The sequence below is a fragment of the Vanellus vanellus genome, assembly GCF_965231255.1.
Source record: "Vanellus vanellus genome assembly, chromosome: 1".
Classification (NCBI taxonomy): domain Eukaryota; kingdom Metazoa; phylum Chordata; class Aves; order Charadriiformes; family Charadriidae; genus Vanellus; species Vanellus vanellus.
This window is the reverse complement of record NC_138905.1, coordinates 661163-930957: the sequence shown is the minus strand read 5'-3', so window position 1 is coordinate 930957 and position 269795 is coordinate 661163. Positions and strand designations below refer to the sequence as shown.

The following is a 269795-nucleotide window of genomic DNA, read 5'->3' as shown; positions in this document are numbered from 1 at the left end:
CAGCTTGTCTTGAAACAAAACCAGGGAAGACTTTAAGGCCTGATGGGTATCTGGCTCTGCAGCCCTTTTGCGAGGGGTGGGGAGGGCGCTGGTCCTCTGCTCCTCCGGCCTTCTGCAGAGAAAGCTGCAAAGTGGTATTTTCTCCAAGAGAAGAATTTAATCGGCTCAGCACGGAGGGCTGGGCCTTCTGAGCTTTCGGTCTCCACGAGACAGCTAATCACAGGCCCACGATTTCTGGCCTTTTTAAGCGCCTGTACAGTGCTGGACCATATTTGGGCAATGAAGGTTCTGCAGAACTCGAGAACGCTGCAGATCTGATCCTCTCCAAAGCGCCGGCCCCGCCGCAGATACTGCGCTGCACGGGGCCAGCATGTCGTTTTTGCACGGCTCCTAAGCAACCTGAGTAAATAGAACATTTCGCAACCTTAACCACAGCGGTTGCTACACTTTCATCTATAATTATCTTTTGCATCAGCGCTCTCAAGAGCAACCGGCCTACCAGATTTTGCAGGATATTTTGCATTCAGCTTCAGCTCGCCTGCCTTTTCTCTTGCGTTGCCAGTCAGGATAATATTCCCCAGACAAGAGGAGAAACATAAATACCCTGCAGACTAGAGGAACGTGCAATGTGCTGTAAGCCAAGAAGCGTTCGCTCGCCAGCCTCGCCTCTGATTGCTGTTTATGTTCTGTGCACTTCGGAGCTGTGTTGTTTGAGCAAGGCCTTAGAACTTGCCCCAAAAGGCAGCCAAATATAATTCTCGGCGTTTGGAAAGCCCAATACACAAATTATACGTAGGAAAAGAGCCTGCGACTCCAGGAGAACGAACTAAGAGTTTTCCCCTCCTCCCGTCAGGGTTTCTCAGCGTTGCTGTCAGCACTGCAGCTGGGCGACCCGGAGATAATGCCTGTTCTAGGCACTAGATCACACTTCAGTTCGACGCCAAGAATAGAGCCCAGCATTCTTCATCGTCGACATCCTATTTCTGGTGGGGCGGCCTCCGAGCAAAATGTGTGCCTGACGCCGCTCTCGGTGTGAATCCTCAGGGGGGCTCCGGCTCATCCCTCCAGTTCGGGACCTGGGGAGCTGTGCTCAGGCTCTGAAGCCCGAAACGCTCATTGCGCTGAGGGTCTGAAGGATCCGTACTCTGCCCAGGTCTTTGCTACGGTCATCTTTGGATTTCTGACAAAAATTCCATTTTTTATGCTTTTTCAGCAAACTTCAGAATCAAAACCTCCTTGGAACAGGGTTCAGCGCTTCAAGGAAACGACCGAGCCCTCCCTAGCTGGTTGTCCAGCAAGTCGCACAACAAAACACGATTTAGTGTGTCCCGGCTGCTTGATGTGTAAATCAAGTTATTTGAGTTAAAGAGCGGCAGCTTTTCAAGCTCAAAGGTGTATGTTAATGTCATGGCTTTGGTTGTGAAATATGTGCTCGACACCTAGGGAAAAAGTGAGACAGTGTTCACCGGCCTTGTAGCCCAAAGACTGAAAGTTTGCACGTACAGGACAAAGATGGAATCCCGCCTGCTAATCCCTGGGGTGCGAGTCCGACGGGAGCGGGGCTAACCGCCCCGGGACGGGCCGTGGTGTGGGTCTGCAGCAGCGCAGGTAATGAAACGTCAGTGGCTGGCGCGGCGGGGTGACTTCTTATTGTGCCCTTCGAGTGCCACCTGCGAGAATGAGTTTTATACGTTGTGCGCTTACACAATTTGGATTGTTTCTAAGTTGTCCGTATCCATTATCGTTAGCATCACCAATATGCTAAATGACAGACGGATTGGCAGGATGACGACTTTGCTGTCGCGGAGAGCTTGTGGCTGAGCGGCTGTTCCGCACAGCGCTTTGGCAGATACAGCCGCTTCACCCCTCACCACGGTGGGGAGAGACGAGGTCTCGGCCCCGAGCGGCGGTTCCGTCCCAGCCCTGGAGTTACGGTGAACTGAAGCAGAACTGGCATCGTTGTCCCTTGCTCCTTCTTTCTGCTCATTCCGCATGACTTTTGAAATGGTCGGTGGGGAGACAAAACTGACAGAAACCACCCCATAAACAGCAAGGCAGTTATTCACAGGTGTTAGGATTTTGAAGTAAATTCACGTTTTTGTAACCTGGTGAGATCACCAACCTAGTTAAGTACAAAAACCCGTAGGCATTTTACTATAAAACTGTGAAAAAGGCAGTCCTCTTCTGAATGTATTTTTGCTGTATTGGAAACTAAATAATCATAAGATCATCCAAGATGCATGGTTTTAAGTAGACATTGGGCTGAATATGAACAGCATGAATTTCAGTAAACAGTTGCCCTGGAAATGCTTGAACCGTTTGGAGGAAGGACACTCAGTGATCGGCTTCTTCCCATTTAGGAAAGCTGAAACACTGGTCAGAGGACAATAACATGATAATATTTGTCATTCCTTACGTCCCAGGCTGGATTTTAACAGCAGCAAATGACGTGAAACCTAAAATTACTGATTTTTCGTATGCGCACAGGTAGGCAAATGCTGATTTTTGTATCTGTTTGAACAGGCAAGAGGTCATACCTGTACTCAGCGGCTGCGTGTCAGCACGAGTAGCCACAGAGGAGACCGACAGCTTGTTCGCAGTAGAATAAAGCTGCCCTTGTAAAACAACCAGGGTCTCGTCCCCGCGGGTTATTTTCCCTGCCGAAGTAGATCTCCCTGTTCCTGCGTCCCAGCCGGGGAGAGGTGAGCTGGCAGCCCCAGCCCCTGCTCGCTGCCAAGCCCGGGTGCTTCAGCTGTATTTTAGTGCCCGTCGTAGAGCTGGAGGAGGACAGAAGGAAGCTGTTCCAAGGCTGGTACCCCGGATATCAGCTGGAGCGGGCAGGGTCTACAGCCCCGGTCCTCCTGCGCTGCCCGGGGGAGCGAGTGCGCCCCCGGCATTGCTGGGAGACTTGGGAATTTGCTTGGATAGTTGTCGTCATGTCCCCGGAAGCCACAATATGCCACAAAAAATGCTTTATAACTTCATTACCCTCCAGCAGACAAAATAGAGAAATGAAACTTCTGAGGTTGTACTATTTTTTTTTCCCTTGTTTTAATGGCCAACAAAGTGTTAATTACCCCACGGTGGGCCATTCCAAGCCTTGGAGCCCGTGTCTTCAAGCCCTTAAGGTGAAAACACAAGCATAAACTGGAAATTTTGCCCATTTAGTTACAGGTGAAGTATCTGGTGACATTTCTGTGGCACACCCCCCACCCCCCCCCAAACCCTGTAGTGTGAACAGGGCAGTATAAAACTGTGTTATTTTTCCCCATGCCTTGCTGGCAAAATCCTCATCTTCCCTTGTGATCATCTACATCCATGTTTGCCACCACGGCCGCTCCAGCAGGCACTTCCACGGCAGATCTGTCTGTGGGTTCTGAAGCAGACAAGTATGTGTTAAATTTTAACCACGTGTATTAATATTTGTAAGGTCAGGGCCTAAATAAGAGTAGCAGAGAAGACGAGATGTAGTGGTAAATCAAATGGCAGAAATTAACTTTGGAATTAAGAGAAGAATTGGATCAGTTCCTGTTGGGTTCTTGTATGATGATACACTGATACCACCGAGCCGAGTGGTGCGGTGACATGCCAGCGGGACGGGGTGCCGTCCAGAGAGACCCGGACAGGCGGGAGGAGTGGGTCCCTGTGACCCTCACGGGGTCCAACTGGGCCAAGCGCAGGGTCCTGCACCTGGGGGGGGGCAGCCCCCGGTCCCAGCACAGGCTGGGGATGGAGGGGTGGAGAGCAGCCCTGCCGAGAGGGGCTCGGGGGTGCTGGGGGGGATTCTGCTCTGGGGGGACCCCCCCGCAGTGCTGCCTCCAGCTCGGGGGCCACCAACATCAGAAGGACATGGACCTGCTGGAGCGGGGCCAGAGGGGGCCCCAGAGCTGCTGGGAGGGCTGGAGCCCCTCTGCTGGGAGGACAGGCTGGGAGAGGTGGGGGGGTCAGCCTGGAGAAGAGAAGGCTCCGGGGAGACCTCCGAGCCCCTTCCAGTGCCTAAAGGGGCTCCGGGAGAGCTGGGGGGGGACTCTGGGTCAGGGAGGGGAGCCGTGGGACGAGGGGGAACGGTTTGACATTGGAAGAGGGGAGATTGAGATGAGATATGAGGAAGAACTTGTGGGCTGTGCGGGCGGTGAGCCCCTGGCGCAGGGTGCCCCGAGAAGCTGTGGCTGCCCCATCCCTGGAGGTGTTCAAGGCCGGGTTGGACGGGGCTGGGAGCGACCTGGGCTGGGGGGGGGTGTCCCTGCCCGGGGCAGGGGGGGACTCGATGGCATTTAACAGTCCCCTCCCACCCAAACCGCTCAGTGGCCCTGTGATGTTGGCCCTTAGAAAGCCGTTTATTCACGTACAAAGACAACTCTGGCCAAGAAACCACGGATTCTACCGAACCCGGCCAGCCAGCACGCCCAGGAGCAGCTCTCTCCCCACTGCCGTTTTCTCCTCTCTTTTGGCTCACCCCTTTTTTCCCCTTTTTCTCCTCTTTTTTCCCCTCTCTCCACCCCGCCCGCCCCCGGCCCGGGGCGCTGCCCCGCCCACCCCGCCCCTTAGCCCCGCCCACCCCGCCCCTCGGGCCCGCCCCCCCTGCGCGAGACCCCGCCCCCCCGCCCGGCCCCGCCCTCCCACCTCCCCCCCCCCCCGCACGGCGCTGGGCAGCAGCGGGGCCGCCGCCATTTTGGAGGCAGCCGGAGCGCCCGCCGCCCGCCGCCTCGCCGCCCGCTGTCAGCGCAGCCCCGGCCGCGGCGCTCCGCCTCGGACGCGGCCCATGCCCGCCGGGCCGCCGGCCCTCGCAGCCAGGCAGCTCGCCAGCGGCCTCGCCGCGGGGCGAAGGGCAGGCCCGGACCCCCAGCAGGTGAGACCCGCGGCCGGGCCCGCCGCCGCCCGCCCCGCCGAGCTGTCACCGCCGCCCGCCCGTCCTCCTTTCGCCGGGACCGGGAGCGGGGGCTGCGCCCCGCCGCTTCCGCCTTCCTGCGCCGGGGCCGGGGGCGCCGGGCCCGGCGGAGGCGGTGCGCGGCCTGCCGCCCCGCCAGCCCCGCCGCCGCCTTCCCCCGCCGCCGCCGCTCCGGCCTCCTGGGCGGCACCGCCACCCCCTTCCACCCCCGGCAGGAACCGGTCTCCCGTCCCGCAGCGCTGCTGGGGCCGCGTCCGTCCGTCTGGCTGCCCCTGATTTGTTTATCATTGCATTTTGGGGTTGGTTTGGATTTTTTTTTTTTTTTTTTTTAAAGAGCCTCTCGCCCCGCCGGCGGCTCCCGGGGCGGGGGGTCCCTGCTCTCGGCCCCGCCGCGCCGCTTCCTGCCGTACCCGGCTGCAACCCCGCTCGCTGCGCCTGCCAGAGTTCTGTTTTTTCATATATTTTTTTTGGGGGGGGGGGGGGGGGTAAGGGGGGAGCTGGGCCTGGCGGCGCTGGGCGATGAGAAGGGGGGTGCGGGCCTCGGTGACCCCCCGTGGGGAGCGGTGGCAAGGTCAGGGGCGGGGGGCAGCGCCCCGGGAGCCGCCGGCTTCGCCCCGCCGGGCCTGAAAATTAATGGATATGTCACTGTGGCGGTGTTACTAACGTACAGCAGCGGGGGAAGGAGCTGCAGCCGCCGGTGGCATCGCCACAGCACGTAATCTTACAGAAAGACGACTTCTCGAGGAGTCTGAGGAGGGCTCCCTTCCTAATTTGAAGGCCTTGTTTTGCACTAGTTCAACAAAAAAAAAAAAAAGGCAACTAGGAAGTGAAAAAGAGAAACTGAGAGAACTTGGAGGGACCTGAGGTATTTTTCATGTGTTGATCTCCCACTTAAAAATTAATATTTTAAAAACTGAAGTGTGTTTTCATATAGTGTACTTTATTTTCTCTCTCAAAAAAAAAAACAACCAAAAACCAAAGGAAAAAGTTTTAGTTCCAGACCTACACGTTTGAAGCCAAGCATGGCATTGCTTACTAGGAGGTTGTTTTTTTTAACAAAGCACCATTTTAAGAATTGATGGAAGAATGAACGTTCATGATTTCTCTTATTACTCTGACACTTAAAAGCAAACAGTCTGCCAGAATACTTCAGTGGTAAAAAAAAAAAATCTGGTGGATGGTAGTATAGCAATTTCCATAGCAACCAACGGTGATATCATGGTAAGCAAAGTTAAATTTTGGAACGTGCAGTAGGAATGCGTAATGATCTGTGCTGGTTTGAGTGATACCAATAAACATGTGCTCAGGAGGAGACGAGTGAGGATCAGATAAGAACAAAATGGTTTGGAATTGAAGGCTTGCTTTGTTTTTCTTGTATTCGATAATGCAGATGTTTCTGGTGACTTTTGTACTTTCTTTGTATTACATTGCAAATCCAGGAACAACGTCCTGTCTAGAAATCGTGGAAAGCGTGTGGGGCTGCAGCAGATTTCTGGGAAGAGCTCAGGCTGTAGCGGAATGGTATCAGACAGGTGGTGCAGCAAACAGCACTGAGGTTTGGGCAGGTTCCTGCGGACCTCCTCCGGCTGCGGGAGAGCGACTGCTGTGGAGTGTTTGTTCTGGGGACGGCAGGAAGCACCGAAGCGTCCTCCTTCCGAACCGTCTATTTGGTGAAGTTGTGGTTTTGTTGTAGGAGGGATAGCTTGAATTTCTAAGTTCATCGTTCAGAAATTGGAGGCTGTCAATAATGAATAACAAAGAGGAAACTACCTTTAAGAGCTTATGTTTTGTTTTGTTTTGTTTTTTTTTTTTCTAGTAAGCAAGCATCCTCAGTCTGGGGGCTTAAATTATTTGTAGACAACTCCAGGCTGTTGTCAGGAGTAGTGTAGCCTGTTTGGCGGTGCTTCCCTGGGGGGGAAGGCTACAGGCCTTCTGCAGAGGTGGCCGGTGGCGCTTCGGAGCGGGGCTGCCCCAGCCCTGGCTCGCAGTTTGTTGGTTGGACGGGGAGTCAGCTGGAGTGAATTATATTCTTGCCGTCCCCAGATAGTGCGATCCTGAGCTAGGAGGAGGAATCGTTTCGTTACGCTTCCCCTCCGCTTTGGTGGGGAGATAGCCCAGGCGTAGCTGATTTTGTTTTTCCATGCTCTGTGGAAGGAACGCTTCATTCTTGTTCTCCCGAGCCTTACCGGCTGTCAGCTAAGGGGGCAAAGGGAAACCAAAACTCTCTTCTTCCCTGAGATGCAGTGGGGCACTCGCAATACAGAAGAATTTCGACAAGGAAAGGGGGTGTGTTTGGGGAGAGCTCGGGGCGGGGGGAGCAGGATGAGCTTTCTTACTCTGCGTTTCTGCTAATGAGGCGTGTAGAAGTGCAAGTGTAAAAGCTGTAGATTATATGTCAGGGAAAATGACTTCACATGCATAATCACGGCGTGTGTTTTCTTAACACAGTGGCTTGGAGCCCAAAGTGGTGGTGCCTGAAGGGCCATAGCTAGAAGAGTGTAATAAGCTCAACCATTAAAATGGGCGAACTGGAATGCCAAGAAATAGAAGAGTGTCTCGTTATAGTAAGTGTTTCTGAAACAATAGTAGAATGACAAGAAGAACTGGGAAACTTGGGTGTACATGACACAGGAAAAATGAATGAGGTCAGTGAGTTGAGAGAAAAGCAGGAGCTGAGTGGTGACAGAACTTTAGAGAACTTTATCGGGAGGATTATTTGTGGGAGGTCTTGTTGTCTTGCTAAATTTAAAATTATTGAAAAAAACCTAACTGAGGAGAGCAGAGTTAATAGACTGTATTAATGAATGATGTCAGCTCTCCATCTGAGCAGTCAAATGTGGAGCCACGGTTCAGAGCGGCAGTCTTTTACTCTTCGCCCTATTTATAGGGTAACACAGTTCTGTTCTTAATTATGTTTTATGGGCTGGGGAATCGGTTTGACTGTTTCTTACCTCCTTTTCACGGAAAATCTACAGATGTCAGTGGGTTTATATAAGGATCAGGGAAAGAATGTGGCCTCTGTGTGACCAATAGTAGCAACAAAGGAACTTAAGTGTCTTCTTTGGTTCAATATTATTAGAAGCAAAAGTATGTTGTCTTTTCTGTCCGCTGCTATGTTTCTAGGGCGCTTGTTCCTTTAATCGCGCTTTTCTCTTTCCCTCTCCCACCCTCCTCCCCTCCCCCTGTGATGGACTTCTCTGCTCCTTGTGTTGATCTGCCAAAACAGTCAGCAGTGCAACAACCAATATTGACGTTAATATTACATGCCTTGGCTATTTTTACCTGCCTGTTAGCTCTGGTAGAGGGGGACGCTGGGGCAAATAAATATTAGTGATCTGGGGAAATGAAGCTTTCATAGCCAAGGTTAAACCTCTCAGACTAAAAAAGCGTGGATTTTTGTGGAATTTGAATGCCGCACACATCGCGTACCCGGTGTTCGGATCAGGTCTGCAAATGGGAAGTTTGACATCACTGACTGAAGGAACAGTGATGTTCTCTCTTTTTGCTCATTAATGCCATTTAGCCCTAGATAGAGCCGGGACAGGGCAAGTAGTTACAATAATAAGTGGCTCCATATCGCTGCCTGAGGCCTACCTAAAATTGTCATCTTTGGCAGGGGTCACTTCAGACTAAACGCCATGTGGCACCGGGCTTCGGAAAGGGGGTTGTCAGCAAAACTGGGATGAGCTGGCTTCGGAGAGCGTCGTGTCAAAGGGGGGAAGCGAGAACCGTCAGCCGGAGCGTGGAGGCTCTGCAGCTGTTGAGCCGCGACTGCTGACTACTACTCGTTTTCCATCTCCGTTTCTCTTCCTTTGTGTCTCCCTTCTCCCGCTCTGTCTGTGCAGGGGCTGTACGCTCTGCGGGGCAGCGGCTGTGCCGTGGTGCCCAGTGCAGCGGTGCCTCTGGATGTCACGGCGCTGCAAACACCCGCCTTCTTACCCTTGTGCCGGTGTCGTGTGCTTAAGGGCACAATCTTATCTGGACAGAAGGGGAAACCGGAAGGCATGAGAAAATAACATTATGGTTAAATGGCAAAGTTCAAGAAGTTATTTGAGGCAAACAGGCAGAGCTCGGAACTGTTTCCTTACCTAGGCAAAAGAAGAAACTTTCGCCAGCTTTTGTTTTGGTAGGTGGCCTGGTGGGCAGTCTGCATGGTTTGCAAAGAAAACTTTCCAAGTCTATTGATGACTTGGATTTAAGGTTTGTGTTCGGTTGGGCAGTATCTCTGCTGCTCTTCCCAGTATGCCTGTGCCAGTTGTCTTTTTTTTTTTGTTTTTTTAAATTTTATTTCAGTTCTGCAGTTTGTTGCTGTTCAGAGCGTTGTGGCCTGCAGTGACACTGATAACTATTAAGTCACTTTGATTCTGATTTTGTTTGGCAGAATTAGGAGCAACAGCAGCAAAGCAGAGACTGGCACTGCTCACGGGGAGAAAGACAAAAAAATGCAAAGACTACAGGAGTGGAGATGATCTCTCTTGCTGCAACCTACAGGAAGGAAGAAGGAAATAGAACATGAGATATTTCAGTTTCAGTTTTGTCTTTGATTTTTCTATGGTAGACTTAATTCTGTTAGCTGAGAAAATGCACGATGGGTATGCCTTGACATTTTGTGACAAGCGACTTAGATTCTCTTCTGCATAGCAGTTTCTTCCTTTCTTTTCATTCCTCGTAGTCTTGCAAAACCTATGGACTGTTTCAGCGTCTCACTTTTGTGTGCAGTGAGGAGGGATGAGAAAGGTTGTGTTTCTTTAGCTGTTTACTCACCGTTTTCTTCCTTCAGAAGATGCTCTGGTATGCCATTTAGTACTTTTTTTCATGTTAAGATGGATTTTTTTTTTTTTTTGAAGGGTAATTGAGACTGTAAGCGAACAGGTCAAAAGCTGTATCCTGTCTCCCTGAGCTGGAGGACGGAGGGTGCAGTTCCACAGCGACACGAACGGGCCCGAGTGCCAGTTGCCGCGCGTTGGCAGCAGTGCCTGGGTGGTACGCCCCGGCGGAGAGCTAGCCCTGCTCGCTGGGACCAGCTTTCGGCTGGACCGGCTCCCTCAACCAGCTCGGTGTGTAGTTGCATAAACAGCGCTGCCATGGGGGAGGATGCAGGAACGTGTGACCCAGGAAGGAGAAGAGTAGCAAAAGCAGGTCTTGCCGTCAGGATTTAAATAGGGTGTGGTTCGATTTAAGTAATCTACGTTTGCGGTGCAGTGTGTTCCTGGTTCGTCCCTCTGCGTTCGTGCTGGTCCCATGCAGGGAGCCAGGCTGCCAGAAAACCACCTCCCCTTCCCCTGCTCGTTTTCTGCTGGTTTATTTTACTAAACAGGCACGGCAGGGACAGATCAGCGCTGCTGCTGGAGCCTTTGCCGGACAGTTTAAATATGAAGGGGTTGGGGATAGTGGGGCTGCAGCAGTGTTAACAAAAGCCGTGATTCTGTGTTAGATTAAATCAAACTAAGCCCAGTGAATAGAATATCCAGGTCATCCTCAGTCCTAGGACCTCAGCTCCTGAGCCAGAGTACCCGATTAATGGTCAACAGATGCTCAATCAGCACTCTATTTAACAAATTAGAAAATACTAGATGATGGATTTCAACTTAGTTCTATTGCATGTTATCCCATTTTTTTTTTTTAATACGGAAGATTGTTTTTCTTGGTGCTCAGTTGTTTTTTACTACCAGTCCTTTACTGTATTACTTTTTAACATTACATTGTCCGTGGTATATCCTAAACTTTCTCATATCTTTTTTTTTTCTTCTTCATGACTTTCTAAGCCTTTCCCCCCACAACATTGTGTTTCAGACTCTGCCTTCACTTTCAAGGGGCTGGAGACCTCTCACCGAAATTCACATATCTATGATGTGAATGCCTACATCTGAGGTAACCGTTTAGGATTCCTTTTTTAGTCAATGGAAAGAAACAGATGCTTATTTTCTTTTGATGCAGAAGTCTAAAATAGAGTTGAGTTTTGCTGTAGAAGTGCTCATTTCTCCCCTGCTGCAAAGGGAGTCTCGGTGACTAATTCAGATTAGTCATCCATAGCATAAATATCTACACGTTAGGTGAGACGGATCCTATTGCAGGAGGCTGGACTTGCCGGGGAAGGATCCCCGTGGGGTCCTCCTCGTTGCAGTGAGGTTGCCTTCTCGCCCTTGATGGATTGTGGAGTGAATGAGACGGTGGATATGCTTTGCAATGTGCTGTGCCCTTAGCTCTGCTTGGTGAATCTTCTTCCTCTTTCATAGCTGACTGATAAGTTTGAGGTTGAAAGCAGTGTCTATAAATGATTCAGAATCATATAGTTGTCTATTTAAGACCAATACAATAAAAAACCCCCTATGTTTTTGTCATATACGTGGCCAGCACAGTTGGTTTTGCAGGTTCTGACTGAGACGTGCAGATGCTAACCAGGGGAGTAGCTGCATGTCGTGATCGTCTGCCCAGTTTGGGTCATAAATAAGCAGTAAGCTCCATGGTGCACAAGACAGGGCTTCTCCTTGTTTCTTCAGTGCTTACCATGAAGAGGGCCCTAAGCTGAAAAGAAGCTTATAACTGTTTTAGTAGTTGTGAATACCGAGTTTTTTTCCATGTACTTTCTGTAAAAACTATTTAATTATGACCAGTCCTAGAGACTGCTACGTGTGCCTGAGTTTTGTGAAGACTCAAGAATGAAGTAGCAGAGTAGTTTACAAAAGCATGAAGGGGCTTGAGGATGCCAAATTTTGCAGAAAGGCGCGCCATGTTTTAGGGATGCAGTGCCAGGAATAAATGCATATTCGATTTCATTGATGTTACACTGTACCCACTGCTTCCTCTTACAAAGTAGCCAGCTAATTTCATTACTTCTGTTTTTCCTGTTACTTCTGTCATCCTTGTTCTTGGCTAACTGTGGTCCCTATAAAATAATAGTAAGTACATGTAATTAGTACAAGTAATCAGTGTTAGTATCTGTAGTGCTCTCAGTGTGGCAGCTTTCATCCAGCGTGTCCGTGGCCTCCCCGGTCTGTTTTTTTCCCCTCCATTTTAAATAGCAGCACTGGTAAAGAATGTTGTGTCTTGCAGAGACACCTCACCACTTCAACTTCGTTTTTCATGGGTGAAATTTTTTTACTCAATTGAAGTGAGCCTATAAGTGCCGTTTTTTTTTTAAATACCTGGAAGAAAATGTTGGAATGAAGTAGTGCAGTTCCCGAGAACAAAACTATGTAATTATTTTATGTCTTATAAGAGAACAGCAAGTAAAAATATTTAGTATGTACTTGGGGTTTGGATATATACATGAGTTTTTACAAGGAACTGGGAAGTGAGACTGAATCACCTGGTAGTCACAGCAGAAATTTGCCATGTGAGGGAAATACTATTGCGTAATCACAGTTTGTTGTTGGAGCTGGTGGACCGTGCCCTGGTCATGAATACATTCTTTTGGGAAAAGCAGAAACTTTACCAAATCAACCAAACAGCAGACCTAGTGTTTGGGAAACTGGAGGATCTCAAGGGCCCTTGCTAGAAAGAAAGTGTCTGCCGTTGGCCTGTGTGTTTAAGTTTTGATACATGAAAGGCAATTCTTGCTGGAAGGAAATCACTGCAATTTGTGTATATTGGCCGGTTTAAACGCCGGCTGCGTGATGGGGGAAGACCAGGCAGTGTTGATGGAAGGTCTGTGGAAATTCATCTCCATGTGTGGAGTAATAAGCCAAAATAACATGGAAAATATAATTATTGGAATAGATGCTGTGCCTGAAAACGGCAAAATATTATGTGTGTTAATGTTGGAGACGATTTTGAGGTATGCGATTAAAGAAAATAGCAGGGCAGAAAAGAAAACCCATACCGGGTAATCTGCTATATTTATAAAAAGGAAGGGGAAGTCCAGTGGTACATGTGGAATTCTAAATGTATTTCTTGTTCACAGTTTTTGGCCCGTATGTAGCTCGTCAAGCGTGATGTCAGCAATATCGATTAGGCCAAGAGTTCATGTGAGTGGTGGTTACCTGTCTAAATAAAAGGGGAAAACATTTGTCTATGCGTAATACTTAACACCACCGTAACACGCGGGGAGGTATACTGGTGGGCTCCTTCTGCATTTTCTCTTATTCTCCAGCACTTTATGATCCTCTCGTCCCATACTGTTTTTTCTGCCGCCTCAGAATTAGGCACAGACGCTGCCCGCTTTCAGGGGCTGAACGCCACAAGCTTTTTCTCCATAATGGTATTTCTTACTTGAAACCGAAGGTGCTTCCCTCTCCCTTACCACTTCGTTGCTCTCACTTGGACTGTTCCGTGCGGCAGTGGAGGGAGATTTGGCCTCGGCTCCTGAGGCCGTGTCTGTGCCGCGCGGCTGAGTGCGGTGCAGGGAGATGGGTGGCCGAGCTGGGGAGCTGGAAGGAGTCCCACAGGAGTCCCGTTCCCTGGTCTCCCGCTCGCTGCGGGGCTGCTGGCCCTCCTCTGCTGCCGAAACTTGAGCTGGTGTCTCTGCGCAGCGCTGTACTGCACATGTAAATGTACCGGCTTGCTAAACTGGGAGGGGCATCTCTTCATATGGTGCTTTATGGTGCTCTACAGATATAGAAGCAACAATAACATTACTTAAAATGTCACTATGGCATTTTCCAGCTGCAAAAACCCCACACCTTACCTCCAGAATTTTGTAGAATCATAGAATGGTTTGGGTGGGAAAGGACTGTTAAAGGCCACTGAGTTGTCCGCCCCCTCCCCCCAGCCCAGGTCGCTCCCAGCCCCGTCCAACCCGGCCTTGAACACCCCCAGGGATGGGGCAGCCACAGCTTCTCGGGGCACCCTGCGCCAGGGGCTCACCGCCCGCACAGCCCACAAGTTCTTCCTCACATCTCATCTCAGTCTCCCCTCTGTCAGTGTCAAACCACTCCCCCTCGTCCCATGGCTCCCCTCCCTGACCCAGAGTCCCCCCCCAGCTCTCCTGGAGCCCCTTTAGGCACTGGAAGGGGCTCGGAGGTCTCCGCGGAGCCTTCTCTTCCCCAGGCTGACCCCCCCACCTCTCCCAGCCTGTCCTCCCAGCAGAGGGGCTCCAGCCCTCCCAGCAGCTCTGGGGCCTCCGCTGGGGCTTCTGCTTGTAGAAAGCAAAAAGAACTCATCTTTAGAAAGGACTGATAGTCCTCTGTATTCTTCATAGTTGAATTCAGATTTTACATGAGCTCGAAGATACTTCACTCAAGCCGAGTTGCGTGTGAGCCCCGGTGAGCTGCTGGGTGCTCCTACGAAACTTGGGGTGGCGAGGGCTCTGGGCTGCGGAGGGGACGCTTCTCTTTGCCACCATGGGGCAAACATTTGTGGTGCTTCTAGTGTGCTTTGCTTGAAGCTGAGTTCCTGACTTGGGAATTGTTACTCAAATAGACTTTGGGTGTTAATGCGAATTAATATCTTACGATGACTCCTTGTAACTGAGTATTTAGTCACAACACCAAGCGGGCTCAAAGACGGGGGTTTGCGATAGTCAGAGGTGATCACTAAGACAATACTCTGTTTCTGCAGCTATTGTAATTTGCATCCTCTGAGGTATTTTTAGAGATAGAGAGTACTTACTGATGATCTTTGTGCAAGGCTGATATTAATTTACTTTCCCAAAGTTTATACAATCCCTAGAATTCTTTATTAAACTTGGAAAAATAAATGTTTTCAGTCAATTGAAATCTCCGCCTATTCTGTTGCAGAATCAGTATTTTTATTAGTGGTTTTGGTTATGATTAAGGCCATTTAGTTAGAATGAGAATACTGAGAATTTGTGCTTAAATCCATGGTTTGATGTGCATTTAAGCTGGCACTGCTGCTGAAAAACTGTCCCCTTCTTGCTGCTCATTCCCATTCTTCGTCACCTCTCTTCCCTCCTTCCCTGCTGGCACAGCATTTGGGCAGCTACGGTGTGAACTGGTCTGGGGCAGTGATTCAGCTGAATTTTTTTTCTGCCAATACTGCATGGAAAAGGAAACAATTTTTTTTTTTTTTTTTTTTTTTTTTCAGCAGTGCAGGTTTAAGTGCATGGCAAGCTCTGGCCTGACATTGTCAGCGCGTAATTCTGGTCTGTGATTTCAAGAGCAACCTGAGCTTTCATGTTCATATGTCCAGGTAAAGCCCATTGAACCCCAGAGGTTGGGTCTGAAATTTTCAAACAATTGTTTTCCTTTAAAGATGTTTTCTGATGAATGAAACTTAGCCCATAAATACAGTTTAAGTGGTGCCATGCAGGGAAAACAGCCTGGTAGTCTGTTGTCATAGATAAGATTTTTCTTCTGAAGAGTCTTAATATTTATTTTAACTGTGGAACTACATAAACTTTGTGTGGAGTGTGTCTATATGGTGTCCTGAAAGATTAAGGAAATGAAAATGCATATGTTGTTTAATGTCCTGTTTTCAGGTACCGGTTTATTGCAGTTTGGACAAAGTGATACTGTGGCTCATTGCCGCCTGGTTTGGTGGGCAGAACCGTGCGGTGTCGGAATATTCTGGTAAAAACTGCAGCACGCAAAAAATGTAGAGAGAGGCACAAATGCAGTTTTGAAGCTTTGAACTTGTATAAAGGACCATTAAAGGAGTGCAGGCAGTTGTTTTTCTGGCTCATTTGAGGCCATCATGGTGCTGATAAAATAGGTGTATCTGAAATGAACAGCTCATCTTCTTGTAGAGCACAACAGGAAATCTTAGTTTGCAAATGCTGCTGCTTCGCTATCTGACATGTTTCTTGTGCGTGCAGGGATCGGCGTGGGCAATGACCCTGCCGAACTGGGCTTTCTGAAAAATGCTGCTTGTGCGCCCCGGTGAATACCAGCATCTCGCTTTAGAGATAATGGTCTAATTGATCATAATTACTTCTGAAGGGTTTAACTGCGGTGATCCAGGAAAAAATTTAATTTGTTGCTTAAACAACACGTAGTAAACAGTCTAAGTGGCATCAAAGTCTGTTTACTCATGTCAGCAGCGCGGGTGAACGAGGAGCGGAGCCTGGGGAGTCCTGCAAGAGATGCAAATCGACGCTTGCTGGTTTTAACAGTGATTGTGTGACAGCTTTTTAATATTCAAACCAAGTTGCAAATCTTACGCTTAAAGGTTAATCTTCAAAGGGGAGGAGGGAAATCCCCCCGAGGTTCCTTGTAGGTGCTGCTGCTGCCTGCGTCCACGGGGGCCGGACCCCAGAGCTCCCGGAACACAGAGCAGTAACCCAAAATGTTTGACTGTTAATCATCTGAAATTATTAGTGATTGAGTGAAATACAGGGTAACGTTTCTGAGGTAACTACGCCCTTACAGATAACGTGAAGCTGGTGGGCTGTGGAGTTTAATGCCTTGGCGTGTGTTTAGCTCCATATGCTTCTGACTGACCTAGAAAAAAGGACCTTTTTTTGTGCAATTGTGTTCACAGTGCATTTGGTATAGTTTTATGGCTAGCTTTTTTCTGCATTTTTTTGAAGCACTGCAGTTTCTTCAGTGTCTGGGCGTGTTGAATTTAATTAAAAATGTAGCATTTAAATAAAGAAGCTGTGCAAATTTTGTCCTTAGCATGGGGTAGGGCATCAATTAGAAGGCTGTTTAACGAGATACTAGATGAGGATAAAGTTGATCATCAAAACAAAGTACTTCTTGATATCATCTCTTTATTAGGGAACTTCAGAAGCACAGAATAATTAGAAGTAGCTCTTAATTTTGTGTGCATATTTGTACAACAGACAGGCCTTCATCATTTTTTGCCTGAAGCAGTTTTTTATTAAAAGAAAAAAACCCCAGCACAACCCCGTACTGTGCTGTGTACCAGACTCCTGCAGTACTTGTGATTTACTGTTTGTGTCCAAGGAATGTAAACGTAGATGTCTCTTTCATTTGTCAGTTAGATGTTGAGGAAAAATGAAGAAATTCCTATGGCTACCTCAGAAGAGGAAGACAAAAGCAGGCTCTTGGCTCACTGGTGAAATACTATTTTGGTTAAGAATAATTTTTATCTGAGAATTATAGAATCATAGAATGGTTTAGGTTGGAAGGGACCTTGAAGACCATCCAGTGCCACCCCCTGCCCCGGGCAGGGCCACCTCCCCCCAGCCCAGGTCGCTCCCAGCCCCGTCCAACCCGGCCTTGAACACCCCCAGGGATGGGGCAGCCACAGCTCCTCGGGGCACCCTGCGCCAGGGGCTCACCGCCCGCACAGGAGAGAATTTCTTCTTCACATCTCATCTAAATCTGCCCTCTTCCAGTTTGAAGCCATTCCGTCTCGTCCTACATGCCCTTGTAAGAAGTCCTTCCCCAGCTCTCCTGTAGGCCCCTTTTGGGTGTATCAAAGTGTTTTCAAATCGACAGCTTGGGGTTAGCAACCTCTCAGGAGGCTGAAAGATCTTTGGTTATATGGTAACATTTGGTGATTAACAGAATCCTCTGGTCAGTGTTTCCACCTTGGCGTTGACTGTGGCTGTGGAGCGATGCAAATGCCCTTGGAGGCTGTACGCCGTTCCTGGAGGGTGGCTTTGGAACAGAGATTTTCCCCTGCTGTCTTGTGGAGCTGGGGGTGGAGAGAGCGGCAAGGTGAGCCCTGAAGAATGTGGCAGGAGAACACTGTGCCGGAACACCGCATGGAAGGGCCGGGGAAGCAGGAGCTGCAGAGCTGGTGCCACGGCGAGACCATGGAGGAGTGGGAGTTAGGAGCCGGTGGGTGCTGTCGGGCCCCAGGGCGGGTTTCGGCACTGCTGCCCATGGCACGGGCTCTCCGCGTTGGGAAGCATAACTGTGGCTGAGTGTACAGCGCTGGCTTTGCTAGTTCTGAAGCATTAAAATCCAGATATTGAGTATTTCTGGCTGAATGAAAAGCTGAGGGATTTGGGTCTTTTTAGTCTAGAAAAAAGATGACTGAGACGATTGATTACTTATCAGTCCTTCAAGGGCGGGTGCCAGGGGGATGGGAACAGTCTTTGTTCAGCGGTGCCCAGTGACAGGACAAGAGGGAACGGGCACAAAGGTGACCATAGGCAGTTCCATCTCAGCCTGAGGAGGGACTTCTCTCCCGTGCGGGTGGCAGAGCACTGGCACAGCTGCCCAGAGAGGGGGGGAGTCTCCCCCTCTGGAGCCACTCCAAACCCGCCTGGACGTGTCCTGTGCCACTGCTGGAGGTGCCACTGCTGGAGGTGCCCCTGCTCTGGCGGGGGTGGTACTGGGGGAGCTCCAGAGGGCCCTTCCAGCCCTGACCAGTCCGTAATTCCTGAAAATGCCATTAATAACATGTATCGTGGCCTCTGCCTAATCCGTACCACGGGGCTGGGGTACTGGGTTGATGTAGTGTGAAGCATTTCAGCTGGGGGGCTGACCCTTGCTGGGGGGGTGTGTGTGTGCCTGTGCTTGGCCGCATGGTAGCCTCTCCTGGCCTGTTTGCCGTAGCCGAGGCTTGGGGGGGTGAAGCAGATATCTGTGCTGGAGTCCAGGGGTGCACTCGCTGGAGGAACCTGCTTCCCCTCTAGAGGACCTTGAGAAGCCGTTCTGTCGCTCAGACAAAGCTTTGCTGGCCTTCTGCCCTGCAAGTAGCCTACAGGCAAAATCCTCTTCTTCCCCCCCCCCCCTCCCCGCGATGCATCCTTCACCTGGACAAAACAGAAGCTTCTGGCTGTTTGGTCGCCTCTGAAGGTTACAAGACACTGAGGGGCTGGATGGAAGATGAAGTAATAAAATTATGATATACTAAGTCCATTTTTTTTTTTTTTTTTACTAAGACTGAATCATGGCATAAGATATTAGTTTTCACAGGTTTTAAGTATTTAAGTTATCCCAGTGCTATGATAATAGCTAACTACAAAGCTAGCTGAGTACAATGGAGACAATTTATAATTTTGTATGCTCAGTTGTAGGAGGGAATAAAGGCTATAATTCATTTCTGTGTTTTATGTTCTTGAGACTTTGATGTCTACATGTGCAGTCAGAGCTTGGCAGAAATTGCCGAGATCGTGAGAGTTTGATGTCCAGTGGGACGTGCGTGCGAACTGGGGGGTGTGCGGACAGCCGCTGGAACCATCATTGCCTCGGAGGACTCTAGTGTCTCCTGCTTTGCCTTTTATTCGGAGTTTATAAAAAAGAATCAGGCAAATGAATGAAGGATGGGAACAAAGAGAATATATTTATGTAAAATTCCTATGTTAAAATAGTTGGTTTATTCATGTCCTGCAACTTCTAAAGGTGTCCTGAAACTGCAGTGGTGCCTCTTGCAGAGTTTCATAGACAATGTCCCTTGGCTTTATTTTCACTAAACCTGTAGCCGGCTGTGACGCACGAGGGTGGACTCATTGCGTGGTCTTGATTTGGGAACAGAGGCGGTTGGTTTGGGCTCAGGCTGCTCTACTAAGGACAGCTGCTCGTTTCATCTTGGTTCTTTAACTTACTGCAGCTACTGCTTGGAAAGTTGCGTTCTTACACCTAAGACCTACTTTGCTTTGTTATGTGAACTGTTATTTATTTCACAGGCTATTACCAAAACCTTGATTCCTGTTTTTCTCACAGCTTTGTGCTTAGTCTTTCATTGTAGTATTAAGGTACAGTTTCAGTGTGGCACTAAGGTTGGAACAGATTTGCCTAAATGTTTGATCTTGAGAGATTAAGGTGCTGTGTACCTGTAGAAGACAGATTTGTATCTTCCTATTTCACTCTTATGCTTTGGGCTTTATTGCTTGCAACAGACCGTACTTAAAATAATGCCTGCCCATGTTAGCGTTGCTTGTGAAAGCATGTGGAGCATGTCAGATAACGCTCCCTAACGTCTATTTTTGTTGTTGTTGGGTTGGTGTGACACTCTTATGCTTGGGGAGGGACTGACGTAAAGCTTGCCAAGACTTGGCTCTCAAAGGGTGTCTGCAAGTAGGTTTCCAAAGAGAAAAACATTATTGCAGTAAGAGAGGCTCCTCTGTAATAAGGTTGAATTTTCTATTACCATCAAAGATAGCATGACTACCAAGGGCGGGCGTGATACCAGTTTGAATTTGGAGCAGTGCGTATTAATGAAGTCTAAGTCCTTCCAAATTACAGATTAGGTGGGCTAGAAAAAAGCAGAAGGTTGGTGAAGAGGCGTTGTGTATTTCCTGCCTTTAACTTTCTGGGGTTTATTTTGCCTTCTTGTGGTTCCATGCACATCTACGTCCCAGGAGGAGTATAGCTGGTAGGAAGGAGATGCGTGGCTGCCTGAAAGGCAGTTCCCCATGTAGTGGTGGGCTTCAGCAGCTCCAATGGTTATTAGATACGGCAGGAAACTCCCAGTAGTGCTTTTGTTTGTCTGGAGAACACAGATCTCTTGGGTATAATTTCATAATAATCTGAAAAAAATATCTCTTCTTGAGCTATGGTATTTATTTATGTAGCAAGCTTTTCTCCGTTGGAGTTTTTCACTGTTATTCATGCCTTGTGTGAATGTAAGAGGAATCAATACAGAACTTGGCTTTGTTATAAGATGAATGAGGAAATTTTTTATCAACGTTGCTTTGTCTTGGAAATGAGCACTGAGAGTGCATTCCTAAAGAGTCTGAAGTAGGATCCTAAAGAGACTGAGAGTGAGCTCTAGAAATAATTAAGTAGCTCATGATTCTCTTCCCCTGACAGGCTGAAATGTAGATTCTGAGCATTTTGAACCCAAAGAAGAGTGGGCTGCTGTAGGGCATCTATTCCTTGTGTTGTGGGTGTACCTCAGCAGCATGGCATGGTGCTGCACCCAAGCTCTGCCAGAACAGGGCTTGTGCCGTGCTCTGCCGTCTCCACCTGTAACCGCCTTCTGGCTGTTTGCAGCGGTGGGAGAAGTTCACTTGACAGTGATGGGGTCATGGGGCTGGAAGATGAGGGCAGGATGGTGGTGGGACTGGAGGTATTGGTCGTGATGAACTGCAGAGACAGTAAGTACCAGCCAGTAAGCTCGTGCCGGGGACCGGCGATTGCGGTGGGACATGAAGGGATGGCAGCCTGGGGTGCGGGTGTGCAGAGCAGCCGCGCAGCAGCGATGCGGCGGTACCGCAGGGCTGGAAGCAGCATAATAGCGAACGCTGTAACACAGGTAGGCTGTGTATTGTGAGCTGTTGTCTTTTGGCAGGTCACAGCAGTGAAATCCTCAAGAAACCAAGGTGGTTTGTGCCACAACAGAAGAAAAGACAATAGCTGAGTGCCGTTAGTGTGTGGGGCCTTAGCAGCAGGAGAGAACTTCAGGCATTAAAATACTTTCAGAAGATGCTAACGTTGAATTCATGCTCTATGCGGTGTAGGTTAAAAGATCACCAAGATTTCCACCAGTGTGACCAGGCTAAAATCCCTTCAAACACAGCGGCTGGTGGTTGGTAGGAGCTGGAGAAAGAATTATTTCAAAGAGATTGTTACCGTGTCTGGGGTATATTTTTCAGTTGTTTTGAACAGATTCGCTAACAACTCTTTGTTTCTGCTTTTGAAAGTGTAATACTGCTCTGGTCACCTCCAGTGCAGAACTGCAGTTGTGAAGTACTTGCATCTTCAAAAACTTGATTCTTCCCTTTTCGAATGATGTGTGCTTCCCTGTCCCTTGACAAATAACAGAGTATCTTCTGAAAGGATGAAATGAAGCACATCTGGGCTGCGCTGTATGACGCAAAACTGGGAGGACTGCTGAAGAGACCTGTGCTGCCCTACAGAGGGACCTCAGCAGGCTGGAGACATGGGCCAGTAGCAATCTCCTGGAGTTCAGGCGAGGGGAATGCCAAGCCCTGTCCCTGGGGAGGAGGGCTGACCCCCTGCGCCAGTACGGGCCGGGGCTGAGCAGCTGGAAAGCAGCTCCGCGGAGAACGGCCTTGGGGTCTTGGTGGACACAAGGCTGGCCAGGAGCCAGCAATGTTCCCTTGCCGCAGAAGTGACCGTCGGCTTTCTGGGCTGCAGCACGTGGAGTGCTGCCAGCAGGTCAAGGCAGGTGATCCTTCCCATCTGCCCAGCGCTGGTGGGGCCACATCTGGAGTTTTGGGTCCAGTGCTGGGCTCCACAGGACAGGAGAGACATGAATGTGGTGGAGAGAGTCCAGCAAAAAGCTACGAAGTTGACTAAGTAATTGGAGCGTTTGCCACGTGAGGAGAGCTGGGGCTGTCCGTCCTGGAGAAGAGATGGCTCGGGGGGATCTCATCCATGTGTCTGAATCCTTCATGGGGGAGTAAAGCAGATGGAGCCAGGGTCTCAGCTGTGCCCAGTGACAGGACAAGAGGCAGTGTGTGCAAACTGAAATATGGGAAACTGTCTGAACATAAGAAAACATGTTTTTACTGCGAGGGTGGTTGAACATAGGCAGAGGCTGCCCAGAGAGGTGGTGGACTCTCCATCCTTGGAGATGTTCAAAACTTGCCTGGATGCGGTCCTGGGCAGCCAGCTCTGGCTGACCCCCTTTGAAAAGCAGCGGGTTGGACTGGGTGATCTCCAGAGATGCCCTTCTGTCTCCTCCATCCTGTGACTGTTGCTGTTACGGGAAACTGCTGGATCATATCCTCATTAAGGTAAAACTGCTAAACTGTAAACAGTGCTGTGTACAACTGTCCTTAATTTTCATGAAGCTGCCATGTCTTGACTTTGTCTTAAGGAGTCTCTTAAATGGTACCGTAGAGGGCAGCGAGCACTGGAGGGTAGTTGGGTGCCCCAAGAACACTGTCCTCACCAGGAGCAGCCTGTTGGCTTCATTCGAATTGTTATATTTTGGCATAGGGGTCCGCAGTGCTCCTGGAGGCGTGAGCGTTGTCTCCTGTGGCGGTGTGAGCCCTGGCACCCGCTGGGGACGGGCTGTGCCTGGTCAGCGCGGCTGTCACCCACCTCGGGGTAAAAGCATCCCGTTCTGTGGGACACACCACAGCCCATACGACGACACAGTTGCTCTTTAGTTACATCTGCGTGTTCATAACGGTCTGAATTGTTCTTGTGGTGCCTCCCCAGTGGGTACTTGCCAGTTCCAGAGATCGCAGTCAGGACAGCAGAGTGTGGTTGATGGTATTTTTGCTTTATATTTCTTGGCTTTTGCAGCGTTAGCTTTAGCTGTACTGTCGTTTGCCAATTAACTTTTTATCAGTTTCAGTTTGGGGCAGCATTTAATGGACTGGCTCTATGATCCTCGACATGCTTGCTGATTTTCTTTTACGCTACCTCTGGTGGGAAACACTCTTCCCAGCAAAGAAGGAATTGGGTTTTCTATCTGAATGTGCCCTGACCTGACCATCAGGGAGCAGGTGAAAAAACCGAGAATGTTGGTGATGGGAATAAGCAGGATGGACCCTTCACCTGGGAGCATCTTCTGATCGTTGTGCCGTCTGTCTGGCTTGGTGGTGGATGCTTTTGCATCTACAAGCGGCAGTAGCGGTGTTTGGCCTCTCCGTGCCAGCCCATGGTGTGAGGTGCTGGAGGATGTTCCCCAGGCTTGGGTTCGGTCTGGTCTCGGTGCCCTTCTCGCCTTCCCTGGGCAGTGTGCAGCGTGGTGGGGGCGCTGCCGTGGCGCTGCCGCAGCCTGGCACAGAGGCTTTCAAATTCTCTCTGAGGTGTTGGAAAAATGTCGAAATAGAACTTGCTTCCAGCAGGAGAATGTGGTTTAAAGTACTGCTGGAAGCAAGTGGAAAGGAGCCGTGAAGGAGGCTGGGGATGCTCAAGGAACAATGTCGGGTTTCTGTAGAAAAGGGGGTGTTTGGGAGCCCCCCGGGAACATAGCGAACCTGTACCTTCCACTGCCCGCCCCGCTACTGGCTCTGTTCTGCTGCAAACAACATAGAAAGTCCCCCGCTCTCCCTGTCCCCCCGACCTCTCCCCCTTGGCCTGAAGCACCTGCTTGGGCGATGGGAAGAGTTTCTGGAGGATGGGAGACTTTCTGGGCACTGGGCAGTTTTTCCTCTTCAGAGCTGTTCCGTGGAGTGTGGCTGATGTTTATGCAGTGATCTTTTTAAATTGGGAAAGGCTTTTAAAAATAAATGTTAATAAAAGGATGGGATGAAGCAAAAATAAGACCGAGCATCTTCTTAGTTGGTAAATTTACTTATTGCTGATTCCTCCTGGCAAGTTAGGCGCTTGTGGAAGACTGCCCGGGAGATCTGTAGCCTTTTTGTTGGTGCAAAACATGTTACTGTCGGAGCTCGCCAGACGCATTTCTTCTGGCTGGTTAGCTAGCGACTCTCGTAATAGGTACCAAACAACTTAGCAGTGCTCCTTTTTTCTTTTTTTTTTTTTCTCCTCCTCCCGGCTCCCCATGGACCCCGGGCTGAGGAGTGTGCCGCTTCTCAGCAGCGGGCTCCCAAAGCTGCCTTGGAGGGTTTGGAACCTGACCCTTTTTCCATTTACTCTGCAAAGTTGTTTCTCTGGTAGTACAAAAAGAAATGTTCTCAGAGCTCTTGTTATGCAAGCAGAATTTCAGAGAAATGGCATGCAAATAGTCATCGGTATAATTGGGAAGCTCCGTTTTAAAAAAAAAAAATCGTGGAGTGGATGTTAGGTGGTGGGAGCCTGCCTTGCAGTTTCACTCATTTCAGGAAGAGCATTGGCTCTTGCCACATGCACAGCTTAAAAGTAAGACTTCTGGAAAGAGGGTGTTGCTCTCTTTGTATTTATTCCCCCCCCCCCTTCGCAACATGATTTCTGTGCATATTCTTTTTGGGTTTTTTGTAATTCTGGTGCTATGCACGTATCTCATGTGGGATCATCAGTTCAGCTGGCATCCTAAAATGCTTATATAGAAGTAGATAAGACATTCTTACATTTTCTGTTCAATTCTTAGGAATAAAACCAAGCAAGAACAGGGGCGATATTCCAGAGGCATAAAGAGTGTAGCCTGTTTTCTCACTCCGAGGAGTTTCTGGCTGTGTTGAAGGAATGCCAGCCGCAGCCGGGCATTGGAGTAGCGAGAGGCGCCTCTCCAGGCAGCGCTCCTCAGCTCCTGGTCTCTCCAGTCAGGACTATTTCCTTTCACTTGCACGTTTGATTGCTAAATTAGTGTGTGCTGGGCCCTGTAAATGCACTTCTGGGGAAGAGCGAAGAGTCTTGAAACTCAACAGTCCGTTCCGAGTTCCCGGGCGTAGCGGTGGTGCGAGCGCACTGACCCGATGGCGGCAGGCGGCGAGTCCGTGTGTGTCTGTAAGTCCAGCCGCGAGCCTTAAGACTGGGGAAGTTAAGTTGAGCAGTCTTCATGGCTGTTTGGTTGCTGTCTATGGGTTCAGCGCTGAATTCTGATGTTCAGATTGCATTGTCTGTGGGTGAGCGTAGGAGAACGGTGTGACTGTAGTTTGGTGTCCGTACGTTTGATCAGGCTTAGTGTGGTTTGACAGCAGTTTGCGCTGTTCTGGCACAGGGTTTTTTGTGAATGCTTGAGGAGGTCCTGGGCACTAAATGGGTCAAAACAGCCCCCAGCCTGGATGTTTGCTGCCTTGCTGGGTTTTTACAGCCCGCCTGGCACGAGACGGGGCAGTGCGCCTCCAGAGCTGGGCTCTGGCTGTTCTGAAGCTGCAATACAGAGGCACTCGTTGTAGTCGGGGCGAATCACGGATACAGCACTGAATTATTTCTCATGTGTGTTTTTCCTCTCTCTGTGACAAAAGTGAGGCATTGCGTGTGCTGTGGAACAAATAGATGGAAACCACTGACAACCGTGTGTGTTTGTTTTTTTTTTAAATGACAGTAAAGGTAAAAGGAGAAGAGACCCTGACCTGTCCTGGCAGTGAGGCCTGAAGTATGGGAGAAGCGTGAGAGATTATGGGGAAAAGAAAAATAGTGGAATCACTGAATGGTTTAGGTTGGAAGGGACATTTAAAGGCCATTGAATCCCCCCCTGACCTGGGCAGGGCCACCTCCCCCCAGCCCAGGTCGCTCCCAGCCCCGTCCAACCCGGCCTTGACCACCCCCAGGGATGGGGCAGCCACAGCTCCTCGGGGCACCCTGCACAGAGAAGAACTTTTTCCTCAGATCTCATCTCAATCTCCCCTCTGTCAGTGTCAAACCGTTCCCCCTCGTCCCACGGCTCCCCTCCCTGACCCAGAGTCCCCCCCAGCTCTCCTGGAGCCCCTTTAGGCACTGGAAGGGGCTCGGAGGTCTCCGTGGAGCCTTCTCTTCTCCAGGCTGACCCCCCCACCTCTCCCAGCCTGTCCTCCCAGCAGAGGGGCTCCAGCCCTCCCAGCATCTCCGGGGCCTCCTCTGGCCCCGCTCCACCAGGTCTATGCCAAAAATGGTGAAATGTACAGAAGCTTCAGTGTTCCCAGGTTTTGTCAGAATCCCTTCTAGCCTGCCTGTGTACCATGTTCTCTTATAACTGTATGCTTTTATTGAAATGGATTCTTTTTTGTGCCTTGAGTCAGGAGTATAAGTTTTAGGTAGTATTTTTATACATTTGTGTCTTCTAAAATAGATGTTGTCTATCAGGCTCCATGTGTGTTGTTTAATTTGTTGTTGGGTTTTTTTCCCCCCCAGCAAGGAATTTTGCACTGTCTGCGCTGGTGGTTTTTGTTCTGTCCCCACATCCCCTCCCGTGGCCCAGGCGTCGGCGGTTTTGTCACGGTGTACCTGAGGACGTTAGCAGCCTGGGGTTTTAGCATTGCAGAATGTGAACAAGTGTTAGTTTCTTCTTCATTGTGGATTTTGTATATTAAAACTAAAAAATTAATTTCTTTTTAAGTAGAACAAGTTTAATCTGCTTGCTTTTCCTTCCCAGATGTCATGCGGCGCGTACTTGGCGCAGTGCTAGTGACTGAGCTTAACTGTGGATTGAGGTTTGCTGTAATTTTACTGAACCTTTCTTTGGTCTCAGCGAAGCAGGGACACGGAGCGTGGGGGGGAAGGAGGTGGGCTCCTCTGCAGGAGCAGCAATGGAGGGGTCCTGCCACAGGGCTTTGCACGAGTCGAACACCCTTTGGTTTCAGTGATGTTACTGCAGTGCAGTTACAGCTGGTCCATTGTTTTATTTCCTGGTTGAGTTTAAATCAACCAACTGTTGTTCAGAATTGAATAGTAATAGACTTATGGGTATCTAGAACAAGAGCTTGGATAAACAGGGGTGATTCTCAGGAGTGTCTCGTGTCTTTTCTGATACGATCTGGGTGCAGGATGATGGTGTTCTGGCTCCTTTCTGCAGTAGTGACAGGAGGAAGACTTTCAGCATCTAGCTCTGGAGCCCCCAACATAGGAAAGACATGGACCTGTTGGAGTGGGGCCAGAGGAGGCCCTGGAGCTGCTGGGAGGGCTGGAGCCCCTCTGCTGGGAGGACAGGCTGGGAGAGGTGGGGGGGTCAGCCTGGAGAAGAGAAGGCTCCGGGGAGACCTCCGAGCCCCTTCCAGTGCCTAAAGGGGCTCCGGGAGAGCTGGGGAAGGACTTCTTACAAGGGCATGTAGTGATGGGACAAGGGGGAATGGCTTCAAACTGGAAGAGGGCAGATTTAGATGACACGTGAGGAAGAAATTCTTGTCTGTGTGGGCGGTGAACCCCTGGCGCAGGGTGCCCCGAGAAGCTGTGGCTGCCCCATCCCTGGGGGTGTTCAAGGCCGGGTTGGACGGGGCTGGGAGCGACCTGGGCTGGGGGGAGGTGGCCCTGCCCGGGGCAGGGGGTGGCACTGGATGGTCTTCAAGGTCCCTTCCAACCTAAACATTCTATGATTCTATGATTTTATGATTCAGATGTGTCTGCAGACTTCATCACAGATGACTTGGGACATTATAGTGTGCTCTGAATTTTGGAAGGTTAACTCTTAAGGTTTACTTAACTCTTTTGGAAAGTTGGGCCCTTTTCAGGCAGCTTAAGTTGTGCAGTCAAAAAATCTTGATAACCCAAATTACCAAATTTCTTGGAAAGATATTGGTGGTAAAAATACTGAAAGTGTAAATTCTTGTGAGGTAACAGCGTGGTGTTATGTATTAAACTGGCAACTTTCCTCAACTTGTTTAGTTACCGAGTGGCTTGACAGATTCTTAAAATGGATTATAGCTGACTTCAAGTATCAGCTGGGGAGTGCGAAAGAGCGGTGCGCTCCGTTGGCAGTAGGAGAGAAGTGGGTTGAGATGACACTGTCCCCTGCCTTGTGAACCGCCGGGCTGTAGTGTGACGCTTCTGTTGTTATTAATGCTGGGTGAGAGACAGTAGGACGGTCTTCAGGGCCGTTCAGCCTTCTGCGGGTGATTTATTGTAGACTCCAGCTTCTTTCCAGCCAGCACACTTGACAATAAAACACTGTACTTGAGTCCCTTCTCAGCCACAACTCTGGTGCCTTTTGGCAGTTTATTGCCATAAATAACTGCACTAGATAATCTTCAGCTTGCTTTTCGTTATCTGGCTATGCCTGACCTTGTGGACGGGCCTTCTACTGTCTTTATTGTCTAACTCAAAAAAACCACGGTGGCTTCACGATCGTCCTGTGTTGTACTTCGCAGTTCTGAAAAGATTTTGTGCAAGCTCTGTCACCAGGACGTGCTGGGTTTGTGGACGGGTCGGCTTCTGTGAAAGACATGCACAGCACTTGGCCAAAGGTTTAAAATAGTAACTGGTCTCGGTTACTTCTACAGTTACCAGTATCATTTCATGTATCTCATGGTTTGCAGATCACTTTGCAAATGTCCAGATGGAGAGGAAAATAAATTTGCAGTCACTCTGAACCTGGATTTATAAAGGATGTGTTTTAAACTGATATTCGCTGTGTAGAGTGTGTGTATGAAGTCTGAGAAGTGAACGGCGGAGGCTGGGAACAAAAATCGGCGGTTGGATAGAGAGGAGCAGGCTGTCGGCTCTCCCGGTTGGGGTAGAAAATGAATTCGAGGGAGAGTGGAAAAAGGCAAATATTTTATAGTCTCTTGAAATGGGAGCGTCTCTACCTACACTAATTCTTCTTTTAGTGTATTCTTCTTTTAGGAATTCTTTTATCAGAAAAGTACGATAATATTAAAATGTTAATCTAAGATTAAACCAGTTGCTGACTCTTAAAATGGTGTTTCCTACCCTTTATGTGGCTGCAGGACTGCGGTAGGAGAGCCGGGGTGGGCGCCAGGCAGTCCCGGGGCTGCAGAGCTACTGGTTATGCTGAGGAGGATCCAAAGGGGTTGATAAAACCGAAGATCACTGTTTTGCTCTCTGTGGGAAGTATTCAAACCGATCCAGACGTTTGCACGAGGCAGCGGGTAGTCTTTGTCATTGTTGGAGAGACCCGTGGAGGTACGGGCCCCTGGGACCCGGGGCGGTGAGCGCGCAGCCTGCCGCAGCCGGCCTCGGTTCATCGCTTCCCAAAGCTGCCGCCGGTTACTGCACGTTCAGCAAGGGCAGCGTTTAGCCTTTAGCGAGACGTGAACCTTGGCTTCAAACCTACATCATTTAAACAGGATGGTAGATCAGTTTGGGTTTCCAAATAAAATTTTGTTTCTTGGGGTTTTTTTTGTGTGTGTTGTTTGTTTGTTTTTTAATTTCAGCAACTTCTATAAAATTTCAGGTGCTCTGAAAATATGCAGGGAGCCAAATTCTGTTTGGAAAATGACCTGAAGTGGCAATGGAAGTTGGAGGAGGATTCCCTATAGTTTTGTTTTCAGCATAGTTTCTGAAAAAATAACACCGTGTACAATGTTCAGTGTACGCTGGTAAATGCCAGAAGTATCCGCTAACTGTACAGCGGTTCGTTTGTGGAAGCTGTTGCATTTATTTACTGTTATAACTAGTGACTATGGGAATATTTAACTTCCGTGTTACGGTTGAGTCTCAGCAGAGTTGGTGGACAGATTTTTTTGATTTTTTTTTTAATTTTTGTTAGGAAATGAGGAAGCGAAAAAGACCAAACATCGTGTGAGTGATCTCGGGGCTGCGTGTAGGTTAGTAGCAGGATGCAGGATTTTGTGGACTAAAATTAGTCTAGAACATCTGGAGCAGTAGTCTCAGTCACTTGATGCCTGCTCTGGTGTGGTACCCGCGCTCAGCAGAATGCTGCCGGGGAGGCTTTTCCTTAGGAAGCGCCTCTAAACTAATTCCCAAATAAAATCTCAATACCAGGTACGAGGCCACAGCTTTGTCAAACGCTCGTGGTGCCCGTGGGGCAGCGCAGATGCGGGAGCTGAGAGCAGCACATTGAAGACCTAGGGACGAATTACTGTCCTTTGGGGAGGGTCAACTCTTGACGGCTTTTTCACGTCTTCTAAAGTATCCTGATTTTTCACCCATCTTTTGGAAATAATAAATAAGCTTTTTTGGTTTTCTCCTTGACAGTTTTACAGCTATTACATCCTTTTATCCTTGAATTCCTGGCGGTGTTATCTTCACAGAAGTGAGTTTAGGAAAGAGTTGATCTGAAAACCCCACCACTTCAGAAACTTGATGCAAGTGTGGGTTGTATAAAACGCTGTGACTGAACAAGCCTCTGGACTGTCCTAAATATACTCGCATTTCTCCCTTGTCGCACCGGAGGGGAAAAGATGGGAAGGACAACTGCTGTGTACTGGGCTTTTTACCTTTGGATTATGATAATTTTTTTTTTGTGACACCTCCTAAAGTAGGTGGGAGGTGGCTGAATGAATTCCAAAATATATGCCAGTGGAGATAAAATTGACCAGAGAATTGTTTGTGGCTGTTACTGCTTTTATGTAAACTACCTGTTCCTTTGTTTATCTCTTTAGTTGCAGTGGAGATATCCTGTAGAAATGCTTTTTTTCTTAGTTTGGGTAGCTAAAATTCTGACTTTATTAGTATGAGGGACATTATGACATATAAGAGGTTGAATTTAGTTAATCTTGCTTTATATTTCAGATCAACCATATGAAAGTAACTAAGGCAGTGGGAAGACTTTTAATTTCTTTAAAAATAGCTGTTTTTTATATAGTATATGAAAACACGCATGTCCTTTTTTCATAGGCTTCCATCCTGCTCCTTACTCCTCTGGGGTGCTGCCGGGACATCTGGGGAAGGCAAGAGCCTTGTTTCTCTCTTGCTGTGCCCAAGCCATTAGAATAGCTACCCAGAGATGCTCTTTTGCTTTCACGTTGTCTTTTTAAAGAGTTAAATATACCTTTTGATTATTATTTACCTAGGAAGACTCGTTCTCCTGAATATTTTCCTCTTGAAATGCCTTTTCCAGATAAACACTCCTCCTTTACCCATAGATAGTGCATAGAAACGGTGCGTGTGGGCTCACTGCAGGGGAGCAGCCGTGGTGCCGTTCCATCGCTTCTCCCCGCGTCCCCATGACAGCCGGTACCAGAGCAGGAGGAACCCAAGGAGACCTTTCTGCTTACCAACGACTTCCTTAACTGTGCTCTCTTTTTAATGTCTTGCTTTTTTTTAAGCAGCAGAGCGCTGTGAGAAGCATCCACGCTCTGCTGGTGCCCGAGCGGGATTCGGGCTGCCTTCTGCCGGCTGGCAGGGTCGGCTCCAAGCCACCCGTCCCCAGCAGAGGTGTTGGGGAGCCGCTGCCTTGGCCCTGAGCCATTCCCGTGACCTGTCCCTGTCCCTGGGGACACTGGGCTGGAGCTGCCCAACTCTGCTGGACCCCGGAGGGGTCCTGCAAGGCGCTGGGCAGCAGGTGGATGGGGCCAGCGCGTCCCCTATAGTGTCTCTGGTTTTCCATTCTGATATACGTTGTCTTGGCACGTGCTACCCAAAGTGACAGAAGGGAACATATAATAGGTTGTGCAGATCCTTCAGCAAGTCTTTTTTAGGTGGAAATTTCCTGAAGAGGGCTCAGGAGGCAGTTGAGAAGCTGGAATATTTTTAACTACTTTTTTTTTTTTTTTTGACTTGCTAAACTGCAAATGCTCTTTCAGAGGCATTGTAGAGGTCTATATAGCGGATTTTAGACTGCTTGTTAATAAGCTTTTCTTAGTTATCGGAGTGGGTGCCATAAAAAGGCCGTGGAATCTCTCTCAAAACCCCGCTGTCTTACAGACTGCGGGGAGAAGTGGTTGTAGGGAAGACAGGTTCTACGCACGGGGGGTCAAAGAGAAATGTATGGAGAAGCTGCAACGCACTTCAGTTTCATAGTGACTTAGAACTAAGCTATATACAAACTGAACTTTCACTCTTGATCGGTATTTTAATTCGCGTCTTTGAGTTAGTATGTTTGGAAGCGTGTCTTGCTATATGAAAAACACATAACTATTTTTAGTTATTTTGGATATTTGGAAACAAATGCTGTCTAATGAAAGGAGCTGTAAATCAGCAGTCTCTTGAATTCCTTTAGATTTTGCTCACACTAAACTTTGGGAAAATTACTTGGGCGTTTTGCCAACGTTCTTTCATAAAGCAAAAGTGGTTCAATTTTTTTCTGCCTTGTTGGTTCTAAGGACTATTTGAGAGGTTTGGCTGGCGTGTGACTACTTTGAAGCTGGAAATCGTTAAGTAATGCTGAGCAGTAGATTTAAGTCTCTTGTTCTTTGTATAACAGCTTCACCGGTTGCTTGCGTAACTTAGAGTATTCTGGTTTTCAGGGATGTGTGACTACGAGACAGGTAGTGATGACAAGGTGATGACACCGCGTGGTGGCACACCGTGCTGGGTTTGTCTGGGCGGTGGTGATGTGCCGGTCGGTGTTAGTCAGGGTGCTGGGGGCTCTCGGGAACGGTGCCGTGGGTTTCCTGCCCCCCCAGAGCTCGGTCCCGTGCCCACTGATGAGGATGTGGAGGAGCGCGGGGGTGACCAGGACTCGTCAGGCTGGATCTCTTTGCGTCCTGCCTCGGGCAGTGACGTGCAGCACGTGTGAAAAACTTCTCTTTGTGGAATGCAAAGCTGACTTAGAAGAAGACGACAACTTCTCCCAAGCCCAAGCTCTGCCGTGAAGCCCCTTCCCCCAGTCAGGCACTGGAGGACAGTGCTGAGCAGTTGTCCTGTTCTGCACGTCCCGAGGGTTTATGTTTGTTCTTTCAAAGTGTTCCCATCTGCAGCTTTGAGCTGTCCAAAGCTTCGTTATCCACTTTAAACCAGAGATCTGTGGAATTTTACAAAACTCTTAGCTTTTATGGCATGGCAGTGAATTCTGCTGATTGTCATTCAAAATAATCAGTGTCCTATTGCTTGTTTTTAGGCATGTTGCCTTACCCGTGAGTGCTTTCACTGCAAGCTTAATCTGGGACGCGTGTGCTGGAGGCCTGAAGGACGGGAGCAGGTCTAGCACAGTAGCATCTGCAAACATTTGATTTCCAAAGAATGAAAACTGCTGTTGGAAAAAGGAAGGCTCAAATTTAACCTGGTTCAGAGTTGTGTCTCCTCAAAGTGAAAAGCTGTATCTCACCGCTGGGTCACTGACCCATATTTAGGTGTTTCTATGAAGTGATGTGGTTTTCCCAAAGATGAGCGCTCCTGTGACACCGGTAAGACCTGGGGTGGTTCTGCTTTTCTGAAGCCGCACATGCTTAATTATTTCATTGTGGAACCTGGGCATGCTTCTCTCTCCATACAGGTGCTTTTAAAAAGCATTTACTAATAGCTGTCCATCCACCTGCTGCTGCTCCTGTGTCTGTACTGAAGGGAATCATGGCATACTCTGTTTGGAGTATATTTTAAAATCCATAGCCTAGGTTAGAGCACATTTCCTCCAAAATCTGTGAGTACAGGGAGTACGTTTGATCTACTAGGGTTATTCTCCTTGCCCTGTTTCAGGAAATCACTGCAGGTACTGGTTGTTATTTTGAGGTGGATGGTTTCTCCTGTTAGAAATGAGACACTTTGTTTTTGACAGCATAGAAACCTGTGCGTAGTTTGGCATCAAAGCTGAACTTCTATACGGATATACTGTGCTCAGTTTTTGAATATGTCTATGGATGTAGCTCGTTAACATGCAGTGAGTTTAGCAAAATAATTAAAATCACTAGGAGAGAAGGTAGGAGATATAAACCCTTATTTACTTTAACTGCTTTATTGTGCTTTGTTTCAAATCGGTTGTCAGATAAAATGAAGTATGTGTCTCAGAAGAGAATGAGGCTGAAATCTCAGCAGTATGTGATCAGAATGGAAGAAAGTAATTAACCACAGCATCGAAATTTGTGTTTCAACTGTGCTGAGATACAGCAGATCCAGTTGTCCTACAACATTTATTTGGGAATTCATTCAGTAACTATTTCAATTAAAAAAAATTGAAGAAATTGAAGGAAAAATGGGATGAACATAGCATAAAGACTGAAGAGGACAGTTCTGAGGCTGATGTCAGTCACGTGAAATGTTAAATTCTTACGCTTTTTGAGTTAGAAAGACGATGTGGTGTAGGCTTGTTTCCATCCATCGTTCCGTAACCCGGGGAGGCCGTTTCGGTAAGGCGTGAGTTGATCGTCTCCTTAAGCTACACCGCTGTGAATGCGCTTTGGGTGGGAACACGATGGGTACTTGCTCCTCTTCTTCCTGGGTCTCGCTGTAGGGACGCCGTGTTGAGGAGAGCACTGGGGGCCGGCGGGAGGCTTGGTACCTGCGTCCTCGGCAGCTGTTCTGCCGACCACCTTCACGCGCGTTGTGTGGACGTGTAAAGGTGCGCCTGGCTTTTGGGCTTGCTGCGTCCAGGACTGCTCCTCGTGCCGGGTTTAAACACAGGCTTAAGAGAATTGAGGCTGAAGAAATACTACACAGGTTGTGGAGCCCTGGAGTGAAGTCTGGCTTGTCTTTACCAGGAGCACAACAAACAAAAGTGTCAGAATGGGGCAGATGTTTTGAATTTCCATAATAAAGTAGCTTCTAAGGAATAATTATATTCTGCCAAAGTTAAAGCCATTGTTCAGAGCTTTTTTTCTCGCCCTTTGCTTTTAAGAAAATGTACCAGATATCCACAACTGCAAATTAATTTCCAGAATAGATTTTGATTTTTAAGAGGATATGTAGAATCAAAAAGCATAGCTTTTTTTCAAGCTCTGTCTCCAAGTATTCTTACTGTACTCTGAACACAGCTGAGGTGTACCGTGATTTCTCTGGGAAACAGTCTGTTTTCAGAGCAGTGCTTTAATTGTTGGGCCTCGGGTTATGGTTTTAAATCTGTGCTGCACTGTTTATGTTCAGTTTATCATTTATAATGTTTAAAAGACTTTGTAGGACAAATGATGGGGAAAAAAAGAAGGCATCAAATTGACAGACCTTAAATATGCACAATAAAATTGTGTGCGCTGTCCATTCAAATTAATTACTTCAGTTTTGGGTGAATATTTTACCTCCAATTAGTAATTACTGGTAAGATGAGAAAATACATCGTTCTTTGTGCTGGTGCTCTCTGTGTCACGCTGTCACGCCTCCGCTGGCTCCGACACGGAGGTTTGCGAGGCTGGTCGGATGGGTAGAGGATTTGTCCTCGTGCTGTGGGTGTCCTGTCTGGATTTGGGATGCTGTGGGAACAGGATCATCCCACGGAGGGACCGGTTGCTGTTCTTTGCTGTTTGGTCAGGAGCCCACAGTTCTAAAGGAATACCTGGATCCGGCGAGGCTGGCGCAAACCCCGTGCGCTCGGTTGCAGGGGAGCCCAGCAGGCTGAGCCCAGCTGGGTTCTCCTGCCTGCTTCCCCTCCGCGAACTGCCCCCTGAGAGCGCGGGGAATTATTCTGGATGCCTCGCTGCCTCCCGAAGGTGATGGGGGCCCCGGACCGAACGTGGAATACGTGTATTGTTGCTGCAACTATTCTTGGAACAAGTGAAAGTTACCCTTAGGTTTCCTTGACAATGTATAACTTCCTTTTGAAGTGATTTGGAGAAAACAAACCTGTGCTCTTGACCCAGGCATGGGGCTCCCGGAGGAGCACGGGGGCTGGTGACCCCTCTGCGGTCACAGTGCGGGAGAAGGCTCCAGTTTGCCCACCACTGCGGAGGGGGAACTGGAGGGAGTTAAGTCTGACACGGTGGTGGCGGCTTTGCAAAGAAGGTGTCTCACCTACGGTCTGGGTCAATTTTTGCTTTGGGCTGAAAGGTCATGGGGAATTTTGTTTAGGAAAAAACGTCTTTGGTCCGCAGTTACCTTTGGTTAATAGTAACTTCTAAAAATATTTTCCAGGATAGGAAGCTTGAGAAAGAATTCACACTGGATGAAAATAATTTTCTGAAGCTGGGCATATTCCAGGAACTGTAACCCAAATGTTTCTCTGTCCGCGGAGAAGATTTCACATTTGAAGTAACTTCTACTGAAGGTATGCACATCTACCTTTCCTTTTTAAGCTCAGAAATGACAGCATGCTTTACAATGCTACATTATGTGTTGTGGTGGTTGCTAGTGAGATTGTTCTTGATGTTTAACACCTGGAATCATTTGAGAGGGAGCTTCAGTGTCACTGGAACGGTCCCATGGATGAGCTTCAGAGCTGGTTCCGTACAGCTGAGGAGCTCAATTCCTCGGTTGCTGTGGAGTCTGCAGTCTGGTCGTGGTGTGTTGGTCAGGTTACTCCTAAAACCAGGTTCAACTGGTAAGTGCTTCTCAAAACTTTCCTCCTCTCCTTCCTCCTCTCTCTCCTTCCTCCTCTCTCTCCTTCCTCCTCTCTCTCCTTCCTCCTCTCTCTCCTTCCTCCTCTCTCTCCTTCCTCCTCTCTCTCCTTCCTCCTCTCTCTCCTTCCTCCTCTCTCTCCTTCCTCCTCTCTCTCCTTCCTCCTCTCTCTCCTTCCTCCTCTCTCTCCTTCCTCCTCTCTCTCCTTCCTCCTCTCTCTCCTTCCTCCATCTATACTTCTGGGAACTGCTTGTGGCTATTCCAAGAAGTAGCAATATGGAAATGCCACGCAGTACGTTTGTCATTGGGGCAGTGAAAGTGAATAGGCTGCGATTACTCACTGGTTTTCGTAAGATGAGAAGTTGGAAGCGTCCAACAAAGTTGCCGAGCAGGCAGTTTAAAGCAAGCAAGAGGAGCTGCCCTCTCTTGCAGCATGTCATTGTGTTGGGGATTCGCTGCCTGAGGAGTACTGGGAAATGGCTGGACTGCCTGTGGGAGCACTGCGGTCCTTCCCGCTGCCGGCACCGGAGCTGGCTGACTCGGTCATTTTCCTACCGGTAACTCAGTTAGGAAAAGCTTTCTTAATGATACAAAGGCAAGAGATTTTATGTAAAGCACGGTCTCCCAGGGCAACGGGTTCTGAATTAAAGGCATTCTTGAATGTCCTGAAAGAATGCAGGAGATCCTAAGTTTTGTTGCAGAAAGTGCAGGTTTTAGGTGAGAGCTGCTGCTGGAGCTGATGACTGTCATGTTGCATGTCAGACCTGATGGCTTGAAACTGGTGACAACTGTTCTGGAAGCCATCTAGGAAGTAGAGCACATGGGTGGTACCCAGGCATTTGTCATCGTCTATGCCAGTGAAATATATAAAAATAAAAAACAGCAGTTGGAAATAACACTGTAGCCCGGTGTGGCGCATTATGGTCATGCTCGAGGTCCAGCTGGCTCAGGACCCTCACATACCTGCTCCTGCTAACGCCGTACTTGGGGAAGTTGGGAGCAGGGTGGATGCAGGGTAGGCACTCCCATGGTGTAGCAGCGGCCGCGGTTAGTGACTTTCCTGTGACAGCAGTGTCCTCTATAAAGCTGGGGTTTGTGAACGGGTGTAACCAGATGAGTTCTTGAGCTCAGTTGAGCTTTTGGACTCCATAACCATCTATGGCAGTGTGCTCCACAGGGTTTCTTCTTCCCATGCAGAACATAATCAGTGTTTCATTCTGTCTGGTTTTGAGTGGCCGCTTGATAACTTTGTGAGGTGCCCCCATTCCTGGGTTTATAGGAAGCTGTAAATAACTTTCTGTTCACCTCCTTAATACCATTCATGCTTTTCTCTGTATCTGTTGTTTTTCTGAGCCGTAGTCATGTATGGAGTCCAGTTTAATGCCCCCTCCATTAGAAGCTGTGCTGTGTCTTGTTCCGCTCAGCCTCTTTCAGGAGAAGCTGATCAGAGCAGCCGTGCGTGTTGGAGCTCCGCTGCCCCCTCAGAGAGAAGCTGACCAGACCAGCGCTCGGGACGCGAGCACGCGATGGTCAAACGATGTCGCACCTTCTCTTTACTTGCTTATTCTTTCTTGTAATAACTTCTGATGTTACTTTTACCTCCTTGGCCACCTTGAGATCCTTGAACAATGGCTCCAAGATAATTTCCAAATGGCTGTCGCAAACAGGGTCTGTTCTGTTTGTACGTTAAAATGTCGTTGTTTCTTCAAAAGGATTGCCGTGCACCAGAGGAGGGCTGCTTGTTTGCTCTGGCCTGGCTGTGGCACTCGGGTCAGGCGAAGCCCTGCGGAAGGAGGGGAGATGGCTCCTTCTGGGGATCCTCTGAGCGTGCTTGGGGGAAGAAGTTCCCAAAACGTGGGATGGGGCAGGCAGAAGAGTGCGAGTGTGTGAAAGTTCAGCAGGAAAGAAACTTGCGGCGCAGGAGAGCGTGGGATACGGCGCAGATGAGCGAGGAGCGGAGGGACAGCCTGGCTTCAGAACGGGTGGAGGGCGAGAGACTCCCCGAGGGCTCCGAGGACACTGCAGGTGTCGCCTGGTCCCAGAAGGCTCCAGGGTCGGCCTGCGCAGGCGCAGAGGCCAGGGTTTGCTGGCCAGGGTTTGCCGGCCAGGACAGAGTGGACGGGGCAAATTGCTTAACCCCTGCACGTCCTCTTTTCGAAAAGAGAAATTCTCCTGAAGTGATGCAGTTGCTGCTCAGATACCTGTTGGTGATGTTAAACCCCACAAGTATTCATCACTCTACAGCTATTTGAAAGGGCACTGTAGAGAGGTCGGTGCTGGTCTCTTCTCACAGGTAATTAATGACAGAACACGAGGGAATGGCTTCAGGCTCCACCAGAGCAGGTTTAGACTGAACATTAGGAAAGAATTTCTCACAGAAAGAGTGGTCGGGCATTGGACTAGACTGCCCAGGGAGGTGGTTGGGTCACCATCCCTGGATGTGTTCAAGAGACGTTTGGATGTGGTGTTGGGGGATATGGTGTAGGGGAGAACTTTGTAGAGTAGGGTAGATGGTTGGACTCGATGATCCCAAGGGTCTCTGCCAACCCAGACAATTCTATGATTCTATTTATTTGCCCATTGTGCCCCTAATAAAGATTTGGGCACTTCTGTCTGAAGGTGCGGGATGGCCGCAGGTCCCCGGTCAGAGCGCTGCTAACTAACTTGGCGGTCGTGGTTCAGTGTGTGTGTGTGGGGGTTCTCCCGTGATTAGTAATTTGCTTTTGTCAGCACTGAGTTAAATCTGCAATTTCATTGTCTGCCTGATTATTAACATGGAATCATTCTGCAGCTGGTGGGGTCAGCTTTGGTAGGTTTTAAGCTCAATTAATTTTTTTATCACTAGCAAATGTTTCTACCTTGCTGTTCACCTGTCTTCTGAAATGACTTGCAAATCTGTTGAGCAGCGCTGGTTCTTTTGGCACCCTACTTGCTGCCTCCTTCTATTTTTTATTTGCTTTTCATTTATTTCTTATGTTTTAACTACAAAAGAAAGTGAGCTTTTCTATAAAGTTGTCTGGAGAAGCCCATGCAAAATACTTCTGTGGGAATTCAGGTGAACTGTTGGTCCTGCTGTCCTGCTGTCCATCTGCGTGTTTTCATTGTAGGTTTATTAAACTTTGTAACAGTTTTTGCTTAAAAAGCTAGTTTTAGGCTTGAAGTTTACTCAGTTAAATAAAGTGATACTTTATTCCCTGCAATTAGTTACTGGGTAGCTGCATTTTAGAGGTGTGGAGCTGTTGGGTGAATGCCGCCTAGTCCAGCTGACTCACGGGTGTGGTCTAAACCTTCCTCAGATCCTGCAATTTCAGAGAATTATCTGGATAATTTTTTTCTGTGTAGCAAACCTTAAAGTTATCTTTGCTTATAGAGGAAATAAAGGAAATTCTGTATTAAAACTTAGCCCCCCAAAATTTCATAAAATAACCTTAAAATGCCTATCAGGAATCCGTGCCCGTTAAGCCTAAGGAGACGGGGTGAATTAAACGTGACCTAGGACGACTCTTGAGCTGTGACCGGGCTGCTGAAGTTGCGTTTGTCCTTTGTATTTTATAACAGAAAGGATGTTACAGGAAAGTCAGAGGCATTCAAAATACTTTCTTTTATGAAGCAAGTAGGATAATGTACTGCTCTCAGCATTTCCACGTGTTTCCACTTAGTAACTAAGTGGAAAATGTTAAAAGTTTTATTTTATCAGGAATGGGCTTAAATAGGCTTAAATAAAAAAATCCGTAAATCTCGGTAATTTCCTCTCGGTTTCCACCAGGAGCTGCCTGTGGTGGCGGCTGGCCCTCCGTGTGCCTTTTTACTGGTCTGGGAGTACTGCGGGCGTTCTATCGGGCTGGAAAACGCTGTGGGGTTTTTGTCTGTGTGCCCGTGTTCAGCAGGGCGCGGGGCTGCCTTCCCTGGCCGCAGGGCTGACCGACTGCGGTAGTAATCCTGGGCGAAATAATGCAAATACACAATTCAGAAATGAAGAGTAAGAAAAAAAAAAAAAAAAAATCGCCCACAGTTTCAGGGGAAGCAGGAAATGCGGTCTGTTTTTCTTTTTTACGGCAGCCAAAGCAGCAGTGCGGGTGCTGTAAGTTTTGTGATACATAGAAATACTAGTCTTTCCCAGGGAATCTAAATCCCCTGGGATTTTTGCGTGCTCCTCCTGACATTTCCTAGAAAAGGTAGAGGTGCCTCCAGCCAAGTTAACGGCTCTCAGGCGAAGGCTCTGGAAAGACACGCTTCCCCCTCGCAATTGTTACCTTAAATAAAATCCAGGCCAGAAAGTGGAAATCGTGGATAAGTGGAAGAACAAATGAAGTGAGACAAAAGGGGTGAAACAGCCGTTGTGGGCCTCACAGAGGAGAAAAGAAAACTTTTGGCATCCTGCTTGTATAAGGAATAAGACAAAAAGTAGTGATTACTGTGAAACATACATAGTAAGAGGAAATTTTTTTGTTTTTTTGTTTTTTTAATTTTGTGGTTTTAAACCTCCACCCCAGAAGCTGTGTGCAGCTTTGTGTTGTGCCGCTGCCCGACTGAAGCCTCTGCGTACCTTCTCAGTGTTAAAAAATTCCTGCAGCGTGGTGTTGGCAAACAGCAGGTGTTTGAATGACAGTTTAATTCTACATGTATCAAATTTAGAAGTGCTCTCCATCAAGCGGTTAATCTTCAAAAATGGCAGCATAGAGTTAGAGAAGACTTGTTTCCTTACATCTTCACGGTTTTTCCTTTAATTAGATATTGCAGTTCAGAAATAATCTGAGCAGCTTTGAAGGGCTTTGAGACGGCCGCCTGAAAAAGCAAAAGGTATTTCTAGTTTGCTGTTGACCTCCGCTGAAGTACTGAGACCTGAGATGTGGCAGCCATCGGGAGAAAGGTACTTTTTTTAGCTGTGGGCTTGGGCCTCCTCTGGTTTGAAACCTGAATGCACCGGTGCTTTGGGGCAGTACAAGTTTTGAATGGACACAGTTAATCAATTTTAATAATAAAACGGAAAGGCTATGATATTTAACTTCTTTGGGAGGATGTAGGAAATATTTCATCTAGGGAACTGCTGGAGAGGGCCCAGTGAAGGGCTACAGAGATGCTGAGGGGACTGGAGCATCTCTCTGCTGAGGAAGGGCTGAGGGCCGTGGGGCTGTTCAGTCTGGAGAAGAGAAGACTGAGGGGGGATCTTATCAACGCTTATCAATCCCCAAAGGGCGGGTGCTGGGGAGTGGGAACGGTCTTTGTTCAGCGGTGCTCAGTGACAGGACAAGAGGGAACGGGCACAAAGGTGACCATAGGCAGTTCCATCTCAGCCTGAGGAGGGACTTCTCTCCTGTGGGGGCGGCAGAGCACTGGCACAGCTGCCCAGAGAGGGGGGGAGTCTCCCCCTCTGGAGCCATTCCAAACCTGCCTGGACGTGTCCTGTGCCACTGCTGGAGGTGCCCCTGCTCTGGCGGGGGTGGGACTGGGGGAGCTCCAGAGGGCCCTTCCAGCCCTGACCATCCTGTGATTCTGGGATCTCCCCATCCCTGTGTGGGATTGTGGGACTGACGCTCCCTGTCTCCTCAGGGATGGGTGTTCTGTGTCCTGCGCGCGGGATGGGGAGGTCGCAGGGCTGTGTTGCAGGTCTGGGGACAATGGGGACAGCCAGCGCTGCCGGCATAACCATCCTTCTCCGGCCCATGCAGGTCAGCACTCCCAGAGACTGGGTCCAGAGATGAGTTTACGAAGAGTTCCAACAATTAATCCACTTACCATTTAAAAATCATAGAATGGTTTAGGTTGGAAGGGACCTTGAAGACCATCCAGTCCCCCCCCTGCCCTGGGCAGGGACACCTCCCCCCAGCCCAGGTCGCTCCCAGCCCCGTCCAACCCGGCCTTGAACACCTCCAGGGATGGGGCAGCCACAGCTCCTCGGGGCACCCTGCGCCAGGGGCTCACCGCCCGCACAATAAGGAATTTCTTCCTCACATCTCATCTCAGTCTCCCCTCTGTCAGTGTCAAACCGTTCCCCCTCGTCCCACGGCTCCCCTCCCTGACCCAGAGCCCCTCCCCAGCTCTCCTGGAGCCCCTTTAGGCACTGGAAGGGGCTCGGAGGTCTCCCCGGAGCCTTCTCTTCTCCAGGCTGACCCCCCCCTCTCCCAGCCTGTCCTCCCAGCAGAGGAATCACATCTCTCTTCTCTACAAACTGTTTTGAACCTGGCGTGTTTGTTGCTGTGGACTGTAATATGAAATTTGCCTTTTTTTTTTATTTTATTTTATTTTTTAATGGCGTGATTTGTCGGAGCTGGCGGCAGCCTTGGGTGTCCTGGCTTGTTGCTGCACCGTGACGGAGCACATCTGGCTTTCTAAAAGTCTTATTTTCGCAGCTCCAAGCAAGAACAGGAGCGAGCGATCAAATCGGGGGGCTAAATTGTGAATTTTGTTTTGACACCAAAGGTGATGGTCAGGGAACAGCAGAGCCCGTGGGAAGCCGGGAGGCTCTCTCTGCCTACAGCTTTGCTCCTGCCCGGCCGGGCTGGCAGACCCTCCTCCGCTCTTGCCCCGTCGCCGCCTTTCAGTGACAGGTTTTGAGTATTCTGGGGTATTGCAGTGGTAAAGATGCAGAGGAGAGGGCAAGTGCTGCTTATGCATTAAGGCTGAAGGTACACCTAGGTTATTTTGGGTGTAAATCACAGCATGACCTTAAGGAAGCTGTTGGGCAAACTGGTTGCCCAGATAAAATTACCTGCAGCTGGGTGTGAGCTGGGCAGCTGTGGTGGAATTAACTGCTTGAAAATAAGCACCTTGGGTCTTTATTTTACATCTGTAAAACACCTGAATCAAAAGCGAAGTGTGAACAACAGTGATTCTTCGATGTAATTTGGAGACAATTGGGAAGAGTTACAGGTCAGTACCAGTAATAGCTTCCCAGCTGATTAAAGCACTGGGGAAAAGGAAGATCAGGAGTCCCTCACAAAGGTTGTGAACAGCGTGTCTGGCTGATGGGTGGCCTCCTGTCAGCTCTGTCCCCGTTACCCTGCTCTGTTGGTCCGTGCGGATGTCTGGTCCCCGCGGGCTGGGCCGCCCGTGCGCAGCTCCTGCGGGAGCAGGGGGGTCAGTGCCGTGCCCCTTGGCTAGCTGCGCGCAGCCTGGGCACTCTCCTGCCACCTCTGCCCCTCTGCAGGGAACTTGCAGACTGGACAAGCCTCAGTGTAGCAGTTGTAATGAGCACGTTTAATTTTTTCCCCCAAATATAAGAGCTAGAAGCAGCTTTAAAAGAAAAACAACAGGGGTTATCTTGAGCAGCAAGAATGCGAACCTTGACCCTGACATGTTTATCCTCATGTTCTCATATTCTGATTTAGCTCTTTTTTTTCCCTTGTTTAAGGAAGGAAAGTGAAACTCGAGAAGCTGTGTAACAGGGATTGTTTTGAATGTCTACATGGCTGTAAGCAGCCTCTTGGTGTCTCCAGTGAACTCTGCCTCGGCTACAAGTAAAGGCAGGCGGGTGGGGGGGATAACAGCTTGGTGAAGAAATACCCAGTTATGGAAAGCTTATTTTAAGCTGTTTGCAGCTGTTAATCTCTACAACATCCTTGTGCAGCTCAGGACTTCCCCACTTTTACAAAACTAGAAGCTTAAATATGGGGAGAATAAGTGAACCGTGGCAGCAGTAAGCTTTTTCTGTATGAGGTTAGGTGAAAGAATGAAAACTAAATAGTTGAGTATAGTTAGTAAAATGAGAAAATTCAAATTCATTTTGAATGATAGCTAGTTAGTTATGGTCCAAAATGCACTTATGTCTCTATTCTCTCCCCTGAGTTTATCCAAAGACCTCATCCATCATCTTTGAGAAGAAGTTATCACTTTTACCAGATGCTCTGTTTTGTTTGCACACTTTTGTTTTTAAATAAGTTTTCTGAAGAGCGTTTCAGTGTACAGATCAGATTAAAAGAAAGACAGACCTAACTTTAACTTCTTATGTATAGAAAAAACTGTATTATAGCTTTCCAGCTTCGTTTCCTAAAAATCATCTCTGAGCAGCTTTGCTGTAATTCATCAGCTGTATAGAGCTTGAGGTTTTTAACGTGTCCTGCTCCTTAACTTGTACCATCCTCATGTACTTGTTAAACAACTGTAACTTAAAGCAGTGATTTTAGTGTACACAATGTAATCTCTGTAAACAGATAAAATTATTGGTGCACTGCACTCTAGCCTTGTGATCAGCATTACCTTTATACTTTACTCCCTTCTTCTGCTTTTAATAGCTAATGAATTTTTTCAGAATTGACGGGTGTTGCTTGAACAGTTTGTATTCTGTTCCGTGTCTGTGAGAGGTGGTACGGAGAAAGTGAACATGCGGCACTTGTATTTTATAACTCGGCATGGGTGGGAGGAGGAGTGACACGCAGTGAATTCAAAACAGCTGGCTTTAAAAGTACTTTTCCAAACAATTTGAAACTTTGGTACGGTTTAAGGTCAGAGAACACTCTCAACTGCAAATGGGTTTAAAAGGATGAGGCGTATTCATAGGGTGTACTCGCTGGTTATTACCAAACATGAGATTTCAGGTGTGACTTAAGATTAGCCGTGAAGAAATGCTAACAGAAGGTTGATGGCGCTTACAGAAAAGGCTCGCTCTTGCCTCGCTTTGCAGTGCCCGGGTCCTGTGCCTCGGGGGGGCTGCTCTCAGTGAAGACTGGCGCAGCGTATTGCTTCCCCTGTGGATAAGGATAAGGCACCCCAGTGCTATTTGAGGCCCTCTTTGAGGCCCTGCTTTGCTTTTCCTGGGAAGATCCAAGAAATAAAAAATCCCGACCAAAGAAGTTTCTGTATATTCTGTACAGGGAAGACTGTCATTAGCCAGAAGCTGATGTTGGAAGCCAAGCCTTGGGTTCCGTTTGGCTTCTCCAGAGCTAATTAGTGCTTCCCTTGCCTTCTCAGCCCTGTATGGAGGGTAGAAAAACCCAAACCGCATCCAGTGTGCCTGGGAACCGAAGCCTCCCTTTCCGGAGCGACTTGATGCAAAGTAGCGGTAGGTTCAGAGCGGGGTGAGCAAACGCTTTGCAAAAGGACAGTTGGGGAACTCTGACAGAGCCTGAAGGTGCTTTCAGCACTGAAGCCGCATCCTTGCAGCATCACCGAAGGTTAGATCAGAAATCCACCCCGAACTTTTATTATACTGGCAACTTGAGGGGAAAAAAAATGGGCATTCTTCATCTGACAAACCCCTCGCTCTCACGTAGCTTCAGAATGGAAAGGTCTTTCGCAATGAAAACCACTGCACTGCTGCTAATGGCAGAATGGGCTATTTCATCATCGAGACCTGAGGAAAAGCAGTTTGTTGGCATGTAGCAGCTTGAAGGATTTTGTTCCCATTAAAGGTCCTTATACAAACCAATTCCTGGCTGTGTTCTCGTCCCTTCAGCTCTCGAGGTTAGGCTGCTGCTCCTGACACTCCTGCATTTGGCCGTGTTACTGCTTGTTACATCCCTGAAACTCCCAGCACATTGCGGTCTCGTATTGTACTCTAATGCGTTTCTGGACGTAGAATAAATAACCCTAAATACTGAGAAGGCTTAAGGAAGGGCAGTAGTAGCTGTAATGTGACCATAAATGAGTTGGTGTATGTTTGTATAGCAGAATTCTATAAACCTCAGAGAAATGTCTCTCCATACTGCTTTCTGATGTGACTTCGTGTTCAGTCTCTGTCTCCTGACTCCTCTGGCTTTTGTGGAAAGCGTTGCTCAGATGTTGCTCGAGACCCGAAGCCCAAGTCTTCTTCACTTAGGGATGAAGGTCAGATAGCTCAGCAGTTACAGTCGAAGCGCAAGAGAAGAAGAGTGACCTGATGGTGACAGAGATTCAGTATCTGCTGTTGATGAAGCGATTTTTATGTTCCTGTCTGTTTTGTCAACTATTACTTGTGCCAGGAAGGTGTATGGGAGGGCAGTGATTATCAGGGAAAGAAGGCAGGAGAAATCACTGCATGGATGGGCTATATCGCTTTTCTGATCAAAAATGTCAAGAACGGATCTTGTTAGAATCTGCCAGAGCTGTACAGCAAACCTTCTCTTGGGTGGGGACCTATTCAAAGGTTAATAAATTTTGAGTCCTCTCAGCAGACTTTAGTGTGTCTTAGTTGTTCTGTGTCTGGATAACTGAAACCATCCATGAGATGGTATCGCATCAGTAAGGCATAAGGCCAAGAGTCAAAGTGGTGGAAAAAGTGTGTTTTCTTTGGAGAAGAGAGCCATTCTTCAGCCTTTCTACAGATGTACATATTAAATGAAGTGCACCTGGCGGCTAAATTGGGCTTGCAAATCTCCGAGCTCCACAAGGCACTGAAAGGTGCCGCAGAAGCGTGGGGAACCGGCTCAGACTCCTGCTGGTGGCGGCACAGCTAGTGGTGCCTTCCTCCCTTGTAGGGTTCCCTCCTCTTTGCCACCGTACGGGTATAGTTGGGGTGGGGTTGCTTGTTGGATGTTGAACGTGGTCAAGACACTCTCGTTGGTAGGTTTTGGGGAGTACCAAGAGGCCGTTGAGGCCCTGGTATTCTGGGACTGCTCAACAGGAACGAAGGAATGAAGGCAGAAAGCAGTTTGCCCTTGAAGGACGTAAAGACCAAGGCGAGCTCTGCGAGAAGGTTCGGGAATTCCGCAAGAGGAAACAACGCAGGCCACAGTTCAGCGTAGGGAGGATGTTCCTTCTGCCGCTCTGACCAGCGGGGAGTGCCGGAGCCACTGGGGACGAGGCACAGGCTCTGGAGAGGACCTCTTCTGCCTTTGTCCTCATTCAGTCACAACTGCTCACCCCCAGTGTTGGTAGTGACCGGGATGCTTGTGGTGAACAGAGCATACTTCATTTCCCAACCTCCTAGTGCCGCCGTCCCTACGCGCGTCTGTTTACCGCCGCCTTTTCCAGCACCAGCTTTTAGAGTAGGGAGCGGAATGTGCCTCCCAGCGCCGGGGAGCCCTCCTGTTCACGCTGGGGGAAGGCCTGAGGGAGCCCGGGTCTTGTCGGACTGTTCAGGAGGTGCATTAAGCACCCCCACCCGAGCCTAACACTAGAGAACAGAGCTCTCTTTAATGCTTAATAGTTGGAAACGTTTAAAGTTGGCAGTTAGCATCCACTTCTTTGTGTTCTTTTGTCCTGGAAATCTGCAAATTTTTTTCTTTTTTATTTTTTGCCATCATATGTCTAAGATGCCCCTGATTTGATTTAATTTCCTGGGTTCTTTTCTTTATTTGGGTGCAAAATGCCACAAATTGCTAGAGAAAGTAGGGTACTCTTTCATATTTCTATTTCTTCATCTATCTCTTCTGCTGTGCGGTCACCTTTTCTTCCTTACCTTTATTGGTGATTTCTAGTGTTTAATGTCTTACTATTTAGAAGTTCCTCAAGTTTAAGTAGGTATCTTAAAGACGGCATAAACAGGAAATGGTGTTGAATCTTCGTGAGTCATCTATCACAAGAAGAAATTGTATTTACCATTTATTGGCCCCATAATACTCAGCAGCTCTGTAGCTGGTTTTGGTTTCTCTTTGCCCGTTTCCTGTTATTCAGTAGGTGTTTTTTCTTATCAACATTTTGAGAAGAGGTGAAGTGCACTTTTTGAATTATAGAAAGAAGGTGGATTTATATCTGGATTTATATCCTAAAGCCGAAAGAAAGGGCTTGCTCATTCTGGGCTCCTGGTTCTGCAAGGCGGTACTGCCGTTTCGGTAGGTGGTTTACTCTGGTTTCGGTTTCCTGTGGTTGGTCCCATCAGATGAACTGCGCTTTGGTGATTAATGCCGCAGAAGTTCTTCACAGCAGCTCAGGTCCTTTATGGGGAGATCCCATTTCTTATGGGTGCTGCTCTTCACAGCTCGCAGAGAACAAGTGCTTCGGTAGTTACAATGGCACACCTACAGTGAGGCGGATTAAAGAAAACAATTTTGCTAATCATTGCAGAATGGGGCAGTTACTTTTCTAGACTGTCAGTGGTTTTTAAAGTAATCGTGAATGTTTTTATTATGTTATAGATGTACTAGTTTGTTTCTTGATACAACTCAAAATGGAACATTCATCGGGGTGTAACTTTCATCATGTAGAACTTTGTTCTGGCCCTCTGTCCTGTGTTTTCAAGGTATTTTCATGTGCTTCAGCAGTTCCGTTGCATGTTGTAGAAGACTGCATGTGCTTTGTGTGAAAATACTGAAATCAGCATGTGTGTTGTACACATTCGTGTACGTGTCCTCCTGCTTCCGCGAATGGGATAGTCGGGTTTCATCAAGAGCTCCACTCTTCTCTCTTGTTGGTGCTGCCTGGGTATGGGTACGGCGTGCCATTGCCGCCCCCGTCGGCTGCAAGCACCCTGGTGTTGGATGTGTTGATGTTTGGGTGGAAAGCTCTTCTGGATCATCCAAGTCTGCAAAGTCTCGATGCATCGGCAAGGGATGCGAAGAATAAGAAGAAGGGCTTCTACGGGCAGCCTTTGCTGTACCTCTCTGCTTCCAGAGGCGCCGTACTCGGGTCCTGCAGACAGTGTTACAGCAGTGTATTGTCTCTCTTGCGCCTTCCAGGACAGTTCATCTGGCTCCTGTAGGACCAGCAGAATGAGGTGACTCATTCTGCTGGTCCTCAAGTGGCGTGTATGTCTCTTTGGGGTTTTTTGTGTGTGCTGCCATTCCGCTTTCAAGCTTGCTGACATGTTACGTGGGTTACAAAGCCTCACTTGATTGCCTGGACACCTGCTTTGGCCTAACTGTTGGTTTCAGTGTGCCGTGAACAATGGTTTCCAGATCTCACCTGCAGCTAAAAGAGCTTTTTTTGGCTGGGGTGAGGGCGAAGAAGAGTCTTGTGTCATTGCATGTGCTTTGGGCAACCTGGTGGGAGAGTCGCTGCCGTGGGGCAGCCTCCCCTCCCAGTCCCGGTCCGGCTGCTCCCAGTCTCCGGACACCGGGAATTGCATCGGTGTCTTCCAGAGGGCCGGGAGAGGCCGAGCGCCTCAGCAGCTCTACTCAACCCTTGTTTGAAGGAGGAGGTTGGGAAGGGGACCTGCCCGCTCGGTGCTGGGAAAAGGGCTGCCTTCCTTTCCTAGGGACGGCTTACAGCAGCGTGGCTCCCGTGGATCAGACAGCTTTTCCTACAGATGCGTAAAAACTGTAGAATTTGTATTCTACATTTGAATTACAGATTTGTAATGGGTTTGAATCCAAAAAGTGAGATTTACCTGTGCATTCCACATATATGTATGGAATATGTATGTATTTGGGTTAACTGGGCACCCAAACATTCTTAATTTAAGGCCTTTTATGCCAGCTTCTCACTCGGTGAATTTATAACTAAGCATAGTTAGTTAAAAATATCTGAAGAACAGTTTGTAACGAACACACTATACAGCCAAACAGCATTACTGTCACAGAAATGTCACGTAGGTTGAAAATTCAGATGTCTGTTCCTAACTCAGAATTTCAGTTCCTGGAGTGCGTTTTTGGGTAGCTGAACAGCGGGTGCAGAAGCTCTGGCTTGGTGCTGTAATGCTTAACTTAACTTTTTTTTTTTTTTTTTTTTTCAATATACTGTTGAGTTAAACAGCTCAAATTAGAAACTGCATCTCTTTCTGCCATATTTTTGCTTTTCTTGGGGGGGGGGGGAATGGGACACACAAGTTCCCCAAAGACTGGGATCAGCCTAAACTAATGAACGTGGCAGTTGGGAGGATTGTTGGGAACGGGCAGTGGACGGGAGGTGTGGGTGAGCTGCTGTCTTGGGCAGCCCCCCCCCCCAACTTTGCCCCCAGTCACGGGCCGGGGGCTGTCCCCAGTGAAGCCTCCAGCCGGGGCGCTCCTGGGTGGCTTTCCCAGAAACGTGGGGCTCCAGGTCTGACCAGAAGTGGTTGACCCCTGATGGTTAAAAGGAACTTTGTCAGTGTGAAGTGGGTTTCTCAACGTGATGCTCGACCAGGATCCTGGTTCTGCTGGTCCTTCCCCATAACGTGTCCCTGGGCTCTGCCCCGGCACGCTGCCGGCGGGGAAGCGCGGTGGGCGGGAGGGCTGCGGGCAGCCGGGCCGTGCGGAGGCTGTACGTACTCGGGTGGCCCGAGAGTTCGTGGCTGCAGCGTTGCCTTTGTCATCTGCTGTGGCAACACCAACGCCTTCGCACGGGGCTTCATCAGATCAGCAGTGCTGTGTCGCGAAAGACAAGCTTGCAAAGGTTTTCTTGATTTCTTCTACATCTCTGAGATAAAGACATTAAAAGAAGGACTTATGTTGACGTGGAAGAAACCTCTCTGAAATAGAAAAGTTATCTCTGACAAAATTTGAAGCCCCAAGTGGAGCTCCACAGAGTTCGTTATCAAACACCCTGGGTGACAGAGCTGTTCCAAGAGAAAAAATAGTCTCAATTTTGTAAGGTAATCCCTTTTCTTTTCGAGCTCCTTAGACACATACACACACACGTGAAGAATCCATGAACTGAGGTAGGGCAGAAAATGCATGTCAGTGACTTAGTAAAGATAAATTAAAAATTGTTTCATTTAGTAGTTCCTGTAAGCTCTTCAGTTGGAGGTTCAGTGTGAAAGATGCACTGCAAGGGACACAGATATTTAACCATGTAATTAAAAAACTGGGGTCTGTACACAGCCTTTTAAATTGCCCGGCTGTGCCCCCTTCTTCAGCAAACCTTCCTGGGGGGAAAAAGTCATGTTTCCTTTTTGCTTTTTAAAAAGGATAATTTCTAAATGCTCTCTTAGATACAGTTATGCAAGCAGGGGAACTGCCAAAAGATCAGGCGTGGTAACGTTTTTTTGATGCTGGAAAAAGCAAATTGAATGGTTGGAGCAAGTGTTCCTGCTGCTGCGGAAATAGTAATGTGGGTTAGGTTAAAAAAAGCCTCGTGATCCTGTTGTATAAAATCACACGCTTATATACGGATGATCTGGGAATGTGGCACATTGACATCTCCCATCCAATTTACTTCATTTTATAAAATGTGTTTTAGCTTAATGGTGTTATTACGCAGAAGGTTTATCTCGTTTGAGCGATGCTTATCCCCATTGTCAGTGGGCAATAACAGCTACCCTGTTATTTTCTTTAGCGCTAATGATTGTTTATTTCTTGAGACCCTCTCTGACCCTGTGGCCCACAACACGACGCCCCTGACCTCCTGCCCAGCGCCAGACCCGGCGGCAGCGGCTCCCTCTGTCGGAAGCTGGATTTTCCCTTCGCTGGGCTCCTGCGGTGTTGCAGAGCCGAGGGGGGTGAGCGAGGGCAAGGCAGTGTCTGGGCAAGAATGTGGTCTGAAACACTAAACGGGAGCCAGAAATGAAAGGCTGTCCTCAAATTCTCAGCTAAACAACTTCGCTGCTTTTTGAAGTGCAAACGTCTAATGGTGAGGAACTGGAGTTATCTTGTGCTCTCTGATGATGCTGAAAGTGTTACTGGGGAAGAAGGAGGATCACTCCCTATTTGCTCCTTGTAGGGAACAGTAAAAGATTTGACAATAAAAAACTAAATTAAAATCAGTAATTTAAATTGTACCAAACTAATCTGAGCTTTCTTTGGCAGCTGATGCTCTAACTGAAAAATTCAGTAGGTCTTGTTTCTTTGGGGAGATGGTTAAGGTATTTGGTCCGACAGCCTGCGCAGGACTGTGAAAGGCTGTGGCTCACCAGGAGCGGTGGTGAACTGGTGATGCTGAGGTGGGATGGTGAAGGGCAGAACGGCAGAGAAAATGCTGAGCAGGAGGAGGACCACTGGAAGAGTTTCTTAGGGATAGTCTGAACGCTGTCTTGTTTTGATATAATTAACGACTGTTCTAAAAGTTGAAGTGTATTGGGGAGGCCAACTGGAAAACCATAATTAATAGAGCTCACAGAGAAAAATCAGGAAAACGAAAAGGAAGAAGTGTCGGGGGTGGGAGTGGGATGAAAAGGAGTGACACAAAGCGCAGCGCTCTAGAGTTAGCGAAAATTGTTTGAAGGGGAATACTCTTACTCATACACACGGTGGTCGTGGGACCTCGTCTGCAATCCAGCACAGGGGTCTGGGCTCTCTGGAGGCTCCCGCGAAGCGCAGCCGACGCAGAGAGGGGACGTCAGCGGGGCCGGGCTCGGGCAGGGCGTCCCCGCGCTCTGCTGGGAGACGCGGGGCAGGACTGGGTCACTGGTTGTGGGAGTACCTTACCGGGGTTTTGTGGGACTGGTCTCCAGCTCAAGTTGCTCTTTAATAGTTTGTCAGGTTTTGTTGCAGGCGGCATCTCCGTTTGCCACTTTTTCAAAAAGCTGCATCAAAATCCTTTGTATTTAGTTGGGAGGATGTAAAATGTCCGCGTGAAACTTGCTGTGAGGGGAGGAGGCGGTGAGGAGGGTTTGCTTTCAGCAAGTATTTACCGGGACTTGAGACCCAACGCGTAGGAAATGCAGAAATGGCTTCCATTTCTAGATTTGATTTATAGTACCCCTTTGTCCATTTGTTTCTGGTAAACAAAATATACTCTTCTGCCCCACAAAAGAGCGCTCACATTTTTGCACTTTTATGGTGTTTATGAAATTAATAGCATATTCTAGTATTCCACCAGCTTTATGTTTAATAGCAGTTCAGCTCTGTTTGCTGATGTCGTTATCGCTCGCAGCGTCCAGCAGGTTGGGGGTTTTTCCAACTTCCAGTTATGGTCCATCTCTTGCTGTCGTGGGTACACTGGAGGCCTTGCTTCCACTTCCGTAAATCACTGACAGTTGCAATTATGGCTGATGAGCATGACTCTGAAATAATTCAAAAACCCCAAACCCTTCGATGCGGACTGCGGGTGGTGCCGCGGTGTGGCTTCCCCGCTGTGGCCTCCGCTCGAACCCAGCCAGGCCTTTCGGTGTGGGAACGTGCTCCTTTGGTTTTAGTTAGCCAACTCGCAGTTACAGTTAGTTCATGCATCTGTTGTGTCCGTTGTTGATGTCATACCGCTATCATCTAAGTCGTGTTAGTTTTCTGATGCGAAAAGTTAATAATTTTGTTTATAGAATTGACCTGATTTTTCCAAGCCGGCTAGCAGCTGCGTTAAGCTGTTCTCCTCAGAATTACAAAGGAGGGAGAAATAGCGAAGACGGAAGATTAACTCGTATTCTTTTGCGTTACAGCTAGTTGTGTCCCATCAACATGTTCTGGAAGTTTGATTTGAACACAACATCACATGTGGACAAGCTGCTGGATAAAGAAGATGTGACGCTTCACGAGCTGATGGATGAAGATGACATCTTACAGGAGTGCAAGGCTCAGAACCGCAAGCTGCTGGACTTCCTCTGCCAGCAGCACTGCATGGAGGAGCTGGTCAACCTCATCACACATGAGCCCCCGGTGGATATGGAGGAGAAGGTCCGCTTCAAGTAGGTATTTGTGTTCTGTCCTACATGAAGAAAGCCAAATGAGAGATCTTGATGTTGGAAGTGCTCTGGTGGGAGATGGACGTCACCTTTTCAGTCTTGGGAAAAAGCCTTTTGAGTTCCGTGAAATATTTCCCAGCCTTGTGTTATTTGTGGTGAATTTTCAGAAGGTTGTTTCTTCGTTTTTAATGGTTTAACACTGAGTTTGTTGGAAAAAAACCTCCTCTTGCTCTTTGTTCAAAACTTTGCAAGCAAAACAATCACTGTGGCAAAAGTAGCTTGAGTATGTTTTTATGAAAACCACAAGCAAAGAGCATTCTGCTCCGAGTGGTACGTTTCTGAGCTTCATTGGTTTTCAGTAGTCAAGCCCACAAGAGAAAGGGAGCTGCACAGTGAATAAAAATGCGATATGTTTGTGTGCAAAACCGGCTGATTGCAGTGTCCGTGTAGTTACGGAGAGGGCCCAACTCCCTAAAGAGCCTCTGTCTTACCGGGGGGAACTCTGGATGTGTTGGGTTCTCATAGCAAGTTGCGTTTATACATTTTTAACTAGATGTATACTTGAAAATATTTACATTTTGGATTTGGGAAGTTTGTTTTTCTTTGCTAAGTTTATGTAAAAATAAAAGCTTGCTTTGTGTATAAATAAATACGTAAACCCGGGTAAGTTTGTCAGTGTGGGAATGGATCAGGGTCGGTTATTGCTGCTGTTGCTTGAAACCCACTGAAGAAATGGTGGTGGTGGTGAGGTTCGTTATCAGGTGAGGCAGTTGATCGGCTATGTTTAGGTGAGGTGCTGGAGCGTGTCCAGAGAAGGGCAACGGAGCTGTGAGGGGTCTGGAGCACACGTCTGATGAGGAGCGGCTGAGGGCCCCGGGGGAGTTGAGGCTGGAGAAGAGGAGGCTGAGGGGAGCCCTTCTCGCTGTCTGCAGCCCCCTGACAGGAGGGGGTAGCGAGGGGGGGGTGACCTCCTCTCCCTGGTGACAAGTGATAGGATGAGGGGAAATGGGTTCAGGTTATGCCAGGCGAGGTTTAGATTGGATATTAGGAAAAATGTTTTCACTGAAAGGGTTATCAAATGTTGGAAGGAGCTGCCCAGGGAGGGGTGGATTCGCCATCCCTGGAGGTGTTTCAAAAAGGGGAGAGGTGGTACTTGGGGACATGGTGTAGAAGTGGTTGTGTCAGGTTGGGGTAATGGTTGGACTTGATGATCCTAAGGGGCCCTTCCAACCCCAACAATTCTGTGATTCTATGACTATTTCCAGGAATGCCAAGAAAGACGTTATGTGGTAACTTTGAGTATTTTACGGCTGCTTTTGCAAGGCCTCTGCCATGAAAGGTGAATTACCGGAAGGAACCGGGAGCGTTTGTTTTACACTGTTATCCTACAAAAGCAGATTTTGCACAGGTGCTCTTGAACCAGGGACGTGGCGCAGGGCAGTCTTTGGGCTTTGTGCCTCTCCGGCACGCCGTGGGAGTACGCGGCGCTGCGCGGGGTGCAGCCCTTCGCCGGGCTCGTGGCACGGCTGCCCTGAGCCCCGCTCAGACGCAGACCGCTGGGGGAAGACGGCAGGCGATGCTTTCCTCAGTGCCGGGAGCTGACGGGCAGAGGGAGCGCTGGACGGTGGAAGGCTTGTGGTCCTTCGCTGGGGTCTGGGTGTATTTTGCTGGAGGAGAGGATGAGGGATTCCAGTACCACAGCAGCACTAATTCGTACGCTGTCCGTCTCACTGCAGAATGCTGCTTCGGTTAACCAGGCCGTGTGTTTAAGTCTTGTTCTCTCTGAGGTTTCTGTGGCTGCCGACAGAAGAGGGTTTGTGTCTCTGATCCAGTGTGCCGAAGGGTGGAAGTGGAGAACTTTACCTGTTTTAACCAAACACTAAGGAAAGGTGGGGACGAACAAAAATTTCTCAGGAAGCAAAATCCTTAACGCAAAGCGAAATGAAGAGGGAGGCTCAGCGGGAGAGTGTTTTCTGCCAGGCGGCCTTGAGTTTCGCGTGCAGGATCGTGTGCCTTCTCCTCAGCTGCTGAGGGCAGCGCGTGGTTCGGGCGGCTGCGGGCCAGCTCGGCTGCGAGGAGGCACCGACAGAGGTGGGTGCTGGTGGGAAGAGCTCAGCCTCCAGCGCCGCGCGCCCCTCGCCGGCAGGGTAGAGCAAGTCTTGTGTTGGCAAGGCCTTAAGGTAGCATCCTCATTCACCGATCTCTTCGTCAGATGATGGCATTGTATCTTCTTCCTCTTGTACGCGCGCTCCGTACGGTGCCCACTCGAGACAGCGGTGTCGTGGTGGGAGTGCGGTTATACGCCGCGGAGAGAGAAGCGAGTCTGCGCCGGCAATGAGAACTGCATGGTGACCTGCTTGCCAGGGCAAATAGAGCTGATCTTTACAAAGTAGTTTTTTGGAAATGCTTCCAGTACCATGGGCAGACGGGGCAGAGAAGCATTTTCAAAGCACGGTGAGGCTCCGGAGAGGGGAAAGAGGGATTCAGCTTGTTAGAAACTGGGAAAGCTTTTGGAATAAATAAAGGCTGATCAGGAAGAATGGACTCTGTCTAAATTGAAAGGGAATCCAATTTTTGGCTCTTAAGAAAAGGTTATGAAAGATTTTAAACTGGAACAAGGGAGAAACTTGATAGGTTTGGAAGGACGTGCAGCTCGGAGTGATGCATGCTGTGGAAATGGAATCATCAGAATGCTTTATTCTTGAAACATTGCTGGGATGGAAGTTCATAAAGGTCAGAAGGGAAACTGCAAAGAGGAAAACTCGACAGTGAATCCCCATCTAAGCACAGCACGCGAAACTCCACAACCAGATGGAGACCTGTAGCAATCAGAGAAGTGTATTAACTATTTGGGTTGTGGTGTCTGTTCATAATGAACCCGTTGACACACTGGGGTGTCTCCAACCTGTGGAGAGCGCAGCTCATGGGAAGGGCAGAGCAGACTCTGGTAGCGTCGGGGTGGGCTGCGGGGACAGCGTGCGGTGGCCGTGAGATCGGTTCGCAGCAGCGCAGAACCCGTCGGGGTGGGATGTCGTGCCCCCATAGAAGGGGTGAAGAATTGGATCCGACTGCGTGAGACCTGGAGGCTGTAAAGGCTGCAAGAGCAGAACGTGCTGTGCAGCGAGAGGTTTCATTATCCCCCTGTCGACAGCGTATATATCACAGGGAGGCACGGTGCATGAATTTTTAGGAATCGTGAATGCCTTTGGCATGGAGCAATGGGCCAGAAAAAGGAGAAATAACTCTTCATGTACCCTCGGGGGCTCTAAGAAATGTAACTGTTGTAAAACCACTTTGTAATAGTAACCATAACCTACTCGGATTTAACATCCTCGTAGGAGCAAGAAAGACATAAACAGCATTCTCGTGGGCCTGGGGTTTGTTTTTCTGACTTCTGGGAATGGAACTACATAAATACGAGGTGCCTAGTTAGGAGGTAAATGGGTCTGTGAAAGGGTAAAAAGCTCACGGCTGGCCTGGAAACGGTTTAGTGGCTCATGGTAGACACAGAGCTTGTATTACAAAGATTTAAAAAAAAAAAAATCCTAATGTAGAAACCTGGCTTGGTTAAAAACAAATAACCCATTGCAGGTGAAAGTGCATCCTCACGAAAGGGAAGTTGTGTCCAGATATGGAAAAAGTATATTGTGGCTAGTTAATCTGTGAGGCTGGATGAAGGGATTTGGAGAAGCAGTTTGCTAAAGGCGAACCCACTAATACTCTAAAGCCCTCAAAATAAGGAAGCCCCTCCAAGAATGTGCCGGACGGGTGGGCGACCCAAGTGTAAAAAGGAAGATGGGACCACAGCAGAAAATCTAATTGAACTGTCTGTGTCGGTGCTCACTTCAGAGACTTCTCAGGAGATTCCCAAGCGGTGTCTGTCTTTACAGGGGAATAGTCTGAGAACTGTCTCAAATTGGAGCATCTGCAGAACCAAATCAGTAGGATAAGTGTTCGGAGTGGCTGGTGTTCACCCCGGTGATTTAAAGGAACTCAAATATGAAATTGCTCACCTGGTCAACCTTAAAACCAGTGGAATGGAAGTGGCAAAAAGGACACCAGTTCTTAATAAGGGTCCGTGAGCCAGTAAATCTGGCCTCTGCGTTGTGCACGTTGACAACCCGTGGTGTAGCAGTGTGATTCGTAGACAGCTCTCTAACCGCGGGCTCTCGGCCATCCACCGTCCTGCTTTGGTAGAGGGACCTCAGGCTTCAGGTCAGGACCTGAGTTGTTTGGAGTCAGTGAGACACGTGGATAACGGTGATCTGCCGAATGTGGCGTAAGTACAGCCCTGACAAGATAAGGTCCTGTGTCAGAGAGCGTTGAAAACGAGCTGTCACGGGATAACGGAGAAGGGTTCTGTCATCAGTCAGTAACTGTTTAAAGAAAAGAAACACAGATGAGGGAAGAATGGCCAGTTCCGGCTCTGGTTTTGCACTACTGAATCCTGTGCGGTTTGATATATTCACACATGAAATAAGCGGGGGAGATAAGTTATAAATGCAGAAAGTTGATAATGCCAAATTACTCAGTTTCGTTAAAAGGTAGAAAGATGCTGTGATGGTACATGGCCAGGCAGCGTTCCAGCAAACACAGCCAGTACTGATGGTGCAGAGACTGACGGCCTGAGTTCCACGCGCACATTGACGGGCTTCAGATCAGCTTTTACGTCCTGATGAAGGCGCAGGAGTCCTCGTGGGCCGTATGCTGGAAACACTCAGTGGATGGGGAAAGTGTGCGCTGGTGATGGAAAGCGCAGGGCTCTACACGCAGCAGTTCGGTGTGCGTACTGGAGAAGTTATTGCTGTCCTTTAACTCTTCTCTCCGCCCGTTACATACTACCAGGGCAAGGAGTATTTTCCTTGTTAAGAACCAAATGGAACTGTAAAGTAAGGCATAAATTCTCACGGTTGAGGTGTGGAATTTCTTCCAAAATAAAAATTCTATTCAATGAATATAACAAAACCAAACCAGGAGCAGTGATGAGGGTAAAGGTGGGCATAGTGTGATGCCCCTGAAAGCATTATGACTGGAAGGAAGCTCCAGCTCGAGTTGTGAATGGGGAAGAGCCACGGGCCAGCAGAGCATCTTGCCAGTCAAGCCACAGCACTGGGCTGGAAGCCACACGCCCGTGACTCCCAGGTCCGGCTCAGGCAAACCCACGGGAGGAACGGGCAGTGGGCGGTTGGCAGAAGAGAGCGCTACGGGTCCCACAGACGAGCACACGCCAGCAACAGCCACCTGGGATCAATCAAAAGATGGTCCTTTCCTGGTGTCTCATCCCAGCGATGGTCCTAGCGGTTTCTTTTCAGGCTGGCGTGCTCAGACGTGCTGACTTGAGATGTGAGTGTACTGTGAAGTCACACAACACAATAGTTTTCCTGTCTGTTCCTTTTGTATGATTCCCAGCAATCCGTGTGTCTGCCTCATCACTCCAAGAACTGAGCTGGAATTTCCAAAGACCTACAGTAATTCCCAGTTCCTCCTGATAGGTGCTCGTTAGCTCACAGAGCACTGCCGGCCCCTTCAACGCCCTGGGTGGGAAGCGGGGATCAAAGTAGGTCGAAGGAGGTCATTCTCCACCTCTACTCTGCACTGGTGAGGCCACAACTGGAATACTGTGTCCAGTTTGGGGCTCCCCAGTTCAAGAGGGACAGGGAACCGCTGGAGCGAGTCCAGCGAAGGGCAACTAAGATGATGAAGGGATTGGAGCATCTCCATTATGAGGAAAGGCTGAGAGAGCTGGGACTCTTTAGCCTGGAGAAGAGAAGGCTGAGGGGAGACCTTATTATGGCATACAAGTATCTAAAGGGTGGGTTGAAGGAGGATGGAGCCAGGCTCTTTTCAATGGTTCCCAGTGACAGGACGAGGGGCAATGGGCACAAGTTGGAACACAGGAAGTTCCGTTCAAATACACGGAAACACTTCTTTCCGGTGAGGGTGACAGAGCACTGGCACAGGCTGCCCAGGGAGGGGGGGAGTCCCCTTCTCTGGAGATGTTCAAGACCCGCCTGGATGCAGTCCTGAGGGATGTGCTCTGGGCAGTCCTGCTTTGGCAGGGGAGTGGGGCTGGATGATCTCTGGAGGTCCCTTCCAACTCTGAAAACTCTGTGATTCCATGAAAGCACAGAGCAAATTCGGGAGGTGCTGTTAAGATTTCTTATTGATTTTCTGTTAATGAGGTTCAGAGCAGGAATCTAATTTTGGCTAAGAAAGATAGATAAAAACTCAGACCAGGTGAGTGCTGGAACCCAGATCCTGTTACGGGCTGACCGCTCTGCTGCAAAGGTGGCAGAGGCGCGAGAGGCACCCAGGCGGCTCCCCGCTGTCAGAGTAAGGCTGGAAAAAATTCCTGCTGCCGATTGAAATACTGCTTCAGCTTCACTGTTGTCCAGAACTGAAGGTACCCCCTTTGTGATGTAGGAACAGTCGTATTGCTGCAGGAGTGGTTTGTATCGATCTCGGAGTTGACTTGTGTCTAAAGTTACAAAAAGCAGTAGAGCTTCATAATTACTGAAAGTGGGAAATCTGTTGGGTTTGTGTTTTACGGAATGGCACAATTTTTATTTGGGAGGTGAATGCACTACTGACAGAATGAACGTGTGTTTGCAGCCAGGCTGTGCTGTAGGGGTTTTGTTGTTAATTGCATTAGCTAATTGCATTAGCTGATTTTTAAGTACAAAGCATATTTTTTTTTTGCTTTTGGGGAAAAAAAAAAAAGGTAACTAGCACTGCTTACAGACATAAGATGCTCTAGCTGTAAAGGGTGGCTTTTATTTTTAATCTGTATCACTTGATAACAAATGGAAAGTACGTTAGGAGGCACGGGGAGGAACTGGCACTCGGCGGGAAGTTTGGTGTTCGGAATCGCCGCTTTGTGCTCAGAACTGCTGCAGCAGCCGAGCGCGCCCTGGCAGGGTCTTTAAACAATTAGCGGGGTAAGAGTAAATCATGGTTTAAAAATATAGTCCAGCTGCCTTTTGACTCTAGGATCATATGTATCATTGAAACTGTGAAAACAGCGCTGAAGTTCAGCGCTCGGTTGAATTTCACAGCAGTGACGGACTGCAGTCTGTGATTACAGTACCCTCTGTTGATGGTGAGAGGTCCTTTTCGAAGGAGTTCCCTTAAGCCCTTTTCATCGATGGACAGTAGCTAGAACGTGGAATTAAGACACTGGTCTGACAATGGAACACTGACAAGAGGTTTTAAAAAAATTAAAATATAGCGAGATGAGTCTCAGGGCTGTAGCGCACGGAAGAGAGCCGGCCGTGCCGGCAGCGACGCAGAGCGACTCGGTGCGGTGCAGAGCAGTGCCCTGAGTTCCACGTTACGGCTGGCTCTCATGCGCAGCCTCAACCCGAAGGAATTCAGCCTTTTAGCAGAGCTGACGGTCCCCAGAGAGCATGGGGGGGTTTGTGTTGACTTTAGCTTATTGCTTTGTATGTATGCACTTTGGTATTTGAGACTTTGTCTAATTATAAATGTAATATTAATTATAAACACACTATTACCTTTTCTGTTCATAAATGTGACGTATTTTGAAAAGCACAACCTCGAAGAGGAAGAAACAAGGTCAGGCAAAAAAGGACTCCGTTAGCTGTCAAATACGATTTCATATTCTGATTTCAGTGAGCAAAATCGTCTAAACCAGGGACAGTAATATTTCCTGAAAAACGAGTTAGTTTTACAAGAGACTGTAGACATTACTGAAAAATTGAAACTCAGAAGGTGGGCTATGAGTTGCTTGCTCTTGTACGCAGCGTCTGCTCATTTGTTAGGAGTTTTGTGTTGGATCTAATGTTCTGTCTCTAAATTCTAGTCCTCTTCATTTAAAAAAGCGGTGCTCGTTTTTAATTCAGCTGCAGTAGTGGAACGAATAATTTCTCAGAAACATAACAGAAACCTGCTAAAATATGCCTTCTTCAAATCAACCTTCAATTGTGGGGTTAATTTTAGTTGTGCAAATAGATTAATGTTAAAAGATTTTAAGAGATTATAAGAGCATTGAAACTGATTAAGCATCACTTTTAGAAATCAGAACTAACTGCACTTTGAAGGCAGTGGAGATGCATAATTCCGTGGTTAAAAAAAAACACATGGAAATAGTGATTCCTTCAAATGTGCCATTAATGGAGATGACCCTTGTTTCTCATGTGGTTTGGTTGTTCCCCGTCTCCAGGAAGGGACATCCTCCTCCTCTTTGTAACTTTAATGAGGGAAGATTTTCCTGAGAGTTTTCATTTCACCCTTAGTTGCTCTGGTTCTGTCCTTCCAGGTATCCAAACACAGCCTGTGAGCTGCTCACCTCGGACGTGCCGCAGATCAACGACAAGCTCGGAGGGGATGAAACTCTGCTGAACATCCTCTACGACTTCTTGGATCACGAGCCTCCTTTGAACCCTTTGCTTGCCAGTTTCTTCAGTAAGACTATTGGGAATCTCATTGCAAGAAAAACAGAACAGGTAGTGATGAGATTTGTCCTGACGCGTAAGCACAAGTTAATTCGCTAACGTTGCGTTGTGTGGCCGTAGCATCGCTGTCCTCGTGATCTCATTGTATTTGTAGAGTTGAAAAACAGCTCGCTGTGCTCTTTAAGGGTGGAGGTGAAATGTGGGCTCTGAAACGCTCTTTGGACTTCCTCGGTCAAGGGAGATGCCAGCTCATCTTTGCATAGTTCTGCTCTCAGATCTGCAGTAGCTGGGATATTCCTGTGCCACAGCGAAAGCTTTGTTTTTCGTACTACGGCGTATTGATGCATCCTTTGATCCTGGCCCAGAACCGTCTCGTTACACGAACAAGGCCTCAGTGGCATGCCTCTAAAAGGGGTGCTGGAAACAAGAGCTGAACAGTGTTTTAGGAATACGTGTGTCCCAATTCAAAATTGTTTTTTCAAATGCAGGCTGTTAGAGAGCCTCAGTGGAATGAAAAACTCTCCGGCTTCAGCAGCTTCTTGATGCTCGTATTTCTGTGGGCTTGGCTTTCTTTGTGGCATAGAGAAAAGAAACGATAGCTAAAAAGATTTGACTGAATACTGCCTTGAAATGAGAATGTTACTCTCTCCTCGTGTTCTCCGGAGGATTTCTCCGCCTGGTAGCCTAATTGCACCAAGAGTGGTTGGCGGAGACAGGAGGGTGAAGCACGGGGAGCTCTGTGTGCCGTGTCTGTTGTACTTGCAACTGATGATGACTCTTTTGTTTTTAGGTGATTGCATTTTTAAGGAAAAAAGACAAATTTATTAGCCTGGTGCTAAAGCATATAGATACGTCGGCAATGATGGACCTCCTGCTTCGTCTGATCAGCTGTGTGGAGCCCGCCACGCTACGGCAGGAAGTGCTGAATGTGAGAACCTACTGCTTCTTTTCTTTGCGAGATTGGGAACAAGGGGGTTTGTTTCTTTGGGTCTTAAAGAAATAGCATTCTTTTTGTCGTTTATTGTGAGAGTGGATCCACTCTTCTGAAAACTGTTTACCTTAGTGAGTCTGCAGGTCGGGTACTTGGGGTACTTCAGCCTGTTTGTGGCTCGCGCGGCAGAGCAAGCCTGGTTCGGTCACTGGCAGCGAAGGATTTTCAACTCATTTTTCCATATAGCAGCCACTGTTTACTCTAGCTGGTTTTGCTGTAGAGCTCTGACAAAGGAAATTTGTAATCTTCCCCAGTGCTCAGAATTTCAGAGTGATCATTTGGGACAGTAATTTTAGTTCCTCGCAGTGTGTGTGATTTTTGGAGACAATATCTCGTGCCTCCTCCTTCCCTTTCCTCTGTAATAGGCAGCCTGAGAAAATACCCCATTGAGACGCTTAGTTTGCTTTACAGGTAGGACGGGTTTTTCTCCCTTCGGAGCCCAGTCTGGGTGAGGCTGCCTCAGCCCCCCTTTAGTGGGCAGATGTGCAGGAGTGGAGGAGAAAAGCCTACCATAGCTCCCTCTCGGTAACGCAGGAGAGCCGTGTGCGGGCTGGAAAACTGCGCTGGAGTCACGGAAGCCCACGGCAGGGTGGATGTGTTTGGCAAGAACTGCTGCCTGAGTCTTCCTCGTCCGGAGCGTTGGCCACCCCGTAGCTGAGCAGGGAAATGTTCTTTGCAGAGACTCAGGATAGATGGGTCCCATTGCTCCCTTCCTCCTCTCAGCCCTGCGGTACATCACGCCGGACACGCGCTGTTACAGGGAGGGAAAAACCACAGGCACAAATCGATCCTTACAGACCTGTATGGGTGTTCCCCTGTGAAGGGAGGGCGTTGTTTTTTGCCGGGAAAGTGAGCAGTTCAGTTGGTGTGACATCAAAGAGTCATACCAAGAGAGGAGCTGGGAGGAAGAAGCCTTCAAGAGGTGGACTGATGGTGGAGGATTCACTGGAAGAGAAAGCAGCTTTGCAGCAAAGGCCCTACTGCATCCGGGGCGGTGATGGCCGGAGGGCAGCGATTGCTCCCTCTGCTCCCTCGCGGTGTGTCTTTAAATGCCGTATTCAGGGGTTTCCCTGTCTACACACCTTCCTCCACCCAGTAGCTGCTGTTTTGGATAGACGTTCTGTGCCGTAGACTTTTGGCTAGCTGTTTATCAATTACTTTTGTAGTACAGTGACAGCAATTAAACTTCGTGTTTTAAGGTTTCCCCAGTACTGGTGTACTCGGCTGCTGGACGGTGTCTGAGGAGGTCTAACATCGCGTCAGGGTCTCCAGGCTACGCTCCAGCTATTTCCCAAGCAAAACATGAATGCCAACTGAACAACAAAAGGCCTTCTGCTTTGTGTTTGTGTGACTTAGCAAAAGCTAAAAGTGTTGCTGTCCAAATAAAGTTTGAGGAGCAGCGTTTTCGCTAGAAGGCGCTGCCATCGAGGGTATATCACTTCGGGGTGGGCAGAGACCACTCTTCCGCTTGACATTGCTATGCTGGCAAAGTCCGTCTGTGAACTTCAGTTGGTTCGTTACATGTTTCTTGCTGTCTGGAAAGGTAGTGTCTTACAGGGTCAGATTTATGAAGATGATATCTTAAGCTTTAAGTTAAACAAAATCATATTCTGCATAACAAGTCCCACAGCACCTCTCCGTAGGGATTTGATGTCCACATTGGCACTTTGACCCGGTAAGTCGGAGGCTCCCTGATAATTCCACAAGAGTCTAATTCTCTGGCCTTCCGTTTTAGAGATCCTTAGGCTGAGATAGCTGGACAGTGCCAGTGGCTCCGTCCTCTGCTCTGCTTTCTACTGAATGGACCTTCTAAAGGGTGTGCTTGGCGTTGCCTTCCCTACGCCTTGCTCAGGTGATGTTAGCCAGGGTGGAGGTTCTCACTGTCTTGGCGCAAGCATTTGCCTCCCGGTGCCGAGTGATGCAGGGCCAGCAATTCCACGAGCGCTGGAAGTTGGCGTTGCCACAGAAAGAGGCAGTGCTGTTTCCACCCTCTTACCGCTTGTTCTGCCCGTCCAGCTCCTCTTGGACCTTCGCCAGCTGCAGTGTTCATGTGGTTGTAAGGTGACATGGACTAGGGAATTCATCCAACTCAAACCACCTCTCTTTTAGTTGTGTTTTTTGCCAGGATTGTTTTCAGCCAGCTCAACTCCTTGATTTGCCTTTTTTTTTTTTTTTTTTCTCTTTTGCGTGGACTGGTGCAATAAGGGAGGAGAAAGGAGCAGCAGATAAGTGGATAAGTATAAGCAGAAAGAAGGTGGCAGTTCCATTTTATACATTCTTAAACCGTAGAACTACAGCTTGTGGTACTTTTCTCCCTTCTCTTCCTTGATCTGTAATTGAGGGCATAGAGTTAACATATGAAAATACGATAATTCTTTATCCATTTCTTTCTATTCGTGCATGGCAGAGGAATGCTTTCTTTGTGTAGCTCCAATTTTGTTGTTTTGGAGAGCTGTGCGATCAGGAAGGAACCTTGGTAGCACATGCTGTCCCTCGATACTTCTGTCCTGAGTTGGACGGAAGCCCCACTGTACGAGGAATTGCCTGCAGATCCAGCAGCCCATGGGGAGGTGTGATGTAAGTGAAATAGTCTGTTGCCTACGTTGCATCTTTACAGCCGTCTCCTCCCTGTTTCTGGACTCTCACAATTGAAAATACCGGAAGACTCTTCATCAGAAACCTCTAAGGAGGTCCTTCCAGCAGGCTTGTCTTTCAGGCACCTACGTTTTGGTATCCTTGGGCAAACCTGACGTCGTGCAGGTGGATGACAGCATATTCTCTTTGATCGGTGTCATTTGATCCTGAAATGTCTCTATGGATTTTTGAAAGGAATAGTATTGGCTTTAAATAATTTAATTCTAGGGCAGCAAGAAAGCTCAAATATGGGTTGCATCTTGAAGCATTTTTAATGTCAGGACAAATAAGTGGCATCAAAGAAGTCTGTCCTCTGTCTGTGTGTTACTGGTATAAAATCTTACCTAGAAAAATAGGAAGAGACACGACCACTGTGAGAAGACTCCACGTCTGATTTTGCTGACATGTATTGGGAATTTATGTGGAGCAGATGCAGTTATTCTGGATCTCTCTTTGGCACTTCATCTTCTCGTGCTTGCCGTAGTGACAAAATACAGCTTGTGTTGTGTGACCTTCACTGAGGAGGATTAGTCCGTCTTCCCAGTTCAGGTCCGGAGGAGAATCCCACTATGGCTCAGCCGGAGCACAGAGAGTCACTGGGAGCTCCCCACAAACCCCACCTTTGGGCTGCAGAGCGGATTACGCCATTTGCCATACCTGACACGGTTTCCCTGGAAATCGGGAGAACGCGATTCCTGTTATTCTGAAGAGAAATCTGCTTCTCCTGGCTGGATCCATCCCTTCTCCCTGGGTGCTGGCGAGGAGCGCCCAGGCGTGCACCGTGGCTTCTGCAGCAACCCCTCGCAGGCTCAGTGCCACTGTGGTTGAACTGAGCTTTGGTTTTCACCGCTTGTAGCCATGTACCCTTTTGTCCGTCTAGCATGGGGAGTGATCAGAGCACAGCGAAAAAACCCTACTGCATGTTGTCCCACTTTTTTCTGTTGCTTTCACAGCTAACAAACTACGAGAATAAAGGGGGCGTATTCTTCGTGCTGTCTTTACCCTAAAGAAATGGTAGCTCGAGGGCTGGATTAGACTAACGCAGATATCTTTCTCTTGTACAAAAATTGTCCTAACGCAGGATCACTCCTCAGCTGAGGAAAGGTTAATGTCAGTACTTCAGTGAAGTGACCGTTGATGTTGTGATCCTTGAAAGATCAGATGACTTGGTCTGTTGATTGCTGCAGGGTGCCTCCTTGATTACCATCTTAAAGAAGAAAGCACAAACTTTCTTTTACTGTGGCTGATCAGGAATATGCAAGCCAGTCACACTGTTAGTAGGTGTATTTTCAGCAGGTTTTAGAAAACTTAAGTTTTGTTGAAGTCCTAATATAACAGACTTTCTTAAGCATTGAGTCTGCAAGACTTCAAAGATTCATTCATGGCATAATGCAGGTTGGAAGGTCCCCGAGGAGGTCCAATTGCATCTTCGAGCGGGTCCCATTAAGGAAATTGCTCAAGGCCTTATCCAAAGTTTTCAGTATCTCCAGAACTGGAGACCTGTCTGGGCCCTATTCCAGTGTTTGATCACCCCCAAGTGGAAATTATTTTACCTGATACCCAGTTGGAATTTCTCGTATTGCATCTTGTCCCTCTCATCCCATCACAGCACCTCTGAGAGCAGCCTGGCTCCATCATCTCTCCCCACCCCACTAAGCAGTTGCGGACCACAATGGGGTCTCCTTCACCTTCTCCTCTCCAGGTTGAGCAAACCCTCTGCTTAGCTTCTTGTCCGACCTCATGTCCGACCTCCAGCCCTGACCATCTGCGGAGCCTCCATGGGACCTGCTGCACTATTGCAATGTCCATCCTATGCTGGTGAGCCCCAGCCTGACCCAGTGTCCTGATGGGTCTCGCTGGTGCTGAGTGGAGGGGAGCAATCCCTGCTCTGGGCTGGCTGCCCTCAGGGGTACAACGCTGACTCCTGGTGTAGCAGGTCCACTCCAGGCCTTTTCTGCGAGGTGGTCCTGCCTAGCTGACCCCCACCCTCTTATTCCATCCCCCGTGCAGGACTTTGCATTTTGGCTTTCTTGAACTTCTGAGGTTCCTCCTGGGCTGTTTCTCCAGCTTGTCTAGGTTCCTCCCCTCCTGCATACCACCTGCTGCCCCCCAATGTGGTATTGTTCACAAACTTACTAAGGGTGTGTTTTTCCCCATTTTCCAGGTTTTTAATGAAGACACTTAGAAGTGTACTGGTTGCCAGTATTGACTCTCTTTTTTTTTTTTACTGGTAAGCTCTGTTGTTAGGCCTACCTAGAGTCCTTGAGCCTAGTAGCAGGTTATGTAGGAGGGAAGTCGTCGCACAGAAAGGTAAGAATTAGTACTTAGAACAGTCCATCCTGATGTGCAGAAAGTCAAGCAGGCGTGGGAGAAGGTCCGCATGGGTGTGCAGGGCTCAGGCTCTCCTGCCTGAGCTCACACACGCACAGGCAGCGCTGAGATGGTGGAGCAGGGATGGAGCACCCGGGAGCGGCAGTGAATCATGGAATCATAGGATGGCCTAGGTTGGAAGGGGCCGTGAAGATCATCGAGTTCCAACCCCCTGCTGTAGGCAGGGACATCTTCCACCAGCCCAGGTTGCTCCCAGCCCCATCCCTTCTGGCCTTGAACACCTCCAGGGATGGGGCAGCCACAGTTTCTCAGGACAACCTGCGCCAGTGGCTCACCACCCGCACAGGAGAGAATTTCTTCCTACTATGTAATCTAAATCTGCCCTCTTCCAGTTTGAAGCCATTCCTCCTCGTCCTGTCACTACATGCCCTTGTAAAAAGTCCTTCCCCAGCTCTCCTGGAGCCCCTTTAGGCACTGGAAGGCTGCTATAAGGTCTTCCCAGAGCCTTCTCCAGCCTGAACCAACCCCAACTCTCGCAGCCTGTACTCATAGCAGAGGTGCTCCAGCCCTCGGAGCATCTTTGTGGCTCTCCTCTGGACCTGCTCCAGCAGGTCCAGGTCTTTCCTGTGTTGGGGGCTCCAGAGCTGGATGCAGTACTCCAGGTGGGGTCTCACCGGGGCGGAGTAGAGGGGAAGAATCCTCTCCCTTGACCTGCTGGCCACACTTCTGCTGATACAGCCCAGGATACGGTTGGCTTTCTGGGCTGGGATTGTACATTGCTGGCTCATGTTGAGCTTCTCAGCAAGAGAGAGGCTGACCGAGCAGGCAGGGATGTTGTTAGCAAAGCCAAAGCTCAGCCAGAGTTGAACCTGGCAAAAGATGTGCCGGGCAGCACAGGGACTGATCCAGGGCTTCACCCTAGCGGGGTCCGTGGTACACCTGAGGTGTCCCTTGGCAGCGGGATCGATGCAGCCATGGCGTCAGGAGGAAGGAGCGGTTGTCCGAGGGCTGGATGAGCCTTGGCAGTCTCCCCACATACTGGGCAGTCTGAGCTGCTGGCGAGCAGCCTGTGCGTCGAAACAGCCAGTCTGGCCGGTGAGTGGGTTCCTGGTTCCCTGCAGAAGGGAGTCTCCAGCCACGGTCATCTGCCACTTCCTCTTCTGTTGGTGACTTTTGGGCTCGGGTGGCTCTGATGACTCCCTCGAGGAAACCTGTTCCTCCTCGGCTGTTACCGCCAGGCCATTGTGCCAGTTCTGTAAGGGCACATCTCCTGGTGGTGAAAGAGCATTTCTTGTGTTGCCAGCTTCCAGCCACTCCTGATTTGGGAGTCTCCATCCTCTAATTCCTGTGTAGTCTCTGCCTATTCCTTCTTCTGTGCAAAATTAGGGTCCAGGAAACCCCGACCGTTTTCACGGTCTCTGCAGAAAAACCCTGTTGAAATTCTGTTCATCCAGAATATAATATTACATCTTCTTTTCCTCTCCACCCGTAACTCCCATCTCCTGGCAGCACAGTGCCTTGATGAGAGGGCATCTGCGGTGGGTGAGGGCCATCATCTCCACCAGGGCAGTCCCTGCAGCCTGGGACCTGGTTGACTGTGCCCTCTCTCAGGAGCTCCACGTGGGTTGAAGCCTCCTGCATGCCTTGCCCCAGCTGGTGGTGGGGACCATGCCCCCTTGCACCTCACCACTGAGGTTGCGCTGTCCTTGCAGTCACGTGCAGCCTGGAGCAGTGCCTCCACACCCTCGTCCATGCCCACTGCCTCATTAACTGACGAGTCCCAGTTTGCCTGGACCAGTTTGCCATGTCCCACTTGTTCTGTGGTGCCTGAGCGTACGTGATGCAGGTGCTCCCCAGCAGCAGTTGGGCAGAAGCCCAACACTCCCTAATCAGGAGGCGGCGAACAGGAGCCGGGTTGTTGGCAGACAACACACAGCTGCTACATCAACCGCCTCTCGCTCGCTGGTCCCGTGTCTTTGCAGAATTCCAGACTGGTCAGGGTTGGAAGGGCCCTCTGGAGCTCCCCCAGTCCCACCCCCGCCAGAGCAGGGGCACCTCCAGCAGTGGCACAGGACACGTCCAGGCGGGTTTGGAGTCGCTCCAGAGGGGGAGACTCCCCCCCTCTCTGGGCAGCTGTGCCAGTGCTCTGCCGCCCCCACAGGAGAGAAGTCCCTCCTCAGGCTGAGATGGAACTGCCCATGGTCACCTTTGTGCCCGTTCCCTCCTGTCCTGTCACTGGGCACCGCTGAACAAAGACCGTTCCCACCCCCGGCACCCGCCCTTTGGGGACTGATAAGCATTGATAAGATCCCCCCTCAGTCTTCTCTTCTCCAGACTGAACAGCCCCACGTCCCTCAGCCCTTCCTCATCAGAGAGATGCTCCAGTCCCCTCAGCATCTCCGTAGCCCTTTGCTGGACCCTCTCCAGCAGTTCCCTGTCCTTCTTGACCCGGGGAGCCCCAAACTGGACACAGTACTTGCTGTCTTCCTTTTCATAGAATCACAGAGTGGTTTGGGTTGGGAGGGACCTCAAAGATCATCCAGTTCCAACCCCCCACCATGGGCAGGGATACCTCCCAGTAGACGTGGTTGCTCAAAGCCCCATCCACGGGGAAGTTTTCTGTCCATGAGTTCTTACAAGTGTGTTATTGGTCAGTGCACGTGAACACGCTGCTGAGCTGCACATGGTCAGAAGGGTTTGTGTTTCGGGCGCCATGCTCAGGACGGAGGTGCTGAGGTAACGCTGTTGGGCCTCAGTCCGGGTGGGTGAGTCCCGCGAGCACCGCAGGTTGCGTTGGAGGGGTCAGTTGCAGAGTGTCCCTTTTCTTGTGAACGTCAAAGTCCATCTCTTCAACAGCGGCCTCAAGACAGAGGAATTCATCTCTTCCAGGTCTACGAGGTGCTTCTTCATTCACCACATTCTGGTATTGCTCTTCTGATCTTAATGGATTATTTCAGTTGTTTGTTTTTTTTCTTTTGAAGCTCATTTTCTGTGTCCCTCAGTTCCCAGGAACAGCAATTCCTTTGTTCTCTCCCTTCAGCACTTCTCTCTGTGGCCGTCCAACTCCCCCCAGAGCCCATTTTTATGGCAGTCCGGGCAAAAGGAGCAAACCTCCTTATCCCTGCGTGCTGCGCAGCTCCCAGTTTTCATGAGTCGGGGGGGATGTTTGGGACAGAATAAAGTTGAAACTGCAGTGGGGCACTGGGATTTAACTTGCTGTGCTCTGCAAGGGAGAGAAAATACATTTAATACAGGAGTCTAAAGTCGTTTTCTTCTGGGCTGCGGGGGCCGTTAGGGTAGGTGGAACTTCCATAGGTAAAAGTTCCTCTGCTGATGTGAACGGGCAGGTACGTTCTGCACGAAGCCACAAACAGGCTGAAATACCCACTGTACCGTCTCTGTGCAGCTTAGTATTTGCAGAAAGGAAACTTGCAGGTAGAAATGATAAAAATTTTATTTATTGAAGTTGTGCAATGTGTTAACGCTGCGGGAACACCCGGAGGTGGCAGCAAAAGGTGGGCTGGGGATCACGGCGCAGTGCGGACGTGGGGCTGTCACTGGTGACGCAAAATGAAACACAGATACGGAACAGAGAAGGGGAGAGATGGGTCATTCCACTGCTGCAGAGGCTGCCGGGAGCCATAACGGATGGATTGGAGCAGCTGGTTTTTAGAAAATAGAAATGAGGAGAATTTAATTAATCTTGGTAAAGCTGTTTTGGTAAATTGCCAGTTGACGGCTACCTGAGCTGGCATCAGAAGACTGAGACTTGGGATTTGAAAGAAGGATCTCAGTCGTTGTATCCAGGCACAGGGAGATGAGAAAAGATGCTCGTAGACTGAACGATCAAAGAGGGAGCGGCCGCTGGCTTTGCTAATGGGGTGAAGATGGCAAGGCTGATGTACCAGGACAGAGCAGGGATCAACTCTACAGCGATGGTCTGGAGAAAAAGGGTCAGGAGTTTAATTTTCATGCTGGGAAACTAGAAACCAGTAGAAGAATCTGAAGAGGTGGGTTGGTAGAGAGACTGGTGGGGAAAAATGTCCTGGGAGCCCAGTTGGGTTGAACTTTTGGGTGAACTGGATGTCGGGAAGAAGGAATTGCAGAAACGAGATCTGAAAACATGGTCTTGAATGAAATACTTGGTTTCCCAGCTGTATGCTGGGGAGATTTTTGGTCAAAATTAGTATTCTTGCAATAATAAGAGGCACCAGAAAGGAGACAAAGTCAGACATTTCAGACTTAGTAGGAAAACAGCAGTGTTGTTCATGGGAAAAGTTACTAAAAATGGTAATCCGGCATTTTTGCTTGAAGTCAAACCACGTCGTACTCGACGTGGAATCGTAGAGGACAGGACGAGAGCTGTAGGAAGGTCATTAGAGCAAAGCTGGTAAAGAGTCAATGTAAGAGTTATAGCTGAAGTCATGTGCATAGGTACCATAACATAGAAATGAGCGTTCAAGGGGCGTAGAGCCGCCTGACAAAGAAGCGGAAGGCAGGAGACTCTTCGTTTTGTCCGTGACTCATCTGAAGAGTGATGGACGATTCTATCATTGCAGAGACCTCCAAAGTCTTTTTCCTTTTAATTAATGTTTGGTCAGTCGTTTCAAAAGCGACTGGGAATGCATGAGTTTGATGAGTTTGGTTGATGTTAGACATCCAGCCCGTTGCCTGGGATGGAGACGGTAGAAGTCGGAGTGAGAGTGGTCGGGGGGGAATGGGGGGTTGAGCCGGCAGATGAAGCCGGGAGGGCAGGAACTGGCAGGTACGGTTTGCAGACCGCGTACTTGGTTTGCGTGTGGGCAGGAGAGGGAGATAAAGTGATAGGGAAAGGGAGGAGCGTGGAGCGGGCATAGAGCAGGGGGACGAGGTGCGATAACAGCACTGTTCCCTCATCTCGAAGTCTGAGAAATTATTCAGTGTAAAGAGAGGTAAGACTGTAAGAATGGGAAACGGCAGGAGAAAAACGTGTGGATAATTATGCTGACGCTGCAGATGCGATAGTGTTTGACTGATGTATTCCATGTTTTCCAAAGGTATTTAGGTTTTAGTTCCGGGGGCAGGGTGTACGTACTGATGTAAATTAAAACCCATCTCTGCCTGTGCCGCGGGGACTTTGCCTGTGGCCCGCGGCTTTGCTGATGAGATAGAAGGAGAGGGCTTTCCCTTCTGGAAAAGCCTGCGCTATGCAAAGCTTCGCGAAGATCCTCTGGTTTTGAATTCTGTGATACCAAACGAGGATTTCTGTTCCCCTTCCTCTCCCTCCAGTGGCTTAATGAAGCAAAGATTATTCAGAGACTTGTGGAACTGATCCATTCGAGCCAAGATGAGGACGTGAGTATGGCAAGACTGAGTTCTGTCGCTCTGGGTGGTGGGTCCTGTAAGGTCCGGAAGAATCTCTCGTCCCTTCGATAATGCCCGGGTGGCTTCTGGAAGGAGAGAACCTCTGTGGATGGCCATCCTGTCCTCTGGTTGCCAAGCTCAATACCAAAATGTTTTGTTGTATTTTGACTTATTTTACCACCAGTTCATTAGTTCATTCTGCTGCTGCATCAGTTTGTCTCCGTGTCTACAGCCACTGGGAACTAACTTGGTTTTAAGTAGGAACCTGCTACTTGAAAGGCTGTTGAAAAACTTTTAAAATTAACCAGTTTGCTGTAACTTTCAATTCTTTTTAGACCATAAGTAAATTGGTATTGTTATAAAATCTACAAGATGCAGTTCTCTCAGCCGTGGGGAAGACATGCTGAGTATTAAATTATACAAGTGCGCTCTCTTTTTTTTTTTCTCTTCTTTTTTTTCTCTTTTTTTTTTCTCTTTTTTTTTTTCTCTCTTTTTTTTTTTTTTTTTTTCTCTCTCTTTTTTTTCTTTCACTAATTTTTACAAAACACCCAAGCCAGGAGCTCTGGGTCTGGATTTGAGTTTCCTATGCTGTTATTTCACGTTTGGGTGTTGAGCGCTGTCCCTGATGCTGGGCAGGAGCAACAGAGGGAAGGAGGCCGATGCCCGGCTTTGGCTGAGGTGGGGACGGGGGCTCTGGATCGCCGATTCCCGCGGTGCCCTGCATGGCGCAGGATTCTCTCGGTGTGGTGTTAAAGCCGACAGTGAGATTCCCTCATCTCAGCGCAGCAAACATTGCCCCTTCCCGGGGAAGAGATGGGAAGCAGCGTGCTGATCTGTACGCCTCAGCAGTGCTGGCGCAGGGTGAATGCTGAATTCAAGCGTAAGGTCTTATGCATACAGCAGCTACGGAGAGCCTGTGATTGAGGGCCAGAATGAGACGGCTAATTTATCAAAATAGTACTTTACAGCCTTTTAATGCGTAGTCATTAAATTGTAAAGAGTTTTATCAAGCCATTTATTTTTCTTCATGCAGGAAAAGCTCCTGAGTAGTGAGAAGTAAAATTGAAATACTTGTATTTGAAATGTGAAATTTAGCACGCTTGGTCAGGAAGATTAAAAAAAATCTTTAACTGCATTTAATTAAGAAGTTCAGGAAGACCTCTTTGGTTTTAAGATCTGTTAATGCTTCTCATAATTCACATCAGCGTTATATTGAACAGATGAATAACCTAAAGCATGGTAGCGCTTGTTCTGAAACACTGCTTTGTTCGGTGTCGTGCATTCCCAGCTGTGTTACGTTTTCCCCGACAGCCAGAATGAGCCACGCTCAGATGTTAGGACTGAACTGTGCCCTATGTCGTTGTTTACAGAGGCAATCAAACGCTTCCCAGACCCTGTGTGATATCATAAGATTGAGCAGAGACCAGAGCAATCAACTCCAGGATATACCTGAGCCTGATCCACTTCTCACAGCACTGGAATCGTAAGTACTTGCCAGAGGACTGGCTAAACGAATTGCCGCTAATATCGTCACTGCTGATAGCTCTCTAGAGATGCAAACTATGCAGTCAGTGGTCACAGAATCGCAGGATCTCCTAGGCTGGGAAAGACCTGTAAGGTCATCTACTCCAATCCTTGACCTAACACTGACAGCCCACCACTAACCCATGTCCCTCGGCACTGTATCTACACGACCCTTAAATACCTCCAGGGATGGGGACTCCACCACTGCCCCGGGTAACGCCTTCCAACGCCTGATGACCCTTTCAGTAAAGGAATTCTTCCAAATATCCAATCTAAGCTTCCCCGGCACAACTTGAAGCCATTTCCTCTTGTTCTATTACCTGTTACTTGACAGAACAGGTCGACTCCCACCTCTCTGCAACCTCCTTTCAGATAGTTGTAGAGAGCGAGAAGGTCTCCCCTCGGCCTCCTCTTCTCCAGGCTGAGCACCCCCAGGGCCCTCAGCTGCCCCTTGGAAGACATGTTCCAGACCCCTCACCAGTTTCTTAAGCCTTTGCTTGACTCTCGGCCTTTGTGCCCAGCATTTAATATTGCTTTTAAATCGTAGCGTCACTTAATGGCTTCGGTTGCGATTTCTGGGTTGGGAAGCTCTGCCTGAAGGCGGGGGGGAGGTTAGTGATCCCCGGAGCTCGCCATCTCATTCAAGGCGAGGGAACACCACTGAGGGTGTTAAAACGCTCCTGGTGCGTTTGGAGGTAGGTGAACTGCGATGGCCATGGTTGAGGGAAATCCTGCAAAGACCAATCTTACCATTCCTGGACTGGCGGTGTTACTTGATGCCAAGTGTGACTTCAGGCGCGAGGCTTCGGTCCCACGTGCCCAAACAGGGGCTGCTGTTCCCGCTGGGGAACGTGTGGCACTGCAGAGACGGATTTCAGATCATCGTGTTGCCATTGATCGAAATGGGGATGAAAAAGCTGTGACAACAGAGGGAGTTTCTCGCCATAGTTGCTCGCGTGTCACCGGGCACGTTGTTCTGTGCAGGACAGCACCAGCTTGCCGCCCAGCGTTGCTGGGGTCTGCTTCCCACCCGCTGCCCTCCGGCACACTGCGTTTGGCTCCGGAGTCAAACACCAGTTGAAGAGTTCTTTTTAAAGAGTTCTGTGCACTTCCCCAGAGCTCAGGTGGTGCCGGGATACTGTGCGACACATCTCACCCGAGGCGTCTGCCTGCCCCTTGCTTTGGCTGAACCGTTAATCTCCTGGGTTTGTTCTCCAAATGCGGTTGAACCCTGGAAGAAATAAGTCTGCACACTTCAGTTGCTTCCCTCGCCCTCCCTCATCATTCAAAAAGTTGTTCCGTCCGCTTGTGGCTAGACAGAGAAAATTCAGCTCTCTCTCTGTGTACCATCCCCGTGGGTCCCCTGAGACATCAGAGTTCGTGCCAGCTCTGTGTTTTGCCCGCCAGCCCTGTCACCCAGGGCCATCGCGGGCTCTCTTCGTGGCTCAGAAACGTTGTGCAGTGCTTTAATTAGAGACAACGTGTCACAGTGCAGATACATAATTGATTTAATCCTTTTCTGCCTTCCGATTGATAAACGGTGCGGGGAGGGTTTGTAACTAGAGACGTTGGTGTCCTTTGTTACGCCTGGTAGTTTGGCTGGAAAAAGTAGAAAAGCTGTTTAGGTTCATAAGTGTTTTGTCATGTTTCCCACGGTCTTGTCTAAGGTATGGAACGACGGCTGTCGCAGAGATAATTGTGTGGAGGGGAACATAGGGAGTTCCATCGTTCGGAAAGCGTTGGGTGTGTTGGGTTGTTTGAAAGATGTAATCTAGCAGTAAAATGGTGTTAGTGCACAGTTGGCAAAGCAGTATTTGGAGTATTTCAGGTTTGTAAGTTACATTTGGAGGGTGTCCTCTGAACCCAGGGTGTGGGGGTGCCCGTGGTCCCCGGTAGTGGCGCTCAGCGCTCCGTGGCAGAACCTGCGGTTGTGTGGCCAGGCAGCTTGAGTGAAGGTTGGAAGCATTTCTTCCATTTGAAGTTGTTTTTTTCCTAAATCCAGAGCTAATTTCTGTAATACTACTGAGGGAAAAAATTGATGAGAAACCGGCACGTTCAAAGAGTATTTTTATGAGGAGTTGTTGATTGTTCGAGTTTAGTCTGTCCCCTCTGCACTGTTTCTTTGCTCTTTGTGACGCAGTTTGAAATGCGCTGTGTTGGCGTGGTCACCACTTCCTATAGTGGCTTCAAACCTAAAAACATCTACTGGAGATTCTACATCAGATTAAAACCAAAAAAAGACACTTTTAGGCCTGAAGGAGCCATTTTGACAGCGACGGGATGAAAGAAGAGACTTGGAATGAGTAACACGGCATCTATCACTGGGGCTTAAAATTCCTCTTTTACATGTTTTTGTCAGCCCAGAGCCGCCCTAATTCCTGTGCCATTGCTGTTATTTACTCCTGATTCTGAGCTGTCAGTTTACTCGGGAGTGTCGGGGGCAGCTCCTGGGACAGGAGCCGACGCGTGTGATACGTGTGACACAGGTGACGCGGATCGCGCGGCACAGCAGCGCCGAGAAGCCGCCGGCTCTGCAGACGTGCCCGGGATCATCCCCGGCCCCGGCTCGTAGCTCTGCCCCCGCGAGGCAGCGCTCGCTCTTCGGTGCTTCGCCTCCTTCGCCGCGGCTGCCGAAACGAGGCGGATCCTGTGGCCCGACGGGGTGTTTTCGCCGGGAAGAGCAGGTGGTGGCTTTGCAGTGCAGCCTGCGGCACTGGTTGCGGAGCTCTCGGCATCTCGTGGAGCCTCTATCAGTTTTGAGCCCTCTGAAGTTTGGAGATGAGCCTCCAGCCTGGTCGTTTCGCCTGGGGACCTTTAACGAGGGTTGCGGTCACTGTGGTGGGCCGTGGAGAACGTGGTACTTCCAGACTTTTTCCATAATTTTAGACTTTCTCCATAGTTTCAGAGAGGGGTACGGAACTCTGCTGTGTGGGGGGCAGAAGAGTGCTGCCCCTGGTCATTGGTGAGAGCCTCTGTGACACCAGTGGCAGAATTTAAGCAAGTTTCCTTGATTATACAAAGAATTAGACGAAGCGGCGATTTGAAGTTGGGCTCCGGTGTCACTCGCGGTCTCCCCTCGCTCTCCCCGCTGCTCTCTGCCTACGCGCCTCGGGTGTTTTCAAGCACTGCCTGTAACTTCCATGAGAGAAACAAAAACGTTTTTGCACTTTCAAAAAGCGTTTCTAAAAGTCATTGTACCACTTCACTGCTTAGAGGAAAAAATATTTTGAACAAAAGTGATTTTTTTTGCACAAGTTCCCTTTCTGCTGGAAGTCGCACATCTTGTTACTTTCCTGGGCCGATGTCTCCGAGCATTTCTGGTAACCTTTTTTGATCTTTGGATCATTTTTTTTATCTGTGAGTCATGAATTAATGATCAGCTGGTACAGCAAGAAGGAGCCGTGATCGGGGTTACAGCATAAATACCAAATCCAGATTTTCAGCAACTGCTGCCTGTATGCAGTAACAGTGAATTCGGTTAATTACAGTAAGCTGTTACTTTGTTTTCCTGCCTCTTGTGCTGATGGAGTGTATTTAGATGCTACTTACTAAAATAATTTCATCTTCTGCATTATTCATGTATTTTACGTTTTTATCTCATATTTTATTTATAAAAATGTAAATGAGATTTTTTTTCAAATGTTAGAAAATAGTAAAAATTAGACTGTGAACTTGAGTAATACTGTTTTTAGCTGCGCGTGTGACATAGCAAGTGAGAAGCGGCACTTGCTGGGTACCGGGTTTTGGAGAATTGTCCTCAACCCCCCAGAACTCGCCCGGGGAGAGGCGGGGGAAGAGGGCGCCGCTGCAGCCCCGTGGCTGGAGGTGGGTGACCCTGCCAGCCTCAACCTCGCGTTCTTCATATCGGGCGTTCATGTAGTGGGGCAAATAGTAGAGAGAGAAGGGGGCTGTTCCCTTTGTGCTAATGATTCTTCAGTTCTGAGGCCGTGCTTGGGTGTCAGAATAATTGCTAATGCTACAACGGAGCGGTGTCGTTACTTGTTCTGCCGCCGGCCGTCTTCGGGACCTGACTTGGTGATCCCTCTGCCTGACCCCAAACCTGTTGGCGTTTGGAAGGCATCTTGTCCTGCTTTAAGGGCTCGAAGATTAAGATATTGCAAGGAGGTAATAGCTAAGACTACTGAAAATGTGCATATTATTTACAGTTTGCCTTTGTCGGCCGCCGTTCCCGGGTCCTGGATCACCTTCTGCCGGCGGCACGTGGGGAGGGTCGGCTTCCACTCTTTGTTGTCTGTCTGCCGCGGTTCTGAGGGCTAACGCTAGACTATCAGCCGACTGCTTCGTGTTGGCTTTAATGAGTTAATTTGGCTGAGGTAGCACTGGGGTGACTTGCAGTTTAGAACGAAGAGGTGTATCCTTTGGTAAAGGGAACGGCAGTTTGCTTTGGAGTCGGGCTGTCTGTAAGCGGGGCTTGCCGTAGCGATGGATGAGTAAGCGAGTTCCGAAACCCCGTGTAGAACCATTGTTGTCATATGAGACTTCAGAGAGGAAAGTCTTTATTCTTGCTTAAAAAAAAGGGGGGGGAGGGGGAGAATTGCGGCCTTTTTTTTTTTTTCCCAGAAGACCCAGAAGTGGATATTTTGTGATTAAAGCAACGGCCAAATGCTTCGAATTGTTACACTGCTAATGTGTGTGTGTCGATCTACAGGCAGGAGTGTGTGGAGCAGCTCCTGAAGAACATGTTTGATGGAGAACAGACGGAAAATTGCATAGTGAACGGCACACAAGTTCTTCTGACGTTGCTGGAAACCAGGCGCTCTGGGTAAGGTGGCGCTTGCTCCTCCGGCGGGAACAATTGTAGGAATCATAGAATCGTAGGGTTGGAAGGGACCTCTGGAGATCATGTAGTCCAACCCCCCTGCCAGAGCAGGGCCACCTTAGAGCAGGCTGCACAGGAACACGTCCGGGCGGGTTTTGAATGTCTCCAGAGATGGAGACTCCCCCACCTCTCTGGGCACTCCGGTGTCATTTTACTTAGGCCAAGAAGGGAATGTTTTGGCCTAGTGTGAGGTGCTGTCTGGAAATGAGTTGCCAGAAGAGCTGTTTGGGTTTTGATGCACCTCGCGGCAGTGGCAGCGGTTGGCAGCTCCTGGGGGCTCTGCTGCTTCGCTCGCGCGTGTGCCGGAGATCGTCCAGCAGAGCGTGTGCAGAGCGGGGGAGGAAATGGGACGTTGTGCGTAATCGGTGTGATGATGTCTGCATATATATGTGGCTGTAGAGTTTTCATTTTGTTTTTTAAAATTACATCCGCCTTTTATTTCTTTTTACGGAGATGGAGGAGAGAAAAGGCAAGAGAGTTCTGGGGAGGAAGGGAGATACTGAAAAATCTCAGTTTCTAAAAAAGGAGAAAATAAGGAAGAGCGAAGGAGGCAGTGGAAGATTGGGAAGAGGTACTGGAGAGGAGGACAGGAGATGGCACTGGGCAAACTAGTCGCTAGTCAGAAAGTCACGTGCAGAGTTAAAAGTGAAAAGTTGAGATGCTAAATCTGCTGTGCCTTGTGCCCAGGGCCTCTGAAGAGGTCCGAGGGGGAGGCTCAGGGGTCCCCGCCAGCCCCGCTCCGCCGTGCGGGAGTTGTCACCACTGAAACAAAAGCGTTTGTTATTCCCGTGTGACTTTGCCCATGGAAGGGGTCAGTAATAGTTGTGATTCGCTGCTTGATGGTTCCGAGCGCGGCTACGTGCCTGCTCACGGTTCTCATCGGTCGCTGTATTTATGTGTCTCTTCTTGAACGCTTGTGGAAGAGTTACAGTTTTTAACAAATGTTTATAGTTAACTCGTGCTGATGGAATTTGCTTTTCAAATGTTTGGGAAGTTATAAAAACCAGGGGGCACTTCAGTAATTTGTCAGCTCTGCAGACAGCTTATTCTCTGTCTTCCCACTCAGCTCATTTGCAGTTTTGACTACGTGAATATCATCTTGTAATGATATATTAATATAGTGCAGTTATGTAAATATAGTCAGTGGCTGGAAATTATTATTTTTCATATTCATAGTTATTTTTCAAGAGGAAATGACCGACATGGACAGCCTGACTGGTTTTTAACGTTTTGTCAAATCTCAACTGCTGTGCTTTTCTCCTTTGCAGAGTGGAAGGACTGATGGACTCATACACTCAGGGATTTGAAAGGTCTTACACTGTCAATAGCAGCATCTTACACGGGATTGAGCCCCGGCTAAAGGATTTCCACCAGCTGCTGCTCAGCCCTCCCAAGGTGAAGCATCTCGGCCTTTCTCGGGGGCAAATGGCTCCTGACCCGATTTCAGGGTTTCCCTGTCCTACACGGACTTCCTGGCTGTTTTCTGAAAGCGCCACGCGCTGGAACAGACAAATGTCTTTTGAAGAAGAATTCACTCCTAAAATTCGTAATTGGGGTCCTTTGGGGACTCGGCAGCGGGAATTTTGAACACCACTGTATTCAAGTAAAACCAAGAGCAGAGCTGTGTTGGGACTGGTGGTTTGTGTGAAGATGGGGAGGGGGTGAGGAGAAACGGTCTATGTTAGTGAATATTTTGATTTCAGTCTTCAGTTTTGGAAGTACCAGTCTCACAGTGGTCGCACAACACTGTCCTCTGTGTAGGAAGATGGTTTAGGTTTACCTGTGGAGAATATTTATGAAATGAACTGGTCACGTTTAGTCAAATCGTTGTGCATATGCACCCACGGGAACGCTGATCTTTGTCGAAGTACTCGTTCTCTGTTTTCCTGACAGAAAACAGCAATCCTAACTACAATCGGTGTCTTGGAGGAGCCACTGGGGAACGCTCGTCTTCATGGATCTCGTCTAATAGCTGCTCTGCTTCACACAAACACTCCCAGTATTAATCAGGAACTATGCAGACTCAGTACCATGAACCTATTACTTGTGAGTAACGCAGTGGGACAGAACGGGGAGAGGGGCAATGACTTTACACTGGGAACGGTTTTGCTTTCCCTGTCGTCTGTGCAGCGCAAGGTAGTTTGTTTCACGCGTGCCGGTGTCTGATTATTTTTCTAATCTGCTGAAAGTAGGAACAGCCGTCCTCAGAATAGCTTTTGTAATGCAAATACAGTTGCTTGGTGTTTCGAGCTGAACCTCATGCTTCGCTTTTGTTGCTACAGTAGTTGGGTAGTGTGTACGCAAAATAGTCTGGCCCTTGAGAAGGCTTGGGTGCGTTGTGTGTATGAGCTCTCGGGATGCTCCGAGCCGGTCTTTCTCTCTGGCTGTGAACAGGGACGTGTTCTGAAAACTGCCAATATGACCGGGGCAGTCCTTCAGAGAATTATTCTTAGACTCAGAAATTATTTAGTTGATACTTTTCTTATGATTAATTCAGCCACAGAACAGATCGCATTCTTTGTTCAGCGTGTGTGTGCTGTGAGCCCCGGCTGTGCACGAGAGCATTTCCATTGTGCCCCGTTTATTGGAAAGTGTATGTTACAGCAGAGCAACCGGAGCACGGTCAGCTCTGAGTGGGTACTGCGGCATATAAGTAGATTCGTTTTAGTGGAATTGCTGATGAAACAACTAGTTGGGCTCTGTTCTAATGTCATTCGATTGTTGAGAACGGGAAGATGTGTCTAGAGTGAATTTTTTTGCCTCTCGTTTTGTTCCAGGACTTATTTTTTAAATACACGTGGAATAACTTTTTGCATTTCCAAGTGGAGTTGTCCATAGCAGCTATTCTCTCACACTCTGTGCAAGAGGGGAAAACTACTACTAATGAGCTGGAGAGCAAAGAAGAGGTGCTGAATGGAAACGTGCCCACAGAGAACACAGAGACTTCAGAAAACAATACGGAGAACATCATGGTTACTCACGTAAGTCCGGTTGTGTCGCCTGAGAATTTTAGACCGAGGGATCGAGCCTGAGTATGCGTTACCAAGAAGACGGCGTACGGGCTCTTGAGGAGCAGGGAGCTCGTTTGAAAGTGTCTAGATGTAACTTGGTTCTGTCAGTTCTGGATGGAAGTGTATTTGCTTTTGTAATTTCCTTTTTTAGCATCCAATTACAAAATAAACATACCACCCACTTCATCTGAAGGGCTTGTGAATCCATTTTTATTTAAGTTTTTTAGCAAAGATGCATATAAACCTTGGACTGCAGCTAGCTGACTGCGTTCTACTTCTGCATCGTGGCCCAGTCGATGAAAAGTTTTTGCTGTGTTTGTAAAAATGACAGCTTGTAAATGTAAAATTGTAAAATGACGGTTTGTAAGGTGTTGGCCGTTGCGGCTCCCCTGAAGCCCAGAGCAGGCTGGAGCCGTTTGTAGGCATTGCTGTTTCCCCTGGGTCCTCGGAGGAAAAAAAAAATTGAGAGAGGAGAAACTTGAGCTCTTGGGAAAGATAAGCGCTGAACTTTAAGTTCTTGTTCGGTAGGAGTGAAGGAACGAACAGAAGTAACTCTAGTTCAGGACGGACTTCCTAAGGCACGAGTCTCTCTCTGGCAAACTTGTGAAATGTTCTTTCCGTCTCCTTTTTTCCCCTGCAGCTGTTCCAGAAGTGCTGCCTGGTGCAGAGGATATTGGATGCCTGGGAAGCCAATGACAAAATCCAGTAAGGGATTTGGGGTTCGGGAGGCGCTTGTTCTGGGGCTGCAGATTTAGAACGTTGCCTTGAAATGTTCTTTCAATTATTTGTGTAATTTACAATTTAATGGTGTCTAAAATGGTTTGGATTTTGGTTGTGACTTGTAATGAGGATTATCTGCATGTTAAAAACCAAATTCACCAAATAGGCGTATAATTTGAAAGCATGATTTTTTTAAAATGCTTATAACATCTCAACCTAAATACAGCAATTCTTGCTTTCCCAGGAAATTACATAGCGTATTCATTCCATACAATATTAACTTTTTTAAAAAAAATGCATAATTCTGTTCTCCCTAAGGTGAGCAACTGTATGGAAACTGAGGTGGGCAAGCGTTTTTGCCCCGGATTTGCCCCACATTTCATATTCTAAATTTATAAAACTCTTGGACTTCATGCTGATTGCAATGATTATAAGAACTAAATAATTCAAAAAACCTAAAATATACTAAAGTGAAAATATTATCTAGGCTTCTGTTTCTTTGTCCATCTAAATGTTTTGGTCCTCCCTCACTATTTTGAGCTCTTTATGGCTTCAAAGTGCTTTGTAATCCCACTGTGATTATTTCAGGCGTACTTTCAGGCCATAATTGGTAGGTTGGGTTTTGGGTTGATTTTTTTTGTTCTTGGTTTGGTTGGTTGGGCTCTTTTTTGGTTGTTTTTTTTTTTTTTTTTTCCCTCTTGCAACCCCTTGTGCTGTTGATAATGAATTTTGCTGGTGGTTTCATTGCAGAGCTATCGCTGTGCACAGTTTCGTAGGTAACAGAAATATCTGTGGTTGCTGCTTAAGAGTTTTCCGAATTAAATTAGATAGGAACTGGAGCTCATACATATTTCATGCCAAACGGTTCCAGTCACCACATTGGAAAGAATTTTAATGGCAAGAAGAAATCCTGGGTTAGCAGAGGGGTATCTCAGAGGGTGTGCTTTCAGAAGTTTGAGTTTATACGAAGATTATTGTATACGCTCTGGGAGGAGTCAGGCACCAGGAGCCCAGGGTCAGAGATTCCAAACTCGGAGCTGGGGAGTTATTTCTTGAAAATCGTCAGCAGGAGTGGTGGTAATATATTTTCCCGTCGGGTCATGGCATTTCCCCATGGGTTCTCTTAGTTTTAGTTACTCCATATGTTCTTGATAAAGGACTTTGTAACTACCAGAATTTAACTTCCAGGTAACCCACATAATTCTTTCGCTGCGGTCCATTTGATCTGCCCAGGTAATTAGAATTTAAAATAACCTAAGTCTGGTCAGTGATGTGAGTTTATAGGAAACATCAGTTTACTGTAGCACATCTTCCTTTGCCTTCCTGTTCGTGTAAATGCAGTAACCGCCAATTGTGGCGTGGCTGATAAAAAAGCGTTTAAAAGTGTTGAAACGGGAGTTAGTTTTGGGTGTTTGCTGGCTGCGTTCCAGCAGCGTGTTACAGACTGCTCAGCTCAGAAGCCGCCTGGTGTTGGTTCTCCCGGCGCATACAGCTGAAGAAGGCAGATGCGACATTACTGTACGCTGCTTTTGTCCCTGAACTCTTTACATTTTTGAGAAAGCTGAGCTTTTCCAGAGTGCTGGACAAGATGCGTTTTTATAGAGAGCGGCAGGGCAGTGCTGTCTGCCTTCGCCCCGTCTACCCGTGGGTTTTGTCCTCCGGAGCTCGGGCGCAGCTCTGGGCAGGGCTGGGGGGACCCGGCTGCCCTGGGGGGCCGGGGGGGCTCTGGGCTCGCAGCACTGCTGCTCCCGGCAGTGCCGTGGGGCCGGGCTGGGACATTTGCTGTCCTGGTGGGTTGGGGTGCGGCAGGAGCTGCCGTGAGCCTGTGTGCAGGAGGCTGCAGCTCAGCGCTGGGAACTGCTTTCCGGGTGTCCGTTTCATTTGAATAGTTCCAAACCCCGAGTTTGGGGTTAGAGCGCTGTCCTTGTTACAGGACGTGTACAGGTACGGTTTGGACTGGCTTTGCGCTCTGGTTTTTTGGAAGAGGAGCCTGTGGAGGGGTAAGGCAGGTTTTTTCCCAAACTATTCAGCCTCCTCGTGTGCATCTGTTCAGCTCCAACGTTAGGGGAAAGCCTAGTGGAGAATTTCGGCATAAACTTAACCTTTTTAGAGATTGAGGAGATGAGGATTACACTTTTCGGAATGGGGGGGGTGTGTGTGTGTGGATATAAAAAAAAAGCTGTAAACCATAGCTGTAACTGCCCGTGATGAGGAAAGCTGGTACTGCCCCATGGCTTTGCTGCGTTCGCCCCATCACATTGGGGTGCTGCACCAAAGCCCCCGAGCGAGCGCGGAGAGGAACCGGCACGAGCACTGCATACCAGCTCAAAATTAACTCTCGTGTTCGGTGTCTTCCTCTCTCCCAAGGAAACATGAAATTCTTTATTACGCGTGGGCATCTCGGAAAGAAACCTTTGTTTTACAGCTGGAGCCTCAGTAAAAAGAGGTGGAAACTTCTTGTCACCCCGTTTACAAGGGGGTTATTTTTGTTTAGTTTCGTTCTGACCCACCAGTTCTATTCGTGGTGGCTTGAGGCACCCTTGCGTGTCCTTGGGCTGCATCAAGGAATCAGAACTTCTGAATTTGACCTCGTGATGTGGCATACATTAATGTGCATGATGTTACAGTGAATAATAGTGTTGCGTGGAAGAGCTTTGGGCTTCTTTCCAGCACCGGCCAGTTCAAAGGTGGACATGCTGCTTCTAAACATTGTCCTGTGAAATTTCTTACCAGGAATGTGCCACCGGGGTTTACGTTTGTCTTCCCAAATCTCATCAGTTCTCCTTTGGATGCTGTGGAAAGCAGAATTATTTCAGGCACTTTGTCCCCCAATTTTGAGATTGCTGCTTTGCTCCAGGGAGGGAGAACTGGTGCAGAGTCAAAGAAAAGTGACTTTGAGACTGTGGGACTCGGCAGCGTTAGCTGCTCATGCTTTGTTTTGTAAGGGGGATCTAATGGTTGTAGGTCAGCGTCTTTTCTTCTCTTGAATTCATCTGCTTCATGCTTCAATTGCATGTAAAACTCCAAAGCTGTTTCAGTAGCAGGGATGTAAATTCTTATTGCCGAGAGTTTTCTTTAGTGGAAATTATAACCAGATTGATTATTTCTGCACTGCTTTTTCTGTACCCGATTAACTCACTCTTTGCAACTGGCTTAAATTTCATCTGGTGCGTCCAATCCGGGCGAGTGATCTCTCCCCTCTCAACACATGCAAAGAGGCAGAAAGGTCCGTTTGTTCCGGGTCATCTGCCCCTGTGCGCTGCCTGCGTGAGCAGCGAGCGTTCCCGCGGGTCCTGCGCTCTGCGTGGGGCCGGGGTGCCCGCGTCAGGGTGCTGCAGCAGCGCGCAGCTCTCGCGCGTCGCGCTCGCCCCTCCGACCCCGGGGTCGCTGCTGCCCGGCTACGTTGCTACTGGCCGTTTGCTCTTTGCAGGGCAGAAGGTGGAATGAGGCGAGGGAACATGGGCCACCTCACCCGGATCGCCAACGCCGTGGTACAGAACATGGAGAAGGGCCCCATGCAGACTCAAATTAGCGAGTTCATTAAAGGTACGTGCGACTTTCTCCCTTCCTTTTATTTTTCTTGATTAAATAATGCTTGCGGGCCTTTTGAGAAGACTTTTATTGCATGTATTTCGCAAAAGCCCCTTTTATAATGAAAAGGATTTCTAGTTAAATATTTCCCATAACTTTAAAAAAATGTCCAGACCAAATTTGGGTGTTCCTTGTTTTCATACAATTGCATTGACATTGTTGGAACTTTGTTTTTGCAGCCGGAGGCTGAAGGTACCTTTTTTGTGCCAAAGAATGCTTCTTTTCATCTGCATTTATGTGTACGTTTATAGTGCTTATTTATGGCATTCCGGAGTGGTGTTCGTACGTGGTGTTTCTGCGCTTCCTTATTCTTACACCTGTCTGGGGAAGAGAGACCCCGGAGGCCCCACATCTCCGCTTTGCCGGAGGCACTCGCGTTGCCGGGCTTTGTCCATCGCGTCTTCATCGGACTTGACTTTGAGATCTAGTTGCGTCTGATGTTTTTGTGTGAGAGGAGATAAGATTTTTCCATCTGCATCTCTTAAGCGAAACAATGAGCACAAATCTGGCCTGAGTTTCTATTTTTGGCACCTAACGAACATATGATTCTACATGATTTATTTATGTATTCTATGACTTATTTATATATTCTGTGATTCTATATGAAGTGGTAATATAGTGACTTGGTGTGTTGTCACGTCTACGTGAAAATTGAGAAGTTATAAACGTTTTAGTAAAGACTGAAAGTTTCCCAAGTCAGGGTTATTTCCCTCTGCTGTTTACTGGGCTGGGTCTGCCTGGGACGAAGACAGCTTTATTCGTGGCAGCGGTGCGGTGCTGCGTTTCGGATTTGTGACTGAAACGGTGCTGAGTGATAGCCCACCAGTGTGTTGGCTCTCGCTGAGCAGTGCTTCCCAGCGCCCACGCTTTCCCTTTCACCCGCTCCGTCCCCACGCCGGGGGGCAGCCGGGCACGGACGGGGGGTGGGGAGGGGACACCGCCGGACCCTGCCCTGGGCTGACTGAAGGGCTGGTCCGCGCCGTGTTCTCCGCAGCGGGAACTGGGGGCACAGTCTTTCCCAGGAAGCTCCTGCTCAGACTGGCTGAGTATCAGTCCGCTGGTGGGATGTGTGGAGCGAGTGCCTTTGCATCGCTCGGTCTGGGTTGGTTTTTTTTTCCTCTTTTCTCCACTTATTAAACCTTCTTTATCTCAACCCATGAGTTTGTCTCACTTTTCACAGCACCCCAGACTGGTGGGGGCTGGAAGGGCCCTCTGGAGCTCCCCCAGTGCCACCCCCTGCCAGAGCAGGGGCACCTCCAGCAGTGGCACAGGACACGTCCAGGCGGGTTTGGAATGGCTCCAGAGGGGGAGACTCCCCCCCTCTCTGGGCAGCTGTGCCAGTGCTCTGCCGCCCCCACAGGAGAGAAGTTTTTCCTCATGTTCAGACAGAATTTCCTGTGTTCCAGTTTGTGCCCGTCGCCCCTTGTCCTGTCACTGGGCACCACTGCCAAGAGCCTGGCCCCATCCTCCTGCCACCCGCCCCTGGGATGCTGATCAGCATTGAGGAGATCCTCTCCAGGCTGACCAGCCCCGGGGCGCTCAGCCGCTCCTCAGCAGAGAGATGCTCCAGTCCCTGAGCATCTTTGTAGCCTCCGCTGGACTCTCTCCAGCAGTTCCTTGTCTGTCTTCAACTGGGGAGCCCAGAACTGGGCACAGTGCTCCAGATGTGGCAGAGCAGAGGGGGAGGATGACCTCCCTCTCCCTGCTGGCCACACTCTTCTTGACGCCCCCCAGGATGCCATTGGCCTTCTTGGCCCCCGGGCACATTGCTGGCTCATGGGCAACTTGGACTCCCAGGTCCCTCTCTCGGAGCTGCTCTCCAGCAGGTCAGCCCCTAACCCCTTTTGGTCTCCCAGTTCCTTCCCCCATCCTGCCGTGGGTGGCCGGAGTGAGCAGCTGGGTGGGTGCACAGTTGCTGGCTGGGGTCAACCCACCACAATCACAAGGAAAGAAAAGGAAGAAAAAGGTAGAACTTGTCGCATGTACGCTGGTTTTCAGAAGGTTGTAGAAGTTTTGTGTCTTTAGCCCACTGTAACTCCACAGGCAAGGCAAGGTTGTGAAGACCAGTAACACCTTACTGGTTGGCTTAATAAAAGATGTTCCTTTCTCTGCAGAATTTGCCATTTTTAGAAAAGCAGGAGTAAAATATAATGCGCTTTGCAGAGCGCTTGCATTACGCGCGCATTACTTGGCACATGTGCGGTGTACGTGTCTGCCCAGAAACCTCCAGGCAAGTGACTGGCCTTGGTCCTTCTCATGCGTGGTGGTAATCCTTATGGTGACCTTCCCATTACAGAGCTGCCTGAAGATTGCAGAGGGAGATGGGAGAGTTTTGTAGAAGAGACGCTGACAGAAACGAACAGGAGGAATACAGTGGATTTGGTGAGAACAGTGATATTGTGCATATTTCAGATGGGCCTTCTATCTTCTGGACTTTCTTTAACTAACTAAAAATGAGATATCGCTGGGTTGGGTTTTTTCTTTTGCTTGTTTTTATGAAGTTGGCTTATAAGGGCAGAGTGTGTGTAGAAAACATATTCCATAATAGTTCTTCAGGCAGCAGCAGCTCTGATACGCGTTGGTAAACTCTAGTCCACGTTTCTGTGTTGTTCATTGGGACAGTTTCTGCCTTCTGAAGAGTTTGGTGTTTGATTGTATGTGTGGAACGAAAGTATTTGAGCTTTCTTAGCTTTCACTTGTGCTTATCTTTTTGTCCTTTTTTCAGGTGAGCACTCACCATCTGCACTCTTCCAGTGAGGATGAAGACCTTGAGAGTGCTTTTCCCAATGAACTTTCCCTCCAACAGGTGAGTTGCCCCGTGCTCTTCCCTGTTCCTGGGAAGCTTGCTTCTCTGGTACTCACCCTTGATCCATCCGGGATGGATAGAGCGGCTTCCCAAATTTTACTCTTGGTGTGTTCAGCTCTTTTGTGTTTTTCCAGTATAGTTACTTAGGTGGTCTAGACTCCAACTGGGGAGGAGCCTGGCTCAGACTGTGTGCGCGTCCCACATACCTGATGTGTCTGACATTTCTGTGGGGCACTGCATATTTCGTGCTCTTTTCCTGGTTCTCCCCACGCGAGGGGCTGGGTGGTCCCGGCGCTGTAGACCAGCTGCGGTGAGTTGCGGTAGTTCCCAGCCAAGAAGGGCGCACGTGTCACCTACGCATGGTAGCGCTGGAGCCAAGAGAGGGCTTCTGCTTCCTCTGCGCTCTGCGGAGTTCTGTTAAAAACTGAGCGCGCCGTACTAAAGTGTTAGTGGTGAAGAGCAGTGAGCAGTAGCCGTGGGAGCAGTAAAAAGCCTTGACGTAGGGAGAAAGGGAGGTAACTAAGGGCTGGCTTGCATTTAGCAGAGGTCTCGGGGTCCTCCAGATCTGAGGCACTCTGCTAAAGCTCCATCAGATGGATGGAAGCCGCTTCTCAGGATGAAATATTTAGACAAGTTCTTCCAGCCTTTTTTGATGCTGAGAACGTGAAGAGCATTAGCAGAGGATACGAGTTTCAACCTGTTTAGTAGGAAGCTACCTGTGGGGAGTAAAAAGACAGTCTCAATCTGAAATCTTCTAATTAAGGGTAAAAATGAGCTGAAGATAATTTAGAGTTATTCTTTTGTCCAAATACTCTAACTGGCTACTCCGACATTGCAAATACCTTTCTTTTCCTCAGCTGGTACTTAGAAAGTGCATTTAAAAAGGGAAAATGCAGTGCCTTTGTCTTTCCTTGTGACAATTATCAATAGAAATATTGGCAGGAGCCTGCAGAGCTCCTCGGGCAGGAACACGGGTACTTCGGACCACCTGCAGCGGAGTCACGACAAAGTGCAGCTGCAGAGACGCTGAGCTGGAGCAGGAGTGGGCACCTACCGGCACTCAGAATTACCCTCCAAAGAGGAGAAATGATCTGAAAAAAAACCTCACTGTATAAGAGCGCGTGTGAGATTCTGTTTGGAGGCAGAAGCAGTTCTTTTCATAAATCGAGAATGAGGCGCGGATGAGTAGGCCAGAACGTGACCAAAACGTATCTGGGCGGTTATCCCGAGCCGTGAGCTGAGGACCCAAGCTGCTGCGGGAAACCGGGTGTGCGAGAGGGGGGAGTGTCGGCTCAAAGATCTTCCCCTTCTCTTTGGCGAATGCCCAGTTGGAGGCAGTGAACTTCAAAAGTGAGTTGTGTTAGCCAAAGGTAGGCTGGAGGATTGTAATGAGAATGATCAGAGGTGTAGAACGTGGTACGGGAAGAAAAGTTGAAAGAATTTGGTCCGCTCGGTCAAGAGAAGAGAAGATTATGTGGAGACGTGTGCCCCATCCTGCGGGGAAGAGGGATTTAGAGGAAGTGAAAAGTACCTTCTTGAGGGCAGTGGTGGGTTTAAGCTGCAGCAAGGTAGACTTCAGAGTGCATCAGGGGAAAACAAACAACTGAGCCCCCCGATACCACATTCTAACAGGATAACGAAGCCAAGGGAGGGTTTCCTGGGAAAATTTCCAAACTCTCTTTGGAAGAAGTTGAGAGCAGGTCAGAGAAGCATCTGTCCAGGACTTGCAGAAGTCTGTCTGAGAACAGTCAGTTTGAGATCCCGCTTTGAGAAAGGGGTTTGGAGTAGGTGATTTCTCAAAGTTTGTCAGTTTTCTATGATTTTAATGCTTTTTAGAATATGTGCTTTCAGCCGGTTTAATTGAATGTCTTTGCACTTCTGTTGCTCAGGCCTTCTCCGAGTACCAGATCCAGCAGATGACGGCCAACTTTGTGGATCAGTTTGGCTTTAACGATGAGGAGTTTGCAGATCAGGATGATAATATCAAGTAAGTTTATAAAACTTAAGTGTTTAAGCCTCTTTGCAACTAATCCTTCTTCTTCTAGTTCAGGTTTTTAAACGAACCTCACTGCGTTCCTCCTTTGGTTTGAACCAAACGGAAGGTTTGTCAATGGCTTGGAAAAGAGCTGACCTCGTTTTCTTTTTATAGGAGTCCACCTCCGCTTTCCAAAGACAGTTGTAGAACCAAGGAAAAGTGCTTCTTCATTTTGAAGAGAAACATTTTTAATGGAACACAGAATTATTATCCAGCCGTATTCTAGAATAAATTTAATTGCACAGAAAGCAAAGCATTAGAGCTGACTCTAGGCAATTACACAGATACTCTCTGGTGGCATTAAGTCCTTATTGAAATTAGGAGTAGAAAGAACAGTCTTCTGATGAAGTCCATGGAAAAAAATAGCCATTTTCTCTCTTAGGAATACGGAAACATAGATAAGGCAGGAGCAAAAAACAGCCCAAAGAAGGCAGATATAGGTGGATTTAATGTTACACAACTTACTGAATTCAGTGTTGGGAAGTGGTTCAGCTTTTATAGAACTACTGGAATCTAATTAAAACTGCAGCTCATCTTCTCACCTTAAAAATCGTAGCGCAGGAAATTACGGGGACTGTAATTCTCCCACTTGGCCATAACGGTTCAAAAATTGTCACCATTTAGAGTACATTTCGTGACAGAAGAGCGTTCCAGGAGGACACCCAGCGTGTTCCCTGCTCCCCGATTTTGCCCATCCACTTCTGTCTTGTGGCAGTGTTCGTCTCAAAGGAATTATTTGTCATCCGGGGGACAGGGAGGGCCGGTGGCGGTACCTACTGTGTGAGCCGTCCCGGGCTGGTGCTCGCAGGGTGGCAGTGTTGGGGCTGCTCCGCAGGGAGCCGCCGGATCCTGCTGTCCTGCAGCCCGGACAGAAACGGGAAGCCTTGAGCCCAGAAAGCTCTGGGTGTGCCACATCGCTCCGGCTGCTCCAGACCTGATTTATTGAGGATTCTGTTGCTGGTTCCGCTCAGACACTGTTTTTAGCAACTACTGGGCTCCGTGAAATACCTTAAATGAAATGACAACGTGGAAATAGTTTGGCCGCTTCAGAGTTGCTTTCGAGCATGAATCAAAGTAGAGAGTCATAAGATCCGTTGGGTCTTAGGAGCTCCGTTAAGGTGTTTGCCAAAGAGTTGGGAACCGTCTTCTAACATGGAGAAAGATTTTGGAGTCCAGCTTTCCCATCTTTATTTCCTGAGCATTGTAGATGTCCTGAACTTTAATAAGGTCAAGAAGTTCCAGACTAGAAGGCGAGTTTAACTCAACATGCGTTACTTAGTTCTACACGTTTTTTTAAAACTAAAATACACTTTCATCTTCTTATCGGATATTGAACTTCTGAGTGTGTAGGTGGAGGGGAAGAGGGAGTTTATGTGAGGAGCTGCTGAAGGTAGCTAATGCCCATTTTGAAAATGAACGTGAAACTGAACCAAATCTGTAAGTGGGGTGTGCTAGACTTCTCTGTGTTTGTCATTGGAAAAGAAGAATATACTGTAAAACTGTTCCGGTCTTGAATATTCTGAGAATGCTGCTCCCTGTCATCTGTTTTCCCGCTGTTCAGAATGGCTGCAAATAGGAATTTGAATATTTTAAGAAGTCATAATCATGTTTCAATGTCCTGGTGATGTGCATGACTATCTTTTACTAACTGAACAGTTGTCTTTAGAAGAAAATACGCTGTGGAAACTTAGAGATACATAGATATGGGGTAAAATACTGCATCCACTCAAACTGCGTTCGTGGGTTGGAGTTTTTTGACCTGCAGCACCCTCTGCTGTTCTCACAGTGGACGCTCTTAGGTCTCAAACAGAAATTGGGTTATTTAATGATTTTGGCAGCAAACGTGCCTTAGTAATGCATCGGGGGTTTCGAGCCGCTCGTACGCTAAGATTCCGTGAAGTTACCGCGGCCACGTTAAAGCAGGCGGGTGCAGTCCCTTCTGCCCGTGTCTGGTATGTGCCCACCCCGCCGGAGTCGCTCCCCTCTCTGCGCCCTCTCCCGGGCTGATTCTTGGGTGAACGTGGCACTGGAATCCCAGAGCAGCTGGGTGCAGCTCCTTCTTTTTTTAATTAAATATGAGTTTGGGTTTTTTCTTTTCCATTAAGATTTGGTTCAGCTGAAGGGACCTGGTGCAAAAAAATTAAGGTAACCTTTATGCTCCGCGGGTGCTGTGAGAGTTGCAAAATAGCCACAGCCAGACATTGCTGCGCGTGCCGCGAAGCCTCAAAATACAACAAGATGACGGCCAAGCTCGTTTAGTCAGGTACTGAGTCAGACCTAAGAATGAAAATCTGAAATAATTGTTGATCTCAAAGAGAGGAGACCATTGCACTTAACGCAACAGTGACTGTTCAGGGAACAGACACAGAAGGCACTGAGTGGTCACACAAAGTGTCTCTGTGGTTCGCGGTCCTCTGGTCTTGCGCTGCGCTGCAAAAGCGCTTCGTTCCTCCGTGCCATCACTGACGCTTCTTTCCCTTCTTTTCGCAGTGCTCCCTTTGACAGGATCGCAGAGATAAACTTCAATATAGATGCTGATGATGACAGTGTAAGTGGCTATTTGGGGATATTAATTTAACACGACAGATTCTGGCAAGTTAGTTTGTGCTTGAATTAGCTGTTGCCATTTTGAAAGAAAAATGGTTTGGTATGTTATCGTGGTAAATGAAAACTGGTAACTGCACTCGTAGCTGAGTCCAGTGAAGGCACTCGGGACATGACGCGTACCCTCGGAGACCCCTCTGCGCTTTACTGTATTGTTGAGGATCTTCAGAAGTAGCACTCTACGTTGGAGGAATCTCTCTCCCTCTCTACACTGTGAATCTGTTTTGTCCATATGTTCACTTTGATCATCTTTCCATACACAGACGAGGGGAAAACGGACATAGAGAGGACTGGGTTCCGTATGGGTCTAAACATTGCCATGCCGCGTCTTGCCTTGTCTGTTTTCCTGACCTAAATCAATGCTCACTGAAGCTGGACAGTGGCTTGAAAGAGGTGATTCCAAGCTCGTCTCCCAGCCGAAACTTATTTTAGTCACTACTAAGACTTAGGTTTCCTTAGTCTTAATATACTTTATTTGTCACTTAAACAGAACTATGAAGAGTACTTTTTTTTCTCTCTTCTGGCTGCTCTAGGCAGTGCTCTGTAGATACAGAAAACTTGTTTTCTTTTTGAATCTGCCAGCCAAGCCTGCTGCCACCCAGAGCACTTTATGGGCTTAGTTTAACTTGTTTTTTTCCCCGAGTAGACAGTTCTTGTGTGGGATGGAATTCTAATGCAGCAGTTGGTTTGGGCTCTGCACTGTCTGGAAGTGACCACATAGTCAAATCTTTTACCTGAGCGATGCCAGACGGCTCACGTGGGCAGATCGTGGTATAGTCACAGGGACGGCTCACTTTACCGCTGTCTAAAAACTGCCATTTCCAGAGTGGAGGGTTTCTGGTTGGGTGCGCGGGAGTGAAGTGTTGGCCTCTTCGCTCGGGAGCTCCCTGGAGCGCTCGGGGAGGACGCAGCGGGTCGTCGGCCCCAGCGGGACAGGTTGCACACGCGGCATCGCTTTGCCCTCAGCTCCAAGCTGCTCAGTCTGCGATGAGTTCCAACGGGAACGGTTTCCAGCCCTCTTCTGCAGCAATGTGATGTCCCTGTGCGGGGTACAGAGCCCGCGGGAGTTGTGCTGTTTCAGAGGCTGAGATAGTGTTGGGTTTCTTTCCCGATCTGCCACGGGGTCTCTGCTGCTGAGCGGACTGTGCCGTTACTGCTCTTCCGCAGCTGAACGCTGCTTATTGCCCAACCGGGGATGGAAATGAGACAAATGCCAACACCCTCGTGGAATTAGTTGTGTACAAATGCTGTTCTGTGAACTTCCTCATCACTGAAGTTCTTGTTTCTGTCTCCTAAGAATGAATGGAATGTGATTTCTTTTTAATATTATTTTAGCCCAACGCTTCCCTCTTCGAAGCCTGCTGCAACGAACGGATCCAGCAATTTGATGATAACGAGGAGGAAGAAGATATCTGGGAAGAGAAGGAGATAACCTATGCAACCCAAGTGAAATCAAGAACACGGTAAGGTGAAAACAAAAGATTGAAATTTTTTTTGTTCCTTTCCTAAATGCCATGAAACTGTACGTTTCAGTGTTTGTTATTTATGTGCTGTGAGGCCTTTTTCTGGCATAAACCAGAGCGCTTTACATGTCACACTTCTGCAAAAAGGTGAGGGTTTGTCCTGAATGCAAAACAAAGACCCAGTTTGAGGGAATGCAGTAATGATGGAAACACCGAATTCCTGAGTCTGTTATCAAAGATATTAAAAAAAAAAACCATCCTTAGTTTGAAATACTTAGAACTTACTCCTTTCCTCGTATTTGGAGAGGAGGAGGTTGAAAGAATTGTAAGACTGAGGGTAGTAGATAGAATATTCTTTTTCAAAATGTCAAAGAAGAAACATAATGTTTTGCCTGAGAATGAGCGACGTCCCGTGGCGCAGCTCTGGCATTGCAAAGCATTTACAATTTGTCATCCCTTTGCTATAGTCAGTTATTAAATAAAGTTACTTCTCTAATTTTAAGTCTGAAAGTACACTCAGATGAGCCAGGGAAAACGGCCAAGACCGTCACGTTCGTTTGCCACGTCAATAAACTGGCTGCCTTGCTCCTAGGCAGAATTGGTACCGCACTGGTGTTCCCCTCCTTTGCTGCTGTTTGTCTGCTCTCATCAAATCGCCGGCCCCGAATATGTCACTGCGACAAATTGCCCACTGCAATTCTGCAGATGCCTTCTGAGAAGGGAGGCGCTTGGGGACCTCAGTGGAAGTAGCTGGAGGAGTGCCCGCTGTCGCCGGCCCAAACTTTCTCTCTGTTGGGGAAAAACAGCCCCGTGGAGGCATCAGCATCGCTCGGGCACTGCGCCGTTCCTGCGCTCTGCCCGGGGCGGGGAGGAGGCAGGTGAGGGCTGAACCGCCTGCTCTACGGGGTTTTCTAATTCTGAGTTCTGCCATTTAGATTTGGAGCGTCTCAGACCTCAGAGAGTTCGTCAAAAAGCGATCTTGAGAATGGAGATCATGATGGCAGTGTGGACTCCGAAGAGGAGGAGGAAACAGAACAGCAGCCGCCCCCTTCCTCAGCAAACAACAACAAGAATAATACTTCTGAGCAGAAAGACTCTGCCTCCTCTGAAGGTAAGGAGTTTACGAGAGCACCGTCCCATTTGAAATGAGATCTGTAACATCTCCGCAGGGTAGCAGCTTGCAGGTGGCCGGGATTCTGGGGCTGTTCCGTAACTCCCCTGTGCACATGGAGTGTGAATTTCAGTCTGCAGTTTTTGCCTCTGAAATATTAGTGAGATTGAGCCCCGGCAGCTTCTCCCGAATAGCGGTGGGATGCTTCGGTTACGCTAAGAGAGCCAAGTACGATAGCAGCACTAGCTCTTTTTGCACAAACGCTAATGAACAAAATATTAGTGGAGGATTATGACATGAACTCCTTTATTATAAGAGTTTTCTGCAGACCCTTGCCAAGTATCTCCACGCTCCCTGTGTCTGCCTTTTCCGCCCAGTTGCCTTCCTGGTTTCAGTTTGCATGTTGCAGAGCCGTTGTGCGCTGCCTGGAGGAGGACTGTCGAGGGACAGGGTTTTCCCAGATTGCGATGCAAAGAGCGCTGAGTTCGTGAGACACACAGTGTTGTCAGCAGAACAAATTCAGTCAACTGGAATAAAGTGTTTTCCCAAACGGTCATTTCTCGTTTGATGCAAGCATTCTCAGTTTGAAAACATTTCTTCTTCCAGGTGAAGTCTTTGTATTGTACCTGTGAGCATAATGCGTGCCGATTCCAGTAATCGGCTCTCTACACCCATCTGGTAGTGTCAGATATTTCTAGTTCTTCTTAGGAAGAACCAGTATAAACAGCACAAACGGCAGCCTGCGGACAGCGTACGTCAGTTTAGTTACCCTTCTAGAGACTTTGGTTCAAATTTTGGTTCAGTTTTTGAGTGAGTGTAGGCTTGATGGGTCTCTCTTACTCTCAGTGCTGCTGCAGCAGCCCTTTCTCTTTCTTGAGAAAAGGTAAGGAAAAATGCTTTTTAAAAACTCGTGATTTATAGGAATGGAAGTAGAATAGAAGGAATAGGAATAGAAGTATGTTCTAACGAATAAGGAGTAGACTGGGACTGTAAAAAACAAATCGTATTCTCAGTTTTGCTCAAGATCACTTCTGTGATCTTCAACACTAATCCGTGTATCAATTCCTTACCTGTAATTGCCAAAATTAAGCAGTTAATGATTGAAATGGTTGAAAGCCATCCACTTAGCTTCTGACAGGAAACTAAGGTGCTTCTGGTTCAGCTGAAAATCAGTGGCTCAAAGAATGAAGACATTCTTAATGTCATTTGTCTTAATTGATGCATTTCTCTGGTGGATAACATCAATATTTATCATGAGAGCGATTTGTCTGCAGCCTGCAAGACAGGCAGCTTCCGGCAGATTTTGGAGGAGTGCTGTTGGATGGTCTTTCTATTTTGGGGGGGTTTTGATCACTTTGGAATGTTTTGGGGATGGCGAAAGCTTCTGAAAACTCATAGGACTTCCAGTCTGCTCCGTGTCCACAGGCTCGGGGTGGACAGCGGTGTTCGAGCCCGTGAACTCAAAGCCCCCCACTCCCTGTGTTGCCATGGACGTTGGGTCGAGCGTGTGGGATTCGGCAGCCCCGGAGAACACCACGCCGGAGGAGAAAGGGTGGGCAAAGTTCACAGACTTCCAGCCTTTCTGTTGGTAAGAGACACACGTTCTCTCAATCTCTTTAACTTTTGAATGAAACGGTATTTCAAATATGATTTGATGGAGTAATTGACTGTAGTCCTCCCGTTCCCTTCCCCTTGTTGCCCCTTTTAGTTTTGAATGTTGCTACCCCTTTTATTTTTTAATATTGTCTGAGTATTCTGGATCAGGGCTTCATACCTCCCTTTGCCTTCCGGCGCTTCCAACTGGTGTCGAGCGTTCATGTCTTACGACGCAGAAATACTTTATGTATCATCACTGCTGCTGTACTGGGAGTATAACATAAGTAAATGAAGAACGTTTTTAGAAGTTAAAAGCCCTAATGATTTCTTCTGCCGGGGATATTTGGAAGCACAACCGAGATAGCTGTACTTCGTTCTCAAGGCTTTTTTCCCCCTGCTTTAGCTCAGAATCAGGTCCGCGGTGCAGCTCGCCTGTCGACACAGAAAGCAATGACTCGGGTGGAAACGCGAAGCAGAGTCAGGACAAGAACTGTAAGTGGGAGTGGTACAAAACAAAATAGATGTAGTATTTAAGCTGCTTGAAATGTTGCATAGCGTGCCAAGGCTTCTGGGGAGGACTTCCCTCCGGCGTCATCTGCCTTATCTTACTTGAAGGCTCTCTTTCGTACAGAGATCAGTCCATTAAAGTAGTAACTCAGAAATCCTGAATGTTTGTTGGGATAATATTATTCAGCAAGAAAGGGATGAAATTTAAGTTAGTAAGAGTTGATGTCACAGAGGCAAGTCATTTGTAAACTGTTTTAACTCTATGTTTGATTATAAAATTCCTTGCCAGAAATTAAAAGGATAGGGTCAGTTATACTGTCGGTAATTGTGCCGAGCCTGTTGGTTACCTACAGTCTCATTTCTTCCCCTCCTCCTTTCTGGGCAAGATAAAAATGAAATTTAATGAAGGACTTCAATGGGATCAAATTAAACGTTTGTCTGTAGTAACCACTGAAAGGTGGGTACCACTGGAAGGGAGAGCGCGGCACCTGTTTCTGCCCTGTGCGTTCTCTGGTGTGCTCTCCCAGCGGAGCGGGAGGTTGGGTTCGGCATTGCCGGGGCCGGCTGCGGCGGCTGCGGCACGTCCGGCTGCGGGAGCAGGGACCAGCTGCGGGAGGAAAAACGCTTTCTGAGACTGCAGCGCTGCTCTGCCACTTTGGTGAGAGGCTTTCCTTGCCAGGCACGTGTGTGGGATGGAAACCAATGAACGCTTCAGCAAGTGTAGCTCCGTAAGTTGTACCCCAGCACGGGTTCGGGGCTGGGTGACAGTCGGCGGGGACCCCAGGCACCGCCTCAGCCCGCCCTTCAGAGTTACCGCCGTTCAGTAAGTGAAGTAAAGAGCCTCCTCTGCTGTTTGTATTAAACACAGACGTGAGGTGGCAGGTGGAGAACACTGATTTGTGAGGTTGGGGTTTTTCTTCTTACTTGAAAAAATAATATCTCGTGCTGTCTCAGTGTGGGAACGGCCCAGAAACCATAGTCTCAAAATTTGCACTAGTTGTAAACACTCAATTTTAACCCACTGTGGTGCCTCAGGTCACACCTGGGGAGTTGTTCCTGTGGTTTTGTTCATTTTTGCAATGTGAATTATTTCTTTTTCTCAGTCAGCACTGCCTCTCCCTGTGTTTGGAACGTCTGTGTCACGAGGAAAGCGCCGCTGGTGGCCTCAGACAGCAGCTCCTCTGGAGGCTCCGACAGCGAGGAGGAGGAGGATAAAGCTGATATCGTCACGGAAACCATCAGCACAGGCTCGGGCCAGGAGACCATCAAGCTGACTGTGGATGCTAAAAACGAGAAGGCAGTTTTCACCAGGTGCGGAAGGGATGTGCTCGGGCTGGGGTCCGGCTCTGCCCCTCGGCTGGTGGGGCTCGACGTGCTGCTTCTCCCCGTTAGACACCGTGGTCCCAAATGTCCTGCGTGAGGATGTCTTACAGCTTTCCTGTCACCGGGGTTTTGTTTTAAGAAAATATTTATAACGGGTTTATTTTAAGAAACGCTTGTGGCTCGTTTTAGCCGCTGAGCAGTGCCACAGAAGCATCGCCCGTCTGTCTGTCTGTCTGTCTGCACGGGAGATGGGGGCCGGGGCTCCGGGCAGGGACCCGGCTCAGACGGCGCTGGAGAGCCGAGCAGAGCCGCACCTGATGGCGAGAGCGAGGTCTGGCAGGGAATCGCTCTGGTCTGGCGGGGGGAGATGCAAATCTCTCAAGCCATCGCTTTCCCCTCGCTGTCACAGTAGTACACTATAGGAAATACATGATAAAAAAAAATGAAAAATGCCAGAAAAAGATATAGCAGCTCCTGAGGTTTCTTAGCTTTTGGGCAGCAATTTGGTTGGAATTGCTTGTGCTCGAATCTAGCCTGCTCCAAGCGTTTGAGAGGGGACGTTGCTTTTCAAAACACTGAGCGTCTGGTTCACTGCGGTGCATCCAGAAATACCACCCAATTTTAAGATATTTGGGTTTTTTCCTCATATTCCTTACAAGTGTGTAGGGTATGATTTAACTGGCTGGAGTCCCCGTATTTTATGCATCTGACTCAGGAATAGGTATTTACTTTGTATAATGTTGTGGTTACGTGACTTTTTTGGATGGTCAACTGAGCTGTTGGCACGTGTACACGCTCCGGCAAATCCCTGCTGGGAGTTACAAAGCAGCGGCTCAGAAAACAAGTGGGATTACAGAACGAGGCAAAACTACGGCAGGAAGTTAACCAAAGGTACGTGGGGTTAGGCCACTCTAAATTGAGTTTTTAATAACATGAGTGGTTTTTATTTTTGATGTCCACCTCAAATGGCCTTTACTCTTCATACTTGACATGAGTGAGACGCCTGAGATCCCTCTGCTTGCAGCGAGTGCGTCTGCAGCGCTGTTTGATAAAGCGAGTGTGTTTGCGTGCAGAGGGGTGGCGCGGCCGGGCAGCCTGGCAGCGCAAGAACGAAGGACGAGGAAGATAAGAACGCTGCCTGCTGTGCTCAGAGCAGCATCTGCTTTGCCAGTTTTCATTGCACTTGAATTACATCTCGTTGAATCCATTGGCACGTGCATCTAAAGCAAACTCTGCTCCAGATGCTTTTCCTCGCTGACCGCGTGGTGTTTGTCAGCAGAGGGGCGTACACGCGTGACTGTCTTCATTCACAGGAGCAGTGTAAATCATACTTGGCGTGTTCTTTTATGTCTTCCGTTTATTTCCTAGCAGGTAGGGATATTTTAATTTTTTTCCTGCTTCGGCTGGTTGGATGTTGTGGGCTATGCTGCTGTTTCAGGCAGTGTAATTCTGAATGTGCTTTTCTCTCTAAACAAGCGTGCGTATCTCGAGCACTTTCAATAAGGACAAGGTTTGCAGAACCTGCTTGGTTTTGCATGACTGCAATTCTACAAAACTCATTCCATTTTGGCAAAGAAAGCAAATACTTGAATAACCACAGTCTCCACTTTAAAGGTGTCTGTAACTTTCCACTACCGTAACCGCAGCCAAAAATCAAAATAGAAGCTGTGGGAAGACAGAAACCTGTTACAGAGCTGGTGGTTCCAGCGGCTCCAGATCCACTCAGTAGCCAGGTTTGTCCCAGTGTGTGAATTGCCGTCCTGACCAGTGACGATACTGGAAGCTTCCCGGTACCCTCAGCGCCCCCAAACCGGTGTGCCTGCTGTTGGGCCAGACGCAGTTAAACTCAAAGGGCCAGTAGTGAATATATTAATTCTTTACCGTGTTCCTTAATGATTCCAAGGAAATGGAGTATACTAAAAGCTTAAGAATTTTTCAGATTGAGTGTGGTTCTTGGTGACTGTCTACACGCACTTCCCCAGAAGTGCGAGACTTGTGCTCCACCACGTTCCTGTTTCTGCAGAAATGGCTCTTCCCTCTTCTTTTGTTCCCTCCCTGCAATATGGAATTCCGCAGTGGAGACCTTTAATGCCCCTTGGAGCCGCACAAGGACCCTGTAGATTCTACCGTCACTGCGGCCGTGGAAGCTCCAGATGTTCCAGTACCTGCCTCCAGTACCCTCCATGACCATCTTCTTAACTGCTGAAGCTTCTCTGCCGGCCCATACCACCCCAAAATTTAAACTCTGGAAAGTTAGTTATTTGTCCCTCGTGGCAGTTCTGCTAAAGGTAGCCGATACTCTCAGTAGTAGTTCAAAGATCGTACACAAAGAAGGGGTTTCAGATGTATTTAGGTGAGTTCTCCACGTTAAATGCGTTCCGCCAGCTTCCTCGCCCATATCTGACTCTATACGGTAGTTTCTTGCGAAAAAGTAAGTAGTTTTGCAGAAGTTCTCTGGCTAAAGAGCTTCCAGTATTGCCAGATCTCGCACTTTGATAACTTCAGAATGTGTTTGGGTTGAGAAAGGGGCTTTTATGGTGTATTGAATCTTCTGCTGTTTTGTATATTGATCTGAATTTTATGGGGAAAATGCCGCGTTCAGTGATTGTACTCTTTGAAACAGCTTTTAAATGCTCCTGCCTGTTCTCCTGGCAGGAACGCCGCCAGAGGCTGCGGTCGCAAACTTAACTCTTTTTGTCTGTTTTTTCAGCAATCTTTACTGTTTTCTTTTTCTTCCTTTCTTTGCTCTCTCTCCGTTTCGGCCTCTCGTGCTGCCCTTCTCCCTTGCTGGGGGTATTGCTCAGAGTATTTAGACCTGCAGTCCCAGGGTATGTATGACGGGCGCCTTCTCAGGGTTCCAAACATCCACCTGACACGTCGTTTCTCCCGTTAGTGACTTCATACTGGGCTGGAAAAAGAGCTGTTGGACTGGGAAAGCTCATCTTTTCACAATCAGTTAAAACAGATCCCAGAAAGGAGATTTCGAAAACCTGAATTTGAGGTTGCGCGTGGTCCTTTGTGCCGGTACGCGCAGGGTCAGCAGAGCCGCTGCTGAGCCGCTGAAAAGCAAATACGGGGCTTCGTGCGTCGCGTCCTTGAGCTTCTGCCATTCCACCTGTTTGTGAGCTCTTTCTGCAAATAGCAATTTTTTTTTTTTATGATTTTGAAAGTTCATGCTGTGGTCACGGGGACGGAAGGAAAGCGCTGCGGACTGCAGGTCGCTAACGAAGTGCTGCCTGTGTCGGGTGGGGTAGCGGTCGAGGCTCTCGACTCTCTCACAACAGCACTAACAAATATTTTACTGGTTTGCTCTAATACGCCATAAAATAATGGTTGATGTGTTTTCCAAAGGCTTTTCTTTTTTTTTTTTTTTTTTTTGCAAAATACTCATATTTTTCCCCAAACATTTTGTTTCTGTTTAAATTGAGGAGTTTTACTAATTCTTTCCTAGAATTCATCCATTTAAATGAATCTTCCCGGTCGCTGTGCAAGCCAGCAAGGCTCTGCTGTAATTTCTGGGTGAGATCAGAGACAAAAAGAGAACTTTGCTGTCGTGAGCGTGTCTCGTAACGGTGTCGTTTGCCGAGGAGCACGCTGCAGCCCCGTTCTCTGCCTGGGACGGAGCGGTCGCCGGCGGGCAGAAGCACCGGTCCGGCGTCTGCGAGCGGGAGGCGCAGGAACCGCAGCTCAGCTCCTGCCTGCAGCCGCCCGCCAAAGCCTTGCAGAATTTTGAAAGAGTTGTAATTACAACACGTGTTTATTCAACTAACCATTTTAACAAACTTTTGGAAGTTTTCTGCCTGTTTCACAAGCGGGCGAGTACGTGTTGCCTTTATCTGGCAGTACGTGCCATCGGGCCGTACTTTTTGCCAGAGCGATGCAGTAATTAGTCCTCTGGCTGTTAACGAGTGGTGCGAGGGGTGCAGCCCATGCCAGCCCCCGCCTGGCGCAGCGCTCGCGGGCTGCTGGGGGCGAGCGCGGGGCCGGGGAGGGTGACGGCTGCTGGTGGGACTGGGCTGCGGGCGGCAGAGTCAGGAGATGGGGGTTGAGCGGGGGAGGGGGTCGGGGAGCAGGGCTGGTGGTGGGACATGACTCGCAGTTCCCTCTCTGCCTGCTTAATTGCTAATTGTGTGTCATTAACCTGCGCTTCTGCATTCCTCTGCATTCCTCCTCCTTTTCGAAGGCTGTCCGGGGTGTTTCACTGCTGAGTTGCTCAGATGAGGCTTCGAAGCAGCTCTGTAAGAGACGAGCTGCACTTTAAAAAATAAAATTTTAAAAATCAGCTTTTGCCGTGGGTGGTGTCAGTGGGCTCCAGACGTTGGTAACTCTCCGTTTCTCTTTCAGTTTATTAACTTTACCGGAATGCTTTTTCCCCTTTAATCTTTTTTTTTTTTAATTTCTTTTTTTCTTTTATTTTCTTTTAATGGCTTACCGCATTTCCTGTCCCCTTCTCCCTAGTGCCTCCCCACCCGACCGGCTCAGGTGCACAGCCGAAAAGGAGAGTTCGGGGGGGGGGGGGGGCGGGATCCAGCTCAACAATAGCGCTTGCTGTCTGTTAAACACAAACATATTTCTTCCGTGCCGGTGCGGTACCCGCTCTCGCTTGGTACGCACGCCGGCTCTGCAGGCAGCCGTAGGTGCCGCAGCCGTTTCCTTAGAATGAGGTGAAAATGCGACAAGACCGGCGATTACCGCAACTTCTGCGTTACAGTTGCTGTGACATCACCGTAAAAGTCTCCTCTTGTTTCTGATCACACGCGGTTCTGGGGTGAAAGTCCTTCGCTTTTGCTCTAACAGCAGTGACGCCCCTCAATTGCTGAAAAAGCTCAGAAATAGCGGCTGGCAGTGGTTCCCCCGGCGGGGCCGTCGCTGCGCCGGGGTTTGGGCGCCCGCAGGAGGGAGAGCCGTACGGCGGTTCCCCGGCGGAGGGGGGGGACGCTGTCACAGGGGAGGGACGCTGTCACAGTGGATGTTTTGGGCTCTCCCGGTGCGGGATCCCTTTTCTGTGCCTGCCGGGGGTCGGTGGGGTGTGCGCGGGGTCGGGGTCGCTGCCGTGCCGTGCCGGGGGAGCGGTGTCCTGCTGGCGGCTGCGGGCAGAGGGTGAGGGGGGAGCATGCTGCGGGGAGGGGGGCATGGAGCACGACGGCACCGCTTGGGTAAAATTTGGCTGCATATCAGCACACATTTATTCAGAAGGAAACATAGAAGTGGCTAAAATGAGGTCCCGTTTCACCAACAAACTTTTCCCACCGAAGGTGAACGCTTCACGCAGTAATCGGCGCGGGTGGGATCTTCTGAGCTGGCATAAGCGTTGGCCCTTTTAGCTGATTGCATGTAAATGTGGCGGCCGGACCTCCCGTGTGGTGGCACTTCTCTCATTAACAGCCCACAAATCGCCTTCCCGGGTGGTGAGAAGCGCGTGTGCAGCACGGCCGCCCTCCCACCTCCCGCTTCGTCCCGCGCTTGCTCCTTGCAGAGCTGCTTCTCGAGGACCTGCTTGTGGGCTCAGCATGCGGCTTGCCTTGGGGAAGGCTTTTTATGCCCCTCTTGCTTCTTTGTCGATAGCAGCGCTGGTTTTCCTAGTGCATCTTCATGTGTTTCGTTGTGTGTGATACTGACTGTTTGCCGAGGGGACTAGAGGGTGTGTGGTGTATCGCGGGAGCCGCAGTAGTGAGTTCACAGGTGGGTAGAGCTGCGCTCCGAGGCTGTTTCATTCCGTATCCAAGCCTGCTTTCCCAAAATACCTAAAGCTCTGCCATCGTTCGGCTCTACAGCCGGAATTGGTGACAGAGCCTTTGGCAGTGAGCTGCGGACCAGCGCTGCCCGTGGCCCCGGGAGGAGCTGCCTTAGCAGCACGTGGATTTCCCCCTGGGGGCAGCTCGGCTTATCTGAGCCCCGGCAAAGCTGGTCCCGCTCCGTTTGCCGTGCGGGACGCGAGGGGCGCGCGGGGAAGAGAGCGGGGGAGAGGCGGAGTGAGAGCACTGTGTGTTCTGCGGTAGCGCTGCGGGAACGGGCGTTACAACGACGTTTGCATCGTGAAACTGGGCAAGAGAGGCGTTCAGAAAAAAAAATGGCAATGCTGAAGTATTTTCTCTGTGAACTGGTGGAAATCTACAGGAAGAGCTGAATTGTTACCAAAAGTTAAAGGAGGTCCTGACATTTTCATCTTTAAAAATAGAACAGCGTATCACTTTATTTTAACTGGCTGTCAGTTTTGATATAGAGTGGTTTTATCACAACTTCAATAATTACGAAATATGAATCTCGTTGAATCCTGTTTTTCTAAGAGGAAATTGCAGTTCAAGGAAAACAGTTGTATTGTTAGCGTGAGGAAGCTTTGCATTTGCAGGATTTGGCCATTAGAGCAAAAAAGAACAACCAACCATTTTGTAGCACTGCAGGTCTGGAATGAGGATAATCTTATATTTCTTATTTACTATTTACGTGTATGATGTTACATGGAGTAAAAGCTGAGAACTCTGTGCTCTCTTTATGGCAGATTTTTCTTTTAGAAGTTGATGTTGTCAAAACTCGTTAGTTGAAATAGCTGCAAGTTTTCGGTAGCACATGAAAAGCAAATCTCCGCAAAGCATTGACGGGAGCACAGGACGAGCGCGTCCCGCAGCCCACACGGGCTGGTCCCTGCTGGCGCCCCGCGGGAGGTGAGACCGGGGTTCCTCTTCTCAGGTCCCGTGTCTAAAGCAGCGTGTGCCATTGGGACAAGGCGCTGGAGGCCTTCTGGAAACCTGCTGTGATACCGTCACGGCTTTAGAATCACAGAATCACAGCGTGGGTTGGGTTGGAAGGACACCTTAAAGATCATCGAGTCCCCCCCTGCCCTGGGCAGGGACACCCCCTCCAGCCCAGGTCGCTCCCAGCCCCGTCCAACCCGGCCTTGAACACCCCCAGGGATGGGGCAGCCACAGCTTCTCGGGGCACCCTGCGCCAGGGGCTCAGCGCCCGCACAGCCCAGAAGTTCTTCCTCACATCTCATCTCAATCTCCCCTCTGTCAGTGTCAAACCGTTCCCCCTCGTCCCATGGCTCCCCTCCCTGACCCAGAGTCCCCCCCCCACCTCTCCCGGAGCCCCTTTAGGCACTGGAAGGGGCTCGGAGGTCTCCCCGGAGCCTTCTCTTCCCCAGGCTGACCCCCCACCTCTCCCAGCCTGTTTTATGCAAACCCTGTTCTAACCTCGTAGAGGGGGAGGTGGCACCGTCTGTTCATGCAGATCAGGTTTTCCGGTCTTATTTTCTGATAGGACTGAAGAGTTTGGACCTTCAGCTCGTGTGCTGGGGTGGTTAGACATCTCGGAAGGCGTTGTGGTGCTTGTGTTGAGAGAGGCGTCTCTGTCACAAGTGACCTCCAGAGAGTGGTGTTTACAAACTTGGGGGTTAAGTTGCAGAATTTGGCTATGATGTTGAACACGGGGAACATAAAGGAAAATTGTCCCGGCTGTCGTGTTGGAGGGCCGAGGGCCATGGCTGTAGGTGGCGTTGACAACTCGTTTGTGCCGAGTGCTTGTCCGTTGTGAAAAAAGACACAGATCTGGACAGACTTACGCTTACTGTTGGAACGTTTGTACAAGCGGCTTTGAATTAGGGCTTAAAATTTCCTATTTCTTTCTGGAGTTGGAAGTCCTGGAGATCTCTTTGCAGAGCTTAACTAAGAAGGCTCCACAGCAGATCCAACGCTGTTGCTGATAACTCTCCTTCCTTTGCCTGCCGTAGCCAGCCTCCCGAGGGACCAGCCGTGCCCTTCGGAGGTGCCGTGCTCCCGTGCCCGGCCCCGGCCCCGGCGGCGCTGGAGCGCGTGAGCAGGCGGCTCGGTGCCGTGGCGGTGGACCGTTGGATGGATGGCAGCAGGGCGTTCCGGGGACACCGCTAGCTGCTAAAAATAAGCTGCCCAGAGGAATACTACTGCAAAATATTTATAGGTACTAGAGTTTATTCTAGGCTGGAATTGGATATTGTTATTAACGGGTCACGGTGTTCCGTGTTCCACACAACTCCTGGTTCTGTTCTGCCCCAGGGGCTTGGCCTGGCCGCGTCCTCCCGCGGGGCTTCGCCTCCCCGCCGTCGCTCTTGGTGAGCCTTGTGACGAGAGATAAATTTCCGTGCCCCCACCTGGTCAGGTAACCTCAGGCCTCCCTACATCGGAATCCTTGTGGCATGGAGGTTTTAGGGATTGGATTGAAGTTTATCTTTGAGCACTGTAAATCTCACGAGCTCCAGTTTCTTGTGTGGGAAGTCATTTTCTAATGACGCTTCTGTCAACTTAGCTCAATTCTCTGCTGTCTCATCTATCCCCTGCGGTTCCTCTAAGGTGTATTTTTGTACTTGCGGTATTCCTTTTCAAGAGCATGTTAGCTCTTTACAGAGATAAATGTTTTGATCTCATTATTCCTCGTTTTTTAATGTGTTTTTTTCAAGAGCACACAGAAAAGTAGCTGTGGAAGCAGAACCTTGATCTCAAAATCTCTGTCACATGTCTTAACTCCCAGACTGTGATTATACGTGCATTATAAACTCCCCCCGCAGCTGGTGACGGGATTCCGGCTCAGTCGTCTCCTTGAGCCTTCCTCCCGTGTGTTGCTTTCTGAAAGGAGGAGAAGAATCCATTCTTGAAGTCGGGACTGGGTTAAAACTGTGGGGAAGATCTTTCTCATGCCAGCTTCTCCTCTGCCTCAGAAGGCAAAAGATAGAGGTGTTCACAGAAATCACTGCTCCGGTTAGAAATACGGGTCTTTTTGATACAAATGGAGAAGAATTTGGGGGTTTTGTGCTAGCGTTTTTTTTCCTTTTCTCAGGATTTGAGCTTCTGTTTTGTTGTAGGGAGACGTCACTGGAAACGTTACCCCTCTGCGTGGGGGGCTGTCGGCTGATGTCTCCCTGAAAGAAGTCCACTTAACCATGTTCGGCTTCTGAAGATACCTCTCATGAACATCCAATCCACTTTTGTTTCTTCCTCGGGATTTTAGGTTCCGTACTTAAATTTAAGCCTTTTCCAGGTGCACGCAGAAGTATCCGGTGCCGCTTGGGAAAGATCTGTATTAGATGAGGAACGTGCTTTGCCGAAACGGGCAGTTTTCGGGCTTGGCGACCCGCTCGGCGGTGTTGGGTGAGGGAGGGCAGGTCCGGGAGAGGGGGGCTCCTCCAGGCTGCCCTTCCCACCAGCAGATCTCCTGAGCCACCTTCCAGCCCGGGCTCTGCCGGGGTCCTGCCCGGGCGGGCACTCCGCTTTTGGGTTGTTGCTCCCAGTGGTAAACTCGGCTTTCCAGAGCCTCTCAGTCTTGGCTGGTTGTACTTCACCTGTGCATCCTTCTGCTGTTCGTTGTCTGTGTTCGTCGTAGGAGTGTGCAGCAGCAGAGGTGGGTGCAGGAGCTGGTGAAGTCTCTGGTTCACAGGCGGTGGGGACGCACCGGGAGCTCTTGCACCGGATTTTGCTGCAGGAAATGCGAAAGTCTTTCTTGAGGAGCTGTCGTTCTTGTGCGTATTTGGTGTCTTGTTGATTTTTAGGAAACATAGCCTCCAGGATGCCTACACTGCTTCTTAATTCCTGTTTATTTTCAGTTCGCATTTCTTTATGGGATTTTTGTGGCCTGTGCTAGGAGAAGGAGGAATATTTTTTTCTCCATTGGAATTTAAGCCCCATTAATTGACATTTTAACGTGAACTTGCATTCTCCCCACACAGTGATGCAGACTGCATGGTTATTGATAAGATGGCCATCACTGACATCGGAACCACAAAAGCATCCAAACCCCTGAACAACGTGGCCCAGCACTCGGAGGAGCACCAGAACACTGCCGCTGTTGTCACAGCTGTCACAGAAACGGCCACAAAAGACAGGTGAGATGGTCAAAACTCTCCTTTACCAGCCCGTGACAGAGAACTGGTTTTTACCATGTCACTGCGTGCGGTTATTCTACCACTAATGTGCGGTCAGTTAGAGGAGTACATCTGGAGCATCTCAGAGGGCATTATCCTGCAGGTAGTGTGGAGCTGTGACTGCACATACCTTTCAGTTTCCCAGAAGTGCTGTCAAATCATCTGTTTTATTAAAATAGTGGACTTCTCATTTTATTCATGTGTAACAAATACTCAGGTAGTATGGGGTTGTGTGGTCAGGTGAACGTATAGATATTTGCAGTTAAAGTATTAGTGTTTTGGTAACTGAAACTGGAAGTAATCTCAAGGAGAAATGATACTCCTGATGTTTTGTGACTGTGACAGTTTAGATCTTCTTAAATATGGAAACCAATCCTTCTGCATATCTAGTGCTGTCACCCCCACGGCTTCGCTCCGGCTCCTGTTGTTGGCCGGAGAGCCGTGTGTCAATAACGAGGTGCTTCTGCTCTCCTGGGGCTGAGACAGCCCCTCGGGCGGCTCAGCCCTCCGGGGCAGGAGCGCCCCAAGATTGAATCTCGGATGACGGTGCTGAGCTGAAGGCAGACATCGGGGCCGTCCCACGGGAATTTCTTCTGCTGGGTACTTCTGGTCAGAGGGAGAAGTTCTAACGAGCGCTTTGAGCTTCGTGCAGCCGATGCACTCAACTCCACCCCGCTCAAATCTCTCCTGGCTGTCGGCACTGTCGCTTCTTACATCTCCCCAGTACAGCCGCTGCCTGGCGTTTGCACCCCCGGTTTACCCCCAGTCCCACACGAATTCCAGCGCCAGTGTCAGTCGTGCTGGGGAGGAAGCTGAGCAGCCCATGGGGTCGTTGTTCTCACCGCCGCACCCCGAGCGCTGTCAGGGCCCCGAGCGGGCAGGGGGAGCCGAGGGTGATGGCAGAGCAGGGGGCAGAGCCCCCCATGGGACACCCTCCAGCGATCACCATTCATGTCCTCGTCCCGGGCCGAGCCGGGACGTCGAGCCAGCAGGTCTGGGTCAGGAAGGCGCGCGGCCGGTCACAGCACGCGTACGGCAGAGCTCCGGCAAAGACCTCAGTCCGGCTCCGAAGCTGATGGTGGAGGTGACTGGGAGGAGGCCCCAGGGGAAGTTGGACAGGTCGGAGCCTTCTGGTGGACTCAGGACCCTGACCGTCATGTTCCAAACTTCTGGTTCGATAAATTCAATGAATGTTGTGTAATCGGTGGTCAAAGCTGACTTCTCAGTTTCTGCTTTGATTTCTAAATGCAGTATTTTGTAAGGGACTTGGAGGAGGTTCTCGTTAGGAAGCTAATAATGTTTTAGCAGGCAGAAGAAACAAAAATAGAGGAAGAATGGCTCAGGCGCTCCCAAAGCGGAAAGCTTCCAACCAGGATGAGAGTCAGCTTTAGGAGCGAGTACGTCCCAGTGGTTCTTTGTCTCTAATGCTACTCTTTGGGTTTCTCCCTAGGAAAGAAGAAGTCTTGCCCTGTGCCGAAGCCACGTTAAACGGCCCCGCTTGATGAAAGAGATGCAATGGGACGTGTGTGATCCAGGCCAGGCTGCTACCTGGTGATGCAATTTGTCAATTTTTTTTTTTTCCATTTTAATTTTATTTTTTAATAAATGCTGCATTGATGAGAGAGCTGGCGTTCAGGACCAGACACGCAGTTTCAGCACCAACAATCTGTTCTGAAAGACACTTGCATTGTCTAAATGTAGCATTGATCAGTTAGTCATCACAGGAATGAGGGGGTTCTTCCCGAGCAAGCCTTCTGCCTAATTTTAGTTCCTTGTCCCCTTCCCTCTCTCCCTTGTTTTTGTTTTGTATTTGGGGTTCAGTCCTATTTTCTTAGTGTTATTGCACACAGTATTCAGCTTCTCTTCAGAAAGGTAGCAGGTCTAACGCTGGGACTCGGACAGCGCACAAGAGTCCCGCAGTCGTGTGACCAAAGTTCCTGATGGAGCTGTCTTTGGGCAGCATTTGCACCGCTTTTGTATAGCAATAAAGCCTTATCAGAAACATTTCATAGGAGGAAAAGATGCAAACACTTTAAATGGGATGAAGCAGGGAGGGATTTTACTTTACATTTTTGTGGGGTGGGAGGGAAGTCATTGGCGTTGTCCCAAGCCAGAGGCCACGTAGCCGATGCGCTGTGACGCTGCGCTGTGGGGGGGAGCGGGAAGTCTCTGCGTTCCAGGGAAGCGCTCGGTGCTCTCCCCTCTGGAGACGCGGCAGTTCGCTGCGGGATTTGGGTCGGTTAGCGACTGGTCTCTTCTGCCCGAGCCATCGACACTCAACTTCTCGGACGTCGTCCTCCGTTGGCTGGAGAGTATGCAAAGAAGGGAGCGTGGTGTTTGCCAGCTACGAGGATCGCGATCCACTGGACTGCTGCCGTGCAGGAGCGAGAGCAGATATGGCACAAACAGGTTATCAGGTGTTTGCTGGCTTTTTGGAGACTAACGTATTTTCAAATTATTATGGAAATCCTTTTCTGTTTGTTTTGTTCCGTTTTTAAAGTTTTTAATGGATGCAGGAACAGCAACACTTTTGCACTTTGAACCTAGTGACAACATTGGAGAGGGAAATGGCCCCAGCACGGGTCTCCCGCTGTTTCTCCCCAGGTAGTCGCTCGTGGAGGAGCTTGGGTGGGGGGACACGTGCCGCTGCCTTGGGACAGGAGAGTGAAACAGTATGGAGAAACGGACTGCGCTTCGACCTGCCTGGGGGCACGGTCAGCTGAAGGTGTGTGTACTTGACTGTGGGGCACAGGCTCCTCTGCGGAGGCTGGAGGACCTCCTCCTGCAGAGGCTGCACCGGTTCAGACGCGGGTCTGCACTGGCCTCTGCTTTGAGCTTGTTCCCAGACCGGACTTGTGCATGTAGATCATACGGGTGTAGGTGTTGGGCCACTGGCAGAAGCAGGCTCGGGCTGGGAACGGCAGATGGCCACGACCGGCGCTGCAGGGCACGTGCTCTGCCCGCGGTGCCGATAGCGCCCTGCTGTCGCGCGCGAGCTGGGTGCGGAAACCCACCTGTCGAATGGAAAATGCCGCTTATTTTATTAGTCTAAGACCTGAGCTGGAAATCATTCACCTTGGAATAAAAGCATGAAGCTTGACACACAGATAGCCAAATAGCTTATTTTCGGATATATTCTCACTTGTGCGTAAGGAGGGACTTCACCCCGTGAGTATGAAAAAGTACCTCACACAGATCTGTTGTTATGAGCAAAGGCATCCTCGCCAGACTTCAGTCTTTTTAAAACATACTTTTATTTTTAACTGTGATATGTCTGTAGTGCATATGAAATTTTCGTAACTGTATTGAGAGGTGGTGGTGGAGGGGGGGGGAGTGAGCTGAAGAAAATGTTTTCACTGTTCGAGTCAGTCTGTTCTGCTGGGTCAGCAGCCGACGGTGACGTACCCGCAGCACGAGGTGATCCCGGTGCGCCCAGAGATAACGTGTTCTCGTTTCTGCTCTTAGGGAGACTTGAGCCCTGGCTTTGCAGGGACAGCAGCTGTGGAGGTTGCGGTGCAGAAAGCGGGGTGAGATTGCGGTGTGCAGCTCGGAAGGTGTGTGCGGGGGTTGGGGGCCACTTGTGTGCTGCTGACGTAGCTGGGACGTCTCCCAGCTGCAATTCCTCGGTAAGCAGGTGCTTCCATGGCACAGTACTGTTGTTCTGGAAGTCTACTCACTCACTCCTCGTAATTTAAAATAAATAATTTAAAGTTGCATTGTGCTGAGAGGAAAAAAATCTCGCTTTCTGCTTCGGTTACCCCGCTTGCTGTTTGGAGGTCAGTCCCGCTCTTAGCCAGGATTATCAGAAATGATCAGTGGTTTTGAGTTCCTGATTAAAGACACATTAAAGTCTTAATTTTCAGAGGATTGGTGCTAGAGTTTTTCTGAAAATCAGGTTCTTTTCGGGCATTCTTTGAACACCCAAAACAATACTATGAAAACTGAAAAATCAGTCATCTAATATGTTGTCAGCGCAGCTTATAGCAGCAGCTGGTTGAAGACCATGGTCGGGCTTCAGTCCCATTGAATACCAGGTGATGGCAATCGCTCTCTTCCAGTCCGTTCTCATTCACGGTTCTCGACCGTGGTGCTTGCAGGCTCCACCATGCTACAATTAGGACCGAGTCCGTTTAGGATCAAGAGGTTAAGGGGAGGTGTCCGTAGCAGGCACAGTTTGATATCCTTCTGGCTGTGGGTACGTTTCAGCCTCCTGGTTAAACAGAGGAATGATCTTTGCGTTGGGTTACGTCATAGACAGGGGTCACCTTCCATCGCCTCGCGCCGTGCTGGCCGATGTCGCAAGAACACTGATGGGCTGCGCCCGCCTGGTGTGCTGGTGAAGCTTTGCTTTGGGGAGCAGTAACCTCCGCCTGAAAAGCGGTACGGGACAGCTGGCAGCAATAACACCCTAAAACGCTTTGGAGAGAGACGTGAGGCCGTGTCTGTGCCTTTCGTTCGTTAGCTTTTGGCTTTGAGTCTGTACATTTAAATGAAAGCTTTAATAATATATTTAAACATATCCAGTAAGCAGATCTAAAACCACAGTTTAGTTACTGGGGGACGCGTTGTCTTAGTTTATTCATTTGATTACTTGTGTCCAATTACTTTTGTGATAGGACATTTTACTGGTAGTTAAATAGATCTGTAGAAACGCACAAGCTCTCTTGCTTTCGTGACAGTGAATGATTCCTCCACGTTTGGGGTTTAAGCTCTGGGTTATACCTCGTCGCTCCCGCACCGGCCAACGCGCTGACCTAGCGGAGTTCCTCAGCCTGGGCACGATGGAGTGCGCAGTTCAGAACAGATCCAGAGTCGGGCGATGGTTTCCTTGCCTGGCGCAAAGGGGTTTATAGGTCATCCCTGCATAAATGTCTTTCTCGTCGTAAGTTTGAGCTCTCGTCTGTCTGGAGTCACAGCGGGTATGGCGAGGTTGGAGGGTCCCTCTGCTCGGCGGCCCCTCTCGCTCCCCATTGCCGTCTGGGCTTTCTTCCTCGCCGCCCTGGGCAGCAGCCCGGGGCTCCCGGTCGGCTCTCCGTCCCCGGGTCACCCCGAGGCAGGGCGTGCGGTGCCGGGCTGAGCCCTTTCCGCGGGTCAGGTGGTGCCAGCACTGTGTCCCCGTGGCGGTTGTCCGTGGTGGCATCTCGGGGTGGGCTCTGCCTGCTGGCGAGCGGCGTCACCTCCTCGCCAGGCGCTCTGGGGAAGGACTGTTACCCCGGGCTGGAGCGGGATGGGCTGTCTGCTGCAAATGGATTTATTTAACCCAGCTGTACCCTTTAAAAACCCCTCGGCTTGCTCAGCTACGCGGTCAGAAAGCAATGACGACTAACCAGAAGTCATATTCAGCACTCTCCTTCCTCATCTACGTGTAGTATTTTGAATCTGTCCATATCGATATGGTATATATAATTTTAGGTTTGAATATGTATACTGATGAGTGTGTATATAGATATATATTTGCAATATGTATTATTCCATGTATATTTATACACACACAGTTGGATATTGTGAGCAACCTGGCGAAGCAGAGGCTCGGGGCGCGGTGAGCCTGGCTCCCGTGGCTGCGTGCAGCTCCGCGACCGATAGGCAGTCATCGACAAACATCCGTTGTACGAGACCAAAAGCAGCAAGGCATATCTTACTGGGGGGAAATGGATCTGCTGGAACATCCTAGTTCAGTGACTTGACCCAGCCGGGCATTGATGCGGTGGATGACAAGAGAGGGGCGGCTTGCCCGGTGATCCCGCTGTTGCTGCTGGCGTCCCTGCCGCCGCCACCGAGCCTTGCCCACGCGCTTCCCCACCGTCCTCTCCCGCACAATTAGTGGTCAAAAAGTGATCAGTTCAGCCGACGCTAAATAACGCTCTCATTGTAGCACGTTTGTCTCCGGCTGGTTGGGTTGTGGGGAAGATGCGCTCCTTCGGATGACGCGGCCGTGCGGGAGTCCTCCGTGCCGGCGCCACCTCCGACGGCGCGTTGCAGGCGAGCGAACGCCGGTGCTCCGTCCCGGGGGAGCACCGCTGCAGGGCCTGCGCTCAGAGCAGCCCTGTGCTGCAGGAAGAGCAGTGCCGCTCCATTGGCGCCAGGGAGAGGGGATCCCGTAGCAGATACAAACTCAAGCAGTTTGGATTAATCGTTTCGGTTGCTCGTTACAGGCTTTTAATGCCGGGGGCAGGGACGGTGGCGCTGCGAGCCCGCGGGTGGTTTCGTACCCTCTTCAGACTGGGGGAGATGGGGAGTCGGGTTCGTGGGTGTGAATTCCCTGGCTGTCCCAAAGAGGTGAAGCCCTCGCTAAAATTGTAGCCACCGGCTTCAAATCGAAGTTCTGGGGAGGTACTCCTTTGAAGGCAGGTGGTCAAGGAACGCGATTGTAGTTTATTCAACAGTTTCACCCGTCTCCTAACAAACTTCCCACACGCACAAATACAACTTATTGCCTCTTCTCTTGAGTCATAACAGTTACAGCAGACAAAATCCCGGTTATTCATCTGGATAACGTGTCCTCAGCAAAGCCTGGTACAAATTCCATGAGTGTCCCAAGGCGCTTGCTGCCCTTTGTGCTTTGGGAGAGCTGCAGCTGGCAGAGCGGGAGACCAGGGGGTGCACAAATTTGGAAAAGAAAAACAAACAAACAAACCCAACCAAACAAAAAACACCCCACCAAAACCCAACCCCAGTGTTCCCCTCAGCATCTATTCAGAAAGGCTGGGGCATCCCAGCTTGGAAAAGGTTTTGGGTATGGTGCAGTGTCCAAGGCGGATCAAGGTTAAGGGGCGTTCCTAAATAACATATCTAAAGGAAAAAAATTAACATGGCTTTCTTGTTGTCTGCTGGCATCCCAAAAATCATTTTTCCAAGAATTGGCCAGTGAGCTGTAAGCGAAACCATGACTTGTCAGTGGCATAACGTAGGGAAGCCTCAGCGCCAGTCCCGGGGATCCCGGCCGGAGGCTGCGCAGTGCGTCGCGCTCGGCTGGGCCCCCCCCGCGTGCCCTGCTTACCCGCCGCCCCTCGGGCTGTGCTGGGACGCGGCTCTGCGGCCCCGTGCTGGGGGTCCCGGGGGCTCACACCTCCTCCTGCGTGCATGGCCGGTGCTCTGCGCTCTCTGCCGTTGGTTTGGACGTCACCTTCCACCGCGCCGAGCGCTCTTACTGCAGCGCCGATCCCAGTACCGCTGGAGGAGCCGCCTTTTCTCCAGTTTATGTGGCGGGGGCAGCAGCTGCCGGGGCGCTGAGTCCCCTCAGTTCTGCCACTGTTGAAGAACCACAGTGGTTTGGACTTGCGGAGGCGCAACAAATTCTTGCGGGCGCTTCGACACTGACCTCGCGGTTCCATGTTCCCTGCGGCTTCGTGAGAGCGGAGCGTCCCGCAGGTCGGCTGCCGCATTAATTATACTTGATAAATAAGATCGCTCGATATTTTTGCAGTGTAGTCCTTGACTTTGGGGATGCTGTATAGCAGCTCGTCTTGCGGTTTTCAGTCATTTAAAGAACAGCTTTTCTTCTCCTCTTGCTCGTCCCAAAGCGCTGACCTCACCCCGAATCATGTTCCGTTCTAAACAGTTGATTTTGTTGTTACGAGAGGGTTTGTTGTCATTAGAAAAAAAAAAAAGAGACAAAAGGAGACCTGCTGTTTACAGTGGCGTGCTGAGTTCCTTTGGTTGGTTTGTTGTTGGGGTTTGTTTCACCTGGCGTCAGTTCTCTCTCAAACCCCGTTCTGAGAGCGTGCGTGTCTCCGGCCGCGAGCTCTCGCGAGCCCGGCGGGATGCACGTACCCGCTCTTCTGCCAACCCCGGCTTCCAAATCAAACGCTTTTAGACGCTTCTCCCTGAAGTGAACTTCAGTTTCTTCGTCTCACCCCCGTCCCTTGGCGTTCGGGGAGAGCCCCGCTCAGGCGGGGAGGCGCCGCGGGGGCCGCGCGGTGCGGTGCCGCTCGGTGGCTGAGGAGCGCGGCTCTTGGCCGGCTGTGCAGGAGGGTTCCGCTCCGGTTTGGACATCGCCGGCCACGAAAAACCAACCGACCAGGTAGAAGATACCCCTTGTTTGAGAAGGCCTTACAGCTTTCCGTTCAGATTGCGTGGCATGGGGGCTTTGCTTTAAAAAAAGAAAAGAAAAAAAAGTTTGGTGCCTAGGCAGGAGCTGGAGCAAAGCAGAGCTGTGCTCGGCAGATCCGCCTTCGCGACGTCGTGTCGCTCAGGGCCTGGTCTTGGCTGGAGCTGGGGCACGTTGCATTCCGTGCAGCACGCAGGACACCCAGAGTAGCCTCGTAACTGCAAACTGATGCTGCTGCACGCTTCAGAGTGGTTTTAGGAAAGCCGTTAGTCCATTGCAGAGCACATTTCACACTGCCGTTAGCCGCTGGCTCCTCGACACGTCCTGTGCGGCTGCTGCTTTCTCTTCTAGTCTTGTCCTAACTTGGGTGGTTTCCCTCGTCAGGGTGTAAAAGGATTTGTTTAAAGCCTCGTTACTCGAACCGCCACGTAATGCAGAGTATGGCCGTGTCTGATCCGGTTAACGCCGGGCTTGGAAGGATTGGGTTTTCTGTGGGAGAGCACCGCGGGCAGGGAGGAGCTGAAGGCTCTCTGCGAGCGCGTGAAACTAAACCCTCAGCTTTGGAGGCTGCCGTGCGTGTCGGTGTTGAGTGCAGCGCCGTGTGTCTTCAGAACACCCAGGGCTTAGGGATTTATTTGCCCCTGGTCTCTATCTGACCCAGTAGCCACCTAACGGGCTGCAGCAGGGGGTTTGCCTGCACTCTGCTGGGGTCACAGCTGCCTTCGTGGCACTCCGCCGTTGCGACGGGTACCTCTCCCTTCCCGGCGAGGGCCGGTGCTGCCGGCAGCCGGAGCTCACGTGGAGCCGCACTCCCCGGGGAGCCGAGCGCCTCGCCGCTGGCACCGGCGGGGACAGCCCCGCGTGTCGGAAAGGCATGCCGTCGCCTTCGTAAAACGGGTCGAGACTGACTTTATCCAAGTGGTTTTTTCCCCTTTTCTTAATTAAAGCGTCGTCCCGGCAGTTTTTGTGTTGTGGGTAGAAAGTACCTACATTGTCGCTTTCTCCATCAAAGCGAGAAGCATTTTTTGAGCAAAAAAGAGTGCCAAACTCAAGATCAGTCCAAACCCTCCTGCAGCTCGTTCCTTCTCAGAAAGACATTTAGTATTAAAGATGATTTCTTGGTAAGATTGCAGCAGTGTCCCCAGGGAGCCAGGACGGAGCGCGTATCTCGCACTGGGGCGTTCCGGGCTCTGGGCACATCATTTCCATTATTACTGAGTTTTGAAATAACTTGGGATGAAGTTTGAAGTACTAATTTTACCTCTGCATGACAGCTTGCAAAAAAGTAATCCTTTGGGTCAGGGAAACCACGTGGTTTTCCTCTCGTTACGGACAGTGCCTTAGCCCGGTGCCAGAATTACGCATCGTTACTTACTGTTCTAGGTCTTAGGCAGCAGAAGTGGACACCTTAGAGGTACTTGAAGTATTAGACCGTTTTTAAAATTCAGTTCAGTGAAAGTTCAGGAGTCTTTGGAAAATGGGTTTGATAACAATTCCTGTTGACTTCATACTGGCTAAAGTTTCCAACTTTATCGGGAACGCCATTTCGTTTGGGGTGAGAAAAGTAGGTTTTGATACTGGTTTCCCTCCGCGGTGGCTGCTGCCAACGTGCCGGCTGATGGGAAGTTTGGAGTAACCCTAAGCAGGCGTTTTCTGTGTGCATTTACATACCAACTTTCTGACAGATTTGGATGCAGAAGATAAACAATTTGGTTCCTCTGTGTTAGCGTATCTCATCGAAAACGCGCTTACCTCATTACTAGAAGGGCATTGTGGTGACCGGTCCGACCTCCCTCTTCATTTTTGTACAGAAGTTGACTGTATTTCCTGGTGACTGTTACCTGTCACCTTTCACGTCGGTATGCAGATGTTAGTGAAATATGCCGCTATGTAAAATGTATTTTTCTATTTGATGCTGATCAGGAGCGAAGAGTCCTCCTCCTCTCCCTGAAGTCGGGGGGCTTTTATAAGGGGCAGATCCTTCCCCATCTATTTTTTATTTTCTCAAATTGTTTGGACAGATGTAAACTATGAAAAATCTTTTATCGTGTAATTTTGATGCTCAGAGCTAGTTTTTCAGAACTTTCTAGAAACGCTGTAGAGAATCTCCCGCTGTGGGTGGATTGTGGGTCAGCTTGTCAGGGGCGGTGAGGAGTGCCACCGCCGGACGCCGCGCCAGCGGCTCCAAGGCCAGACCGTTATGGGACTAAACTTGAAATGCAATTAACTACGGGCACAGCAAACGTTAGTGGAAAACTTCTCGTCGCGTACACCGCGGAACTGTTTCCCGCTCATTGATAGGCCCACGGAAATCCTTTGCCAAAATGCTGAGCGTTGGGTCAGAGCCGCCCGGCGGTGAGGTCCCGCTCTTGCTCCGTCCTCGTTGGAGCGCCTGCTGGGGTGTCCGTAGCCGGGTCTCTGGGGTGCTGCGCCCGCCCGGGCTCCCGTGTACAAAACAGGGATTGAGGAGTCACCGGGGTACTCGTCTGCGCTGTGGGAGAGGGGGGTCGTGCCGCTCCGCGGCCGGGAGCCCTGAGCCGGCACCCTGGGGGCGCCTTGGGCGCTCCTCGCCTTGGGCGCTCCTCACGGTGGCAGTGACTTTGCACTGAAACTTTAACTCTTCTCCTGCTCATCTCATCTTCAGACTAAGGCTCAAACACGAAACGGTGGCTGGCTTGCCAGGACAATCTGGAAAAATGGCTTTAAGCAGAGAATCGCCCCTCCTCCTCTCGCCTGAGGTCCGACGACATCCATCTCTTGCGCAGCGACGCGTTCTCTCTCTCCGGGCTCCCCCCGCCCGCAGCACCACCTCCCGGCCCCGTCTGCCAAACCCTTCAGAGCGCGGAGAGGCGAACGGCTTTTGTTCTGCGTGGCACCTCCTGGAGCGGGGACGGCGCCCCTCGGGGGTTTGTGGGTTGCCCAAAAGGTGCCGGTGGCGGTCGGGGCAACACGGGGCACTCCACTTGCCTTAGAGTGCATCGGTCACGTGTAAGTTAAAGTTCTGCATTCGTACTCTTTCCCCGTCAAATAACATAAAGAAAACCATTGCTTACCTCATGCTATAAATTTGTGTACATTTTAACTGTAACATGTGGATCGCGTGAATATGTGCATGTTCCACGAAAACAATAGCAGACAAGAAAAGCGAGTCTTTGGTAAATAGCACAGTAAACTGTAATGGGTAATCGGTTCCTATACGTGATTTGAATTAGAAACATTATCTTTGTAAAGAACACTTCGCAGTCATTCTCAAAGCACCATTTCCTTTTTGGCCGAGACTTTGAACAGAATTTTCTGTCTTTCTTTCTTAAAATAAATTGCCCAGAGCACGGGGGTGGGAGAGTTCAAAGTCCCGGGCACTTCTTTGTTTCCTTTCAGAAACTTCTCTTCCTGTGACACCTGTCCTGTTAATTTGTAATTAATCTCCACGTATCAGTCACATCACTCCTGCTTTTCCCCCTGTAAGCCTCCGATCCGCTCCTCTCCCTCGGCCAGTGCCTCTGCTGGAACTTCACCGAGCAAAGGCCTTTGCGCTCTCTCCGGCGCTCGCCGGCTCCCGGCCGGGGGACCGCCTCTGCCTTCGGTTGCTTTGGGTAACTTCGCTTTGCCTCATTTCTCACACTTTCATACTTTGCCTTTTATGGTGCAAATCCACAAGACCGCCCTTCCCCGGCCTGCCTTCCCCTGCCGTTACCCGCCGCGGGCGTCAGGGGCAGAATCGCGTCGTACGTTGCGTCGTCCTTCTTGCGCCGCGGGGCGCTCGCAGCGGCCGCAGCCGCGGTTGGGTCGGGGCCGCCCGCTCCGCCGTGGCCGGGTGGGGGTCGTCTCCCCCGCTCGCAGCACCGTCCCCGTCCTCCCCCGGCGCGTTCCAGCGGGTGAGCGCGTGCCCCTGAGGGGGTGAACCGGCTCGGGGGCAAAACAGTCATCAGCAATAAAAACGCCCGATACAGAAACACCAGTGCCTTTCTTGGAGTCCGGAAGGAGTCATTTCTTCTCATTCCAGCTTTGGAACTGGGTCGTGTTTCGCTTCCAGATAGCGGGGAAACGGGGAAAGAGAAGGTGATGCGCAGAAGGATCCCGCGCTGTCATAGTAACAACTTTCAGATACCCCAGTGTTGTTCCGAGTGCCTTACATCCCTCCAGATCCCGAGAAAAGGTGTTTCTGTTCCCTGCGCCCCCTCCTCCTGCGCCTCCCGCACCTCAGAGCTGCTGGTGCCTCTCGGTACCTCTGTCCCCTGGGCTGCACCCCCGACCTGCCCGTCTGCGCCTGCGCGGCCACGTCCCGCGTCAGTCCGGTGAGGTCTGTGCCGTGGCAGAGACCCGTCCCCTTGGCGTCCCCTTGGCTTTCCTTCGGGTGCGGGTGACCTGAGGGTCATTGCTAAAGGACCGTGCGCACTGGTAGCGCCCGATGGTCAGGAGAGGTTGCGGCGTTGCCGTGTCCCCTCGCCGGCTGGGTGCCCGTGTTTTACAGGAGAGGGGAGATGGCGTTTGGGAATCCCCGTCCCCACGCCGGAGCTCCGCCAGTGCCTTTAGGCACGGGGCTGCGTGGGGGGAACGGGCTCCTTCGGCAAAGGCCGGTGGCGATGGGGCGGCGGGGGCGGGCGCAGCGCAGCGCTTAACGTGGCGTGGGGAAGGTAGATTTGATGTCCGTCCTGCCGTCTGTTCAGCGTGTTGTATTGGCGCCCGGCTAAAAAATGTACATTGAATTCGTCCTCCAAGTGTTAGGGAAACTCTGCTTACAAGCGCCTAAGAAATTGATTATACATAATTTTGTGTTTAAATATAACTAATATTTAATATTAAATATTTTATTATTTAATATGTAATTTAAATTAAAAGCTCATTTGTCAATAGGGCGTGTAAATATTTCCCCCTTATGAAATATAAATATTCCTCATCTGAATTCTGTTTTTTTTGAATGAAAAGCAATTTTTCTGCAAAACAGTCACTGAGAAATACTTGAAAAGCTGCTGCCGACCTTTTCCCTTTCACAGTCCCTCATACCTTCAGCAGCAGCGCAGTGTCGGTGTCACTGAAAATAACGGAAAGATGAAAACATTCTGTGTTGAATTGGTACACGCAGAGATGGGACTTTGCTCCGACCGTCGGTGTCGGTTGTGCAGTTGGGGGCTGTGGGGGGGACGTTGTCCCGTGGGATCCTGCGAATCCGCAGCCGCCCGTGGGAGGCGACGCGGGTCGGGCGCTGGGTTGGCTTCACCGGAACAGCTCAGAGGTGTGTGCCGGGAGAGAGGAGCGTATCCGTCCCCTGTGCCGCTCTGCCGGGTCGCTGGTTTGCGGGTTGCTATGGCGGTGGCGGGAGCTGTGCCGTCACCGGTGTCACCGCTGCGACACGGCTCATCCTTCTCCATCAGGAGCCCAACCGCGGCTGGGCTGTAATTACGGGATCGTTAGCGCGGAGCTTGGGTTCGGAGTCACGAGGCAGTGAAGACTCCCCGACTTCACCCGCGTTTTCCCGGCGCAGCACCGGGCGGGATGGAGCCGCGGGCGCAGGGAGCCGCGGGGCTGCCCTGGCGCGGAGACGCCGTGTGCCCAGACCCGCCGGTGGAGCCGGAGCCGGAGTCGGCCGGCAGCCCCGGGGATGGCGCAGCTCTTGGCGAAGGCGCATCCCCTCTGCCGCAGGGTTTTGGCCACAGAGGCGCGGGGAGCGGTGGCTCGCGGGGGTCCATCTCCCGCCCCCAGAGCTCAACCTGGAAACGGGGACAGGCTGGAACTGCGCTCGGCTGCGGCTGCTCGGGGCCAGGGAGGGGCACGGGGAATGCGTGCGGGGGCGGCGGAGCAGCCCCGAGACCTGCGGACGGACTCGTGGCCAAATTGTAACTAACACTCGCGCGTCCCCAGCCCACTTGGAGTCATTCTGCAGCATCCCTGGGAGCTTTGACACTTCCTGGGGGTCTCTGGTTTGGCGTGAGCCACCCGAGGGTCGTGCGCTTGGACGGTGAGGTGGAGGAGAGGAGCCCTCGTGATTAAAGGAATTAGTGGGATTTCAAGGAAGAAAATTATTTCTTCTGCCAGCCTCGGTGGTAATTTAAAGAGCAGATTTGGAAGCGGGAAATAGAGCTCCGTTTGCTCCCTGTGCCTGAAATATTTCTCATGTATTTTTATTGCTTCTCCTCAAAGCATCAGCTCTCTCCTCTGCCTGCGGGAGGTTGTGCCCCGTAAAGGAAAGGGCGGTGGTGGTTGTGGGGTGGCGGTTCTGGGCCGAGGCGGCTGCGGGACGGGACGGGGGCGTTGGTGGAAGGAGCCGCTCGCTGGCTGGAGAGCGCTGGGTTTGTTCGTCCTCCGCTCTTCATCTTCACTCGTTAGTGTATATAGGGACTATTTATATATATATATATATATTTCTAAATTCACCTTAAACCTATTTTTCTCAGAGCTTTTGGGTTTGCATATACCTTGTTGATCATTAAGCGTGCACCTTCTAAAATGACTTAATTATTGGTACAGATGAAAACAATCCAAGGTACTGGGCAGAGGGAGGAAGGTTCTGGAAGGGCGGAATTCCCCGGGGACTCGCGCCACTGGGCTGAGGGGTGAGAACCAAATGACTTCTTACGGCTTTTTCAGTTCAGGATAAAATACTGTTTCGTACTTGTTGCCATTTTCTCTAAGTGGGTAAAACTGTGTTTTCAGCCTGAAAAAAAAAAAAAAGTTCTCGAGGGTGTTTCTCGCTTTGGCATTTTTCCCCGTGGGGCTCATGGGGGAGGAGGAGGTCACCACTCTTTAACTTTTGTTCCGTGTCTGTTTCGGTCTTTGCCTTTCGTATCCAAACCGGGTTTTGACAGTGTTTGAAATTTAGATGAGCAGCTTCAGTTGAAATGTAAAGTTTTATAGAAGCCTTTTTCTTGATCAGATATTTTGTAAACCTTTTCTTTAACTCAACCCGAGTACCGGCGCTGGATCAGTTTGGCAGCGCTTAAGACAGTCGTCTCGTGTATATATATGTGTGTGTGTGTGCGCGTACAGGTATACATGCATACATATATGTATACACATGGAGTGGGTAATACGTATTATTGCACATTAAACTATCCACAGCTCTGATGATAGTTTTTGCTATAGGCTGTGTCTGCTCAGACGAACAGAAACTTCCCTTTTAGGCTCTGATTTTCCTGACTCGGCAGGACACCATCGTTTCACCAGTTAATTTGCACTTGGCATATCTAAAGCAATCAGAATATTAAATATTCTTTGCCACCTTATCTTGGTCCACGGTCTGTTGAATTGGAGCTTCTGGAGTTGCTTCTCCGGGGCTTTTTCCGTAACCCCCATCGGTATCTTTCCCGTTCGGCCTCGGGCTGCGGTTCCCACCGGCGGCGTTTGGCTGTGTGACTGTTAGCACAAACCTCTCCGTTCGGGCCCGTCCCCCCGCAAAATCCGTCAGGTGCCACCTTAGGCTAAAGGACCCGAAACACTTGTTTAAACTAAAAATAAACCAAAACAGGTTTCTGGGTTTGGGTTTTTTGATCGTTTTTTTTTATTTCATTTTAAATAATTCTCTCCAGGAGAAGGGGGAGGCCGAGCGAGGGCAGCGGTGCTGGGCAGAGCCCGGGAGCTGTCAGGGTCATCCAGGCGTCTCCCAAAGGGCGCCGAGCTCCGGCGGGGCGGCTGCGGGACCGTGCCCTGCTGCCGGCGTTGGCTCTTTGCTGCAGCCGCTCCTTTGGGGAGAGAGCCGTGGAGACGGCCACCTCTGCGGTCCCTGTGTCACACCCAAGGTAGAGCTGGAGTGGGGCTGTGGGGGGTGGGAGGTGAGACCTCCCTGGGTCCCCGCGACCGGGAGATCCGTTCAGTGCACCGGTCCGAGCTGGGGGAAGGCGGAGTGGGGATGGGGCATTAACATATTTGGAGGTGGATTTTGCAGCGCTCGGTACCCAAACGGGAGCAGTTCTCAGCGTAGCTCTGCACCTGCTTTGCTCCGCTCTTCTGAAAACGCAGTCCATCTGTTTCGGTGCTCCGGGATCGGAGTTTCCCTGGAAATCTGCCGCTGACCTGTTGAGCAGTCGGGAGCCGCAGAGGCCCCCGAGCGGCTCGGGGCGGGTTTGGTGTGCGGGCGCCCGCCTGGAAAAGCAGTTAGGGGCTGAATCTCTGCCTTTAAACAAAACCAACCTGTGAAGCGGTGGCTGGTAGGTGAGACGCACTCTGTATAGCAATAAGAAACATTTCTGCCCGCACAGACGGTGTCCGGGGGCTGTGGCAGCGGCCGTTGGGGAGAGGCTGGTGGGTGAGAGCGTGGCTGGTGTGGGGACGGTCCTCGCTGAGCCCGGGACCCCGGGGGCTGCGGAAATCCCGTTCGAGTTTCACGTGGCCTTTCCTCTAAACCGGGAAGGGGTGGCAAAGGGGGGGTGCCCACCTGGGTTAATTAATTTAGTGCAATGACATAGGGGAGCCTTTTTTCTCATGATGCCTACGCCCTTAAATGTTGAAACCGGGTCTTTGTAAGCAATGTCTGTGTATCTATGTGTATATATGAGGGACAAATTTTAAATTACTGCCTTTTTTCCCTGTTTATTTTTCTGAGTAATTCCAGATGTACTTTAGTCTCTCTACTGTCAAAACTTTTATATTGTAAATCTGATGCTGGTGGCTTTTGGTTATTTTGGTTTTTGTTTTTGTAAAAAAGGTTAAAAAAAAAGAAAAAAAAAAAGAAAAAAAGAAAAAGGAAAAAGGAAAAAAAAAAAGTCTGCATCTCTCTATGTTGTCAGTTTTAGGCTGTAAATTCCAACTATCAATAAAAGCTCAAAATTCACATGCCAGTGGTGGATTCCTCCATCCTGCCGGACACGCTCAGCTCCCGCCGTGCCGCATCCCACAGCTTCGCTCTCCCGCTTCACCCGACCGCCGCGCACAGGCAGGGGTGAGCGCAGGCACCATTCGGGGTGGAACCTGCAGGTTTCTTCTGCCCCACACCCGGGAGGGACGATGGACCCGCGGCGGGAGGGCAGACGAGGAGGTGGGGTCCCTCCCTGCAGCCTCTGGCGAAAGCAGAGGCCGCGGTCGCTGCTTCTCGAGTTGTCTGTTGCTGTCGGAGGGGAGAGAGGGTAACAGTGGCTTTCGCTGGCTCATGGGAGGATCGATACAGCGGCACCACTGCTGTGAGACGAGGGCGGCTTTGCTCTTACAATGGCACCGCTCACCTCGAGCAGGAGAGCCGTGATCCCGCAGGGAGTGGTGCTGTGGCAGCGCTGCCGATTCTGGATGAACCCCCGGCGCCCGCGGGCTGTAAGGGCTGTCTGGCTACAGGGAGAGGTGCTGAAGTGACCGATGCTCTCGCGGCTGCCCCGGAGGGTGATTTCACTGGCCCCGGGTTAGTCTTTGCCGGGGCCCAGCCGGCACGCCTGCAAACCACCGGCAGCAACCTGAGTGCCCTCGGCCGTTGGCAGCTTTGCCAGATGGTTGCCTTGGTACACGGCTGGTCTCCTTTTGTTGAATCATGTTGGCTGTGTTGTAAGAAAAATCTTAGTCCTGTGGCTTCTTGTGCCAAAATCCTCAAGGCTTCACCCCGAAGAAAGCTGCTGGTGGTGGTGGCTGTGACAGTGGTCGGCACTGAGGTGGAGCAGGGCTGACCTCCCGTGCTCCTCCGGCTGTGGACAAGGCCTGAAGACACCATGCTGTTGGCACCGTCTCAGCTTGGTCTGTGGTGCCGCTGAAGCACGGAGCCGCCTCTCCCGCCCTGTGGTCTTTCACGGGGTCCCTGTCCTGGTGGCTGCAGCCAGGAGCAGGTTTGCGAGAGCTGCACGGAGCCACTGTTCCTGTATTTAATGAAGTGTTTATGATGTTGGCTGTTCAAGGGCAACCAGGTGCAGGTTTGGTACCAGCTGCCTCCTGTCCTGGTCCCTCAGTGTGCCCAGTGCTCCCCAGCACCAACCAGTGATGGGAGAGTTGCAAACTGGCACTGTTGGATTTGGGTTCTTTTCACCATTTCCCATCCCCTGCTGCAGCACAAGACAGGTTCCGGTGTGCGTCAGCCCAGCCGCTCCGTGCAGCCGCCGTGCAGAGCCCATCCCATAGCGCTGTGCTGCTGCCGGGCTCTGGGAACAGGCGTGTGCTCCGCAGGGACACGCGTGGTGCAGTGGGGCTTGGTCAAGGGGTTGCCCTCTACAGTGCAGCCCGAGGTGCGCCCCCTTCTCCCAGGGAATCCTAGAAGAGGTTCTGCTGCAAGCGCAGAGCCCTCGCAGGGTCCGACACAGCCGGGCGCACCAGCCCAGCTGCGCCTTGGTGACACCAGGCTCTTCAAACCAGTGTCCTGTGGAGAAGAGTGAAACTTGCCAGAAGCAGCAGGAGCGGGCAGGACAGCACAGGACAAAGGTCCTTTGCCATGGGCAGCGCAGGGACCAGTGCAGCCTCTGGTGTCTCTCCATCCCTACGAAGCAGGGGACAGCCCTGTCCCCTTGGGACAGGCGCTGAGCCCAGGTCCTGTGGTTCCTGCAGCGCTGGCCCAGTACACCGTGGGGGTGGGGGGCAGCTGACGTCGGTGACAGTGAGGCAAAAGGGCATGTGTCATATTAATTTTTTTATTAAATTCAGTTAGTCTTCTCTTTATATAATAACCTTTTTCCTCTAGGCACAATACAATACAAGGACTCTGTATGTTTGACACAATGTACAGAAACTTCAATAATCTACAACTGCTCAGGTAAGTTACAAAACCCTCCTGTTACACCAGCTACCTGCCACAGCCATTATTGTACAACGGAACGAAGAGGGGGACCCGGGGTTTAAGACTGTACAAGGGCTCTGCACTGAAATAAAACATTGTACTCCTTTAAAAACAAGACGGGTGGAGGAGCCGGCCGAGCGTGGGGGAGGCGGGAGGGTCGGGCCCACCCGGCCGGGAGGGCTGCGGATGCCGGGTCCCGTCCAGCGGCCGGATGGCAACGGGTCCTGAGAGACCTCTCAACACCTCTTGGGGCTTCCCGGCAAGCGACCCCCGGGTGGAGCGGGGCCAAACCGCCGCCCCCCCCCCCCCCCCCCCCCCCGTTCCCACCAGTGCAGGGGAGGGATGAGGTGCTGCAGGATCCGTTTCTGTACCGAGATTCCCCCTTTGCACTGACACCGTGACAGCAACAAGCGGGGAGGTGGCAGCGGGTGGTGGGGCGCACAGCCCCCAGCAAACCTGCTCCTGCCCAGACCCCCTGGCCTGAGGGTGGGGGCAGAGCACAGGCACAGGGGATGGGGGGACGGGGGGCTCAGGGCCGGGAAGAGCCCTGAGGTGGTGGAAAAAAGAGGGCAGTGCTGTGTGGTGCCCTCCGGGGTGCTGCCCCCTCCTTCCCGCAGGAGGGCTGCGGGGTGACCTGTGCAAAGAGACCCGGTGGCATTGGCCAGCGCCGCGGTGCCCAGCTCTGTCCCAGCCCCTGGCGTCACTGCTGGCTGGGTCCCATCCTGGGGGCTGGTCCCCCCATGCAAGGGGACCGCAGCAGGGCACTGCGGAGGCTGCAGCATTTGCCATCTGCAGGGAACGTGCCCACCCCCCCTCCCCCCCCCCCATTTGACCAAGCCTGACCGTGGAGGTAGAGACTGTGCCCCAGCTGGGAGCAGAGTGGCCACATCCACGTTCCCTCCTGCGACACGGAGCCCACCGCCACCATCCCCAGGCCAACAGCAGCCGTGCTCGTTTGTTCCTGTGCAAGTCTGGGAGAGCCGAGGCTCAAGGGCTGGACGCTCTGCCTGCTGCGGCCGGGGGGGACGCCGGCGGGGCAGGATGGTCCCAGTGCTCAGGTGAGTCACCTCCGCAAACACCACCACCTTGAGCTGCACATCCCCGGTTCCAGCAAGACGGGAGCGAAGCCCACGGCACACCGAGGGCAGCACTACTGCGCTATGGGGCCGGAGGGATCGGGGCTGGCTCTCCCCCGCGGGTGCTCTGGCGGACATGCAAGCCGTGGGGAGGACGAAGCAGGCGGTGGCTCCCGCTGTCTCCAGCAGTACGGGGTGCGGGGAGGCGAGGGTCACCTCTCCAGCCGGTTGGCGACACCCCTGCTGCCGCAGAGAGCTGGAGCAAAGCCACCCGGCGCGGGAGGTGCACAGAGGACACACAGTAATTACAGGGCTCAGGCAGACCTGGGAGGACAGAGCAGGACAGGCTCCCGCCCGCACCCCCCGGCCTGCGTCAACGCAAAGAATTCCTCCGCTACACAGTCCTACCGTGGCGTAACATACCGATCCTGCCCCCGCTGCCGCCCGGGGGGTGCGTGGCCGCGCGGTCCCCAGCACCGCACACCCGCGGCAGACGGGAAGGAAGGCCATCTCTGCCTCTCCAGTCAGTCCCAGCCCCGGCTCGGCCACAAGCCCCGGCACTGCCTCTGCTCCACGTGCTGGGGCCCGGGAGACTCTGTGCCTGGAATAGAGGCTCCTCTGAGCCAGTCTCACGCGTCCGACAAGCAGCTCTGGATGCGGTCGATCCACTGCTGGGCTAGCTGCACATCCTGGGCGCAGAAATTGTAAACTCGTTTTGTCGTCTTCAGCTGCAGGGGAGGAGAGAGGAGGTGAGCGGGGCCGGGCGGCTGCGCCCAGCGAGCCAGCGGCACCGCAGCCCCAAGCAAAGGGCTGAGCTCCGCGGCGGGGCCGTGGGCTGCCGAGCCGCTTTCACTACGGCGCAGCTCAGTGCCACACTCACATCGAAGAAGGCTTTCTCATCCACCGTCTTGGGGGCCCCCATGGTGGGGGTTCCTGGGGTGATGGACTCCACCTCGGCCAGGTCAATCACCCCTTTGCACTCCGTGTCCATCCGGCTGTCGTAGTACCGCAGCTGCAGAGAGAGATCCCGCAGGCGTCAGAGCTCACGGAGGGAGGGAGGGACAGAAGGACAGACCCCGGGGCTCACCCCCCCCTCGGTACCTGATGTTTGGTTTTATCCAGCACGAACCAGCGAGGCTTCCACGGCTTCATGAAGGCGCCTTTCTTGTACAGCGACCCCTCGTAGGACCTGCAGGAGTGAGGCAGCGCGTTAGGGGGGGAAGGAGTGAGGGCTGAAGGGCAGTTTGATCTGTAGCACGTCAGCGGGGACAAGAAGCGATGAAGTGATTGGGGTCCACACTGCAGAACCAACACGCTTTCACCCCTCCCCAGAAGGGGAACCCCCTCCCAGCGCCGCCAGCAGCCCCCGGCGCCTCGAGCCCCCCGCCTGCCTGTTCTCGCTCTCCGACATCTGGAACTGGCTGTAGAGCGTGCTGGTGCTCTTGCGGCCGCCCTGCTTCCCGCTGGAGGGGGTGGAGGTGCTGCTGGTGTCACTGTCGAGGCTGAGGTTGAGGGTAGAGCCCACCCCGCTCTCCTGCAGGTACACACCCAGCGAGCGCCGGTGGTGGGAGAGGCCGGAGGACATCAGCAGGGAGCTGGGGGTCTGTGGGGAGCAGAGGGCACAGCGTGAGGGGGAAGATGGTCCGCACCCCTCGAGCGCACCCAGCCGGGGGGGGCTGAGCACCAGCACCCTCCTCGGCCTCGGGAGCAAACACCCGCTTTGCTCGGGGCACCTTTGGGCAAAGCCAACCCCCACCACCACCTTCAGCCCATCACCACCAAAGCCAACCCCACCACCCCATCCCACAGCCCCCAGCCTACCCGGCTGCCCTCCTGCCGCGCCTCGGTGCGCTGGGAAGCTTTGACCTTGTCCCACGTGTCCTTCCAGCGCTCTGGGACCTGCCCCAGCTCCATCTCCAGGTTGTGCAGCTCCTGTGAGGGGATTCAGGCATCAGCCCAGGAGGGGACAAGACCCCTGGGACCGCTGTCCCTCTCTCGGGGGCTCAACTGACCGAAACCCTGCCACAACCCTGTCCCACTGTGCGCACGGAGCAGTGTCCCATCCCTGGGGACACCACGGGGAGTCCAGGCCAGGGCCAAACCCAGAAGCAACACGTAGACGGTGCCACCGCCAGCCATGCTCACCTCCAGCAGTTTGGAGATGGCGTCGGGCTCCACGCGGCTGCGGTTGTCGTAGCACGGCCAGATGATCTTGCGCTTCGTCTGGGGGGCACTGGTGTCCTGCCGGTCCGCCTCCTCCACGTGCTCCGGCTGCCCCTGTGCCAGCTCCCAGTCATAGGAGGGGCCCTCGGAAAGCGTCTCCTCCGTATAGTAGTCCCACACCTTCAGGTTGGAAATGTTGCTGTACGGCCTTAGCACCTGCGGAAGAAGCAGGGTCGTGCTCAGGGAGGGCAGCAGCGTCCAGGCAGGCCCCGTCCCCGGCCATGCTGCAGGGACAACCTTGTCCAGATAGGAAATGGGGCCCTTCGCACCGCGCTTTCCCCAAGGGCGATGCTTTCTGAGCGGTAACAAGAGGCAGCCGAGGCCGGAAGGCTGCGGGCTGGCCAGGGAAAGGCAACGCTGGGCTGGAGAACGGCAGAGCTGCGCCCGGCTTTGCACAAGACTGGGCCAAGACCAAACAGGAGTTCCGCGCAGCTCGGCCGCAGCCTGCCCGCATCGGCGGAGAGCAGCCCCCTGCGCTGCCGACCGGCTGAGACCACGCGCCAGAGGCTGCCGCTTCGTCCCCCCGAGGAAGGACGTTCCCAGCTCCGGCCTCACCTACATCCCCCGACCCCTCCGCAGGGACGCGGCTCTCAGGGGCCTGACTCAGGTGGGCAACCACTGCGGCCAGCCGACAAAGGGCTGCTCGCTCGGCTCCATGTGGGTGAGGAGACCCCGAGGTGTCCCTGGAAAGCCCCGTGCGAGCCCTCTGCACGGCCCAGGGACTGGGCTGGCCCAGGGCAGGAGCAGAGCGCTCACCTCCCCATCCTCAGGGGCATACATGTAGTTGAAGAAGATGGGGGCTTTCTTGTTCAGCCGGTCGATGTAATCCCAGATGGACTTGTAGACCTGCTGGCTCTTCCGCTCGCCCTTCTCCTCGTAAAGGAGGCCTGCGGGGAAGAGAGCGGGGAAGGGGCGTTATTTGGGGCTAGGCACCGGGCTGCCATGCGCTGTGGGCCCCGCGCGCTGCCCTCACCCAGCTCGATGCGCTCGTAGTCAGAGTCCAGCAGGAACGTCCGGAAACGGTTGGAAATGTAGTGGTAACTGAGGAATTTCAGGTAGTATTGGCTGAACTCAAACTCCATGGGGAACTGCAGGTGGATCTGCAAGGAGCAGGACGGGTGAGACCTCCTGGGACCCACAAACTGCCGGCTGGCTCTGGACTTTCCCCGCCGCACACAGAGCCGGACAGCCCCGGGGTTCGGGGAGAGCCGGGTGGCACAGAGCCGGCAGCCGGTGCGCTCGGAGCTCACCTGATGCACACAGTCCAGGAACTGCAGGAAGATGGGGGCAAAACCGCTGCTCTGGCCGGCCAGGGTCTGGGCCCCGCGGTGGCTGAAGCGGTGCCCGAAGGACAACCACTCCTTCTCCACGAGCAGGCGGAAGCCCTCCAGCGTCCGGTAGTAGGGGTCCGACAGCAGCTGCACCAAGGAGACCACCTGCAGGGACACGGGGGCTCGAGCTGCTCGTGGGGAGACGGCCACGGGCAGCCATCGCGTCCAGCAGCTGTAGGGCTCCTACCTGCGTGGTGATGTCCCAGCCGTCCTCCAGGCTGACCAGCACAGAGGAGCCCGTGTCCAGGAGCTCCACCACCAACACCGAAATCTGCAGGATCTTATGGATCTGCCAACATAAGGGCCAAGAGTTACCGGGGTGCTGGAGACTCATTTGCTGGACGTTGTGCAAAGTGACCCTTTCTCCTGGAAGCGGGTGAGCCAAACGCAGCACAACACGGGAGTTACGCAGCGCCACGATACACAGCCCCCGCGTTCAGACACGGTGCAGCACCCTTCGTCTGCAACAGCCAGGCCAGCGGGGCAGAACCACGCACCACCAGCAGCGCTGTGGGTCCTGAGCCGAGCCGTGGGTCCCTTGCTCCCTCCAGCAGCCAGAGGGTCCAGTCCCACAGCAACTCCGCAGTGGGACCAGTCCTGCAGAGCAGCAGCCACCTGCGGCACCCCGGCTACTGCAGGCACTGCTGTCTACCAACCCCGCCATGGCGTTCTGCCGTGCTGCAGGTCCTGCCCTGCTTCCCCAGCTGCCCCGGACACTCGCCACTCCCACGTCCAGAGCCACCCAGCCGTACTCTGGGCTATTTTGTCCTTGTTCCTCAGACCAACCTTGCTCCCTTAGTGTCCCCCACTCCGTGCTGCAGGGGTGCTTTTGGAGAGGGCACCCGGACCCCCATTCTCACTTTGCCAGGAGGTACGGCACGTGCCCTTGAGCGACAGCCAACAGCAAAGACTCCTACTGTGGGGACAGACCAGGGTCCCTCCAGCCTTTGGGTGACAACTGACCTGGGACAGCCACTCAGACTCCTCCAGGGAGCGCAAGTAGGTGACGCTGGGGTCAGTGGAGGGGCAGCCAGGCACACAGGCCTTCATCAGCTTCTTGAAGCTGGCCTTCACCTGCCGCACGTCGAACACCTCAATGGGCACCACCTCCCAGTGCTGCAGTGGGTCCGGTTTCACCCCCTGAGGGAGGAGAGAATCAGCGCCGTCCTGAGAGTCACCACCAGCAGCCCCACTGCCCCCCTCAGTCACAGAATCGTTGAGGTTAGAAAAGACCTTTAAGATCATTGAGTCCAACCGGTACCCTAACACTGCCACCAAACCACTTCCACAGCACCACAGCTACGAGTCTTTTAAACACCTCCAGGGATGGCGACTCCCCCCTGCCCCGGGCAGCCTGTGCCAGTGCTTGACAACCCTTTCGGTGGGAAAGTTTCTCCTAATATCCACCCTAAACCTCCCCTGGCACAACTTGAGGCTGTTTCCTCTTGTCCCATCGCCTGTTCCATGGGAGCAGAGACCAACCCCCCCTCGCTACCCCCTCCTGTCAGGGAGCTGTAGAGAGCGAGAAGGTCTCCCCTCGGTCTCCTCTTCTCCAGGCTGAGCCCCCCAGGGCCCTCAGCCGCTCCTCACAAGTTCTCCAGACCCTTCTCCTTGTGCTCCAGACCCCTTACAGCTCCATCACCCTTCTCTGGACACACTCCTCGTGCCCCCCCTGAGGAGGCTGTCTCCAGGCGTGGGGGTTACCTTCAGCTGTGACTTGTCCCCGATGATGTAGAGCGAGGCGCGGTGCTGGCGCAGGAAGCTGGCCTCCGCGGGGGTGCCGTTGTGCTGAGCACCCAGCAGGTCCTTCCCGGCCAGACGCGACCCGATCTCCATGTTCAGGGCGTAGTTGCTCATGCGCCCACTGGCTCGGATGCTGCCCCACTTGCCTGCAAAGACAGCCGGCAATCAGGCTGGGGGTCCCCGGCCACGGCCAGCTCGCGGGCTGCGCTGGCGTCCGGGCTGGCACCGGGACCAGCAGCTTGCCGGGAAAGCGGCGGCCGAGCTGCTGTCACCCTGCAGCCCAGTGCCCCGGGAGCACATGCCGGGAAGGTGCTGGGAACCAGGTTTGCTTTTGCTCCTTCTCCTTGCTGGGTGCTGTAGGATCTCCTGCCCGGCGGATACGGAGACCAGCCCCAGCCCCGCCAGGACCCCATCGCTGCCAGCCAGCCCCTGTCCCTGGCCACCACCACCCAAGCACCAGCAGATGTGCAAGGAGCCCAAAGCAAACCTGAGAGGACGTTGCGGGATCAGCTGGGGACAGGCCCGGTACTTACCGCTGGCACCGCGAGCTGGACTGAGCCAGCGACATGCTCGGTGGAGGCGTTAGCGGGCTGAGGTGGGGTGTTACTGGGGTGTTACTGGGGTGTTACTTGCGTGAAGGGTGGGAGTGTGTGTGTGGGGGGGTCAGTCGGTCAGGTTAGCACCCGGGTGGTGGTTAGGCGGCCGGCGGTACCGTACCTCGGGGCGTCTCGCGGCCCTTCGCCGACACGCACTTGGGGGTGGAGAGAGTGATGACCCTAGCTCTGTGACCGAGCCCTGAGAGCACAGGATGAAAGGGACCTCAGCGAGGGCACCGCGGCGAGGCGGACCCCCGCTCTCGCTGGGCCGGGCGGGAAGAGGCGCCCGAGGACCCGGACGGAGCGACTGGAGCGATGAGTGGGATGAAGGAGATGGCTGTGGGCTGCTGCAGCAGGTCCCTCCCGCCCTCCCTGCAGCTGCCCCACGGCAGAGCGCTCGGGGGGAGCGAAGGGGAAGCATCTACTCTACAACAGCTGCCCCGAGCCGGGGGCCTTCGCCAGGCCCCCACGAGGCAGCGTTCACTCGCACGTCCTCACCTCCGCGGCTAATAGTACCGGGCCCATCGTCCTTCCCTCCCATCACCTGCTTCATGAGCGATCCCAGCTTAGGCTGTCTCTTGTCGGAGAAATCTGTAGCACCAACAAAAAGTCAGCTCTCGGCCTCGCTGTGCTGCTCCGGAGGGGCCCTCCCGCTTTGCCTCCCCACAACCGCTCGGGAGGGAGGGGAAGGGGCCAGAGAGAGAAAGTGGCAGCAAGCAGGAGCGCCCGGGGCTGGGACCAGGAGGCCAGCATGCGGGAAGCACCTCCACCTTCCAGCCGGAGCCACAGCAGCGCCAGTGGGGGTTCGACCCTCCTGCAGCTCTGCCCCAGGCGCGTCGCACCATGGGGGGATCACCCAGGCACTGCCGCAGCCCCACAGCCCCCTGCTCTGCTGGTCCCTCACCACCACGCCAGGTCATCTGCTGGTTTGGCCCTCCCTCCTTCAGCCACAGCTCCAGGCACGTCCCCCCACACCAGGGGAGAGGCTTCGGAGGGGCTTTTGGCAAGTCCTCTCCTGCCCAGGCTGCTGGGAGCCCCTGGCTGGGTTCCCCCCCGGTCCCTCTGGCCCCCGGTCACCTCTGCAGCGATGATGGGGTGGAATGGCTGGGACAGAGGATGAATGACACCGGAGCGAGGGGCGGCTCTGCCCCGGCAGGGAAGGGCAGGCTGCTCGGAGAGCGAGGCAGGCAGAGACTTACCGAGGCTTCCCGCGACAGACCCCGAGCACTGCTGCCGCCACGCTGGGGCGCAGACGATGTCGAGACCTCAGCTAGCGGGGTCTGTCCCCACCCGGTCCTCAGCCAGCGCCCAGATCCGAGCACAGTCTGGGGCTCCCAGTGCTCGCAGGTCCAGGACCACTGCATTTCCCAAAACCCATCCCCACCACCAGCCACGGAGGCTCAGCCGGCACTGGGAGCTCTGGAGAATGCGCTGGGAAGGCTCTGCTGCCTCCTCTGATGTGGGAGACCAGTGACAGCAGCTCCCCTGGCTGCCCAGGCTCTGGGACGGACAGCACGACCCATGGCTGGGGTCCCGCGCACACGAGCATGAGCCCTCCTGCGTCCCCGCTGCGCCGCGGCCGAGCTCCTCACCTGAGCTGCTCATGTGTGCAGAGGTGAAGCCACTGAGCGTGTTGCGCCCGCTGGCATCGGCGTAGTGCGGCATGGAGTTGATGACGGCTTGCAGGTACTTCTCCTGTTCCAAACTGGTGGAGTCCGTCTGCGAGGGGCCTAGGAGGAGAGCCACGAGCATCACGGCTCTGCCACCGGCACGAGACCCAAGGAGGGGTCTGCAGCCCACTCCTGGGGCTGCCCAGGGGTAGAGGGGATGGGCACCTGCGGTGGGGGCGTTCTGGGACTTGAAGAGGCCCACGACGCCCTTGCCGTGCAGCCCCCCCGAGCGCAGCAGCACGGCCTTGGTACGGGAGTTTCGCCAGCACACCACGGGGAAGCGGTTCTGGCGGTAGCAGCGGGAGATCCGCTGGATCGTGTTGTCCTGGATGCTCTGCGGCACGATGAGCAGCCCGGGGTAGCTGCAGGAGAGAGCGGAGGCTCTGCAGAGTCCACCAGGGCGCAGCGCTGTCCGTCCCCCGTCCCCCGTCCCCCCGAGCTCCCACAAACCAGGAAAGACCCCCCCTGTCCTCTCCCGGCCCTGCGGACCCCCCTGCGCAGCCGCGGCCCCGCTGAGGCTCACCTCCGGCAAATGGCGTACATGCGGTTCACGGTGGAGATGCGGAAGGGCTCGTTCTTGGAGCGGGTGAGGCTGCTGCTGAGGGTGCCCAGCCCCATGCGCTGGTAGTCGCGGCAGCAGGCTCGCTCCACCAAGTGGTTGATGGTCATCTTGTCCGAAGGTCTGATGGTGGTGGTGGGGGTCAAAGTGCTTCTGTCCATCTCTTCAGACACTGTGGAGACAAAGGGGAGTCCGGGTCCGCCCTCGGCACAGACACAGAGTCCCACGTGCGGCAGGAGGCGACGGCCGGGCTGGACAACCCAGCACAGACAGGACAGGGCACGAGCTGCCTCCCACCACCTTCACCTGAAACGGGAGAGCTCAGCTGCCCCGACCAAAGGGCTTTGGGGCCAGAGCCTTTACTTGTGAGGTTAAAAGCAGAAAGAAAACACAGGTGCCTGCGTACTGACGTTAGAGCAGACTCCTTTGGTGCTTTCACATCGCTTGATACCACTGAGAGATGAGGAACAGCCCAACATAGGTCTGTCCAGAGCCACTCCATCTCCTCTCCTCCTCAGAGGAGAGCAACCTCCTGGGAGGAGAGGGCAACACGGGCGAGACCTCGGCTCCAGCGAGGCTTTCAGCCCAGGACACTTCCATCCAGGCAAAATCACTGCCAGGTGGACACAGCCCTTGGTGGCTGCCCTCCGCAGGCAGCTTTCCTAATGCTCCCAACGCATTTCCCAGGGCCAGAACTGGAGGACAACAACAGATCTCAAAGGCATCTCTTTTGGGCCTCAACGCAGCTGCTGGTTTTGCTAATAACTTAAATGATGGACACAGTGGAGGCTTGTAATGGGCTGAAAAGCACTGAAAACCAACTGGGGAGTGAACAAAAGAAGCAGAATCCAAAGTATCTCAGTGAACAGAAGGAAAGAGCCAACATCAGCCATGTTCAGCCTGATGGACCAGCCCCACATGCAGCAGGAGGGACTGGTCCCTGCAGACACAACTCTCCACTGAAACCCTAAATCCCATCCAGCACGTCTTCTCTGACGCCTTCCCACCTGGGAAGGTTGTAATCTTCAACACAGAGGACTCCTGTTCTTTCCAGTCCTTCGTTACTCTCAAACCAGTCAAGCTCTTCTCACGTCTAACCCAACTTGCCTTGTGGCAGCTTAAATCTGTGACTTTGCACCTGAGGAGCTGAGGCCACAGACCACAGAACTCCCTCCTCTCCGCAGGGCTCGCTAGGTACGGGAAGTACGTTGAGCTGCTGACTGGACACCACCAGCAGATGAGAGCTGGTGGACCGTCAAGAACTGGGAGAGGTGACAGTGGCAATCCTCTGCGCCAGGGAAGCTCCCACGCCTGCTGCCCTGCAGAGCGATGGCCGGGACCTCTCCCAGCTGGAAGAAGCTCCTGCTCCAGCAAACGCCCCGCTCCCCACAGCCCCCCTTCCCTGCTCAGGGTGCTCCCAACCTGAGATCTCATCCTCGTTGTCCTCCGGGAAGTGCTGGCTGCTCCGCTGCTCCCACGTGGGCGGCGTGTATTTCTTTCGCGTCACATATTGGCGGCCAATTGTTTTCTTGGCATTTTTCACCAGGTTTTTGGAGAGTGTCCTGGAACCAGAGAAGAGGTTGAGGCCAGCTAACGCCACCTCCCGCATGTGCACGACCACAGCCCAGCGCGGCCAGAAGAGCAGCCCCTGAAGGGTTAGAGACACCAACACTCAGTCACCCCGAGAGCAAAGCAGAGACAGGAGCATCCCTCACCACCGGCTACAGGCGCGGGGTCAAAGTCACTGTCACCACAGGAGGGGAGATGTCACCCGCTAGTTCCCTGGCAGGGAGGAGCTGACTCCTCGGCCGTAGGAGGGCTCCAAGCCAGAGGCAGAGCCTACAGGGACTCTCGTTCCCTGGGGGGACCCGAGTGCCCGGGGTGGCTGGACGGGGCAGCCCGGCTGCGCAGGCGCCCCAGCCTCCCGGCCCAAGGGGACACCAGCCTCGTCCCAGGCCCTAATGCCATCACCTCCGCATCGGAGCTCCCACAGGCAACGATCCGGATCATCCCCGGAGGACGTGGGCTCCAGCTCCCGGCGGGGGCCAGGGGATACGCCGCAGGGACGTTGCCAGCCCAGCCTGGGCACAGGCAGAGGGGAGGCAGCTTGCGGAAGGTGACCTGCTCGATGCCATGTAAGGCACAGGGACACCGGCCACTCCTGAAGGCAGCCCAGGGAAAGCAGGGAAGGGAGACCTTCCAAAACCCGCGGGTGCTTAGGATGTATGGTCAGAACAGGGTCTGCACGACAGAGCTCCAGAAGGCAGGAAGGGTCTGCCCACACGCAGGACCTCAGGCTCATCACCGTCTCTGTGAGCCCCTGGGCTCAAAGGGGAGCAAATAGAGGAGATGTGGGGCATACATCGGGCAGGGACGGGGCCACGTCCAATCCAGGACAACAGCTATGCTGATGCAAAGATTTCTAGAAATTCACCTTATCCAGACGGGAGCCAAAGCGAGACTAGGAGCTGCCTTGTTTCGCTTTGCAAAGCAGACGGTGAGGGAATCCAACTGCTCCCAACTTTTACCAAAGGAGGGAAAGCCTCAGGACTGAGGAATAACGCTGTCCTGAGAACAAACACTCAGGTACAGAGCCAAGGAACGGGAGGGCTTTCCAACCAGAGGAGCAAGATTTGCAGACAGTGTGGGGCACTGGAAGCAGACTTGGAGGGGGGTGACAGAGCACATCTCGCGAGTTCAGAGTTCTGAGACTGTGCCCAGGCCCGGAGCCGGGCCCGGCAGCTCTAGAGGTCTCTGGAGGTTAGTGGTACAGGCACAGCTCCCTCAGCACGTCCTGGGATCCACCGGAGTGCCACGGAGCACTACGATGACCGACCGCCTCCAGGGGCCACGGTGCTGCGATGGTGAGAGTGCACACCCCCAAACCTGAACGTCAGACCGGCAGCCTGGAAAAGGGCATTCCCCAAGTGACAAGCCCACAGCCCAGGTCGCATGCAGAGCGGGTGAGAAGAAACCCTGGGAGCAGTGAAGGCTGCAGCCTGAGCCAATGCCACCTCGCAAGCTCCCGCCCAGGGTGAAGGCATCTTACGTGGTCGAATGGCCAAGGTGCCCGAGGGATATGACCCCCACTGTCAGGCCCTGGAACATATCGGTCACCTGCTGGGAGCTGAGTCACAAACACACGGGAGAGACGCTTAGACTCCAGGGCACACCAAGCGCGAACACAGCAGCAACCAGACCCCAGCGCTACAGCATCGCTTAACCTAGCCACCGAGCGCAGGAGCAGGGTCTGGCCGCAGGTCAGCACCACGCACAGAGCTTTGCCGCTGCCCCACAGCGCTCCCCGTCCTCCGGCACGGCAGAGACTGCTCTCTCGTGCCCACTGGAACCTCTCCCCCGAGACGCCTCCTCGGGGCTCACACCACTTTGGCCCCCGGGCAACGGGGAAGGCAATGCTGCTGAAGCGAACACCCTGCTCCCCACGTTTGACCGGACCTCCGCATGGCGCTGGGAGACCGCTGCCAGACGCGCAGCACTTCTCCTCCCAAAGACAAGTGGAGAACCTGTGCAAGGAGAGGTCTGAGCAAGGCAGGCTCAGGGAACCCTGACCTCCAGCTCGGGACTCTGTCTCCCCGCTTTTCTCGGGTGACCCCTGCTCAGCGGCTGGAGGAGGCAGAGGAGAAGCCCTGCAGTGCCTGAAAGGGTCAAGCGCGTCCCACGTGCTGCTCTCCCCACGCACGGGTACCTGAGCGAGGGGTTCTTCTCCTTGGCCTTGGGCTGCATGGCTTGCTTGGGGGACTGGCCCACGGTGAAGGCGAAGGTGCCACGCACGTGCTGGGGGTAGCGCAGCTTGTGCAGGTGCTTCCTGAAGACCTCAGCACTGTCTGAAGCCACCTCCTCATCGAAGGCAATCTTCAGCAACTGCAGGAACAGCAGAGAGCGGGCTGAAGGGTGGGTGACGGCGTGCTCAGCACGGCTGGGCCAGGGGACTGCGAAGGGCTCTTCCCACCGCACAGGGCAGAGCTCAGACCCCGGTCGGGAGCAGGGACTGCAACGGGCACAGCCCAGGCTGGGAGGCTGCCCCGGCCGCCCCCCCGTGCCAGTTACTCTGTCCCACACCCCTTCCTGCCGGGGACCGCTCCATACCCAGCACTGCTGCTCCTGCAGTGTCCCCAGTGCCCGGTCACTGCAGCTCTGAGCACGCAAGATGGGCAGGAAGGAGGAGACAGCACATTTTAGGTGCTTTCCTCCCGGCGCTGCTCTACCTCCACAAGTCTCACAAAGATGTAAAATGCTGAATAACTACTCGCGTTGTGAGTCTCTCCCTGCTGTATTTCTCTCCCCCAAGACTTGCTACAAGGTTTTGCAGAATGACCTCCCACGGTGCCAGGTGTGGACACCTCACACCTTCCCAGGGCTCCAGCAGCCATCGGAGAAGTTAGAAAGGACCCTGAGCTCATGAGCAAGAAGCTGCTCCTGCATACAACCAAACTGCGACTGGAGCCCCTCTGCCGGGAGGACAGGCTGGGAGAGGTGGGGGGGTCAGCCTGGAGAAGAGAAGGCTCTGCAGAGACCTCCGAGCCCCTTCCAGTGCCTAAAGGGGCTCCAGGAGAGCTGGGGAGGGACTCTGGATCAGGGAGGGGAGCCGTGGGACGAGGGGGAACGGTTTGACACTGACAGAGGGGAGACTGAGATGAGATATGGGGGAGAAATTCCTTATTGTGCGGGCGGTGACCCCTGGCGCAGGGTGCCCCGAGAAGCTGTGGCTGCCCCATCCCTGGGGGTGTTCAAGGCCGGGTTGGACGGGGCTGGGAGCGACCTGGGCTGGGGGGGGTGGCCCTGCCCGGGGCAGGGGGGTGGAACGAGATGATCTTTAAAGGTCCCTTCCAACCTCAACCATTCTATGATTCTATGGACCACAGCCTGCTCCTTCCCCTGCAAGGGGACCTCCAGCTCCGTCCCCTCAGGTGCAGTCACCTGCTACAGAGGTTGTCTTTGGTCCTCTCAGGAAAACTACCCCCAGACCACGTCAGCCTGCGCAGTGTCTCACCCCAAGGGATGGTGCCAGCCACAGCCACGTACCTGCTGGGGCCCCCCAGCAATGCGCTCCTCGGCTGAGACACTGCAATGCAAAGGAGCCGCCCACAGCCCCACGCGGTCTCACCTGGAATGTGCACGAGCGCAGCTGCAAGCCCTCCTGGATGAACTGATCCATCTGGGCCTGGATAATGATCTTCTTCTCTTTGGTCAGTGAGGCGATGGGGAAGGACCGGACCACCACCTGCTCCCCCACTGGGCACAAGCACGGGAACAGGTTAGCCACATCCCGCTGCACGAGGCCAGGCCACCCCTCGGTGGCCATCACCACAGAGAGCCCCGTAGGATCAAGCAGCCAGAGACAGGCTGGACACACTACAGCCAGCCCATGGCGACCTGTAGATCACGCCTAGGATGGGCATGAGCAATTTATCATCTACCAAAGGTGGACAGCAAGAGCAACCACCTCCTTTGTAGTACTGGGAGCATCCATCAAGCCTGCGGAGGTTGCAGCAGCCCCCAGGAAGGCCCAGTGCTGGCTGAGCACCCGCACGGGGTGGCCACCCTCATCAGCAACTCCTGCAGCAAGGTGAGCTGCAGCCACTGTGCCCAGAGAGCTACCGGCCACCTCCTCCCCAGGCGTTACCAACCCCTGAAGACAGAGGACATGGTGCACCCCAGAGCCTTACTCAGAGGGTCCGTGGGAGTGCCTTTGAAGATGATGCGGTAAGTCGTGAGGAAAATGGCTCCTTCCGCAGGGAGGAGAGGTGGACCACCAATATTCCCTCCAGCGGCTTCTTCTCGTCCATCAGGCATGAGGTACACGCGGAGCCCTTCCATCACACACTCCTCACCCACCAACAGGTTGGGGCGCAGCAGCTTTGGCTACAGGGATGTGCAATAGCACACAATTGAGGCCCATGCAGACTGCAGGAGGGGACCTGATAGCCCCACACAGCACCAGACCCTTCTCCCCACTGCAGCAGGTCGGGTCCCTACCTTCTGGATGGGAGGAAGCCTCTTGCTCTCCCTGTGCACGGCGTCCAGTGTCTCTATGTGCATCTGCACAATATCTGTGGACAAACGTGAAGTTAGAGACTGCGAGCAAAGTCCTACACACCACGCAGCGGCTGCCACCCGCCCTTGTAGCACTGCATGTCCTTCTCTTGGCCTTCCCACTGCTCCTTGCAGAACCATCTCTTGAGCAGACCCCCGAGCTGACCTGGAAGGATCCCCAATGAGAGCACACGGCTGCCCATCCCCCAGCACTGCCGCAACGCGTATTACCAGGGATCATGACATGCAGCCCCTTGAGGTGCTCATTGGTGACTCCACTCTCTGTGCAGACTTTGTCCACAAAGCGGTTGATGAATCGCACCACGTAGTTGGCCACGTCGGAACTCTCTGCGTCCTCAAATCCACTTTCTGTGTCGTAGCTCTCAGCCACACTGCCGGCGATGCTGTCGTACAGGAGTAGGGAAGAGTTAACCCGGAACATCTCTGCCCTGCTGTAACCCATGTCAGGCAGAGCCCAAGGAAGTCTCCACTCCTGATGTGAACCCAGGAGAGCTTCCAGTCCCTGGGCACCACAACCCGCAACAATCCTGAGAGCAGCCGAATGAGGCAGATGCCCCGGGTACTGCACCCAGGAGCTCCCGTCCCCAGTCCAGGTTGCTCTGGTGTCCCTGCAGCACGGCCCTGCCCAGCTTTCCAGCCCTGCTTACCTGTTGGTGACGAAGCTGTTGCTGACACTCTCCACGTCCCCCAGCCCAGAGCTGCGTAGCAGGCGGTTCTTGCTGGTGTCGAGAGGCAGCAGCAGGTAGCTCATGCGGTTGGCGTAGTGGATGGCCTGGCTGAAGACAGTGCTCTCCTCCTTCTGGATCAGCTCCTGCTGCTTCTCTCGGCTCATGGTGGGCCAGAGCCTCAGCTGCTCCGACGCAATCTCCAGGGCAGACTTGGCTTCCTGCGGCTCCTCCGTGCTCTCCTGAAAGAGATGAAAGGAGATGAGCTGCCAGCCTTCACCCCACTGCTCCCACAGGAATCTCCCAGAACCAGGATGCAGTCCCTCGGGCTGGTTCAGCATCCTCGCAGCCCATGGGCCTTTGGGGAGAGCTGCTTCTGCGCAGCGGCTCTCCAGGGTCACTGGCACCGCTGTCACCTCCTCACCTCATCCATGTGGTTCTCCTCGTTGTTGTCTAGGTACAGGGCTCGGATGTGGTTCTGCACGTCGCAGTAGAACATTGCCTCCCAGAACTGGATGTTGGTCCACACCACGTGCTCCTGCACACAGCTGTAGGCAAACTGCGTGATGCCCGGGCTCAGTTTCTGAGGAAGCAGAAGGTGGAAGAGAGTTTCATACAAACGCTGCCTTTGTGCCAAGCTCTCCCGTCCCAGTGATCCTTGCTCTAGCCTCTTGCTGGGAAAGGCGACGCACCCTTGGGCTGGCAGGAGGGACACTTGCATCAGAGCTCCTCCAAGCATTCCTTGCAAACTCTTCTCAGATTTGCCCAGCACCCACCCAGAGCCCCGCAGGGCCCCATGCCGCAGAAGCGTTTTGAGAGGCAGAATCTCATCTCAGCCCAGCTTGACCAACATGAGCCAGCAATGTGCCCGGGGGCCAAGAAGGCCAATGGCATCCTGGGGTGCATCAAGCAGAGCGTGGCCAGCAGGTGGAAGGAGGTCATCCTCCCCCTCTGCTCTGGTGAGGCCACATCTGGAGCACTGTGTCCAGTTCGGGGCTCCCCGGGTCAAGAGGGACAGGGAACTGCTGGAGAGGGTCCAGCAAAGGGCTGCAGAGATGATGAGGGGACTGGAGCGCCTTTCTTATGAGGAGAGGCTGAGGGACGTGGGGCTGTTCAGTCTGAAGAAGAGAAGACTGAGGGGGGATCTTATCAACGCTTATCAATCCTTCAAGGGCGGGTGCCGGGGGGTGGGAACAGTCTTTGTTCAGCGGTGCCCAGTGACAGGAGAAGAGGGAACGGGCACAAACGTGACCATGGGCAGTTCCATCTCAACCTGAGGAGGGACTTCTCTCCTGTGCGGGCGGCAGAGCAGTGGCACAGCTGCCCAGAGAGGGGGGGAGTCTCCCCCTCCGGAGCCATTCCAAACCCGCCTGGACGTGTCCTGTGCCACTGCTGGAGGTGCCCCTGCTCTGGGGGGGGTGGGACTGGGGGAGCTCCAGAGGGTCCCTCCGACCCTGACCAGTCTGGGATTCTGTGACAGATGAAGCTGGCACTTCAGAGCACCCCAGTTTCTGAGCACCCTTCCTGCAAGCGTTCTATCCCTCTCGGGAGCCTCGGCCCAGAGCAGCCAGCCTGGAAGCTACTGGGCAGGACCCCGTACTCTGAGAAGCACCAAGGGGACAACCTGCCCTCAGCCTGGCTGCAGCGCTGGCTCTGTCCTTCAGCCTGCCAGCCTCTGCGGCCTCAAGGAGGCCTGAGCCTCAGGATACTGCAGATACTCACTCGGCAGAACGCAGTGACCAGTGGCAAGAGGGCGGCTGCGATCCCATGCTCATCCATGGCAGTGCAGTCCTGGGGAAGAGACTGGAGGTCACAAGAGGATTCACTGCAAGTCCCCCAGACCCACTCCCACAAGGGGAGACAAGCTCCCTCCCAAGACACACGCTCTCCCCAGCCCTCTCCTACCTGCAAACAGCAGTTCATCATGCGGATTATGAAATCAAACTGCTGGTGATCCAGCACGGCCCGGTTCTGCTGCACGTGCAGGTTCAGCTCCTGGGTCAGGCAGTGCCGGGCTGCCCGGCCCTTCATGGCACGCAGCACAGCAGGGAACAACTGCAGCAGAAAGAAGAAGTCACGGAGTAGAAAGACGGGCCCCAGCTGAGCTTTGGTCAGACGTTGAGTTCAAGGGCAGCCCACAGCGAGGAGGTGCAGGAGGGGCTTCACATCCCGGTGGTGTTGGCTGACACACGGGTGTTTACAGACAGCTCATCCGCGCTCGGACGCGGAGGCAAACCAGAGCAAAGCCCCACGGCTGGCCAGCGGGAGCACAGTCCTGGGAGGTCCCTGCTCAGCAGGGCCGGGGAGGACCTCAGCGTGGTTATCTCCACGGGACAGACCCCCAGGGGCAACGGGAGATGCAGAAATAGTGCTAAGCTGGTGCAGAGGAGTGACAGCCAAAAGCCCAGGGACACAACAAGGAGGAACAGCGTCGAGACGGGAACACGTGAACACAGGGGAGCAGAGCTGGTGAGCAGAGATCTGGACATGCGCAGGGAATGTCCTCTCCAGCCTGCCACGGAGGAGAGGCAGAGCAACCCCCCCTCTCCCGCCCTCAGCCACCAGCTCCTCAGGAGCCCCCCTCACCTTTTTGGCTTCTAACATCTTGTTCTCAAAGACATAGGAGATGCAGTTCCTGACCACCTCCAGGCGACGGGCGCTGTTGGCCAGGGCATTGCCGTTGCGCTCCATGATGGCAGCTGGGGAGAGAATGGCCTCTTGGTTCATCCGGGACGGGACTTTCCCCCCGTGGTGGGGAGAGATGGGCGCCCCCTCCCCTGCTCTGCGTGGGCAGGGCTCTAGGCTCCCAGAGCTCGTGCTGGAACAATACTACGGGGTCTTCAGCCGTCCCCTCATGCTGGCTGATAGAGTCCAGGGAGCTCTAAGCAGCCTGAGGGACAGAAGCTAATGAGGACGCCGCTGCAGCTTCACCAAGGCACGTTTTGCCCATGTACCACCCTGGGACATGCCATAGTGTGACACGGAGCCAGCAACACCATGGTAAAGCCCCTCCTGAGGGGGGTTTCTCTCCACAGGGAAAGGCCCTCTGCGTGCACGTACCAATAGGGGGTCCGGATGGCACCATGCATTTCTTCTCCGCCTTCACAGCAGGAGGGGCCGTCTGCAGCTTGGCGGTGGCCTGGTCGATGATCCACTGCACTGTCCCCTCATCCAGACGGGGAAAAGGCTTCTGATGGAGGCGCAGGTGACAGCCTTCTGTGGGCTTCTGCACCTTGTGCATGGTCACCGCGGGGTACGGGTTCTCCTGGCACAGCAAAGAGAGTTTCTTTTCAGGCATGTGGCCATCACACGTCCTCTCCCAGGGCAGGAGCCCCAGCAAGGCATCCTTCAGCAACCTCTGCTGCTCTGAGGCCGAACACTCTCCCAGCCGGTATCTACAACCCCCAGAAACCTGCAGCCCTGGGGCGGGCTGTCTGGGCAGCAGTGCCGGCACGCTCTGCTCCCAGGAGCCGCAAGGACAGCTCGCTTTGGTACTGACCACAGCAGCGAGCAAAGCACCACTCAGGAGCTCCGGCCTGAGATGGCCAAGTGCCCCACGGGTGCTGCTCTGTTTTCAGAAGACCTTTGCTGGCCCATCCTGGACCAGATGACAAGTGCAGCGGCTGCTCCAGAGCAAAGGCACGGAGTGCCTGATGCCCAGACCACCCGAAACCAAGGAACCCCGCTCCCTGGAGCGGCTCGCGCCAGCCCAGACCCTGCTGGGCCCATCTGCAGGTGCCCCACCACGCGTGACAGCACAGTGCGGGACAGGATCGTGCCCCAGCAAGGGCTTATGGAGGGAGGTCAGACTAACCGAGGCTCCGAGCCGGGCTCTCCCTGCCCCGTACCCCACTCCAGGCAGCTTCCCCCTCCAGCGCTCGGGCCCCAGGACTCACGTTTTTGTACAGCTTCTCCGCCAGCTCCTTGATGTGCCGCAGTATTTTCTGCTTGTTCCCCTCTTCTGCGCGCATGCGCTTCACTTCATAAGCCACAAGCTGGGAGAAGAAGAGACGGGTGAGAGGAGCAGCTGGGCAGGATCCCCCCCTTCCCATACCCCAGCTCTGTCCCCGGGTGCAACGCTGTGGCCGGAGTGACACGGCAGATCCCCAGCTCGGTCCCGGAGGAGCAGGGAGAGCTCAGCGCAGCAAGGATGTGCGGGATGGCCGGGCAGGGGGGTGCTGCTCCCAAACTGCCACTTACCTCATCAAACAGGTCGATTGAGCGGTACGGGGCGCCCCGCTCGGTCACGAAGCCAGCAAAGGCCATGCCCTCCAGCACCTTGGTGAGGAAGTCATCCTCCGTCAGTCCCCTCTGCCCAAGGAAGGCTGCCTGGAAGAGGGGAGAGCGTGCCATCAGCAGCAAAGGACAGGCACCCGGGCAGCAGTGGGACCACCCCATCTCCTTCCCCGTCCCACACGGGCACAGGGACAGAGTTTGCAGAGAAACCTGTGCCTCTGGCCCGTGGCAGTGGTACATTTACAGCAGGACATGTTCGGTGGCAAGCAAAGAGCACCAGCATCGGCCCTGGTGTGCACCCCAGGGGAAGTGGGGACACAGCGGCCGCAAGCTCCTTCTGGCAGCTGTGATGGACCTCATCCTGAACAATGCTGATTCGCCCTACCTCCTTCCCAAATGTGGTTTTCAAGGAGCCTCACACCAGCGCCACAAAGGGAGCCTGAAGCACCAGGTTTCCTGTGGCTGCGTAGATTCATCAAAGCACAGAATGGTTTGGGGTGGAAGGGACCATTAAAGGCCATTGAGTCCCCCCCCTGCCCCGGGCAGGGACACCTCCCCCCAGCCCAGGTCGCTCCCAGCCCCGTCCAACCCGGCCTTCAACACCTCCAGGGATGGGGCAGCCACAGCTTCTCGGGGCACCCTGCGCCAGGGGCTCAGCGCCCGCACAGACAAGAATTTCTTCCTCACATCTCATCATAGTCTCCCATCTGTCAGTGTCAAACTGTTCCCCCTCGTCCCACGGCTCCCCTCCCTGACCCAGAGTCCCTCCCCACCTCTCCTGGAGCCCCTTTAGGCACTGGAAGGGGCTCGGAGGTCTCCGCGGAGCCTTCTCTTCCCCAGGCTGACCCCCCCACCTCTCCCAGCCTGTCCTTCCAGCAGAGGGGCTCCAGCCCTCCCAGCAGCTCCGGGGCCTCCTCTGGCCCCGCTCCAGCAGGTCCATGTCTCTCCTGTGCTGCAGAAAGCCCTTAGGACTGTCTCCTCAGCAGATGAGCATGGGAGCTCATCCCACCCGAGAACAGCCGGATAGAGCCCACCACGTGCCTTCAGCAGCAGCTGGTGGGGAACAGCTCTTGCTCCTCCCGACGCCCTCACCCACTCACTGCACTCTGACTCACTGAGTGGGACAGGAGGAGGGTGCTATGGCAGGGACCGCTCGCCCGCAGCCCCAACAACGCTATGGACCTCTGGGCCACCCTGCCACCGACGCTCGCCCTCCTCGGCGCTCTGCGGAGGAGCCGGACCAGCCCCTTCCCAGGGGAAGGAGCCGGGAGGCGCAGGGCTTGGTGCTGCAGCCACGGGCCCTGCACCAGAACACGGACGGCTGAGTCCCGTGGCCCTACACCCGCTGTGAGAGACACACAGACTTTGCCGTGACCAAGGCAGCTAAATAAGTGAAATTCAGGCTATTTTGTACTGCATACAGTTGCTGCGTGCAATGATTTTATGAAATGGAAGTTCATTGTTCTTCATTCATTTTATAGCAGTTTTATGAGAGGGCATTTTCTCATGTTTACTGCATGTTCATGATTTTATGGAACTACCGAATCTTTCTTGGGAATGTAAATCTTTCTTGAGCGTAAAAAAAAAAGGTTCAAAACCCTTATGAACACGCTGCCGACTTTAAATGTCAGGGACCAGAGCACATGACACAGCGCAGAGCAGCAACGGGGATGCACGAGCCCGGGCGGTGCACAGCACGTGTGTGCTGCCACACACCTTTTGTGGGTACAAGGTACTGTCCCCTTGGCCTCGGGGCAGGCTGGGCAGAGGGGGAAGGTGCCGGCAGCAGTAAGGTCCTCAGTGACATGCAGCGTGCAGCAGGAGGGCACAGCTGCGGCAGGGCTGCGGGCTGAGTGACGGGGCCACCACCACCCTCGAGTCCCTCTGCTCTCGCTCCCCGTGTCGCCTTCTCCTGCGTTAAGGTCTCCTGCACAGATGCCCAAACACTTCAAGCTTTCCCCTGCTCTCCCTGCCCTGCCAATCTTTGCGGCAGAGCGAACACCCCAGAAGCGCCGGGGAAGGCGGGTGCTGCCTCCCTCCTCTCCCCAGACCTTAGAAAATCCCCGGCTCCAGGCCAGGACGCGAGGGACACCTTCTGTGAGCCTCCAAGGCTGCCTGACACCAGGCACAGGGGACACCAGCTGCAGTGCATCTGACCACACACGGGCATAAACAGGGAAGCGCTATCTGACCCGCAAGACCCCGGGACGGTCAAGGACAAACAAGGGATGCAGGTGGACGTGGGAGTGGTGCAGGAGAGGTCACTCGCTGGAAACACAAAACTGTCTTGTAGATACAGCTGTATTTGTGCAAACCTCTTCACAGATCAACTCATCCCAACCTCCGCCCAACCCACCTGGAAAAGAGTTATTCCATAGGACAGTCTGAAAACATAATTCTGCCACATGGACAGGAGGCCGTGGAGCAGACGGAGCCGAGTCACGTGCAGAAACGCGCTCCCTGCCCTCCCTCGCCGCCCAGGCCCCAGAGGCTTCCACCCTTCCCCATCACACCGCTCCCGGAAGCTGTTTTCCCCTCGGGACACTCAGACCGGAGCACCCAGCGTGCCAGAGGTGCCGGCCAGCCCCTGCGTGTGTGTGCCCGTGCCGGCGCCTTCACCTTATGGAATCGGATGACCGGCTCAGGATGGATGCGGATGATGTGCAGACACCAGCGATAACCCTGAAGCAGCTGTGCAAACAAGCGGAGGAAGACGGCCCGGATCTCCTTATCCTGCGAAGAGGGAAGGACAGCCCGGTTACAGCGTGATCAGGCAGAGGTGCAGACGAGGCAGCCCACAGGACAGGAATTTACACCCAGCACAGAGGCGAGGGGATCAAACCACGTGTCAGGGTCAGCTCCTGCTGAGCAGGGCAGGAAACTTGGCAGAGATTCCAGGGAAAAAGGGACACGGCAGGCTGGATTCACTGTTCTGCCTGCCCTTCACAGCGTCCCTGGCGCTGCGCACAGCGGAAAAGGGAGCTCAGACAGCCCCGGGGTTTGCTGAAGTGCCCAAATGTTCGGTGTTCACCTCCAGCCCCTGCTCCAGCGCGGCAGCCAAGCCGGCAGCCCCAGTCCACGCGCCAGCTACTGAAACGGCCCTGCTGGCTTCCAGGCCACGGCTTGGAGCTGTGGCCCCGGTGTCCCCGGCAGTACTGTGCTTTGCCTCTCGACCTCAGCAACACCGAGATGGAGACAGGCTTGAAATGGTGCCTGTCCGCTCTGCGCCCAAGAAACGGGGTGTCCAGCAGGGACGGCAGCCTCACAGGAGGGGTCCCCCCTTCCTCCCCGCTCCACTCACCTGCATTTTGAGAGAAGAGGCAGAAATTGTTGAAGGGGGGAATGCAAGATCTGCCACCTCCAGCTCTGGGTCCAAGACCTGCACAGACAAGGCACAAAGCATGCTCAGCCCAGGCCCGGGGGCATCTCTGCCTTCACAGCTGGAAAAAGCAAAGCAGCGCTCCCCAGGGACCCAACAGCCCCCCCAGAAAAGGTCCGAGGGGCTTGGAAACAAACCCACAGGGCTGGAACCCCCCGTATCAGAGAACACTGTCGTGTGAGGGAAGCCGCGAGGCCGGACCCCTCCAGAGCACGGAGCCCAGGACGGCTCGGCGGGACGAGGGCGGTGGGCGCAGGGGAGCCGCTCCAGCTGTGCCGGGGAGACGCATGGCGCAGGAGGGCTGGGGGCTGCGCACAGCGGGGCTGCGACAGAGCCAGCCTCCCCGCTCCCCCCGGCCCCGGGCGAGGAGCAGAAGCTGAGGCATGCAGCATGTGTTTGGCGCGGCTGTCCTGGGCACGCTCTCGCATGGCCGGCGGTCTCTGGGAACACGCGAGCAAGCCAGAAAAGCTTCGGGGCCACAGCTGCTTCCTGCCCACAGGCTGGGAGCCAGCCGCCTGATTCCCAGAAACCTTTGGCAGAAACCACCCCCCGCCGGCACTGCCAGCACCAGGGGCCATCAGAATCAGGAAAGGTCTCCTGTGAGATGGTCAGCAGGACCTCGAGATATGGACCTCTGCTCTCAGAGGAGTCCCTGCTGCTCCGTTCCCAGCTCCCCTGGGAAATGTGTGCTGTTCCCAAGGTGTTCGCACACTGCAGATGGGGGAAAAGCTGCGGCACTTACCATGGAGAGGGCTTCCCGGGTCTGCTGGAGCAGAGGTTCAGGGAGCAGGGAGATATGTACACACTCGGGGACATTCACTGTCCCGCCGTCCAGGTCTGCGATAACAACATCCAGCTGGAAGTGGCAGGAGAGGCGTGAGACAAGGCCAGGCTTCCCGACACCCTCCCACCACCTCCCGCTGGGCAACAGAGAGCTAGCGAGGGGGCAAGCCCAGCTCGGGAGCAAGCCCAGCTCGGGAGCGCTTGGGATGGCGTCTGTCTCCTCTCCATCTTCTGTGAGCACTCTGTCCACCCTCAGTAGTTATTTTCTCTCACCCGCTGTCACCGAGCCCAAGCGTTTGCCAACACACAAGCTATAAAGGGATCCCACCACCAACGAAGGTGGCAGGGGGAGGACACCCTGGCAGGAGAGGGCTGCAGCTTTGCTCAGCAGGCGTCTGCTGTGACTTCGTGGCATCAGCCTGGGTGAGGCGTCAAACGCTGACCGAGACAGAGGCCACCCCGCTTAACCAAAGCGGCACGCTGCAGTTTGTCCAGAAGGCTGCGGGAAAGCTTGTTTCAGTTTAGATCAGACTCATTACGCTTTGATTTAATTCAGTGTCTGAACTGAGCTCTGAAGTGCCAACACAGCCTCTGGGACCAGCACTGCCAGCCGAGTTTCAAAATCAGATCCTCGGTTAACCCCAGCCGCTGGTGTGCAGCTCCACAGCCCAAAGCCCCGACGACGCGTGGCCCAGCCAGCCCCGCTTGGCTCGTGTGGCACGTCTGGACCGCAGCCCGGGCTGGCCGGCCTGAACAAGCAGCGCCTGTGCGAGCCGGTGTGCTCAGCCTCCTGCCCCGGGCACCCTCAGGACAACGTTTGCTGCTATCTGAGACTGCTGGCACGCGACCCCTGCTTCTTCCTTGGACCGCTTCTGCTCCCGGCACGAGGGATGGGGCGACCCGACTCTCACCAGCTCCTGCGTCTCCGACTGGAAGATGGAGTGGACGCCGATAATGAAGGGTGTTGGCGTGCTCAGTACCTCAAGGAGCTGTGCAGGCAAGATGGGCACGTACGTGAAACTGCAACCAAAAAAGAGCATTGCTGCAGCCAGTCCAAGCCCTGCTCTCTACCCAAGCACCGTCCTCAACACCAGCTGATGATCCCCACCTCCAGAGGTTGTGGGTGACCACGGCCCCAGGAAGGCTGGCTTTCTCCTGCCACTCTCAGCCCTTCGGGCAGTACGTGCCCTACAGCTGCCCAAGGCTTCTGAGGGCTCATGGACACTGACCGTCATCGTTCTCTGTCCCTAGAGTTATAATCTAAGTCTGACTGAGGGAAAGGTTTCCAGCAAAGCAATTTAACTCCAAAAGAAAGCTTTCTTTGGAATACAAATAGCCTTTCTGCAGCCTAGGGGTATGGCAGGCCAGCGTGGAAACAGTGCGACAGGAGCCGGCAGCAACAATGGCCCGTCTATCCCAACTGTCCTACTTGGGAGATGTGCAAACAGCCCCACTGGCGGCCAGTCTGCGAGCCGGCGTCCCCCTCCCCGGCCGGGCCCCGCGGGTCAACAGCATCAGCAGCTCCCCGGGGCTGGGGCGAGCGGGGTGCCAGCCATCACGCCGCGGCCACCACGGCAGCTTGGCCACCACCACCAGCCCCTTAACAAACGCCCTGTATGAGCGTGTCCCCTTCTAGGGAGGGCAGAATTTGCACCACCCATTTCTGGAAGGCTCCCAGTGTCCAGCCTCCCCCGTTCAGCGAGACTTTGTGCCCGGGGCCGGGACGGAGGGCTGCCAGCGGAAGCAGCGCACTGAGGCTCTGTGCTCTGCACAGGCTGCAACAGGGCTGAGAGAAGGGAAAGGGAACGGATTCTGGAGAGAGAAGCACCTCCGGCCTCTCTCACACGCACCATGGGCACTGCTGGACCACATCCCATGGCCGGACAGGCTTGCTTCCTTCTGTCAAAGGTCACCACGACTAGGAATAATGCATGCCAGCAGCTCCTGGAGCTACAGACACTGCTGGTAATGCCTCGCTGCTCCCTGCTTCCCGTGCTACAGCCCCGGTCCTGCCCTGGGGAGGAGGGAGGCAGGGGTGGAAGGTTCGCACCCCTTTGCTGCTGTGGATGCACTCTGGAATTACATTGCCATGCATGTGAAAGGCTTCAGGAAGGGGCACTGAGCACAGCCAAAACCCGTGGGCTTCACCTGTCCCTGTGCCGGCAGTGCCCAAAACACGGTCACACCAGCTATGAACCCAGGAGGCAGCGAGGGCGGGAAGCACGGGGGAGGCAGGACAGCCAGCACGGGGGAGGCAGGCGACTGTGCCCTAGCTGGCTCTAGGGTGCTGCCGGAGGGCTGAGGGGCTCGAGGAGCGGCGGGGTTCCCTCACCTGTACTTGAGGGGGAACATCAGCGCAAGGAGAGCCCGGCAGGCGTCAGTGAGCCTCTGGTAACTGCTGGAGAGAAACAGGATCTTGTGCTCAGTAAGCGCTGCACAGAAGAGATACAGCACATTGGTGATGCCTGGGGAGACAGGGAGAGAAGAGCGCTCAGAAATGAGGGTTCCCCTCTCGCACCCCTCCAGAGACTGCTAATCCCTACCCGGGCTGGATCCCACTCCCCATCTCCACATTCTGCAAATCAGAGGAGCCAACATCCTTCCAGAGAGCTGCTTCTGGGTCACCCACGGACCTGTACGCACTCCCCCAAGGAAGCCCCTCTTCCGAGAGATGCTCAGCAGCTCTCCTGAGCTGCCACTGTCCTTTAATCAGAGGCACAAGGCTGATGGCAGCACACCTCCAGGCACTCCTTCCACCACCCGGGCTGTTTCCCATGAGATGTGGCCACACGTCTGTGCCTGAGCCGCCCTCTCCTGCCCTCCTGGGAAAGGAGAGGTAACGCGGGGCCGGGGAGGGCTCAGTCTGAGGTGGCTGCAGCTGGAAGAGAGCCCTGAGCTGCCACACCAGGCTCAGGAGCGCGGTGGGAAGCGACGTGCAGGCAACTCCAGCCCGGGACTCGGCCAGCTGGCTTTGGCACCGGACCCGATGAGAAGGAGGCGTGGGGAGAAGTCTCACCAAGCTGGCGGAAGAGCAGGGCCACGCTGCAGCTGCTGACGGGAAGCGAGTCATTGATGGGTGTCTGGATCACCTGCCTGTCCCCTGCTCCCAGCGAGATCGTCCTCTGCAAGAGAAAACAAACCCCGGTCACTGGGCGTCCACCCAAGCAAGGGGCGAGCAGAAGCATCGAGGGCAAGCCAGCTGCCCCACTGCCACGCCAGCCAGGAGCAGCCCGAATCCCCCCGGCGCACAGGGCCAGGGCGACCGTGCCCTCGGCACAACCCTCGCACCCAACGGGGCAGCGTGTCCCACCACGGCACACCGCCTCACGGCAGCACGGCCGGAGCACGGCTGCTGCAGGAAGAGGGAAGAGCACCCTGCGACAACACACATCGTGCGCTCGGCTGAGGCCACGGGCTAGCTGGAGGAACGAGACCCGCTGAAACAGCCGTCAGTCCTGGCCAGCACGAGCGACCCCTCGATGGCTGGCAGAAGGCAGCAAGCCCCGAGACCCGCACTGCGACGCAGCACAGGAGGGCTCTCCGGGACCTCACAGCCAGGGGGACACAGCTCGCCTGTGCCGTGCCCAGCCAGCACGGGCGGGCAAAGGAGCTGCACCACCTCTGCAGCCTCTCCCGTGGCACAGGGCACCCCGGTGAGCAGCGCGAGCAGGCCCGCACGGCTCCCAGTAGAAGGGCTGGGGACGGACAGACTGGGCACAGTCTCATTGTTTCTTCGCCAACACAATTTCTTCCCCAGACCTAAGCTCGTTCCCTGTGGCACGGGGAAGCCTGCATGTCCCCAGCCTCTCCCCAGGCCACTGGGGCAGGACCAGATGACCGTCCCTCTTCTCCTCTTTCTGCACCTCTCTGGGGAAAACGCTCCTCTGCAATAGCGGGTTTCGCCATGCAACCCACCTCCTCGCTCGGCCCCGGCAGCCGCAAGAGCTCACGCCACCGCAACAGCCCAGAAATCTGCTGCTAACCGCCTTCTTTCTGGCAGGGCAGAACCAACACCCCTGACCTGGTCTTCCAGACCAGGCCACCGCGTTTTCACAACCCCCAGGAGAGCGTGCTCACGGAGAGGCAAAGAGCGCACAGCCCGTCTGCTGCGGTGCAGGAACGCAGCCCCCTCCCCACAGCCCCCGGCCCGCGTTCCCCGCTGCCCCGCAGCGCAGCACACGCAGACACGGGCACCCGGGGGTGCTCCGAGACCAACAGCGCCCGGGCCTCCTCCGCTGCACGAGCTGCAGCGTGTGCCACCCTCAAGAACAACAAAAGAGAGGTTGCTAACGAGGAGACGGACCCAATGAAAGAAAAGGTGTGCGTACCGCTGCTTCGTCGTCCGCGTCAAGCTGAGATAGAGACAGACAGAGATAGCACAGTCAGTTAGAAACACACACAGACAGCGAGACAACAGGGAAGACGAACACGGGCAGAGGCCAACATCAAGCAGGGACCAGCGCTCTCGGAGCGGAGAGATGCACACGCACACACACAAAGCAAAAGCGACAGCTACTACACTGCAAAAGAGCGTTTGGACACAGCAGGAGAACAGGTAAAGCACGGGAAGGGACCTGCCACCAACAGACCGCCCTCCCTGTAGCACACTACTTGTTCCCACAGCACAGACTGATCCTGCAAGAACTGGGAGGTGGCAAATAATTGTGCCAAAAAAGCGCTGTTCAGCGAGCCACAGCGGCTTGAGGAGCCGCCCTGGTGCGAGCAGCCTCTCCTCTCCCATACTGCCACTTACACGTCCCACCAGGGAGGAACCAGATGGAGTCGGACAGATCTGGGCAGATCCTGCAGGAATGCGAGCAAACCCGGGGCGCTTGGCACCCAGTGACAGCCCCCTGGGTGCGGGCAGCACCCTGCCGCCTTCTCCTCCCGAGGACTCGGATACGAGTGCCATCCATCCCTCTCCTGCAAACACCAGGACGGCTGCTGGGCCCTCCCAGGACCTGCATTGCTCCGGATTACTGGAGGAAGCACCAAACCTACGATGGACCACGACGGCAGCCCAAGGGGCACTGCTTCTGCCCAGCAGACAGCAGCCACCCAAAAGCCTGCACAGACCCACGGGTCCAAGGCAGCAGCCTCCCCTCGGGGTCACGGGCCACAGTGGTGGAAGAAACCTCTGTCTCCGGGCTCCGGGAACCCGCAGCGCTGCCCCAGCCCTGCAACGGCCCCTCCACTTGGGTGCAGCCAGGGTGCGAGAAGATGAGATGGCGTTTTTTGCTTGGGAAAGTGGAGCTCAGCTGAAAGTGAAGCCACTGCGGGAGACAAGTGCACATCCATGGTCATGTTCCAGGTGTTATCGTGGCAGGAGACCTTCAGGGCATTATGCCACTGTCTCCAAACGCCTCCTGCCAGAGGGTCCAGCTGGGCCCTCTCCACTTCTGTCACCTCCAAGTCAGCTTCAATTAGCCCTTCCTTACCCATCTGCTGCTCACAGGGGCGAGACTGGGCCCAGATGGCCTTCCTGGAGCAGGAGGAGGACTGCTCGGGGAACACATGGCTCAGAGGGGAAAAACAGGAGGTTTATCTTTGATGGCCGCAGGTCTGGGCACGAGCGAGGCCGTTGCTCCTCAAGCCCTGTCCATCAGGGACGCTGGCCACGCACAGGCACAAGCCAGTGGTGTGAGGAGAGAGCTCCAAACTGCTCATCTGGCAAACGTTAGCCTTGCTCGGCCCATCTCCCTCGAGCTGACTTGTCCCCACTCTCACAGATGGCCCGTGGCCACTTGGCTCTGGAGCAGCTCTCCAGGCAGTCAGACAGGCCTGAGCGGAGGAGCGAGACCTCCCCGATGCAGGAGTGACCAGAGACCATGGCGATTGTTTGCACAGATCGATCAGTGACTGCGTCAGCCAGCTGGTGGTCGAGCCACCCCGTACTCCCTCCTGGAGGGAGCAAGGAGCCAAGACCAAGCTGCCCAGTCACGGCAAGCTGTAGCTAAGCAAAGCAGCAAGATCTTCTCAGCTGATGTAGGAGCTGAGCGGCTCCAAACCACAGAGGTTTGTTGTTCCTACTCTGAAGCACTTGGGAAGGCACTACGTGCGCTAGCCAAGCACTCGCCAGTAGCAGTGCACCACGGCAGCTCCTCCGTTGCCGGTGCACTGAGCCAGACTCTGCCCACGAGTCACATCAGCCTTGCTCAGCTCACCCAGCACAGCAAAACCAGAATACAGCTGAGCGAAACCTCCCTGCGTCTGTCAGAGCTGCTCAGAGGCAGAAGCAGGGAGAGGGAAGAGAGGGAAGAGCAGGTTACCCACCTGAGCTCCCCCGGTGATGGGGATGGTACACGTCAGGAGGTTCCCAATGACGTTCTCCAGGGACACACTCAGTCCGTCCACGTAGATGGTATAGATCAAACCCAGGCTGTTCTGGAGAGGAAAGCACAGCACAGCTGAGCATCAGGGTGGGACGCAGAACTGTACGTCCGCAACTCCAAGCAAGGGATGGGAAGGAGACCCGCTTCTCCATCGAGGGCTGCCGAGACACTGCTCTGCGTTTGGACTGTGCCATTAACAACACGCTTTAACTTTCGGTGAGCCCTGAACTGGTCAGGCAGCGGGACTAGCTGACCATTGTAGGTCTCTTCCAACTGAAATTTCTATTCTATGCTATTCTATCTGTTCTGTTCTGTTCTGTTCTAATCTAATCTAATCTAATCTAATCTAATCTAATCTAATCTAATCTAATCTAGTTCTTTTCTTCCTTTTCTTTTCTTTTGGGGAAGCAACACCAGCTCCAGCACAGAGGGATTCAGGGGGCACAAGCATGGGGCAGCATTCAGCACAGCTCTAACACACAGATGAATAAGGAATTTAAGGAATTTGTCTTCAAGGCACCCTCTGGGCATTGTTTTTTAACTCAAGCCATCTCCCCAAGTCAGTGAGGAAGAGAGAAAACACAAATACCGGGGCTTTGGAGAGAAGGGGCCAGGCAGGCTGGAATAACCCAGTGAAGAGGAAGCTCACGCTCCTGCTCGTTCATGAACAGTGGTGAAGGCTCCTGATGCAACGTGTGTATGGCGTGACCTCACCCTGAGCAAGAGGCAGACTCTCAGTCCTGCACCGTGCTGACCAGGGGGACCACCGGGTCCAGGTGTTGGGCTACAGAGACCTCTAATCAGAGAGGAGAAGGAGCCACAACAACCCGAGTCTTGTGCCAGGGAAGGAACAGGCGGCACTTCAGATTTAGCCAGTGAAATCTGTCCATCCACCCAAAGGGCAAAGGCCGGGTTTCCACCCGTCGCCCTCCTCCTGGCAGGGACAGGGAGAGGCAAACCCCACTCAACAGGCAAACACGCCGTGTTCCCCCACCATCTGCTTCGGCTCCCTCGGGCACGCCAGAGGCGCGCGGCACTCGCTGCAGCGGAGCAGAGCCCCCGACCCCACAGCCACTACGCTCCGAGACCTCCTGGGCACAGGCAGCGACATCGCTGGGTCCGTGCCACAGCTGAGGGGGCAATGACCCAAGGCCCAGAACGATGGCACTGTAGTGCTCATTGCTCCTCTGCTCCTCCGAACTCACTAAGGCGGATAACTCAAGCAATGAAACCCGGCAGCCTAACGCGTGACGCAAACGTTACCGGGCCTCCTAACAAACCCAGCCGGGGCAGGCGAGCGGTCAGGTATGCAAAGACCAAAATGAGCCGGGAACCATCTCAGTGCAGTCTCCAGGGGAGAAGCTCTGCAGGAAACCTCTTTTGGAACCCGTTCTCTGACCCGCTTTCCTCCAGCGTCATCCCCAAGCGCGACCGGGTTGCCGGGAGACTCTGCAGCCCGGCTGATCTCACTCTGCTCTCCCGGGCCTGAGAAAATGAACAGCTCCGGCGTTTCAGAGAATTCCAGCTCCAGGGAAGGCCAGGCCTGGTAAGCCCCATCGCAGACGTGAGGATGACCGTACAATGTGACTGCTTGCAACGAGGGAAATGGACAGATGATCCAGGCTCGTTTCTGTCCGTATGCTCCCTTCTACCTCGGGCTTACCGCTCCCGCTTGCGGGAAGGAGTTGCTGTTTTGACACCACCTATCAGCCAAGACAGGCTTGACTTGGGCTCAGACAACCTTCCCCCAAAAATACCTAAGTCTACAGATGTGTTTACTGCGAGGGTGGTTGAACACTGGCACTGGTTACCCAGAGAAGTTGTACAGTCTCTATCCTTGGAGATATTCAAAACCCAACAGGACAACCTGCTCGAGCAGGGGTTGGACCAGAGACCTCCAGAGGAGCCTCCAACCTCAGTTACGTGGTTCGGGGTTGTGAGTCTGCGAAGCCCAAAGTTTCTGCTGTTTGAAGCAACTCCAGGCCAGAGAAGGGAATATTTTTTTTTCCCCTGTCAGTTATTAATGCCTTGAGCACTGGATGCCTGAGGGAACACCATGTGCTCCATTCACAGAGCGGGCTGTGAACAAGAGGTTCAAGAACAGGGCAGAGCCCAGAAGCGATATCCGCGCGGTGGGAGGGGAAAAAGGAAGGGCCCAGCCTGGCCTGACGGACAACGCTGCCCTCCTGCGAGCCCAGCACCTGGGCAAGCTCGCGGAGAGCCCACCGTAACCGCCGGGGGGATTCCTCCTTAGGACCGAGGGCGCAGCGAGGCAGCCGGGCCACTCACTCCGGAGGCGGCTGCCCGCACCCCACCTGCCCCAGCCGCAGAGCCGCGGGCACAGTACGCACGGAGGCAGCTTGTAAACACGCCAGCTCGCAGCCCGTGCCCTCCCAAACCTTACACAGCCGCATAATGCAGCCCGTTTAAAGAAAATAAAGATGGCAAAGATAAATGCTTCCACAGGAACGGGCTGTTCTTCACATTTTTTTCTATTAACAAAACTGGGTCAAGGCCACCGGCTGCCCGGCGTGGCCGAGCCCTTGGTTTGCCGTTCTGCTGCCAGCCGTGCAGGTTCAGCGTGCAGCCGCTGACCCGGCTCCTGGGGCTGGACCGGGATGCAACGAGCGGGCTGGGGACAGGCGGCTCTCCCACGGGGCGCTGTGCCAGCGTGCTCCTGCAGCTCCTGCTCCTGGCAGTGACTACGTGGCTCCCGGTTGCTCCCAGAGCCTTTACTAACGATGCTCTCCTCTCCACCCCGCGCAGGGGCCCCGCTCCCCCCGCCCCAGCCGCAAGTGCATTTCGGACTTACCCTGAACACCTCTGCATGGTCCAGCCGCGACACCAGCACCAAGCTTTTGGGAGCGAAGAGCTGCGCGGGTTGAACAGGAGACGATGGCTCCTCTTCCTCCTCCTCCCCCTCACCATTTCTGGGGTGGCTCTGAGGCTAGGGAGACACACACCAGCCAAGTCCCGGGGTTAGAAAAAGGATGCTCTTCCCTCTCCCAAGCCTCTGACGCCAGGGCCCGGATTTCCCTGACAAGGGGAAAGCAGGAACCACTGGCCAAAGCCGAAGGCCGTCGATGCTTCCCAGCCAGTGCTGCCGACTGCCCTCCCCAACCCGCCCCCGCAGACACGACCCCGGCAGCCCGCAGTACCTGTGCGCTCTCGACGGCCTCCCAGAAGGTGAAGCAGGCGCAGTAATGCCGCTCTGAGTTGATGTCGGTCAGCACAGCCACGAAGAAGGTGGGGGGGTTCCTCTCCGTGAAGAGCTGCCAGCCGCTGGGCTGGCAGAACTGCAAGAGACCGCAGGGGACGGCGGTCAGGGGGCTGCACTGCCCACGCCGCCACGCTCGCTCCCCCGCATCGCTTCGGCGGTGGGAGCCGGGAGCTTCAGGGGGCTGGATGCTGTGAAAGCAACTCCCCCAGGTACTGACACCACCAGGTACCGGCTCCCGGGGACAGGGAGCTTGGCGTGGCAGCATGTCACCTACAGAGTATAAAGGGAAACAGGGCTGTGCCACCTTCCCCGGCACCTGCGGCCACCACGGTCCAGGGAGGCGGGAACACCAGCCAGAGCCTCCCGTCCCCTCTGCAGGGGAGAAATGGGTAGGTGCCTTCCCCTCCTCTCCGCAGGGACAGCAGAAGCCGCTTGGAGAAACCCAAGCTGGGAGGAAGGGTGAGGGGACTCCCTGGCCGAGCCGGGCACCCTCCATCACCCTGCACCCATCTCGGAGCCGCAGGAGCTGCCCCGGCACAGGGGCTGCGAGGAGCTGGGCTGCGCCATGCGAGGCAGCTCCCTGCAGCCGGCATCGAGCCCGCGAGGCTGGCCAGGCCCTGCCAGGTCCCTGCAGCCCGGCACCGGGAAGGAAAGGCGACATGTCCCAGGGCTGCCCCCAGGCACCGGCGTCTGCCCCGGGAGGTGGCACTCCTGCCTCGGGGCAGGCAGCTGGAAAACACCAGCCCAGGCTGTGCCAATGCCGCACTTCAGGCAGCTCCGAACACAGTTTTACCGGTTTCTGGGGACTTTCCAAGCACCCTCCCCAGGGTCGGTGGGTAATTCCAGCCAGCGGCCCCAGGACTGCCCCTGGGTTTCAAAGTCACAAGGGATTTTTCTGTATTTCCTCAGTATCTGCATTTGGCTGGTGAGGAGCTGTGGAAAATTCCCGAAACTTTTGGGACCTCACTGAGAAGGGGACAGCTCGGCTACTTCTGGGGCCGCGGCCCCATGCACTCTGAGGACGAGGTGACTTGAGCCACACCGAGGATGAGAATAAGGCAGCAATGAGGCCGGACAGGCACAAAGCTGCAGAAATCGCTGCTCCAGCCCAAACCCTTGCGAATTGAAGCTGGTTTAAAGCCGGTGAAGTTTTCCAGCTGTTCACGGCTCCCCGTGCCCACTCTCATGCTCCACACCCACACACGGCTGCACAGACCCTCCTCTCCTCCCCGGGGCCGCCCGGTGCAGCCGCAGCCGTAGGAGCCGGGCAGCGGCCGCAGTGCAGGAGCTCGGCTTTCTTCAGCTGCCCGGGTATCACGGCGGGGAGGTGAGGCATTCCCAGACTCTGCCACGTATGTCCCTGCAAACCTGCGTCCCAGGGCCTCTCCTTCCTGGTGCCAATTTCCAACCGGGCTGCCTCCTGCCCGGCTCCCCTGCCAGCACGGGGGGGGAAGGTACGGCTCAGCAGCTATCGGGGTAAGTACACCGCGGCACTCTCCCAACCAGAGAGTTCCTCTCCTCACTGGGCTCTGCAATGAACCTGTAGCTCACCGCTCTGTGCAAACATTTCACTGCCGAAATGACGGGAGCAAAGCACACAGAGCTGCTGCCCTCGAGGAGTTCGCCGCTGGGTTCCACCCAGCACTGCCCGACTGCCACATCCCAGGGCAAAGGGATGCACTCCACGACCGCAGCACCAAATCTCCCCTGCGGAGACAGGTACGTACAAGCCAGGTGTCGGGGGCCAATGCGCTCAGCCAGAAGCCTGAGAAATGGAAGTCCAGATCTCCTGGACTGTTCCTCTTCCAGGGAACCGCAGGAGGACATCCCCATCACCACCACCAACGGGCACAGGCCCTGCTCTGCTCCTTGGCCGTGCCGTCTCCTGTGCCAAGAAGCCTCAGCCCATTCCAGAGGCAACTACACCACCGCTAAACGGGCGCAGGGAAGCGATGGCACAAGACAAACGCAAACTCACTTCAGCCTTCTCACTCGGGGTTACAGCTGCTCAGGTGCAGGCACGGCTCCACCACCTTCTGTCCCCAACGTGCGAGCTCAGCGAGGACCGCTGGAGCCCTCGGTCCCAGCATGGGATGAGCAGGAGGCTCCAGACACCCACCTGAGCTCCAGGCGCCAAGCTGCCCTGGGACTCCTCCCAAACCATGGGATAAGACATCAACTTCCTAAAAATAGCATTGCTGAGAGCACAGGTCACTTCAAACCACGGCAGGTGACACCACCACGGCAGGTGACACCCTGGATTGAGTCATGCCACCGAGGTACACAACTATGCCCTGGAGTCGCTCACAGCCCAGTTTGATTGCACACAATGCTCCTCGGCCGATTTATCCTGCAGAAGTCACCATGAAGCAGCCACATGTTCATAAAGCACCAGGCCCGCAGACGACTGACCTCCGCAACCGCTGCCTCATTCCAAGCTAGATCCTCTCGAAAGGACAACCAACCTCCATGAAAGATGGATGTAGGCTGGTCAGTGATTAGAACAAGGGTCCTCCAGAAGCAGCCCAACCGTGACTGATGGTGGTACCGTGGTGCTCTGCAACACCGAAGGTGCCACAGTTAAAGGAAGACAAAGCTGTGGGCCCCCACGCAGAACTGAAGATCTCAGTGGATCTGCACATGCAAGAGGTGAGCTCTGCACCCCTACCTCGCCCGACCTCAGATCCACGCTGGGAGGATGCTCACCCCGCACTCGCTTCCCCCACGGCGTGGGCAGACCCAGCGATCCCAGTGCTCTGCCCTCGGGTGCGGTACGACCCACTGGTGCAGTGCAGGGTGACGGCACACGCTGCCGGGGCTCCAGGGGCCGCTGGGGCGTGCGGGAGTCGCTCCGCACAGCCAGTCCCTCCCTACAGCCCATCGCAGCGCTGCTGCGTGCCCACGGAGAACAGGGGCGAGCTGCAGACAGCCAGAGGAGAATAAAGTCTCAAATCTCACATGAGGGGGGTGTCGATGGAGGCGATTGACCTGAAGGACGTACTGCAGCCCCCCTCCAGACCGGGGCTGGCGGACGCCCCGGCTGAGCTGCACCTAAGCCTCCCCGGGGCAACAGCCCTTTGTTTGTTTAGAAAAATCCCACAGGAAAGCAGAGCTGCGTGCCGGGTTCTGCAGACACTGCCGAGAGCAGTTTTAGCAACACCAACCTCTCGTGACAACGTGTGCGTGTGTCTCTCCAGCAAGACTTGTTTTCCACAGCATTGCATGGGTCAGTGCTGCTCTGCCACCTTTTCTTCTCCCACCAGTTACATCCCAGGCCTTTCCCAAGTTTGCAAGCATCGATTTTGCAAAGATCTAGTCTAGGATCATAGAATCACAGAATGGTTTGGGTGGGAAGGGATCGTTAAAGGCCATCGAGTCCCCCCCCTGCCCTGGGCAGAGCCACCCCCCCCAGCCCAGGTCGCTCCCAGCCCCGTCCAACCCGGCCTTGAACACCCCCAGGGATGGGGCAGCCACAGCTTCTCGGGGCACCCTGCGCCAGGGGCTCACCGCCCTCACAGCCAAGAATTTTTTCCTGACACCTAGTCTAAATCTCTCCTCTTTCAGTTTAAAACCATTACCTCTTGTCCCACCACTACACGATGATGCCCCAAGACATCCCTTTGATCATTTATTTCCACCCTGGGAAGCTACGGGACAAGACAACCCCACAGGAGGGACAGCACATGGAGCCACCAGTCACCGGTGTCCCACTGGCCAAGGGGCTGCCTGCTCCCCTCCTGATGAAACCCCCGGTGAAGTGTGGCGGCGGCTCTCCCCTCTCCTGAGCCCCGCCGAACCAGCAGCCGGCTGCGTGGGCTCAGCCGTCGGCTGCCCACCTCAGGACAGAAGCACCAGAAAGGCTCCGCTCAGCTACCTCCACCCTACAAACACAAAGCAACAAAGGAAGGCTCTCCTGCGAGCGGCAGAGTGTGTTGCCGTCCCCTGGAAGCGGAGACCCCCCCAGGCCTGCGGACCCTGCCCCGCCGAGCCCCCGGCCAGGGCCAGGATGCGGCATTCTGCTACGGACACCTCTGCCCACGCGCTCCCGGCACCCAGGAGCAAACCTGGCACAAACCCCGGCTCACCTTCAGCAGGCCAGGAGGCTGAAGCTGCAAACGTGCAGGCAATTACCTGCGGGGTGGAAAACAAAAGGACCTCACTGTTTTATCTCAGAGAGCGGCAGAAGCCCTAACGCTCTCAGTGCCCAGCCACCAGCAGGGAACGCTGGCACACGCTGCCTGGGGTGCCGGTGCGTGCTGGCAGAGGCGAGACGTGTCCGGAGGGTCGGACGTACCCAGCAGGCACGACGGCACGGTCTGCAGCATGCCACAACCATCCAGGAGCAGCCTTAAGACAAGGGAAACACCCTGCTGCGTTAAGTAGACCTGTGGGATTGTGGTAGAGAAGGACGTAAGGTGGGATCGGGAGGGATTGCGCTGACCCTGGCCGGAGCAGAAGGCACCCACGGCGCAGCACACGCTTGTGGGAATCCCCGTTCCCGTAACGCACACCTCGCTCGGCACCACCGCGGGCACTGCAGCCAGTGACCCTCAGAAGCCAGAGCCGTCAGCGGCAGCCCGAAGCGGGGCTCCCTGCCGTGGTTTCACCCGCGCTGACACCCCGGTTCTCCCGGCTGCCTCCGGCGCTGGAGATCCTGCTCCCCCCGGCTGCCCGCAGCAGGCTGGCGAGGGCGGCCAGCGCGTCCCACCGGGGGCTTGAGGGCAGCCGGAGGGGAGGATGCTGCAACAGAGGAGACAAGTTCACATCCTGTGTCTCTCTCCAGAGGAACTTCCATCTATTAAAATGAGATATTTTTGTTTGGAAATGCTGTCAGACAGCGCGCAAGGGCAGAAGCTACAAATTCCTGCTCCCTACACACTCCAGAAAGCCTTCTCCCCCCAAAAAGCTGTTAAAAAGAAGCACTGCAATGTAACATACAACCCAAAAATCCCCTGAGCGGGCTCCATCCGATTTTCGGAAGCTGCCTTAGTTGCAGCCCTACGTGCTGGTCACCCAGGACGCCTCCTGACAGCTTGTGGGAAGCCTCGGAGCCACCCTCTGCTCCCCACAGGACGGGGCTCCAATTGTTTAAATTCCAGGGATTTTTTGGCCGGACAGTTTGACCCTTGGGAAAAAAAAGCAGCTTTCCTCTTTCTTGGGACAGTTCCCAAGTCCCCTGCAGACAACCAGGAAACACTAACCAGAAAAATAATATATACTTTGCCTCAGACAAAATAGCACGTAGAAGTCTGAAATTGCGCCGGAGTTACGGTGAGCACGCGATAGGAAGAGGCGGCGGCCACCGCCGCTGATCCCGGTGATGGGCCACGTGGCACGACTCGGCGGCTGCAGCGGTCACTGCCGAAGCCGAGCGCCCAGGACAGGGCAGAGGGACGAGGACAGGGATCAGAGACGTGTCCAGCTCTGGCACCCTCCGCTCCACAAGCTGGTTGTTCCTGGCCGGGTGAGAGGAGCGCGGCAGCAGCTCTCCTCTGCAAGTGCCAACAAAGCCCCACGTTTTTTGGTTAAGTGTGACACGAGAGCTTTGGAGGGCACACGACACGGGGTGTCCTGATCAGCCCCCAACAGCTCACGTGGAAGTTCTCCGAAACCAGCACACACAAAGGTGGAGACAACCACAGGCTCCAGACGAGGCCACAAAACGTGGGAGGGCAGCTGAGAGCAGAACTGAGTCCGGTGGGCGAGCAGGGGTGGCCGCAGATCCACTGCTCCGAAAATGAGCATTAAATAGCGCGGGGAACTTGCCCAGGCCATGGACCGAGACACGGGCTGGGCCACCACCTCCCTCAGCTACCCAGAGCCTGCACGTGGGCAGGTTCCCAACCTGTGGAACCCGAGTACCTGTGCCACTTCTGCTCTAAGGAAACGAGCTCCCAAGGCCATGGCCTCAGCAAAGCCCGGGGGAAGCACAGGGACCAGCAGCGCTAACCGGGCCGGTGACAGCTTTGCTAGACAGGTACCCGGGACGCCCCCACTGATCAGTCACCTTGCACAAACGCCCCTCGGTGAGTCCCAGAATGACAGAGCGGTTTGGGTGGGAAGGAACCTTAAAGGCCATCAAGTCCCCCCCTTGCCCCGGGCAGGGCCACCTCCCCCCAGCCCAGGTCGCTCCCAGCCCCGTCCAACCCGGCCTTCAACACCCCCAGGGATGGGGCAGCCACAGCTTCTCGGGGCACCCTGCGCCAGGGGCTCACCGCCCTCAGAGTGAAAAATTTCTTCTTGATATCTCATCTCAATCTCCCCTCTGTCAGTGTCAAACCGTTCCCCCTCGTCCCACGGCTCCCCTCCCTGACCCAGAGTCCCTCCCCAGCTCTCCTGGAGCCCCTTTAGGCACTGGAAGGGGCTCGGAGGTCTCCGCGGAGCCTTCTCTTCTCCAGGCTGACCCCCCCACCTCTCCCAGCCTGTCCTCCCAGCAGAGGGGCTCCAGCCCTCCCAGCAGCTCTGGGGCCCCCTCTGGCCCCGCTCCAGCAGGTCCATGTCCTTCTGATGTTGGTGGCCCCCGAGCTGGAGGCAGCACTGCGGGGGGGTCCCCCCAGAGCAGAGCAGAGCGCAGCAGAGGGGCACAATCCCCCCTCGCCCTGCTGGCCACGCTGCGGGGGGTGCAGCCCGGGGTGCCGGGGGCTCGCTGCGCTGCCGGCGCATATTGCTGGGTGATGTTGAGCTACTCATCCCCCAATACCCCCAGGTCCTTCTCCTCAGGACTGCTCTCTATCCGTCTTCCGCCCAGCCTGTGTTTGTGCTTGGGATTGTCCCGACCCATGTGCAGGACCCTGTGCTTGGCCTGGTGAACCTCACGAGGTTCGCTGGCAGGCGACTCCGCTGGGCCCATCCGAACAGGGAGGTGCAAACCCTCCGCACACACCAACGGAGGCAGAGCGGGCTGGCTGCTCCCGGCTCCTCTGCTCCAGGAGAGGACGGGGCTCTCGGCCGGCCGGCACCGCTGCATGGACCACCACACACCGGCCCCGCAGGCGCCGACACCTCCCAGCACAGCGAAGGTACTTGCAAGACCTCAGGGAGGGAGGCAAGGACAGTGCCAGCACCATGAGGCTTGGCATGGCAGCGGAGGAACCTCTAACGCCTCATCTCTCTCCAGGTTTTGTACTCCACTGTACTTTAGCTGGAAACGGGGAAGAACTGCAGGCGGAGGAGGAGGAGAGCGGCTCAGAAGGGGGCTCAGTTTAGGCGTGAAAAGGGGTCTGGACAACCGCAGCCCGACCCGCTCGCTTTGGCTGCCGGTGGAGCACCAGCTCCTCTCCTTCAGAGCTCCTCAGCAGCACCAACGCAGCTGGGAAGGGGCTGAGAACTTCCAGTCGAATTTAGCAACAGAGGAGAACAATCCTATTATCCTTGATTAGTTAAACGCTGGTTTGTGAAGAACCCACGCGGTGCCCGATTCGACTGGGTGTGTCACTGCGTATGGGTACGACCCAGCAGCGACGGCAACCTCAAAGGACTCGCAGCAGGAGGTGAATGTGTCCGGAGGGCTGGGGAAGGGACGCGGGGCCAGCAGCCCTCCTGGCCGGGCGGATGCGCACGGAGCACACCCAGGCCTGCCGGAGGGAGAGCCGACACCGCCGGCCCCAGGACACGAGCAGTTTGCTCGGCCGAGCGCTTGGGAGAGGCCCGGCAGTGGCAGAGCCCCGCCAGTTGTGACGGGGCTATTTATACTGATGCTGCATCCGCGCGGCTCCTCCAGGAAGCATTCCAGCATCCCCAGCAGCTGATCCCAGAGCAGGAGGGGGAGCAAAGCGGCCAGGAGAGGAGTCGGCCTCAGGCAGCGCACGCAGCAGGGAACGGCTCTGCCATGGCCCAGCTGGGAGGCAGAACGATGGATCCCGTGGTTTTCCAGAGCTGGAGCTGGGTTGGGGGGCAGGAGGGAACCCCTCTCTCGTGGGCTCTCCCGATCAGACCCCGCAGTGCCCAGTGAGACGCCTGCACGCGGTGCCAGTGTCACCGCCCCACACACCGGTCACGCTTCCCCGGGGTCCCCATCCCGAGGGACGGCACACTCACCAGCTCGATGCCTTGGGGAAAGGGGTTGTCCTCCCAGTCCTTCTCTGGGAAACGCTGGAGTATCTGTCCCTGTCCATCCCCACTCCCTGCAGAGACAAGAGGGGGATTAGAGGGCCGGCAGCAGGTACCCACCCGGCGTTTCAGCCTCCAGTAACGCCCGGCTGGGAGCAGCAGCGGGATGCTCCGGCACTGCGTCAGCCGGACACGGGCAGCACAGAGCAGACCCCGGCCCCTTCCACAAACACAGCTGTACGGCAGCACCACCCCTCCCGCAGGGAAAAGCGGCGATTTGAACGGAGTCCTGAGCAAACAGCTGACGAACTCGTTATCTAAAGGTGCATAACAGGCAAAGCAGAAGTGCGGCGGATCTCTGGTCAAGTTTAAGTTTCCTTCCTTGTGTTGCTAACACAAGATCATACACGCAGATTTTGAACTGTAAGTCACTGCTCTTTATCTACAACCTGGCCCTTGACATTTTCCCCGAACAATGGCGGCATTCTGCTTGGTTTTACTTTCGGGTTCCCCTGGAGCTGCCGTCTCCCCGTGGCTTTACAGCACCCGGCGGCTGTCCCGCTGCTGGGGGGAGCGCTCCCACCCATGCCTGCCCACCACCCCACACCACCCCAAATTAAAAAAAACCCGCTCTTCCCCCCCATCACGCCCTGATCTAGCTGGCCAGGCGAGCACAGAAACCAGCACACCGGGGAGCGGGCCAGCTCGGCTGGCGGCAGCCGGCTCTCAGGACAGCCTGAAGCAAGGGCTAAGCCACCGCTGAAACCCGGGCAGCTCCTGCCGCGTTCACGGAGCCGGCAAGGCTGGGGAAGCGCTTCCACGCTGGCCACGTCCTTTCAGCCATGAAGCCGCTCAGGGTAAAAGCCCGCTCTGGTGGATCAAGCTGGAGTCTGGGAATTGGAAATCCTGAGAAGGATTCTGCTCCGGCCAGGGGGAGGTGCAGCGGGACCACCTCAGTCCCTCGCAGACCTGCATCGTCCCGGGGGACGCCCGCCTCTCTTGTCCCTCACAGTAACGCCTGCTGCCTTCGGGAGCACGAGCGCCGCCGGCCTCCCTCCGGCACAGCCGGATTCTGGCCCCGGGACCGCCGATGGGGCCAGGTACCAGGAGGAGCCTCACCAGAAGACGTGCACCACCAAAGGACTATTTTCGGCACCTAACCCTGTTTTCACCGCTCCACTTCCCACCAGCCAGCCACAGCCGAATTTAGCAGAACAAGGCATCAGAAAAGATGCCATTTATAGTCCGAGGACCAAAATGGAAAGGTCAGTGCCAAGCTGTGAAGAAAACAGCGTCGAGCGTCAGGTTAACCAAATCTCCCCCCGCCGCGCTCAGACACCATGTCCCCCCCGGCCAGGTCCCACGCGCCGCTGACAGCATCGCTGGCTGCGAGGTGCTCGGGCCAAACGCGCTGAGTAAGACCTGCCGCCTCCGAGCACAAACGACCCGGCTCGAGCTTCACAGACGGGAAAAACCCTTTTAGACACAGAGGCCGGAATTACAGCTCTCCGACGGCCTGTCCCTGACGAGCGCCCTCGGACCGGTGCCCCCCAGGACGGCTTGCTCCAGCAGCCTTGCCGCGAGTGCCCGTGTCTTCACCCGCACTCCCCTGGTGGCGAGGGAAACAGATACAAGATCATCCTCAACACAAACATAAAAATCACTCCAGGAGTCGTTCAGAGCGAGGGGAAACTTGACCCCCCGCGTTTTCTTGGAGCTACGGTGTTATTTAGCAACCTGTGGGCTGAGTACATCCCGATTTTCACGACTGGCATTAACCAGCAGCCCGACTTACAGATTCTGGCCAGCCAGGCGCTCGGCTCGGCTACTCCTTAGGCGGCCTCACCCGCGCCTCCCTACTTCCCATCATGGAACACAGGCAGTGTCCAAGCCGCTCGCCGGCCGTATCGGGCTGTCCCATCAGCGCGGCCCTTCCTGCGGAGGGGAGCGGGACCAGCCCCGCCGATTCTTCTGCCGTCCCCAGCCGAGATGCCTGGGAAAGCACGTGTGCCTGAGGACGTCGGCATTAACGCAGCTGCTTTGCTTCGCGTTTTCCTTCCTGCCTCCTCCTGCCGCTGCGCTGCAAAGAGGCCGGCACGACTGAAGGTGACACCTGGTCCCTGTTCCCGGGGCAGCCTGTTACGGTCTAAATTAGCGTTAAGCTATATTTGGAAGTTTATGAGATGTTATCATAATACAGGAAATTCTAAATAAGCAAAAAGTTAAACACTCAGCTGACACAACACAACCAGATGACCTTAGCTCTCGGGCAGGCCAGCGGCGGTGAGCGCTGGCACGCTGGGGACGCTCTCCGGGAACGGCCGGTTCTCGGTCTGGCAGGGTCACGGCCAAGTGAGAGGCTCCCCTCTGCTTCCCTCGCTCTCGGTATCTCTTAGGTGACAAGAGGAGCTTGGAGTGAACATCCCGGAGAAAGACTAAGCCAGGACCCATCTCCCGGGACCCCAAGTCACGTTTCCAGAGTGTTTCCAGTCGCCCGCATAGAGGCGTCCACCTCCCCTGGCCAACTCACCCAGCCCCTGCCGGCCAGCTCGCGGGGAAACAGCTCCCGGGGCGTGCTGACTCACAGCGGCGCAAAGGCGTCGCAGTCCCGGCCGCCCGGCGCAGGCGAGCCCGCTCTGTGCCCGCAGGGTCCGGCCAACGAGGAGCCCAACCGTGGAGCCGCTTCTGCAGCCGCTGCGGGAGCCGGACCTTCTCTGCGGAGCCTGCCGCGATGGCGGAGTCGCAGGAGAAGTGAATTTTCACGTGTTTTTTAGGCAAAAGGACCTTGTTTGGAACACGGCCTTTTCCCACGCTCACACCTGAAGCCCTCTGCTCCCAAGCTGCTGACAGCACGGGAGGGTGTTTCACCGAGCAGCGCGGTACAACCAGTACAGTCAGTCTCAAGAAATCAGCTCTCCTACAGGCTCAGACACGACTCCCACACCCCCGAACCTCGAAAATTCGCTATGATATAATAAAGGGGAACGCGAACCTTGCGAGTCCTCAACTCACAAGCAAGAGGCTGTTCAGCCTTCCTCCCCCCCGGCTGTCCGCAGGGAGGCTGAGGGGTGCCCAGCTCTGCCCGGAGAGAGCAGGGAACATTCCAAACACAGAACCTTTTGGCAGCTCACCCCAGGCACAGGGAGACGGACCTCAGCTTCAAGAGGAAATGGCTTCAAGTTGTGCCGGGGGAGTTTAGATTGGATGTTTGGAAGAATTCCTTTACTGAAAGGGTCATCAGGCGTTGGAAGGAGTTACCCGGGGCAGTGGTGGAGTCCCCATCCCTGGAGGTATTTAAGGGTCGTGTAGATACAGTGCCGAGGGACATGGGTTAGTGGTGGGCTGTCAGTGTTAGGTCAAGGATTGGAGTAGATGACCTTACAGGTCTTTCCCAGCCTAGGAGATCCTGCGATTCTGTGATTCAGCATTGCTTTGAAGCGTCCCCAGCAGAGGCTTCCAAGAGCTGCTCGGTATCCTCAAAGCAGAAATTCTTTTAAAAGTTTAGCTGTTCTAAAGCATCATAAAACACCTCATGCTACAAAGCACTGACCGTAGTCACGGGGGCGGCTTCCTGCAAAACAGCATTAACCCACAAGGCCCAAAGCCATGAAACTCAACCTGCAAGGGGACCTGAGGCTTCTGACTGCGGTGAGCGACGCAACACACCCAAACCATGCCTGCAAGCCTGCTCCGGCAGATGCCAATCAGGCCCCAGCCCTGCAGGAGGGAGCAGGTCGCCCGTGGTGCTCTTGGAGCAAGCAGCGATCCACGTAACCCTGGCAGGGCCGCGAGCGGTCTCAAACGGTGGTTGGGCAACCACCCCGCAAGAAGCAGGAGCTATTGCATCAACCGGCGTTACGGTCTGACTAAGCTGCCAGCACAGCCCTCCGCAACGCTCCGTCCTGCCTGCGGAGCGAGGCGGTGGCTGCAGGCAGGAGGACGCGGGAACAGGGCTGCCAAGCAATGCCCAGCGAGAAACGGGGCGTTGCACGGCGTCGAGGAGAAAACAAGGACGCTCTCTGGAGAAGCCCCGTGCAAGAGATTCTCACGCTAAACACGCAGGCCATACTTAACCCAAACAGCACCTGACTACCCAGGATGGCCGGAATTAAAAAACAAACCCGCTACATCGAGCTGCTGTGACAAAGGGCTGAGATGGCGTGGGGAAGAGAGCGATGCGCGGAGCGAGGTCCGGGAGGCCGCGGCAGGCTCCAGGCTCCCCCCGCCGCAACTTTCCAGGGTGACGGGGAGCAGCACGTCCTCGCCGCAGCCCATCAGAGCTGACCCCACGCCAGATCACGCTTCAGCACCTGGCTGCCTGACCGCCGGCGGCGAGGAAGCAGCGTCGGAAAGCTGCCCCTGCTCACGCCTGCCCAGCAAACAGGAAAGGTCTGCCAGGAGCAGGAGGGCCAGCAGTCCAAGGCTGGGATCTCTGCAAAGCCCCAACAGGCACTGACGGCTCCCCGGGACGTGCCCAGCTGCAGGCTGTGCTTCGGACAGGCAGGCGGAGGGTTTGCCGTGGGACAGAGAGCTGCAGACGCTGCGGTCTGACCTGCAAATGCACAGCAGCACGCGCTGATCACACGGGAGCTGCAGGCTGCTCTGCGGGCAACCCTCGCCTCCCGCCCCCAGCCCCCAGAACTACCAAACCGCGGGGGACAAGCTGCTGCAGTTCTTCCAGGCACCGCAAAGAGCCACGTCCCCCTTCCCCACAGCTCCGCTTCTCCTCCTCCGTCTGATGGAATTCACTTTTTAGGGAAAAATAATTCAACAACTTAAAAAGAAAAGAGGAAACAAGCCCACACAATGTTAGACAGTAACTTGCATTTCTCCCAAGCGGAGATGAAGAGGAGATGAGCTGCAGCCACCACGGCTGCTGGAGCACATCTCCGCAGGACCCTGCGCCGGCCAGAGGAGACCCATCCTCCCAGGGATGGACATCTGCCTCCGGCCCGACGGCTCCCACCGTGCGCTCAGAGCTGCGCGCTTCTCCTCTCGAGCATGCCAACCAGGAAACACAATTCTATTTTTCACCCTAACGTCCACACCTGCTGTTTCACTTTCAGATATAACCGTTACAGCCCAAGTCATCACCGGCTCTTATTTCCCCTGCTCTGCCCGCCACGCCTCACCCCAAAAGAGCGGTTCCAGGGGCAGGCTCCGAACAAAACCCCCTCTCCTTCCCACTCCTTCCATTCTCAGTAAGGGAGATCTTCCCTAGCTGTAAGATCTTCATATCTCGGCTTCCATGTTCATCCCGCTGGCCTCAAAGTTTCCTACAAGAAGACTTATCCCGCTGACCTGACGAGAAAGGCAGGACCACCACTGAGCACTCCTGTTAAATGGGAGTCAACACCTGCAGGAGCCAGAAGCTGGGATATGCCAGCCCATGGACGTCAGCTCCTCCTTCCCCGAGAGCAGCGGGAAGCTTTAGAGGATTCATAAAGCAGCACAGAGATGGGGGAATAAGGCAGAAATAGCGATTCAGAAGTGAGCCCAGCAAGCCATCCTCATCCCAGAGACAAGTGCTCCCCCCGTCCCACCAAAGCCACCGCACCGGCGGGCACAGCAGCCCCAGAACAACACGACAGTGTCTGCTCAGAGGACAATGACTCCACTGTTCCCTCGTTACATATTTATGAGAGGAGCCCCAAGAATGGCTTTTCTATGGAGGAAAACAAAAGGGCTGTGTGTGGGGCCAGGGCTGGCCACCGTGGCAGCCCCACGTCTGCCACCGTCCCGGGCGCCCCGAGCCCTCCCCTGGGGAAAGCCCACCCGCCCCAAACCGTCCCCGCACCCACGGCCACGAGCAACGTCCCCACGGCACGGGAGAGGATGCTCCTGTCCCCACTGTGCCGTGCCGCCCCGGCAGCGCCGAGCACGGCCGGCAGCACTGCGGGGTGCCATCCACCCGTGCGGCTCGCGGCCCGCAGCCAGCGGGCAGAGGAGCCCTTCTGCTGCCACCCATACGTGCAGTGGCACTCACTGGAGTCCCACTGTCCCCTCCCGCTCCCCCAGAAGACCACGTCCCCGCTGCAGGCACGGCCGCCTCTTCTGTCTGCACGGGGGCAGCAGGCCAGGCAGTAAGTAATCCAGACAAATAAATAATCCACGCGTTCTCCTTCGCTTCATGTTTTATCACAACTTCACAGGAGAAGAAACTCGGGGAGAGACAGAGCTCGACCCTCTCCCCGGCTGCAGGAACACCAGTCACCCCCGCAGCAGCCGAGCCACCGGCACCGCGCGCACGGCCACGGAGCGGAGGCAGATTTGAACCACATACGGAACACACACCCGGCAGCAAGTCTGCAGGACAGCAGCGGGACGGCACAGAAGCTTTTGGCTCTTATAAAGTTCCTTTTGACAGTATTTAAGGCAAAAGTCCCTACAAAGAGACAAAGTTGTACCCCAAACACCAATCCCTGTCCTGGGTATATTAAAAAAAAAAAATTAGGGAAAAAATGAACTCATTCTGTGTTTAACGATTGCCTTGGTGATGTTTGAGGACATGTTTGACTCTCTGTAAACACAAGATGATAATGATCAGAAGGACAAACAGTTTGGGATGGGACCGAATGCAGAACGGGGTGGCGAAGCGAACTGTCTACATGCAACCCCCACCAAAACACGACCAACTCCTGGTTGGGAAAGTTCCTGACAAGTGTGGAACATCTCCCAGAGGCAGGCGAAACACTCCGTTCCCGGGTCACTCACTCCCAGATGAAACATCCCCGAGAAGAGCCGGGAATGTCGCTGCCCGGCCGGTGCGGGGTGATGAGGACCCGCTCGTGTTTTCCCAGCACAGCACTTCCACTGAAAGTCACGACTCCGGGAGGTTCTGCTGGATGAGCTGCTTACTAACGAGATGTTTATAGAAGAGCTAAAATTAAAGCCTCTGAAGAACTGGACGGCGTTGTTCTCCCTTACAGAGCTCTTCACCGTTCTATTTTCACACCGTTCCTTCCCCGGGCCCCTGCTCCCATCCCCGAGCTGTCATTACCTTCCTCAAACCTGTTCTTACTCACTCTCAAATTAAGGCGCAGAAGTGTTGGCGAGACACCCCATCTCCCCCGGCCGGCGGGTGCCCGGCACCGGTGTGGCGAGCTGGCATCGGGCAGCCCGGGGGCGGCTGGGGACCGCACCTGCTGCTGGGGAGCACCAGGACGCGCGAGGTGCCAACTCGCCGGGATCGGGCATGTGGGCAAACCCCTGCAGGGAAAGGACTCGTGGCTGGAAAACACCAGGAGCCCTGGAGTGGGACGGAGGGGACGTGGAGCCAGTCGCTCTCCCACCGCCTGCAGAAAGGTCCGCTCGGATCTCCCAACAAGGTGGGAGCTGCCGCTCCTGCCCAAGGACGGTGCTCCCAGGATGACACTCGGCTGCCCCAGCACACGCCCCGGAGTAAAGAGCTGAACGGGTCAGGAGAGATCGCAGGATTCAGGACTGGTCTGGCGAAGGAGGGACCAGCTCGGCAGGACCTGCCGTTCAGCATGAAATAAATCATCCCGGGCAGGGAGCTGGAGAGAAAGATTTACTACCTTCTACGAAACAAACCGCAGATTTGGAGACTAGGCACGGTACATGCCGATATGGAGCGTCGCTCCTTTGTAAAGCTTTACTGTTCCTTGAGCAGACGCCAAGAGGAGAGTTGTATTTATCTTTAGAAACATTAAGGCATAAGAGGAAGTAATTAAAAAAAAAAAATCCGTCTGTTTCCGAGAGCTCGTCCCAGGAAAGTGCTGTTCGGGGCCCGGAGGGTTACTGGCAGGGAGACAGAGATAAGCGTTTTACAGCTGCCTACCACTTGTTCACCCATAGCCATTTCTGGAAATGCTCCTGCCAGCGCGTAACAGGAAGCCCTTCATAAATACCTCGGGCTTGACACGACCAGCAGAGCCTCCACACAAACACAGGGCCCCCATCCCATCCAAACCACCACGCAAACCGTGCCTCGGCCACCGCCGGCTGCTGGACGGAGCCCCCACTCCTCCCAGCACGTGTCCGGACCCTGAGGTCCCTTTGGAGGAGCCCTCCACGAGAACAGTCCCCAGCCACAACAGCCCAGGAACTGCTTTAAGACAGGAACATGCTGCAAAACTACAGAATCACAGAATGGTTTGGGTGGGAAGGGACCTTAAAGGCCATCGAGTCCCCCCCCTGCCCTGGGCAGGGACACCCCCCCCCAGCCCAGGTCGCTCCCAGCCCCGTCCAACCCGGCCTTGAACACCCCCAGGGATGGGGCAGCCACAGCTCCTCGGGGCACCCTGCGCCAGGGGCTCACCGCCCGCACAGGGGAGAATTCCCTCCCCACATCTCCTCTCAGTGTCCCCTCTGTCAGTGCCAAACCGTTCCCCCTCGTCCCACGGCTCCCCTCCCTGACCCAGAGTCCCCCCCCAGCTCTCCTGGAGCCCCTTTAGGCACTGGAAGGGGCTCGGAGGTCTCCGCGGAGCCTTCTCTTCTCCAGGCTGACCCCCCCACCTCTCCCAGCCTGTCCTCCCAGCAGAGGGGCTCCAGCCCTCCCAGCAGCTCGGTGGCCCTGAAGGTGAGGGAGAGGAAACGCTATCCCGTAGCACCCGCTGCAGGAGATGCAGGAAGGACTCCTCTGCCACCAGCCAGCCCAGAGGAGAGCAGCCAAGGACCATGGTCTTCCCTAAACCATTCTCTCTTGAGGGAGGAACTGGCTCCAAATAGCAGGTCCGAGCTGCTCGAGCTGCGTGCTCCACCTGAAGCGTGGAGGTGACGGCCTCGCGCCCTGAGGCACGGGGCGACCGGCCACTGACTCCCCATCCCGCTCCTGGAAGCGCTGCAAGGCTCTCCCCTAATCCGACCTCGCTGAAAACAGCTTTGCCCGGCTCACACTGCGCAGGCTGTCAGATTTGCAACTGAACTCCCAAACCTGTACGAACCACCGCTCAAAAGCCACCATTTTAGTGAACATTCTTGGAGAATCCGTTTCACCAAAAAGCGAGACGAAGTCGTATCCCAGCCCTGCACTTGTGCTGCGGAGGGAATCCCCACGCCGCGGGAACTCCCCGACCCCGGCTGTCTGCAAACGCCGCTCGGGAAGGGCCGAGAGCAGCAGCGGAGCCTCAGACCTTCACCGGGGGCCTGGAGGGGACTCACCGTCCCCAACCAGGGGAAACGCTTCCCAGCCCCGACTGCCCCGCTCTCACTCCCCGCGGCCTCACTGAGGTGGAAGCAGTGGTCCCCGGCGCAAGCAAAGCGCCCCAAACGATGAGCCCGCCCGACACAGGGCATCGTACAAACTCAGACTCACTCGTCCAAAAATAAATGAGGAAAAAAAACCCCATGGTTCTCAACATCCCCCAACTGTCATGGGGCATTTGAAGATTGCCTCAAGCACATCAATGCTCCTCCAGCTCTGGGGCTGTGAGACACCGGGCACCACCGAGCAGCGCAGGGACAGGAGACGACAGCGGGGACAGCTTCGGAACGCACCCTCTCCTTGGCAATGAGCACGTCTGTGGGACCCCAACGAACCCCTCATGCAGGGGGAGCTGCTTCGGGTGCCCCCCAGCGCTGCCCTACGGACGGTAAAGGTGGAGAAAGGTCTCAGAGCAGCGTGGAGCGGAGAGCAAGGCACCGCTGCCGGGAGTCAGTTACGGCCTCAGCCCGGGGGGACAGGGACGTGGGGGCTCCGGAAGGGAGACATTCCTCTTCTCCAATTATTTACCATAATAGGTATCTTCAGCACAGAACAGCTGATATTTGGGGGATACAAATCTCATGATTTACCCGTGCTCCTGATCAAACACTCCCCGATGCACTTCAGAGCAGAGCTGCTCTCCCTGCTGCCCCTCAAGGCACGCACGAACCGAAAGGACACTCGTGTCTGAGCCGGGGCAGCGCGGGGACCCGACCGCTCAGAAACTACACCCACTCTAAGCGGGAATCATTAAGAAATCCACTAACGAGCCTTGTTAGCGCAGCGTTTACTTTGGATCCGCGCCCTTCCCCAGCACAGAGCAGCATGACTGAGAAAGCAGAAGCAAAAGTACGTGCCAGCGTCACCTTCATTATCTTTACCCCACTTCCTCCTCGCCCCGGAGCGGCTGCGGTGCGATGCTCGGAGCGGCTACAGAGGGATGCTCGGTGCTGAAGGGCGGGCATAGCTGCCAGACAGCTCAGCGGAGCCGCAAGGACTGCTCGGCAGTGCGGGATGCTCCATCCGTCCCCTTCCCTGCGCCCCCCCCGCCCCAGGGATCGATGCCCGGAGCAGGGGCTGCGCGGGGCACAGCAGCACTCCTGCCCACGCGCCTTGTCATGGGAGATGCAGCTTAAGTTGCAATATATGAACAGGGTGAGAGTCAAAATAGGTGATAAAAGGCTGCGTCAGACAGATTGCCGCTGCCCGGAGGGGCTGTACAGCCCGCTAGATCTGGGGTTACTTATACGAAACAGGCTCAAAATGTGAGTGTCTCCCTTCCAATACAAAGCACTGAGAAGATTTTTCGACTGACGTGGTGGTGGCACATGCGACTGCTGCACACACCGGTGTGTAAGGTACAGCGGGTCAGAAGGTGAGAGGAAACCTCACTGTGTGTAACCGAATTCAGTCCTTCCACATTTGCAGCAACACGCAGTCTATAACGCCCGGTGTCTGAAACGCTATCAGAATCCACAACCAACCAAAGGTTTTTCTGAGGAGCCGACGCGGTGTTTGGATGCAGCTGAGCGGCACTGCCGGCTGCGAGCACAACCCCGGCTCAGCCAGAGAGCTGCCTGATGGCACGGGACGGGCCCGGCATCACCCCCACGGCCCACACTTTGTACTGCAACAAGAATAACGCCTGGCTGAGCCAGGCAGGACGGCACCGGGAGCCGTGGCTGGTGCGGCACCCAGGGCGGACGCTGCTGCTCAGATCCCGCCAGGAGGAGGGGACCCAGCGCCCGTCGAGAGCTCTGCGCTGGAAAGCGACTGGGTGGGGATGCAGGGACAGGGCTGGCTTTCCCTGCCGCAGCTGTAGCGTCCCTTCCTCCCCACCGCCACAGGCAGGGACAGGGACAGGGACAGGGACAGGGACAGGGACAGGGACAGGGACAGGGACAGGGACAGAGCTCCCACCCGGCCACAGCCGGCGGAGCCGTCCCACTGAGTGGCACCGCAGTAATCCCCGGCCGTCCCATGCGGGCGCAGAGCAAACAGCGCGGCCCACGCACGGCTCCGCAGGCACGTGGCAAGCTGCTAAAAGCGTTTTGGGGAGGAACCTGTTCTATTTTTACCTGATGCCAAATTCCAGCTACTTCCCAGGGGAGCTATTAGCCAGCTCCACTGGCACCCTGTCCCGATAATTACAGGGCCACGACACCAACGTGTACCCAAGGCCTAAAAACAGCACGTGCTGCGCCGACGGCTCCTCCTGCCCCGCCGCAGCCTGGCAGCACCAGCAGGGACCCGCCGGGCCCTCCAGAAACCAGCGCTGGCCACGCAGAGGGGACCCGGCAGCTGGGCACAGCCCAGCTCATGGCACAGCCGGGGGGACGCGATGCACCTCCTCGACCCACCATTACTTTCAGTCTTCAGCTCTGGGAGCTCACAGCCCCGCTGGCAGCGCGGGATTTCCGAGTGCTCCAGCCCCCTGGGCACAGAAGCCTTGGACAGAATCACAGAAAGCAGTGTAATCACTGCAAAAAGCACACGGGAGCTGTGCACATCCTGAAACGCAGCACACCGTTCCCTTCCAGCTGAGCTATGTGGGGCATGGACGGACATGCCACCGATTTGCCAGGTCCTTGGCCCGGGATCACAGCTCCAGAGCATCAAAGTGCATCTCTGGCAGGAGTAGCCCAGCGCCGGAGAGCAAATGTGAAGTTTTAACAAAGGAGCATCCAAGTGCTTCAGCGTAATTCAAAACCCAGTGCTGGACACCCCCCAGTCACATGTTTGCGATGAACACCACGGCGCAGACGTTACAGCTCTCCCACACTCATCACGAGGATCCCAGGCTGAGCTCCGTTCGCCTCCCGCCCTCGCTGCCGAGGTCCCTCGCACGGGGCTGCATCCCTGGCGGGAGCGAGCACAGCTCCATCACCGGCTCTGGCACAAACCAGCCCCGAGGATCCCACCGCAGCTCCCTGCGCCTGCGCCAGGGCAGGCAGCACGTGCTGCCAGGGCACAAAAGCCACCACTGCGGTGCACAACAGCCACCACAGCACCGAGTGTTGGCCCCACAACATGGCTCTGGACAGGGGGAGCACAGCCCACCCTCAGCACAGGACGGCTCAGTGCCCTAACGCCCTGACTGTGCCCAAGGCTGTCTGGGTGGCACAGGAGAGGCTCTGCACTGTCACCTCCTGGGCCTGGCAGGACAGCCGCCATCCTCCCTCCCCCAGTACATCGGCACAGCAGGGTCGCGCTTCCAGCACCGCTCTCGGCCTGCAGAGCGAAAGCTGAAATCAGCCTCCAAGCCTCCCGAACACCCAGCGGGGAGAGGACATCAGGGGACAAGACAGGAGGGAGGGCACGGAGCTGCACCCTGCTCCTCAGCAAAGCCACACCACCCTGAAGCCAGAACCTGATGGGCAGCAGTGCCCGAGCACCGGCGGGATGGCTCTGGCGTGAGCCCGTCTACGCCCCGCTTTAGTCCGGTCCTAAACCTGGAACAGCCCTCGCCTCCCAAAATCCTCCACGAATACCCCCACGCTGCCCGGGAGCCCCAGGCGCAGCACCGGCATGCACAGCCAGTGCTCTGCACCTCCTCCCGGCACCACGGTGGAAATGATCACTGACACTGTCCTGCTGCTGCAGTCCCCGCCGGCGGCGTTTGGCTCACGGCATGCAGCATCACCGCATCGGGAGCTCTTTGAGAGCAGGGCAGCCGAGTGCTGTCGGCCGGTGAAATAACACTGCTGGGAAGCCGCCGGAAGGCAAACTCCCCTTGCAGGCAACAGGCAGCAGGAACGGCAATGTAAACAGCGAGTGCGAACAGCCCTCGCGCCACACTGGACCCCTTTGGAGGCACACTGCAAGCAACGATCGATAGGGCGAAGGCAGGCAGGGCAGCTCAGTGAGGGACAGCCTGCCACGCAGGCGAGAGCAGGAGGGGACGGACACGCAGCCCTCGCCGTCTCACCTGCCCGCGGCGCTGCCCACGCCGTGCCCGGCCCTCCTCAACGGAGGCTGTGAGCTCCCGCACACAAAGCCCGCGAGCAGCGCGAGGGGCCGCCCCGCTCCCCCCAGCCCAGCAGGCACTGCTCGCGCTCCTCGCCGAGAGCGGGCGCCCACGGGAAGCCCAGAGCCGCGGAGCGGGGTTTAGGGAGCGGGGTTTAGGGCACGGCTGGGCTTTCCCTGACGAAACGCCCGTCGGCACTGTGCTTTCCGATGGCCGGTCAGCCTCGCTCAGCATCACGCGCGGTGACGAATTTTCACTGTTTTCAACTCTGACCTGAGCACAGGCTTCTCCCGTCGCATTAGCTAATTCTTGACATTATGTATTTTGAGACAAATCTGCTTTCACAACAGCAGAGCAGAGTGAAAAGCGACACAGAAGACCAAGAGAAAGACCAACTGAGCTGGGAGCGAGCGTGGTGTGTCCGAAAGCCACCCCGACGGGAGCAGCGAGGCCGGGGAAGCGCAGCCGCAGCCGACCAGGCGATGGGGGAGTGAGCCCAGGACGCGGGGCTGGTGCGGCCGTCAGGGCCAGGGGACCGCGGAGGGAAGGACACGCCAGCCTGCGCTCGCTCGGCTCCCCTCTGCCACCCACCCTCAGCTGCCCACACAGCAGCCGGGCTCGGTTATCCCTCTCAAACACCATAAATCACAAATCCCCCTGTTACCTGCTCCAGGCACTGCGTCTGCGTTCCCCGCTCCCGACAGCCAGTTTGTTGGGAAACTGCAGTGACAAATACATGGAAATCCCAACTGGCAAACGGACGCAGAGGGAGAGTGGGAGCAGGACAGAGCCACAGGGGCACAGCACAGAATGAAACCACCTTCCAGTTTCAGGACAAACCGGCTAAATGGCAGCACCTCTCCCAGCTTAGGGGCGCACGGCCCATCCTGCTGGGCCATACACTGTAAAGCAGACAAGGACAGGGGGAAAACCAAAACCCAAACAGACTGGACTGCTCTTCACTGGCTCACATGTGAGTACCCCAAGTACCCCCCTTTTCCAGCATGCCAGGAAGAAAAGAATGAACTAAGCACTAGCTCAGTTTGTCTCGACCCCACAGCGATCATTTACATCCGCAGCGTCTGCCAGGATCAACACCTCCCACAACTGCAGAAGGAGCTTTTGTTCCTGCTGCCCCACGCCTGAGGCGGCTGCGGGGAGGAACAACGGGGTCGGAGCTGCCATCGGGCACCTTCAGAGGGGAAAATCGGGCTGGGAGCGACAACAGCGAGAAGTGCCAGAATAGGGTATACAGAAACTAGAATCGAGGTCAGCTTCCCCAGGTGCCTCAGGAGTCTGCAGGGCTGGAACTACGCAGGGACTTGCACTGAGTGATGAAACGGGAAGAAGTGTTGGTATAAACACGTCACTAACCCTGCCAGAAAGCACTGCCGTGAGCACACCGGCAACGCATGGACGAGGCCATCGGCCCTACTGAACGACCGCCGTCCACAGCACAAATTGCCGTCGGAAAGCCAGAGCTCCGCGGGGCAGTCGGAACGGCTCTGCCAGGCACCACCGTGCCCCGGCCAGCCAGCGGCGTTTCGGCTGCCCCCGGAGCCCATGTGTGAGGCAGCCGCGCAGAGATCGCTCCGTCGGCTCTCCAACTCCAACCAGAAGAACCCAAGTGAGAAAATAACTCAGTCAGGCGGTGCAAGGTGAACTCTGGAGCAGCCATAATGTGCAGGAGTCGGACACAGCCTCCCAGCACACTCCTCCCCGTGTGCCTGATGGAGAGCGGCACCTGATTTTGAGGCCAGAGGGCCTGGTGTGTGGTTAAGGCAGCGGGTGCTGGTGGCTGCGCTGGCTGCGGCTGCACAGCTGGGGAAACAAGCGGCAGTGGTGCAGAACCATCCTGCCATCGGCTGGCACGGCCTCCGGCTGGAACACCAGCAGAGCACTGGATCGGTGCAGACTGCCTGCAGGACTGGTGCTTCGAGTTACAGCACTCGCAGGCAGCAAAGGCCGGAACTCTGCACAGTCAGCGCTCCGACCAGTGCTAACCGGAGACTGGGACGGGACAGACACCCGCCTGCCTCGCTGAAACGATCACAGAGAGGTTTGGGTGGGAAGGGACCTTAAAGATCATCCAGTGCCACCCCCTGCCCCGGGCAGGGCCACCCCCCCCAGCCCAGGTCGCTCCCAGCCCCGTCCAACCCGGCCTTGAACACCCCCAGGGATGGGGCACCACAGCTTCTCGGGGCACCCTGCGCCAGGGGCTCACCGCCCGCACAGACAATTTCTTCCTCACATCTCATCATAGTCTCCCCTCTTCCAGTGTCAAACCGTTCCCCCTCGTCCCACGGCTCCCCTCCCTGACCCAGAGCCCCTCCCCACCTCTCCTGGAGCCCCTTTAGGCACTGGAAGGGGCTCGGAGGTCTCCGCGGAGCCTTCTCTTCTCCAGGCTGACCCCCCCACCTCTCCCAGCCTGTCCTCCCAGCAGAGGGGCTCCAGCCCTCCCAGCAGCTCGGTGGCCCTGAGAGGAAACGCTATCCCGTAGCACCCGCTGCAGGAGATGCAGGAAGGACTCCTCTGCCACCAGCCAGCCCAGAGGAGAGCAGCCAAGGACCATGGTCTTCCCTAAACTGGAATTTATTTGATTGATCCAGTTCTTCCCCCATCACCCAGCCTGGTAATGACAATCATGCCCCCTTCCTCCCCATCCCTTCCTCCTCTTCCCGCACCAAGAACTGCACGAGCTGGGAGACACCGGGACACTGTGCAAAGTGACCATCACCAGAGCCACCACGAAAGAGGACACGACTCTTAATGTCCACAGGGGTTCCAGGGAGTCGCCGCTCTGCTGCTTCAGCACAGGCCCTCAAGCAACACCGCCACCCGCTTCCCAGCTCCCCTTCCGAAGCTCCAAACCACAGAACGTCTGGTCGGGGCAGGGTGCAAGGAGCAGAGCAGCAGCTCACCGAGAAGGGCAGGAAAGCAGGCAGCGGCTCAGCAGCTCGCCCAGGTGCCCGGGCGGTCAGCCTTGCCCCCGGGTGTCCAGCTCTGCCTGCAGGCACAAGGAGCACCCACCTCGGGGTCGACTGCCCCGGAGCCGGCTGGGCAGCGGGAAGAGGGGAGCTGGGGCAGAGCTCTGGTGGGGTTAAGGAGAAGCAAAGCAGTGCGGTTCCTGCAGGAACCTCTCGGTATGAGCCAGGCAGCCCAGCCCCGAGGAGGAAGGGGCTGATGCTAACAAGAACTGAAAACACCATCAATTACAGCCTGCTCTAGGATGGAGAACTAACATTCCCCCTCGAGCCTTCAGCTTCCGCATCGACAGTTCCTCAGGGAACCGGGCACGCTCTCTGAAGTGGGTAGAACCTTCCCTGGGCAGCAGTTCCCGTCCCACAGAGCGCCGGCAGCCCCATGTCCCCAGCGCCGGCCGAGCTTTGCAGCCCGGGCACAGTGCTTCTCCAGGAGAGGAGCCCCGCTCTCCCCCGGGGTCAGGACCACCGTTCCCATCCACCCCGCCAACACCCCGCCGCGCAGGGACGGGCCGCGGCAGTGGAGGCACGCACCCGCACCGGCCATCTCATGTCCATACCCCTCGCAGGAGGCAGCTCGCCACCTTTAATCCCTTTGTAATTAGCAGACAAGCAGGGAGATGGCCGCTGCAGCGGGCGAATCCGAGCACCCCGGTGTGCCGGCCAGCACTGCGCCCTGCCAGGGAGATTACTGGGATTAACGTGTCCCCGGCAGCTTCTGCTACCGGCTGCCTACGGGCACCACCAACACGAGGTAGGGCTCATCCTGGGTACTCCCAAACCCACCTTTGCGTTATGCAAACCTCCTCATCCTCCGCACACAAGAGATTATCCAGACAGCCTTGAAGAGGCAGAGGTGACTCCTGAGGTCGCCGAAGCCGTGTGGGCAGGACAGCGGCACCACGCTGAGTGCCTCCTGCGGCGCCTTTCCCCGGAGCTGGTCCCAGCCTGGTCCCGCTGCCGGGTCAGAGCCGCCGATGCCACTCAGCTCCGGCTGCGCCTGACACAGCGACCAGCATTTCTGGGCCGGCTCCTGGGGATCGGCAGGGCATGCAGCTCTTCTCAGCTTCACCGCAGGCACAGGCCAGCAATCCTGCACACGGGGACCGCTCTCTGCTTGGGGCAATCAAAAGGCATGGCCCGTGCTCGACCAGCACGCGGGATCCCAGGAACAGCCTCCTCCCTTCGCAGACTCCAGACTAGCAGAACGACTGATTTCGGCCCCAAGCTGCTAGGCCATTTGAAGCACATCCATCACCTCCGTTAGTGTGGGAGATGCACTATTTGGCGAGTAAGGCAAGGAAACGCTCCATCTAATTCTTACGAGGTGGAAACAAAATTCTCCTCCTCCCGCCAATATCAACAGACCCGAGGCCCCGGGCAGGCAGCAGAGCGCATCACTCATCCTCAGCCTGTCTCTGCCCACACCTGCAAAACTGGGTACCCCCTAAAAGTGGAGCCTGGAGACCAGAGGAGAAGGCTAGAAGAGTTTCCACATGACTTGAAGAGCTCCCCCATCTCCTGAAAGAATGCACATGAAATCATAAGATAATTCAGAACCGGCTTTGAGGGCAAGGGAAGACAGGGAAGCCTAACAGGAGTAAGAAAGGTCTTAAGGTCTTAACAGATTAAGACCTGCCCAACGAGCGGCTCAAATCACAGCTGGAAGTTTGGAGGAATGACCACGAAGCCAACACATGGCCAGGAGAGGGGACAGCGAGCGGCTCAGTGGGAACACGGGGCCAGCGGATGCTCGGGGACGATGCTGTGTTTTACAACCACGTCCCAGCTGCCCTCGGGGCACGGGCATCTCCTGGGTCTTTCACTGAGCCCCAGTGCCGAGTCCAGGAGGAAGGCTGGGCTGCCTCCAAAGAAATCCCCGCAGCCAGCTCAGCCGCAGGAGCTCGTGCCACGCAGCTCTGCGCCCACGCACGAGGGCTGGCAAGGCTTGTGTCTGACCGGGTCATAACTGCGACGGCGCGAGCCGACGGCCCGTACCGCTCTGGCAGAGACATGATCCAGAAACTCGGGGAACAGCAGTAATGTCGCTTTTTCATTTCTTAAGGCAGGAAGATCCGGCCCAGGCTCAGCACAGCGCGTAAGGATGGTCACGAACCCCTGGGCTCCCAGCCAAGGGCTGCATTTCCAAACCTATGGCTTAGCCCTTAAGAACAGGGAAATAAAACACTGCTGTGACAGGTGATGGGTCTGGCAGAGAGGAACTCCCCATCCTGTAAAGAGCAGAGGAGAAATTCAGCCAAAGCAGAAGTGCACTTCACCACGATACCTGGGCTGCAGCCTGCCCTCTGCCCACAGCCACGACGGGGGAGTTTCCAGCCTTGCCGTAACTGCTCAGGCTCCAAACGGCAATCATTCGTCTTTGCTGCTCTTTTGCCAGAAAAATTAAGCGAGAAACTGTTATATGGACAGGAGAGTCCATCCTCATTCCCACAGCATCCCACCGCGCACCGCAGCGCCGGCGGGGAGCGGGGCTGCTCAGCAGACGGTACACGTGTCCGCTGCGATGGGTGGAAGTGGGCAACATACTTCACCTGGAGCCAACTGAGTTCTGGGACTAAGCTACGGCCGTCTGGGAACCCATCCCCTAACCATGAACACCCACGGCCAATGCCAGCATTGAAAGGTCCGGACGACTCGCGGGGTTCCCTCAGCACCCGGAGACGCTGTGACCAGGCAGGCCGGGCAAGACCTCGCTCCCCGCTCTCCCTCTCCCACCTCGACCCAAGGCCACTGCCCTGCCCTGCAGCTCCAGGACTCGTCACCTCTGTCGCTCTGCTCCCGCACACCCCTCTGGGCTTTCCCACGTCACACAAGTTTTTCATTCCTCTCTTCCCGTTCTGCCCCTCAAGACAAAGATTCCCGTGAGGGTAACTAAATGCAAAACAGCGCCAGTAATAGCTTCAGAACTCCCCTTCCACCCAAGCTTTGTAAAGCACCGCGAACACCTGGGGACAGCGTTACTATCCCGTCTCCAGGGGCATCAGGCACATTTTCAGCTGTTAGTTAAGGACTTTTTGTCCTGTTTGTAAGGTACTATCTAGGTTCTATTCTGTCCAAATTGAAACTACTTTTAAAAAGGAAAAAAGTGATCAGACTCTGAGCTCAACCACACAACGCCTAAATTCACAGAAAGAGTTAATATCAAATTTTAAAGTTACGGCAGTTTTGCTGTTAGTTTATACGCAAGCCTGAACTACTTGGCGTGTCCCTCCTACACGTACTGTAACGCCAATTATCTGAGCCATCGGTGGCTTTAGGTCACTGTTATAACCTCTCACAGCCGAGATGGGTGAAGGGAGCTATGGGCACCGAGCACTCCCCATTTTTAGTAATGCCCTGTCAGTGAACAATGACTACCCTCAGTCCACGGCCCGGGCTGCCCAGCTGTGCTCCAGATCCGTGCCGGCAGCATCCAAGGAGCCCAAAGGATGCCCTGCCTGCAGCCCACCAATGCCGACACCATGGTCCCCGCTGGGCCAGCTGCCGGGGTGCTGCAGGACGGGGTCTGCGCTGAGTCCCCGGCGCTACTCCGTGAGCCCGGGGTTCCTCGGTGCCCGCAGCCCGCACCAAGCGCAGCTCCTGAGCCAAGCCCCGGGGCAGAGCTGTGAGCCCCGCTCAGCACGGGGCTGCGTGGACGGGGACAGCCATCGGTCCACGGTGCCATCCTGTCCCTGCCTTGACACCACAGCACAGCTCCGCCTCCCCAGCCCTTCGTTTAAATCCTTCGGGTGGCCACGAGTCCACACGGCAATTAAACAACATGAGAATGGAAGTGCTGTGCTCCCGCGGCATTTTATTGTCCTTTTCTCTCAGCAGAGAGCCCAAGTCACGGCTGCACATCTGCCCTCCAGAGAGCGCGCGCTTTAACCACAGGGAGAGGCTGCCGAGACCCTTTTCTCCCAGAAAGGGAGAAAGCCCCTCAAACACTTTCCTGCACTTCATCACAGTGCAGAAAACAAACTTTCCAGCAACGAGGTAAGCTTACGGTGACAGGCAGAAGCTTGGTTGAATCCGACCCACGTAACCGAGACGTGAGTGGGCGCGTGGGGCCGGCAGAGGAATCCGGCAGGCAGCCTGCCCCCGCGGCAGGAGAGTCCCGGCGCACAGAGCCGGGCAGCGCTGCGCTGGGCACCCACAGCAGGGACCTTGCACGGGGCTGCGCTTCGTGGCACCCAGCGCTGCTCGGAACAAGGAGGAAACTCGGTGCAAAAAACACAGGGAATGGGAAACGTGCTCAGCTGACTCGGAGGGCGGCTGCTCTGCACCCGACCGTCACCCCTGAGAAACTCTTACCACATTTGCTCCCCTAAATCAGGTTTCACAACTCACCCCGAGAGATTCGAGGAAAACGAATTGTCCCCAAGATGATTCCAGTAAAGACAGCCCACAGAGGGATTTAGCTCGTGACAGAATCAAAATCCCCAGGTTCAAGCACTGTGGTTGTTTATAAAGAGACTCTCAGCCTGGAGGGGCCCAGGGTCCCATTAGGAGGAATAATTTAATCTACTGGGAAGTCACCAGTGGGGAAAGTACCCAAAATCAAAACTGAATCTGTCTAAAATAAGAGATGAAGTAAAGGAACTGCACAGGGAAGAAAACCTCCTACAGTAACTCCTTGAAACAGATGCTCTGCCCCATCACCGCCTCCTTCCCTGCGCCCCACTGGGCTTTGGGCTTTATTCTGTCATCGTCAGCACAGAAACACCTCCCGTCACATAGGAATGGACCGAGTTTGCAGGCAGGTTTCAGCCTTTTCCTCTGACACATCTGAAGGTCCCTGTGCAGAGTGGAATTTCCACACAGCCGGGTTTACGAGCACTGGCCGCAGCGGGAGCAGAGCCGTGGGGAAACTGCCTCTGCAAGGCGGAGACCTCGCTGGCCCGTCCCTGGGTTACGTGGCTGCTTCAGGAGGAGCACGCCGAGCCGCCTCCTCCTCCTCCTCCTCCTCCTGCTGAGAGCGGTCCTGCCCTGAGCTCAACCAGCACTGTCCCCCCAGCACTGTCCCGGGGCTCCCCGCCGCTCAGAGCGCCCCGCTGGGGTGCCAGTGCCACCCCAGCTCCCTGCGCTCCCCCGCACCGGGCCCTGGGTCTGCGGGGGGGGATGCTCTCCCCACCTCCTCCCCAGCACCCAGCCCTGAGAAACAGCACCAGCTAGATAAGGAGATGGAAGATTTAAGAGAACAGCTCGGTCAGTCTGGGAACCTGCTTTAATCCCCCAGCGTTAAGTCCTATCAGTAGAGCAAGCCCTTTGGGCTGGAGGCTGCGCGCATGGTCCGCCCCGGAGCCCGCTGCCGGCACGCTGAGGTTGCTCAGGCCCCGCACGCAGCCCGCCGAACCGCGGCAGGGCCAGCCCAGGCTGGGGCAGGGGCTGGGGAGAGCCCACCAGCTCCGCTCCCCATCCCTCCCTCCGGACCCAGCCGAGGGAGCCCACGTTTTCCAGCGAGCGCTTCTGGGAAGCGATCCAAGAGCAGTGAGCAATCTTCCTACTCTCCCCGCTTCTCCAGAGCACCTTCCTCATCCTCCTTTTGCCCGATGCCAGGGAGAGGAGACCAGTTTTTGCTGTTGGGGAGGTGCACAATGACACTCCCAATTCGAGATTCGCAGGGGCTCACCCCCCCATTGGCGGACGCCGCAGGGCTGGGGAGCTCCCTTCCAGCCACCCCGGGACTTGGCAAATTCCATGAACCCCAAAGCCCTCATGGGCTGAGACACAGCAGCGGAGCCAAGCTAAATAATCACGTTGCAGATGATTTCAGTGAAAGAGAAAGGGAGAGCTGCGATAGGAAATGCTCTCAGGCCAGCTGCCACCGGGAAGGACAGCACAGCACAGCACAGCACAGCACAGCACAGCACAGCACAGCACAGCGTGCTCCTGTGGGACGAGGCCAACAGCAGCCGTGTTGGTGTGCCGGCACGGCTCCCGGTGCTTCCCAAACCTGAGGCGACAAGCAAGGCTGCCAGAGCAGGAACCAACAGCACCCAGGCTCGCACAGCTACGTCAGATGCAGCAGCGTGCAGCAACCCCGGTCACATAACAAGGGGATCTCTCCCGGACCCCAGGAACTGCCTTCTTAGCATCTGAATCGCTCCGTCGCAGTTTTGGGTCTGACTGAGCAGCCCTGACCGGCCCGGTGCGCTCCTCTCCTCGAGCGAGGGCTGCTCACAGGCACTCACACACATTTTGGGCTGCCCTCGCCCTCGGCTGGTAGCCACAAGCCCGTGCTGAGCTGGACGGGTGCATGACGTGCCCTCCTCAAGGCTGCACAGAAAACGAAGACGCGTGCGCGGCACGGACCCTGCCGGAGCCAGAGACCGGCCCAGAGCCGCCGGCCTGCCGCCACGCTTCGGCTGGAGCGGAACAGGCACAGCCCGAGCCGCTCGCCGCCGCAGCACTGCGGGGGCTGCAGGGGAGAGCACGGCAAAGGCAGCCGGGCTGACCCCGGGGGACTACGCAAAAAGAACAGGGAGAGGGAAAAATAACTTTTGTCCTTAATACAACAAGGGCAAAAGAAAACAAGAGTGAAACCTTCATGTAGCAAGAAAACAAAACAACCGACCAAACAAAAAACACCACACACAATAAAACAACAAAGCAACCCCCCTGCAGCCCCACATTAACCCTTCACGACGGCGGCACCCCTCAGCTGACACAAGCGCTGCGCACCCGGCCGCAGACACCGACCAGCGCCGCACAGGCCGGGCCTCAGCAGAAAACAGCAGTTTTGAGAGACTGTGAGAACCGCCACTGCTCTTGGGCAGGAACCGGCCCCGCGGACAGAGCTGGACACAGGGAGCCCGAGGGAGCACGGCTGCTGTGGTCCAGGCCAGCCCTGGCCCCGCTGCGCCTGCATCCCGCACCCGGCTCCTACCCATGGCATCACCGACTCCTGCATGGGACGGCTCCTCCAGGAGCTGGAGGAGCCAGAGCTTGAGTCACAGCACCCTTTAAAATCACAGAATGGTTTGGGTGGGAAGGGACCTTAAAGATCATGTCGTTCCACCCCCTGCCCTGGGCTGGGACCCCTCCCCCCAGCCCAGGTCGCTCCCAGCCCCGTCCAACCCGGCCTTCAACACCCCCAGGGATGGGGCACCACAGCTCCTCGGGGCACCCTGCGCCAGGGGCTCACCGCCCGCACAGCCCAGAATTTCTTCCTCACATCTCATCTCAGTCTCCCCTCTGTCAGTGCGAAACCATTCCCCCTCGTCCCACGGCTCCCCTCCCTGACCCAGAGCCCCTCCCCGGCTCTCCTGGAGCCCCTTTAGGCACTGGAAGGGGCTCTGAGGTCTCCCTGAAGCCTTCTCCTCTCCAGGCTGACCCCCCCACCTCTCCCAGCCTGTCCTCCCAGCAGAGGGGCTCCAGCCCTCCCAGCATCTCCGGGGCCCCCTCTGGCCCCGCTCCAGCAGCTCCATGTCCTTCTGATGTTGGTGGCCCCCGAGCTGGAGGCAGCACTGCGGGGGGGTCTCCCCAGAGCAGAGCAGAGCGCAGCAGAGGGGCACAATCCCCCCTCGCCCTGCTGGCCACGCTGCGGGGGGTGCAGCCCGGGGTGCCGGGGGCTTGCTGTGCTGCCAGTGCACACTCAGTCCATTGTGTTTCTCAAGACTTTTTATTCACGGATCTCAAAGAGTCCCATCAAATGCCAAGTCTCCCCCCCAGTGTCTAGGGAGATCTGCCACCTCTTCCCTGTTTTGTCGGGTTCAGGAAGGTTCCAGGGCCCCGAAGGCAGGGAAGAGTTCCGGCACAGGCGGGCGCGAAGGCTGGGAGCAGAGCCACAACGCTGCTGTACAGGGCGTTCCCGTGACAGTCTAAAGTAACTTCTCTTGAACTGTTTAAAACCAGGCTGAAAAATGGCTACAGTAAAGGGCATCTGCGTCACCTCTGCCTAAAGCAGCAGGAGAATATCACGGAATCACAGACTGGTCGGGGTTAGAAGGGACCTCGGGAGATCATCTAGTCCAAGTTCACCCAGAGCAGGTTGCACAGGAACACGTCCAGGGCCGGTTTTATTCTCTCCAGAGAAGGCGACGCCACAGCCTCTCTGGGCAGCCTGTGCCAGGGCTCTGCCACCCTCAAAGGAAAGAAGTTTTTCCTCACGTTCAGTCGGAATTTCCCATGTTCCAGTTTGTGCCCATTGCCCCTTGTCCTGTCACTGGGCACCACTGCAAAGAGTCCCATCCTCTCGCCACCCGCTCTTGAGATATTTATATTGCAATATAGAATACGGCAATCTAATTTCTGTGCTGGTTTTCCCTTCAGCGGCATGGGCAGAGGGCACCGCGCAGTGGTTTTCTTCCCTGGAGGTAGCGGAGGGTCCCGCATCCCTACCTACGAGCGCTCTGTCCCCTGACTTCTGGCGGCGTCTCAGAAACGAGGGTTCAGCGGCGTAGGAGTCGGTGCTGCCCCTGAAGCAGCACCAGCGAAGGCTCTGCCCGCGTGGCCGTGGGTAGCCCTAAATCCTCAGCCTAACGTGAGTGGTGGCGGGGGGACGGGCAGGTCTGCTCCGCTGCGTGCGGCGCCGGAGGACCCCACAGGTCCCCGTGCGCAGAATAGCGTCCTGTTGTGTGGCAGGATGGACGCTCCGAGCAGAAGGCACTGCAGGCAGCAGGACAGAAAGCTCTTGCACTCGGGTGAGTGTGTTGTGGCGAAGGGCTCCAACTGGATGTCTGCCATGCCGTGCCCCGTCGGGCTGCTCCTCGCTCTGGGAGGCGGCAGTTTCCCTTCTCCGTGGAGCAGAGCGCTGTCTCTGCGGTGGCTTCGCGGGGCAGGGTTTCTACTCCACTCACCAACACAGTGCGCACACCGTGACGCCGCTCGCTCGTAGTGTGCTGCTTTTAGCTTCCCTCTGTGGCTGTGGGCGCTTCCCGGGCAGGGCTGGAAGCGCCTGGCTCGCGCGCCCGGCCGGCATCGGCCCCCCGCAGCGGCAGGGTGGCTTAGGCCCCCAGGGAGCCGCGGTGGGGTCTCCCATCCCGCTCACAGCTGCGGTGCTGCCCCCTCGCCCTCAGCCCCTCTCTGCCACGGTTTTCATCCGGGCAAAGCAGTCCAACCCCTACACCTACTTAAAATCAATTCCTTCAGCTGGAGAGACTGGGAAACATTCATTTTTTAGCAACCTGCAGCTTTTTTCGACAGTGGGATCAAGTGCACCCTCAGCGAGTTTGCTGACAACACCAAGCTGAGCGGTGCGGTGACACGCCGGAGGGACGGGATGCCATCCAGAGGGACCCGGACAGGCAGGAGAGGTGGGTCCCTGTGACCCTCACAGGGTCCAACCAGACCAAGCGCAGGGTCCTGCACCCGGGTCAGGGCAGCCCCCGGTATCCATACGGGCTGAGACCGTAAGGCGCGGGGTCACATCAGACCCCTCTGCACACACGTGTGTCCATGCGCAGGAGGCAGCTGGGGAGAGCCAGGACCCGGCCGCAGGGGCCAGCCGGACTGTGTGTGCCCACGATGGCCACGCTGGAGCGACGCACAGGGTGGGGGGCACACGAAGAGCTAGCAGACAGGGCAGCTCCTCTTGCAGCATCCAGCCCTGGCACCGCTCTTTCACATCCCCATCTCACACCAGCGGCAGCAACCATCACGCCAGTCAGGTGAGTGCAGAGGCTGTGCCTATATAAGGGAAGACAGCTGAAGGACCACATGCTGCTCAGAAAACCCCAGCTTCCCGTTCGGTCCCCTTCAACCCACAAAGGCTTATTGTTTGGGGGTTTTTTTTAGAGTGATAACAGCAAACAATAGCAGGAACACAACTTTAAGTCAGCAACAAGACAGAGAAGGGCAAGGCGGGCGAGCTCAGGTGGCTCAGCAGGAGGGTACGGGCTCCTCTCCACCAGCAGCCCACGGCCAGCGCGCAGGGAGCACGCTCCTGGGGTCTCCCCCCAACACCTCCCCACTCCATCATGAGCCTCAGGATAGGCGAGGTCGATAAATCCCCACCCCAAACATACCGGCAGCTGATTTAGAGAGAACAAGCTACTACAGCGAGGCGGCATTGCTGCCCAAAAGCTGTCAGGAGGGAACGAGCTGCTATGATGAATGTTCACCATCCTGTAAAGTGGGAAATAAAGGAGGAATAAAGGCGAGACACCCTCCTTTATTTTTATTTTTTAAGTGCAACAGTGCAGTTTGCTGATTACCTCTTCTCAGGAGAGGTGCTAACATCACCCTGTTTGGAAAGTATCTTTTTTGCTCCAGAAAGCTGCATCCTAGAGCAGGAGAAGCAGCCAACAGGAAGCCACAGTAGTCTGAGATCTCCAGAGACAAGACCAAAACCTGCCAGGATCCTGAGGAAAGGGAGAAGCTATGGACGAGGGGAGCGCCAGGAATGAGAGGTCCGTCCCTACTGCTTTCTACCCACAGAAGCAAAGAGCAACCAAAACTCATGACAGCTTCATCACAGAACCCTTCTGGAAATTTGAAAGCCACTGTACTTCAGAGACAACCCCGTTGTTGTCTTCAGTAAATACAACATTCCACCACGGAGCCCCAGGCAGCGCTAGGGAAAGCACACCGCCGTTAGAAACGGCTCTCCATGAGGACCAAACAGGGATCTCCCACCTGACGCAACCACCTCTCCTGGGTCGGTCTTCGCTGGCTCGGGTGAGGAGAGACTCCTGAAGCCAAGCGCCTGTCCCCACTGCCCGCACGCTGGTTCACCCCACGGAGCACGACCAGTACCTGCTCTGGATCCATCTGACCTGGAAAGCACAACCCAACCGTTACACAGTGCTCAGCCAAGAGGTCCATGGCTGGAGCTGGCACAGAGTGGAAGGGGATCCTTGGGGCCAGCGGGTTCACCTACAGATCTGCTCTGGCTGGGCCGCGAGCCTTGCTGACATGGGCACCCACAGCCTTTCTGTTGCCCATTTCCCTGTGCTGCTATTTCCACAGCACCAACTCAAAAGCCCTTTGGAGATTAGGGGAAGATTTAGAGTCCATTCTCCTCAAAAACCCTCTTGACCTGGTCACGCTATTCCCAGACAGGGAACCCTGTGAGCCAGGACATTCAGTTTCTGGCCACTTATCCTCTCCTTTCATCCCAAACTGGGTCCGTGTTTCCAAGCAGGAACTCGCACTGATAACTCCACTTTAACTGCCACAGCCCTGAAACGGGCTCTGTCCGCTCCCGGGTGCTCAGCAGCAGGAGCCGGGTTTGTGAAGGACCTGCTCCTGAGGTTCTCAATGACGTTACTCTGCTGGGGCTGAAGGGGGCTGTGACCATGGCAGGGGCTAACCAGAGCCCCTCTCTCCCTCTCTGGGGTCAGGTTCCTGGCCAGGGCCGCTGCCGGGCTGGCCACGTCCAGCACGGGGTGGCTGTGGTGCAGAGCACACTAACGCTCCCTCCGCAGCCGCACTGCCCATGCGTCTCAGCCGGCGGAACTGCCGAGTGCTGCGCCACACTTCGCTGCTGGAAAGCACTGGTAAATCCTGGGATTTACGTTAACGCCTGGTAGTCTCTCCATCTGGCAGAAGATCTGCAAATCCCACAGCAGCCCTGCCCTCCCCATCTAAGCCTAAGAGTGCATGCTGCATCGCTGGTGGGGCCACATGGGACAGGTCCCCTGGCTTGTCGCTGCAGCCGGGGATGTACCAGCAAGACCAGCCAATGCTGCTGACTCAGAGGAGCCGCACGTCCCTCCTCTTCGGCTCCATGTTGTCCTGCAGGGCAGCACAAAATCTCTTCTCTTCCCAGCTTTATCCTCTTCTCGCCATCCATCCTTCCCTCCCGGTTTTGGGTTCCCCATCCTCGCTCTCACCACGGCGCTGCGTTTCCCACACAGCTCACCCACCAGCTGAGCGGGTGTGCTGCTCGCTCCTCCGCCCTGCGAGACTCCTGCGGAGAAGGCAGGGCGATGCTGGCAGCCACGCGCCAAGGCGCTGCCCGTCCTGACAGTACCTGCTGCCCGCGCTCCCCAGCCTGCGTCCTTGTGCCCGAGGTCATCATCAGCACTGCCCACATCTCTCAGGTCAGACTTCACGGGGCGATGATAAAGGACGCATCCTGGTCTCCTGGGGTACATTAAAGAGAGTGGCCACAGGTCAAGGGAGGTTGTCCTCCTCCTCTAACTGCCCTGGTGAGGCCACATCTGGAGCACTGTGCCCAGTTCTGGGCTCCCCAGTTGAAGACAGACAAGGAACTGCTGGAGAGAGTCCAGCAGAGGCTACAAAGATGCTCAGGGACTGGAGCATCTCTCTGCTGAGGAGCAGCTGAGAGCCCCGGGGCTGGTCAGCCTGGAGAGGAGAAGGCTGAGAGGGGATCTCCTCAATGCTCACGGCCGCGCCATGAGGGTCTGCAGTGCTGGAGATGAACTGCTGCACAAGGGTAGAGTGGATTAAATGAAAGCAATGTAAATATTCTATTTTAATATGAATTTAAACCTGTGAAGAAGATTAAAAGTGTTAAAGTTACTTCCCATTTGTCCCTTGTTACCTTCCCTCAGGGAAAAGGCTGCCCAGAGCGTGGTGCACAGCACCGTGGGCAAGCCGCCCCGTCAGCTAACTCCCCTCTCCGGGGGGATAAATGACACCTGTGCGTATCAAAGCAATGCTGCAGCTCACCACATATAATAAAACGTCGGATGTGCCATTTACCATTTCCTAAGGTATATCCAAAGGCTTCTTTACCCGGGATTGCTGCCCAGCTACCCACAAACGGTGGTACTCGACCACGATATACATAGACACACACAGAGATATAACGAAGCCCTCCCCAAGCCCTGCAGGATTGGTTTCACTACCTGCGAGATGATCATTGAACTGTGACCTCTTGAGAGTATTTTGGGGTCCGTGCGAAAACCAGCACTTGTCCCCGCGTTTGATTTCAGCATGGTTGGTTTCAGACGGGAAGCTGGTGTCGCACAAAGAGACTGTGCCCAGGAGAAAGGGACCGAAGAACAAACATGATGTTAATTGTCGTGCGTGGGCTTCTGCTGGGCAAAGAGCTACTTGAGAACCTCGCCGATGCTTTTATCTCCCCTACTAGTCCCTCTTACAAGACGAAGGGTGAAGGCTGTAGTCCTGGCTGAAGAGGAAAGCTGACGAGACTCTACGTGTTGCCTCCCTGGGGGGGTTCCATTCCCCTCTTGGTGGGCAGTGCTCTGCGGTGCCCACGCACAGACGATCTCTGTGGGCCGGCCTGGAGAACATCACCAGAACAAATCCATCATCCACAGAAAGAGCCATGCGCTAGACTTCAAGCTGACTAAAGCGAGCGTTTATCAGGATCCAGCTGGCAGATACCACCCTCCCTCTAGCATATACTCCCTAAACTTTCAGGACTGTTTCCCCGGAGGAGTTGGATTATCCATCTCCAGTTGTACAAGTAGAAATATATAAAATTGGATCTCGAACTGGGCCAACAGCTGAAAACAATGGTCGGAGACAAAATGCCCAAGATGAATTCATGCACGTCGGACACGCAGGGCAGCTCGCCGTTCACCCGCTGCAGCAGCTCTGTTCCCCGCGCACCACACACACCTCCATAGCGTCACTCATTTTCTCATTATAACCATTCTCATCTTCTGCAACGAAGCTCTGAACAGGTTGCGTTGGCCTTCAGACAACAGCTAATTTTCCCAGTCCCTTGAGTGTCTCCTAAACCCCAATCACCCCAGGCCGCTGCCGCAGTACTGCAGGGACATCCCAAGAGCCTGGGAAAGGGAAGCGGGATTCAGGGATCAACAAAACAGGGAGCGGGGCGCTGAAGGGAGACAGTGCTGAGAACACTGTTATCCACCTCCAAACCGCACAAGTTGTCCAAGGAGGGAAACAATGGGAATGCTTTCAGGGAAATCCCCCATTCAAACTGGGAGTGCTTCAGGCCCGCAGCACTCCCACTCTGAAACTGGAAGTCAGATGTTATTAAATTCTGTGATTACCCTTTAAGGCCAAGGGTGTGTCTGCTTTGCGCGGGCTGACCAAGCTGGGACAAAAGCTGTGACTGTTTTTTAGGGCAAGTGTGGTTGTTTGGGCTTTTGTTTTTTGGGGGGGTTACATTTGGTTGGGGGTTTTTTTGTTTGTTTGTTTTAATCACTCCACAAGGGTACCAATCCACCCTGGGCTGCAGCCAGCGCTCTCGCTGGACCACGGCTACTGACAGCCCTTCATCTCCCAGACTGAAATCACCTCCTCGGCCAAAGCACCCTCCCCACATCACTTCATGCAGTCCCACCACCGCCCCACCAAGACAAGAACAACAATGCATCCACCTTTAGTCACACACACTTTCCAGACCTTCACTCCCAAAGTGTTTACTTCTCACCTTCCACTTTATGTGGACTACAAACATGAGCTGCGAAATAAAATGGCACCTCTTATGGTGAAAGCCAGAAAACTCTGGCTGGAGGAGCCCAGGCAGCGCCGACACCGGGGAGCATTGCTGCACCACACCGATTCCTTACCCTGCTGCAGCCCGACACACGGCCGTCACTCCTCTCCCTCTTCGGCAGGACCCGGCAGCTCTCAGCTGCTCCATGACTGCACAGCCTCCGCTTGCCACCGCTCTTCCTACTGCTCCTTAGCTGGGAACAGATTTCTCTAAGCAAATGACTCAGAGCACCAAAGCCCCTGTTCTTCCATGAAACACTTGTCTCATGACTTTACCCAACAACAAGCCTGCAGCGTCAGAATTTCTAAAGCAGCGGTACTCGCAGTGCCCCCTATTCATTAAAGTGTGTCAGATGACAGACCATATTTATTCTCCTTGGCCTGATGCCACCTGGGATTGTTCATGCTCAGAAGAAAGTGCCAAGATATGCCCACAGATACACAGATGCTTACGAAGGGCCTTTATGAAAAAGTAGCCACTTTTTCTTGAGCAAAACCTCCTTTGAAAAGGCCAAGACCATAAAGAAGTAGAGGTTATGACCTTATCTCAGGGAGGGTCTGCCTAACTTCTGTATTGGTTAGACATGATGGGGATAACCTCACTATTAGACTTTTGAGAAAATCAGATGATAGCTCCATACCTCTGAATGGACACTCAGTCCATTCTTGCCAAGAATTCAATTCTCTAGCGTTTATTTTATTTGTTTTCTAACTGGCCTGGTGCAGCCTTCCTCTCCTTCAAGTCCTGGAGGAGCCAGTATCAGCCAACCTCTTCTGCCCCCACCTCCAGGGCTGCACTCTGAACAGACAAGTAAAACACCCCAAAACCCAGCAGAGTTGTTCTGTACTCTGCCGAGAACAGGAGAAAGCAACATTAATGTCATTAATAAGAATGATATTAAATGCCCTCTTGAGCATCCATCTCCATAACGCTGCTTCAGAAGACAGCTATTTCACATGGCGAGCTGCTCCATGGTCTTGAATTCTGGCCTCGTGTTTCTCCCTCAGAGGTATGAGTTGAGAAAGCCCCATAAATAACACCCTGTCACAGGGACAGCCAACCAGAACAAGCGGCAGTTTTCCCCACTGCCAGCACCAGCAGGCTTGGAGCTACGCTTCACTGTCCTCAGAAACACCCACCACCACGCCGGAGCAAAACCCTGCGCGGCAGAGGCTGGAGGTGGCCACTGCCATGCAGCACGTGTAGGTGATGGAAGGAGGAAAGCTCCTCCAACAAGAGGAAGTCCCTTCCTGCAGATGGCAGACAGTCCCACCACAGCAAACTCCACAGCCGGTGCTGAAGGATCACATCAGCTTAAACCACGGTACCTCGGAAGCACACACCACCGCCGAGCAGCCCCAGGGGAGGGCACTGCAAACCCCCCACCACGGCCACACTCCTGAATTGAGGGGCTCCTGAAGCCCACACAGAATCACAGAATGGTTTGGGTGGGAAGGGACCTTGAAGACCATCCAGTCCCCCCCCTGCCCTGGGCAGGGACACCTCCCCCCAGCCCAGGTCGCTCCCAGCCCCGTCCAACCCGGCCTTGAGCACCCCCAGGGATGGGGCAGCCACAGCTTCTCGGGGCACCCTGCGCCAGGGGCTCACTGCCCTCAGAGTGAAGAATTTCTTCCTAATATCTAATCTAAAACTACCTTCTTCCAGTTTGAAGCCATTCCCCCTCATCCTATCAATCTTCCCTACTTCTCATGCTCTCTGCTATCCCACCACCTTACACTGGGACACTGCAGGTGGAAGCCAATTTCCCGCAGGTTTGAACATCGCAGCATCAGAATCAGTCCCGGGTGAAGCTCTCTGAATGAAGCAGCTCAAGCAGCAGCTGAAGCTGCTCCTTGAACACTTTGTTCTGACGAGACACAAGTCCAAAACATATGGCAAACCTCAAGTTCATGCATCAGCATTTTAAAAAACATACAAAACCCTGACATCCTCCACAAAGAGGAATTTCCAAGAGATGCAACATTTTTAAAAGGTATTTCTATACAACAGGAGCTGTCAAGAAAACTTAAGGTCAAAAGAAGAGAATGAACATTCCCATCCTCTGCATTAATATGACGGTAAAGTGACCTCCATTGCCAGGACTTAAAGGAAAAAACAAAACAGGGATTTAAAAGAAAGACGGTAAGATTAAAACAGTAAGGATGCAGATCACTATGTGAAATGAGCAAAGCAGCCTTCAAACACAGCCAAAAAACAGTCCAAACAGAGAGGAAAATAAAAAGTTAAGTGAAAACATGGACCAGAGTCAAGACAGCTGAGAGAAACTGGGAGAGCCTGCAGCCAGAGACAGAAGAACGAGAAGTTGAATTTATTGAACCAGCAGCAGAAATCCCCCGCAGAGAGTCACACACCGCTGGGCCACTAGAAAGAAAGGACTCGGGTTAGGAGAGAGGTCATGGCCGCAGGACACACAAGGTTTGTTCGCAGTGCTGCTGTCCCCCTCTCCTCCGGCCACCCAGAGCCGCGCCGGCACAGCACCTCCACCGGGGCAGGACACCCGACAGCGCTTTTGCCTGCCGGCCAGGCTTCGCAGCACGGCCGCACGGGCCAGTACAGCACCGCCTCTGCTTTACGAAACGTTTTCAAGGAAACCCTCAGCCAGGACTTTGTGCTTTCCCATCCACGGGGACACGCTCGTCGTGCTGAGCTGTCGAGGCAAGCGGCTCTAGAATGGACTGGGAAACTGAAAACACATGCAGTGACCAAAACCAGCCAGGGTTTATCCTAGAACTGAAGTAACCAAAGACAAAAGATTTCCCCAATGCCTCAGAATTGCTTTTTGTTCCCAACTCATCGTTAAATAAATAAAATTACAAATAAAGGTGTTCCTCTGACTCTGAACCATGGGACAACCCAGTAGAAGACCCTGACAGACACGCACTGGCTGCAGAACACGCACGTCAATTCTCTGATACACTCCCAAGAAACCTCAAGAAAAGGAGTCTTCGTTGGCTTGCCTGTACTGGAGTCAAGTTTAAGACGCCCACTGATGTCCACGGTGCCCAAGGGCTTGCAGCCCAGCCGGGGCTTTCAGACAAGACAACGCTTGGCTGTCTTAACTCTCCTGGTCCATTGCTGAACCCCTCTGCCATGGGTTCCACTCCCATGGGAAGAGCTGTCACTCGGAGCTGCCACAGCTGGAAGAGCATTGCTTGGCCCACCCAACACAACGCTTCAGGAGGGGCTTTCTGAATCGATCCCCTTCCCCAGCACGCAGGGATGGCACAGGCATGCCCGGAGGAGGAGAGGCCAAGGAGGGAGGACACAGTAAAGCAGCTGGGCTGGGAGCGCTCCCGGGTGGGTGCTGGGAGCAATGCGAGCTCTGGGACAGGACAAGACCCATCGCTCAGCGTCTGCTGACCCTGACCAGAAACAGGCACAGCAGACACAACGCTAACAGCCTGGCACACAAGTTGGATTGCTACAGCCCCAAAAGCCAAAGGCCGAGTCCCTCACACACCCCTCACGTCCAGAAGCGAGCTGCACAGCTCTGCAGCCGTGCTCAGCATTCCCCCTTCGCCTCCAGGCTGGTGGCTCCAAATACGCCGTTTTGCTCAGTAACAGAACAAATGCAAAGTTGATGTAGCAGTATTCCAGGTGTCGGAGACGGAAGCAGCCCGCTGAAGCAGCCCTCCTCTAGCCAAGCTCCTCCAGTTGAAGAGGCAGCTCCATGGCAAGGAGGGAGGTCTCGGGTGCCAGCGGCACAAACACGCTTACAAAGACCTTCCTCCAGGCACGACACGCAACAGCAGAATTTGAGCCCAACGCCTTGTTCAACACGCTGGGCTACATCAGAGCGCATGGCGACAATACGCTCAGATACTTGCAGGTGTGCGTCGTCTTAGCTCCTGCTTAGCCAGCTTAAACCTACGTTCATCTCCTTGTCACGCCAGGCCCATGAGCCCGCCTGAACCGAGCCCCCTTCCAGAAGCGAGGGCCCTCAGCTGAGCAGGACACGGTCCCCGCTCCAGGGATTCGGGAAGCCTGAACCTCTGCCACCTGCTGTGCCTGCTGCCCCTCTCCAAAGAGGGGCACCCCGGGCTGCTCCCACCGGCCGGGGAGCGGGGCTCTGCCCTGCTGCCTCAGAAAAGTCTCCCACTATTATTACAGAAAACTTAATTTCATTCTGGAGCCAATCACAGGGAGAGCTTTACGTGTTTTACGACACTAGCAACTCCTTTCTCTCAATTTCTTATCAGCTGCAAATGTTAGCAACACATGGTTCTCTCCCAGCTCATTAAGGGAGGCTATAATTAACATCTATTCCAAAACCTGCTACAGTTGTGCCTCACTACCCAACTCGCCCCTGCGCAGTTTTGCATAACTGGTTGTTGACATCCCTCGAGCTCCAGCTCACAGGAGAACCAGCGCTCCTGCCGCCGCCGCCGCTCTCCGCCACGCAGCCACAGCAGCCCCCCAGCCCGCAGCCACGGCGTGTGCCCGGGGAGACACGGTGCGCAATCCCTCTGGGGCTGCAAACACCCGCTGCTCGATCGCACCCACCACGCTCAGCGCTGACCCGACGGCTGCGATTTCACGTCACAATTCAAGCACCCCTCAAACGCAGCAGAGCAGGATCCCTCCTCGCCTTTTAGGGGAAAAAAGCACTGTCTGTGCCCACAGTCAGCACAAACTCCAGTGCCTCCTGGTTATCACAGCCCCTCCTGCCCACAAATCTCGATTTTAACCGTGTCAGCCACGCTGTGGTTGTCCCAAGGAATGAGGCTGAGTTTTCCTTATCCAATTTAGCATCTCAAATAGATGCAATGAACAGGAACCGTCATACTAAGACGAGGTGCCCAAGTTCAAAGCCCAGTCACACTATGGCTGGGTGCCCTGGGCTAGTGGGAGGTGTCCCTGCCCGCGGCAGAGGGGTGGAACTAGGCGATCTTTAAGGACCCTTCCAAGCCACACCATTCTGTGATTCTAAGTTTAATCTCCAATGAGGGCCAGGCAGGTGCTCACGAAGGATGGATTTAACTGTCACAGCCTGCACAGAAGCCTCCTCCGGCGTGTCTGTCGACAGAGCTGGTCTGTGCGGCGAGGCAGCTCCTTCTTTCCTAAGCTTTGCTGACATCACCACAGGTATTCTCATCCACATAAACATCTAACACATCACCACACGTAGTGTTTAAGCTCCTTGCCTCATTGATAACCCATAGGAGTCACCCCCGCAGATAATTACTGCATAAATCAGCACGGGTCTCATTCTTCCCGTTAGGAAGGTAAACTGGAACAGTCTATCTTTGGTACACCACACTTCACCACACATACTGTCTGACCTCCTTCCTAAGCAGGTCTGCTAAGTTCACATTTATCTCATCCAGGAGCTTATCTCTCCTGGTTTCTAATGACCTGCCTCTCCAGAAGAACCCCTGCTGTACCAGCCCAGCTGCTGCCCAAGTCCAAAGTGCCGTCCAGCGTACCGCTTCCTCACTGACCACATTCATCCTGCGCCTCCCCGATGATGTGCGAACCCATGAAAACTGTGGTTTCACTCATTTCTAAATACAACCCATGACGCATCCCCTCACTGGTACCCCTGCTGCCACCGCAGCCGCTCCTCCAGAAGAAGCTGAAGCAAACAATTGTCCTCCGGTGTCGCCCCGTTCAGCGCTGAACAGAGATGTTGTGTTCGAAGGCGAGCCCAGGACAGTATCCCCACTCTCCGCTCGGCAGCGGATACAGCAGCAGCTGGGCTGACCAACTCTCCCACCGCCACAGAGGGGCAGGAGGAGGAGAGGACACACACGCGCTCTGTGCTGTGTCATCTGCCCAGGGTTCAGGCTCCTCTCACTCACCTTGGGGAGCTCCATTTCCAAGTTCACCACTGGAACAAAACAGCTGAAAGCCTGACACATGAAGACAGAGATCATTGAATCACTGATGGTTTGGGTGGGAAGGGACCTTAAAGGCCATCGAGTCCCACCCCCCTGCCCTGGGCAGGGCCACCTCCCCCCAGCCCAGGTCGCTCCCAGCCCCATCCAACCCGGCCTTGAACACCCCCAGGGATGGGGCAGCCACAGCTTCTCGGGGCACCCTGCGCCAGGGGCTCACCGCCCTCACAGGAAAACATTTCTTCCTTCAGTTCTCAAAACATCAGATGCATGACTGTAGGTATCTAAAACAAAAGCAAAGCAAGTAATATTAGGGTAAGGCCCCTAAAACGTGGTCAGAAGTCTTTTCCCACTCTAAAAGAGCAAGGTTATCACTGTTTTGGAGTGGAGTTGACTTGGAGACTCCCGAGAGGACCAGTGTGCACAAGACCAGCCAATGGGGCCCACGTGAGCAGGCAGAGGGACCTGGACTTGCCCCAGGGTTGGTGGTCCCCTCCGGCCCCAGAGCTGAGACCCCGGATCTGATGCCCCAGATCAGAAGCTGTCCAAGCCTGGGGCAGGGCGAACGGCACCTCCAGAAGGACACTGGTCCTTCTCTTGGCTTCGATGCCAGAGCACTTCATCTTTGGAAAGGGTGCAACACCACCAGACTGAAAAGCACGGTTATCTGGGCAATCAGCACGTTTCAGAGACCTCTGGTTTGGGGAGGAAGATGCCGTACAGAGAAGAGGTTAGCAGCTTGACTAGCTTTCCGCTCCACTTCCTACAGCTACCCACAACACAAAAATACATCTAATGAAGAGAGACAGAAACTCGTTTTTTCCTCCCCAAAAATCTTTCTGCTGCATCATCTTGATCAAGAAGCATCCAGAAACATAAAAATAACGTGCAAGACTACCCAAATCTCAGTTACAAGGCAGCAGCAGCTGCCAAATACGCAGGCAGTTCCCTGCAAACCGACACGTGGCACTTTTGAGCTACACCATAAACAAAACCCGATTTGAATCTGCAAGAGAAAGGCTTGTGCTCCTGGGGACGGAGGGCCCTCACACGCTGCTCCCTGCTCCATCGCCCGCCCCTTCTCACCAGCAACTGCTGCCACCTTCACCAAACCCTCCCTGCCTCGTTTTTTCCAGTTGCAAAACTGTAAGGGATGAACATGCTTTGGATATCAGAAAGATACATTCCTAGAAGCAGGATGATCCCCGCCCCGGGGCACTTGCAAGCTCTCAATGTCTGGTTTGACATAACAAGAGTATTTAGTGGTCAAAAGCTTTACAGCCACAGAGAGGAAAAGACAAGCAGCCTGGCCCTGGAAGGCTTCTTGCCACGATCACAGCGAGAGGTGGAGAGAAAAGCTGCCCCAGCTCAGCAGTGCCGCTCCTCTGATCCCCTGGGCGTCTTGGGGTAACCGAACCAAAGGGGTTTCATGGTGAACTGCTCCTCCTGCCCTGGCACGGCAGCGGGAGCTCCCACGGGCGCACAGCCGGGCAGCCCGGGAACTCCAGGGCACATTTCTACCTCGGGCCAAGTCGGTTCTGTTTGTGTTTTTAGCATCCATAAAACCGCAGCTGCTTTCCAAGCCTAGCATCCCAGCACTAGAAATGGGAAAACAAAACTTGCGGCAAAGTCTTCAGATTCCTGCTCATGCTGAGATAAATACAAGCTCCAGTGAGAGAAACAAAAAAGAAATTTGCAAAATTCTCACTGGCAGTAAACAAAGTATTACTAACAGTTAAAGAATCTGGTTACAACATATGTTTCAGACTGATGCTTCCTCCTCACGTTCACCCACATTCCTGAAACCGTGACACAGGTGCCACGCAGCCATGCGGAGAGCAGCCACCCTCTCGGTGACGGTCACAACAGAGTTTCTGGTAATGAAATCCAGCTGGCCACGGGACAGCCTCCTCACAAAGGGGGAGGAACGACGCATTAAAGCTTTCATACCAGTTTATTCTGCACGGGTATGGCTCCAGGGCCAAAATGACTCATCTCACACTGATATGAAATACATTTATTCCCCCATGAAAAAGGGGGATCACCCCAGATGGGGTAGAGAGAATTTTCCATCTTGTCTCAAGCGACATCGCAGGTTTACAGCTCACGGAGGTGAGCCCATGGAAAGCTTCACACCGAGATGCTTCTTGTGCCATATTTAGACTGTTTAAAAGCATCATCCCACTCAGTGACCTTTGGGAAACAGAGCTGCCAACCACACGAGGCAGCCGCGGGGGCTCCAACTGCCCCGGCACCTCCGGGAGAGGCTGCTGGTGCACGCCGATCAAACCAAGCTCCGGCAGCCACAGGAAGCAGCCACAGAAAGAGGTACAGGGTAGGGAGAAGTGGTGGTGGGAAGGGAAGAGAGACCGCGACGTTCCTGCACCGACTGCAGCCCAGCAGGGAACAGGCACTCGGGTAAGGCCCGATGCCAGCCAGCATGCCACGGGCACAGCCGCAGCTCCTGCACGGGCTGATGACGGGCTCACCGGACCCTGCCAGCACCGGGAGGTTTCAGAAGCTGTGAGACGATTGCCCAGCAGTGCCCACGGAGGTGCTGGCGTGCCCATGACGGCAGCAGACGACAGGCCGGAGCGTTCACACCCATGCACTACCAGCACCACGCTGCTGGCCCCGCGAGCAGGATGGACTTACACAGCCGTGAAGAAACAGCAGCAGAGTCCACACGGCACAAATGGTGGCTCTCAGGGTCTGCGTTCTCATCAATCTTATGGCGACTGCAGCATTAATCTCTTCTGATCTGCACAAGTACCTCCAGGAAACTGGAAGCGCTGAGACCTAGTGAAGTGCTGGACTGAACCCACCATCCTATCCATCAGCCCCGGCACTGGCTGAAGGAAGACCTAATCCCAGGCCGCTGTCAGGCATCTGCCTCCCTGGTTTGTGATCTGCAGATCACATAGAGCTTCTCCTCCTGGGCAAAAGTTCAAAGTGAACAAGACAAGTATTAATAGCACATCTGGGATCAGAGGAGCTGCAGTTCCCAGCCTGACCAGCGCAGCTGGGATGCCGTGGCGCGGAGGCTGGCAGGAGTAGGGTGACCCTCTTCGACAGGCATCCACACGGATGGCCGCGACACTCCCTCCTTCCGAGCAGCCAGGTACCTGGGCAGGAGAGAGGCAGCTTTGCACGTGGCGTGTACAAGGATTACATCCTCTCCTTCCGAGGTCCCCTCTGCAAATATTTATATAGCAAACAGAGCTCGCTGTTAGCAACCACTGGAGGCATTTCAACGTATGGGGTTTTTTGCTAGATGTGCGCATTACAAGAACCCAGTCTGAGTCAAACCGATGAGTCACTTGGCCAGGTCCACGCACGATAGATCAAAGTGTATTTTTACTGCCAGTTAGAAATGCCTCCCACCAGAGAGAGCTGCATGGACATCTTGCAGCAGCAGAGTGCCTGGCACTCTCAGGCTGAAAATCGACTCAAAACGCAGGTGGGACAGTAGCAGGACGAGCCGTGAGAGCTCTCCTCTGCCCAGCAGGTATACTGCAGCTTCTCCAGCTTTCAGCGCTAGCTCCTCATTCCAGGCATCGGCTCCAGCTGCACAGAGAAAGCCCAAGCGGTAGAGGAGCTGTGAGCACCTCGAAGCATCACGCCTGCGTCCTCGTTCCTCCGACCATCTGCACGGGGCCTGCGCTGCCAGAAGCTGCATCAAAGACTTCACGGAAAGAGACAGCACCAAACACGGGAGGCAGTTTCCTCTCAACATCCACCCTTACCTCCCACAGAAGCTCAAAACCAGAATCAATGCGCCCAAACCCCACCCCCGACCACAGGAGCAGCGAGGCGTTCTGAAGGAGCTACGTTTCACTACAGCAAGAATCGGCTAAACGTGGCACGACACTCCAGCCTGCACAACCGCGAAGAAATACAGAAAACACTGCAACCTCCCCAGCTCGGCCACGTTCTCTGAGCAGCCTCGCCAGCCCCACACTAGCCCCTACCCCCTCGCAGAAAACTAGCATCCCCCTCAAGGCTTTGCAGGCTTCAGGAGGCAGCAGCAACCTCAATTTTGGATCAGGCAGCGGCAGGCACTGCACGAGGGTCTGCACCTACCGCAGCCCAGCACGCTGCTCACCCTGAGCAAACGGGGCAATCCACTGGGGGAAAAACCCGAGGAGATCCTGCGCTGGGGGCCTCAGATCCCACCACCCACAGCCCACCCAGCCAAAATCCTTTCCCTCCTCCCCCGCTGCCCTGTACCTGGGGGCGAACCTCAGAGGTTTGGGCAGACCCGGCAGCACCCAGCGAAGGCAGGGTCGGGAGGGCCGGGCAGCTGCAGACTCGGACACAGATAGAAACAGCAGCAGATCATCAATGGCTTATTCAGAAATGCATGTATTCTAAATCCCCCTATCTTTGTTTGTTTGTTTTCTAATTCCCCACAGGGAAGAGGCCATGCCTCATTCAGTGCTCCATATAGAAAACTCTAAGATAAGCCCTTCATCCATGCTAAACGTGTTTTGAAATTGAGCTGTTCTGGACTCTCAGGCCATTGGGGATACACAGAGAAAAACCTCCCAGATCCTGAGGCAAAAAGCAGCCAGAAGTCCTGGCTTTGCAAAGCAGTCATTCGTCTGTATAAACGATAAGAGCCAAGAGATTTAAAAACATCCATTTACTGAGAATAATGTGAGCAATCATGACACAATATGACAAACACTCACATATGAAAAGACCCATTTCCCACAGCTGGGCTCATTTAGCTCCATACGTTTACCCGGAGCCCCAAAACCTGCAGCCCCTCTCCCGACACAAGCGTGTGGACACAGGACCGGCTCGGTACCAGCACAGCAGCCGTGGCTGCAGTCACACTGACTGGGACACACGGACATCAGGGTCAGGCAGTCGCAGCTCCTGGTGAGACAGCTCGGCTCGCTGTAGTGTGTCGGTGCTCTGCTTCCCTGGACAGAACCCCTGCAACAACCCAGCGGTTCAGCATGCCAGAGCCAGGCTTGCCAAACTGGAGAAAAAGCGACTGGATGCCTGCCTAACGGCCGGCCCAGCTCCTGGTCACACCGTGCAGCCAGAGGGTCTCACGCTGTACCGCGAAAACACCAGTTTCACAGCCAGACAACACGTTTCTTGAGAGTTAATGGTCCTTTTTCTCATCCTTCAAGATGAGCAGAACGCCAGCCAACACACTGCTTCCAGCCATCGCTGCGACTGCACCATGACCCTGCGTGTGACCGGGAGGACGGGGCTCCTTCGGCAAGATCACACTGCACCAGGAGCAGATGCCGACTGTAAACCCCGGCAAACATTGTGGGCACACCAGACTCCGCCATCGCAGCCCCCAGCCAGCCCCACGCCGGCTCTGCCAAACCCCACTTGCTGCCCCGCTCCAGCCCACGAGCCTACCTCTCTCACTTTCGGTTTTGTTCTCACGAAACTGCACTGCACTATGTTAACACCTTATGAGGACAGGCTGGGAGAGGTGGGGGGTCAGCCTGGAGAAGAGAAGGCTCCGCGGAGACCTCTGAGCCCCTTCCAGTGCCTAAAGGGGCTCCAGGAGAGGTGGGGAGGGACTCTGGGTCAGGGAGGGGAGCTATGGGACGAGGGGGAATGGTTTGACACTGACAGAGGGGAGATTGAGATGAGATGTGAGGAAGAAATTCTCTCCTGTGCGGGCGGTGAGCCCCTGGCGCAGGGTGCCCCGAGAAGCTGTGGCTGCCCCATCCCTGGAGGTGTTCAAGGCCGGGTTGGACGGGGCTGGGAGCAACCTGGGCTGGGGGGAGGTGGCCCTGCCCGGGGCAGGGGGATGGACTTTAAAGGTCCCTTCCCACCCAAACCATTCTGTAATTCTACCTCTGGCGACAATGCAGAGCTACCTCAGGTCCCAGCAGACCTTCCCCTTTCACCGTCCCCAACTGCAACCCCATCCCTGCCTGACCGTTAATCCCATTGGCCCATGAATTCCTCTGCAGCCACAGCACCTCGCCGCACGTGCCTGTCCGGCTGCGGGCAGAGCAGAGCCCCTTCCCTGCCCGCTCGAAGGGTCCCATCCAGCCCTTGTGCAGTCAAGACCCCGTCGGCTGCCATGCAGGACCCCCCCACAGCGCTCAGTCCGGTGTGTTGACAGCTGGCAGGGAGGTGCCAGCACGGTACGGCCGCAGCAGAGCAGCCTGTCGCCCAGGCCACAGCTCTGCTGAGACTAACCCAACCTGTAAAGCAATTAGTCACTCACAGATGAGCGCAGCATGCCCTTCCGCCAAACACTATCTAAGCTCCCCATAGGAAGGGGGATGTGAAAACAGGACAGCACGCAGGGAATAAGCCATATCGATCCCAAAAATCAAACAACCGTTATCGGTCAATCTTTGCATCCTTAGCAGACAGGTCCTTGGGGGTGCTCACGGGGGCTTGGCACATCGCTCAGACACACATCTTGCTTCAAACCATCTATCACACAGCTCAGGAGAGCACTTGCACACCCGCAAACTGGGACAGGAAAGGGTTTTGCTCTAGCTGTCACTGGCCAGAACAGACATTTGTAGGGTGCAGCCCAACACCCTTCTCTGGCGGAGGATGCCCCAACTCCTTGGTCCCTCACCCTGGCGAGGTCACCTGTGACTGCGTTATCTCAGCAGCATGGAGGTTTGGGTTCTGCAGTGGACTGTCCCCACGGTGTCCTGGACACCTCCTCCCCACCCCGCAGCTTTGCCGTGCTCAGGGAAGAGAGCTCCATGTCTTCTGTCAACCGCCCCCGACAGAGGTGCCGAACTCTCTGCCGTGCCGGCAGCCGGGGGCAAAGACCCAACCGAGTTGTACAAAGCAGTGTAGATCACAGCCGCTTCCTACCACGGCCAAACGCCCTGGGCTGCGGAGTGTCCCACGCAGGCCCCGAGGCTGTGCCGAGATCCCCATCCACGGTCTCAGAGAAGTGGCAGCACCACAGACCTCGAGCCTCACATCACGAGCAGCTCTACTCAGCCAAAATACCACCGAGGAAAGGCCCGCAACTTTCAACCACGTCGCTAATTCAAACGGGACTCTAGTCTAAAAGCACATTGCCGGGAGCAGAGCTGGTAACAGCGTACCTCCTGGTTCGAGGGCCTCTCAAACCCGAGGCCCACAGCTGAGGTCAGGGAGGTTGAGGGTAGGCATTATGTACATTTTGACTGGGACAGCCACCACCGGACAAGTGCTGCAGCTGGCAGCGGCTTTTTGTGCCACCAAAACCTGCTAATGGCTTCCAAGTCAAGGCTGGATGTTTCGCCAAGGTCTGTGCTAGCCCAAACACAAGCGAGTTCAGCTCAGTTCTCTGGCCTGTAAGCCACAGGTGAGCTTTAAAATTAAAAAAGTGAACGTTTAAGTCAGAGGAATAGAATTCATTAATTGTGAGCTATTTCGTTTCTAACATCCCACTGCAATTAACCACTTCACCTCAAAGCTCTGTCTGTCTTCCCTAAACAAGTCTTGGATGACAGCACAAAGACGTGTGGCATGTATCGCTCCCTTCTGAAACTGAAGTTTTTGAGTCTCAAGGCAAGGAACACAGGACCGGAGCACTCACCTGCTCCGTGTGCCCCACCGTACCTGACCAGTTACTAACCGCTACGAACCACCACCAGTGTTACGCTGCAAATACCAGCCACAGCTCCGGGAGGGAGGCCGTGATGAGCAAGAAGATGCAGAAGGAAATGCTCAGAGGCCCCAGAGACAGCCCTCAGAAGTGTGGCCAAGACGGTACAGCTGCGAAGCATCACCCCAGCCCTCCACTCGCTCCCAAGAGACCGCTGCATCTGCTCCCAGGCGGTGCAGCCCTGGGCAGCCCACCTCCCGCAGCTCCCGCAGGCAGAGAGGGCACGGGGGCAGAGAGAGGCTCCTTCCCGCTCCGATGGTACAGGACGCTGTGACACTGGGGCAAGAGGCCTGCAATGATAACAATAAAACACCCCGCCATGCAATCAGTCTACTTAGAAAACACCAAAACTCTTATCCGGGCTGTCTGCTTTCTGACCCAAATGCCTTCCCGACACCAGGCCTGCAGTGGAGCTGCATGCCATGCAACCCCGAGCTCGCCTTCCGCAGGGGAGCACCCGGCTGCTCGGACAGTGGAGAGAGAACGGAGCAGTGATGGGTGTTGGGATCTGCACTGCCAACGCTCCCATCAGTATGACTGTGCAGCCACTCTGAATGTTAACTGAGCGCTCAGCCTCAACAACTTCCATAATAATCAAACCCACAGTTTAACAGGCGCTGCGTGGAAAAGGATTCCCTCTCCTCAGCTCCGAGCGCGCACTTAAAACAATCCCAGCCAACAGCCTCTTCTTCTGTGAATGTGCAATTTGGGGAATAGATGCTCTCGGTATCTGTTCTGCAAGAAAGTCCTTATTTTAGGTAAACTTGCCCTCATTTATAATGCCGACAAAGCTCCTTTTTACCAAAAAAAAAGTTGGGTGCAGAAAGGTAGAAGAAAACATCACGCAAAGAGCCCCCAAACGAACAAAACCCAATGACCAAGACAACCAACGACAGCGCCTTGAAGACAAGAACTGATGTGGGTGGAGGACGAGGACTCTAAACAGAGCTGTGGGTCGGGAGCCCCCGAGGCACCCCCCTTCCCCCCAGCACCAACCGGGGCACGACATCCCCATCACAGGGGATTTGGGTCTGCTCAGGGAGGGGGGGGTCTGGGCTGGGAGCAAGCAGAGGGCAGAACCCCCCCCTCAAACCAACACCACCCGGTGTTTCCACAGCGGTGACAGCTCAGTGATGCCGGGAGGGGGGGGCGGGGGGGAGGAGCAGCCACTAAAATGACAGAAACCTGTAATTTAGCAGAACCACGCACAAACGTTTCTGGCTACCGGTGAACGGGGGCAAAGGCCCCTAAACCCCGGGGAAGGGAGCAGATGGAGCTGCGCGCCCCCAGCGCCGGTGCTTCTCCCCCGGCTTTGCTGTGAGGGGCTTCACGGCGGGGGAGGGGGACGACGGACCGGTCTGTGCCCTGCACGGTGCTGCCGGGCCCTGCCCGTGAGGCGGACCGGCCCGGGGCGCGGAACCGCGCCCCGGGCCGGTCCGCCTCACGGGCAGGGCCCGGCAGCACCGTTGAAGGACGCCGGTAGCCCTCCCCCTCACCGCCCCCGCTCCCGCCCGGGACCCCCGGCCTGGGCCTAGGCCCGCACCCCCGGCCCCGTGACAGCCGGCCGCGCCCCCGCCGCCCCCGCTCACCGCGCTTTCCAGGGTCGTAGCCCACCAGGACGAAGTAGTCGGCCAGGCGGGCCATGGCGGGGCGGTGGGGTTTGGGGGGGGGGGGGGGGGGGGGGGGGAGGGCGCGGCGGCCGCTCACAATCCCCCCGCCGCCGCCGCCGCCGCTGCTCTCCCCGCCCGCCCGCGCTCCCCACCGACCGCCGCCATCTTGGCCCCTCGCGCGGACCGGCCCCGGCTGCGCCCGCAACGCGCCTGCGCCGACGGCGCCGCGGAGGGGAGGAGGGAGGGGGGCGGGACGCCACGACCCCATTGGGCGGGAGGGGAGGGGAGGGGCGGGGCTCAGCGGGAGGGGGCGGGGCCACGGAGCCGGGGGGTTCCCCGGGATGGGGGCGGGGGGGAGCGCGGCGCCGGTCACGGGTGGGCGGGGACGCCCCGGTGTGTACGGGCACGGGTGGGCGGGACCCCCGGATGTGCACGGACACGGGTGTGCACGGACACGGGTGTGCAAGGACCCCCCGGTGTGCACGGGCACGGGTGGGCGGGGACACGGGGGTGCGGGACCCCTTGGACGTGCGCGGACACGGGTGTACACAAACACGAGTGTGCAGGACCCCTGCTGCTCACGGGCACGGGTGGGTGGGCCACGGTTGTTCAAGGACCCCCCGGTGTGCACGGGCACGGTTGGGCAGGGCACGGGTGTGCAGGACCCCCGTTGTACACGGACACGGGTGGGCGGGGAACCCTCGGGTGTGCGGGACCCCCGGTGGGTACAGACACGGGTGTGCACGGACCTGGGAGTGCACGGAGCCCCCCGGTGTGCAGGGTCACGGGTGGGCTCTGACCCCTCGGATGTGCACGGACGTGCATGCTCAGGGACCCCGGTGTGCACGGATCCCCTGGGTGTGCACGGACACGGGTGTGCGGGACCCCGGGTGTGCACGGACCCCTTGCGTGTGCATGGACACGAGTGTGCAGGGCCCCCTCGGGTGTGTGGGACCCCCGGTGCGCACGGACACACATCTGTAGGACTCCTCGTGTGCACGGCCCCCTCGGGTGCAGACGGACACGGGTGTGCGGGACCCCCACTGGGCACAGACACGGGTGTGCACGGACACGGGGTGCAGGGACCCCTCAGCAGTGTGGGACCCCGGTGTGCACGGACACGGGTGTGCGGGGACCCCACGGGTGTGCGGGCCCCCCGGTGTGCACGGACGCGGGCGTGCACTGACCCCTCGGATGCGCACAGACACGAGTGTGTGGGACACCCCGTGTGCGGGACCCCCAGTGTGCGTGGAGCCCCTGGGCGTGCACAGACACGCGTGTGCGCGCCCCCCCGTGTGTGCGCGCCCCCCCGCGTGCCCGGCCCAGAGCGCGCACTGTCACCCGCGTGCGCGCGGTGGCGGGAGGGGACCCCGCGGGACAGTACCCCCCGAGGGACGGGACCCCGCGGCGCGGCGCCGGCGGCCCTCGCAGCCGCCCGTGGGGCGCCGGGACACGCGCCGGCATGATTCAGCACGGAACATCCCCGTTCCCACTCCCACGCGGGAACGGGACGTGGGGTGCGTGCGGGATGGGGGGGCAGCTCGGCCCCGCCCGGCCTCGGCCCCCGAGCCGGGAACACGCCACCCCACGGGCGGGGGGGCGGGGGCTGGGCTGGCTCCCACGGGACCCCACGGGTGGGGGACGTGGGGCCGGATCCCACGGGACTCCCCACACTCCCGGCTCAGCGTGGATTCCCTAACGAGCGCGCCCCAGCCCCGCGCTGTGCCCGCACGGCTCCCCTCCGCTGCCCCACGCGGGGGGGACAGCCGGGGGGGGGTCCTAGGCCGTGACGGGGGCCTCAGGCGTGATGGAGGGCTTTGATCCCCCCCCGGGGGTCCCCGTGGGCTCGGGGGGGGGGCGGGACCTGGCGTGGCTCTGCCCGGCAGGGACACGCAGGGACCTCACTCTGTCCCCTCCTGTCCCCCCTGGGATGCAGCAGTGCCCGTGGGCTGTATCAGGGTTCAGCCCCCCCCCCCCGCTCCCGCCCCACACACCTGCCCCAGGGGGAGCGGGGAGGGGGTGCCCTCACCCCGGGGGTGACCCCAGCCCGGACCCCCATGACGGCACTGTTGGGGTTTGCTTTGGGGTGCCGGCACTGTGCCGGGGCTGTGCAGGACGCAGGGTGACATCCCACCGGGACACCATGGGGACACTGTGGTGACGGGGGGCTGCGGGCAGGGGCTGGGGGAGTCATGGAACCACCGAACGGTTTGGGTGGGAATGGACCTTAAAGGCCATAGAGTCCCCGACACCTCCCCCAGCCCAGGTCGCTCCCAGCCCCGTCCAACCCGGCCTTGAACACCCCCAGGGATGGGGCAGCCACAGCTCCTCGGGGCACCCTGTGCCAGGGGCTCACCGCCCCCACAGCCCAGAATTTCTTCCTCACATCTCATCTCAATCTCCCCTCTCTCAGTGTCAAACCGTTCCCCCTCGTCCCACGGCTGCCCCCCCTGACCCAGAGTCCCTCCCCAGCTCTCCTGGAGCCCCTTTAGGCACTGGAAGGGGCTCGGAGGTCTCCGCGGAGCCTTCTCTTCTCCAGGCTGACCCCCCCACCTCTCCCAGCCTGTCCTCCCAGCAGAGGGGCTCCAGCCCTCCCAGCAGCTCCGGGGCCCCCTCTGGCCCCGCTCCAGCAGGTCCATGTCCTTCTGATGTTGGTGGCCCCCGAGCTGGAGGCAGCACTGCGGGGGGGTCCCCCCAGAGCAGAATCCCCCCCTCGACCCCCCCGAGCCCCTCTCGGCAGGGCTGCTCTCCACCCCTCCATCCCCAGCCTGTGCTGGGACCGGGGGCTGCCCCCCCCCGGGTGCAGACCCTGCGCTTGGCCCGGTTGGACCCCGTGAGGGTCACAGGGACCCACTCCTCCCGCCTGTCCGGGTCCCTCCGGGTGACACGGGTGTCCCCGCAGCGTGGGCCGGGGGGGGTCGGTCGCGCCGGTTTCCCCGCTGTGTCTCTCCCCGGGATAACCCCGCAGAAAACGGGTGGCAGTGCCCGACACCCGCAGAGCCCCCCCCGGGGGATGGGGGGAGCCCCGGGGGGGCGGGGAGTGGGTTGCACCGCCTCGGGCCTCCTTCCCTCTATCCCCCTTCCCTCCCCCCGCCCCCCCCGGGATCAGGTGCTGCCACAAATCCCCCCGCCCCGGGCCCGGGTGTTTGCAGCCTTTGTGTCCCGGTAATGCGGAAGAATCCCAGCGATGCGGAGCACGCGGGGGCCCCCGGCGGGGGGGGCGGGGGGGGGAAGGGGGCCCGGACCCCGTTCGGGCACCCAGGGGTGCTGGGGGGGGTCCTCGCCCCCGGGGCACCGGGGACACCCAGACCCCGCCCCGGAGCAGGAGGCGGGGGGGGTCCCGGCGAGGGGGCGGCGGGGTGACACACACACCCAACCCCCGCTGAGCGCTGGCTGCCCCCCGATACCCCCCCGCCGCCCCCCGTGCTCCCCCCATCGCTCTCGGGGCCGCTCCGATCGGCCTTGAACGGCCCCATATGATGTTTAAAAACATTAACCGAAATTCGCCCCGGGGGAAGGCGCGGGCGGGAGCGCGTCCCCGCGGCGGGGGGGTGCCGGGGTGCTGCCCCCCCTTCCCCCCTTCCACCCCCCAGGGGACGGGGGGGGCTGGCCGAACTGGGGGCGCTGGTTTGCACTGGGTTCCCCCCCGGCACCGCCCGGGGAAGGGAAGGGAGGCGGGGTGCAGCCCTGCCCCTCCAGCCTGGTTTGCCCCCCAAGTGTGGGGCGCGGTGAGCGGAGCAGAGGGGCTCTGCCCCCCTCCCTCCCACCCCCCCCTCCCCTCCCTCCCCCGCACGGCAGCGGGACGGAGGGCGCAGGACGGGGGGGGGTCGGGGCGCAGGACGGGGGTGACACCGGGGGCGCAGGTGCTGGAGGGTGGGGGGTGTCTGTTGGGGGGGGGTCCCCTGCCCCCCCATCCGCCCCAGCCCGGATTCCCTGGGCGGCTCCCCCCATCCCATCCCATCCCATCCCATCCCATCCCATTCCCCCCGGGGTGGGACCCCCAGCCCCATCCCGGCCCCCCCGGACGGTTCCCCTCATCCCGTCCCATGCCAATCCCACTCCATCCCACTCCATCCCATCCCATCCCAGCCCGGGCGGGTCCCGGGACGCGGGGCAGAGGGGGGCCGGTGCGGGGCTCCCCCCCCCCGACCCCCCCCGCCGGTGGCTCCTCCCGCGGCCGCTGGGCTCCTCCTCGCCCGTCGAACCCGGCGATATTTAACCTGGGCCGGGGCGGGGAGCGGCAGCGCCGAGCGAGGCACGGACCCGACCCCGAGCCCCGACCCCCGCACCCGGCCCCGACCCCCGCACCCGGCCCAGGTACGGCCGCGACCCCTCGGGACCCCCCGGGGGGGACCCCGCACCGCCCCCGGGCTGCGGGACGGGACGGGCCGGGGCGGACGGGCCGGGGGCGGGGGGCGGCGGGGGGCAGCGGGGGGGCTCAGCCCGGTCCGCCCCCCCCCGCCCAGCCCCGGGCCCGTCTCTTCTCCCCGCAGCCGCCGTCCCGGCCCGGCCCGGCCCCGCCATGCGAGCGCCGCCGCCGCTGGCGCTGGGTTGCATCAGCTTAGCGCTGTGTCTGCTGGAGCTGCCCCACGGGCTGCCGCTGCCCCACGGCCGCTCGCCCAAGCGCAGGTGAGCCGGGACCCCGCACCCCCCCCGCACCCCCCCGCCCGCACCCCCTGCCCTGGGCAGCGCTGTGCCCCCCCCCCTCCTCCTATGGGGCAGCTCTGTGCCCCCCTCTATCTGCACCCCCCCTACAGCCCCCCTGCCCTGGGCAGCTCTGTGCCCCTCTCTATCTGCACCCCCCCTACAGCCCCCCTCTCCTTGGCAGTGCTGTGCCCCCCTGCCCAACCCCCCCCCCCATGGGGCAGCTCTGTGCCCCCCTCTATCTGCACCCCCCCTACGGCCCCCCTCTCCTTGGCAGCGCTGTGCCCCCCTGCCCAACCCCCCCCCCATGGGGCAGCTCTGTGCCCCCCTCTATCTGCACCCCCCCTACCCGCCCCCCCTGCCCTGGGCAGCGCTGTGCCCCCCTGCCCAACCTCCCCCCCCGCCCCATAGGTCAGCTCTGTGCCCCCCTCTATCTGCACCCCCCCTGCCCGCCCCCCCTGCCCTGGGCAGCGCTGTGCCCCCCCCCAGGACACAGCCCTCCCCCTCTGATGGGGCCCGGCTGCCCCCCACCCCCCGGCCCAGCCCCGCGTGAGGGGCTCTGTCCCCTCTCCTGCCCCAGTCCCCCCCTCCCTCCCCCCCCGTGTCCGTCTGTCCTGCCGGCCCTCCGTCCCTCAGGGTTTCGGCAGGGCCTGGCCTGGCACCATGTCTGTCTGTCTGTCCATCTGTCCCTCCGTCCATACTGCTGCCCGGTGGCAGGTTGTGGGCACAGTCCCGGGGGGCTGCTGGGGGGGCGGTAGGGGGTGTCACCTGGGCACCATCTCCCCCACCCGCACCCCAACCCTGCCCCCATGCCTGTCCCTGCGGCACTGGTGGGGACTGGGGGGACACGAGGGGACGGGGTGGCAGGAGCGGGGTGAAGGGTCCCGGCCCCCCCCGCACCCCGGGGGGAATGGGGGAGCGGTGCTGGGAGGGGGCAGGATGCAGCCGGGGCTGGGGGGACGCGGCGAGGTGGGTTTGGGGGGCGCAGGGGGCAGAGCGGTACCTCTGTGTGTGTGTGTGTGTGTGCGCACGGGCAGGGAGCGCGGGTGTGCAAGGGCTGGACCAGGTGTTGGTTTGTGCCATGATGGAGAGGGTACGTGTGCAAGAGCTCTCCCTGTGCGTGTGCCATGGTGCGGGTGGGCCGCACGCGTGTGCAAGGCGGCGGGGGGCCGGGGTCTCCTGCTGAAGGAGACAGCTCGGGCCGGGACTGAACCTCCCGCAGGCACCGCGTGTGCGTGCGTGTGCACGCATGTGCGTGTACAGGCTGTGCGTGTGCGTGCGTGTGTGCGTGCACGGGCGCTGCGTGTGCATGTTGCTGCTTGAGGAGCGGGTTTGGGCCGTGCCCCGCCGTGGGAAGGCTGTCTCGGGCTCCGCAGGGATTCCCGGCGCCGCAGGTGGTGCAGCTCCCGGGGGGCGGGAGGGGGGGCCCGGGGTGTGGGGATGGATGGGGGGGGCCGGGGCGCCCCGACACGGGGGTACAGCTCCATTTGCCGTGGGGGTCCCTGAGGGATGGGGGTCCTGGGGGGTGCAGCTCTGTGCTGCTGCCGGGGGTGTCCTCAGGCCGGACCCCGCCACAGGGGTGCCCAGGCGTGGGTGCCCCCGGCCGGGGGGTGTGGGTGCCCCCACCCAGGGGAACGGGCTGCCGGCACTGTGCCGGTGCAAAGGCCGTGGGACCGGGGTGGGCAGCGGCGGGGGGGAGGCAGAGGGGGCCGTGAGCCATGCGGGAACCGCTGGTGGGAGCCGGGGGGGCTGTGGGGGGTGCTGGTGCCGGTGCAGCCAGCCCCGGGGTCGGCGGGTGCCCCACGGTGGGTGGGTGCCCCGCGGCGTGTCTGGCGCAGCTCGCAAAGCCGCGGGAGCGGGTGTGGGATCACCGCCGCGCCGGCTCCCACGGGATCCCACGCGCAGCCGGATGCGCCGGCAGCTCGGCCAAGGTGGTTGCCCGCTGCGCCGGGGCCGGAGGGGGCGAAGCCGGGACAGAAGCTGAGCGTGGGGAGCGCGGTGGCCATCCCACGGCACACCGGCACTGGGGCTGCTCAGTGTGGGGCCGGCAGTGCCAGAGCTGCCTGGAAGAGAGCCAGCGGGAAAGTCCCGCGTGCCGTGGCCCGGGCAGCACCGGGACGGGAAGGCCGAGGCCACCGGTGTTTCCGGGCACCGGCCGCCTCCTGTAAACACGTCCCGTGGACGGGAAGGGGCAGCGGGCACTCGCCGGCCCCCCCCGGGGCTTCCCGGCTCTGCGGAGCCGGAGGAATTTGGCCTCTGTCCCCGCTCCCGTGGCTCGCGGCCAAGCGGCGTCCGGCCTCGAGGCGGCCGTGCCGGGACGAGCCCCCGGCACTCAGCGTCCCCGCGGGACCGGGGCCGGTGCGGTGTGTGTCCGGGGCTGCCTGTGCACACCGGGACACCCGCACCGGGTCACACTGCGGGTGTGCACGCACACCGGGCTGGGGGTGTGCGGTGGGAGTGAGTGAGTGTGTGTGTGTGTGTGTGTGCGCACCGGGGTGTTGGGCATACCTGCGTGTGCAGGGGCTCTAGAGTGTGCGTGTGCTGGGACACGCGTGTGCCCGTCACCGTGCGGGCAGGGAAGGGGCTGTGCATGCAGGGATGTGCGTGTGCAGGGGGCCGCGGGGGCTCTGGCCGGGGGGTGCTGGTGTGGGGCGCTCCCGCCAGCGCTGCCCCGTCCCCACGCCACCCCCACAGCCACCCCCGTGCTGCGGATTCCTGCCGGGCGGCCACGCGGGGCGGCTGCGGGTGGCAGAGCCCCGGGGCCAACGCGGTGAGTGCCCCCCCGCCCCGGTGGGGGTTCTCCGGCTGCTCTGCGGGGGGAGTACGACCTGGGCCGTGCTGGCAGCACCGGGGGGACCCCGTTTGCACGCCCCGGGGTGTCCCTGGGGACCCTGTATGGCCATGGCGGTGCCGGTGCTTGTGGGTCGGCGTGGGGCTGGCAGGGGTCCCACGGTGCCGTGGGGTCCCCCCTGCCCGGGGAGCTCGGTGGGACGGTGGGGACGGGGGTGCTGGCAGCCCTGGCAGAGGCGGGCAGCTCCTGCAGCCCTGCCGCCATGGCACAACGCCGGAGCACGGAGTACGTGTGCCGCTGCAGGTAGCAGCTCCCCTTCCCTGGCTGCCGCTGCCTCCTCCTCCTCCTCCTCCTCCTCCTCCTGCAGGCCCGGGGCCCTGGGCAGAGCGGCTGGGGGGCAGGCGAAGCTGGGGGGCTGCATCCCCCCGGCCCACCGTGGCACCCCCGGCATGGCACAGCCTTCCCCGCTGTCCCCCGGCTGTCCCCCCTGCCCGGGGTGCCGCGGCTCTGCCCGCTGTTGCCCACCGAGCGTTCCCCCCCCGGCTGACGCCGCTGCCGCTCTCTTGCAGGGAGCCCCCCGACCGGAGACCCTCCCCGGCCCCGCTCCCCGCGCAGCACCCAGGACCACGGCCCCTCTCCCCGCTGCAGCCGGCCGGTGGCCCCCGGCACAAACCGCTCGTCCCGCGGTACGGCCCGAAGCTCATCCCGCGCCACGGACCCCAGCCCGGCGCCCGCCTGCCGCCCCGGCACGGACCGCTCGTCCCGCGGCACGGCCCGAAGCTCATGCCCCGGCACAGACCCCGGCCCGGCGCCCGCCTGGCCCCCCGGCACAGACTGCTCATCCCCCGGCACGGCCCGAAGCTCATGCCCCGGCACGGACCCCGCCACGGCACCCAACCGGTCCCCGGCCACGGCCACCGCTTCGCCCTGCGGCATGGCCCCCGGGGCCGCCGGCACGCGCCGGGGCGGCTGCAGCACGCGCAGCTGCTGCGGGTGGGCTGCGTGCTGGGCACCTGCCAAGTGCAGAACCTGAGCCACCGCCTCTGGCAACTGATGGGCCAGTCGGGCCGCCAGGACTCGTCCCCCATGAACCCCAACAGCCCCCACAGCTACGGGTGAGGAGGAAGGGGGCACCGCACCGGACGGCCGTGCCCCCCGCCCCCCCCGCGGGACCCCCACTAAAGCGCTTCCAGAGTCAGACGTGGCCGGGCTCCCTCTGCACCTCTCGGGGGTGCCCGGTGCCGCCCGGCACAGCCCGGCTCCGGCCACGGCCCCACCAGGGACACGGGAGCATCCCCACGGAGGGGGTCCTCCTCCCCACCGCCAGCCGGAGCCCCATGGAGCGGACAGGACCACGGGCGCGGGCCGGGAATCCGGTGGCCCGTGGTGGCCGGCGGTGGCCCGTCTGTCCGTGACTGGTGACGGCGGGTCCAAGGGGCGGCGGGGGATCCTGCTGACCGCAGCAGCGCCGGCACCTTGTGCAAGAGGCCGCGCTCCCGCCTGACTCAGCAGCTCAGCACCGCGCTGCGGCACACACGGCCACGGGGGGGGCGAACCCCACTGCCGCACCCCCATCGTCCCCACTCCAGACCCCTCCTGTGCCCACCCAGGGCAGCGCGGCGATGTGGGTGGGGGTCCTGCGGGGACAGGGTGTGGGGACCCCCGCTCCGGCCTGGGTGGAGGCACAGGCGGCCCCCAGCGTCTTCCCCACGGGGGTCCCAGGTTGGGCTCAGCACCGCAGGGGGTCCCTTCCCAGAGTGGAGGCTGGGGTGCCTGGGGGGTCCCATGCTCCCCGGAGAGGATGCTGTCCCCTTCCCCTGGCCCCCCCCCCCCCCATACCGCTCACAGCCCTGTGGTGAGAGGGGGACCGGGTGCTGGTGGGCGCCGGGGGATGGCGAGCCGCCCCCGAGCACGGGGGGGCAGCGGAATGACTGGGTCCTGCACCCCCCGCCTGTCCCTGTCCCCTCCCGCCCCCCCGGGGCGGTGGCGTGGGCAGGCTGGGGACGGCCCCGGCCCCACTGGGGACAAGTTGTGAGACTGTGTCCCCCCCACGCCGGGACGCCCCGGGGAGTGCCGATGTCACCGCAGCTGAGCTGTCACCCCCGTGGCCCGGCGGGACGAGGACGTGTGGCCCCAATCACTGCCTGGCACCGGCCTGCGAGGGTCCCTGCCCCCCCCCGGCCCGGGCTGCCCCTCGGCCCTGGCGGGGGGATGGACAGGTTCCACGTAGCCCTGGGTGCAGCCCCCCCTCCCGCCCCCCCTGAGCACCCTCATCCCTCCTGGGAGCAACCTCGGCAGCCCCCCAGGAGCACCCATCCCGCAGCAGCACTGGGAGGGGGGGGGGAGCACCCAGGGGTGCTGCTCCCACCCCCTCTCCCCTCCTTCCCGGGGGTCCCGGCCTGAGCCCCCTGACGGGGCAGGAGCGGGACCGGGTGTCCCATGGCCGTCACAGGAGGTTCCTGGGCCGGGGCCGACCCCGGCACCGCCCGCAGCCCCCGTTTGGCAAAGGGGTGGGGGACCCTGCGGGGACCAGCGCGGTGCTGCCGTGGGACACATGAGGACCCCGGGCCTTTGTCCCGCCCCCCCCATCCCTTGGGTGCCCCCCAAGCTGCAGTGGGGCCGCGCTGCGCCCCGTGGGTGCCCGGGTGGATGTTGCCCCACAGCGGCACCGGAGCCGGACATTCCACTTCTCTCTGCCAGTGAAAATCTGATTTTTGTGCGGAATAAAGTGTGCCAGGAGGGGCGATGTCTGGTGCCGCGCTGCGCGGCCTTCCCGCGGGAACGGGGCACGGGAACAGACGGGTGGGCGAGGGGTGGCCTTGGGCAGCAGAGGGACAGGGGGGTCTTGTGGCCACCAGTGACAGAAGGTGACGGGCACCGGCTGCTGCCCGCAGCGAGCGCGGGGACGGCAGCGCAGAGGGGACGGCAGCGCAGAGGGGACGGCAGCGCAGAGGGGACGGCAGCGCAGAGGGGACGGCAGCGCAATGTCCGTCCCAGACACCCGCTGGCACCCAGTGGGTCTGGGCAGGAGCCGAGGAGGAGGAGGGGGAGCAGGAGAAGGAGGATGAAGCTAAAGGGGAGACGCGTTACGGTTCCCGTGGGAGGGCGCAGGGACCGTGCCGGGGGTCGCACTCGACACGCTCACAGTCACTACTGGCGCACCCATACGCAGATCCCGCAGGAGCACTGGTGGCCCTGGGGCCATCAATGGCCGGATGGCAAGTGCCGTGCCAGGGTGGTGACCCCAAGCTGCTGCCCGAGGCCCCCGTCCCCCCCCCCCCCCGCGCCGCCTGCCCGCCCCCCCAGCCCCCTCCCTGCTGCCCGCAGCCCCTCACCGTGCCGTCGGGGCACCAGCTCCGGCCCCATGTCCTGATGTCAGGGGTCTCACTGTGGCCCCGTCCTACGTGGTGACCGGGTCCGGTGTGGGCAGTGGGGCGGAGGTGTCCCTTTGCCCCCACAAGGAGCCCGGGGCCACCATCAGCCACTGGTGGGGCCACCCATGGCTGGGGGTCCCCAGCTCGGGGGTCGGGGCTGGGGGTCTGCAGCATGGGGTCCCCAGCTCGGGCCAGGCTCCCCGCCAGCCCCGGCCCACCCGTGGGGAGCCGCATCCCCCCGAGCACGGTGCCGCGGGCTCAAACATTAACTGGGGGGCGGTTAACTGGTGACCGATTGCCCTCATGGGGATAAAGCCAGAGGGTCCTGGGGGGGCTGCCCCACAGCCTGCGCCCACCGCCCCACGCCACGGCATGAGGAGCCTCCGGGTGGTGAGTACAGGCAGACGGGACCCCACACCCCGGGGTCGGACCCACACCCCACACGTGGGGTGCAGATCCTCCTGGGCACATGCACCCCCCCCCGTCCCTGAAGCTGTGGGGCACAGCCCCACAGCATTGCCCCCGTGGGCAGAGTGGGGGCCGGCGCAGCTCAGCACTGGGGCTGTGGCCTTTTTAGGGGGGGTGTCTGTGGAGGACATCCCCCCCTGCCCTCTCTGAGGTGGGGGTGCCAGCCCCACAGGGGACCCAGCCCCACAGGGACACCACCCCAAGTGGGTCACAGCCCCACGGGAGCGAGAGAACACTCACCCCTTAGGAGGCGACATGCTGGGGGGGGGGGGGGAGAAGGGGGTCCCAGGGCTACGGGGTTGCCGCTGCTCCGGGGGGGGCCGCCGTTGCTGTTGCCTTGCCGTGGGGGGACTCCCTGCCCCCTGCCCCTCAGGGAACACATTCCCCGGGGGCTTCTGGCTCCATTGCGGGCTGGGTGCAGGATCGGGCCCCGCTGAGTGAGCCCGGCCTTTCTCCCCCCAGGACGCCGACCCCCCCGAGGGGCCCGAGTCCGGCAAGGCCAAGTCCGAGTACCGCAACTACAGGGTGAGCCCGGCCGGGCAGGTGACACCGCCAGTGGGACGGACGGGGACCCCGAGGCTGGGGGGGTGTCCTGGGGTGCGATCCGGGGTGCCGGAGGTCTCGCCCTGCTGCCGGGAGAGGCCGGAGGAGCCGGGAGGGACACTGGGGGGGTCCCCGGAGCCCCCCCGAGCCTGCCGCCACGCTGCAGGAGGGGAAGCTGCTGGACCGCGTCTACAACACCTACCTGCTGATGCACACCCACCAGACCGTCGACTTCGTGCAGAGGAAGGTGCGAGACCCCCACGGGGTCCACCCGCAGCCCCCCACCGCGCTCCCCAGCACTGCAGGTCCCACCCCGCTGCCCCGTCCCAGCCTGCCTGGGGGGCCCCCGCTCCCCCGGGGAGTGTCCCGAGGGGTTTGGGTCCCCCCAGCGCCCACCGTGTCCCCAGAGCACCCAGTATGGGAGCTGCTCCCTGCGTAAGATGAGCGCCATGGAGGCGCTGGAGCTGCTGGACCAGCTGGTGGATGAGTCGGACCCCGACGTGGACTTCCCCAACTCCTACCACGCGTACCAAACCGCCGAGGGCATCCGCCGGGCCCACCCTGACAAAGGTAGGGCTGGTGACCCCCCCCTGCCAACACGCAGCCCCCCGTGGGGCCACGTCCCGCTGGGGGTGACAGCCCCAACTTACCCCTAGACTGGTTCCACCTCGTGGGGTTGCTGCACGACCTGGGGAAGGTCCTGGCGCTGTTTGGGGAGCCCCAGGTGAGCGGGGACCCACCTGCATCACCCCACACCTCGGGGTCGGACCCCACTGGCGTTGCGGGGAGGGGGGAGGCCGGGGTATGTGGACCCCCCCGGCCAGGGCCCCCCCCTTGGGGACACCTGTCACTCCCCTCCGCAGTGGGCCGTGGTGGGGGACACCTTCCCCGTGGGCTGCAAGGTGCAGAAGTCCGTGGTCTTTGGGGACACCACCTTCCATGACAACCCCGACACCAGAGACCCCCTGTACAGGTGAGGGTGGACCCCCAGGCAGGGTGCCGGGGGGTGCTGTGGGGCACCGTGCCCCATGGCCCATGTGGCAGTCAGGGGCACGGGGAGGGGTCCAGCCCCGAGCCCCCCACCCGGGTCCCTCCCCAGCACCGAGTACGGGATGTACCAGCCTCGCTGCGGCCTGGAGAATGTCCTCATGTCCTGGGGACACGACGGTAAGGGTCGGGGGGGCAGGATGGGGCAGGGCCCTTTGCCCCCCAGCACCCGGGGTGGCTGAGCCTGGCCCGCTTTGCGTGGGGCAGGGGGGCAGCAGCTCTCGGGGTGCCCATCCCACAAGGGGGTGCAGCCCCGGCCCCGCACGTCCCCCCTCTCTCCCCAGAGTACATGTACAGAGTCATGAAGTTCAACCGCTTCGCCCTGCCCAAGGAGGTGAGGGCTGTGGGGGGCCCGTGGGGCCGACCCCCGAGGGCCGTGGGGCAGGGACCCGCCGTGGGGAGGGTGGGCTGACACGTCCCCGTGCCCCCCAGGCGTTCTACATGGTGCGGTTCCACTCCTTCTACCCCTGGCACGCGCACGGGGACTACCTGCACCTCTGCTCCGAGGAGGACCTCCACATGCTGCCCTGGGTCCGGGAGCTCAAGTGCGTGGCTGGGGGGCGCTGGGGGGCTCCACTGAGACCCCCGGGGGGAAGCAGCACCCCCCCGGCCCCCTGGCACTGACCCACCCTCTCTCCCGCAGCAAGTTCGACCTCTACACCAAGCAGGAGGAGCTGCCCGACGTGCAGCAGCTCCGGGGCTACTACCAGTCCCTCATTGACAAGTACTGCCCCGGGCAGCTCTGCTGGTGAGCGGGACCCCCGCACCACACCGGCACTGCCACGCCGCGACCACCACGCACCGGGACCCCTGCGCTGGGACCACCACACCGCAACCACCGCACCACACTGGGACCACACTGCACCACGACTACCGCACCAGGACCGCCACACCACACCGCAACCACTGCACCGCATTGGGACCCCCACCCCTCCCAGTGCCCAGAACCCCGCGCCCGAGCCCAGCCCCACGGCACAGCGATTCAATAAACCCGCTCCATCGTGCACCCCCAGTGCCAGTCGCAATCCAGGAAGCCCCCAGCCCCACTGGGGGGGATCACAGCAGGGATAGGTGGGGTACTGTCCCCGTCCCCCCTCCCCAGGGGGGGCAGGACCCCTCCCCTCTGGTCCATCCGGCCCCAGGGAGAGGCACAGGGCTGGAATGTCAAAGGCTTTATTTAGAAAATTATATGAAACCTCTGTGCTCCCCGCCAGGAAGCCCGTTACAGCCAGAGCCCCGCTGCTGGGGCGGGGGGCTCTGAGGGGGGGGACACAGCACCCCAAACCACCCCGAGCACAAGACTGGGGGCAGCCGAGGGGCTGGGAAGGGTAACCAGGAGGGCTGGCGCTGCCTTCAAGCTGCTCCCGCCAGCACAGAGCACTCCCCCCCCAGCGCAGAGCACCCCCCCCAGCGCAGAGCACCCCCAGCTCAGCCCCAGGACGGGGCGAGGGGGACAGGTGACGCCTGCAAGCGATGACCGCGCTGTGTGCGAAGGCGCTGGCAGAGGCAGCGTGATGGCAGTGGGGGGAGACCGGCCTGCCACCCCCCAGCCGGGGACCCCTGCCCAGGGATGCAGCGGGGCGAGGAGCGGGGGGGGCAGCGCCATCAGTCCGTGGGTGGAAGACGGGGCCTGGGCTGGTGGCTCCAGGAGTCACTTCTTCTTCTTGGTGCCACCGTGGCCATCGGCCGCCCCCCGAGCCCGGCCCTCGCCTTTCTCCTCCACCTCTTTGGCCTCTTTCCTCCGCACCTGCCCGTTCTTCTCACCGCCCCCTCGGTCTGTGGGCTCCCCCCGCCTGGGGCCTTTGTGGCGGGTGGGGGGCGCACCCCCCCGGGGCCGGCGGCCCAGGGCTCGCAGGAGGCAGACGGTGGCCGCCACAAGGTAGAGGGACCAGAGGACGGTGGGACCGGAGAAGGGACGGACGAGCTGGCGGAGGGACCGCAGCAGCCAGGGCAGGAGAGCGTCTGCCAAGCGCTGCAGGGATGGCTTGTCCTGGGGGGCGAGAGAGGGGTCAGGGGGTCCCTTGGCTGGGAGCACAGGGAGAGGGATCAGGGGTTCTGGCCAGGAGCACAGGGTGGCCAAACCACCGGGAGGGGGTCAGGGGGTCTCCTGGCCAGGAGCACCGGGTGGCCAAGGCACCAGGAGGGGGTCAGGGGTCCCTCAGCCTGAGTGCAGTGTGGCCATGGCATAACAGAGGAGGGGTGTCAGGGGGACCCTCAGCCGGGGGAGCACGGCACAGCCGTGGAACAAAGGAAAGGGGGGATCAGGGGGTCCCTCGGTTTGGAGCGTGGCGCAGCTGCAGCGCAAGGGAGGGGGGGTCAGGGGGTCCCTTGCGACGTGGCAGGGGTCCCTACCTTCAGGCCGTGCTGGTTGAGCAGGCTCTCCAGTGTGGGGTCGCCCAAGGAGACGGTGGGGAAGAACTCCTGGAGGTGCTGCCGCCGCCACCACGGCGCCGGGCCCTGGCTGCGGGACGGGAGAGCTCAGCGCCCGGCCCTGCACCCACCAGCGCAGGCAGGAGCAGGGCAGGCTGCCGTGCCCCCCCTGCAGCCCAGGCAGCAAGCCAGCCTTGCCAAAGCGGAGCCCAGGGCACTGACGAGCAGAGTTAATGAGCCGATTAGCCAGGCAAGAAGCAGCTCCCAAATTCAGCACCCGCCTCCCCCCCACCCAAGCTGCACGAGCAGTTCGCACACGTGCCTGTGCCGTCTGCGTGGCAACGTGGTGTCGCACCACTTTGGGGAGCAGAGCGGCTGCAGGGGGGGTCCCGGCCCTGCTCACCTGCCCTCAGCGCTGCCGGTGAACCAGTACTTGTAGAGGTGGGCGCGGACGTAGACAGGGGGGCGAGTGCTGAAGGGGTACTGGGACTCATCAACCTGCACCAGGCGGATCACTGCCAGAGACACAGTGTCAGCCCCCCTCACTGTGGGGACACCGCAAACCGCTGCGGGGCCGGAGCCCAGTGGCCCCAAAAACCAAGGGAAGGGCCTGGAGGGCAGACCCACTGCCGGGGGGCAGCGATGGCCCCCATTGGGGTGGGTACAGCACTGCCTGCTGCTCCTGGGGGGGGAGGAGTGTTCAGCCCTCGCAGGACAGAGGTCCCTGCTGCAGTGTGACTGCTGGGAGCGGGGCTGCGGTGCCAGGCCCAGGGAGCCCCCAGCCCCACTCACCGTCCTCCTTGCCCTGCAGCAGGCGGTAGACGAAGCTGGTGAACCAGGGGCTGCTGCTGTGGTGGGCCAGGGCCGCGAACCACATCTGCCAGTCCAGGCGGGGCTGGTGCGGGGCGACCACAGGGGGGGCCCTGCTGACGTTCCCAGGTTTGTACATGAACTCGATCTCCTGCGGGGCAGGGGGCAGAGCGGGCTGGGGGACCTCCAGCAGTGGGACCTGGAGCCCCCCAGCCCCGCTGTCCCGGGGCAGAGCTCCCCCAGACTCGCCTCCTGAGGTCACTGGCTCCTTCCAGAGGGACAAAGACCATGGGGGACGGCAGGGTGCCGCAGAGGGGACCATGCTAGTGGGACAGGGACACTTGGCTCCACTGGAGTCAGTCCACTCCTCAGTGCCTGTCCCCGGCCATCCCACTCAACCGGTCATGGTTCAAGCCTTCCACACAGCCCCTTTGGCGCCCAACACGATTGCTGAACTTGATTCAACACGGCCAAGGGCCACGTCCTGCACTTGGCTGACACCAACCCCATGGACGCTACAGGCGTGGGGCAGAGTGGCTGGAGAGCTGCCTGGTGGAGAAGGACCTGGGCGTGTTGGTCGACGGCCGGCTGAACGTGAGGCAGCAGTGCGCCCAGGTGGCCAAGAAGGCCGACGGCATCTTAGCCTGTGTCAGGAACAGCGTGGCCGGCAGGACTGGGGCAGGGACTGTGCCCCTGTACTCGGCACCGGTGAGGCCCCACCTCGAGTGCTGTTTGGTTTTGGGCCCCTCACGACAAGAGAGACATTGAGGCGCTGGAGCGTGTCCAGAGAAGGGCAATGGAGCCGGTGAGGGGTCTGGGGCACAAGGAGAAGGGTCTGGAGAACTTGTGAGGAGCAGCTGAGGGCCCTGGGGGTGCTCAGCCTGGAGAACAGGAGGCCGAGGGGAGACCTTCTCGCTCTCTACAGCTCCCTGAAAGGAGGGGGTAGTGAGGGGGGGTTGGTCTCTGCTCCCATGGAACAGGAGATGGGACAAGAGGAAACGGCCTCAAGTTGCACCAGGGGAGGTTTAGGGTGGATATTGGGAAAAATTTCTTCCCTGAAAGGGTTGTCAAACACTGGCATAGGCTGCCCAGGGCAGTGGGAGAGCCGCCATCCCTGGAGGGATTTGACAGACGGGCAGACGTGGTGGTGAGGGACATGGGTTAGTGGTGGGCTTGGCAGTGCTGGGGTACCAGTTGGACTCAATGATCTTAAATGTCTTTTTCAACCTAAACGAGCACGTGGTTCTATAAAACAGCAGCTCACCGTCCAGGTCTGCTTATCATAGCTGCCCTCCAGCACCACCTCGGGCCGCCCCCCGACGCCCGTCATCCTGCGGAAGAGCCCGTAGGAGTTCACCACCTGGAAGCGTTCGACCGCGTTGAACATCTGGTGGATGCCGGGCCACAGCTTGCCGTTGGACTCGTAGTCAATGTAGGTGAAGGGCACCTGGGGAGCGGCAGAGAGGAGCTCCGTCACCACAGCTTGGAGGGCCGAGGATGAGTCTCCCACTCCCTGTACCCCGGGACACGTGTGTGCTCCGCTGTCCCCTGCCCTCCCCAGCCGCTCACCAAGCTGACAGCGAACATCCCCATGGTCGCTGTGGCGAAGACGGCCCATTGCAGCGTGGCCCAGAGCTTCCAGAAGCAGCCGCGGACACAGGCACACCTGCGAATGGGGCAGCAACACATCAGAGCTGCACAGCCCCACAGGCTGGGGTGGTGAGCTGAGGGGTTCAGAGCCGATCCTGCAGCGCCCAAAGCCGTGGAGGGCTCAGCCCCACTCCGACACTGGAGGAAAATCCCTCCTAACTCCCCCAGCACCCCCGAGCTGGGTCCCCACCCCACGCTGGCTCGAAATGCCCCACGTCAGCTCTCCCAGTGCCCACCAGATCCCAACATCCCTCCACGCAGGAATCACACCCTCGTGGATGGCACTGGCTGCCCCGTTCCTGCTCGGCCCCTCACGGCAGAGCTGTGAGTCCCTGGGGGGAGCACCCCAACACCCACCTGTACAAGGCCAAGAGGATCTCCCAGGAGAGCGAGAGGAAGCCCAGCCCCACCAGCGGCAGGGTCACTGCCCGCAGCCACGTCGTGAACTCGTGATAGGTGAAGGCTGGAGCGAAGGAAAACCAGCGGGGTCAGCGAGGAGCCTCTCCTGCCCTGGGAGCCACGGGGGGTGCAGGGGACCAGGCTGGGCCGTGGGGACAACAGGCCAGCAGCCCCCATGGGCCTGGCCGTGACATACCCACTTTGGAGTCCAGAAGCCTCTTCTCCCAGTTGATCTCCAGACTGAAAGATTGGATGCTCCAGTAGAGCAGGAGGCCATAGGTGCTCAGCTCCAGCAGGGTGGAGAGGAAGGACCGCAGGCTGGGGGGCCAGGCTGCCACAGAACACCCGGTGCTGCTGGGGGCTCAGAGAGCCCGACCCACTGCAGCACCGAGGGGGGACAAAGCACACCCCGAGAGCCCAGGCAGGGTGAGGGCAAGCGGGAAGCACCGAGCACATCCCCCAGAAGGGGCCAACACACTGCTTCACAGGAGCCCCGGCTCAAGCACCCCACGGGCACCGACCCCTGCCCCAGGGGCAGGCAAGGCTGCCGTGCTGGCAACAGCTCCCACAGCACCGAGCCAGAGGGCAGCCAGAACGATGCCTCTCGCTGTCACACCTGGACAGGAGTGGTCAGTGATGGTGGTCTGTCCCCTCCCCACTCCGGGCACAGCAGAAAGAGGACCCCCGCCTCCCCAAACAGGGTGCCCAGGGACTCACTGCTGGTGTGCCTCCTCTTGCTGCGCCCCAGCCAGCGCCCCACGTGCTCCTCGTCCAGCAGGGAGAAGGCCAGGACGATGGTGAGCATGTTGAAGAAGTTGTAGTTACCCGTGAGGATGATGAGGACCTGCAGCAGGACCTGGGGAATAGCAAAGGCACAGGTGGGGTGTGACAGTACTGGGAAGCAGAGGAGTCAGGCACCCCACCAGCACGGCCACCCCAGCACCCAGAGTCCTGCCAGCAAGGGCCCGCAGAGCGAGGAGCCTGTCCTGCCCACAGGCTGAGCTGGGCCCCTGCCCCCGGGGAGCCCCACGGCGCCTGAGGCAGGAGCGGGGGGCCCAGCTCTGCCCACCCACCTGGCTGTAGAAGGCGAAGAGCCGGAGGCGGCGGATAGGCACGAAGAAGAGGAGCGGGATGGCGATCTCAATGACGTAGGTGGCCACCACACTGAACTTCTGGAACCAGACAGGCAGCTGGTGGGCGAACCAGGCGGCTGGTGTGGGGATGCACTGGGTCTCGTAGTGATAGGTGAGAGCTGGGGGGCACAGGAGAGGTCAGGGGTGCAGAGAGGGGCACAGGGACACAGCTCGGAACAGGCACAGAGCTGTGCCCATTAAGGGAGAGGTGCCAGCAGCCCCACAGCTGCCTATGGTGCACAGGAGGGACAGCCTGAGGCTTGGGGCAATGCCCCACTCCTCCTGTCTGGCAGGGGGGGGGCTCCAAAACCTGTGACACCCCACAGCCTGTGACAGCCCTCACCTGTGAGCCCCCACCAGGTGGGACAGCGGCTGGTCAGCTTCACCACACCGGAGGCAAACATCAGCCGGAAGAGGAGCCAGCGCACCAGCCAGAAGGTGACACTGTCGTGGGGACGCCAGGCCGTGGACCGCCACTTCAGCAGGCGCAGGGGGGCCACCAGCACCGCCAGGAACCCTGCTTCCAGCAGGAGGCTGTCCCTGTGGGGAACACCGCTGTCCCCAACCGCCGCAGACCCTGTGGGGCAGCCAGCTCTGCCCCGGCTGTGCTAGCACGGAGAGCCTGGGGTGCCGAGGGGCTGGCCGGCCTGCCACCGCTTCCCGAGGGTGGCAAACCAGGTCACCGCTGCCCATGGGGGCACAGCCCTCCACGCCATGGGGCTTGGGCAAGCTGTGGCCTGGCCGCAGCAGGATGGCTCCCCCAGCACGGAGCCCCTGCGGCAGCCCCCTGGCTCAGCACACTGGAAGGGCTGAGGTGGGGCTGACTTACCACTGAAAGTAGAGGAAGACCTGCCCCACCTGTGGAGAGAGGGAGCAGGCGGTGAGTAGGGCACAGGTTTGGCCCCTGTCCCCTTCCCTAGGCGCACCTCACAGAGAAGGGGCAAAAGGGCCAAGGCAGCCTCCTGGCTCCCCCCGGTCCCAGCACAGGCTGGGGATGGAGGGATGGAGAGCAGCCCTGCCAAGAAGGGCTCGGGGGGACACGCTGGCCATGAGCCAGCAACATGCGCTGGCAGCCCAGCAAGCCCCCAGCACCCCGGGCTGCATCCCCAGCAGCGTGGCCAGCAGGGCAAGAGGGAGATTGTGCCCCTCTGCTGCGCTCTGCTCTGGGGAGACCCCCCCGCAGTGCTGCCTCCAGCTCGGGGGCCTCAGCACAGGAGAGACATGGACCTGAAGGAGTGGGGCCAGAGGAGGCCACCGAGATGCTCCGAGGGGTTTCCAGGCCAGGTTGCATGGGGCTCTGAGCAACCTGATGTAGTTGAAGATGTCCCTGCTCACGGCAGGGAGTTGGACTAGATGGCCTTTAAGTGTCCCTGCCAACCCAAACCATTCTGTGACAAAAGGGAGTGAGGAAAGGAAGGTCCATCTGGCACACAGGGCCAGGAAGAGGCAGAGCTGTGCACGCCATGGCACAGCACCCTCGCAGCCACGCTGGGAGACAAGAGTCCCCACAGCTGTGAACCACCCAGGGCTTCCCAGCCCTGCGCAGCCGTGTGTGCTGCTTCCTCTGCCTGCCGAGGCAGCAAGTCACTCCAGAGCCCTGGCTCCCACCCTGCCTCTCCCTGGGCCCAGAACATGGGCCACACAGCTCGGCAGGGCTGCCCGTGCGAGGGGACCGCTCACAACAGCTCCCGTTGGGACACAGCCGTGTGCCGGGGAGGCCATGTGCAGTTCAGAGGGGATGGGTAACAGCGCCACAGGGCAGCCCCCCAGAACAGGAGAAACCCCGCTCCCATGGCTGGTCCCTCGCTTTGCCGGCCCCCCAGCCCCGTACCCTGCAGCCACTGGTGCTAGGCACAGCCCGAGCTCTGGCAGGAGGGACCGGTGAGGGCTACTGGCACAGGGCTGCCTTCTGGCAGGGCGGGAGAGCTCTGCCCTAGCTTAAGAGCCGCCCAGCCTTTGAGGGATTTCCAAGCACAGGCGGTTTTTTACTCTTTAATTCCCCTGGTTTCAGAGGGAAGAGAAACCTTCCTCCCCCCACCGCCTGCACCAGCAGACTGACTCACCCGAGCTCCTCAACACAAAGCAGAAGCCCCAGCAAGCGCAAATGGCTCAGGAGGGTGGATTTGTAGCTGGCGGGCACAGAGCTCTCACAGGATGTGGGGAAAGGGCCCCAGGGAGTGGTAGTGAGGCTTTGGGTGGGCAGAAGAAGGAGCTGCATGCGCAGCAGTGCAAGAAACGGCTTTGCAGGCCGGTTCTGGGGGGGATTTTATCCCAGGAAAGGCAAAAGGATGGGGTTGTACCTCCGTACACGAGCCAGGGAGCTACCAGCACCTTCCCCTGCTCCACGAGGAAGCAAGCTGAGCATGCCAGGAGCTTGAAGAACATGCTAACGCAAGAACATCACCCCCCCACCCTCCTAGGACCCAGCTCTGACCCCACCAGGGCACCGCAAGACTCCCTCTCCCAATTCCCACCAATCTCCTACCTGATAGAGTGAGAGATAGAGCATCCTGAGCAGGGCGAAGAGCAGGCTGTCCCGCAGGGGCTCAAACAGCAAGGCGCCAAAGGAGAAGAGGATGCCAAGGAGGCAGAGCAGCTCCATCCCCAGCTCCGTATCCAAACCCAAACGGGGACTGAGCCACAGCAAGGTGGGAAAATCCCGTAGTTGCTCCCACAGCCCCTTCCCGCTGAGGCGCAGCACTTTACGAGCCGGTAGGATGCCATCTCTCCCATACAGCCCTGGAAATGGCACAGTGACAGTGGGGATGAAGCCTCCCCAGCCCCATAAATGTGGGGCAGGAGAACTGGGAGCCCCCCACTCATCAAGGCGCTGGCCGGGGGGCTCTAGCTAGCTCTCCCTGTACGCTTGCATCCCAGTTTCCTCATGAAACTGGGAATAGAGCAGCACTGGGAAGAACCCAGCAGCTGCCAGATCCAGCCTGGCTACGTGGAAAGGAGATGAACGCCTGCCTGCTGCAGGGAGGGGAGATCTGCGTGGGCAGAACTCTGCTGCGGTGCTCTGGGGAGGGGGGTGTAAGGGGCTGGAGCAGCCCCCGGACCCCCGGGGTGGGGTGGAGGGAGGGAGAGGACCCTTTCCCCATGGAGGGGGGCTGGCCTAGGCAGCTCCCACTCTCCCCGGTGCTCAGGGCACGGCACGGCTCGGCCTCTCTTTGCCCCCCCCGGGGAGGAAAACGGGAAGCTAGAGCTTGCGGACAGAGAGAGAACCGCTACCGGGAGTCGGGCGAGCCAAGCCCGGCAGCGGGATGTGGAGCCCCCAGGGTGCCCGGGACAGCCGTACGTACGGGAGGCAGGCTCAGCCCCGCAGCCCCAGGGCGGGGTGTGTGCGTGGTGTGCTCCGCATCCCCCCGCCCCGCACGCAGAATGGGGTGACCGGGCACACAGCCAGGGGGCTCCGGCCCCATCCCGGCTCCGGGACGAGCAGCCCCAAGCCCCCACCGCAGCTCGGCTGGCCTCGCTACCGCCGGTGGGGCCGACACAGCCTGCCCGGGCGAGGCCTATACGGCCCGTACTGGTGAGGCCTACCCGCCCCCCTCCCGGCCCCCCACAGGCCCTGCCCGCCCTCCGGCCCCCCACAGCCCGGGGACCCCTCCCGGCACCCCCCGCCGCCTCCGCCGTACCGGGGATCTGCACGTAGAGCGAGGCGAAGGCGGCGAGGTAAGCGGCGGCCAGCCCGGCCAGGAAGAGGGAGCGCGGCCGCCGCGGCGGGTCCCCCATGGTGGTGGCGGTGGTGTCGGCGGCGGCGGCGGCGGCGGCGGAGGCAGCGTCGGCACCTCGCGGCCCCGCGCGCGCTGCGTCAGCTCGCGCGGGCGTCGGCACGCACGTGCGTCAGCACGCATGCACGTTGCGTCGGGCGGGAAGCACGAAATGGCGGCGGGGTACGGGGTCTGAGGTGCGGCCGGGGGCGGGTTCGGACTCGGCGGGGGGGTGGATGGGGTCGCTCGGTTGGTGTCCGGGGGGGATCCGAGGGGGACCCGGGAGCTCGGCCGGCTGTCAGCGGGGCCGTGGCCGTGGCCGTGGCCGTGGCCGTGGCAGGGCAGGGCAGGGCAGGGCAGGGCCGGGCCGGGCAGGGCAGGGCAGGGCCGGGCCGGGCCTCCCGCTCCCAGCGTTACCTGGGGCAGGTAGAGGGACTGTGGCGGCTGGCTGGGCTGTCCTGGTGCGTCTGTGTCTAGCAGCCTGCGGCTGCCTCAGGGCTGGAGCCCCTCTGCTGGGAGGACAGGCTGGGAGAGGTGGGGGGGTCAGCCTGGAGAAGAGAAGGCTCCGCGGAGACCTCCGAGCCCCTTCCAGTGCCTAAAGGGGCTCCAGGAGAGCTGGGGGGGGGCTCTGGGTCAGGGAGGGGAGCCGTGGGACGAGGGGGAACGGTTTGACACTGACAGAGGGGAGATTGAGATGAGATATGAGGAAGAAATTTTTCACTCTGAGGGTGGTGAGCCCCTGGCGCAGGGTGCCCCGAGAAGCTGTGGCTGCCCCATCCCTGGGGGTGTTCAAGGCCGGGTTGGACGGGGCTGGGAGCAACCTGGGCTGGGGGGAGGTGTCCCTGCCCAGGGCAGGGGGGGGACTGGGTGGTCTTTAACAGTCCCTTCCCACCCAAACTTCTGTGATTCTATGATGAGAGGAAACGGCCTCAAGTTGTACCAGGGGAGGTTTAGGATGGATATTAGGAAAAATTTCTTCCCCAAAAGGGTTGTCAAGCACTGGAACAGGCTGCCCAGGGAAATGGTGGAGTCGCCGTCCCTGGAGGGATTAAAAAGATGCGTAGATGTGGCGCTGAGGGAGATGGTTTAGTGGTGACTTGGCAGTGCTGGGTTAATAGTTGGACTTGATGATCTCAAAGGTCTTAATGTCTTTTCCAACCTAATTGATTCTGTGATTCTATGTATACAGAAATTTTTATTTTATAGAATAATGGAATCACAGAATGATTTGGGCTGAAGGGACGTTTAAAGGCCATTTCGTCCAACACCCTGCCATGGGCAGGGACACCTTCAACTACATCAGGTTGCTCAGAGCCCTGTCCAGTCTGATCTTTTTCTGTTGAAATATAGTTGACTCCATGTTTCTACACTGCTATCGCAAGACATCAGCTGCGCCCAGTTCTACATGACCTGCAACCCTCAGATGTCACCTGTGGCATCATCTGTTGAGAAAGGAGTGGTTTAAGCCAGTGTAAACACCACTGGGAATCGAGCAGGCGGTGAGCTTCTCCACCAGGAGCTGCCACCATGGAGGAGGTGGAGTCGCGCTTCCTGCACCTCCTGCAGCCCATTCATGACCTCACCAAGAACTGGGAGGTGGATGTGGCTGCCCAGCTCGGGGAGTATCTGGAGGAGGTAAGGGGGGGCCTACGTCCCCTGTGCAGGGTAGGGGGGACTGTGCCCGTGCAGGGAGGCTTTCTGTCTGCGTCCCTGCTGCGCTGCTGGCAGCCTTGGCTGTCTCTGCACTACCCTCCAATCAGCCTGAAAATCAGCCTTTTGATTTCTTTCTTTTGCATGCTTTGCAGCTGGATCAAATCTGCATTTCCTTTGACAACGGCAAAACCACCATGAATTTCATCGAGGCGGCCCTCTTGATCCAGGGCTCCGCCTGCATCTACAGCAGGAAGGTGAGAGGTGGCCCTGGTCCTGTCACCCTGTATGTTCAGCCATCCCTCAGCTGCGTCCTGAGCCCAAGCTCCACGGGGGATTCTCTGGGATTTTGAGAGACTTGAATGTAACAGTGACTTGTGGAAATGAAAGGATATAAACTTATAATTCCTAAATTCAACCCCTTTATACCCGTTGGGGTTGGCAGCCTAGAAAAGACCACGAACCTTGTTGTTCAGCACTTTTCTTCTCTAGAGGGTGGAATACAAAACCCTGCTTCCCCTAATCTGGCCTCAGAATGGCTAAAACAGTGAAAAGAATAACGAGATTATCACAAAATTGAACTCCAGCTGCCTGGAGATAAGAGAAGGGCGGTGGCTTCTCCCAGCATCAGCCAGAATAGCTTTTCTGGGAGCTGCTTTCTCCTTCTCCAAGAGTCTGGTTGCTGTTTTGCAGGTGGAGTATCTCTACTCGCTGGTCTACCAGACGCTTGACTTCATCTCCAACAAAAAGTAAGTAGAGCCTCAGCCCCAGGGAGGGAGCTTTGCCAGGGCTCAGGACTGCTGCCTTCCAGCATGTCTTCTCTGCCTCAGTAGAAAATGCTGCTGCGTGCTCCTGCCTTGCTGCTCTTGCCCTCGGCGCTGCAGTAAGGCCTGAGCCCTTCCCCGCTCTCTTTCCCGATGAGGTTCGGTCACTCCTGCCCTGAGAGCGTGCGAGCTGTGCGTCCTCTTTTGGGGATGAAGCTGTGCCCCTACATGTAGAGAGAACCTGCAGAAAGGTCCATGGCCCACTCCTGCTCTGAGCCTCGCTTCTCTCTCTTTAAAAAAACCCAAACCATCCTATTGCAGGATCAGTCTCCAGTCCTGTAAGAAGTTCTTTATAGCAGAATGATTTTTGTGGCTGCAGGAGAGGCCCCTGGCAGGACTTCTTCAGCGCAGAGGGCCTGGGGTGATGCTCGTCCCCACACGTCTTCCAGTGGCTTCGTCCTGCGGTTTTCTTGCCGCAGTGCTTTGCTGTTGCGTAAGGAGAGGGCAGTGCCTAGCATCCTGCAGAGTAAATCTTAGCGGGCAAGAAACTGTCCTGTGTGGCAAAGCAGCTTGTGATTTATCTTTCCTCTTGTTGCTGAAAGCAGGGCTCTGCTGCTGCTGCTCTCAAGTTGCCTTCTGTAATGTGCCGGGCACCGGCTCTGAACATGCTCCCCAGTGAGGAGAGGTTGGCTAATGGCACCCTCCTGACTGCGCTCAGGCTGGGGGTTTGGGGAAAGATGAGGTTTTTGTGCTGCACCTCGCTCCAAACAACTGCTTGGCTTCAACTATGCAAACGAGTTTCCCTAGGGAACCATCTTGACTGTGCTTTGCCCAGCCATGAGCCTCACCTGTAGGAAATCATGCTGTTTTTTGGGGGAGGTCAAGGCAGAGGACCTGAGAGATCCTCCGTTTGGACTGGAGCAACGTGAAGCTGCTGCGGAGGTTTCCGAAAGTCTCTGACAATTATTCCTGTGCTGTGGGACTCAAGTGAAGCGTTCCCTCCTGTAACAGAGCTTCCAAGTTGGAATTGGCAGGACGTTTTTGTTCCAGATGGGTTTGTTGGGCAGGCTGGGTCCCCTCTTCCTGCAAGCCCCAATTCTTTTGCAGCCCCCCATCGCCTTCCTGGGCAGGCGCAGAGGAGCACCAAGAGTGTGTTAGTTTGCTCTTGTCAGGGGAGCACGGTGATGGCATGGCTGTCCGGTAGTGCTGATGGCCGTGCTGTCACCTCTCCATGCTCTCTGTAGCACTGTGGAATGCTTCTGCTTAGAGAGGCCGCAGCGGGGTTGGAGGGAAGCTGGTGTTGCTGCCCTGGGCAGATCCTGACCCTGTGTTTTGCTCCCTGATTCAGGAGGGAAAAGCAGCCCAGCTCGCTGGGGCAGGACGGCAAAGACACTGATGCGACCTTTGGGACAGAGGAGGAGGAGGAGGTGAGAGGGGCGTGGGTGCCCCAGTGTGGGGAGCAGAGCACTCGGAGGCTTGTGGGCATAGGCAGCACTGGTTTCGGCTGCAAGGGGGCTGCAGGCAGTGGGGGTGCCCCCAGCACTCCCCCCTTTCTGACTGCCGCCGTGGGCGCCATGTCCTGTGTACGCTCTCCTGCCCTGCCCTAGCGGGCAGTGTTTAGCTCCACACCCCCAGGCATGGCAGGAGCGCTCTGGGAGCTTTTTGTCACGACACTGCTGTCCTGGCCTCCAAGAGATGTTACCTGCCACCTCGCAGCCCTCCTGGAGAAGAGCCAGCCCCTGTGCAGCGCGTGGGGACCTCCCTTCTTCCACCCTGGGGCTTAGCCTTCCTTCTGGTGTTCCTTAGCTCAGGCTGTCCCTCAGGACTCTGTCCCCAAGGCGTGCGGCAGCTATCTGGGCTGGGAGCGGGCACCTTCCTTCCTCGCTTTCCTCCTGCCCGTTGAGTGCTGTCCTCACAGTGCTGCACGCCCCAGCCCTGTTCCTGTCCCACTACAGCAGCTTAAAAGCTGCAGCTCTGCTGTCTCTGCCACTGGGTCTGTGCTGCCTGCCTGGTGCAGATGTGGGTGCGCCCCGTGTCTGTCCCCCTGCCCCGGTTAGGGTACCCCAGTGGCGGCCTGGCCCTGCAGGCCGAGCTGGGGTCACCACCAGTGGGGCTCTCTCAGCAGTTCCTCTCCCTGGACGACATCGGGGACAGCAGCCAGGCGAACGTGGACATGAGGAAGGATCAGCAGCCCAACGTAAGAGAAGCCCTTCTCCTTTTCTGTCCCTGCCCACATCGGGGTTTCCCTAGATGAGTCCCACAGGTGCCTGGGGCCAGCCACTGTCCCACCCAGGTTCTGCAGGGACAGTGGCACCCGAGCCGTGCTGTGCTGTGCCGGGTGTCTTCCCCAAGCTCTGTCCTGCCCTGCTGCTCTCCTGCCACCTTGCCTTTGCAGGCTGTGGACATCGTTCCCTTGACTCCAATGTCTTTGGTCCTCCCAGAAGAAGCTGAGAAGAGGGACAACCCTCTGTTGAGGTGAAAGCCCACTCGCCGTGCCCCTCAGCCACCCTTCTGGGTTTAGCTGGGCCCCTCTGTTGCTGTAGTAGAGTCGGGCTCTCCAAGGAAGTAGTGCCTTCCCAGTTTAAACTGGGTGACAGGCGGGATAATTCCATGGGGCCTGGAGAACTGGGAGGCGTGTGGTCCTGTGGTGATGGCGGGGCAGGAGAGTCCCCGGGGAGGGACGAGCTGGGGCTGCACTGGGAAATCCAGTCAGGACTTTGCTTGCTGAGAACAGCCAGCTGGGGCTGATTCCCCACCATCCCAGAGCAGGGGGGTTTTGGGACACCCCAGTGGGGCTCCCCAGCGGCCAGTGCCCCTTCCCTGGCCTCCCAGTTGGACAGGGCAGAGCCTGGTCTCGGCATTCCCCTGACATGTTTTTTGCCCTCAGCCGGAAAGGAGAGATCCTGGCCAGCCGGAGGGATTTCCGGATGAACACCTGCACCCCTCATGCCACTGGAGCCTTCCTGCTCGAGCTGGGGGGGCTCTCCCCCACCGGCCTGCAGGAGCGGCAGCACGAAGGGAGCCCAGGCAGAACAGCAGGTACGGGGGGGCTCAGAGCTGCCGGCCAGGGGGCAGCACTGGGGGGTGGGGAGCGCCCTGCGGTCCTCTGCTGCCCGCCTCCCTCCGGAGAGCCCAGCTCCCTGGGGTGAGACGTGCGTACGGCTTGCCTCTGCTGCCTGCCTCCAGCAAAACTGCCTGCCAGAACAGCAGGGCCTCTTGTTGCCAGAGTTTTAGTGGATTAGGGAAAGGCTGTGGGTGTTGTCTACCTGGACTTTTTAGTAAAGCCTTTGGCACAGTTTCTCACAGCATTCTCCTGGAGAAACTGGCTGCTCATGTCTTGGATGGGCATACTCTTCACTGGGTAAAGAACTGGCTGGCTGGCCGGGCCCAGAGAGTTGTGAATGGAGTTAAATCCAGTTGGCGGCCGGTCACAAGTGGTGTTTCCCAGCGCTCGGTACTGGGGCTGGTTCTCATTAATATCATTATCAATGATCTGGACGAGGAGATCGAGTGCACCCTCAGTAACTTCACAGACAACACTAAGTTGGGCGGGAGTGTTGATCTGCGGGAGGGTAGGAAGGCTCTACAGAGGGGTCTGGACAGGCTGCATTGATGGTCTGAGGGCAGTGGTGTGAGGTTCAATACAGCCGAGTGTCGGGTCCTGCACTTGCGTGACACCAACCCCATGGACGCTACAGGCGTGGGGCAGAGTGGCTGGAGAGCTGCCTGGTGGAGAAGGACCTGGGCGTGTTGGTCGACGGCCGGCTGAACGTGGGCCGGCAGCGTGTCCGGGTGGCCAGGAAGGCCGACGGCATCCCAGCCTGTGTCAGGAACAGCGTGGCTGGCAGGACTGGGGCAGTGACCGTCCCCCTGACTCGGCACTGGTGAGGCCCCACCTCGAGTGCTGTTTGGTTTTGGGCCCCTCAAACAAGAGAGACATTGAGGCTCTGGAGCGTGTCCAGAGAAGGGCAATGGAGCCGGTGAGGGGTCTGGAGCACAAGGAGAAGGGTCTGGAGAACTTGTGAGGAGCAGCTGAGGGCCCTGGGGGTGCTCAGCCTGGAGAAGAGGAGGCCGAGGGGAGACCTCACTCTCTACAGCTCCCTGACAGGAGGGGGTAGCGAGGGGGGGTTGGTCTCTGCTCCCATGGAACAGGAGATGGGACAAGAGGAAACGGCCTCAAGTTGCACCAGGGGAGGTTTAGGGTGGATATTGGGAAAAATTTCTTCCCCAAAAGGGTTGTCAAGCACTGGCACAGGCTGCCCAGGGCAGTGGGGGAGCCGCCATCCCTGGAGGGATTTGACAGATGGGCAGACGTGGTGGTGAGGGACATGGCTTAGTGGTGGGCTTGGCAGTGCTGGGGTAAGGGTTGGACTTGATGAAAGGTCTTCTCCAACATCAGTGATTCCATGATCAGGGGGTGGGTGAGGGCAGGGTGCTGATGCTGGCAGCTGCCCCCTGCCTGCTCCCTGGCTGGGGAGGGGGGGACTGCCCACAGCCAGCGCTGGTGGGAAGAGGCAGTGCTAAGGCCGCTCTGGGGCAGCCGTGGGCAGGGGCAGTGTGAGTCCTGCCTGCTGGGGCCGCTTGTGACCTCTCGCCTCTGTCATCTTGGCAGGAGCAGCGTTCGGCATCCTCGGCAGTGGTGGGGCCCCTGTCCTGATGCTGAGTTTCTCTGAAGATAGAGGTGAGACATGCGTGGTGGGTAGGCTGATGAGAGATCCAGCTGTTTGTCCTTCCTGCCTGTCTGTCCAGCCAGGCTGGGCTGTGTGTATGTGTTCAGGCAGCTGCTGCTGTGCGGGATGCTCCTGTCCTCTGTTACATCGAGGTGGTCTGGTGCTCTCAGCAGTTTCAGCTGGCCGTGGCCAGGGAAACTCTCCAGGGAAACTCTGCGGCAGATGGGGTGGAAATTAACCTCATGAGGTCCAACCAGGCCAAGCGCAGGGTCCTGCACCCGGGTCGGGGCAGCCCCCAGTCCCAGCACAGGCTGGGGATGGAGGGGTGGAGAGCAGCCCTGCCGAGAAGGGCTCAGGGGTGTTGAGGGGCAGATTCTGCTCTGGGGGGACCCCCCCGCAGTGCTGCCTCCAGCTCGGGGGCCTCAGCACAGGAGAGACATGGACCTGGTGGAGTGGGGCCAGAGGAGGCCCCGGAGCTGCTGGGAGGGCTGGAGCCCCTCTGCTGGGAGGACAGGCTGGGAGAGGTGGGGGGGGCCAGCCTGGAGAAGAGAAGGCTCTGCGGAGATCTCCGAGCCCCTTCCAGTGCCTAAAGGGGCTCCGGGAGAGGTGGGGAGGGACTCTGGATCAGGGAGGGGAGCGATGGGACGAGGGGGAACAGTTTAACACTGACAGAGGAGATTGAGATGAGATCTGAGGAAGAACTTCTCGGCTGTGGGGGCGGTGAGCCCCTGGCGCAGGGTGCCCCGAGAAGCTGTGGCTGCCCCATCCCTGGAGGTGTTCAAGGCCGGGTTGGACGGGGCTGGGAGCGACCTGGGCTGGGGGGAGGTGTCCCTGCCCAGGGCAGGGGGGTGGACTCAATGGCCTTTAAAGGTCCCTTCCCACCGAAACTATTCTGTGATTCTATGAACTGGGGTTTCACAGAAGCTTTTACGGTGTTTGACCCTTTTGTTCCCTTGCCAGGTGCTGCTGGACCAGATGATGACAACAGCAGAGGGGACGACATGCCCGGGGCCCTGGAGGATGATGTGGAAATGACTCCGGCTGCTCTTGAACGCATTGAGGCACAGAGGGTAGGTGTGGGGGCCATGTCTCTGCATGGCTCCTTCCCCAGAGCACCGCTGCACCATGCTTCACTGCCTGCTGCTGCAGGAAACTCACTGCCTCGTTCTGTGTCTGCCAGAGTGCGCCCCGGGTGAGGGGCTATATGCTGCGGGAGCGAGCCCCTGCCGAGGACCCCACAGCACATATCAAGGTAGGGGAGGGCAGAGCTAGGGAGCCTCTCTGAGTCTGTGTGGGACACTGTGGGAAGCCCTGGGACACCCCTGCCCTCCCCGCTGTGCTCCGTGCTGCGCTGTTGCCCATGGTGGGGTGACCCACTGGGCCTGGTGGCTCCTGTGCGCCCACTCCAGGGTGCCGCAGGGGGCTTTGCTGGGAGCAGAGCGGTCCAGAGCTCTGCTGGCTTCATCTCTGCTCACTCCTCTGCCAGGAGATGCTGGATCCATGGAAAAGCCTCGACCCCTTTGCTGACTCTGAGGACAAACCATTTAAGAAAGGTATTTGAGGGGGAACTGGGGAAGAGGGGCTGCTCCCCAGGTTTCAGTTTGCTCTGGGTGGGTCAGGGCCCAGCTCTGCAGAGGCAGTAAGGATTGCTTTCCCAGCTGCTTATCCTTCAGCATCCTCAGAGCCACGGCAAGTCTTTCCCAGTGCCGTGATAGGTGAGGGGCAACTGCCTCATCCTGGACCCTTGCAGGTGGCTGGGCTGTGCTTAGAGCCACTTGCGCCTGGTGGGGCTGCTGATCTCTGCGTGACCATGAGCTGGCAATGCACTCTGCCAGCCCAGCGAGCCCCCGGCATCCCGGGCTGCCTCCCCTGCAGCGTGGCCAGCAGGGTGAGGGGGGATTGTGCCCCTCTGCTGCGCTCTGCTCTGGGGAGACCCCCCCGCAGTGCTGCCTCCAGCTCGGGGGCCTCAGCACAGGAGAGACATGGACCTGGTGGAGTGGGGCCAGAGGAGGCCCCGGAGATGCTGGGAGGGCTGGAGCCCCTCTGCTGGGAGGACAGGCTGGGAGAGGTGGGGGGGTCAGCCTGGAGAAGAGAAGGCTCCGGGGAGACCTCCGAGCCCCTTCCAGTGCCTAAAGGGGCTCCGGGAGAGGTGGGGAGGGACTCTGGGTCAGGGAGGGGAGCCATGGGATGAGGGGGAACGGTTTGACACTGACAGAGGGGAGATTGAGATGAGATGTGAGGAAGAAATTCTTGTCTGTGCGGGCGGTGAGCCCCCGGCGCAGGGTGCCCCGAGGAGCTGTGGCTGCCCCATCCCTGGAGGTGTTCAAGGCCGGGTTGGACAGGGCTGGGAGCGACCTGGGCTGGGGGGGGTGTGTCCCTGCCCGGGGCAGGGGGGGGACTTGATGGCCTTTAATGGTCCCTTCCCACCCAAACTGCTCTGTGGTTCTATGCCTGCCTGCAGGGAGGCCCTTCCTGGTTCCGCACGGCGTGGATGACATGGTCGGGGGCAAACGGAAGAGGAAGGGACCGAGGAAGCTTCAGGACTTCATGAAATGGTTCTCTGCAGCCTGTGAGTATTGTGGCTATGGCGTTCCCAGAGGATCTGGCCAAGCTTGCAGCAGGAGCCTCCTCTGTCAGGACATACCTTACCCAAACCCATCTGCTGTGGGTGCTCCTGTCCTGGCCAGCCCCGTTCAGCAGCAGCTCTGACCCTGCCGATGTCTCTGCTCTGGTCTTGGTCTTTCTGGAGCTGCCCAGGTAGCTCCATCCTATTCACCCAGTGAGATGTGAATTGCATTTGTTGCTCCAGGATGTCCTCACCCAGGCTTGTCCCTTAACCAGAGCTCTGGGGGGAAAGGGGCATTATCTGAGACAGAAGCAGCTGGCCAGGGCTCTCTGCCTTGGCAGGGCGTTAAACAAGACATGTTTACAGCAAACAAGGAGAGAGTGTCAAGTAATAGCAGTCGGAATCTAATGGCAGGTGGGCTGTACTGTGAGGGGAGGCTACAGGGAGGAGGAGAGGTCCACGCAGGAGTCCCCCTGTTCCTGTCCTGCCGAGGTGGCCTTGTGCTGCTATGCCCCACTCCAAAGGGAACAGGCTGCCTTAGAGCCTGGGAACTGCTGGAACTGGAGCTGGTGGTGGCTGTCCCAGGCACAGCCAGGCTACCTCTGGGGGAAGGAGGTGACTCTGGAGGTGACGACGAGCTTGTTGCACGCTGTGAGGGTAGCAGACGGGGTTGGTGGTGCTGTCAGTGGGGGGCTGCCTGCTGCCGCCAGCCCTCGCCCACCTGCTCTCCCTGCTGGCATCCCTGGGAGTGCTCAGGGGGTTGGCACCTTCAACTGATTGTAACTTTAATCCTCTCTGGTTCCCCCAGATGATGACGTCGCCGACAGCAGGAAAACCAGGAGAAAAGGGCCGACGTTTGCAGGTGAGTGGGACACGGTGAGCCTGTTGGGGAGGCGGCATTTACCTCCCAGCCTGCGGCTCTGGCTGTTCCCGGCTGGGGCTGAGCACAGGCAAACGTGCTGTCGTGCCCCACGCCGTACGCCCTCCCCCAGGTGGGCTTTGGGCTGGAAAGCGGCAGGATGCCTCACTGAGGAGCTGAGACGGAGGCAAATAACCGGGAGGGAGTGGAGCCAGAGCCCCTGTGGCAGGGCCATGCTGGGGGGGCTCACGGCAGAGGGCGGGGGCAGCACCAGGAGAGCCTGGCTGTCAGGGCTGGAGAAAGATGCTCCAGTTTAGGAATGGCAGGAGATTCAAGGTCTTGCAGCTATTCCTCTTTCAAAAAGCAGACCTGAGATCCAGCTGCACTAAACCTCGCCTGTGCTGGCTGCAGAGCCCCTCCTGTGCCTGGGGGGGGGCTGGGGGACAAGGGGCTGGCTTCCACAGTAGTGGTGGGACACAGAGGGAAGGGCAGGCGTCACCCCGGCCTGCAGCCCCAAACCACACGAGGGGAGCCCGGGCTTTGCTGCGGGGTGGGGGCTGAAGGGGCTGAGCCCCCCGAGGGGAGCGGATGAGCGCTCCCCAGGCCTAGCACCCCCTCTCTGGGCAGATTTGGAAGTGCTGTACTGGAAGCAGCTGAAGGAGCGGATGGCGGCACAGAGGAAGCTGCAGAGCCGGGCGGTGAGCTGGGGGCAGCTGGGACCCCTGCCCGCCCTGCTGGGGGGGCACAGTGGTGCCCTTCATGGCGGCCAGCGCAGGGGGGCTCAGAGCTGTTCTCTACCAGGGGCCACTGCTGCCGCCATGCGAGGAGGTGGATCTGCTGGAGGAGGAACGTGGGCCTGACTACGATGAAGTAGCAGGTACTTTGGCACCCCACATCCCTCCCGTCCCACAGCTGGGGGGTCCGCTCTCGTGGTGGTGATGGCCCTTGTCGAGATGGGGTCAGGCTGGGGGGCACTGAGCGGGTGTCCCCTCCTGGCAGATGACTTTGCAGAGCACGAGGACATCCAGCCTGAGGCCCCAGAGGAGCTGGGGGAAAGAGACCTGGGTGAGTGCTGGTGGGGGGGCTGGCAAGTGCGCTCCTCTCGGCACAAGCCCCACAGCCTTGGTGCTGCGAGCTGGGAGGGGCTGCTGTACCCCATCCCAAACACCCCTGCCCTGTCCCTGCTTGGCAGGAGGGGGTGGCTGTGTGGTGTCATTTTTGGTGACACTATGCCCTCCTGCAGGCCTCGCCGATGAGGGCTCGCTGGGCTACGAGGAGCTGGTCCGCAGGAACGTGGTAGGTGCTGGTGGCACAGGGATGGCGTGGGGACAGGGCTGGAGTGTGCCGGCAGTGGCAGAGGGCTCCAGCCCTGGGAAGGTGGCAGGAGGGTTGGGGTGCCTGGAGAAGAGAAGGCTCTGGGGAGATCTGAGAGCCCCTTCCAGTGCCTAAAGGGGCTCCAGGAGAGCTGGGGAGGGACTCTGGGTCAGGGAGGGGAGCCATGGGACGAGGGGGAATGGTTTTAAGCTGAAAGAGGGGAGATTTAAATGAGATATTGGGAAGAAATTCTCTTGTGTGAGGGTGGTGAGCCCCTGGGGCAGGGTGCCCCGAGAAGCTGTGGCTGCCCCATCCCTGGGGGTGTTCAAGGCCGGGTTGGACGGGGCTGGGAGCGACCTGGGCTGGGGGGGGGTGGCTCTGCCCAGGGCAGGGGATGGACTCAGTGGCCTTTAACAGTCCCTTCCCACTCAAAACCATGCACGGATTCCCTGCAGGAGCTGTTCATTGCCAACTCCCAAAAGTATGTGCAGGAGACAGAGCTCTCCCAACACGTCCGTTGCTGGGAGGAGAAGATGGAGCCACTACTACAGGAACAGGCAAGGACTCCGCGCAGTGCAGGGGGCCAGGGCACGCAGGGACCCACCAGGGGCCTGGCCCCCTGCCTGTGCTGGCAGAGGTCTGGCAGCCCCCTCCCCATGCCTGAATCCCCTCTCCCCGCAGGAGGAACGAGCCACCTTTGACATCCACAGCTATGGGGACGCTCTGGCGAGCCGCTGCGGGGACCTGGGGGAATGGCGGACCTTTGCCAGCCTGGTGGCAGGGCAGCCCCCCTTCGAGGTGTGCCGCTACATGCTGGCCTCCCTCCAGCTGGTAAGTGACACTGGGGAGGACCCCCCAGGCTTTGCTGGGCCCCCCTCCAACCCACCCACCGCTTCCTCCTTTCCTTTCTTCCCTCCCCTGCCTCCAGGCCAACGACTACGTGGTGGAGCTGGCGCAGGATCCGGGGTTGGAGGAAGCGCTGGACACGCTGCGGCTGCGACTCCTCACCCACCAGCGGCCACATGAACGCTTCCACACCTTCCAGCCCCCCTCCACCTGCCCCTGAGCCAGATCCCCCCCCCCCCCCCAATATACCCACCCCCTCAGCAATAAACCCCCTCTTTGGTAAAGGCTCTGCTGTCCTGGGGGACATAGGAAGGGAAAAGCCCCGTCCCTTGGAGCTGGCACCCTCCCTCCTTGTGGGGATGGTCCTGGGGGGCTGCAGGGGTCCCTCTGCCTGCCTACTTGCGGCCTCCCTCCCTGTGGGACAGTGCTGGGGGGCAGCAGGGGGTGGCAGGGGTCCCTCTGCCCACCTACCCGGGGTCTCCCTACTTATGGGAAGGTACTGGGGGGTGGTGGGGGGTAGCAGCCTCCCTCCCCCACTATGGGATGGCCCTGGGGGCTGACGGGGTGATGGGGGTCCCTCCACCTGCCTATCTGGGGCCTCTGTCCCCCCGGGACAGTGCTGGGGGGCAGCAGGGGATGGTGGGGGCTGCCAGGGGTCCCTCTGCCCCCCTACCCAGGGCCCTCTCTGGCCCCCTACCCAGGGCCCTTCCCCACTGTGGGACAGTCCTGGGGGGCAGCAGGGGCCTCCCTCCCTGCAGGACAGTCCTGAGGGACCATGGCAGGGGTGCCTCTGCCTGCCTACCTGGGTTCCCTGTCCCTCTAGGATGGTTCTGGGGGGTTGCAAGGGGCAGTTGGGGGTGGCATGGGGCTGGGGAGGGTTCCTCCACCTGCCTGCCTGGGCATCCCCTCCCCCTGGGACAGCTCTGGGGGGCTGCAGGGGGTGCTGGAGTCCTTCCACTCACCTACCCAGTGCTCCCCTCCCCACAGGACAGTGCTGGGGTGCCATCACAGGGTGGTGGAGGTCCCTCTGCCCACCTACCCGGGGCCTCCCTCCTGGGGGACAGCCCTGTGGGTGGTGGTCCCTCCTTCCCCTGGGACGGTCCTGCGGGGGTTGCTGGGGACCCACGGGAGGTGGGGAGGGTCCCTCCACCTGCCTACCCAGGGCATCCTTGCCATGGGCCAGTCCTGGAGGGGGTGTGTATGTATGTGTGTCCCTCCCCAGGCGTGCAGGAGGCGTTTTTGGGGTGCAGGCACCTTTATTGCCCTGCGTCGTCGAGGAGTGGCTGGTAGGTTTGCATGTGGCGGCGCACGCTGCGGGCGATGTGCTCGGCGCTCTTGCTGCGGCCGTAGCAGTCGAGGAAGAGCCCGTCAGGGCCCAGCAGGTAGATGAGGATGCTGTGGTCCACAATGTAATCCCCGTCCTCATCCTTAGGGCCGGCGCTGGCGTAGACGCGGTAGGCGCTGCTGGCTGCCCGCACCTCCTCGGGGCTGCCCGTCAGCCCCAGCAGGCGCGGGTGGAAGTCGCGGAGGTAGCGCGCCATGGCGGCCGCGTCGTCCCGCTCAGGGTCGACGGTGATGAAGAGGGGCTGGAGGGGAGGAAGGTCGGGCTCGCGCTCCAGCAGCCCCACGGCGCGGCTCAGCTTGTCCAGCTCCTCGGGGCACACGTCGGGGCAGTGGGTGAAGCCGAAGTAGAGCAGCACCCACTGCCCGCGGAAATCGCCCTTGCAGCGCCGCCGCCCTGTCTGGTCCCGCAGCTGGAAGTCGCCCTGCCCCAGTGCCAGCGCCTGCAGCTCTGCTCGCCGCCGCGCCCGCTGCCGCCGCTCCTTCTCCTCCCGCAGGTACAGCCAGATGCCCCCCGCCGCCCCCGCCACCCCCAGTGCCACCGCCAGACGCCGCCCCAGCGGCAGCACCTGCCCTGAGGGGCTCTGGCCCCACAGTGCCCGACACGGGGGCAGGCCGGGGGTCGTGCTGCGGGTCATGCTGTGGGGCAGGCGGTGGGGCAGGCCATTGGTCACGCCACGGGTCATGCTGCGGGTCACTCCGTGGGGCCTCCCATGGGTCACTCCGTGGGTCAGGCTGCAGGACACTCTGTGGGTCACTCCATGGGTCAGGCGGCGCAGGCAGTGAGTGGGGAACATGGCGGGGCTGTGGGGGAAGGGCAGTATGGGGGGCACGGCCGGGAGGGAGGATGGGCTCCCCCATGGCCTGATCCCCTCCCTTTGACCCCCGGCTCTGCCCCACTACCTGCCCCTTGACCCCCACCCCATGTCCTATCCCTCAGCCTGCCCCTCCCCACCGCCCTCTGACCCCGGCCCTGCTCCCCCTGCTGCCCTCTGACCCTTCTAATGCCCTCTGACCCCTCACCTTTTGCTGCCCCCCGACCCCCATATGCCCTTTGACCCCGGCCCCTCCCCTCCTGTTGCCCTTTGACCTCCTAGCCCTGCTCCCCACGTGCCCCTTGACCTCACCCCTCCCACTGCCCTCTGGCCCCCGGGCCCGCCCCCCGTGCCCTTTGACCCCGCCCTTCCCCCCGCGACCCTCCGCCCCGCGCTGACCTTCGCCCTCTGACCCCGGTCCCACCCGCGCCGCCCGCTGCCCGCCGCACTCCTCCAACCGGAAGCGGAAGCAGCAGGAGGGGGCGGAGCCGGCGCATGCGCACTGAGCGCACTCGCCGCAGCGACTCTACGCATGCGCGCCCGGCGGCATTCCCACGCACCCACTCCCCCGGCCCTGACCCTCACCTTGACCCGGCCGTGACCCCAGCCCTGACACCCCCCCCCCCGGCCCGGGGTCACGGCCGGGTCGCGGGGGGCGCGGCGGGCAGGATGGTGTGGGCCAGGCGCGGCGGCGCGGCGGGGGGCGGCGCGGGGCCCAGGCGGAGCGCGGCCTGCAGGGCCTGCCGCCCCCCCGCGTCCAGCGCCCCCTCGTGGTGCAGCCGCAGCCAGGGCTGGCCTGGGGGGGGCGGGGGGTCACGGGGGGCGCCCACAGCCTCTCCCTGGAGCCCCTGGTACCCCTCATCCCCCCCCGAGCGCCCCACAGCCCCTCCCGTTACATCCCAGTGCCCCCCGGTTCCCCCCCTTGGCCTCCCCCGGGCCCGCTGTTACCTCTGCCCCCCCCCCCGCGAGCCCCCTGTGCTCCCCTTCGGTCCCCTCTGGCCTTCCCCCTACCCCGAGCTTCCCCCGCCCCCCCCATTCCCTCTCATTCCCCCCTCCAGCCCCTCCCCCCTCCTCTCTGCCCCTCCCCTTACCAACTGCTGCCCAACAGCCCCCCCCCCCCCCCATCTCCCTTCAGCTCCCTGTTACCCCCCCAGTCCCCCCCGGCCCCCCCCAGCCCCTCCCCGAGCCCCCCAGCACCCTGTTACACCCCGGTGTCCCCCCGCCTCAGTCTCCCTCTGCCCCTCCCTTCCCCCTGGTACCCCCAGCCCCTCCCCCAGCCCTTCCCCTTGCACCCCAGTCCTCCCCAGCCCTCTCGACCCCCATCGTGACCCCCAGCCCCCCTGTTACCCCCTGATGCCTCCCCCCATCTACCGCCTCCCCCGTTACCTTCCCGCAGGTGCTCCCCCACGCCCACCAGCAGCTCGGCGCCCACCCGGGGGTTCAGGGGGTCCCCGGCGCGCGCCCGGCCGGCCCCCAGCTCATGCAGGACACGGGCCAGCGGCAGCGCCTCCACGGCCTGCACCCAGCCTGGGGGGCGGGGGGCAGTGTGTGGGGCAGGGCGGGGGAACCAGGAACGGGGGGGGCCCAGGAAGGGGGGATGTGGGGCGGGGGGCACAGGCAGGGACCCGGGGTGGGGTGTTCAGGGACCCAGAGGGGGGTGGGGTCTGGGGCATGGGGGGAGGCCCAGATATGGGGCAGGCAGGGGGCTGGGGGGGAGGATGTGGGGTGTAGGGGGTTTAGGGAGCCCTAAGCATAGGGGGGGATGTGGGGTGAGGGCGGGGGGTTGGGGCCCCAGAGGGGTATGGGGTTTGGGTTGTGTGGGTTTCGGGGAGCCCTGGGTGGGGGGTGCAGGCAGGGACCCCAGGGCCTGGGAGTTGTGGAGCCCCCAGGAATGGGGGTTGTGGGGCAGGAACCCAGGGTGGGGGGAATAGGCCAGGGGAGCCCTGAGCACCCCAGAGGGTGATATGTGGGGGGAGCAGGGACCCCGGGGCACTTAGGGGGCCCTCAGCCTCCGGGGGGGGGGAGGATGTGTTGTGGGGTGTGAAAGCAGGATGTGGGGCTGTCCCCCCCGCAGTGTCCCCCCCGCAGTGTCCCCCCCGCAGTGTCCCCCGTTCCCCCATCCCGCTCACCTCCCTGCAGTGCAGGTAGCTCCTCGCAGACACTCGCCTGCCCCAGGACCTGGCGGCGCTCGGGGGGGGGCCCAGCGCAGAGGCGGTGGGCGGTGGGGGGGGGCACCCCCTGTGCCCCCAACATGGCCTCGAAGGTGCGAAGGGCTGAGCCCTCGTCCAGCGCCCGCCCCAGCCGCTCCCGGCCCTGCTCCGCGTCCCCCGCCAGCCCACACTGCCACAGCAGCAGCCCACCTGCAGGACACGGGCTGGGACCCCAGTGCTGTGACCCCCCCGGACCACCTCCCACCCCACTGACACCCCCCGGGACACCCTGGGTGTGTGGGAGAGTGTGGGGTGAAGGGTCAGTTTTGGGAACCGGCCTGTGGGGCAGGCAGGGGGCTGGGGGCAAAGGTGGGGGATGAAGAGGGGACTGGGGAGACAAGGGCAGGGAAAGGGGACGGGACAGGACCCCGGGGGGGGTGGGTGGGAGGACAGAGCTGCTGGGGGGGCACAGGGATGGTCCCCGAGGCTGCAGGGGGGTGCCGGGCTGCGGGGGACATAAGGAGGGTCCCCAGTGCCACAGAGGGGTCTGTGGCCGGGGGGGTCGGGGCAGGCGACTCGTGTGTGTAGACCCTGGGCCATTCTCACCCTGTCCCCATCTCCCCCCGTGGCCCCATGTCCCCCTGTCCCCGTGCCTGACCCAGGCTGGTGACCAGCTCCCGCAGGTCGGGGGGGCCGCCCCCCTCCAGGCACTCCAGGGCCTCCAGCACCTCCAGCGAGTTGCCCACGCAGCGGCCCAGCGGCTCGCCCATGCGGCTCAGCACGGCCGCCGTGCGGATGCCCAGCTGCTCGCCCACCTCCACCTGCAGGCAGCGCAGGCAGGGCTCAGCGCAGGCAGGGCTCAGCGCAGGCAGGGCACAGCGCAGGCAGGAGGTGGCTTCAGCACCCGCTGTCCCAGGGCAAGGGGTCCTGGGGGGCCGGGGGCTCACCAGGCTGTGGGCCAGCTCCCGTGCGCTCTCCAGTGTGGGGTACAGGGCCGCGCTCCCGAATTTGACATCCAGCACCAGCGCCGAGAGCTGCTCCGCGGCCTTCTTGCTCAGGATGGAGGCTGAGGCCAGGGCCGCCCCGCTGAGGCCGCTGTCCTCGCCCCGCTGCCACCCCTCCCTGGCCCTTCTCCGAGACTGGGTCCCCGTCCCTGTCCCCGTCCCTGTTCCCCCTTACCTGTGATGAGGGGCAGGCTGTCGACGGTGGCGGTGACGTCCCGCAGGCTGTACAGCACCCGGTCAGCTGGCGCCAGCTCCTCGCTCTGCCCCACGATGCAGCAGCCCACCCGCTCCAGGATGCTCTGCATCTGCGGGACCAGCGGTGTGCTGCCACTACCCATGTCCCGCATCCCATTGGCATCCCACATCCCATTGGCATTTCCTTGGCATACGCATCCCACGAGCATCCCACATCCCATCATCATCCCACATCCTGGGGGACTGAGGGAATTGGGTCTCTCTAGTCTGGAAAAAAGTCGGTTGAGGGGGTACCTGATCCATGCTTATAAATACTTAAAGGGTGGGTGCCAGGAGGATGGGGCTCTTTTCGGTGGTGCCCAGTGACAGGACAAGAGGTAACGGGCACAAACTTAAGCATAGGAAGTTCCACCTAAACGTGAGGAGGAACTTCTTTACCTTGAGGGTGGCAGAGCACTGGCACAGGCTGCCCAGGGAGGTGGTGGAGTCTCCATCTCTGGAGACATTCAAAACCCGCCTGGACGCGTTCCTGTGCAGCCTGCTCTAAGGTGGCCCTGCTCTGGCAGGGGGGTTGGACTACATGATCTCCAGAGGTCCCTTCCAATCCTACGATTCTATGATTCTATGATCCCATCAGCATCCCATCAGCACCCCGTGTCCCACTGGCATTCCATTGGCATCCCATGTCCTGTTGGCATCTGGCATCCCATCAGCATCCCACATCCCATCAGTGTCCCACATCCCATCAGCATCCTGCATCCCATGGGCATCCTGCATCCCATCAGCATCCTGCATCCCATCAGCATCCCATGTCCCGAGGGAGCTCCCAGTCCCCTCGAGCCCGGTGTGCCCGCCAGGTGACACAGTGGCGGTGGCCGTGTCCCCGTCCCTCACCTCCTCGGGGCTCTGGGTGACGCGGAAGCCGGGGATGGCCTCCAGCTTGTCCAGCGTGCCGCCGGTGTGGCCCAGGCCCCGGCCGCTGATCATGGGCACCTGTGGACGTGGGATGGGTGTGTGCGGGGGACACGGGGGTGGCACAGGGACCCCCCCCGACCCGTCCCCTCCTTACCTTGCAGCCGCAGGCGGCCAGGGCGGGGGCCAGGGCCAGGCTGACCTTGTCCCCCACGCCGCCCGTGGAGTGCTTGTCCACCACCCGCCCGTGCCAGGTGGGGGGCCAGGCCAGCGCCCGCCCCGAGCCCGCCATGGCCCGCGTCAGCGCCAGCGTCTCCGCCGTGTCCATGCCCCGCAGCCGGATGGCCATCAGCATGGCGCCTGGGGACACGGGGATGGGCAGGGGGTCTCCAGAGACAGCCCCCCCTCCCCACCCCAAGCCCCCGCAGCCCCGGGCTCTGATGTCCCCATCCCACCCCGGGGGTCTCCCTCTTGTCCCCAGCCGTGTCCCCTGGCCTTGACCCCCTGCCGCGTCCCAGGGCTGGCCCTGCTGTCCCACCCACCACCCTCCACTGGGACCCCCCACCCCACCCATGGCCGGGGACCCCCACCCTGCCCGGCCACATCCCCCTGTGTGTCCTACTGCCCTTTGCTGTGTCCCTGTGCCAGGTCCCCTGGCGATGTCCCCACCCCGGGTCTGTCCCGGCCGTGCCTCCGCCACGTTCCCCACCATGTCCCTGTGCCCCCCACTGCGTCCCCTGCCATGTCCCGCTGCCACGACCTCCCCACCCCACGTCCCCTCCGTGAGTCCCTGGGCTCTGTCCCCCCGCTGTGCCCCCACCGATCTGTCCCTGCTGCACGGTGCCATCCGTCACGCCGCGCACGAAGCTCTGGATCTCCTCCTCCTCCAGCCGCTCGCCATCCCGCTTCTTGAGGATGAGGGCCGGGATGGAGCTCTGGGTGGCCATGCCCGATCCCGCAGAGCCGGCACCCCGATCCCAGCTGGCCGGCACCCGCTCCTGCCCGGCCTGGCCCCGTGCCCACGGCAAGGCGTCATCTCCGGCGCTGGACTCTGTCCCCGGGGCAGCGAGCGTGGGTCGGGCCGGGCGGGGAGAGGCCGGAGTGGGTGGGTGGCAGGGCTGGGCCCCCCCGGTCCCCCCGGGACAGCCGCGGCGGTGCCCGAGGGGTCTGCACGGCCACCCCTGCCTCCGGCCTGCACAGCTCCTGGTGTCCCCACCCGCAGCACCTGCAGCACCCGTGGCGTGCACAGGTCCCATGGCACACATGGTGTGTGCAGCACCCACGGCACATACGGTATGTGCAGCACCCGTGGCACCCAGGGCACCCACGGCACCCACGGCACCCATGGCACCCATGGCACACATGGCACCCACAGCACCCTCAGCACGGGGGGGTGTCCCATGGCACTTTGCTGATGCCCCCAGTGCCACCGAGGGGACCAGGTGACCGTGTGTGTCCCCAACTGCTGGGGTGGCCCCAGCCCTGGCGGGGGGGAACCTGCCGAGGGGCTGAGGGCTGCGGTGTCATGGGGAGGGGTGGAGCGCCCGACATGGGGACCCGTGGTCAGAGCCAGGTGTGGGCTACAGTGGGACGGATGCAGTGGGGGACATTGAGGGACATGTCAGCGGCCGTCCCACCACAGCGCAGGGCTGTGGCACAGTCAGCAGAGCACCGGCACCAGCGGCACCAGAAGGTGGTGGCAGCGGCCCTGCCCTGGGCGAGGGTGGCTGCCGTCCTCTGGCCTTTGCCCGGTGGCGACGGGGAGCGCCTGTGACAGACCCCAAACTGCTCAGGGGGTCATGGCCGGGCAGGTGGGGATGGGACAGGGACATCAGAGATGGGCTTTTGCAAGGACGCCAGCAGCAAAAGGAATCACAGAATCACAGAATGGGTTGGGTGGGAGGGGACTGTTAAAGGCCACCCAGTCCCCCCCCTGCCCCGGGCAGGGACACCCCCCCCAGCCCAGGTCGCTCCCAGCCCCGTCCAACCCGGCCTTGAACACCTCCAGGGATGGGGCACCACAGCTTCTCGGGGCACCCTGCGCCAGGGGCTCACCGCCCGCACAGCCCACAAGTTCTTCCTCACATCTCCTCTCAGTCTCCCCTCTGTCAGTGTCAAACCGTTCCCCCTCGTCCCATGGCTCCCCTCCCTGACCCAGAGTCCCCCCCAGCTCTCCTGGAGCCCCTTTAGGCACTGGAAGGGGCTCGGAGGTCTCCGCGGAGCCTTCTCTTCTCCAGGCTGACCCCCCCACCTCTCCCAGCCTGTCCTCCCAGCAGAGGGGCTCCAGCCCTCCCAGCATCTCCGGGGCCTCCTCTGGCCCCGCTCCACCAGGTCCATGTCCTTCTGATGTTGGTGGCCCCCGAGCTGGAGGCAGCACTGCGGGGGGGTCCCCCCAGAGCAGAGCAGAGCGCAGCAGAGGGGCACAATCCCCCCTCGCCCTGCTGGCCACGCTGCGGGGGGTGCAGCCCGGGGTGGGATGGGGATGGGATGGGGATGGGGATGGGGATGGGGATGGTTGGGATGGGATGGGATGGGATGGGATGGGATGGGATGGGATGGGATGGGATGGGATGGGATGGGGATGGGATAGCATGACCAGCAGGAGTCAGCTGGGTGCCGCGGGCAGGCAGTAGGGATGGGGCTGCAGCGGGGATGGGGCTGTGTGGGCAGCACATCCTCCATCCCCGGCACACGCTGCCCCGGCTGTGGGGCTGTGGGGCCCGAGCTCAGCCCCGCTTCCCTCCTCCACAGCCTCCGCAGGGTCTGCTCTGGGAGAGAAGGGCACAGGCGGGGGCGAGGGCAGCTCACGGGGGGGGCGGTGCTCCCCGACCCCCTGGGATGGCTGCAGGGCCCGGGTGGTGCCATCCCACCCCGGGCAGAGCGGGACGGGCAGCCCCGGCGGGGCGACGCGGTGGGACATGAGGAGAGCAGCTCCGGATGAAGGCATCGATCTTTTGGTGCGGGTTGTCTCCATCGCCCGCAGCCCCCCGCCCACCCCCCCCTAGTCGAGCACGTCCACGATGAGGGGCACCAGGTAGTTGGAGTGCCGGATGCCAAACGTCAGCCCCCGCTGCCGGCTCTGCTGGGTGGGAGAGAGGGCGGCAGTGAGGGCTGGGGGGTCTGGCGGACCCCACCCTGCCCTGCCCTGCCCCGGCGGGACCCCCGGTGCCCCCTCACCTGCTCGGGGCTGTAGGCGCCGGGTCCGGGCTTGACGGTGGTGTCCCCGGGGAGGGTGTTGCGCGCCAACATGCTGTACTGCGGCGCCCGCCGCTTGTACACGTCGGCGTCCACCACGCGGTAGCCGCACGGCCCCGGCGTCTGCGGGCAAGAGGCTGTGCTGATGGGCCCCCGGCTACCCCAGCCCCCAGCATCCTGGCCCCCCGACCCCTCAACACCCCAGCCCCGTCCCCCCCACCTCACCTTACACAAGTCCTGGTAGAAGGCGCCGACGTTGCTGCGCCCCGGGATGGAGAAGTTGGGGGCCGCGCTCTTGTTCACCACGCGGGGGCCCAGCATGGGGGGCAGCCGGTAGGCGGCGGGGCCTGGGGGAGATGGGGCTCAGGGGGGCCGGCTGGGGCGAGGTGGGGCAGGGGGGTTACCTGCCCTGGGGTCAGTCTGGGGATGATGGGGGGCTCAGCCCAGGGATGATGGGGATCCAGCCCGGGGATGATGGGGGTCCCAGTCCTGGGATGATGATGGGGGGGTCCCAGCCCAGGGGTGATGATGGGGGGCTCAGCCTGGGGATGATGGGGGGTCCCAGCCCAGGAATGATGGGGGTTCAGCCTGGGGGTGATGGGGTCTCTCAGCCCAGGGCAGATGGGGATCCAGCCCGGGGGCGATGGGGGGTCCCAGCCCAGGGGCGATGATGGGGGTCCCAGCCTGGGAATGATGGGGAATCCCAGCCCAGGGATGATGGGGATCCAGCCCAGGGGCGATGACGGGGGTCCCAGCCTGGGAATGATGGGGGATCCCAGCCCAGGGATGATGGGGATCCAGCCCAGGGGCGATGACGGGGGTCCCAGCCTGGCCCCCATCTCTCCTACCCGGCGTCTGCTGGCCGGTGCCCTGCCGGGTGCGGGAGCGCAGGGAGCAGGCGGGTGCGGAGGGGAACGCCAACCTGCCGGCCCTCTCCGGGGAGTAGCAGCCTGGGGGGAGCAGGGGGGGGCATGGGCATGGCTGGGGGGGTCCCCAGCCCTGCCCCCCCCCCCCCCGAGTCTCCTGTCGCCCCCCTTACCTGGTCCAGGCGTGCGGAGGGGCGGCAGGTCGCGGGGGCGGCCGTAGATGGAGAAGGCGGGGGTCCCGTCCTTGCCCTTGGCGGTGGTCCCAGGGGGCAGCAGGTACGCCGGCCCTGGGGAGCGCTCCTCCTGCCGCCCCCCCGCCCGCACCCCGAAGCTGTAGGCAGGGGCTCGGCTGCGGGAGGGGTCGTGCAGACGGTAGCCTGGGTGGGCAGGGGGGCGGTGGGTTGGGGGACCCCCGGCACCCCACCGGCACCCCACGGGCACCGCGGCCCCCCGGACCCCCCCGCTCCGACTCACCGACGTTGGTGGGGAGCCCGTACTTGGGCCCGGGGCTGCTGTAGAGAGCGGCGATGGGGCCACGGGGGCGGTGGGGTCTCCAGCTGCCCACCCAGGCGTCGGCCGCCATGGCGGGCAGTGCCGGCGGCGAGCGCGGCCCCTCAGCCCGGAGCCAGCCGGGGTCCCCTCAGAGCGGGACGTGGGTCTGCAGCCGGGACGCCGGCGGGCACCAGTGTCACAATGGCTGGGGAGTTCCGGCGTTCCGTGCCCCCTCACCCCCCCGCGCCCCCCTGCTCAGCGCACCGGGGGTGACGTCTTGAGGGGACCCCCCAGCACCCCGCGGGGGGGGCTCAGCATCCCCTGGGTGAACCCCAGCATCCCCTGGGTGCAGGCCCTGGCACCCCAGGGAAGAAAACTCTGCACCCCATGGATGCAGCCCCCAATGCCCTATAGACACAGCCCCCAGCACCCCATGGATGCAGCCCCCAATACCCTATAGGTACAGCCCCCGGCACCCCATGGATGCAGCCCCTGGCACATCCTGGAATCAGCCCCCAGTACCCCATAGGCACAGCCCCCGGCACCCCCTGGATGCAGCCCCTGGGACCCCGGGGACGCACCCCCAGCGCCGGGGTGGAGGTCCTGGGGGGCTGAGCCCCCTTACCCTGCTGGTGCGGAGCTCTGGCTGAGCTCTCCTCCCCCAGTTACTATGGCACCTGCACAACAAACTGCGCCGGGCAGCCCGGGATGGGGACGGGGACATGGGGACATGGGGACATGGGGACATGGGGACAGGGACGGGGATGGTGTGAAGACGCAGGCAGCTGTGGCCATGGGGCTGCCCCACTGCAGGAGTCATCCATAGGAGAGCCTGGTCCCAGGGCATGGGGGTCCCATGGGGTCATGGGGGTCTGCAGGGTTGGGGGGGATTTTCTGGGGGCAATGGGGGTCCCACATGGGTGTCTCATGGGGGCCATAGGGGTCCGGGGGGGAGCATAGGGGTTCCACAAGAGCTGTGGGGGATCCCACATGGCATCCCCACTGGGACCATGGGGATCCTCCCGGGTCCATGGGGGTCCCACATGGGTCACGGGCTGTCCCTAAGGCCATGGGGACCTTTGGGGATCACAGGGGTCCCACATGGGCCATAGGATCACTTTGGGACCACAGGAGCCCCACTGGGGTGATGGGGGTCTCCCAGAGGCTGTGGGGGTCCCGTGGGCGCTGCGGGGGTCCCATGGGGTGTGGGGCTCCGCCAGCCCCACTGGTCCTCTGGCAGAAGCTGTCCCTGCCCTGGGCTCCCCATCCCTGTCCCCGTCCCCGCTCCCCGTGGCGGTTGGTGGCCGGGTGACAGCAGACCCCCATGCACGCCAAGCCCCGGTTGGGTCCCCCCCTCCCCAGCCCCACGGCGCTGTGGGGCAGTGTGGGGTCCCACTCCGGGCGTGAGGCGCGTGGGATGAAGGATGCGGAGACCCGGATGGGCTGAGCGACCTTTACTGCGGCCGGCTGCGCCGCGGTGGGCAGGGATGGCGGGCAGGGATGGCAGGCAGGGGTGCAGGCAGGGGTGCAGGCAGGGGTGCAGGCAGGGGCTGCCCGCGGCTCTAGGCGCTGGACTTGCAGATGAAGGGTTTTCTGTGGGCGCAGGTGTCGCTGGACAACGTCAGGAAATCTGGAAGGGAAAAGGGCCGTCAGCCCCCCGGGACCCCCCGGCGGCCCTGCTGCCAGGAGCGCGGCCCGGTGCTCGCACCACGCGTGTGCGTGTGTGTGTGTGCGTGTGCGTGTGCGTGTGTGTGCGCGCATGTGTGTGTGCGTGCAAGGCGTGGCTGTGCATGCACATGTGTCTGTGTGTGTGCACAAGTGTGTGGTGTGTGTGTGCAGCGTGTGTCCATTCAGTGTGCGTGTGTGTGCCTGTGCACGTGTCCGTGTGTGTGTGTGCACATGTCTGTGTGTGTGCACATGTCTGTGTGTGTGTGCACGTGTCCGTGTGTGTGTGTGCGCACCCAAGTGCCACCCGCCACCGAGGGCTGCCCCAGCCATGGTCTGGCAGGAGCTGTGGGGGCTCAGCCTGTGCCATGGGTGGCCAGGGACCCTGACGGCCGGGGATGGGGGATGCTGGTGGCCAGGGACCCTGCTGGCTGGCGACCCTGATGACCGGGGACGCTGGTGGCCGGGGATGCCAGTGGCCAGGGATGACAGTGGCCAGGGATGCTGGTGGCCGGGTCCCCAGTGCCACCGGTGGCCCATGCTCACCGGCGGTGTCCTGCAGCGCGGCGCAGGCTCTCCTCCTGGTGCCGGGCTGCCGGTGCCAGGAGCCGTAGTCCACCTCTGAGCCGTCCGACCACTGCCAGCGGTGGCTCTGGGGGGAAGAGGTGACTCTCTGACCCCCGGCTGGTGCCACCAGCCCCGCTCTGCTCGGGGCTGCCGGGAGTGGGTTTCGGGGCTCTCGGGGGTCCCGGCTCTGCCCCGGGGCCGCACTCACCCCCAGGGGGCGGTGGAGGCCGATCCAGATGCCGTTGTCCCCGTCGCCCTCCTTGCTGCCCTCGCCGGGGCGGGAGGAGGCGAGCATGGCGGCGACGGCCTGGTGCTCCTCCGCGCTGTGCACCGAGGCCAGGTGGGTCCCCGCGCCGAAGCGCTGGCAAAAGGCCTGCGGCGGGGACGGGGGGTGACACCAGACCCTGACCCCAGCCCTTGGTCCGCGACCCTAAACGCTGATCCCTGACCCCAACCCCTGGTCCCCAATCCCAGACCCTGGCCCCACACCCCAATCTCTGGTCCTCAGCTCCAACTGCTGGTCCCCAACCCCAACCCCTGGTCCCTGACCCCAATCCCCGGTCCCCAACCCAAATCCTTGGTCCCTGAGCCCAGCCCCTGGTCCCCAACCCCAACCTTTGATCCCCGACCCCAATTCCTGGCCCCAGACCCCAATCTCTGGTCCTCGGCTCCAACCCTTGGTTCCCAACCCCAATCGCTGGGCCCTGATCCCAATCCTTTGCCCCAGACCCCAACCCTTGGTCCCCAATCACAACCCCTGGTCCCCAACCCCAATTCCTGGTCCCCAACCCCAATTCCTGGTCCCCAACTCCAACCCCCGATCCCCGACCCCAAGCCCTGGTCCCCGACTCTTGGTTCCACCAAGGGGGGGGACGGCAGGACCGGTGCCGTTGGCGTGTGGGCGCACGCGGTGCCTGGCAGAGCCGTACGCTGTCCCCTGACACAGGGTGGCCGTGGTGGCACCGTGGTGGCAGCCAGTCCCGCGTGGGGCCAGGACCCCCTCGGAGAGGAGCATCCCCATCCCGGGTGGCACTGCCACCCCCACGCACAGCCCCGGCAGGGACCGGCAAAGCTGAGCGCCGTGGGGGTGCCCAATGGGGGGTGGGGGGGTGTCACCCCCAAACCCACATCCCCCCCCCCCCCCCCCCACCGGTCCCCTCACCTCCGCCCTTCTCCAGCTCAGCTCCCGTGGGAAGAAGCCGTAGCATCCCTCCTCGAAGGGCACCCAGCCCCAGGCGCAGGCAGACGCCTCCTGCCCTATGGGGAAGGTGGTGGGGGGGTGTGAGAAAGGTGGAGGGGGGGGGGGGCGAGTCGGGGGTCACCCAAAAAAAAAACCAACCCCACCCCGTCACTCACCGCGCAGCCGGGGCACGAGCAGCAGGCAGCCCAGCAGGCTGAGCCTCAGCGTCCTCATCGGTCCCATCCGTCCCTTTCCTGGGGGGGGGACGGTGGCAGGATGGGGGGTGCTGAGCTCCCCCCACCCTATGGGGGCTTGAGCTCCCTGCCCCGGCCCTCCTGCTGCCAGGCTCTGCTCGGGCAGGGGGCTCCACTGGGGGGGCATGGGCCCCCCCCACCCCAAACTGGCAGTGTTGTGGGAGCCCCTAGGGTGCAGCTGGGGGGAGTTTTGGGGTGCTCCAGCAGCGCCCAGGGGTGGCATCAAGGTAGGAGGGGAGGACGGGGTGTGTGTGTGGGGCTACAGGGGTGCGGGGGTGTGTGTGAAGGGTTGTGGGGTGCAGCGATGAAGGGTGGGGGGGGTTCAGGGTTGAGGGGTGCTGTGTAGGGTGCAGGGGCGCAGGGTTGTGGGGTGCAGAGTTGTGGGGTGCAGGGGTGCAGTGGGGGGTGCAGCGGGGGGGTACAAGGTGTGGGGGCGCAGGTTTGTGGGGTGCAGGGTGGGGAGTGCAGGGCTGTGGGGTGCAGTATGGGGGTCAGGGAGGGGGATGCAGGGATGCAGGGTGTGGGGGGGTGTGGGGGGGTGCAGGGTGCAGGGTGTGGGGGGGTTTGGGGGGGTGCAGGGTGCAACTAGACAGGGGTGCATGTTGCAGAGTGCAGGATGCGAGGTGCAGGGTGCATGGGTGCAGGGTGCAGGCTGCGGGGTGTGGGGTGTGTGGTGTAGAGGCACTGGGGTGCGGGGTGCAGGCAGGGGTGCAAGACGGGGAGGGCAGGGTGCGGGGGTGCAAGGGCAGGGTGCGGGATGCGGGGTGCGGGGATGCAGGGAGTTGGGGTGGGGGATGCAGGGTTGCAGGGGTGCTGGGGTGCAGGGTGCAGGCTGTTAGCTGCAGGGCGCATGGTGCGTAGCGTGCTGGTGCTGGAGGGCAGGGTGTGGGGTGCAGGGTGCAGGGATTCAGGGCGCGGGGTGCAGGGTGCAGGAGTGCAAGGGCACAGGGCACGGGGTGTGGGGTGCGGGAGTGCAAGGGCACAGGGTACAGGGTGCAGGGTGCAGCTTGTAGGGTGCAGAGTGCAGGGTGCAAGGTGCAGGACGCAGGAGTGCAAGGGCGCAGGACGCAGGGTGCAGGGCACTGGGCACAGGGCACAGGGTGCAGGACACAGGGTGCAGGGCGCAGGATGCAGGACGCAGGGTGCAGGGCACTGGGCACAGGGCACAGGGTGCAGGACGCAGGGTGCAGGACGCAGGGTGCAGGATGCAAGGCGCACAGCGCAGGACGCAGGGCGCAGGGTGCAGGACGCAGGATGCAGGGTGCAGGGTGCAGGGCGCAGGATGCAGGATGCAGGACGCAGGGCGCAGGATGCAGGATGCAGGATGCAGGGTGCAGGGTGCACAGTGCAGGACGCAGGACGCAGGACGAGGGGCGCAAGGAGCAGGACACAGGGCGCAGGGTGCAGGGTGCAGGGCGCAGGACGCAGGACGCAGGGCACAAGGAGCAGGACGCAGGGCGCAGGGCTCCTGGGCTGCTGTGGCTGCAGGCTGGGTCAGGGGACACCCTGCAGCCAGGCCCCCCCCCCCGCAGGAGTGCAGCCCCCCGGTCCCCGCCATGGGGCTGCCGGGACTCACCTGCGTCTCCCGGGAGCTCCGTAGGGCAGCGGGCGCTGGCTCGGCCGCGGGAGCCGGGCAGAGCCCCGGGGGGTTTTATCCCCGGGCAGGCGGGGAGGGGGGAGGCGGGGCACCCCGTGAGCCACCCCAAATGTCATCCCTGCCCCAAAGCAAACAGGGCCGACGCAGCCGGGCCCCGGCGACGCAGGCGACGCAGCAGGCGACGCAGGCGGGCGGCTCAGCGACGCGTGGCCCCGCTGCTCCCTTTGATGGGCGCCCGCGGCGGGGACGCCCCGGCTTTGCTGTCGTCGTCACCCCGCCGAGGGGTGGCCGCGGTCGGGTGCCAGCGCTGGAGCTGGGGACGGGTCCGGCCGAGATGAAAAGAGTTTCCCCGGCCCCGCGCGTCCCCCGTCCACTCGTGACCTCAGGAGCAGCGTGTCCCCCGGCTCCCGCTCCCGCGGCCCCGACGCCAACGCTGCCACGTGTCCCCTCGCCCCACGCTGGCACCAGGGCGGTGGCAGTGCCGCGGCTCACCCAGAGAAGGGTGCTGGCATGGTGCTGTACCCCGGCGCGGGGGATGCCCAGTGCCATACTGGGACAGAGGGCAGGGGATGCCCAGTGCTGTACTGGGACAGAGGGCACGGGATGACCAGCGCCGTACTGGGGCAGAGGGCAGGGGGTGCCCAGCGCCATACTGGAAAGGAGGGCAAGGGGTGCCCAGCGCCATACTGGGATGGAGGGCAGGGGATGCCAAGTGCTGTACTGGGATGGAGGACAGGGGGTGCCAAGTGCCATACTGGGACGGAGGGCAGGGGGTGCCCAGTGCTGTACTGGGATGGAAGACAGGGGGTGCCAAGTGCCATACTGGAACGGAGGGCAGGGGGTGCCCAGTGCTGTACTGGGATGGAGGACAGGGGATGCCAAGTGCCGTACTGGGACGGAGGGCAGGGGGTGCCCAGCACCATACTGGGACGGAGGACAGGGGGTACCCAGTGCTGTACTGGGATGGAGGACAGGGGGTGCCAAGTGCCATACTGGGATGGAGGGCAGGGGGTGCTCTGCAGATGGGGGGGTGGTGGCAGGGGGGTCTCCCTCAGCCCGGCTGCAGCCCCGGCCCCTCACCCCCGCAACAGTGCTGGTGGCTCCTCCGGCCCCCGGCACTGACCCCCCCCACGCACCGGCCGGTGCCAGTGCAGCCCTTCATGCCCCGGGATCAAACGCTGCCGCCCGGCATCAAACCGGCCGCGGGCCACGCGCCAAGCCGGCCAGCGCGGCACGGAAAGCACCGGTGCGGCCGGGATGAGGGGGGCTCCAGCGCCGGCCCAGGGGGCTCAGCACCCAACTGTGGGGTTCGACACCGAGCTGTGGGGCTCAGCAGCCAGATGTGGGGCTCAGCAGCCAGCTGTGGAGCTTGGCACCCATCCTCGGGGCTCGGCACCCAGCCTTTGGCGCCGTTGTAACAGCCTGAGGGCGACCCGGGTGTAATGGAAAGGTACTGGGAAGGATCTGCGCTTATCTGGGTGCCCGCGGCATCCT

At 56.8% G+C, this 269795-nt stretch overlaps 10 protein-coding genes and 1 long non-coding RNA gene across 13 annotated transcripts; 4 read left to right on the top strand and 7 right to left on the bottom strand.

The window, feature by feature from the left end:
- Nucleotides 1-4710: 4710 nt before the first annotated feature.
- Nucleotides 4711-111922, top strand: PPP6R2 (protein phosphatase 6 regulatory subunit 2). Of its 2 annotated transcripts, none has more exons than XM_082483176.1 (24): nt 4711-4849; nt 35782-35914; nt 53289-53530; nt 61806-61992; nt 62732-62869; nt 73166-73231; nt 74611-74723; nt 79434-79547; nt 80873-80999; nt 81498-81650; nt 82382-82585; nt 83256-83320; nt 86766-86881; nt 89223-89308; nt 89652-89732; nt 91622-91719; nt 94258-94315; nt 95707-95834; nt 96770-96945; nt 98371-98533; nt 98945-99033; nt 100152-100359; nt 110063-110218; nt 111708-111922. In XM_082483176.1, the coding sequence occupies exons 3-24, from the start codon at nt 53304-53306 to the stop codon at nt 111757-111759; spliced, it is 2805 nt and encodes a 934-aa protein (XP_082339302.1). In that variant the 5' UTR covers nt 4711-4849; nt 35782-35914; nt 53289-53303; the 3' UTR covers nt 111760-111922. The 2 variants fall into 2 exon arrangements, with proteins under 2 accessions (XP_082339302.1, XP_082339301.1); XM_082483175.1 differs by having other exon boundaries at nt 53285-53530.
- Nucleotides 111923-128823: 16901 nt separating this feature from the next.
- SBF1 (SET binding factor 1) lies at nt 128824-216491 on the bottom strand (the record flags this gene model as incomplete). 2 transcript variants are annotated; one of them, XM_082483258.1, is made up of 42 exons in its annotated part: nt 128824-130783; nt 130936-131067; nt 131157-131244; nt 131447-131658; nt 131877-131987; nt 132201-132434; nt 133035-133165; nt 133252-133378; nt 133529-133714; nt 133797-133898; nt 134573-134749; nt 135314-135498; nt 136070-136147; nt 136447-136539; nt 137541-137678; nt 137784-137980; nt 138142-138349; nt 139600-139739; nt 141884-142059; nt 143303-143430; nt 143865-144060; nt 144175-144248; nt 144463-144635; nt 144900-145159; nt 145342-145500; nt 146640-146708; nt 146823-146972; nt 147504-147616; nt 147978-148182; nt 148814-148912; nt 149118-149246; nt 151773-151886; nt 152455-152532; nt 153275-153388; nt 154227-154335; nt 155648-155780; nt 156332-156437; nt 159589-159699; nt 162460-162594; nt 162806-162943; nt 170905-170990; nt 216437-216491. In XM_082483258.1, 42 exons carry the CDS (start codon nt 216489-216491, stop codon nt 130685-130687), a joined length of 5748 nt encoding a protein of 1915 aa, XP_082339384.1. In that variant the 3' UTR covers nt 128824-130684. The 2 variants fall into 2 exon arrangements, with proteins under 2 accessions (XP_082339384.1, XP_082339385.1); XM_082483259.1 differs by lacking the exons at nt 136070-136147; nt 136447-136539 and having other exon boundaries at nt 162460-162588; nt 162785-162943.
- On the bottom strand, nt 166640-167407 carry LOC309671928. The gene is made up of 4 exons (XR_014269204.1): nt 167379-167407; nt 167162-167252; nt 166953-166998; nt 166640-166748 (listed from the first exon to the last, which is right to left on the bottom strand). It is a non-coding gene; the product is annotated as an uncharacterized lncRNA (long non-coding RNA).
- A 4488-nt stretch (nt 216492-220979) lies between the features above and the next one.
- On the top strand, nt 220980-225219 carry ADM2 (adrenomedullin 2; the record flags this gene model as incomplete). Its single annotated transcript, XM_082491336.1, has 2 exons — nt 220980-221086; nt 224690-225219. The coding sequence occupies 2 exons, from the start codon at nt 220980-220982 to the stop codon at nt 225009-225011; spliced, it is 429 nt and encodes a 142-aa protein (XP_082347462.1). The 3' UTR covers nt 225012-225219.
- Nucleotides 225220-227638: 2419 nt separating this feature from the next.
- On the top strand, nt 227639-230296 carry MIOX (myo-inositol oxygenase; the record flags this gene model as incomplete). The annotated part of the gene is made up of 10 exons (XM_082495188.1): nt 227639-227656; nt 228197-228259; nt 228444-228524; nt 228685-228847; nt 228934-229001; nt 229141-229250; nt 229377-229444; nt 229609-229658; nt 229757-229869; nt 229968-230296. 10 exons carry the CDS (start codon nt 227639-227641, stop codon nt 230074-230076), a joined length of 843 nt encoding a protein of 280 aa, XP_082351314.1. The 3' UTR covers nt 230077-230296.
- A 185-nt stretch (nt 230297-230481) lies between these two features.
- Nucleotides 230482-239438, bottom strand: LMF2 (lipase maturation factor 2). The gene is made up of 14 exons (XM_082498719.1): nt 239325-239438; nt 238172-238425; nt 236516-236544; nt 236030-236226; nt 235627-235805; nt 235271-235409; nt 234750-234884; nt 234512-234617; nt 234074-234170; nt 233769-233951; nt 232487-232655; nt 232098-232209; nt 231677-231785; nt 230482-231314 (listed from the first exon to the last, which is right to left on the bottom strand). The coding sequence occupies exons 1-14, from the start codon at nt 239419-239421 to the stop codon at nt 230976-230978; spliced, it is 2145 nt and encodes a 714-aa protein (XP_082354845.1). The 5' UTR covers nt 239422-239438; the 3' UTR covers nt 230482-230975.
- A 1425-nt stretch (nt 239439-240863) lies between these two features.
- NCAPH2 (non-SMC condensin II complex subunit H2) lies at nt 240864-252338 on the top strand. The gene is made up of 20 exons (XM_082480154.1): nt 240864-241034; nt 241205-241306; nt 241743-241798; nt 243162-243240; nt 243939-244010; nt 244209-244288; nt 244701-244852; nt 246426-246494; nt 247444-247553; nt 247664-247735; nt 247970-248036; nt 248945-249052; nt 249858-249911; nt 250536-250606; nt 250710-250785; nt 250908-250973; nt 251152-251204; nt 251678-251779; nt 251904-252053; nt 252151-252338. The coding sequence occupies exons 1-20, from the start codon at nt 240927-240929 to the stop codon at nt 252286-252288; spliced, it is 1785 nt and encodes a 594-aa protein (XP_082336280.1). The 5' UTR covers nt 240864-240926; the 3' UTR covers nt 252289-252338.
- A 966-nt stretch (nt 252339-253304) lies between these two features.
- SCO2 (synthesis of cytochrome C oxidase 2) lies at nt 253305-254676 on the bottom strand. Its single transcript, XM_082496460.1, has 2 exons — nt 254624-254676; nt 253305-254213 (listed from the first exon to the last, which is right to left on the bottom strand). Exon 2 carries the CDS (start codon nt 254204-254206, stop codon nt 253325-253327), a length of 882 nt encoding a protein of 293 aa, XP_082352586.1. The 5' UTR covers nt 254207-254213; nt 254624-254676; the 3' UTR covers nt 253305-253324.
- A 183-nt stretch (nt 254677-254859) lies between these two features.
- TYMP (thymidine phosphorylase) lies at nt 254860-259432 on the bottom strand (the record flags this gene model as incomplete). Its single annotated transcript, XM_082491322.1, has 9 exons — nt 254860-255020; nt 255611-255751; nt 256354-256584; nt 257033-257195; nt 257322-257440; nt 257554-257683; nt 258468-258566; nt 258643-258845; nt 259306-259432. The coding sequence occupies 9 exons, from the start codon at nt 259430-259432 to the stop codon at nt 254860-254862; spliced, it is 1374 nt and encodes a 457-aa protein (XP_082347448.1).
- A 2054-nt stretch (nt 259433-261486) lies between these two features.
- CIMAP1B (ciliary microtubule associated protein 1B) lies at nt 261487-263129 on the bottom strand (the record flags this gene model as incomplete). The annotated part of the gene is made up of 6 exons (XM_082496504.1): nt 261487-261567; nt 261663-261803; nt 261906-262027; nt 262529-262630; nt 262720-262923; nt 263021-263129. The coding sequence occupies 6 exons, from the start codon at nt 263127-263129 to the stop codon at nt 261487-261489; spliced, it is 759 nt and encodes a 252-aa protein (XP_082352630.1).
- A 1362-nt stretch (nt 263130-264491) lies between these two features.
- Nucleotides 264492-268304, bottom strand: LOC309681473 (struthiocalcin-2-like). Its single transcript, XM_082495357.1, has 6 exons — nt 268281-268304; nt 266627-266704; nt 266433-266527; nt 265479-265643; nt 265250-265355; nt 264492-264668 (listed from the first exon to the last, which is right to left on the bottom strand). The coding sequence occupies exons 2-6, from the start codon at nt 266691-266693 to the stop codon at nt 264601-264603; spliced, it is 501 nt and encodes a 166-aa protein (XP_082351483.1). The 5' UTR covers nt 266694-266704; nt 268281-268304; the 3' UTR covers nt 264492-264600.
- Between the last annotated feature and the right edge of the window lie 1491 nt (nt 268305-269795).

Bases quoted from the DNA above. Each gene is read 5' to 3' on its own strand.
- PPP6R2 (XM_082483176.1), top strand. From the start codon at position 53,304: ATGTTCTGGAAGTTTGATTTGAACACAACATCACATGTGGACAAGCTG. The intron at 62,870-73,165 runs GTGAGAACCTAC...CTCTCCCTCCAG, and splicing joins TACGGCAGGAAGTGCTGAAT to TGGCTTAATGAAGCAAAGAT. The intron at 83,321-86,765 runs GTAAGGGATTTG...TGCTCTTTGCAG, and splicing joins GAAGCCAATGACAAAATCCA to GGCAGAAGGTGGAATGAGGC.
- LMF2 (XM_082498719.1), bottom strand. From the start codon at position 239,421: ATGGGGGACCCGCCGCGGCGGCCGCGCTCCCTCTTCCTGGCCGGGCTG. The intron at 235,806-236,029 runs GTGAGGGCTGTC...TGTGCCCCCCAG, and splicing joins CACCTGGTGGGGGCTCACAG to CTCTCACCTATCACTACGAG. The intron at 234,171-234,511 runs GTGGGTGTTGGG...CCCCATTCGCAG, and splicing joins ATCCTCTTGGCCTTGTACAG to GTGTGCCTGTGTCCGCGGCT.
- SCO2 (XM_082496460.1), bottom strand. From the start codon at position 254,206: ATGTTCCCCACTCACTGCCTGCGCCGCCTGACCCATGGAGTGACCCAC.
- NCAPH2 (XM_082480154.1), top strand. From the start codon at position 240,927: ATGGAGGAGGTGGAGTCGCGCTTCCTGCACCTCCTGCAGCCCATTCAT. The intron at 249,912-250,535 runs GTGAGTGGGACA...CTCTCTGGGCAG, and splicing joins AAAAGGGCCGACGTTTGCAG to ATTTGGAAGTGCTGTACTGG. The intron at 250,974-251,151 runs GTGAGTGCTGGT...GCCCTCCTGCAG, and splicing joins GCTGGGGGAAAGAGACCTGG to GCCTCGCCGATGAGGGCTCG.
- LOC309681473 (XM_082495357.1), bottom strand. From the start codon at position 266,693: ATGGGACCGATGAGGACGCTGAGGCTCAGCCTGCTGGGCTGCCTGCTG. The intron at 266,528-266,626 runs GTGAGTGACGGG...CCTTCCCCATAG, and splicing joins GCTCGTGCCCCGGCTGCGCG to GGCAGGAGGCGTCTGCCTGC. The intron at 264,669-265,249 runs GTGAGCATGGGC...TTTCCCTTCCAG, and splicing joins CGCGCTGCAGGACACCGCCG to ATTTCCTGACGTTGTCCAGC.